Raw genomic sequence first — 288,358 nt, forward strand, 5'->3', positions numbered from 1 at the left:
CCATCTTGAATTGTCGGCGCCGCCTCCCGAAGTCACGCCCCTTCCCCAGCGTGCCCTGCGCGTGACGTCAGAGGAGCGCGACCCGGAAGCGGCTGCTCCCTCAAGGCTCCTGAGCTGCTCCAGAGTAGGGAATCACCAGCAGAGGGGGAGAGGGCGGTGCGGCAGCCACGGCAGAGCCCCAGGACCCCCGCCGTGCTGTTCCTGCGCCCGCTCGGACGCTGAGCGTCGGAGGACCCGCGGACGGCGCTTCCTCCATCCCGACGCCCAGCGCTCAGGAGCCCAGCCTGATTTTAAATGCGATTCTCCCGCGGAATGGAATCCGGAATTCTCACGGTAATTTCCGCAAGAGATCCGCTACGTGTGCACATAGCCTAAAAGTTAAGTTTTATGATATCTCTTGCTACAGAGTTATTGATCCTGGGCAATTGGTCCAAAGTGTCTATGGGAAAAATGTACACAGAAAACTTAGCATATCTGCAAGAAAAAGTGACAGGTTGTGAATTTGAAGCACACACTCCCGGTCAGTTTACACTGCATAAAAAAAGCCCAGCGGGTAGGAGGTTTTTATAAATCCCATCCACATTGCTGATCTGTAAGAAGCTGCATTTTTGATGGAACAAAAATATGTAGTGTCAAAAACGCACCATAATCTCATTGTGGACACAGAGCCTAAGGCTGGAGTGGAGTCACATCGGATGCGATATACTAATGATACTCGGCTCCAGCTGTGCTGCAAGCGTGATCTGAGTGTCCGTGCTCTGTGCTCCAATCCTCTCTCATGAGAGAATCACAGCACAGAAGCGAAGGAGACGGAGAAAGTAATTTCTCCATCTCCTCCATGGCCTGACTTTGTGTATATCGGACTGCACTGGGATGACATCCGAGTGCAGTGTGAAGTTTCACTAAGACCCATAGGCTTATATGGGTTCGAGTGAGCCGAGTCTCGCTGCCAATCACAGCATGCTGCCATTGTTCTCTCATGACGATTTGACATGAGAAAATAATTACTGATCTCCTCTGCCCCATAGAATAACACTGGGCCGAGTGCTATCCGATAAAACATCACATGGCACTACCCCCCACGTTGTTTGTTTTAAAAATAACAACCTGTGCTTTATTCACACTGTGCAGATGCAGCGTCTACAGTTCTGTTGTCTCGTCAGTAGTGTTGCAGCCAATCAGGAGCTCAGCAGCTCATTCTCTGGAGCGCTATTGACGTGACCGTCAGAGATGCAAATAATGATAGACGCCGGGCGCAGCAGCAGTGTGAATTATTTTACAATAAACTGCTGAAGAGGAACAAGTGTAAGTCTTCAAGCTGACTGTGAAATATAAATGACCTCCGGCCACTTCCTCCACCAATCAGCATGTGAAACAGCTGACATGATGACATCATGTCATCGTGTCAGTTGTGTATCGCCGGAGAGTAAGTGCTTTGGCGTGGGCTTCCTCGGGGGAAACGCGCATTGGGGCTGTGTGCTCCAGGAACTCTTCGCGGAATTATGGGTAAGAGTGACATTTGCTACAATATGCATTTTTGATATATGAGAAACTGCTAGGGATCTCACAGGAGACCCTGCACCCGGCACGTCTATTGAATCTACTCTTTTTTTATGGTTTACATTCTGGCACATGCACTTTAAAGCCGTGCATTATGGTACACATATATAACCTATATGACTTTAAACCTTCTTCCCACCTCTTGATGTTTATCTAAGGCCCGGTTTCTATATACTTTCTTGTCTGCTCATTCCCCGTATGTGAACCCTTTTATGCTTTTATGTACATCTATATGAACTTTTGTATATTGAATACTTAATAAAATTTGTATTTTATTGGATTTACACTCAGTTGTTTTTGTTTATCAAAGTTATAGATATAGGTCATCAATAATAGTTCAGTGGGTATCTGACTCCCTGCCCATCAGCTATATGAAGAGGCCGTAGCACTATGGAGAGCACAGCATCATCTTCATTATCTACGAGACCCCGCTCTGTGTAAAGTAGCAACTTTTATTGGTACTGCAACTAAGGCTGTAATCACAAGAGTGCATAAAATCTGATGCGAGAGCATCGGATGCGATATGCCAATAACCCTGTGCTCCATCTTTGCTGCAAGCGGGAACCTAGTATCAGTGTTGTCTGCTCCCATCCTCTCGCATGACAGAATCGCAGCTCAGGTGCAGAGTGGATGGAAAAAGTAATTTCTCCATCTCCTCTATTACCTGTCTCGGCGTATATCGGACTGCACTGGGATGACATCAGAATGCAGTCCAATGTTTCACATGCATCCATAGACTCACTGCCTGTCGCAGCATGCAGCTATTGTTCTCATGTCCAATCGACATGAGAAAATAATCACAGATTTGAGCTGCACCATAGAGTAACACTGGGCCGAGTGCTATGGGATGTTTTATCACGTAGCACTCAGCCATGTTATATGCTTGTATGACCTCGGCCTTAGAGCAATAAATAGGACTGAACTGTTATACTTGGCCTTCTGAGACTGTATGTTATATAGTCGTGTTACGCTCGCCTCACGTCTTGTAATCTACAGGTTCACACAGATTGCATTTTCACGATGCAACAAGTGGGCCTGTGCTCCTTCAAATGCCAGGGCTGAATTTTAGTCCCAGTCAGGCCCAGATCACACCTGTACCTACCAAGCAGCAAAAGCCAAGATAGATGATTTCAATTGCAGACTGAATACAATACAATGCCTTCCATATATAGGTGGAGATGATGGTCAAGTTAAATCAAGCCATATGTATTTGGCATTTGAAATGTGCAACTTGGACCAAGAAAAAGCTAATGCAGAGCAACCAAAGTTGAAAAAAGCATTCAAATATGGCTTTGATTTCAATTCAATTCTGTCTTTTTTTTGGAAACCTTATCTCTCCAGATGCTGGGTGTTGTAACCAACGAGCGTACATACCCCCCTCTCTACCTGTCTGCTGAGGTTACCTCAGCAGACTGAAGCTGGCTGCTGCCGCACAGCTGGAAGACAGTCTGGGCCGCCTATTGTGACACGTGTTCCAATTGTTCCATTGTGACACACCTGGCTGCTGTAAGCCAATAGGATACTCAAACAGGTGAAGGTAGTTAGGTAATTAGGTAGGCCACTAATTCAATCAACACACCAGACCAATTCCTTCTTTGTCATTGAATACATATACACAAAATTTAGAAGTTGGAGGGCCACAAGAGGGAGACAATGTTTCACAAAAGAAATCATAAACGTCCAGAATGTGGTAGAAATTGAATAACTTAAATACACATGGGATACTTGAATTAAGGTGGGAAGTACTGAGGGTAAGGGGCTGAAGGCCTTGTAGCAGGTGGGTAGGTAGAAATGTATGCATCCAAAGCTAAACACATTACAGCAGCTTATTACACCTTTACCTACCAAGCAGGAAAAGCCAAGTTAGATGATTAAAATTGCAGACTGAATGCAAAACAATGCCTTCCATATACTGTATAGGTGAATACCTGATGTAGCAGAGTTGGTCAATTCAAAATAAAGCCAAATTCATTTGGTATTTGAAATGTGCAACTTGGACCAAGAAAAAACTAATGCAGAGTAACCAAAGTTGAAAAAAGCATTCAAATATTGCTTTGAAAAGACAACTTGCTTTGGTTTCAATTCAGTCTGTTTTTTGAAACCTTATCTCTCCTGACGTTGGGTATTGTAATGAACGAGCATGCATACCCCCCTCCCTACCTGTCTGCTGAGGCTATAATAACATGCAGAAATAGTAGGTATGTCACCATGGAACAGACGGACCAACAGTTATAGGGAAGTTTATTTACAGGGAATGACACTGGTGAAATTAACAGTGTGGAAATGAATATAATGTGAATGGGTTTAGCAAACGGTCAAAAAGCATAAACAGTATTTAACAGTAATAAGTTTTACCTTAAGAAAATAACTTATCAGTCTGCTGGGGTCTTGTTTGAAGGTGTCACTCTTCTCCAATGTTGGCGCCGAGTCACCAGCAGCGCCTGTAGTCCGTAGTACTCTGGATCCTGAGACTTTAACGATGTCTAGTTGGGGTACGAGGGGTTACTGCGGGAGCCAGGGGGGTATGAGACTGATGATATCCTTTTTGCTCCAAGTATAGAATCATAGAATCGTAGAGTTGGAAGGGACCTCCTGGGCCATCTGGTCCAACCCCCTGCTCAAAGCAGGATTCGCTAAATCATCCCAGTCAGATGTCTGTCCAGCCTCTGTTTGAAGACTTCCATTGAAGGAGAACTCACCACTTCTTGTGGCAGCCTATTCCACTCATTGATCACTCTAACTGTCAAAAAGTTTTTTCTAATATCTAATCTGTGTCTCCTCCCATTCAGTTTCATCCCATTGCTTCTAGTCTTTCCTTGTGCAAATGAGAATAAAGTTGATCCTTCTACAATGTGACAGCCCTTTAGATATTTGTAGACAGCTATTAAGTCTCCTCTCAGTCTTCTCTTTTGCAAACTAAACATTCCCAAATCCTGCAACCTTTCCACATAAGACAGGGTTTGCAGACCGGTCACCATTCTGGTCGCTCTTTTTTGAACTTGCTCCAGTTTGTTGATGTCTTTTTTAAAATGTGGTGCCCAAAACTGGACACAATATTCCAGATGAGGTCTGACCAAAGAGGAGTAGCGGGAAATAATGACCTCATGTGATCTAGACTGTATGCTTCTGTTAATACATCCTAGAATTGCATTTGCCTTTTTTGCAGCTGCATCACACTGTTGACTCATATTCAGTCTGTGATCTATTAGTATACCCAAGTCTTTTTCACATGTGCTGTCACTTAGCCCTATTCCTCCCATTCTGTATATGCTTTTTTCATTTTTATTGCCCAGATGTAGTACTTTGCATTTCTCCCTGTTAAAAACCATTCTGTTAGTTGCTGCCCACTTCTCCAGTTTATTTAAATCTTTTTGAATCCTCTCTCTCTCTTCTCTAGTATTAGCTATCCCTCCTAGCTTTGTGTCATCAGCAAATTTAATCAGTTTACCCTCAATTCCTTCATCTAAATCGCTCTCAGCTGTCCTACCTTCCTGTTTCTGGGTGCTAGTGTCCCCCGGGGAACCTGCTGCCCTTGTCAATGGTTCAGGGCACGAAGGAGAGGAGGGAACTCTCCCTCGGCTCTTCCTGTACTTCACTGTTATGAATGAGTCACCGTAGGAGGCAGACACAAAAATAGAAGCTACAGTCATGGCCAAAAGTATTGACACCCCTGCAATTCTGTCAGATAATACTCAGTTTCTTCCTGAAAATGATTGCAAACACAAATTCTTTGGTATTATTATCTTCATTTAATTTGTCTTAAATGAAAAAACACAAAAGAGAATGAAGGAAAAAGCAAAACATTGATCATTTCACACAAAACTCCCAAAATGGGCCAGACAAAAGTATTGGCACCCTCAGTCTAATACTTGGTTGCACAACCTTTAGCCAAAATAACTGCGACCAACCGCTTCCGGTAACCATCAATGAGTTTCTTACAATGATCTGCTGGAATTTTAGACCATTCTTCTTTGGCAAACTGCTCCAGGTCCCTGATATTTGAAGGGTGCCTTCTCCAAACTGCAATTTTTAGATCTCTCCACAAGTGTTCTATGGGATTCAGGTCTGGACTCATTGCTGGCCACCTTAGAAGTCTCCAGTGCTTTCTCTCAAACCATTTTCTAGTGCTTTTTGAAGTGTATTTTGGATCATTGTCCTGCTGGAAGACCCATGACCTCTGAGGGATACCCAGCTTTCTCACAGTGGGCCCTACATTAAGCTGCAAAATTTGTTGGTAGTCTTCAGACTTCATTATGCCATGCACACGGTTAAGCAGTCCAGTGTCAGAGGCAGCAAAGCAACCCCAAAACATCAGGGAACCTCCGCCATGTTTGACTTTAGGGACCGTGTTCTTTTCTTTGAATGCCTCTTTTTTTCTCCTGTAAACTCTATGTTGATGCCTTTGCCCAAAAAGCTCTACTTTTGTCTCATCTGACCAGAGAACATTCTTCCAAAATGTTTTAGGCTTTTTCAGGTAAGTTTTGGCAAACTCCAGCCTGGCTTTTTTATGTCTCGGGGTAAGAAGTGGGATCTTCCTGGGTCTCCTACCATACAGTCCCTTTTCATTCAGACACCGACGGATAGTACGGGTTGACACTGTTGTACCCTCGGACTGCAGGGCAGCTTGAACTTGTTCGGATGTTAGTCGAGGTTCTTTATCCAACATCCGCACAATCTTGAGTTGAAATCTCTTGTCAATTTTTCTTTTCCGTCCACATCTAGGGAGGTTAGCCACAGTGCCATGGGCTTTAAATTCTTGATGACACTGCACACGGTAGACACAGGAACATTCTGGTCTTTGGAGATGGACTTGTAACCTGGAGATTGCTCATGCTTCCTCACAATTTGGTTTCTCAAGTCCTCAGACAGTTCTTTGGTCTTCTTTCTTTTCTCCATGCTCAATGTGGTACACACAAGGACACAGGACAGAGGTTGAGTCAACTTTAATCCATGTCAACTGGCTGCAAGTGTGATTTAGTTATTGCCAACACCTGTTAGGTGCCACAGGTAAGTTACAGGTGCTGTTAATTACACAAATTAGAGAAGCATCACATGATTTTTCGAACAGTGCCAATACTTTTGTCCACCCTCTTTTTTATGTTTGGTGTGGAATTATATCCAATTTGGCTTTAGGACAATTCTTTTTGTGTTTTTTCATTTAAGACAAATTAAATGAAGATAATAATAACAAAGAATTTGTGTTTGCAATCATTTTCAGGAAGAAACTGAGTATTATCTGACAGAATGGCAGGAGTGTCAATACTTTTGGCCATGACTGTACGTCCAGAAAACCAGAGAAGTTGGCAACTATCAGGTTGCAGACCCCTGAGCCTATCAACACAACTAGCAGTAGCCGTGGGGGGTTCCTACGGTGCCCTAGACCCCTCGATCACAGCCAGAGAGCTAAATAGCCTAAAGACAGAAAAGGAAATCTAAACTGCCCCAGAGCAGACCCCAAAGCAAAAGGCAGCCGCCAACATATAATGACGGTGAAGCAAGATGAAAAAACACTCACACAGACAGAAAGATAGGCTGAGCAAGCGATGGGGCCCAAAACTAACTAAACAGGACAGGAAAGGAAGGTTGCTGTCTGCAATCTGCAAAAACCCTATCAAAGACATTAGCCAGCAAGCTGATATGGAAAAAGACCCTGAAGCAGCTAGGCTTCAAAACTAAATCAGCACTCAGGTATTTTCAGAAGACAGAGCTAAAGGAATTCAGCTCACCCCAGCAGGGAATGGCAGAAATCCAGAAAAAAAAAGCAAAACAAGGCAAAGCAAAAATGCAAAAGGCAGAGCAGAAAACTTAGCTTTAGATGAGCAGGAATTCAGATTGGTCTCCAAGGATCCCACAGAGAAATCACCCGCAAGGCAGAAGGGCGTCGGCGGCCTTATATCCAGTCAGTAACTCCACTCAGCCAGTCATCATCATTAGGCTCAGATGTTTGATAATCAGGCTCACTACCTTTCTTTACCAGAAGAGGGAGTTCATCGGGCCTCAGTAGTGAAGGGGAAAATGAACTCACAACACTTCACTCCCTTACATTCTCCCTCCCTGTGAGCTGGCCATTCCATAGGAGAGAGTTTCTGGAGCTCCTGCTAGCAATCTTCCAGACCTTGTACAATTTGCCAGATGAATTCGTCCTGATTGTAGCGTATGGGGGGTACACCTGCCATTGAACGTTCAGAGCGTCTTAGATCAGTAGAGGTTGAAGAATCAGCCACTAGGAAAGTGGAAGTCGAAGTTTCCTCGGTTATTTCTGTAGTCTCAGGCATCACTGGTTCAGCTGCCGTGGGCATCGGGGCAGCTGGTACCACTCGAGGGTCCCGAGACAAGCAGGGTTGCAGCTTATTCCGATGTAGTGTACGGGTGGGAAGCTCTTCACCTGTTTCAGGTTGAATCTCATAGACGGGTCCCCGTCTGCTGAGTAGTCGCTTCACCCTGTACGGGCTCTTTTCTCACCGAAACTCCAACTTGTTGTGGGGGCGTTTTTCCCTTACTAAGGCCGGTTTCACATTAGCGCTTTTTCAGCGCGCGCACGGCCGGGGGTAGCTCCGCCCCCGAGCCGGCTCTCTGCCCGGCGTGCCCGCCCCTTGCTTGTAGCGCCGCCTACTAGCGGACAGCGGCGCCTGCGATCGGCGCACCCTATCTTTAGCATAGGGTGCGCAGATCGTGCGCAGGCCGTGCGCTAGTTGCGCCTTGACCTGCGCTGCGCACTTTTGACGGTGCGCCGTGCGCGCCAAAATCAAACTTTTCGGATTTTGGCGCGCACCGTCAAAAGTGCGCAGCGCAGGTCAAAGCGCAACTAGCGCACGGCCTGCGCACGATCTGCGCACCCTATGCTAAAGATAGGGTGCGTCGATCGCAGGCGCCGCTGTCCGCTAGTAGGCGGCGCTACAAGCAAGGGGCGGGCACGCCGGGCAGAGAGCCGGCTCGGGGGCGGAGCTACCCCCGGCCGTGCGCGCGCTGAAAAAGCGCTAATGTGAAACCGGCCTAAGACGGTGGGTGTGCAGAAATGTATCACACATTGCAGCAGCTTCACACCTGTACCTACCAAGCAGCAAAAGCCAAGATAGATGATTTAAACTGCAGACTGAATACAATACAATGCCTTCCATATACTGTATAGGTGAGTAATTGATGTAGCAGAGTTGGTCAAGTTAAATCAAGCCAAATGCATTTGGCATTTGAAATGTGCAACTTGGACCAAGAAAAAACTAATGCAGAGGAACCAAAGTTGAAAAAAGCATTCAAATATTGCTTTGAATAGGCAACTTTCTGTGGTTTCAATTCAAATCAGTCTGTTTTTGGAAACCTTATCTCTCCTGATGCTGGGTATCGTAACCAATGAGTGTGCATACCCACCTCCCTACCTGTCTACTGAGGCTCTCTCAGCAGACTGAAGCTGGCTGCTTCCGCACAGCTGGAAGACAGTCTGTACCGCCCATTGTGACACGTGTTCCATTGTCTCCCTCTTGTGGCCTACCTAAATACCTACCTTCACCTGAGTGTCCTATTGACTTACAACAGCCAGGTGTGTCACAATGGAACAATTGGAACACGTGTCACAATGGGTGGCCCAGACTGTCTACCAGCTGTGCTACCAAAGTTGAGAAGTGGGAGATGAATTGGCGGTATTAGTTGATAAATCCAAAAAAATGATGCACCGTCTTAAGGGAATGAGGCTCCTGCCAATCCATGACCACCTGTAGCTTGGCAGGATCCATGGCCAATCCTTGGGGGTTGATGATATAGCCCAGGAAAGGACTCCTGCTCAAACACACACTACTTCAACTTAGCGTAGAGGGAGTTTGCCCGTAGGAGGTCGAAGACTTTGCAAACATCTCTCCGGTGGGAGTCAATATCTGGAGAGTAGACGAAAATATTATCCAGATAGACTACAACTGAGGTGGTGAGCATATCCCGGAAGATGTCATTCACAAAGTATTGGAAGACAGCCAGAGCATTACAAAGCCCGAATAGCATCACCAGGTATTCATAGTGCCCATCCCTGATGTTAAATGCGGTCTTCCATTCATCCCCCTCACGGATGCGTATCAGGTTGTAGGCACCCTGCAGATCAAGCTTAGTAAAAACCCTCGCTCCCCGCAACCTATCTAAAAGCTCCAATATCAGGGGCAGAGGGTACTTGTTCTTAATGGTAATGGCGTTAAGACCCCTGTAGTCTATGCACAGATGTAGCACCCCGTTCTTCTTTTGTTCAAAGAAGAACCCCGCCCCTGCAGGTGACACTGACTTTCTAATGAATCCTCTTGCCAGATTCTCCTGGATGTACTGAGACATTGACTGTCAACGGGAGAGAGAGGATAAACCTGACCGCGGGGAGGCTCAGCACCAGGCAAGAGGTCAATAGAACTGTTGTAGGGATGGTGAGGCGGAAGAATCTCCGCTGCCTTCTTGGTGAACATGTCCGCATTGGACCAAAAGTGGTTGGGGAGAGAGGAAAGATCTGCGGTTACCTCTGTAGAAGCAACTTGAAGGCACTCCTGACATCTACCCTCACAGGATTTACTCCATCCCAGAATTCTCCCAGAAGAACACTTTATATGAGGGGTGTGATAGCTTAGCCATGGCATCCCTAAGAGAACCTCATCAATGCCCTCAGGCATGACTAGCAGATGATCTCCAGATGGCATGGAGACATGGATAGAGTAAATAGGATGGTCTGATGTGTTATCTGTGAGGGTAATGTCGACCCATTTATCACCCGTATGGTCACTGGCTTGGCGAGCATCACCAGTGGAATTGCGTGCCATCGGGAGAAGGCAGAAGACATAAATTTGCCCTCCATCCCGGAATTCACGCAAAGCTCTACCACCTGGGTGGATGGGCCAATACCGATAGTCCCCCTAAAGTTGAGCTTAGAGGATGGCATTGCTGCGTCTAGTGAACCAGCTCCTAATGACACTAAGCGTGGACGTTCCATCGCTCGCTGAGGACACCTAGAGGCGATATTTCCTCACTGCTGGCATATCCGACAGACCATGCATGTACGAGCGGTCCGGGACTTAGATCCCGCCCGCGTCACCTCCATGGCCTCAAGTGGCTCGGATGTCTGGGCCGGGGATTCCAGGGGTTTGGCGAAGCTGGGAGCCATCTGAAACCTCTGCCTGCACTGGGCTCATTCCAACCTTCGCTCATTAAAATGAAGGTCGATTCGAGTAGAGACCGCTATTAGCTCCTCCAGTGTGGCAGGAATCTCCCTAGTGGCCAGAGCATTCTTACATGGTCAGCCAGCCCCCTCCAAAACACGGGAATGAGGACTTTATCCGGCCACTCCAGCTTGGAAGCCTGGGTCCGGAAATGGGTAGCAAATTGGCTGACCGTGGACGAACCCTGTGTAGATGCCAATTGGAGCGCTGTTTCGTGGGTGACTCGAGGTCCCAAAAAGACCTGTTTCAGAGTGTTCAGAAACTGTGAAGCACTCTGCACTGCATGATCGTCACACTCCCACAATGTCGTGGCCCACTCCAACGCCCTGTCCAATGAGAGAGGTATTATGAATCCCACCTTGGCCCACTCTGAGGGGAAACGTGCAGCCAGAAGCACAAGGTGTATAGTACACTGGCTCACGAATCCCCTACATTACTGGCTATCACCAGAAAACTTATCTGGCAACGGGAGACAGGATAATGTCGGAACAGGTGGGGCATTGGACAAAGTGGCTACAGCGATGCTAGCAGCCTGAGCAGCTACTGTGGTAACATCCACGGCTGTGGTTGTGCACTTAAAAGCTGCCAACCTACCCTCCAGCTGCTGAATGTACCGCTGTAGTTGCTGTTCATCCGCCATTACGAGCCAAACCCTGGCGCTAGCATAATGTTAGGGCTGGCAGAACGCACCAAGTAATAAAGATGATGGTAAGGTGCGTTCGTAGCCCGGGGTCCATCGTGCAGAGGTGGTAAGCTGCTGCTTGGTAATGGTGGAGGGACTAGTAGTGGGAATGTGGACAGAGCAGAAGACATTGCCGGACACACATCAGGGGATCAACTGACATTACAGAACACCAGTAACACAGGAACAAGTGTTGATTGTGCAGACCGCACTTTTGAGCAGCAACTGGCTGTGTTGGAGGCCAAGGTAAATACTAGAGACACTGAAGCCAGAGGATTGAAATTTTTGATGTTTTTCTACTCCTGTCAACAGCCCAAACAAGACTATAAAAGGATGAGCTTGCAACTACTTTACTTTTGGAGAAAATTCAAAACATTCATTATTCAATAGGGTCTAATAGCAAAAAGAAGCGTTTTGAGTGAACAATCACAGTTCTTGGTAGAATCATGCAGGATTTAAATTTTTGATGCTTTTCTACTACTCTCAACAGCCCAAACAAGTTTCTAAAAGGATGAGTTTGCAACTACTTTACTTTTGGAGAAAATTATTTATTATTCAATAGGGCCCAATAGCAAAAACCAGCGGTTTGAATGAATTCACATTTCTTAATAGAATCATGCAGGATTGAAATTTTTGATGTTTTTCTACTCCTCACAACAGCCCAAACAAGTTTCTAAAAGGATGAGTTTGCAACTACTTTACTTTTGGAGAAAATTCAAAACATTCATTATTCAATAGGTACCAATAGCAAAAAGCAGTGGTTTGAATGAACACTCACATTTCTTGGTAGAATCGTGCATGTTTAAAATTTTTGATGCTTTTCTACTCCTCTCATGAGCCTAAACAAGACTGTAGAAGAATGAGTTTGCAACTACTTTACTTTTGGAGAAAATTCAAAACATTCCTTATTCAACAGGGTCTAATAGCAAAAAGCAGCGTTTTGAATGAACAATCACAGTTCTTGGTAGAATCGTGCAGGATTGAAATTTTTGATGCTTTTCAACTCCTCTCAACAGCCCAAACAAGTTTCTAAAAGGATGAGTTTGCAACTACTTTACTTTTGGAGAAAATTCAAAACATTCATTATTCAATAGGGCCCAAAATAGCAAAAACCAGCGGTTTGAATGAACACTCACATTTCTTGGTAGAATCATGCAGGATTGAAATTTTTGATGTTTTTTTACTCCTCTCAACAGCCCAAACAAGTTTCTAAAAGGATGAGTTTGCAACTACTTTACTTTTGGAGAAAATTCAAAACATTCATTATTCAATAGGGCCCAAAATAGCAAAAAGCAACGGTTTGAATGAACACTCACTGTTATGAAGAATCACCATAGGAGGCAGACACAAAAATAGAAGCTACGTCCAGAGAAGTTGGCAACTATCAGATTGCAGACCCCTGAACCTATCAACACAACTAGTAGTAGCCGTGGGGGGTTCCTACGGTGCCCTAGACCCCTCGATCACAGCCGGAGAGCTAAATAGCCTAAAGACAGAAAAGGAAATCTAAACTGCCCCAGAGCAGACCCCAAAGTAAAAGGCAGCCCCCAACATATAATGACGGTGAAGCAAGATGAAAAAACACTCACACAGATAGAAAGATAGGCTGAGCAAACGATGGGGCCCAAGCTAAACTAAACAGGACAGGAAAGGACGGTTTCTGTCTGCAATCTGCCAAAAACCCTATCAAAGAAATAAGCCATCAGCTGATATGGAAAAACACCCTGAGTGAACAATCACAGTTCTTGGTAGAATCATGCAGGATTTAAATTTTTGATGCTTTTCTACTACTCTCAACAGCCCAAACAAGTTTCTAAAAGGATGAGTTTGCAACTACTTTACTTTTGGAGAAAATTATTTATTATTCAATAGGGCCCAATAGCAAAAACCAGCGGTTTGAATGAATTCACATTTCTTAATAGAATCATGCAGGATTGAAATTTTTGATGTTTTTCTACTCCTCACAACAGCCCAAACAAGTTTCTAAAAGGATGAGTTTGCAACTACTTTACTTTTGGAGAAAATTCAAAACATTCATTATTCAATAGGTACCAATAGCAAAAAGCAGTGGTTTGAATGAACACTCACATTTCTTGGTAGAATCGTGCATGAAGTACAATATGTCACGACAAAACAATGTCAGAATCACCGGGATCCATGGAAGCGTTCCAGAGTTATGACCTCATAAAGGTACAGTGGTCAGAATTGTAAAAATTGGCCCGGTCATGAACGTGCAAACCACCCTTGGGGGTGAAGGGGTTAAAAACAAAAAATATATTGAAAAAATGTTCAAAAAACCATAAAGAAAATGATGTGTCAGACTTTCTCTTGATGAAATGTATCACTCTGCGGTGGATTAGGCTGTGAAGCTGGTGAAAATACCGGGAGGAGAGGGCTTCAGTGACATGACTACTGAAGACGGAAACACCCTTCAGCAAGTGGAGAAGAGGAGGAGGTTGGCCCAACACTTGATCGACTTGTAACCATGGTCATAATGGGCAATGTACTTCATCGATTGGCTGAGGAATAGGACCTCCGTATGGTTCATAAGAAGCAGAACCAGCATCTCTCCATGACTATGTTCATCACTCGAACAAGAGGTTGGTTACGCATTTAGTGGTAGTAAAAGTTACGGATGAGGCTGAAGATACTACTGCCTCACCTGAAGAAGCTCCTGATGAAGTGGTGCCAATAGGAGAGCTGTAATGCTCTTCCATGCTGTGCAGTACAGTACTGTACATTCATCCCATTTTCATCACCTTCAATCATCAGTACTACACAGCTAATTCATCATCTTCATCATGTAGAATTTGTTTATGAACATAAGTAGTGTTTATAAAAAGGTGCAAAAGGTTAATAAGGAACTGGGGCCGATTAATAAGGGACTGGTAATGGTAAATAAGTGTGTGGGAGGGGTTTGTAAATCCTTAAAATATATAAATGCTAAAATAAATGTAAGTTTCTTACTTGGGGGATATTCAACTATCGTGTTGGAGGTTTAGAATGTAATGCCCGCGATAAGTGGGGGATCATTGTGTAGGATTGCTCTGGATTATATTCACTTTTTGCAGTGGTTTTGAGGCTCTTTTTAAGGCAGATTCCAGGCAGAATTTAAAACCAATTGGGGGCAATATGAAAATAACACCTGACACCAGATAAAAAGGGGAGAAGTTGACTCAATCTTTGCAATGTATGTCTCTGTGCCACACTAAGCATGGAGGACATAAAGAGAAGATGAGAACTGTGAGGACTTGAGAACCAAAATTGTTGAAAGATATCAACAATCTCAAGGTGGGGCGTGGCTATGCCGTGATCGGGAGAGGACGCTGGCTAGGAGAGCTCCTCATCATCCTGCTGGATCCTGGACCCTATATAAGATATACAATAGTTTGTGACGCCACCTGTGGTATTCGGCAAGGGATAGCCGACGCTGCTTAAAAAGACCGCTGAGGCTGATGGTGATGCAGCAGAGTTGGTACAGCTCTCCACAGGTAGAGCTAAGTCTCAGGGCAATTATATTATAAAAGATGGTGATGATGGATGTAATGCAGGGCTGAGGTGACGCAGCAAATAAACAGGAGAACACAGCGGGGTGCAGTCTTTACGCTTTTACTCACATTTTGAGTTGCAAACCAGGGCACTGAGTACTGATGGTAATGGAGATCCAGCCAGCCTGGAAGCAATTTAGGATCCACTAAGCCAGATGGGTTGGAGGCCTCCTTTCTACGCTGTCCCATGAGGTCTAAAGCTATGCTCAGTCCTCTGTTCATAGAATCATAGAATCGTAGAGTTGGAAGGGACCTCCTGAGCCATCTGGTCCAACCCCCTGCTCAAAGCAGGATTCGCTAAATCATCCCAGTCAGATGTCTGTCCAGCCTCTGTTTGAATACTTCCATTGAAGGAGAACTCACCACTTCTCGTGGCAGCCTGTTCCACTCATTGATCACTCTAACTGTCAAAAAGTTTTTTCTAATATCTAATCTGTGTCTCCTCCCATTCAGTTTCATCCCATTGCTTCTAGTCTTTCCTAGTGCAAATGAGAATAAAGTTGATCCTTCTACAATGTGACAGCCCTTTAGATATTTGTAGACAGCTATTAAGTCTCCTCTCAGTCTTCTCTTTTGCAAACTAAACATTCCCAAATCCTGCAACCTTTCCGCATAAGACAGGGTTTGCAGACCGGTCACCATTCTGGTCGCTCTTTTCTGAACTTGCTCCAGTTTGTTGATGTCTTTTTTAAAATGTGGTGCCCATAACTGGACACAATATTCCAGATGAGGTCTGACCAAAGAGGAGTAGAAGGAAATAATGACTTCACGTGATCTAGACTGTATGCTTCTGTTAATACATCCTAGAATTGCATTTGCCTTTTTTGCTGCTGCATCACACTGTTGACTCATATTCAGTCTGTGATCTATTAGTATACCCAAGTCTTTTTCACATGTGCTGTCACTTAGCCCTATTCCTCCCATTCTATATATGCTTTTTTCATTTTTATTGCCCAGATGTAGTACTTTGCATTTCTCCCTGTTAAAAACCATTCTGTTAGTTGCTGCCCACTTCTCCAGTTTATTTAAATCTTTTTGAATCCTCTCTCTCTCTTCTCTAGTATTATCTATCCCTCCTAGCTTTGTGTCATCAGCAAATTTAATCAGTTTACCCTCAATTCCTTACGGTTCTTTAGTCCTTGCCTGTATGGCAGGCAGCTTGAGCCTTTCACAGGTGTCACTCCTTCGTGGTGGCTCTGGCTCTGGTATGCTGCTGTGCGTTCAGGTGTGTGATGGGGTCAGGAGGCCTGCAGTCTCCTGCCCTCCGGATTTGGCTGCTGGGACTGTTGTACCCGTGCAGCCACGGACTCTGGCGTCCAGTGTCAAGCGCTCTTCGCTTGGGTGAGCTTGGTCACAGCTCCAAACTTAATGTGTATGGCGGTGTAGCACTATAACACCTTATATTACTGGGTCATATTATAGTAATTTATATCTTGGCATATTTTAGTATACGTAAACTTTCATTTGTATTTATCCCTCATATTTTGCAGTACTCTGCAATTCATCTATAGCATTGCAGTACTTTTTGGAGAACATTATTTCTTGGTTATACTTGTATATTCATTTATTTTCAATGTGCATTGTATGTTTTGTCCTCTAGCACTTTATAGTACTGAATCATTTACAGTGGATTTAATTCTATATCTTGCAATACTTTTCACTTTTGCACAATTTTTGTTTTACAGCACTATAGCACTTTTTAGTGCAATTTTTAGAATATTATGGTAGTACTTTTCACGATATTATTGTCTACACGATATATTTAACTTACACATTATTAATAGAAAAAAGTTTTTTGAGCGATATATTTTAGCACTTAGCATTTTTTTTTACATATTTTTTATTTATTTTTTTCTGGTGCTGATATTATACAAATTTTGGCAAGATGTATTGATATACTGTATTTATTATTCAGATTTTTATGTCATCACATTATAATTTGGAATACAAAATATATATATATATTTATAGTTTTGGCTTTCCATCATTTTTTCATGCTGGATCCGTTTTTTTCTCATAGACTTGTATTAGTGACGGATGGCCACACGTTTCATCTGTCGTCCAACGGATCCATCAGAAAATCTCTGTCCGTCGGCCGGAGACAACGGAAAGATGAACGTTTTTTGTGTACGTCGAAAAGTCGGATAGCGACGGATTCCGTCTTTTAAAACTGAGCATGCCCGGAATCATTTTTCTTCCTTTATTTTAACCCCCTGCGGCTGCTTTTTCTATTCTGGCACAAAATCCTTCTCTCTCTCTCACTCCAGAATTCTGTTTCTTTAATTCCTACAGCAAGGCTGCTACAACGGATCAGTCATAAAAACAGATCCAGTGCATTAGTTTTTTGCAATATACGCAGGATCCGTCCACTTGACGGATCTGAACACTTTGACGGATTGTGACTGATTGCAAAAGACTGGAGTGTGAAAGGGGCCATAAGAAGCGAGATGTGGATGAGAAAAGGCGGTGGATCCGTTGCCAACCGTTAATTGACAGAATCTGCCATCGGATCCTCCTTTTTATACTGAGCATGCCCGAATGAATGTCCTTTCATGATATTTAACCCCAAATCCCATTCTGGCAGCTAAATCTCTCTCTCTCTCGTGAAACAGGCCTTACTTTAAATTTCATGCACTAGCGTCTAAAGCGGATCCGTACAAAAAACGGATCCAGTTGCATCCGTTTGCCACAAAACGGAAACGGATCCGCTTTTGCACACTGGCGGATTTTGACTAACGCCAGAAAACTGAAGTGTGAAACAGGCCTAAGAGAAAGAAAAGACTCAATCTGAGAAGAGGTCACCTATAAGGTACCAGGATGTACATTTTTAGCTATTGGTACTGACTGCGTCTCATCAGAACTATGGTTCCTGTATAGTCCACAGTCTGATAAAGACTGATAACTCCCAGCATCTCCTTACCATTGTTAAGGACATACTGGGAGTTGTAGGTTCATGAGATACAAATGTATATGGGCCTGACTTAGAAGGATTCAGCTCATCAGTTATTAATCACATGATGTCATAGACCTAAAGGAAAAGGGAAGAATTAGCTGGGTAGAAATGCAAAATGGGCGCCTTCGGCTTCATCTGCCTTGGGCACCCAAAATACTTTGTTTTGGCCCTGGTAACGGATAAAGCAAAATCCTACATGACCTATCAGTGTTCTACGATTTGGGTTGAGGACACTTATTGCATGTGGGCTGGTGAATTTTGTGTGCCAGGGCTGCTTTTTAGTCCCAACTCTGCCCTGAATCCCCTCGTGTATCTGAATGGGAGGAAGAGTGTGAACTTGTGCTAATTGTGCAGTCACACTTTGTCATCTCTGCTCCGTCCTGTCTTCCAGCGCAGGGTTAAATTGCTCTGACTTCATATCTGGCTTCATGGCTTGATCATAGATGCTGGATCCTCATCCCCCAACAAAATCTCACCAACCGAAGATTGTGAAAGAAACACACAAAACACTTTTATTGGATGTTAAATTGACCGAATTTTATTCCAAATCTCATCATTATTATTTCTTTCAGTGTCTGAAATTTAGAATCAGCCAATTACTATGAAAGAGACACTGAAAATGGCAGAACCCCCGACTCATGAAGAATCGTCCTTCAGCACTCAGGAGAGGAAAAACCCCCTGTAGTGGAAACCTCTAGGGAACCATGGCTGCAGGACTGCCCTTCCCTTGGGCTTAGAAGGTTAGTGCCAACATGTAACAGCAAATTGTACCTGAATTTGTACATTGTGTCATATTTGTTTTGGAGAAGCCTAATGCGACCTCTCCAGGCCGTACACATAAAGTGAAGGCGGCGAGTACCGGACGTGAGGGAGATCTGGCTGCAACATCTGTCACCCCATTGATCTGGCTGGCTAGGCGCTATGGCTGATCTGGCTGGCTAGGCGGTGTCCCCTTCCTCCCATTGTGGAGTGATGAAGCTCCAGGTCTCCAGACACATCAAGTATGGCTCCGTCTACGGCTGAATGACTTGTGGTTCTGGAATCTTCTCCTGCATCATAGATGTATGTGTTTATGACATCAGCGCAGTTGCCATAGTTATCACAGGTGTTTTATACTGTGGTTTCATTGGCTAGAAAGTCCCTCTCAGTGTTCCAAAGAATTAACCCTTGAATGACTGGTATTGTGCCTTTCTCCAGAAGCCTGTAAAATAAACTTGTCACTAGACAGGACCATTATCATTATTATATTTTAAAGTTGCCCCAACCAAAGTCTAATAAGTGAGCGCATCTAGAGTTGATGTGTAACAAGCGCAATCATTCCATTAAGCCCTACTAAATGCATAAATGCACAATATGAGAACAGAGCAGTCTCATAGAAAATGAATGATACCAAGGTAAATGCAGTTAGATATGGGATGCTATATAGGGGCTCATACTGTATATAGGAGCTATATGGGGACTCACACTGTATATAGGAGGCAATATGGTGGCAAACAATGTATTCAGGAGGCTATATGTGAGTGCTCATACTGTATATAGGAGGCTATATGGAGACTCACACTGTATTCAGGAGGCTATATGTGGGCTCATACTGTATATAGGAAGCGATTTGCAGGCTCATACTGGTTATAGGAAGCGATGTGCAGGCTCATACTGTACATAGGAGGCTATGTGGATGCTCATACTGTTTATAGGAAGCAATGCGCAGGCTCATACTGTACATAGGAGGCTATATGTGGATGCTCATACTGTATATAGGAGGCTATATGTGGATGCTCATACTGTATATAGGAGGCTATATGTGGCCTCATACTGTATATAGGAAGGGATGTACAGGCTCATACTGTATATAGGAGGCTATGTGCAGGCTCATAATGTATATAGGAAGCAATGTGCAGGCTCATACTGTTTATAGGAGGTAAACACTGCATTCAGGAGGCAATATGTGGGTGCTCATACTGTATATAGGAGGCAAATACTGTATTCAGGAGGCTATATGTGGCCTCATACTGTATATGGGAAGCGATTTGCAGGCTCATACTGTATATAGGAGCCTATATGCGGCCTCATACTCTATATAGGAAGCGATGTGCAGGCTCATACTGTATATAGGAGACTATGTGCAGACTCATACTGTATATAGGAAGCAATGTGCAGGCTCATACTGTATATAGGAGGCAAAAACTGTATTCAGGAGGCTATATGTGGGTGCTCATACTGTATATAGGAGGCTATATGCGGCCTCATACTGTATATAGGAAGCGATGTGCAGGCTCATACCGTACATAGGAGGCTATATGTGGCCTCATACTGTATATAGGAAGCGATGTGGAGGCTCATACTGTATATAGCAGGCTATGTGGGCTCATATTGTATATAGGAAGCAATGTGCAGGCTCATACTGTATGTAGGAGGCTATATGCGGCCTCATACTGTATATAGAAGGCTATATGCGGCCTCATACTGTATACAGGAGGCTATGTGGGCTCATACTGTATATAGGAGGCTATATGCAGCCTCATACTGTATATAGGAAGCGATGTACAGGCTATGTGCAGGCTCATACTGTATATAGGAAGCAATGTGCAGGCTCATACTGTATATAGGAGGTAAACACTGCATTCAGGATGCTATATGTGGGTGCTCATACTGTATATAGGAGGCTATATGCGGCCTCATACTGTATATAGGAAGCGAAGTACAGGCTCATACTGTATATAGGAGGCTATATGCAGCATCATATTGTATACAGGAGGTTATATGTGGGTGCTCATACTATATATAGGAGGCTATATGTGGCCTCATACTGTATATAGGAAGCGATGTGCAGGCTCATACTGTATATAGAAGGCTATATGGGGACTCACACTGTATATAGGAGGCAAATACTGTATTCAGGAGGCTATATGTGGGCTCATACTGTTTATAGGAAGCGATGTGCAGACTCATACTGTTTATAGGAAGCGATTTGCAGGCTCATACTGTACATAGGAGGCTATGTGGATGCTCATACTGTTTATAGGAAGCAATATGCAGGCTCATACTGTACATAGGAGGCTATATGTAGGTGCTCATACTGTATATAGGAGGCTATATGCGGCCTCATACTGTATATAGGAGGCTATGTACAGGCTCATACTGTATATAGGAGGCTATGTGCAGGCTCATACTGTATATAGGAAGCAATGTGCAGGCTCATACTGCATATAGGAGGCAAAAACTGTATTCAGGAGGCTATAAATGTCACCTGCTTAACCCAGCAGGAAGTTAAATGTCACCTGCTTAACCCAGCAGGAAGTACGGCGGAGTCTACAAATCACAAAAATTGACAAATCCCCGGGCCCGGATGGGATACACCCCCGAGTACTGCAGGAATTAAGCACAGTCATAGATAGACCATTATTTTTAATCTTTAAAGATTCCATAATAACAGGGTCTGGACCACAGGACTGGCGTATAGCAAATGTGGTGCCAATATTCAAAAAGGGGACAAAAACTGAAATTGGAAATTATAGGCCAGTAAGTTTAACCTCAACTGTGGGTAAAATCCTGGAGGGTTTTCTAAGAGATACTATACTGGAGTATCTGGAGAAGAAAAACCTTATTTACCCAATATCAACATGGGTTTACAAGAGACCCTTCCTGTCAGACTAATCTGATAAGCTTTTATGAAGAGGTAAGTTCCGGACTGGACCAAGGGAATGCAGTGGACGTGGTGTACATGGACTTTTCAAAAGCTTTTGATACGGTGCCACACAAGGTTGATACATAAAATGAGAACAATGGGGATAGGGGAAAATATGTGTAGGTGGGTTAAGAGCTGGCTCAGGGATAGGAAACAAAGGGTGGTTATTAATGGAGCACGCTCGGACTGGGTCACGGTTAGCAGTGGGGTACCACAGGGGTCAGTTTTGGGCCCGCTTCTTTTTAACATATTTATTAATGACCTTGTAGAGGGCATAGAGAGTAGAATTTCAATATTTGCAGATGACACTAAACTCTGCAGGGTAATTAATACAGAGGAGGACAATTTTATATTACAGGAGGATTTATGTAAACTAGAAGCTTGGGCTGATAAATGGCAAATGAGCTTTAATCGGGATAAATGTAAGGTCATGCACTTGGGTAGAACGAACAAGTTGTATAATTATGTGCTTAATTGTAAAACACTGGGCAAAACAGTCACTGAAAAAGACCTGGGTGTATGGGTGGACGACAAACTCACATTTAGTGGCCAGTGTCAGGCAGCTGCTGCAAAGGCAAATAAAATAATGGGATGCATTAAAAGAGGCATAGATGCTCATGAGGAGAACATAATTTTACCTCTATACAAGTCACTAGTGCGACCACACTTAGAATACTGTGTACAGTTCTGGTCTCCGGTGTATAAGAAAGACATAGCTGAACTGGAGCGGGTGCAGAGAAGAGCGACCAAGGTTATTAGGGAACTAGGGGGTCTGCAATACCAAGACAGGTTATTACACTTGGGGTTATTTAGTTTGCAGAATCAAAGGCTTAGGGGTGATCTTATTACAATGTATAAATATATGCGGGGACAATACAAAGACCTTTCTAATGATCTTTTTACTCTTAGACCTGTGACGGGGACAAGGGGGCATCCTCTACGTCTGGAGGAAAGAAGGTTTAAGCATACTCACAGATGCGGATTCTTTACTGTAAGAGCAGTGAGACTATGGAACTCTCTGCCATATGATGTTGTAATGAGTGATTCCCTACTAAAATTTAAGAAGGGACTGGATGCCTTTCTTGAAAAGTATAATATTACAGGGTATATACACTAGTCTCCTTAATATTGCGTTGATCCAGGGAACTAGTCTGATTGCCGTATGTGGAGTCGGGAAGGAATTTTTTTCCCCAATGTGAAGCTTACTGTTGCCACATGGGGTTTTTTTGCCTTCCTCTGGATCAACATGTTAGGGCAAGTTAGGATAGGATATGGGTTGAACTAGATGGACTTAAAGTCTCCCTTCAACCTTAATAACTATGTTACTATGTTACTATATGTGGGTGCTCATACTGTATATAGGAGGCTATATGCGGCCTCATACTGTATATAGGAAGCGATGTGCAGGCTCATACCGTACATAGGAGGCAATATGTGGCCTCATACTGTATATAGGAAGCGATGTGCAGGCTCATACTGTATATAGGAGGCTATGTGGGCTCATATTGTATATAAGAAGCAATGTGTAGGCTCATACTGTATATAGGAGGCTATGTGGGCTCATACTGTATATAGAAGGCTATATGCGGCCTCATACTGTATACAGGAGGCTATGTGGGCTCATACTGTATATAGGAGGCTATATGCAGCCTCATACTGTATATAGGAAGCGATGTACAGGCTCATACTGTATATAGGATAAAGTACAAATATATCCCAAATACTGGAAAAAAATTCTTCAAAGGCTCAACTCACTGGAAATATAATAGCAAAAAAAATCTCATAAATGAGCTATTAAGCATCACAAGAGATCAAAATTGGAGTTTTATTCGGTCGTCCATGACAGCACCACCTGAGAGAGGGGATCCGCCCTTTAGGAACAGGAAACCTACAGATACAAAAAGGGCGGCACCTCTCCTACGCATCAGTTGGTTTCCTGTTCCTAGAGGACAGGACTCCCTACAGATCGTCCGTCATGGAGTCGACGAGGGATTCCCAGGCCGGCTGAACGCCTCAGGTAGCGGGGGGATCTCCTACCTCGGTCCAGTTCGGGGTCCCTGGAAGCACCACGGTGGGGCCGGGTAGGTCGCCACGGCTGTGGTTGGAGCAGGTGGAGCATAGGGTCCGGTGGACAGCCGTCTCCAAAGTGCGGGCACCAGGTACGTATACGCCCCTCCTGAGTCTCCCCCTGGGGTCCGGTCATCCTCCCGCGTCCGGGTCGGCGGTCGCGCACAGTCGTCGGGCTCAGGCGGGCGCATGTGGGGGCGGCGGGCACACCGGAGCCGGGGGCGCCCTGCCGGCTCCGTTCCGCACGCACGGTGGAAGTGACGCGGCGGAAGGGGCGGAGCCAGGGATGCCGAAACCGGAAGTCGGGTGCTGGCCGACTTTCCAGTGTGCGCCGCGTGTGCGCGGCGGTCCGGGGGGATGCGCTGTACCCGTGGCGAGGGGTGGGGGGGAGGCGGAGCATGCGAGGGGGGTCGCGGATGCTGGGGAGGTGCCACGCCAGAACCCTGCTGACCCGGGTACAGGGAGGCCTTAAAAGGCAGGAGGCAACACTGCGGGGGTGCTTCTGAAGGCCCAGTGATGGATATGACAGAAGCCCACATAGAGCAGCAGGACGAGATACAGGAGCGGCCACAGAAGGAGGCCGTGGCGAAGCCTCATGCGAGTGGCCAGCAGAAGAAAAAACGATCGAGTGAACAGAGCCGCGGAAGTTCCTCCAGACTAAAGGACCCTCCTGCCTCCCTCCGTGATCCGGTACCTGCCTCACCTGCATGGGTAAGAGATATTCGTGAATGTACCCTGATGCAGTGTTCCCTTATGTATTTTTTGCAGGGGAGGAAAGCTACGGGAAAACAGAAGCACAGGGAATGTGCCCTCTGTAGTTGCCCCTTGCCAGACGGCCACCCCAAAAGATTGTCAGCCATGTGTGCGACAAACGGTAGGGGTTGGAAGGGAATGAGGGCCAGGGATAGACTGACAGGCCCTTACATTCTCCCCCGTCCTTACAGGTAGCGGAAGAAATGCCAGATTTCACCACAAGCCTGAGAGAAATAATCAGGACAGAAATGAAAGCCCTGTCAAAAAGGGATTCTTCTAGGGGGAGAGAAGTTAGCTTCTCAGGTTCGGAGTCCTCGGTTGCTCCTAGGAACAATGACTCCTCGGATTCCCCGGCCTCCACTTCGTCTTCTTCGGATGAAGACTCGAGCCGTTTCTGCTTCCCGTTAGACCAGATGGACAAACTAGTTAAAACAATAAGGTCCACCATGGGAGTAACAGACTCAAAACCAGAAATTTCGGCACAAGACGTGATGTTCGGAGGTCTAGATCCCAGGAAGCGCAGGGCCTTCCCTTTAAATGATAAGGTCCAGAGCTTAATAGATAGGGAGTGGAAAAAACCCGAAAAAAGAGGCTCCTTGCCACCGGCCTTCAAACGAAGGTACCCATTTGATGACCCAGTGGTGAACAGATGGGTTAAGGCCCCTAAACTGGATGTGGCAGTAGCCAAAGCCTCCAGAAAATATTCCATCCCTTTCGATGACATGGCTTCCCTAAAAGACCCGCTGGATAAAAAAGCGGATTCCTTTCTAAAGGGATCATGGGAGATGTCAGCAGACGCCCTAAGACCAGCGATAGCTGCCACTTGTACAGCCAGATCCATGATGGTCTGGCTAGATCAACTGGATTCCCATCTGAGAGATGGAGCCTCAAGAGCATCCATTCGGAAAACCCTACCAATTATCCAGAGTGCCGCTGCTTTCCTGGCCGATGCCTCAGCAGACTCTGCAAGGATGGCGGCTAGATCCGCAGGGTTATCTAACGCAGCTCGAAGGGCCCTCTGGTTAAAATGCTGGCCAGGGGATATCCAGGCCAGGTCATGACTCTGCTCCATTCCTTGCGAGGGGGAATATCTATTTGGCTCTGCCCTGGATGAACTGTTAGAGAAAGCCGGGGATGATAAAAAGAAGTTTCCGAGCCTCCCGAATCCTTCTTATAGACACCCCTTTACCAGGAAAGGATATTTCCATAGAAGGTCGTCCAGAGATCTGGGCAGATGGGATGACAAAAGAAGGAGAGGTACAGGTTTCATGTTCGGAGGAGGGGGGCGCCAGGAAGGTCCAGCACGGGACACTAAAAAGCCGCCCCAATGACTAGAGGCCCTGGTAGGGGGGTGACTAGCTGCCTTCTACCCAGCCTGGTCCATGATTTCGGATAGTAATTGGATACGGGGGGTGATAGCTACGGGTCTACAACTGGAATTCACCCGGGTTCCCCATGATCGATTTAGAGTCACCCCAATCAGGTCCTCCACATCAGAACAAGCTGCCCTGGAGGCCGAGGTTCATGATCTTTGCCTTAAGAAGGTCCTAACTGTGGTTCCAGAAGGTGAAAAGGGGAAAGGTTTCTACTCCCCTCTGTTCCTGGTCCGCAAGCCAGACAGTTCCTTTAGGACTATAATTAATCTTAAGTCCCTTAATGAATTCTTGGTTATACGCCCGTTTAAAATGGAAACAATTAATTCAACAATAAAATTATTGTTTCAAAACTGCTTTATGGTGGTGTTGGATTTGAAAGATGCTTACTACCATATACCCATTCATGCAGCTCATCAGCGCTTCCTCAGAGTGGCGGTTCAGTTAAATGGGTCAGTTGAACATTTCCAATACGCGGCCCTCCCCTTTGGGGTGGCAGTCGCTCCCCGGGTATTTACCAAAGTAGTAGCGGAAGTTATGGCCCATCTACGTGAATCTGACATTCTAGTAGTACCCTACTTAGATGACTTCCTGATTATAGGAAAAACGGCAAAACATTGTACGGAACAGCTACAGAGGGCAATGTCTGCCCTGGAGCGGTTAGGATGGCTGCTGAATATCAAAAAATCTCGGTTACAGCCGATGAAAAGCCAGCAGTTTTTAGGCCTGATTCTAGATTCTGAGAAACAGGAATGCCGTCTGCCTCCGGAGAAGCTTGTTCGTTTACACTATCAGGTCCTAAATGCTTCCAATAACCCCACCATGTCCCTTAGGAAAGCCATGTCCCTTCTGGGTTCCCTTTCCTCCTGTATCCCAGCGGTGCAGTGGGCCCAGTTTCATTCAAGAACACTTCAGGGTGAGGTTTTACTGCATCAAAGAATCCTCGGAGGTTACTTAGAGGGCCAGCTAACCTTGTCCCGAAACACAAGGGAGTCCCTAGAGTGGTGGCTGGACAAGGATAATTTATCCAGAGGAGTTCCCTGGGAATTCGACATATCCCGCATAGTCACTACGGATGCTAGCCCTTCCGGCTGGGGGGCTCATATGGGTGAGGTCGTGGTCCAGGGCCTATGGGACCAGCACCAGATAAATATGTCATCTAATTTGAAAGAATTGACAGCAGTAGAACAGGCAGCTAAGAAGCTACTTATGTATCTGCAGGGCCATCATGTGCGAGTGCTCTCCAACAATCAGGTCACCGTGGCTTATATCAACCACCAAGGTGGGACTCGTTCCAAACCCCTGATGAATGTGACAGAACGGTTGTTCCAACTAGCAGAGCAGCATTTTCTATCTTTGACAGCGCTACACATAAAAGGGAAAGAAAACATTATGGCAGATTTCTTAAGCCGCAATCTGCTAAGGCAAGGAGAATGGTCCCTAAACATCTCGATCTTCCACCTGATTGTGCAAAGGTGGGGACAGCCAGAGGCAGACCTCTTCGCCACCAAAGAAAACAGAAAATTGAGACTATTCTGCTCCCTAAATCCCAGAGACAACCCCCTGGCAGTAGATGCCTTTCTGATAATGTGGGACTTCAGGCTAGCATATGCCTTCCCTCCCCTATCGCTACTACCCTTGGTGTTGAGAAAGATCAGGAAAGACAGAGCAAGGGTTATAGTCATCGCCCCATTTTGGCCCAGGAGGGCTTGGTTTTCTTGCCTCAGGACCATGTCGGTGTCCGATCCTTGGGTTCTTCCGGACATCCCGGATCTCCTATCCCAGGGCCCAGTCTTCCATCCTCAGGTGGCTGGCCTACATCTGACGGCGTGGAGTTTGAGCGGGCGCTCTTAAAAGATAAAGGCTTCTCCCCAGACTTAATTAATACCCTTCTTAAAAGTAGAAAGGCCATTACTACCAAGATCTATGTTAGAATTTGGAAGAAATTCCTTCACAGCTCGGGAATAGTCGCTGGGGGTTCAACACCTATAAATCAGATCTTAGAATTTCTTCAGAAAGGTCTGGACATGGGGCTTTCCACTAGTACCCTTAAAGTACAAGTAGCAGCCTTAGGGGCCCTCTTTAGCTGCAACATCACGAGTAATTACTGGATCAGTAGATTCATTAAAGCAGCAGGAAGATCCAGGCCGGTAGTGAAGGATAGATTCATGCCATGGGACTTGAATCTAGTCCTCACGGCCATGACGGAAGCTCCATTCGAACCTATTTCATCAGCTTCCATAAAAAACCTGTCCCTCAAAGTAGCGTTCCTGGTAGCTCTAACCTCTGCTCGCAGAGCTAGCGATATCCAGGCATTATCTAGGCGTCCTCCTTATATACAGATTAAAAATGAGCAATACTCACACCTGATCCAGCGTATTTACCTAAAGTGGTTTCTAACTTTCATAGGACTCAGGAAGTAGTCCTTCCATCCTTCCTCCCTAATCCGGCTAATAAGAAGGAAGAGAAACTACATACCCTGGATGTTAGGAAGTGCCTTATAGAATATGTGGCAGCTACCGATCCTTGGAAGAAAGAGGATGCCCTGTTTATTTCCCACCAAGGCCCTAGGAAAGGTTGTAGAGTATCAAAGAATACACTAGCCAGGTGGATTAGAGAAGCGATTGCCTTAGCATACACCTCAAAAGGCAGGTCGCCACCCGGGAAGCTGAGGGCACATTCCACCAGAGCCATGGCGACCTCGTGGGCCGAGAGATCAGAAGTCTCCATTGACCAGATATGTAAGGCGGCTACTTGGTCCTCTCCGAGCACCTTTTATAGTCATTATAGGCTAGACTTGGGTGCTTCCACAGACCTCTCTTTTGGGATAAGGGTGCTGCAGGCTGTAGTCCCTCCCTAAAGTAGTTATTACTCTCTGTAATTCTCTCAGGTGGTGCTGTCATGGACGACCGAATAAAGTCTTAGTTACTCACCGGTTAACGGTATTTTTCGGAGTCCATGACAGCACCCGTATATTCCCTCCCTTTAGTTTAATTTGGGTGTGCACTTCTTCTTATACGTACACGGGTAATTTAAATAGTTGTGTATAGTATTGTATATAAGTTATGCTATTAACCATTGTGGTCCTCTGTGCTCTGTAATCCAACTGATGCGTGGGAGAGGTGCCGCCCTTTTTGTATCTGTAAGTTTCCTGTTCCTAAAGGGCGGATCCCCTCTCTCAGGTGGTGCTGTCATGGACTCCGAAAAATACCGTTAACCGGTGAGTAACTAAGACTTTTCAAGCTAAATAATTTATTTAGAATAATTAACAGAGCATAAATGCTAAATGCAAGTTACAGCAGACATAAACACAATATAGCAGTTAATAAAGTTTTTATCTGTATAAAACATGTAGTTTCTTTGCTTTCCTTTCACAAATAGAATGCATAGTAAACAGCAAACTCTCCATATACATAATATGTATGCCCAGATAAGGTTTTGCATACAATAAGTGCCCAGAGTAAACTGCTGAATATAAAGTGCATAAGTGCCTTGTATCAAATAAGCCTGGTAGGCATTAAGTGTACACAGAGTAAAAACTGTCTATGCAAATTCCAGAGTAAGATACAAGGACTGCATTAGAAAGTAACAACTTACATGTGCTGTGTATGTCGCTGTAAAACCTGCCGCCCCTACGCGCGTTACGCCGCAGCTTCCTCAGGAGGCGTGGTTTACAAGTGCCCCGGATCTAGTTTATATAGTGCGGTCAACCAATAAACCGCTTTCCCTAATAAAGCTTGTAAAATTCAGGACCTGCGCTGTAGTGTCCACAATGACGTCAATAGTATCCAGTTCTAAACGTCCACAGCATTATCGGCGCATGCGCTGTTGAGTCCCCACTATGTACAGCGAGTCTATCATCAGCATGAAAGCGGCTCAAGCTGCAAAACAGCCAGAGACAGCCACATACCAGACTGAGCACGTCAGAAGGCTCCTAGGGAGGACTGAACTGGGCATGCGCTCAAGTGAGGACAAGAAAATAAAATAATTATGAAGAATAATAATCACAATTTAAAGTGATAGCAAGTGTTGAAAGTGAGGGGATAAAACATAATGATGCTGAAATAATTATAGCAGTGTGTATGAACCATTAAAGTGAATATGCCTGACATAGAGTGCAAAGGCACACACATATGTGTCAATTATAAGCACACTATGCAAGCAATAAAAATTTTTTAACAATTAGCATAATGTGTATGCAGGCTATATGAAAGTGTATGTGCATCATATAACTATAACAACTATATATCATGTCTCTGTTAAAAAACAAATGTACATAAAAATAACACATGGCATTCAATACATACATCAAATGTCATATATCATAAAGTAATTATACACACAATTATGTATAATGAATAATACATAGCACAAATATACAAAGAAAATTGTGAAAAAAAATAAAAAATGAGTGAAAAATATATATATAAAAATAAAACAAAAATGTAAATGAAATAAACAAAAAAAGAAAAAATGAATAAAAATGTGAACAAATAACATGAAATATTGAAGACCCAATGGGTACGAAAAGAGCCGTAGATTTCTTGTGAGAGGAGTGTTTCTTCAAAAAATCTTGAAATGCCCTCAACAATGAATTCCATGCCAGATCATATATTGCGATGCGAAGATAGAGAACTGGAGTATAAGCACAGGAAAAAATAATTAAAAACAGAAAACTAAAACCAAGACTAAAAAGATACCCATACGATTTTTACAGAAAGGACCCAAAACCATTACTCTCATTCAATCATGTTTTTTTTGCTACTGTATATAGGAGGCTATGTGCAGGCTCATACTGTATATAGGAGGTAAACACTGCATTCAGGAGGCTATATGTGGGTGCTCATACTGTATATAGGAGGCTATATGCGGCCTCATACTGTATATAGGAAGCGATGTGCAGGCTCATACTGTATATAAGAGGCAATATGCGGCCTCCTACTGTATGTAGGAGACTATGTGCAGACTCATACTGTATATAGGAAGCGCTGTGCAGGCTCATACTGTATATAGGAGGCTATATGCGGCCTCATACTGTATATAGGAAGCAATGTGCAGGCTCATACTGTATATAGGAGACTATGTGCAGACTCATACTGTAAATAGGCTATATGTGGCCTCATACTGTATATGGGAAGCGATGTGCAGGCTCATACTGTATATAGGAGGCTATACGCGACCTCATACTGTATATAGGAGGCTATATGCGGCCTCATACTGTATATAGGAAGCGATGTGCAGGCTCATACTGTATATAGGAGGCAATTCAAAAGCAGGAAATATCCAGCTACAGATCCAGGGAAAAATTGTTAAAAACAAAAAATGAAGGAGAGCGATAGTGGCACCTGTGTAAAAGGTTTTGTAACTGCTGCGACTCTAGACCAGACCAGGTCTAGCCGACCAGAGTATAAGCCGAGGCACCTACTTTTGCCACGAAAACCTGGGTGAACTTATTGACTTGAGTATAAGCCGGGTGTGCATTGACCACTCATCCCTACCGTGGTATGCATGGTTCCCCCGTCCCTGTCATTGTCTGCATGGCTCCTTATCCCCTATCTTTGTATGTATGATTCCTGTTAAGAAAAAAAACCATCCTATTTACCTGCCTGCGCGCCGTCGGTGGCACTGCATCTTGTTCCGGCCATATAACACGGATAATTCTTGGTAATGACAGTGAATATTTAGAACAAATTCAAAACATTAATTATTCAATAGAGCCCAATAGCAAAAAACAGCGTTTTGAATGAACAATCACATTTCTTTGTTTTTTTACTCCTCTCAACAGCCCAAACAAGTTTCTAAAAGGATGAGTTTGCAACTACTTTACTTTTGGAGAAAATTCAAAACATTCATTATTCAATATAGCCCAATAGCAAAAGCATCGTTTTGAATGAACAATCACATTTCTTGGTAGAATCGTGCAGGATTGAAATTTTTGATGTTTTTCTACTCCTCTCAAGAGCCCAAACAAGTTTCTAAAAGGATGAGTTTACAACTACTTTACTTTTTGAGAAAATTCAAAACATTCATTATTCAATAGGGCACAAAATAGCAAAAACCAGCGGTTTGAATAAACACTCACATTTCTTGGTAGAATCTTGTAGGATTGAAATTTTTGATGTTTTTCTATTCCTCTCATGAGCCCAAACAAGACTCTAAAAGGATGAGCTTGCAACTACTTTACTTTTGGAGAAAATTCAAAACATTCATTATTCAATAGGGCCCAAAATAGCAGCGGTTTGAATGAACAAATCACATTTCTTGGTAGAATCATGCAGGATTGAAATTTTTGATGTTTTTATTACTCCTCTCAACAGCCCAAACAAGTTTCTTAAAAGGATGAGTTTGCAACTACTTTACTTTTGGAGAAAATTCAAAACATTGGGGGGCGTGGCCAGCGTCTGAGCTGTATGGAAGTCTGAGCTCTGTGCTCCTCTCCAGGGCAGCCTGCCAAGCGGTGACAGAAAGCGTTAATTAAACCAGGACTGGCGTGGAGGGGTTGCGGAAGCTCCACTGACACCAACGGTACCCTCAGAATATGGATCCGCTCAGTAAAATAGCAGAAAAAGCAAGAAAACTGGAGCGCTCTCCCCTTATGCTGAGGAGCCAAGATGGCGCCCGCCTCACAGCAGCCACAGCCTGCAGCCCCAGCCTGAGCGGCGCACAGCAGGAGAGAACGCCACAGAGGCTGAAACATGCGGCATACAAGTCAGGGGTTAAGTCTGCCCCCACCCCCGCTAAAACCGCCGCTCCATTTGATAAAGAAAGCGGTAATTTTAATATCAAAGATAGCGCTGTGAAGAAACCAGCGAAATATCGCGAGACTGACCGGGGGACAAGCGGGATTACGCAACAGGTACGCAAATTGCGTACCTTAAGCCAGAATCTAGCGCAGCCCATGAAATCTAGTGCAGCAGCAACGCTCACCGCTGCAATAAATGAAACAAACACAATGAGAAATGCCTCTTCTTGCCCAGATATATCTAATATATCAGACACCCCTCTAACGCCGCCGCAGAGGAAATCATCCCCTGAATCACAAAATAGCCGCAGATTAAGCACTAGCTCTGCTGAGCTGCAACATGAATCACAGTTGGAGGACTCGCTCTCCTCAGACAAACCTGTATCTGAGAGCATTCTACAAGTACTAATGGAGGTAGAGGCCACTAGCAATGCAGCCTCAGAATTATTCATAAAGAACATGATATGCCTGCTAGCAAAGACATTCCAAAAACAAATAGAGGGATATAATACAAACCTCCAAAATAATATAGACAGTCTGGGCCAGAGAGTGGATCACCTAGAATCCAAAATGGAGGAAATGGTTAAGTCTCATAAAACCTTAATAGATGAACACTATGCCTTAGAAAAAGAGGTTACCTTTCTAAAATCAAAGTAAATAGAGCAAGAGGACAGAAGTAGAAGAAATAACCTTAAATTCAGAGGAATACCTGAAAATGTTTTGAATTTTCTCCAAAAGTAAAGTAGTTGCAAACTCATCCTTTTAGAAACTTGTTTGGGCTGTTGAGAGGAGTAAAAAAAACATCAAAAATTTAAATCCTGCATGATTCTACCAAGAAATGTGATTGTTCATTCAAAACGCTGCTTTTGCTATTGGGCTCTATTGAATTATGAATGTTTTGAATTTTTTCCAAAAATAAAGTAGTTGCAAGCTCATCCTTTTAGAGTCTTGTTTGGGCTCATGAGAGGAGTAGAAAAACATCAAAAATTTCAATCCTGCACGATTCTACCAAGAAATGTGAGTTGTTGTGAGCTCATTTTCCTCTTCACTACTGAGGCCTGATGAACTCCCTCTTCTGTTAAGGAAAGGTAGTGAGCCTGATTATCAGGCACCTGAGCCTAATGATGATGACTGGCTGAGTGGAGTTACGGACTGGATATAAGGCTGCCGACGCCCTCCTGCCCTGCGGGTGATTTCTCTGTGGGATCCTTGGAGACCAGTCTGAATTCCTGCTCTTCTAAAGCTAAGTTTTTCTGCGCTGCTTTTTGCATTTGTGCTTTGACTTTGTTTGCTTTGTTTTTCTGGATTTCTGCCATTCCCTGCTGGGGTGAACTGAATTCCTTTAGCTCTGTCTTCTGAAAATACCGGAGTGCTGATATAGTTTTTGAAGCCTAGCTGCTTCAGGGTCTTTTTCCATATCAGCTGTTGGCTTATTTCTTTGATAGGGTTTTTGGCAGATTGCAGACAGCAACCGTCCTTTCCTGTCCTGTTTAGTTTAGCTTGGGCCCCATCGTTTGCTCAGCCTATCTTTCTATCTGTGTGAGTGTTTTTTCATCTTGCTTCACCGTCATTATATGTTGGGGGCTGCCTTTTACTTTGGGGTCTGCTCTGGGGCAGTTTAGATTTCCTTTTCTGTCTTTAGGCTATTTAGCTCTCCGGCTGTGATCGAGGGGTCTAGGGCACCGTAGGAACCCCTTACGGCTACTGCTAGTTGTGTTGATAGGTTCAGGGGTCTGCAATCTGATAGTTGCCAACGTCTCTGGACGTAGCTTCTATTTTTGTGTCTGCCTCCTATGGTGATTCTTCATAACAGTGAGTGTTCATTCAAACCGCTGCTTTTTGCTATTTTGGGCCCTATTGAATAATGAATGTTTTGAATTTTCTCCAAAAGTAAAGTAGTTGCAAACTCATCCTTTTAGAAACTTGTTTGGGCTGTTGAGAGGAGTAAAAAAACATCAAAAATTTCAATCCTGCATGATTCTACCAAGAAATGTGATTGTTCATTCAAAACGCTGCTTTTTGCTATTGAGCTCAATTGAATAATGAATGTTTTGAATTTTCTCCAAAAGTAAAGTAGTTGCAAGCTCATCCTTTTAGAGTCTTGTTTGGGCTCATGAGAGGAGTAGAAAAACATCAAACATTTCAATCCTGCATGATTCTACCAAGAAATGTGATTGTTCATTCAAAAAGCTGCTTTTTGCTATTGAGCTCTAATGAATAATGAATGTTTTGAATTTTCTCCAAAAGTAAAGTAGTTGCAAACTCATCCTTTTAGAAACTTGTTTGGGCTGTTGAGAGGAGTAAAAAAACATCAAAAATTTCAATCCTGCATGATTCTATCAAGAAATGTGAGTGTTCATTCAAACCGCTGGTTTTTGCTATTTTGGGCCCTATTGAATAATGAATGTTTTGAATTTTCTCCAAAAGTAAAGTAGTTGCAAACTCATCCTTTTAGAAACTTGTTTGGGCTGTTGAGAGGAGTTGAAAAGCATCAAAAATTTCAATCCTGCACGATTCTACCAAGAACTGTGATTGTTCATTCAAAACGCTGCTTTTTGCTATTAGACCCTGTTGAATAAGGAATGTTTTGAATTTTCTCCAAAAGTAAAGTAGTTGCAAACTCATTCTTCTACAGTCTTGTTTAGGCTCATGAGAGGAGTAGAAAAGCATCAAAAATTTTAAACATGCACGATTCTACCAAGAAATGTGAGTGTTCATTCAAACCACTGCTTTTTGCTATTGGTACCTATTGAATAATGAATGTTTTGAATTTTCTCCAAAAGTAAAGTAGTTGCAAACTCATCCTTTTAGAAACTTGTTTGGGCTGTTGTGAGGAGTAGAAAAACATCAAAAATTTCAATCCTGCATGATTCTATTAAGAAATGTGAATTCATTCAAACCGCTGGTTTTTGCTATTGGGCCCTATTGAATAATAAATAATTTTCTCCAAAAGTAAAGTAGTTGCAAACTCATCCTTTTAGAAACTTGTTTGGGCTGTTGAGAGTAGTAGAAAAGCATCAAAAATTTAAATCCTGCATGATTCTACCAAGAACTGTGATTGTTCACTCAAAACGCTTCTTTTTGCTATTAGACCCTATTGAATAATGAATGTTTTGAATTTTCTCCAAAAGTAAAGTAGTTGCAAGCTCATCCTTTTATAGTCTTGTTTGGGCTGTTGACAGGAGTAGAAAAACATCAAAAATTTCAATCCTCTGGCTTCAGTGTCTCTAGTATTTACCTTGGCCTCCAACACAGCCAGTTGCTGCTCAAAAGTGCGGTCTGCACAATCAACACTTGTTCCTGTGTTACTGGTGTTCTGTAATGTCAGTTGATCCCCTGATGTGTGTCCGGCAATGTCTTCTGCTCTGTCCACATTCCCACTACTAGTCCCTCCACCATTACCAAGCAGCAGCTTACCACCTCTGCACGATGGACCCCGGGCTACAAACGCACCTTACCATCATCTTTATTACTTGGTGCGTTCTGCCAGCCCTAACATTATGCTAGCGCCAGGGTTTGGCTCGTAATGGCGGATGAACAGCAACTACAGCGGTACATTCAGCAGCTGGAGGGTAGGTTGGCGGCTTTTAAGTGCACAACCACAGCCGTGGATGTTACCACAGTAGCTGCTCAGGCTGCTAGCATCGCTGTAGCCACTTTGTCCAATGCCCCACCTGTTCCGACATTATCCTGTCTCCCGTTGCCAGATAAGTTTTCTGGTGATAGCCAGTAATGTAGGGGATTCGTGAGCCAGTGTACTATACACCTTGTGCTTCTGGCTGCACGTTTCCCCTCAGAGTGGGCCAAGGTGGGATTCATAATACCTCTCTCATTGGACAGGGCGTTGGAGTGGGCCACGACATTGTGGGAGTGTGACGATCATGCAGTGCAGAGTGCTTCACAGTTTCTGAACACTCTGAAACAGGTCTTTTTGGGACCTCGAGTCACCCACGAAACAGCGCTCCAATTGGCATCTACACAGGGTTCGTCCACGGTCAGCCAATTTGCTACCCATTTCCGGACCCAGGCTTCCAAGCTGGAGTGGCCGGATAAAGTCCTCATTCCCGTGTTTTGGAGGGGGCTGGCTGACCATGTAAGAATGCTCTGGCCACTAGGGAGATTCCTGCCACACTGGAGGAGCTAATAGCGGTCTCTACTCGAATCGACCTTCATTTTAATGAGCGAAGGTTGGAATGAGCCCAGTGCAGGCAGAGGTTTCAGATGGCTCCCAGCTTCGCCAAACCCCTGGAATCCCCGGCCCAGACATCCGAGCCACTTGAGGCCATGGAGGTGACGCGGGCGGGATCTAAGTCCCGGACCGCTCGTACATGCATGGTCTGTCGGATATGCCAGCAGTGAGGAAATATCGCCTCTAGGTGTCCTCAGCGAGCGATGGAACGTCCACGCTTAGTGTCATTAGGAGCTGGTTCACTAGACGCAGCAATGCCATCCTCTAAGCTCAACTTTAGGGGGACTATCGGTATTGGCCCATCCACCCAGGTGGTAGAGCTTTGCGTGAATTCCGGGATGGAGGGCAAATTTATGTCTTCTGCCTTCTCCCGATGGCACGCAATTCCACTGGTGATGCTCGCCAAGCCAGTGACCATACGGGTGATAAATGGGTCGACATTACCCTCACAGATAACACATCAGACCATCCTATTTACTCTATCCATGTCTCCATGCCATCTGGAGATCATCTGCTAGTCATGCCTGAGGGCATTGATGAGGTTCTCTTAGGGATGCCATGGCTAAGCTATCACACCCCTCATATAAAGTGTTCTTCTGGGAGAATTCTGGGATGGAGTAAATCCTGTGAGGGTAGATGTCAGGAGTGCCTTCAAGTTGCTTCTACAGAGGTAACCGCAGATCTTTCCTCTCTCCCCAACCACTTTTGGTCCAATGCGGACATGTTCACCAAGAAGGCAGCGGAGATTCTTCCGCCTCACCATCCCTACAACAGTTCTATTGACCTCTTGCCTGGTGCTGAGCCTCCCCGCGGTCAGGTTTATCCTCTCTCTCCCGTTGACAGTCAATGTCTCAGTACATCCAGGAGAATCTGGCAAGAGGATTCATTAGAAAGTCAGTGTCACCTGCAGGGGCGGGGTTCTTCTTTGAACAAAAGAAGAACGGGGTGCTACATCTGTGCATAGACTACAGGGGTCTTAACGCCATTACCATTAAGAACAAGTACCCTCTGCCCCTGATATTGGAGCTTTTAGATAGGTTGCGGGGAGCGAGGGTTTTTACTAAGCTTGATCTGCAGGGTGCCTACAACCTGATACGCATCCGTGAGGGGGATGAATGGAAGACCGCATTTAACATCAGGGATGGGCACTATGAATACCTGGTGATGCTATTCGGGCTTTGTAATGCTCTGGCTGTCTTCCAATACTTTGTGAATGACATCTTCCGGGATATGCTCACCACCTCAGTTGTAGTCTATCTGGATAATATTTTCGTCTACTCTCCAGATATTGACTCCCACCGGAGAGATGTTTGCAAAGTCTTCGACCTCCTACGGGCAAACTCCCTCTACGCTAAGTTGAAGTAGTGTGTGTTTGAGCAGGAGTCCTTTCCTGGGCTATATCATCAACCCCCAAGGATTGGCCATGGATCCTGCCAAGCTACAGGTGGTCATGGATTGGCAGGAGCCTCATTCCCTTAAGACGGTGCATCAATTTTTTGGATTTATCAACTAATACCGCCAATTCATCTCCCACTTCTCAACTTTGGTAGCACAGCTGGTAGACAGTCTGGGCCACCCATTGTGACACGTGTTCCAATTGTTCCATTGTGACACACCTGGCTGTTGTAAGTCAATAGGACACTCAGGTGAAGGTAGGTATTTAGGTAGGCCACAAGAGGGAGACAATGGAACACGTGTCACAATGGGCGGTACAGACTGTCTTCCAGCTGTGCGGAAGCAGCCAGCTTCAGTCTGCTGAGAGAGCCTCAGTAGACAGGTAGGGAGGTGGGTATGCACACTCATTGGTTACGATACCCAGCATCAGGAGAGATAAGGTTTCCAAAAACAGACTGATTTGAATTGAAACCACAGAAAGTTGCCTATTCAAAGCAATATTTGAATGCTTTTTTCAACTTTGGTTCCTCTGCATTAGTTTTTTCTTGGTCCAAGTTGCACATTTCAAATGCCAAATGCATTTGGCTTGATTTAACTTGACCAACTCTGCTACATCAATTACTCACCTATACAGTATATGGAAGGCATTGTATTGTATTCAGTCTGCAGTTTAAATCATCTATCTTGGCTTTTGCTGCTTGGTAGGTACAGGTGTGAAGCTGCTGCAATGTGTGATACATTTCTGCACACCCACCGTCTTAGGCCGGTTTCACATTAGCGCTTTTTCAGCGCGCGCACGGCCGGGGGTAGCTCCGCCCCCGAGCCGGCTCTCTGCCCGGCGTGCCCGCCCCTTGCTTGTAGCGCCGCCTACTAGCGGACAGCGGCGCCTGCGATCGACGCACCCTATCTTTAGCATAGGGTGCGCAGATCGTGCGCAGGCCGTGCGCTAGTTGCGCTTTGACCTGCGCTGCGCACTTTTGACGGTGCGCCGTGCGCGCCAAAATCCGAAAAGTTTGATTTTGGCGCGCACGGCGCACCGTCAAAAGTGCGCAGCGCAGGTCAAGGCGCAACTAGCGCACGGCCTGCGCACGATCTGCGCACCCTATGCTAAAGATAGGGTGCGCCGATCGCAGGCGCCGCTGTCCGCTAGTAGGCGGCGCTACAAGCAAGGGGCGGGCACGCCGGGCAGAGAGCCGGCTCGGGGGCGGAGCTACCCCCGGCCGTGCGCGCGCTGAAAAAGCGCTAATGTGAAACCGGCCTTAGTAAGGGAAAAGCGCCCCCACAACAAGTTGGAGTTTCGGTGAGAAAAGAGCCCGTACAGGGTGAAGCGACTACTCAGCAGACGGGGACCCGTCTATGAGATTCAACCTGAAACAGGTGAAGAGCTTCCCACCCGTACACTACATCGGAATAAGCTGCAACCCTGCTTGTCTCGGGACCCTCGAGTGGTACCAGCTGCCCCGATGCCCACGGCAGCTGAACCAGTGATGCCTGAGACTACAGAAATAACCGAGGAAACTTCGACTTCCACTTTCCTAGTGGCTGATTCTTCAACCTCTACTGATCTAAGACGCTCTGAACGTTCAATGGCAGGTGTACCCCCCATACGCTACAATCAGGACGAATTCATCTGGCAAATTGTACAAGGTCTGGAAGATTGCTAGCAGGAGCTCCAGAAACTCTCTCCTATGGAATGGCGAGCTCACAGGGAGGGAGAATGTAAGGGAGTGAAGTGTTGTGAGTTCATTTTCCCCTTCACTACTGAGGCCCGATGAACTCCCTCTTCTGGTAAAGAAAGGTAGTGAGCCTGATTATCAAACATCTGAGCCTAATGATGATGACTGGCTGAGTGGAGTTACTGACTGGATATAAGGCCGCCGACGCCCTTCTGCCCTGCGGGTGATTTCTCTGTGGGATCCTTGGAGACCAATCTGAATTCCTGCTCATCTAAAGCTAAGTTTTCTGCTCTGCCTTTTGCATTTTTGCTTTGCCTTGTTTTGCTTTGTTTTTCTGGATTTCTGCCATTCCCTGCTGGGGTGAGCTGAATTCCTTTAGCTCTGTCTTCTGAAAATACCTGAGTGCTGATTTAGTTTTGAAGCCTAGCTGCTTCAGGGTCTTTTTCCATATCAGCTTGCTGGCTAATGTCTTTGATAGGGTTTTTGCAGATTGCAGACAGCAACCTTCCTTTCCTGTCCTGTTTAGTTAGTTTTGGGCCCCATTGCTTGCTCAGCCTATCTTTCTGTCTGTGTGAGTGTTTTTTCATCTTGCTTCACCGTCATTATATGTTGGGGGCTGCCTTTTGCTTTGGGGTCTGCTCTGGGGCAGTTTAGATTTCCTTTTCTGTCTTTAGGCTATTTAGCTCTCTGGCTGTGATCGAGGGGTCTAGGGCACCGTAGGAACCCCCCACGGCTACTGCTAGTTGTGTTGATAGGTTCAGGGGTCTGCAACCTGATAGTTGCCAACTTCTCTGGTTTTCTGGACGTACAGTCATGGCCAAAAGTATTGACACTCCTGCCATTCTGTCAGATAATACTCAGTTTCTTCCTGAAAATGATTGCAAACACAAATTCTTTGTTATTATTATCTTCATTTAATTTGTCTTAAATGAAAAAACACAAAAAGAATTGTCCTAAAGCCAAATTGGATATAATTCCACACCAAACATAAAAAAGAGGGTGGACAAAAGTATTGGCACTGTTCGAAAAATCATGTGATGCTTCTCTAATTTGTGTAATTAACAGCACCTGTAACTTACCTGTGGCACCTAACAGGTGTTGGCAATAACTAAATCACACTTGCAGCCAGTTGACATGGATTAAAGTTGACTCAACCTCTGTCCTGTGTCCTTGTGTGTACCACATTGAGCATGGAGAAAAGAAAGAAGACCAAAGAACTGTCTGAGGACTTGAGAAACCAAATTGTGAGGAAGCATGAGCAATCTCCAGGTTACAAGTCCATCTCCAAAGACCAGAATGTTCCTGTGTCTACCGTGTGCAGTGTCATCAAGAATTTAAAGCCCATGGCACTGTGGCTAACCTCCCTAGATGTGGACGGAAAAGAAAAATTGACAAGAGATTTCAACTCAAGATTGTGCGGATGTTGGATAAAGAACCTCGACTAACATCCGAACAAGTTCAAGCTGCCCTGCAGTCCGAGGGTACAACAGTGTCAACCCGTACTATCCGTCGGTGTCTGAATGAAAAGGGACTGTATGGTAGGAGACCCAGGAAGATCCCACTTCTTACCCCGAGACATAAAAAAGCCAGGCTGGAGTTTGCCAAAACTTACCTGAAAAAGCCTAAAACATTTTGGAAGAATGTTCTCTGGTCAGATGAGACAAAAGTAGAGCTTTTTGGGCAAAGGCATCAACATAGAGTTTACAGGAGAAAAAAAGAGGCATTCAAAGAAAAGAACACGGTCCCTAAAGTCAAACATGGCGGAGGTTCCCTGATGTTTTGGGGTTGCTTTGCTGCCTCTGACACTGGACTGCTTAACCGTGTGCATGGCATAATGAAGTCTGAAGACTACCAACAAATTTTGCAGCTTAATGTAGGGCCCACTGTGAGAAAGCTGGGTATCCCTCAGAGGTCATGGGTCTTCCAGCAGGACAATGATCCAAAATACACTTCAAAAAGCACTAGAAAATGGTTTGAGAGAAAGCACTGGAGACTTCTAAGGTGGCCAGCAATGAGTCCAGACCTGAATCCCATAGAACACTTGTGGAGAGATCTAAAAATTGCAGTTTGGAGAAGGCACCCTTCAAATATCAGGGACCTGGAGCAGTTTGCCAAAGAAGAATGGTCTAAAATTCCAGCAGATCATTGTAAGAAACTCATTGATGGTTACCGGAAGCGGTTGGTCGCAGTTATTTTGGCTAAAGGTTGTGCAACCAAGTATTAGACTGAGGGTGCCAATACTTTTGTCTGGCCCATTTTGGGAGTTTTGTGTGAAATGATCAATGTTTTGCTTTTTCCTTCATTCTCTTTTGTGTTTTTTCATTTAAGACAAATTAAATGAAGATAATAATACCAAAGAATTTGTGTTTGCAATCATTTTCAGGAAGAAACTGAGCATTATCTGACAGAATTGCAGGGGTGTCAATACTTTTGGCCATGACTGTAGCTTCTATTTTTGTGTCTGCCTCCTACGGTGACTCATTCATAACAGTGAAGTACAGGAAGAGCCGAGGGAGAGTTCCCTCCTCTCCTTCGTGCCCTGAACCATTGACAAGGGCAGCAGGTTCCCCGGGGGACACTCTAGCACCCAGAAACAGGAAGGTAGGACAGCTGAGAGCGATTTAGATGAAGGAATTGAGGGTAAACTGATTAAATTTGCTGATGACACAAAGCTAGGAGGGATAGCTAATACTAGAGAAGAGAGAGAGAGGATTCAAAAAGATTTAAATAAACTGGAGAAGTGGGCAGCAACTAACAGAATGGTTTTTAACAGGGAGAAATGCAAAGTACTACATCTGGGCAATAAAAATGAAAAAAGCATATACAGAATGGGAGGAATAGGGCTAAGTGACAGCACATGTGAAAAAGACTTGGGTATACTAATAGATCACAGACTGAATATGAGTCAACAGTGTGATGCAGCTGCAAAAAAGGCAAATGCAATTCTAGGATGTATTAACAGAAGCATACAGTCTAGATCACGTGAGGTCATTATTTCCCGCTACTCCTCTTTGGTCAGACCTCATCTGGAATATTGTGTCCAGTTTTGGGCACCACATTTTAAAAAATACATCAACAAACTGGAGCAAGTTCAAAAAAGAGCGACCAGAATGGTGACCGGTCTGCAAACCCTGTCTTATGCGGAAAGGTTGCAGGATTTGGGAATGTTTAGTTTGCAAAAGAGAAGACTGAGAGGAGACTTAATAGCTGTCTACAAATATCTAAAGGGCTGTCACATTGTAGAAGGATCAACTTTATTCTCATTTGCACAAGGAAAGACTAGAAGCAATGGGATGAAACTGAATGGGAGGAGACACAGATTAGATATTAGAAAAAAACTTTTTGACAGTTAGAGTGATCAATGAGTGGAATAGGCTGCCACAAGAAGTGGTGAGTTCTCCTTCAATGGAAGTCTTCAAACAGAGGCTGGACAGACATCTGACTGGGACGATTTAGCGAATCCTGCTTTGAGCAGGGGGTTGGACCAGATGGCCCAGGAGGTCCCTTCTAACTCTACGATTCTATGATTCTATACTTGGAGCAAAAAGGATATCATCAGTCTCATACCCCCCTGGCTCCCGCAGTAACCCCTCGTACCCCAACTAGACATCGTTAAAGTCTCAGGATCCAGAGTACTACGGACTACAAGCGCTGCTGGTGACTCGGCGCCAACATTGGAGAAGAGTGACACCTTCAAACAAGACCCCAGCAGACTGATAAGTTATTTTCTTAAGGTAAAACTTATTACTGTTAAATACTGTTTATGCTTTTTGACCGTTTGCTAAACCCATTCACATTATATTCATTTCCACACTGTTAATTTCACCAGTGTCATTCCCTGTAAATAAACTTCCCTATAACTGTTGGTCCGTCTGTTCCATGGTGACATACCTACTATTTCTGCATGTTATTATAGCCTCAGCAGACAGGTAGGGAGGGGGGTATGCATGCTCGTTCATTACAATACCCAACGTCAGGAGAGATAAGGTTTCAAAAAACAGACTGAATTGAAACCAAAGCAAGTTGTCTTTTCAAAGCAATATTTGAATGCTTTTTTCAACTTTGGTTACTCTGCATTAGTTTTTTCTTGGTCCAAGTTGCACATTTCAAATACCAAATGAATTTGGCTTTATTTTGAATTGACCAACTCTGCTACATCAGGTATTCACCTATATATGGAAGGCATTGTTTTGCATTCAGTCTGCAATTTTAATCATCTAACTTGGCTTTTCCTGCTTGGTAGGTAAAGGTGTAATAAGCTGCTGTAATGTGTTTAGCTTTGGATGCATACATTTCTACCTACCCACCTGCTACAAGGCCTTCAGCCCCTTACCCTCAGTACTTCCCACCTTAATTCAAGTATCCCATGTGTATTTAAGTTATTCAATTTCTACCACATTCTGGACGTTTATGATTTCTTTTGTGAAACATTGTCTCCCTCTTGTGGCCCTCCAACTTCTAAATTTTGTGTATATGTATTCAATGACAAAGAAAGAATTGGTCTGGTGTGTTGATTGAATTAGTGGCCTACCTAATTACCTAACTACCTTCACCTGTTTGAGTATCCTATTGGCTTACAGCAGCCAGGTGTGTCACAATGGAACAATTGGAACACGTGTCACAATAGGCGGCCCAGACTGTCTTCCAGCTGTGCGGCAGCAGCCAGCTTCAGTCTGCTGAGGTAACCTCAGCAGACAGGTAGAGAGGGGGGTATGCACGCTCGTTGGTTACAACACCCAGCATCTGGAGAGATAAGGTTTCCAAAAAAAAGACAGAATTGAATTGAAATCAAAGCCATATTTGAATGCTTTTTTCAACTTTGGTTGCTCTGCATTAGCTTTTTCTTGGTCCAAGTTGCACATTTCAAATGCCAAATACATATGGCTTGATTTAACTTGACCAACTCTGCTACATCATCTCCACCTATATATGGAAGGCATTGTATTGTATTCAGTCTGCAATTGAAATCATCTATCTTGGCTTTTGCTGCTTGGTAGGTACAGGTGTGATCTGGGCCTGACTGGGACTAAAATTCAGCCCTGGCATTTGAAGGAGCACAGGCCCACTTGTTGCATCGTGAAAATGCAATCTGTGTGAACCTGTAGATTAATCATAGAATCATAGAATCATAGAATCGTAGAGTTGGAAGGGACCTCCTGGGCCATCTGGTCCAACCCCCTGCTCAAAGCAGGATTCGCTAAATCATCCCAGTCAGATGTCTGTCCAGCCTCTGTTTGAAGACTTCCATTGAAGGAGAACTCACCACTTCTCGTGGCAGCCTGTTCCACTCATTGATCACTCTAACTGTCAAAAAGTTTTTTCTAATATCTAATCTGTGTCTCCTCCCATTCAGTTTCATCCCATTGCTTCTAGTCTTTCCTTGTGCAAATGAGAATAAAGTTGATCCTTCTACAATGTGACAGCCCTTTAGATATTTGTAGACAGCTATTAAGTCTCCTCTCAGTCTTCTCTTTTGCAAACTAAACATTCCCAAATCCTGCAACCTTTCCTCATAAGACAGGGTTTGCAGACCGGTCACCATTCTGGTCGCTCTTTTCTGAACTTGCTCCAGTTTGTTGATGTCTTTTTTAAAATGTGGTGCCCAAAACTGGACACAATATTCCAGATGAGGTCTGACCAAAGAGGAGTAGAGGGAAATAATGACTTCACGTGATCTAGACTGTATGCTTCTGTTAATACATCCTAGAATTGCATTTGCCTTTTTTGCTGCTGCATCACACTGATTACAAGACGTGAGGCGAGCGTAACACGACTATATAACATACAGTCTCAGAAGGCCAAGTATAACAGTTCAGTCCTATTTATTGCTCTAAGGCCGAGGTCATACAAGCATATAACATGGCTGAGTGCTATGTGATAAAACATCCCATAGCACTCGGCCCAGTGTTACTCTATGGTGCAGCTCAAATCTGTGATTATTTTCTCATGTCGATTGGACATGAGAACAATAGCTGCATGCTGCGACAGGCAGTGAGTCTATGGATGCATGTGAAACATTGGACTGCATTCTGATGTCATCCCAGTGCAGTCCGATATACGCCGAGACAGGTAATAGAGGAGATGGAGAAATTACTTTTTCCATCCACTCTGCACCTGAGCTGCGATTCTGTCATGCGAGAGGATGGGAGCAGACAACACTGATACTAGGTTCCCGCTTGCAGCAAAGATGGAGCACAGGGTTATTGGCATATCGCATCCGATGCTCTCGCATCAGATTTTATGCACTCTTGTGATTACAGCCTTAGTTGCAGTACCAATAAAAGTTGCTACTTTACACAGAGCGGGGTCTCGTAGATAATGAAGATGATGCTGTGCTCTCCATAGTGCTACGGCCTCTTCATATAGCTGATGGGCAGGGAGTCAGATACCCACTGAACTATTATTGATGACCTATATCTATAACTTTGATAAACAAAAACAACTGAGTGTAAATCCAATAAAATACAAATTTTATTAAGTATTCAATATACAAAAGTTCATATAGATGTACATAAAAGCATAAAAGGGTTCACATACGGGGAATGAGCAGACAAGAAAGTATATAGAAACCGGGCCTTAGATAAACATCAAGAGGTGGGAAGAAGGTTTAAAGTCATATATTTTATATATGTGTACCATAATGCACGGCTTTAAAGTGCATGTGCCAGAATGTAAACCATAAAAAAAGAGTAGATTCAATAGACGTGCCGGGTGCAGGGTCTCCTGTGAGATCCCTAGCAGTTTCTCATATATCAAAAATGCATATTGTAGCAAATGTCACTCTTACCCATAATTCCGCGCTAAGAGTTCCTGGAGCACACAGCCCCAATGCGCGTTTCCTCCGAGGAAGCCCACGCCAAAGCACTTACTCTCCGGCGGTACACAACTGACACGATGACATGATGTCATCATGTCAGCTGTTTCACATGCTGATTGGTGGAGGAAGTGGCCGGAGGTCATTTATATTTCACAGTCAGCTTGAAGACTTACACTTGTTCCTCTTCAGCAGTTTATTGTAAAATAATTCACACTGCTGCTGCGCCCGGCGTCTATCATTATTTGCATCTCTGACGGTCACGTCAATAGCGCTCCAGAGAATGAGCTGCTGAGCTCCTGATTGGCTGCAGCACTACTGATGAGACAACAGAACTGTAGACGCTGCATCTGCACAGTGTGAATAAAGCACAGGTTGTTATTTTTAAAACAAACAACGTGGGGGGTAGTGCCATGTGATGTTTTATCGGATAGCACTCGGCCCAGTGTTATTCTATGGGGCAGAGGAGATCAGTAATTATTTTCTCATGTCAAATCATCATGAGAGAACAATGGCAGCATGCTGTGATTGGCAGCGAGACTCGGCTCACTCGAACCCATATAAGCCTATGGGTCTTAGTGAAACTTCACACTGCACTCGGATGTCATCCCAGTGCAGTCCGATATACACAAAGTCAGGCCATGGAGGAGATGGAGAAATTACTTTCTCCGTCTCCTTCGCTTCTGTGCTGTGATTCTCTCATGAGAGAGGATTGGAGCACAGAGCACGGACACTCAGATCACGCTTGCAGCACAGCTGGAGCCGAGTATCATTAGTATATCGCATCCGATGTGACTCCACTCCAGCCTTAGGCTCTGTGTCTACAATGAGATTATGGTGCGTTTTTGACACTACATATTTTTGTTCCATCAAAAATGCAGCTTCTTACAGATCAGCAATGTGGATGGGATTTATAAAAACCTCCTACCCGCTGGGCTTTTTTTATGCAGTGTAAAGTGACCGGGAGTGTGTGCTTCAAATTCACAACCTGTCACTTTTTCTTGCAGATATGCTAAGTTTTCTGTGTACATTTTTCCCATAGACACTTTGGACCAATTGCCCAGGATCAATAACTCTGTAGCAAGAGATATCATAAAACTTAACTTTTAGGCTATGTGCACACGTAGCGGATCTCTTGCGGAAATTACCGTGAGAATTCCGGATTCCATTCCGCGGGAGAATCGCATTTAAAATCAGGCTGGGCTCCTGAGCGCTGGGCGTCGGGATGGAGGAAGCGCCGTCCGCGGGTCCTCCGGGGCTCAGCGTCCGAGCGGGCGCAGGAACAGCACGGCGGGGGTCCTGGGGCTCTACCGTGGCTGCCGCACCGCCCTCTCCCCCTCTGCTGGTGATTCCCTACTCTGGAGCAGCTCAGGAGCCTTGAGGGAGCGGCCGCTTCCGGGTCGCGCTCCTCTGACGTCACGCGCAGGGCACGCTGGGGAAGGGGCGTGACTTCGGGAGGCGGCGCCGACAATTCAAGATGGCGGCGCCCATGGTGAAGACCGCCGATCGGTGAAGAGAGATCCCGGCGGTATGGCGGGGGGGAGGGGCTGTGGGGGTAACCGGAGGAGGCGGAGAGTGCAGTGGATCCCCCTTACATAAGGGGGATGACCACAGAAGACGCACTCATGCCCAAGGCTTCAGAATGGAAGTGGGGCAAGACGAGCAGCGTCAGCAGCGACAGCAGCAGCGACAGCAGCAGCGTCAGCAGCAAGACCTCTCGCCAGATGCCAGGCCGAGCCACCAACATACCAGGAGCAGTCGTTCAAGTGGTAGGAGCAGCAGTCATAAACGCAATCGGCATGACTCTGGGACGTCCAGGAGAAACGTCACGAGTGCATCTGAGGAGCCTCCGAGATCGGTACCCTGATTGACAGCGGTGGTGAGTGATCTACGTGAATGTCACCCTTATGGTAATGGGGTTCCATTTTCTCTGTTTGATCACTAGGGGGCGAGGAAGGCCAGCAGCAAAACCAAAAATAGAGAATGCGCCCTATGTAAAAACCCGCTGGCAGATCAGTGGCAGAAAGATCTCTGCGCTGACTGTATTAACAGGACTATACAGGAGGAGACCCCTGATTTGGTGACTAGTCTGAAGGAGTTAATACATCAGGAGGTGAAAGGTTCCCTAAAGGCAGCCCTTAAAAAGAAAAGAAACCGTAGAAGGAGCTCCGATTCAGAGGCCTCGCCAAAGCAGAAGGGGCGGGATAGATCTTTGTCCCCCTCCACCTCCTCTTCCTCTACGCAGTCCTCAGAATCCTCCTCGGACAGCGATACAGGCGGCCGTCCATGTTTCCCAACGGAGGACGTAGAAAAACTGGTCAAGGCCATTAGAGCTACAATGGGCCTTTAAAGAAGAAAAAACTCCCAAATCATTAGAGGATGTAATGTTTGGAGGACTGGAGGAAAAGCGAAAGCGTACCTTCCCTGTAAATGATAAAATAAAAGCGCTAATTGACAGGGAATGGAAAAAGACAGAGCGGTCAGGGGGCTTACCTTCCACATCAAAGAGGAGGTACCCCTTTCACCAGAAGGACTCAGAAACCTGGGAAACAGTCCCAAAAATTGATGGGGCTGTAGCCAGATCCTCAAAAAAGGTATCCCTACCATTAGAAGATTCTGGCGTGTTGAAAGACCCGCTTGATAAGAAAGCAGATGGGTTTCTGAAGCACATCTGGGAAGCTTCAGCAGGGGGATTGAAGCCAGCAATAGCCGGTACCTGTACCGCTCGTGCCCTCATGGTCTGGCTGCAACAAATAGAGGACCAGATCAAGGATAGAGTTCCTAGAGACGAAATTCTAGCTAATCTAACATTGGTGCACGGAGCAGCGGCTTTCCTGGCCGATTCCTCTGCAGACTCTGCAAGATTGACAGCTAGAGCAGCAAGCCTGTCAAATGCGGCAAGACGAGCCCTGTGGCTTAAAGGGTGTCCCGGAGATTTACCCTCTAAGCACAAGTTATGTTCCATTCCATGCGATGGCCAATTCCTCTTCGGGAAAAAACTAGAAGAGATTTTGGAGCATGCGGGGGATAGGAAGAAAAGCTTTCCCCGATTTCCGGGAGAACCTAAGAAGCAGCCCTTTCGGAGGAGGAGATTTAACAGGGGTCGTCCCCCGGGAGATAGAAAAAGCTGGGACTTTAAAGAAAAAAGAGGATCGGGCTATATGTTTAAAGGGCCCTCCACTTCCTCCAAAAAATCTCCCCAATGACATTGGGCCGGAGGTAGGGGGAAGGCTTTCTCTCTTCCTTTCCGCCTGGGCAAATATCTCCCCAGTACATGGATCCTAAATATAATCAAGGACGGCTTAAAAATAAAATTCATCCGTCCGCCCAGGCATACCTTCATAATAACACCCAGAAGGAAAGCCCAAGAGCAACAGCTGGCCCTGGAGACGGAAGTCTTGGGACTAGTGAAAAAACAAGTCCTACAGGAAGTCCCAGCGCAAGAAGAAGGAAGGGGGTTCTACTCCCCCCTCTTCTTAATACAAAAACCAGATGGCTCTTGGAGAACCATTGTCAACCTGAGGAGACTCAATCAGTGGATAGACAATTGCTCCTTCAAAATGGAGTCAATCAACACGGCCACAAAGATCCTGTTCCAGCATTGCCTCATGGCAGTGATAGACTTAAAAGATGCCTACTATCACATCCCAATCCATCGGGAGTATCAGAGATGTCTTTTCTGCGATCCAGGGACATAGTGATCGTCCCATACTTAGACGACTTTCTGGTAATAGGGAGGTCGGAATCCCACTGCACACTTCAAGTGAAGGAAGTAATAGCAACACTAGTAGGACTAGGATGGATAGTAAACATCCCCAAGTCAAGGATAACCCCAGTAAAAGAGCAATCCTTCCTAGGGTTGATATTGGACTCCGAGCAACAACGCTGCCTCCTACCAGAGGAAAGTGACCAAGATAAGAGGCCTAGCTCGCACAGCAATACAAAGGCCAAATATGACACTGAGGAACGCAATGTCCCTTTTAGGCTCACTGACATCATGTATACCCGCAGTAACATGGGCGCAGGACCACTTAAGGCAACTACAGTGGGAAGTCCTGTCAGTGCAGAAACAATTAAAAGGGCATTTAGAAGGCAAACTATGTCTCTCAGTGGCTGTAAGAGATTCCCTGCTCTGGTGGACTGTAGAAAAGAATCTAACAGCTGGTGTCCCGTGGCAAAAACCAGTTGAGGACATCATTACGACAGACGCGAGTGCCACAGGGTGGGGAGCACACCTGAGATCCCATACAATACAGGGGACCTGGTCCTCACTAGAAAGCGATCAGAATTCAAATGTAAAAGAACTATGGGCAGTGGAAAAAGCCGTGAAACATTTCCTTCCCTTACTTCAGGGCCGCCACACCCGGGTCATGACGGACAATCAGGCAGTAGTAGCCTACATCAATCATCGGGGGGAACGAGATCTCGGGGCCTCGTGCAAATATCAGATCTACTCTTCCAGCTAGCAGAACAACATTTCTTATCCATCACAGCATTGCACATAAAGGGGGCAGAAAATATACAAGCAGACTTCCTGAGTCGCAGGCATCTAAGACAAGGGGAATGGTCCCTAAACTCCCGAGTCTTCCAACAAATAGTTCAGGCCTGGGGCAGACCAGAAATAGACCTATTCGCTACCGCACACAACCGGAAGGTCAGGAAGTTCTGCCCGCTAAATCCAAGGGAAAACCCCTTCGCAGTAGATGCCCTACAAATACCCTGGAAGTTCATCCTGGCCTATGCATTTCCCCTGATAACAATGATCCCAGTAGTAGTCAGGAAAATCAGGGAGGATCGGGCAAGAATAATTCTTATAGCTCCTTTTTGGCCAAGAAGGCCTTGGTTCTCCCTTCTGAGGCTCATGTCAGTGACAGATCCATGGATACTACCAGAGATTCCAGACCTGCTTTCCCAGGGACCAGTGGTCCACTCTCAGGTGAAGGGCTTCCATCTAGCAGCCTGGAATTTGAGAGGGTGCTACTGAGTCGCCAGGGATTCTCTCCAGGGTTAGTCTCCACCCTGTTGAAAAGTAGGAAACCAATAACATCCCAAATCTACGGTAGAACGTGGAAAAAGTTCCTAGACTTCCTGGGGGAACCTTTAGGGGATGTAGCTCCAGTGGGACCTATCCTAGAGTTCTTACAGTCGGGGCTGCAACTGGGGTTAGCCACTAACACACTCAAAGTTCAAGTCTCAGCTTTGGGGGCCCTATATAACTGCAATTTAGCAGCCAATAGGTGGGTATCCCGGTTCATTAAGTCCTGTGGCAGGTCAAGGCCGGTCATTATCCCAAAGATACCACCCTGGGACCTGAACCTAGTTTTGGAGGCTTTAACCAAAGATCCCTTCGAACCACTACTAGAGCTGTCACCAAAGCTACTTACACTTAAAACGGTCTTACTGGTAGCCTTAACGTCAGCCCGAAGAGTCAGCGACCTACAAGCTCTGTCTATATGTCCTCCTTATACACAGATCTTGGATGACCGAGTGGTTCTAAGACCAGACCCGGCCTAAGTTTCATAGGACTCAGGAGATCTCCTTGCCATCGTTCTGTAACAATCCCAGAAACCCGGGGGAGCAAAAGTTCCATACATTAGATGTAAAAAGAGCCATAATACAATATATGTCAATAACTAGTCAGTGGAGGAAAGATCAGTCCCTTTTTGTAGCCTTTCAGGGTAGTAGAAAGGGGCACAGGGTAGCTAAAAGTACCATTGCCAGATGGATCAGGGAGGCCATTATGTTATCCTACTCCGCAAGTGGCGCTCCGGTTCCAGAAGGCATCAAGGCTCACTCCACCAGAGCCGTGGCTACCTCCTGGGCAGAGAAGGCTGAGGTATCGATTGAGCAAATTTGTAAAGCCGCTACTTGGTCCTCACCTTCCACCTTTGTTAAACACTACCGACTTGATCTGTCTTCCTCTACTGACCTAACCTTTGGTAGAAGGGTGCTGCAAGCGGTGGTCCCTCCCTAAGGTGTCTTATTCTACAAAAGTCTCTCATGTGTGCCGTCATGGGAGACGGGAAAACACCAAGGTTACTTACCGGTAGCCGGTTTTTCCGGAGCCCATGACGGCACCTGTATATTCACCCCCTTTTCACTCCTTTGGTGTGCACTATAGTTTGGGTGTTTTTTAGTTAGATAGATATAATGTGGTGATAGTTTTACCATTCGTACTAACCCGGGGGCCTCTCATGCTCTGTAAACCAACTGAAGCGAGTGAGAGGTACCGCCCTTTTATCTTCAGTAGGGTTCCTGTCCTGACTGGGCGGATCCCCTCTCTCATGTGTGCCGTCATGGGCTCCGGAAAAACTGGCTACCGGTAAGTAACCTTGGTGTTTCTCCTCCAGACACAGAGAATGCCCCCTTGTGACCGTCACCTTCCTTGGTATAAACAGATCCTCGGAGAGATATTTGTATTGTCCCCTTTTCCCAAAATTTAGAAGTTGGAGGGCCTCAAGGGGGAGACAATGTTTCACTAAAGAATTCATAAGCGTCAGGAATCTGGTAGAAATGTAATAACTTAACTACACATTGAAGTAATGAGGGAAGGCGCTGATGGTCTTGTAGCAGGTGGGTGTGCAGAAATGTATCCATCCAAACCTAAACACATTACTGCAGCTAATGACACCTGTACCTACCAAATAGCAAAAGCCAAGACAGATGATTTATATTGCAGACTGAATACAATACAATGCCTTCCATATATAGGTGAGTACTTGATGTAGCAGAGTTGGTCAAGTTAAATCAAGCCACATGCATTTGGCATTTGAAATGTGCAACTTGGAAAATTAATGCAGAGCAACAAAAGTTGCAAAAAGCATTAAAATATTGCTTTGAAAAGACAACTTGCTTTGGTTTCAATTCAGTCTGTTTTTGGAAAACTTATCTCTCCTGATGCTGGGTATTGTAACCAACGAGTGTGCATACCATCCTCCCTACCTGTCTGCTGAGGCCCCCTCAGCAGACTGAAGCTGGCTGCTGCCGCACAGCTGGAAGACAGTCTGGACCGTCCATTGTGAAACTTGTTCTATTGTCTCCCTCTTGTGACCTACCTAACTACCTTCACCTGTCTGAGTATCCTCTTGGCTTACAGCAGCCAGGTGTCACAATGGAACAATTGGAACACATGTCACAATGGGCGGCCCAGACTGTCTTCCAGCTGTGCGACAGCAGCCAGCTTCAGTCTGCTGAGGGAGCCTCAGCAGACAGGTAGGGAGGTTGGTATGCATGCTTGTTGGTTACAATACCCAGCATCAGGAGAGATAAGGTTTCCAAAAGCAGACTGAATTGAATTGAAACCAAAATCTGGTCTTAAACTCTGGAATAAGAGGCATCTGGTAAGCAGCGGATACTGAAGGTAATAAACTTGTTTTCAGTTGAGGAACACTGGATTTCAAAATTGGGACTGACAAAGGTCCTGGTAAAATGATCTGATTTAATTAGAGGATATGCCACATGTTGTGCATAGCAGGCTTGTGTCCCTGATATGGGACTGGTACTGTTTGAGGACGTATGTCCTGCCCAGGTATGTGTGCCACGGGAGGAGAGGATGCGCTGGTTAGAAAGGCACTTGAGTGCAGGGGAATAGCGATGCATCTGTGTCCGGGCGTGTGTACAGCTGCTGAAGGAGACGCTCCTTCAGTCCCAATTTTGAAATCCAGTGCTCCTCAACTGAAAACAAGGTTATTACGTTCAGTATCTGCTGCTTACCAGACGCCTCTTACTCCAGACGTTTAGACCAGATATTCAGTACTGAATAATACCACACAGGCCAGCTGTCAATTTAATGATATATTAAAAAGACAACTTGCTTTGGATTCAATTCAGTCTGTTTTTGGAAACCTTATCTCTCCTGTTGCTGGGTTTTGAAACCAACACGTGTGCATACCCCCATCCCTACCTGTCTGCTGAGGCTCCCTCAACAGACTGAAGCTGGCTTCTGCCGCACTGCTGGAAGACAGTCTGGGACGCCCATTGTGACACGTGTTTCAATGTTCCATTGTGACACACCTCGGTGCTGTAAGCCGATAGAAAGCTCAGACAGGTGAAGGTAGGTAGGTAGTTAGGTAGGCCTCTAATTCAAACAACACACCAGGGGACTGAACAATCTGCCACAAGCTGTAACGTATGAGCGGTGCCCAGCGCTGCCCCCAGCAGGGAGTACTCTGAACCTTAGCAACAAAGCAGAAAGCAAAAAAAGGCACAACCAAATTAGATGCAAAGGATTAGCAAAGGGTCTTAGTGAAACTTCACACTGCACTCGGATGTCATCCCAGTGCAGTCCGATATACACCAAGTCAGGCCATGGAGGAGACGGAGAACTTACTTGTATCGCATCCGATGTGACTCCACTCCAGCCTTAGGCTCTGTGTCCACAATGAGATTTTGTTGCGTTTTTGACACGACATATTTTTGTTCCATCAAAAACACAGCTTCTTACAGTTCAGCAATGTGGATGGGATTTATAAAAACCTCCTGCCCGCTGGGCTTTTTTTATGCAGTGTAAACTGACCTGGGGTGTGTGCTTCAAACACAACCTGTCACTTTTTCTTGCAGATATGCTAAGTTTTCTGTGCACATATTTCCCATAGACACTTTGGACCAATTGCCCAGGATCAATAACTCTGTAGCATGAGATACCATAAAGCTTAACTTTTAATATATAACAGGTAAACTAATTCAAACACCAATAGAATATACATTATATGTGACACAGACTATTACAAAGTGCTCACGAAAAAAATCAGTGTAGGTAATAAAAAATTGGGGGGGGTTCATCCCTGTTTCTCTGAAGATCACCCTCAGAAGGCAGCATAGGAGGATGGGTGGAATAGTTCAGTCCTTAATATCCCCTGTCGTGCCCCAAATGCAGGACTCCCATCCTGAGGCCGGAGTAACTCCAGCGATGAATACGGACGAGTGCTATGCAATAAACCATCACATAGCACTCGGACCAGTATTCATCTACGGGACAGCTCCCATCACGGTTTTTTTCCCCAGCCGTTTTCAGTGTCCGAGTGAAATGGTAGCATACAGAGATTGCCACTGACACATGGCAGAGTCTCAGCTCACTCGCACCCATATAAGCCTATGGATGCGGATGAATTAGAAAAAACACAGCACTCGATGACAGAGGGAGGTGCAGAAGTACGGTATCCAATCCACTATAGATTATAGTAAAGACTTGGCACTCAAGAGGGAAAATTGAATTTAACAGTTCCTTTATTGTACAAAGCATCCAGTTCCAAAATTCTTGAATGTTTTCAGTCGTACATTCGACCTTAGTAACATAGTAACAGTTAGTAAGGCCGAAAAAAGACATTAGTCCATCCAGTCCAGCCTATAAAATTCGGTCAGAATAAATCCCCAGATCTATGTCCTTCTAAAAAACCTAACAATAACTGTAAGATACAATATTGTTACGCTCCAGGAAGACATCCAGGCCCCTCTTGAACCCTTCGACTGAGTTTGCCATCACCACCTCCTCAGGAAGGGAATTCCAGATTCTCTCTACCCTAACTGTAAAGAATCCTCTTCTATGTTGGTGGAAAACCCTTTTTCCCGTCTCCCATGATGGCACACATGAGAGAGGGGATCCGCCCAGTCAGGACAGGAACCCTACTGAAGATAAAAGGGCGGTACCTTTCCCTCGCTTCAGTTGGGTTTCGTGTCCTGACAGGGACCCGTGCTGAAGACAGCAGGTCACACTTATAAATGGATGGGGGAACTACAATACCCAGAGAGATTAGCAAAATTAGGATTATTTAGTCTAGAAAAAAGACGACTGAGGGGTGAAATAATAACCATGTATAAATAAATGTAATAAATGTAATAAATGTAAAGTCAAATGGCGCTCCTTCGCTTCCGGACCCTGCCATGCGCCTAAACAGTGGTTTATGACCACATATGAGGTATCGGTGTACTCAGGAGAAATTGCTTAACAAATTTTAGGATCCATTTTATCCTGTTGCCCATGTGAAAATGAAAAAATAGGCTAAAAGAAAATTTTTGTGAAAAAAAAGTACCTTTTTTATTTACTGATCAATTGTGAAGCACCTGGAGGTTCAAAGTGAGCACTCTGCATCTAGATAAGTTCCTTGGGGCGTCTAGTTTCCAAAATGGGGTCACTTGTGGGAGAGCTCCAATGTTTAAGCACACAGGGGCTCTCCAAACGCGACATGGCAACCGCTAAATATTCCAGCATATTTTCCATTCAAAAAGTTTTCGAAGGGAGTGACAATAAAATCTCTTGAGGAGTAAGATCTGTTGGTGTCAAACCCATACAACGAAGTGAGCCATTAATATCTTTCCAGAAAGTTGAAATACCCGGGCAAAACCAGAAAATATGCACAAGAGATCCTATTGCACCAGAACATCTCCAACACAATGGTGTATTGCTTAAACCTAGGTGGACCAAGCGTTCCAGAGTTTTGTACCAGAATCTTGAATGCATTCTCCTGTAATAGAATACACCTGGAAAAACCGTGAGAGTTGGCAAGCACTTGACTCACTTCTTGGTGAGATAGGGTTATCTTTAGCTCCGATTCCCAAGAGGTTATATAAAGAGGCTCGAAGTTCTCTGGTGGCTTGATAAGATTAGCATATAGTTTAGACACTAGTTTGGAGATAGAATGGAGCTTAACCATGAGCTCCAGCCATAACAGATCCAAGGAATGCTTCAGGTCTGCTTTAAATTTTAAGATGAAATGGACATGCTGTTTCTGCAAGAAGTCCTTAGGACGTTTTGTAGCATCTCTCGGCCAACCCTCCACACATGGTATATCACCCCACAGGAGATGGGAGATAGGAATGTTTGGGAGACCATCCCACAGATCATAAACATCCACGTATTTGGGGTTAGTCAACCAAGGGAGGACTCTGAGTGGGATATCCTCCAGAAAAAAACAGTGAGGTATGATATTTGGGATTAGTTTGAGCATTCCGATACCGCAAGTATCGGGTATCGGCCGATATTCACTGTATCGGAATTCCGATACTGAGTTTCCGATACTTTTAGCATATCGAATACCGGAATCGGAAGTTCCCATAATGCTATGAGCCAGCTTTCTTTTGCCTTGCAGCAGCGCTAGTCACAGCTGTCTGCAAGGTCTGTGTGAGTGTAGCTCACACTGTGTAGTGTGTCCTGCAGACACGTCTGCTTGTAGGACGTTCAGCGTGTCACTGCCTCATACAAATTTTTTCTTTTTCTTGCTGCAAATTTTTCATTCTCCTATTAGTGTGAATCCATCCGTATCCATATACGTTGGTTGCAAACACTATAGGAGTAGACAGCGGAGCCTTTCTGCAGCCTTTCAAGCCAAAGCGGGCGCTCCCAAGACTTGCAGTGCGTGGTCCTTTTTTGACACAGTTGCAGATGACATTTGCTTTGTCAAATGCAAGCTGTGTCATCAGAAAGTCAAAAGAGGGAAAAATGTCAGCAACCTCAGTTTGCTGCACTGTTCACGGTTGTCTGAGAGGTCCCTGTGTGTGAGTGCAGCTCACGCTGAGTAGTGTGTCCTTCAGCTACATCTGGTTGTAGGCCGCTCAGTGTGCGTCACTGCCTCACACATTTTTCTTTTATTGCAGCTCATTTTTTATTCTCCTATTAGTGTGCATCCATCCGTATCCATCTACATTGGTTGGTTGCAAACACTATATAGGAGTAGATGGAGGAGCCTTTTTTCTGGCTTGTGCCCTTCAGCTGCAGCCAGATTAGTATTACCCTATTTTTTGGAGCCTCATCTTTTGCATTGTAGGTTACCTTCCTGCATTGTAATAGCTCCAAAAAGTTTGTGATACTATCGCGTTCAAATCTTTGGTCACATCCTTTTAGTTTTTACAAAAAAACAAAACAAAATAAAGTTCACCAAACACTCCATTTGACAGTTGTGTAGGCCACTTTAGCTCCTATTAAAGTGTAGTCCACACACACACTTCATAAAATTAGTGTTTCTTATACCTGTTACCAGCTGTTCAGGAATAAGCACACTAAGCCCCCCCTTTGTACTTTTCTGCCTATCTTTATCAGTATACCAAGATGAAGAAGGCAGGAAGGCCCGTGGGCATGGAGTTTCAGCAGGGAGAGGACGTGGGGATTCTGTGCCTGCTGCGGGCACCAATTAGTCAGCATCCCCCAGTTTTAGTAGGCAACAGTCCTTTATGTGCAGCTTTGTAGGACCTCGCCGTACCCCACTGCTGCGGGAGGAACAAATTGAAGCCGTTGTCGGATGGATGGCAGATAACGCATCGACTTCAATGGCTTCCACGTCCTCTCAGGGCCAGAGCACTGAAGAGCAACCATCTGTCTCTTCACCACCTGCCAAAGTGCCCAGGCAGTCAGAGAGCCCTGGACAGGAGCCATCAGTCTCTACTTCTGTTCTCTGAATCTGTTGGCTTGGAAAGAGGGGGCCAGCCAAGCAGCATTCAAGAATGTGAAGAAGAGAGAGTATGCAGTGATGCGCAACTTCTTTGTCCCTCGGAATCTGAAGAGGCGGGTGGGCCAGTGCCTATGGTCAGCACACCTCGGTACGCATCAGATGATGAGACTCAGGTGCCACTTTCTGGTGTGTACGGTGCTGGCGAGACAACCCAGGAGAAGCAGGTGTTTCAAGAGGGGAGTGTAGATGATGAGGTCCTTGACCCATAATGGCGTGAGGTCAAGGACCTCTCCCAGGAGGGAGAGGGAGGGGGCAGACTTGGTTGCCTGTAGCCTCCACTTCGGCACCCGTTAGGAGCATACCTCTTTCAAAAGCCAAAGCGGGCGCTCCCAAGACTTGCAGTGCGTGGTCCTTTTTTGACACAGTTGCAGATGACATTTGCTTTGTCAAATGCAAGCTGTGTCATCAGAAAGTCAAAAGAGGGAAAAATGTCAGCAACCTCAATACCACAAATATGTGGAAACATGTGCGGACCAAGCACGAGGTGGAGTTACACAGACACACTGAAGACGTAGGCCAGCGTACCGCACCACCTACCACCTCTTCAGCTCGTGTTGGCGCCTCTTCCTCCAGCTCACACACAGCTGGTTCGGCTTCCTCACAGGATCGCCAAGGAAGAACCTCTGGCACTGTTGTCCGAAGACCCAGTGACATTCCACCCACAGCACCACTTTCCCAGTCATCCTCACACTCCCAGGCCACTCTACAGCCATCGGTAGCACAGGCATGGGATAAAACCCGGCCATACTCGGCAAATCATCCCCGAGCACAGGCTCTGAATGCTGGCATTGCCAAACTACTGGCCCTTGAAATGCTCTCATTCAGACTGGTGGAGACTGACACCTTCCGGAACTTCATGGCATTGGCAGTCCCACAATACACCATGCCCAGCCGCTTTTATTTCAGCAGGCAAGCCGTCCCTGCCCTGCAAAAACATGTGGAGGGAAAAATAAAACATGCACTACTTAATGCCATCAGTAGCAAGGTCCACCTGACCACCGATGCGTGGACCAGTAACCATGGACAGGGACGATACCTTTCCCTCACTGCCCATTGGGTCAATGTTGTGGAGCCGGGTACAGATCTGGAGAGTGGCGCTGTACGTGTTCTGCCAACCCCAAGCCCAGGATCAAGCATGGAGCAAGCAGAGGCCTGATGGTTTTTGAATGTGGAGGCAGCAGGAGACATTGCCGTCCACACAGCAGGGGAACAGCAGAAGTTACTTAACCCCACTAAAGGGGGTTTTACACTAAGCGATATCGCTAGCAATATCGCTAAAACGTCACTGGTTTTGTGACGTCATAGAGATATTGCTAGCGATATCGCTATGTGTGATACTTACCAGTGACCGGCTCCCCCGCTGTCCATCGCTGATCGCGCGAGAATGTCCGGCTCCATTTCTCGTCGGGCGCTTCCTGCTGAGACTTTCTGCTGTGACGACGAGCGAAGCGTGGAGGCGGGCGGGAGGACGCCAGGATCGCTGTGTGTGAATGGTAAGTATCGTGCACTGCGTCGCTGCTGCATCGCTGTGAGATCTTTCTGTATGAAAGCTCACTAGCGATCATTTAGCGATGCACCAGCGATCCTGACCGGGTCGGATCGCTGGTCGGATCGCTGGTGCATCGCTAAATGTAAAAGGGCCTTAACACAGGAGCTAGTGTGTTTTTCTCTGTGAAGATGGCACTTCTGAGCACGAACTGGCATTGTTGGAGCCCAGGATCAAGCATGGAGCAGGCAGAGGCCTGATGGTTTTTGAATGTGGAGGCGGCAGGAGACATTGCAATCCACACAGCAGGGTACCAGCAGACGTTACTGAACCCCACTAACACAGGAGCTAGTGTTTTTCTCTGTGCGGACAGCACTTCCGAGCGACAACTGGCTGTGTTGAAGCCCAGGATCAATCATGCAGCAGGCGGAGGCCAACTTGCAGCAAGTTTTATATAGCAACCGCTGCTTTTTGCTATTGGTCCCTATTGAATAATGAACGTTTTGAATTTTCTCCAAAAGTAAAGTAGTTGCAAACTCATCCTTTTAGAAACTTGTTTGGGCTGTTGAGAGGAGTAGAAAAACATCAATAATTTAAATCCTGCACGATTCTACCAAGAAATGTGAGTGTTCATTCAAACCGCTGGTTTTTGCTATTTTGGGCCCTATTGAATAATGAATGTTTTGAATTTTCTCCAAAAGTAAAGTAGTTGCAAACTCATCCTTTTAGAAACTTGTTTGGGCTGTTGAGAGGAGTAAAAAAACATCAAAAATTTCAATCCTTTCAGTCTGCTGAAGGACCCTGGGAAGGACCAATCAGATCCGACACAGGACCTGAACACGTGACCCCTGCTCTCCACTGAGAGGTAAACTTGCGGGCATGCCCAGTAGCACGGCATGAGGACTTAGCCTCTGGAGCTGTTCCCTGCAGAGCAGGTTGCGCTACCATTGCTGCACCAGAGGTGGCAGCAACATCCAGGCTGTCAGAGTAAGTCTGAGCAGCACCCGGAGCGGTCAGAGAAAAATGGGAGACCGCTGGATGTCTGGCTCTGGATCCCCGCTGTGCTGAGTCAGGAATCCGACGCCTAACAGATTCATGGCATCTGTGGAAAATGGCTCCCTCTCCCATAGCCCCAGGAACAGGTTTGTATAGGATGGCGCACAGGCTGCAACCATGGCTGTCCCCTGGAGCTGTAGGAAGAAGGAACCATTAAAAGTAAAAAAAAAATTGTGGGTTAAAAATTTTTTAAAGGTGTTTGAATAAAATTAACCTCATCAACATTCAAATTGGACATGCTTAAAAACTGAAAACAAGGTTATTGCCTTCAGTATCCGCTGCTTATCAGACGCCTCTTATTCCAGACTTTTAGGCGAGATATTCAGTACTGAATATTACCACACAGGCCAGCTGTCTCTTTAATGATATATGGAATTCTCCATTACAGCTCCTTTCAGTTAAATCAACTGTGAATTTCCTTTCCTGATGGAGAGGAGGAGGGGTTTGTCTTTATGTAAAATCTTGTCTAAAGTCCATTTTAAGGAAAGATATTAGCGAAGGGAATGAGGATGTCGAGTCCATATGGGTCGAAATACATGGAGGGAAAAAATAGTAACAAAATTCTCTTTGGGGTCTGTTACAAACCCCCAAATATAACAGAAATCATGGCAAGTTTACTACTAAGGCAGATAGATGAAGCTGCAACCCATAATGAGGTCCTTGTTATGGGGGACTTTAACTACCCAGATATTAACTGGGAAACAGAGACCTGCGAAACCCACAAAGGCAACAGGTTTCTGCTAATAGCCAAGAATAATTATCTTTCACAATTTGTGCAGAATCCAACCAGAGGATCAGCACTTTTAGACCTAATACTATCTAACAGACCTGACAGAATAACAAATCTGCAGGTTGTTGGGTATCTAGGAAATAGCGACCACAATATTGTACAGTTTCACTTGTCTTTCGCTAGGGGGACATGTCAGGGGGTCACAAAAACACTGAACTTTAGGAAGGCAAAGTTTGACCAGCTTAGAGATGTCCTTAATCTGGTTGACTGGGACAATGTCCTCAGAAATAAGAATACAGAAAATAAATGGGAAATGTTTAAGAACATCCTTAATAGGCACTGTAAGCAGTTTATACCTTGTGGGAATAAAAGAACAAGAAACAGGAAAAACCCAATGTGGCTAAACAAAAAAGTAAGAGGGGCAATTAACAGTAAAAATAAAGCATTTAAACTACTAAAGCAGGATGGCACCGTTGAAGCTCTAAAAAACTATAAGCAGAAAATTTATCTAAAAAAATAATTAAAGCTGCCAAAAAGGAAACAGAGAAGCACATTGCTAAGGTGAGTAAAACTAATCCGAAGCAGTTCAACTATATCAATAGTAAAAGAATCAAAAGTGAAAGTGTAGGCCCATTAAAAAATTGTGAGGAAAGTATGGATGTAGATGATGAGGAAAAAGCTAATATATTAAACACCTTCTTCTCCACAGTATTCACGGTGGAAAATGAAATGCTAGGTGAAATGCCAAGAGACAAAGAAAACCCTATATTAATGGTCACCAATCTAACCCAAGAAGAGGTGCAAATCCGGCAAAATAAGAATAAAATAGATAAATCTCCGGGTCCGGATGGCATACACCCACGAGTACTAAGAGAACTAAGTAATGTAATAGACAAACCATTATTTCTTATATTTAGAGACTCTACTGCGACGGGGTCTGTTCCACAGGACTGGCGCATAGCAAATGTGGTACCAATATTCAAAAAGGGCTCTAAAAGTGAACCTGGAAATTATAGGCCAGTAAAGTCTAACCTCTATTGTTGGTAAAATATTTGAAGGGTTTCTGAGGGATGTTATTCTGGATTATCTCAATGAGAATAACTGTTTAACGCCATATCAGCATGGGTTTATGAGGAATCGCTCCTGTCAAACCAATCTAATCAGTTTTTATGAAGAGGTAAGCTATAGACTGGACCAAGGTGAGTCATTGGATGTGGTATATCTGCCACACCAGAGGCTGGTACACAAAATGAGAATGCTGAGACTGGGGGAAAATGAATGTAAATGGGTAAGTAACTGGCTTAGTGATAGAAAGCAGAGGGTGGTTATAAATGGTATATTCTCTAATAGGGTCGCTGTGACCAGTGGGGTACCGCAGGGGTCGGTGTTGGGACCTATTCTCTTCAACATATTTATTAACGATCTGGTAGAAGGTTTGCACAGTAAAATATCGATATTTGCAGATGATACATAACTATGTAAAGCAGTCAATACAAGAGAAGATAGTATTCTGCTACAGATGGATCTGGATAAGTTGGGAACTTGGGCCGAAAGGTGGCAGATGCAGTTTAACAATGATGATAAATGTAAGGTTATTCACATGGGAAGAAGGAATCAATATCACCATTACACACTGAACGGTAAACCACTGGGTAAATCTGACATGGAGAAGGACATGGGGATCATAGTTAATGATAAACTTACCTGGAGCAGTCAGTGCCAGGCAGCGGCTGCCAAGGCAAACAGGATCATGGGGTGCATTAAAAGAGGTCTGGATAAACATGATGAGAGCATTATACTGCCTCTGTACAAATTTCTTGTTAGACCGCACATGGAGTACTGTGTACAGTTTTGGGCACCGGTGAACAGGAAAGATATAATGGAACTAGAGCGGGTACAAAGGAGGGCAAAAAAATTAATAAAGGGGATGGGGGAACTACAATACCCAGAGAGATTAGCAAAATTAGGATTATTTAGTCTAGAAAAAAGACGACTGAGGGGTGAAATAATAACCATGTATAAGTATAAAAGGGGACAATACAAATATCTCTCCGAGGATCTGTTTATACCAAGGAAGGTGACGGTCACAAGGGGGCATTCTCTGCGTCTGGAGGAGAAACACCAAGGTTACTTACCGGTAGCCAGTTTTTCCGGAGCCCATGACGGCACACATGAGAGAGGGGATCCGCCCAGTCAGGACAGGAACCCTACTGAAGATAAAAGGGCGGTACCTCTCCCTCGCTTCAGTTGGTTTACAGAGCATGAGAGGCCCCCGGGTTAGTACACATGGTAAAACTATCACCACATTATATCTATCTAACTAAAAAACACCCAAACGATAGTGCACACCAAAGGAGTGAAAAGGGGGGGAATATACAGGTGCCGTCATGGGCTCCGGAAAAACCGGCTACCGGTAAGTAACCTTGGTGTTTTCCCGTCTCCCATGACGGCACACATGAGAGACTTTTGTAGAATAAGACACCTTAGGGAGGGACCACCGCTTGCAGCACCCTTCTATCAAAGGTTAGGTCAGTAGAGGAAGACAGATCAAGTCGGTAGTGTTTAACAAAGGTGGAAGGTGAGGACCAAGTAGCGGCTTTACAAATTTGCTCAATCGATACCTCAGCCTTCTCTGCCCAGGAGGTAGCCACGGCTCTGGTGGAGTGAGCCTTGATGCCTTCTGGAACCGGAGCGCCACTTGCGGAGTAGGATAACATAATGGCCTCCCTGATCCATCCGGCAATGGTACTTTTAGCTACCCCGTGCCCCTTTCTACTACCCTGAAAGGCTACAAAAAGGGACTGATCTTTCCTCCACTGACTAGTTATTGACATATATTGTATTATGGCTCTTTTTACATCTAATGTATGGAACTTTTGCTCCCCCGGGTTTCTGGGATTGTTACAGAACGATGGCAAGGAGATCTCCTGAGTCCTATGAAACTTTTGGACTACCTTGGGGAGATAGGCCGGGTCTGGTCTTAGAACCACTCGGTCATCCAAGATCTGTGTATAAGGAGGACATATAGACAGAGCTTGTAGGTCGCTGACTCTTCGGGCTGACGTTAAGGCTACCAGTAAGACCGTTTTAAGTGTAAGTAGCTTTGGTGACAGCTCTAGTAGTGGTTCGAAGGGATCTTTGGTTAAAGCCTCCAAAACTAGGTTCAGGTCCCAGGGTGGTATCTTTGGGATAATGACCGGCCTTGACCTGCCACAGGACTTAATGAACTGGGACACCCATCTATTGGCTGCTAAATTGCAGTTATATAGGGCCCCCAAAGCTGAGACTTGAACTTTGAGTGTGTTAGTGGCTAACCCCAGTTGCAGCCCCGACTGTAAGAACTCTAGGATAGGTCCCACTGGAGCTACATCCCCTAAAGGTTCCCCCAGGAAGTCTAGGAACTTTTTCCACGTTCTACCGTAGATTTGGGATGTTATTGGTTTCCTACTTTTCAACAGGGTGGAGACTAACCCTGGAGAGAATCCCTGGCGACTCAGTAGCGCCCTCTCAAATTCCAGGCTGCTAGATGGAAGCCCTTCACCTGAGAGTGGACCACTGGTCCCTGGGAAAGCAGGTCTGGAATCTCTGGTAGTATCCATGGATCTGTCACTGACATGAGCCTCAGAAGGGAGAACCAAGGCCTTCTTGGCCAAAAAGGAGCTATAAGAATTATTCTTGCCCGATCCTCCCTGATTTTCCTGACTACTACTGGGATCATTGTTATCAGGGGAAATGCATAGGCCAGGATGAACTTCCAGGGTATTTGTAGGGCATCTACTGCGAAGGGGTTTTCCCTTGGATTTAGCGGGCAGAACTGCCTGACCTTCCGGTTGTGTGCGGTAGCGAATAGGTCTATTTCTGGTCTGCCCCAGGCCTGAACTATTTGTTGGAAGACTCGGGAGTTTAGGGACCATTCCCCTTGTCTTAGATGCCTGCGACTCAGGAAGTCTGCTTGTATATTTTCTGCCCCCTTTATGTGCAATGCTGTGATGGATAAGAGATGTTGTTCTGCTAGCTGGAAGAGTAGATCTGATATTTGCATGAGGCCCCGAGATCTCGTTCCCCCCGATGATTGATGTAGGCTACTACTGCCTGATTGTCCGTCATGACCCGGGTGTGGCGGCCCTGAAGTAAGGGAAGGAAATGTTTCACGGCTTTTTCCACTGCCCATAGTTCTTTTACATTTGAATTCTGATCGCTTTCTAGTGAGGACCAGGTCCCCTGTATTGTATGGGATCTCAGGTGTGCTCCCCACCCTGTGGCACTCGCGTCTGTCGTAATGATGTCCTCAACTGGTTTTTGCCACGGGACACCAGCTGTTAGATTCTTTTCTACAGTCCACCAGAGCAGGGAATCTCTTACAGCCACTGAGAGACATAGTTTGCCTTCTAAATGCCCTTTTAATTGTTTCTGCGCTGACAGGACTTCCCACTGTAGTTGCCTTAAGTGGTACTGCGCCCATGTTACTGCGGGTATACATGATGTCAGTGAGCCTAAAAGGGACATTGCGTTCCTCAGTGTCATATTTGGCCTTTGTATTGCTGTGCGAGCTAGGCCTCTTATCTTGGTCATTTTCCTCTGGTAGGAGGCAGCGTTGTTGCTCGGAGTCCAATATCAACCCTAGGAAGGATTGCTCTTTTACTGGGGTTATCCTTGACTTGGGGATGTTTACTATCCATCCTAGTCCTACTAGAGTCGCTATTACTTCCTTCACTTGAAGTGTGCAGTGGGATTCCGACCTCCCTATTACCAGAAAGTCGTCTAAGTATGGGACGATCACTATGTCCCTGGATCGCAGAAAAGACATCTCTGATACTCCCGATGGATTGGGATGTGATAGTAGGCATCTTTTAAGTCTATCACTGCCATGAGGCAATGCTGGAACAGGATCTTTGTGGCCGTGTTGATTGACTCCATTTTGAAGGAGCAATTGTCTATCCACTGATTGAGTCTGCTCAGGTTGACAATGGTTCTCCAAGAGCCATCTGGTTTTTGTATTAAGAAGAGGGGGGAGTAGAACCCCCTTCCTTCTTCTTGCGCTGGGACTTCCTGTAGGACTTGTTTTTTCACTAGTCCCAAGACTTCCGTCTCCAGGGCCAGCTGTTGCTCTTGGGCTTTCCTTCTGGGTGTTATTATGAAGGTATGCCTGGGCGGACGGATGAATTTTATTTTTAAGCCGTCCTTGATTATATTTAGGATCCATGTACTGGGGGAGATATTTGCCCAGGCGGAAAGGAAGAGAGAAAGCCTTCCCCCTACCTCCGGCCCAATGTCATTGGGGAGATTTTTTGGAGGAAGTGGAGGGCCCTTTAAACATATAGCCCCATCCTCTTTTTTCTTTAAAGTCCCAGCTTTTTCTATCTCCCGGGGGACGACCCCTGTTAAATCTCCTCCTCCGAAAGGGCTGCTTCTTAGGTTCTCCCGGAAATCGGGGAAAGCTTTTCTTCCTATCCCCCGCATGCTCCAAAATCTCTTCTAGTTTTTTCCCGAAGAGGAATTGGCCATCGCATGGAATGGAACATAACTTGTGCTTAGAGGGTAAATCTCCGGGACACCCTTTAAGCCACAGGGCTCGTCTTGCCGCATTTGACAGGCTTGCTGCTCTAGCTGTCAATCTTGCAGAGTCTGCAGAGGAATCGGCCAAGAAAGCCGCTGCTCCATGCACCAATGTTAGATTAGCTAGAATTTCGTCTCTAGGAACTCTATCCTTGATCTGGTCCTCTATTTGTTGCAGCCAGACCATGAGGGCACGAGCGGTACAGGTACCGGCTATTGCTGGCTTCAATCCCCCTGCTGAAGCTTCCCAGATGTGCTTCAGAAACCCATCTGCTTTCTTATCAAGCGGGTCTTTCAACACGCCAGAATCTTCTAATGGTAGGGATACCTTTTTTGAGGATCTGGCTACAGCCCCATCAATTTTTGGGACTTTTTCCCAGGTTTCTGAGTCCTTCTGGTCAAAGGGGTACCTCCTCTTTGATGTGGAAGGTAAGCCCCCTGACCGCTCTGTCTTTTTCCATTCCCTGTCAATTAGCGCTTTTATTTTATCATTTACAGGGAAGGTACGCTTTCGCTTTTCCTCCAGTCCTCCAAACATTACATCCTCTAATGATTTGGGAGTTTTTTCTTCTTTAAAGGCCCATTGTAGCTCTAATGGCCTTGACCAGTTTTTCTACGTCCTCCGTTGGGAAACATGGACGGCCGCCTGTATCGCTGTCCGAGGAGGATTCTGAGGACTGCGTAGAGGAAGAGGAGGTGGAGGGGGACAAAGATCTATCCCGCCCCTTCTGCTTTGGCGAGGCCTCTGAATCGGAGCTCCTTCTACGGTTTCTTTTCTTTTTAAGGGCTGCCTTTAGGGAACCTTTCACCTCCTGATGTATTAACTCCTTCAGACTAGTCACCAAATCAGGGGTCTCCTCCTGTATAGTCCTGTTAATACAGTCAGCGCAGAGATCTTTCTGCCACTGATCTGCCAGCGGGTTTTTACATAGGGCGCATTCTCTATTTTTGGTTTTGCTGCTGGCCTTCCTCGCCCCCTAGTGATCAAACAGAGAAAATGGAACCCCATTACCATAAGGGTGACATTCACGTAGATCACTCACCACCGCTGTCAATCAGGGGTACCGATCTCGGAGGCTCCTCAGATGCACTCGTGACGTTTCTCTTGGACGTCCCAGAGTCATGCCGATTGCGTTTATGACTGCTGCTCCTACCACTTGAACGACTGCTCCTGGTATGTTGGTGGCTCGGCCTGGCATCTGGCGAGAGGTCTTGCTGCTGACGCTGCTGCTGTCGCTGCTGCTGTCGCTGCTGACGCTGCTCGTCTTGCCCCACTTCCATTCTGAAGCCTTGGGCATGAGTGCGTCTTCTGTGGTCATCCCCCTTATGTAAGGGGGATCCACTGCACTCTCCGCCTCCTCCGGTTACCCCCACAGCCCCTCCCCCCCGCCATACTGCCGGGATCTCTCTTCACCGATTGGCGTTCTTCACCATGGGCGCCGCCATCTTGAATTGTCGGCGCCGCCTCCCGAAGTCACGCCCCTTCCCCAGCGTGCCCTGCGCGTGACGTCAGAGGAGCGCGACCCGGAAGCGGCCGCTCCCTCAAGGCTCCTGAGCTGCTCCAGAGTAGGGAATCACCGGCAGAGGGGGAGAGGGCGGTGCGGCAGCCACGGCAGAGCCCCAGGACCCCCGCCGTGCTGTTCCTGCGCCCGCTCGGACGCTGAGCCCCGGAGGACCCGCGGACGGCGCTTCCTCCATCCCGACGCCCAGCGCTCAGGAGCCCAGCCTGATCTTCTACGCCGGCACGGGAGAGGGGCAGGTAAGTGTGACCTGCTGTCTTCAGCACGGGTCCCTGTCAGGACAGGAAACCCAACTGAAGCGAGGGAAAGGTACCGCCCTTTTATCTTCAGTAGGGTTCCTGTCCTGACTGGGCGGATCCCCTCTCTCATGTGTGCCATCATGGGAGACGGGAAAAAGGGTTTTCCACCAACATAGAAGAGGATTCTTTACAGTTAGGGTAGAGAGAATCTGGAATTCCCTTCCTGAGGAGGTGGTGATGGCAAACTCAGTCGAAGGGTTCAAGAGGGGCCTGGATGTCTTCCTGGAGCGTAACAATATTGTATCTTACAGTTATTGTTAGGTTTTTTAGAAGGACATAGATCTGGGGATTTATTCTGACCGAATTTTATAGGCTGGACTGGATGGACTAATGTCTTTTTTCGGCCTTACTAACTGTTACTATGTTACTAAGGTCTAATGTACGACTGAAAACATTCAAGAATTTTGGAACTGTATGCTTTGTACAATAAAGGAACTGTTAAATTCAATTTTCCCTCTTGAGTGCCAAGTCTTTACTATAATCTATAGTGGATTGGATACCGTACTTCTGCACCTCCCTCTGTCATCGAGTGCTGTGTTTTTTCTAATTCATCCGCATCCATAGGCTTATATGGGTGCGAGTGAGCTGAGACTCTGCCATGTGTCAGTGGCAATCTCTGTATGCTACCATTTCACTCGGACACTGAAAACGGCTGGGGAAAAAAACCGTGATGGGAGCTGTCCCGTAGATGAATACTGGTCCGAGTGCTATGTGATGTTTTATTGCATAGCACTCGTCCGTATTCATCGCTGGAGTTACTCCGGCCTCAGGATGGGAGTCCTGCATTTGGGGCACGACAGGGGATATTAAGGACTGAACTATTCCACCCATCCTCCTATGCTGCCTTCTGAGGGTGATCTTCAGAGAAACAGGGAAGAACCCCCCCCAATTTTTTATTACCTACACTGATTTTTTTCGTGAGCACTTTGTAATAGTCTGTCTCACATATATATTCTATTGGTGTTTGAATTAGTTTACCTGTTATATATTAAAAGTTAAGCTTTATGGTATCTCATGCTACAGAGTTATTGATCCTGGGCAATTGGTCCAAAGTGTCTATGGGAAATATGTGCACAGAAAACTTAGCATATCTGCAAGAAAAAGTGACAGGTTGTGTTTGAAGCACACACCCCAGGTCAGTTTACACTGCATAAAAAAAGCCCAGCGGGCAGGAGGTTTTTATAAATCCCATCCACATTGCTGAACTGTAAGAAGCTGTGTTTTTGATGGAACAAAAATATGTCGTGTCAAAAACGCAACAAAATCTCATTGTGGACACAGAGCCTAAGGCTGGAGTGGAGTCACATCGGATGCGATACAAGTAAGTTCTCCGTCTCCTCCATGGCCTGACTTGGTGTATATCGGACTGCACTGGGATGACATCCGAGTGCAGTGTGAAGTTTCACTAAGACCCTTTGCTAATCCTTTGCATCTAATTTGGTTGTGCCTTTTTTTGCTTTCTGCTTTGTTGCTAAGGTTCAGAGTACTCCCTGCTGGGGGCAGCGCTGGGCACCGCTCATACGTTACAGCTTGTGGCAGATTGTTCAGTCCCCTGGTGTGTTGTTTGAATTAGAGGCCTACCTAACTACCTACCTACCTTCACCTGTCTGAGCTTTCTATCGGCTTACAGCACCGAGGTGTGTCACAATGGAACATTGAAACACGTGTCACAATGGGCGTCCCAGACTGTCTTCCAGCAGTGCGGCAGAAGCCAGCTTCAGTCTGTTGAGGGAGCCTCAGCAGACAGGTAGGGATGGGGGTATGCACACGTGTTGGTTTCAAAACCCAGCAACAGGAGAGATAAGGTTTCCAAAAACAGACTGAATTGAATCCAAAGCAAGTTGTCTTTTTAATATATCATTAAATTGACAGCTGGCCTGTGTGGTATTATTCAGTACTGAATATCTGGTCTAAACGTCTGGAGTAAGAGGCGTCTGGTAAGCAGCAGATACTGAACGTAATAACCTTGTTTTCAGTTGAGGAGCACTGGATTTCAAAATTGGGACTGAAGGAGCGTCTCCTTCAGCAGCTGTACACACGCCTGGACACAGATGCATCGCTATTCCCCTGCACTCAAGTGCCTTTCTAACCAGCGCGTCCTCTCCTCCCGTGGCACACATACCTGGGCAGGACATACGTCCTCAAACAGTACCAGTCCCATATCAGGGACACAAGCCTGCTATGCACAACATGTGGCATATCCTCTAATTAAATCAGATCATTTTACCAGGACCTTTGTCAGTCCCAATTTTGAAATCCAGTGTTCCTCAACTGAAAACAAGTTTATTACCTTCAGTATCCGCTGCTTACCAGATGCCTCTTATTCCAGAGTTTAAGACCAGATTTTGGTTTCAATTCAATTCAGTCTGCTTTTGGAAACCTTATCTCTCCTGATGCTGGGTATTGTAACCAACAAGCATGCATACCAACCTCCCTACCTGTCTGCTGAGGCTCCCTCAGCAGACTGAAGCTGGCTGCTGTCGCACAGCTGGAAGACAGTCTGGGCCGCCCATTGTGACATGTGTTCCAATTGTTCCATTGTGACACCTGGCTGCTGTAAGCCAAGAGGATACTCAGACAGGTGAAGGTAGTTAGGTAGGTCACAAGAGGGAGACAATAGAACAAGTTTCACAATGGACGGTCCAGACTGTCTTCCAGCTGTGCGGCAGCAGCCAGCTTCAGTCTGCTGAGGGGGCCTCAGCAGACAGGTAGGGAGGATGGTATGCACACTCGTTGGTTACAATACCCAGCATCAGGAGAGATAAGTTTTCCAAAAACAGACTGAATTGAAACCAAAGCAAGTTGTCTTTTCAAAGCAATATTTTAATGCTTTTTGCAACTTTTGTTGCTCTGCATTAATTTTCCAAGTTGCACATTTCAAATGCCAAATGCATGTGGCTTGATTTAACTTGACCAACTCTGCTACATCAAGTACTCACCTATATATGGAAGGCATTGTATTATATTCAGTCTGCAATATAAATCATCTGTCTTGGCTTTTGCTATTTGGTAGGTACAGGTGTCATTAGCTGCAGTAATGTGTTTAGGTTTGGATGGATACATTTCTGCACACCCACCTGCTACAAGACCATCAGCGCCTTCCCTCATTACTTCAATGTGTAGTTAAGTTATTAAATTTCTACCAGATTCCTGACGCTTATGAATTCTTTAGTGAAACATTGTCTCCCCCTTGAGGCCCTCCAACTTCTAAATTTTGGGTATATGTATTCTATGACAAAGAATGAATTGGTCTGGTGTGTTTGCATCAGCGGCCTACCTAACCACCTACCTACCTTCACCTGTCTGAGTATCCTATTTACTTACAGCAGCCAGGTTTGTCACAATGGAACAATTGGAACCCGTGTCACATTGGGCGGCCCAGACGGTCTTCTAGCTGTGCGGCAGCAGCCAGTGTCAGTCTGCTGAGGGAGCCTCAGCAGACAGGTAGGGAGGGGGGTATGCACGCTTGTTTGTTACTATACCCAGCATCAGGAGAGATAAGGTTTCCAAAGACAGACTGAATTGAATTGAAACCAAAGCAAGTTGTCTTTTCAAAGCAATATTTGAATGCTTTTTGCAACTTTGGTTGCTCTGCATTAATTTTTTCTTTGGTAGGTACAGGTGTGAAAAGGTGCAGTGTACTCCCAGACGGCTCTTCCAACTTCAAGTTTTGGGTCTCTAAGCTGGATACATGGCCAGAGCTTAGCCAGTATGCATTGGAGGTGCTGGCTTGCCCTGCTGCCAGTGTATTATCGAAACACGTCTTTAGTGCCGCAGGTGGTATACTAACAGACCGTCGCACGCGACTATCCTCCGATAACGTTGACCTGCTTACTTTTCTGAAAATGAACAAGGGCTGGATCTCGCCAGAATTTGCCAGTCCTCTTCCAGAATAAACAATTGGTTGGCAACAGTATCCAGGTCTCCTGCTGTGTTCATGTTTCTACCACCTGAACTGTAATCCCTGGGATTCAACACAGCCAGTTGTTGCTAAGAAGTGCCATCTGCACAGAGAAAAATACTAGCTCCTGTGTTAGTGGGGTTCAGTAACGCCATCTGCTCCCCTGCTGTGTGGACGGCAAAGTCTCCTGCTGCCTCCACATGCAAACTAGATCATATTTTCTACTTGCACCAAGTAGGTCTCAGCATGCGCCATGATTGATCCTGGGCTCCAACGTTGCCAGTTGTTGCTCAGAAGTGCCGTGCACACAGAGAAAAACACGAGCTCCTGTGTTTGTGGGGTGCAGTAACACCAGCTGCTCCCCTGCTGTGTGGATGGCAAAGTCTCCTGCTCCCTCCAAAATCACACTACATCAGCTTTTCAACTTGCTCCATGTAGGCCTCAGCATACACCATGATTCACACTGGGCTTCAACACAGCCAGTTGTTGCTCAGAAGAACCATCTACACAGAGAAAAACACATGCTCCAGTGTTAGTCGGGTGCAGTAATGCCAGCTGGTCCCTTGCTGTGTGTACGGCAATGTCTACTGCTGCTTCCACATTCAGACTACAACTGATTTTTAACCGTGCTCCAATTAGGCCTCTGGCTCCAGTGTCTCTAGTATTTACCCTGGCCTTCAACACCACCAGTTGCTGCTCAAAAGTGCAGTCTGCACAATCAACACTTGTTCCTGTGTTACTGGTGTTCTGTAACGTCAGTTAATCCCCTGATGTGTGCCCGGCAATGTCTTCTGCTCTGTCCACATTCCCACTACTAGTTGATTGTGCAGACTGCTTTTTTGAGCAGCAACTGGCAGTGTTGGAGGCCAGGGTAAATACTAGAGACACTGAAGCCAGAGGCTTAATGGGAGCACGGTTAAAATCAGTAGTAGTCTACAACCGATATTAAACTTGATGAAATTAGGCCTCAGCCTACACCCTGATTGACCCCGAGCTCCAACATCGCCAGTTGCTGCTCAGAAGTGTCTTTGACATGGGTACTCTCTCCTGCCCATCCTGGTTCCAGCACGCCTGCTGTTTCCGGGTAGTGTCAACGTCACTTTGCCAACAAAACGTTGTCCTGTTGTGTTGCGGCCGGGTTAACCGCGTCTATGGTGCCTGCAGTTTAGGTGCTTCCAATGTGGGCTGCGGGTTCTGGTAATAAAGGCTGGTTCCTTAGTGCCAATAGGACAAGCACCCCTGTAAGGACTATGGGTTTTGGTAGCTGTGGCCGGCTCGCGACCTTGCAACTTTGTTTTTCATGGGTACCTTCTGCTACCCATCCGGCTTCCAGCACCGTCAGCTGGTTCCAGGCAGAGCCTTTGGCCTAGGTGCCTCCTTCTCGGTATCCGAGTTCCAGCAACGTCAGCTGGTCTTTGGTAGTGCTTTCTAGCACAGGTACCTCCAGCTTAGTAACCGGGTTCCAGCACCGTCAGCTGGTTCTCGGCTGTGTCTTTGGCACAGGTACTACCTCCTGCCCATCCTGGTTCCAGCACGCCTGCTGTTTCTGGGTAGTGTCAATGTCACTTTGCCAACAAAATGTTGTCCTGTTGTGTTGCGGCCGGGTTAGCCGAGCAACGTATGCTGGTCCTTGGTAGTGCTTTCTAGCACAGGTACCTCCTGCTTAGTAATCATGCTCCAGCACCGTCAGCTGGTCCTCGGTAGTGTTATTGATTCTTGTTCCTTCTGCTGCCCCTCCGGGTTCCAGCACGTCAGCTGGTTCCAGGCAGAGCCTTTGGCCTAGGTGCCTCCTTTTCGGTATCAGAGTTCCAGCAACGTCTGCTGGTCCTTGGTAGTGCTTTCTAGCACAGGTACCTCCTGCTTAGTAATCGTGCTCCAGCACCGTCAGCTGGTCCTCGGTAGTGTCATTGATTCTTGTTCCTTCTGCTGCCCCTCTGGGTTCCAGCACCGTCAGCTGGTTCTCGGCTGTGTCTTTGGCACGGGTACCCCCTCCGGCCCAGCCTGGTTCCAGCACGCCAGCTGTTTCCGGGAAGTGTCAACGTCACTGTCACCAATACGTTGTCCTGTCGTGTTGCGGTCGGGTTAGCCGAGTCTATGGTGCCTGCAGTTTAGGTGCTTCCTATGTGGGCTGTGGGTTCTGGTAATAAAGGCTTTTTCCATAATGCCAATAGGACAAGGGGTTAGGACTGTGGGTTTCGGTAACTGCGGCTGGCTCACGACCTTGCAAATTTGTTTTTCATGGGTACCTTCTGCTGCCCTTCCGGGTTCCAGCACCGTCAGCTGGTTCCAGGCAGAGCCTTTGGCCTAGGTGCCTCCTTCTCGGTATCCGAGTACCAGCAATGTCTGCAGTTACTTGGTAGAGCTTTCTAGCACAGGTACCTCCTGCTTAGCAACCGGGTTCCAGCACCGTCAACTGGTCCTCGGTAGTGCCATTGGCTCTTGTGCCTTCTGCTGCCCTTCCGGGTTCCAGTAGCGTCAGCTGGTTCCAGGCAGAGCCTTTGGCCTAGGTGCCTCCTTCTCAGTATCCGAGTTCCAGCAACGTCTGCTGGTCCTTGGTAGTGCTTTCTAGCACAGGTACCTCCTGCTTAGTAACCGGCTTCCAGCACCGTCAGCTGGTCCTCGGTAGTGCCATTGGCTCTTGTTCCTTCTGCTGCCCTTCCGGGTTCCAGCACAGTCAGCTGGTTCTCGCTAGTATCATTTGCTCTTCCAGCTTCTGCTGCCCTTCCGGGTTCCAGCACCATCAGCTGGTTCCAGGCAGAGCCTTTGGCCTAGGTGCCTCCTTCTCGGTATCTGAGTTCCAGCAACGTCTTCTGGTACTTGGTAGTGCTTTCTAGCACAGGTACCTCCTGCTTAGTAACCGGGTTCCAGCACCGTCAGTTGGTCCTCAGTAGTTCCATTAGCTCTTGTTCCTTCTGCTGCCCTTCCGGGTTCCAGCACCGTCAGCTGGTCCTCGCTAGTTCCATTGGCACTTGCAGCTTCGGCTACCCATCCGGATTCCAGCACCGTCAGCTGGTTCTCGGCAGTTCCTCAGCCTTCTTGTACATTCTGCTACATTTCCAAGTTCAAGCTTTTAGAAATGTTTTCTGTTTATTATCACTCTGGATCTCCCTGAAGATGACGACCCGGAAGACTATCCCGAAGAAGACCAAAAAGATGACCCTGAAGAAGATGACCAAGAGGACTAAGAGCATGAAGACAACCACCAAGATACAGAACAACTAGAGACAGAAGACCAAGAAGCAGAAGAAAAAGCAGAAGAACATTAAGCATAAGACTAAAAATCAGAGCAAAAGATATTATCTAAATTATAAGCAGAAGACGACTAAGCAGTGTATGGGGATGAGTCCGTTCCTCCTCGTGGTGCCTCTGGAAAATGCCTGCTACTGCAGGCCAAGCTGAACGCGGACAAATCCTGTTGTAAATCTTTTGTGACAGGCAGAAAGGAAGGTGTAATCTTCAAACTTTTATACATAACAACTACAGGAATGACTGTCACAAATAAGAATATGATGAAGAAGAAGAATGGGAAGAAGATGAGGAAGTAGAATATGAAGAATAGTTGAATAAGAAGAATATGAAGAATGTAAAAAAAGAATAATAGGAAGATGGTGAAGAAGAAGTTGATTAAAAAGATGGTGCTGCTGCTGAGGATGATGAAGGAGAAAGTGTGGGAGAAGTAAAAAAAGAAGGTGAAGAGCATGGAAGTAGTGAAACTTACATATCTGACAAAATATAGAAAAGGTTAACATAGTCAATATTTTTGTAACTCCGAACGTCTTTAAAAAAAAAAATTAATTCCTGCTATTCCATTTGATTGGGCTAAACCTCTATGCCTTTAATGTCTCGTCCACCTCCCCCAATACATTCTACATTATTCTTAGTTGTTTTTCTTCATGTAGAATTAACCTACAAGGAAAGAAAGGGTTTTTTTTAATTCCAATATTTCTGTCCCATTGACTTGAATTTGGCTTCCGGTATCGGAATCGGCGATACCCGATACTTTTGTGATATCGATCCGATATTTCACGATATCTGATGGTATCGCTCAACACTATTGACCAGCGATTTCTCATTTTTGCAACACCATTTTATTTTTACGGACCACATCACATTTGAAGTCACTTTGAGGGGTCTATATGATAGAAAATACCAAGAAAATACCAAAAAGTGACACAATTCTAAAAACTGCACCCCTCAAGATGCTCAAAACCACATTCAAGAAGTTTATTAACCCTTCAGGTGCTTCACAGGAATTTTTTGAATGTTTAAAAATAAAAAATGAACATTTAACTTTTTTTCACAAAAAAATTACTTCAGGTTCAATTTTTTTATTTTACCAAGGGTATCGGGAGAAATTGGACTGGAAATGTTTTTGTGCAATTTGTCCTGAGTACGCCGATACCTGAATTGTTGGAAGGAACCACTGTTTGGGCGCATGGCAGAGCTCGGAAGGGAAGGAGCGCCGTTTGACTTTTTCAATGCAAAATTGGCAGGAATTCAGATTGGACGCCATGCCACGTTTGTAGAGCCCCTGATGTGCCTAAACAGTGGAAACCCCCCACAGGTGACCCCATTTTGGAAACTAGACCCCCCAATGAACTTATCTAGGATTTTCTTCTCCAATAATGAGGGAAGAAAAAAAGCTGGGGTAGCCATTGCCTTTCATAAGGATCTATCCGTGGTAATTTCAGACGTACATAAAGACAACAAAGGCAGACAGCTGGCCATTAACTTTTCTTTAGAGGGTATAGAATATACTGTGGTCAATGTGTACACCCCCAATATAAGACAAATTAATTTTCTTAACAAAGTTAAGAGAAAACTCTCTAGCTTTAGCAAAGGACAAATTATATGGGGAGGAGACTTCAACTGTATTGTAAACCCAGACACTGACTGTTCTTCCTCAGATTTACACTCCTATAGTATGAAGCAGAGGAAGTGGCTGGAAGACTCCAACCTACACGATAGCTGTAAAATATTAAACCCCACCTCAAAAGAATATACCCGATTCTGCCCTCACAACAAATCTTATACCAGAATAGACCACATATTTACCAGTTTCTCATTACTAGATCTATACGTAGATTTCCAAACTGGTCCTATCACATGGTCAGACCATGCTCCTATTCTGTTGACACTTTGTGTCTCCTCACTAGACCAAAGACATTACAACTGGAGATACAGCAAATTTGTTGTAGACTCCTCAGACAATATAACATTAATAAGAAATACTCTGATGGATTACTTTAGAGAGAACAAATCCCAGGAGATCACACCTGAGACTTTATGGCTGGCGCATAAGTGTGTCATCAGGGGACATTTGATCCAGATGGCCTCAAGACAAAAGAGAGCGCAAACAAAAAACATTACTAGAACACATCACAAAATTAGAGGGTCTAGCCAAAGCAGATAAAAATTTAACCAAATATAAAGAGTTATATTCTCTCAGACTGGAATTAAGAAACCTTCTTATAAATATCTATGAGAAAAAGACTCTGTTCAACAGAGCAGGGTTTTATATAAATAACAATAAAACTTCAAGAAGTATGGCCAACAGATTTAAACCTATAAATAAGAAGCACTTAATCAAAAAAATATCCCAGAATTCACTAACTATAGAAAAACCAAAAGAAATAGCCTTGGCCTTTGAGAAATTTTATTCTAATTTATACAACATAGGGGAAAATGGGGCTAATCCCCCTCCTACAGAAGAGACGATAAAATTTTTTCTAGATAATGTAAAACTAGGATCTCTATCTCCAGATCAGAGAGAACTCCTTGACACACCTTTCTCGGAAGACGAGGTCTCTCTTGTGATCAATAATCTGAAAAGTAACAAAGCTCCAGGCCCTGACGGTTTTCCAATAGAATATTACAAAACATTTCAAAAAGACCTTGTCCCATATCTAACAAATATTCTTAATTTCATAAGGTCAAGAGGTATATGTAGTGCAGACATGCTGAGGGCCACAATAGTGGTAATTCCTAAGCCGGACAAAGACTCTACAAAAATCAAAAACTATAGACCCATATCCCTTTTGAATGCAGATATTAAAATTTATGCAAAAATATTAGCGGAGAGGGTACAGAATGTTATTCCTTACCTTATACATCCCGATCAGGCGGGTTTTGTAAAACATAGACAAACCTCTGACAGCTCTAGAAGCATTTTGCACCATTTACATTTATGCAACAAGAAAAATATTCCCAGTCTGTTTATAGCCCTTGATGCCGAGAAGGCTTTTGACCGTGTCAATTGGGCTTACGCCTTCGCAGTACTTGAAAGGATGGGTTTTAGTGGGGAGATGATAAAGGGAATTCGAGCTCTTTATTCTCAGCCATCTGCCTCTGTACTGGTCAATAGCACTATGTCTGAAAAATTCTTTATAACAAATGGGACAAGACAGGGTTGCCCCCTGTCCCCAATTATTTTAATTTTGAGTCTGGAGCCACTGGCTCAAATGATAAGAGACTCGGGTAGGATACGGGGTGTCCGGCTGGGAGATTCAGAGCATAAAATAAATCTATATGCGGATGACATCATCCTCACATTGACAGACCCTGTTGCCTCTCTGAAGCAGACTTGGGACATCATAGACCTGTTTGGATCGGTTTCATATTACAAGCTTAACATAAAGAAAACTAATGTTTTGTCACTTTTTATTCCAGCACCCATTAAGCAGCAACTAAGAGACAGATACCCTTTCAATTGGGACTGTACTAAGATTCCATATCTTGGAATATGGCTCACAGGTAATCTCACACACATGGGTGAGGTGAACACTGAATGTCTTTTGCAGTCTCTCGAGATCAAGTTGGGAGAACTGTCAAAGACCCCGGCCACTTGGATGGGTAGAATAGTTCTGTACAAAATGTTCTGCCTCCCAAAGGTATTGTTTTTCTATAGAAATGTACCTTTACCTCTCTCAATGCAGTCTATACAGAAACTCACCTATCAAATGAATAAATTTATATGGAACAACCAAAAATCAAGAGTGAGGAAACATACTCTGCTCAAATCCAAAGAAAATGGTGGGATAGCCCTCCCAGACCTAGAGGCATACTACTTTGCTACCATGGCTGAGCTAACAAAAATGTGGTTTACGGGGTGGACCGAGATGGGGTGGCCAGAAATTGAGAGAAATCTGATGCCTAACAAAGAGCCACTACTATACATATCTTATTTTCTCCTCCACAGGAAAGAGATTACATATATAGAGAACCCAATACTTTAGGGCTTCTATGATTTGCTGGTCACATTTGTGCAGGAGGAAGTTTAAGGCTTACCCTCATTCGACTAAACAGTTGAGAATTCCCTTTTTGTCGCCTGTCAGAGTCTCTTTGAGACCATTGTTTGACAGCTGGACAAAATTCTCCATCATGTTTGTTGATGATTTACTTGACAACAATAGAGTCATACCTTTTGAACTGGTTAAAACCAAGTTTGGAGTCCCCAATACTGAGTACATGACATATCTCCTGCTCAAAGAGGAGTATAGTAATTATAAGAAAAACTTCTGTGGAGTGATCATGATTAACCATACTATTTACAATTTTTTAATTAACACCTCCCAGCCACAAGAGTTTCTTGAAACCCTTATACACTATTCTAAATAACAAATACACCTTTTCCAATAAAGGATGTTTTGAAAAGTGGGAAACCACTCTACAGAAACAAATAAAAAATTCCCCAATGGACAACATTATTCAAAATAGCGGCAAAAGCCACAAAATGTATGAATATTCTTGAGACTCATTATAAGCTGGTCCATAGATACTATCTCACTCCGAATAGACTCAGATATTTTGGAGGAGGGGGGTCTGGACTATGCTGGTGCGGATGTGGATCACAAGCTGACTTGCTTCATGTGTTTTGGGGATGCCCTATCTTAAAAGTATATTGGCTCAAGGTTTTTCAATTAATCTCGATTATATGTAACTGTCGTGTCCACCCACACCCAGCTCTAGCCTTGTTACTCATTGGAATCTATAGGTTTAAAAAAGAAAAATTTCTGGTCGCTCATATTCTAATGTCTGCTGTGTATCTAATAGCGAAAGGTTGGAACAACATGCAACCACCTGATGTTGCTACATTGATTATGTTGGTCGACAAACATTACACATATGAAAAAATTCATTAATAATTTATCAATAAAACTATTTGGAGATAGATGGAATAAATGGTTTGAACTTAAATCTAAAATAGAAAATGTTTTCATATCTTGAACCCTTTTTTTTCTTCCTTTTCTCACTCATATCATGCTCAAAAACTTCATATTTCCAGATGCCCGCCGGTGTTTCTACATTTGCCTATTGGTTGATTTGTTTATTGTTGATTACATTCATCTCAAGTGTCTTTGATTTTGATACATGATGGAAAATAGTACCATATTGTATTGTTACACAATGTTTAAAATGCCATATGGAAATGACTCACACTATATGAATGTATGTTTTATATTTCTGTTATCTTGAAAAACCTTAATAAAAACATTGTTTAAGAAAATTCAAAACATTCATTATTCAATAGAGCCCAATAGGAAAAAGCAGCGTTTTGAATGAACAATCACATTTCTTGGTAGAATCATGCAGGATTGAAATTTTTGATGTTTTTTTACTCCTCTCAACAGCCCAAACAAGTTTCTAAAAGGATGAGTTTGCAACTACTTTACTTTTGGAGAAAATTCAAAACATTCATTATTCAATAGAGCCCAATATAGCAAAAAGCAGCGTTTTCAATGAACACTCACATTTCTTGGTAGAATCGTGCAGGATTGAAATTTTTGATGTTTTTCTACTCCTCTCAACAGCCCAAACAAGTTTCTAAGAGGATGAGTTTGCAACTACTTTCTTTTGGAGAAAATTCAAAACATTCATTATTCAATAGGGACCAATAGCAAAAAGCAGCGGTTTGAATGAACAATCACATTTCTTAGTTGTTATAGTTATATGATGCACATACACATTATGCGAATTGCTAAAAAAAAAATTTTATTACTTGCATAGTGTGCTTATAATTGACACATATGTGTGTGCCTTTGCACTCTATGTCAGGCATATTCACTTTAACGGTTCATACACACCGCTATAATTATTTCAGTATCATTATATTTTATCCCCTCACTTTCAACACTTGCTATCACTTTAAATAGTGATTATTATTCTTCATAATTATTTTATTTTCTTGTCCTCACTTGAGCGCATGCCCAGTTCTGTCCTCCCTAGGAGCCTTCTGACGTGCTCAGTCTGGTATGTGGCTGTCTCTGGCTGTTTTGCAGCTTGAGCCGCTTTCATGCTGATGAGCGCTGATCATAGTCTCCCTGTTCATAGTGGGGACTCAACAGCGCATGCGCCGATAATGATGTGGACGTTTAGAACTGAATACTATTAACGTCATTCTGGACACTACAGCGCAGGTCCTGAATTTTACAAGCTTTATTAGGGAAAGCGGTTTATTGGTTGACGGCACTATATAAACTAGATCCGGGGCAATTGTAAACCACGCCTCCTGAGGAAGCTGCGGCGTAACGCGCGTAGAGGTGGCAGGTTTTACAGCGACATACACAGCACATGTAATTTGTTACTTTCTAATGCAGTCCTTGTATCTTACTCTGGAATTTGTATAGACAGTTTTTACTCTGTGTACACTTAACGCCTTCCAGGCTTATTTGATACAAGGCACTTATGCACTTTATATTCAGCAGTTTACTCTGGGCACTTATTGTATGCAAAACCTTATCTGGGCATACATATGTAAATGTGGAGTTTGCTGTTTACTATGCATTCTATTTGTGAAAGGAAAGCAAAGAAATTACATGTTTTATACAGATAAAAACTTTATTAACTGTCAAGGTGCTGGTTTAATTATATTGTGTTTATGTCTGCTGTAACTTGCATTTAGCATTTATGCTGCTCTGTTAATTATTCTAAATAAATTAATTATTTAGCTTGAAAAACTCCAATTTTGATCTCTTGTGATGCTTAATAGCTCATTTATGAGATTTTTTTTGCTATTATATTTCCAGTGAGTTGAGCCTTTGCAGAATTTTTTCCAGTATTTGGGATATATTTGTACTTTATCCTATATACAGTATGAGCCTGTACATTGCTTCCTATATACAGTATGAGGCCGCATATAGCCTTCTATATACAGTATGAGGCCGCATATAGTCTCCTATATACCGTATGAGACTGCACATCGCTTCCTATATACAGTATGAGGCCACATATAGCCTCCTATGTATGGTATGAGCCTGCACATCGCTTCCTATATACAGTATGAGGCCGCATATAGCCTCCTATATACAGTATGAGCACCCACATATAGCCTCCTGAATACAGTTTTTGCCTCCTATATACAGTATGAGCCTGCACATAGCCTCCTCTATACAGTATGAGCCTGCACAAAGCCTCCTATATACAGTATGAGCCTGTACATCACTTCCTATACACAGTATGAGGCCGCATATAGCCTTCTATATACAGTATGAGCACCCACATATAGCCTCCTACGTACAGTATGAGCCTGCGCATTGCATCCTATAAACAGTATGAGCCTACAAATCACTTCCTATATACAGTATGAGCCCACATATAGCCTCCTGAATACAGTGTTGGCCTCCTATATACTGTGTGAGTCCCCATATAGCCTTCTATATACAGTATGAGCCTGCACATTGCTTTCTATATACAGTATGAGGCCACACATATAGCCTTCTATATACAGTATGAGGCCGCATATAGTCTCCTATATACAGTATGAGCCTGCACATCGCTTCCTATATACACAATATGAGCCCACATAGCCTCCTATATAAAGTATGTGCCTGCACATCGCTTCCTATATACAGTATGAGGCCGCATATAGCCTCCTATATACAGTATGAGCATCCACATATAGCCTCTTATGTACAGTATGAGCCTGCGCATTGCTTCCTATAAACAGTATGAGCATCCACATAGCCTCCTATGTACAGTATGAGCCTGCACATCGCTTCCTATAAACAGTATGAGCCTGCAAATCGCTTCCTATATACAGTATGAGCCCACATATAGCCTCCTGAATACAGTGTTTGCCTCCTATATACAATGTGAGTCCCCATATAGCCTCCTATATACAGTATGAGCCCCTATATAGCATCCCATATCTAACTGCATTTACCTTGGTATCATTAATTTTCTATGAGACTGCTCTGTTCTCATATTGTGCATTTATGCATTTAGTAGGGCTTAATGGAATGATTGCGCTTGTTACACATCAACTCTAGATGCGCTCACTTATTAGACTTTGGTTGGGGCAACTTTAAAATATAATAATGATAATGGTCCTGTCTAGTGACAAGTTTATTTTACAGGCTTCTGGAGAAAGGCACAATACCAGTCATTCAAGGGTTAATTCTTTGGAACACTGAGAGGGACTTTCTAGCCAATGAAACCACAGTATAAAACACCTGTGATAACTATGGCGACTGCGCTGATGTCATAAACACATGCATCTACGATGCAGGAGAAGATTCCAGAACCACAAGTCATTTAGCCGTAGACGGAGCCATACTTGATGTGTCTGGAGACCTGGAGCTTCATCACTCCACAATGGGAGGAAGGGGACACCGCCTAGCCAGCCAGATCAGCCATAGCGCCTAGCCAGCCAGATCAGCCATACCGCCTAGCCAGCCAGATCAATGGGGTGACAGATGTTGCAGCCAGATCTCCCTCACGTCCGGTACTCGCCGCCTTCACTTTATGTGTACGGCCTGGAGAGGTCGCATTAGGCTTCTCCAAAACAAATATGACACAATGTACAAATTCAGGTACAATTTGCTGTTACATGTTGGCACTAACCTTCTAAGCCCAAGGGAAGGGCAGTCCTGCAGCCATGGTTCCCTAGAGGTTTCCACCACAGGGGGTTTTTCCTCTCCTGAGTGCTGAAGGACGATTCTTCATGAGTCGGGGGTTCTGCCATTTAAGGTGTCTCTTTCATAGTAATTGGCTGATTCTAAATTTCAGACACTGAAAGAAATAATAATGATGAGATTTGGAATAAAATTCGGTCAATTTAACATCCAATAAAAGTGTTTTGTGTGTTACTTTCACAATCTTCGGTTGGTGAGATTTTGTTGGGGATCAGGATCCAGCATCTATGATCAAGCCATGAAGCCAGATATGAAGTCAGAGCAATTTAACCCTGCGCTGGAAGACAGGACGGAGCAGAGATGACAAAGTGTGACTGTACAATTAGCACAAGTTCACACTCTTCCTCCCATTCAGATACACGAGGGGATTCAGGGCCGAGTTGGGACTAAAAAGCAGCCCTGGCACACAAAATTCACCAGCCCACATACAATAAGTGTCCTCAACCCAAATCGTAGAACACTGATAGGTCATGTAGGATTTTGCTTTATCCGTTACCAGGGCTGAAACAAAGTATTTTGGGTGCCCAAGGCAGATGAAGCCGAAGGCGCCCATTTTGCATCTCTACCCAGCTAATAAGGTAAGGGAGAAAACAAGGGGAACTGCTACCTTGGATCTAATTCTTATAAACAGCGAGGAAATGGTTGAGGAGGTAAAAGTGGCTGGGACCCTACGAGGTAGCGACCATGCTATTTTAGAATTTTGGATAACTAGAGGCGGAAGACCTGTGAAGACTCAGACGTCAAGGTTAGATTTCAGAAAGGCAGATTTTAAGGGATTCAGAAAGAGAATTGGAGGGATCCAATGGCTGGATATCCTTAAAGACAAAAATGTCCAGGAAGGATGGGAAATCTTGAAAAATGAAATTCTCAAAGCACAGTTGTTAACAATTCCGAAAAGAGGGAAGAATAGGAAGCATTTAAGGAAACCAGGATGGATGAACACAGAACTTAAGCACATGCTAAAAAGGAAGAAAAAAATGTTTATAAAATGGAAAGAGGGAGGCATATCTAAAGAAGAATATAATGCTGTCTGCAGAACCTGCAGGACACAAATCAGATTACTAAAGCTGAAAATGAATTGAGGCTTGCAAGAGATGTCAAAAGCAATAATAAAGGATTTTGGGGATATGTCAAAAGTAAAAGAAAAGTCAAAGATGCTATAGGATTTTTACAGGATTAAAATGATGAAATGGCTTACCAGGATGTTGAGAAGGCTGAACTTTTATATTCCTATTTTGCATCTGTTTTCTGTCAGAAAGGAAATGTAACATCAACTGTTATTCACTGTCCTATTAAGGGAATAGAAGAATCCAGGATATCTATAAACAGAAAGATAGTGAGGAAACACTTAGCTAACCTAAATGAATTCAAGTCTCCAGGTCCAGATGAATTACACCCCAGAGTACTGAAGGAGATAGCAGAAGAAATTTTTGAACCCCTCTCCATAATCTTTGAAAATTCTTGGAGAACAGGAGAAGTGCCAGAAGACTGGAGAAGAGCAAATGTTGTTCCTATCTTCAAAAAGGGGAAGAAGGTGGACCCAGGCAACTATAGGCCGGTGAGTCTGACTTCTATACCAGGAAAGATCTTTGAACAAATTATTAAACAACATGTATGTCAATACCTGGATAAGAATGAAGTGATTAAACAGAGTCAGCATGGGTTTGTAACTAATAAGTCATGTCAGACTAATTTAATTTCCTTCTATGACGGTATTACTGATTGGGTGGATCAAGGAAATGCTGTAGATATAGTATATCTTGACTTCAGCAAAGCATTTGACAAAGTCTCTCATACAATCCTTATTGAAAAAATGACTAAGTATGGAATGGACAAGGCAACTGTTAGGTGGATTCATAACTGGCTTAGTGATCGGACCCAAAGAGTGGTCGTAAATGGCTGCACATCCAGTTGGAAGAATGTGTCAAGTGGGGTACCACAGGGCTCTGTCCTGGGCCCTGTATTGTTCAACATCTTTATCAACGATTTAGATGAAGGAATTGAGGGTAAACTGATTAAATTTGCTGATGACACAAAGCTAGGAGGGATAGCTAATACTAGAGAAGAGAGAGAGAGGATTCAAAAAGATTTAAATAAACTGGAGAAGTGGGCAGCAACTAACAGAATGGTTTTTAACAGGGAGAAATGCAAAGTACTACATCTGGGCAATAAAAATGAAAAAAGCATATATAGAATGGGAGGAATAGGGCTAAGTGACAGCACATGTGAAAAAGACTTGGGTATACTAATAGATCACAGACTGAATATGAGTCAACAGTGTGATGCAGCAGCAAAAAAGGCAAATGCAATTCTAGGATGTATTAACAGAAGCATACAGTCTAGATCACGTGAAGTCATTATTTCCCTCTACTCCTCTTTGGTCAGACCTCATCTGGAATATTGTGTCCAGTTTTGGGCACCACATTTTAAAAAAGACATCAACAAACTGGAGCAAGTTCAGAAAAGAGCGACCAGAATGGTGACCGGTCTGCAAACCCTGTCTTATGAGGAAAGGTTGCAGGATTTGGGAATGTTTAGTTTGCAAAAGAGAAGACTGAGAGGAGACTTAATAGCTGTCTACAAATATCTAAAGGGCTGTCACATTGTAGAAGGATCAACTTTATTCTCATTTGCACAAGGAAAGACTAGAAGCAATGGGATGAAACTGAATGGGAGGAGACACAGATTAGATATTAGAAAAAACTTTTTGACAGTTAGAGTGATCAATGAGTGGAACAGGCTGCCACGAGAAGTGGTGAGTTCTCCTTCAATGGAAGTCTTCAAACTGAGGCTGGACAGACATCTGACTGGGATGATTTAGCGAATCCTGCTTTGAGCAGGGGGTTGGACCAGATGGCCCAGGAGGTCCCTTCCAACTCTACGATTCTATGATTCTATGATTCTTCCCTTTTCCATTAGGTCTATGACATCATGTGATTAATAACTAATGAGCTGAATCCTTCTAAGTCAGGCCCATATACATTTGTATCTCATGAACCTACAACTCCCAGTATGTCCTTAACAATGGTAAGGAGATGCTGGGAGTTATCAGTCTTTATCAGACTGTGGACTATACAGGAACCATAGTACTGATGAGACGCAGTCAGTACCAATAGCTAAAAATGTACATCCTGGTACCTTATAGGTGACCTCTTCTCAGATTGAGTCTTTTCTTTCTCTTAGGCCTGTTTCACACTTCAGTTTTCTGGCGTTAGTCAAAATCCGCCAGTGTGCAAAAACGGATCCGTTTACGTTTTGTGGCAAACGGATGCAACTGGATCTGTTTTTTGTACGGATCCGCTTTAGACGCTAGTGCATGAAATTTAAAGTAAGGCCTGTTTCACGAGAGAGAGAGATTTAGCTGCCAGAATGGGATTTGGGGTTAAATATCATGAAAGGACATTCATTCGGGCATGTTCAGTATAAAAAGGAGGATCCGTTGGCGGATTCCTTCAATTAACGGTTGGCAACGGATCCACCGCCTTTTCTCATCCACATCTCGCTTCTTAAGGCCCCTTTCACACTCCAGTCTTTTGCAATCAGTCACAATCTGTCAAAGTGTTCAGATCCGTCAAGTGGATGGATCCTGCGTATATTGCAAAAAACTGATGCACTGGATCCGTTTTTATGACTGATCCGTTGTAGCAGCCTTGCTGTAGGAATTAAAGAAACAGAATTCTGGAGAGAGAGAGGGATTTTGTGCCAGAATAGAAAAAGCAGCCGCAGGGGTAAAATAAAGGAATTAAAATGATTCCGGGCATGCTCAGTTTTAAAAGACGGAATCCGTCGCTATCCGACTTTTCGACGTACACAAAAAACATTCATCTGTCCGTTGTCTCCGGCCGACGGACAGAGAATTTCTGACGGATCTGTTGGACGACGGATGAAACGTGTGGCCATCCGTCACAATCTGTCACTAATACAAGTCTATGAGAAAAAAAACGGATCAAGCATGAAAAAATGATGGAAAGCCAAAATTAAAAATATATATATTGTATACCAAATTATAATGTGATGACATAAAAATCTGAATAATAAATATATCAATACATCTTGCCAAAATTAGTATATTATCAACACAAAAAATAGAATAAAAAATATATATCAAAAAGTGCTAAGTGCTAAAATATAAAATCTGAATACATACAATAAATAAATCAATACATCTTGCCAAAATTTGTATAATATCAGCACCAGAAAAAAATAAATAAAAAATATGTAAAAAAAAAATGCTAAGTGCTAAAATATATCGCTCAAAAAACTTTTCTATTAATAATGTGTAAGTTAAATATATAGTGTAGACAATAATATCGTGAAAAGTACTACCATAATATTCTAAAAATTGCACTAAAAAGTGCTATAGTGCTGTAAAACAAAAATTGCGCAAAAGTGAAAAGTATTGCAAGATATAGAATTAAATCCACTGTAAATGATTCAGTACTATAAAGTGCTGGAGGACAAAACATTCAATGCACATTGAAAATAAATGAATATACAAGTATAACCAAGAAATAATGCTCTACAAAAAGCACTGCAGTGCTATAGATGAATTGCAGAGTACTGCAAAATATGAGGGATAAATACAAATGAAAGTTTACGTATACTAAAATATGCCAAGATATAAATTACTATAATATGACCCAGTAATATAAGGTGTTATAGTGCTACACCGCCATACACATTAAGTTTGGAGCTGTGACCAAGCTCACCCCAGCCAACAGCGCTTGACACTGGACGCCAGAGTCCGTGGCTGCACGGGTACAACAGTCCCAGCAGCCAAATCCGGAGGGCAGGAGACTGCAGCCCTCCTGACCCAATCACACACCTGAATGCACAGCAGCATACCAGAGCCAGAGCCACCACGAAGGAGTGACACCTGTGAAAGGCTCAAGCTGCCTGCCATACAGGCAAGGACTAAAGAACCGCAAGGAACAGAGGACTGAGCATAGCTTTAGACCTCATGGGACAGCGTAGAAAGGAGGCCTCCAACCCATCTGGCTTAGTGGATCCTAAATTGCTTCCAGGCTGGCTGGATCTCCATTACCATCTATACTCAGTGCCCTGGTTTGCAACTCAAAATGTGAGTAAATCCATAAAGTCTGCACCCCGCTGTGTTCTCCTGTTTATTTGCTGCGTCACCTCAGCACTGCATTACATCCATCATCACTATCTTTTATAATATAATTGCCCTGGGACTTAGCTCCACCTGTGGAGAGCTGTACCAACTCTGCTGCATCACCATCAGCCTCAGCGGTCTTTTTAAGCAGCGTCGGCTATCCCTTGCCGAATACCACAGGTGGCGTCACAAACTATATCTTATATAGGGTCCAGGATCCAGCAGGATGATGAGGAGCTCTCCTAGCCAGCGTCCTCTCCCATTCACGGCATAGCCACGCCCCACCTTGAGATTGTTGATATCTTTCAACAATTTTAGTTCTCAAGTCCTCACAGTTCTCATTTTTTCTTTATGTCCTCCATGCTTAGTGTGGCACAGAGACAAATATTGCAAAGATTGAGTCAACTTCTCCCCTTTTTATCTGGTGTCAGGTGTTATTTTCATATTGCCCCCAATTGGTTTTAAATTCTGCCTGGAATCTGCCTTAAAAAGAGCCTCAAAACCACTGCAAAAAGTGGATATAATTCACAGCAATCCTACACAATGATCCCCCACTTATCGCGGGCATTACATTCTAAACCTCCAACACGATAGTTGAAAATCCGCCAAGTAAGAAACTTACATTTATTTTAGCATTTATATATTTTAAGGATTTACAAACCCCTCCCACACACTTATTTACCATTACTAGTCCCTTATTAGTCGGCCCCGTTCCTTATTAACCTTTTGCACCTTTTTATAAACACTACTTACTACACTACTACAAATTCTACATGATGAAGATGATGAATTAGCTGTGTAGTACTGATGATTGAAGGTGATGAAAATGGGATGAATGTACAGCACTGTACTGCACAGCATGGAAGAGCATTACAGCTCTCCTATTGGCACCACTTCATCAGGAGCTTCTTCAGGTGTGGCAGTAGTATCTTCAGCCTCATCCGTAACTTTTAATACCACTAAATGCGTAACCAACCTCTTGTTCGAGTGATGAACATAGTCATGGAGAGATGCTGGTTCTGCTTATTAAGAACCATACGGAGGTCCTATTCCTCTGCCAATCGATGAAGTACATTGCCCATTATGACCATGATTACAAGTCGATCAAGTGTTAGGCCAACCTCCTCCTCTTCTTAAACCCGTTGTTCAAACTGTTCCTCATCCTCTTCTTCACTTGCTGAAGGGTGTTTCCGTCTTCAGTAGTCATGTCACTGAAGCCCTCTCCTCCCGGTATTTTCACCAGCTTCACAGCCTAATCCACCGCAGAGTGATACATTTCATCAAGAGAAAGTCTGACACATCATTTTCTTTATGGTTTTTTGAACATTTTTTCAATCTATATTTTGTTTTTAAATATTTGATAGACTCAAAAAAACAAGAAGTGGGACAAAAGGTAGTCACCAGGGCCGGACTGGGACTAAAATTCAGCCCTGGCATTTGAAGTTACATAGGCCCACTAGTCACATGGTGACTATATAATATCTTTGTACAGTTGTAGTTTACAAGAAGTGAGAGGAGATTAACACAACTATATAACATGTAGTCACAGCTGTGCCCAGGATTTCAGCTCAGTCCTATTTATTGCTTTTAGGTACAGTACTCCTCCCAAAGCGCTGTCCCCTTTTGTATGCATGATTACAGAATTCCTGGCAGAACTGCTCTCTATTGGGCAACCAGACCCCCTGGTCATAGCCGCCCCTATCATACCTCCCAACTTTTGAAGAAGGGAAAGACGGACAAAGACTGCGGCGCGCGCAGCGAGCCGCTGTAAATTTTGGCCACGCCCAACCACACCCATTTCACAACTAGTCACACCCATGTCCACACCTAATCGCACCCATTTAGCACTGCTGATCACACTGACTGGTACTGAGGGCACAGTGGCTGGCATTATGGGCACACTGACTGGCACTAAGGAAGAGAGAAAACAGAGAGAGAGAGAAAAAAGAAAACAGAGAGAGCGAGAAAGAAAGGGGAAAGAAAGAAAGAAAGAACAGTGAGAGACAAAGAAAGAACAGTGAGAGACAGAGAAAGAACAGAGAGAGAAAGAAAGAGGGGAAAGAAAGAAAGAACAGAGAGAGACAGAGAAAGAACAGAGAGAGAAAGAAAGAAGTAAAGAAAAGAAAGAAAGAACAGAGAGAAAGAGAGGAAAGAAAAAGAAAGAAAGAGGGGAAGAAAGAACAGAGAGAGAAAAAAGAAAGATTAGAGAGAGAAAGAAAGAACAGAGAGAGAATGAAAGAACAGAGAAAGAAAGAAAAAGAGAGAAAGAAATAAAGAAAGATTCTACAAAGATACTATAGCAGCCCGGCTCCCATTTTAGTGCCCACCTGAGCCTCCCGGTGCAGGACCTATCATGATCCGCTCACATGGCCGGCATCCCCGATTCCAAGGCGATCCTGCTGTCTGCGCTGTCGGAGGAGAACACGGTGATGGATCTGAAGCATTCCTGGTTCCGTCACAATCTCCTCAAGAAATTATCTCATTTCCGGTCAGCTTCCAGCACATCACTTCAGGTGGAACGTCATGTGTGTGTTTTAAAATGCTCCTCGGGGCTCCGCCGTGTACTCCTGTGTCCGTGGGAAAAGCACGCTTCGTATGCTTTGTACACACTTGGCTCCGCTCCGTACATCCCGTACACATATGGCTCCACTCCATACACACACGGTTCCACTCCGTCCACCTTGTACACGCGTGGCTCCTCTCCGTACACCTCGTACACGCGCGGCTCCTCTCCGTACACCTCATACACACACGGCTCCACCTCGTACACACACGGCTCCTCTCCGTATACCTCATACACGCGCGGCTCCACCTCGTACACACACGGCTCCGCTCCGTACACCTCGTACACACACGGCTCCTCTCCGTACACCTCGTACACACGGCTCCGCTCCGTACACCTCGTACACACGCGGCTCCGCTCCGTACACCTCGTACACACGCGGCTCCGCTCCGTACATCTCGTACACACGCGGCTCCGCTCCGTACACCTCGTACACACGCGGCTCCGCTCCGTACACCTCGTACACACGCGGCTCCGCTCCGTACACCTCGTACACACGCGGCTCCGCTCCGTACACCTCGTACACACGCGGCTCCGCTCCGTACACCTCGTACACACGCGGCTCCGCTCCGTACACCTCGTACACACGCGGCTCCGCTCCGTACACCTCGTACACACGCGGCTCCGCTCCGTACACCTCGTACACACGCGGCTCCGCTCCGTACACCTCGTACACACGCGGCTCCGCTCCGTACACCTCGTACACACGCGGCTCCGCTCCGTACACCTCGTACACACGCGGCTCCGCTCCGTACACCTCGTACACACGCGGCTCCGCTCCGTACACCTCGTACACACGCGGCTCCGCTACATCCACACTGTAAATCCTGACCCCACACATACTTACCTCAACCAGCACCATGACAACAGCAAAGCAGAGTCTTGCAGACGGTAGAGGCAAGGCTGAGCGCACAGGACCTGTGATGAGGTCACAGGAGGGGCAGAGTCAGGGGTGATATGATCGGGGGTCTGGACAAAGGCTCCTGATCATGTGACCCCCTGACTCCTCCCCTCCTGTGATCTCATCACAGGTCCTGCGAACAGAGCGAGCAGGCAAGCGAGTGCGACGCTGTGAGTGGCTGCGGGGGGGAGGGGGTCTCATGCTATGGCGAGGATGGGGTGCGAGGATGGGGTGCGTGGGGGGGCGTGGCGGCTTATCTCCCTGCAGTGCGGGAGGAACTTGAATCTATCACCGCCGTGCCCACAGAGGGCCGGCGGCAGGAGCAACAGTGGCCGCAGCAGCTGGCAAGCGGCCAGATGTTCGGGCGCTGCCGCCCGCGGCCCACGTGACAGCGGCCCAGCGGGAAAATGCACGGTTGGTTATATTGCCAATCCGGGCCTGGTAGTCACTTATTAAAGAGACAAATAGAAGAATATTTACTGTATACACTCGTGTATAAGCCGAGTTTTTCAGCACTTTTTTTGTGCTGAAAACACCCCCTTTGGCTTATACACGAGTCACGGTCCCAGAAAGCCGGCAGAGGAGGGGAGCAGCAGGTCACAGAGGTCACCAGCTTCCAGCACACCATATTCACATGCCTGCACGCCTCTCCGCTTCCTTAGGCATGGAGCGCATATTCATTACCTAAATGAGCAGTACCACGTGATCACTCGACAGGAAGAGCTGCAGGCTCCGGCAGCCAGAACGAGCTGCAAAGCCACCAGGTAGGTAAAAAGGATGGTTTTACCAGTTATAGGGCGTGCTGGGTCTGCTGGACAATTGTTTCTCCAAGGATCATTGTGGATACAGGGACCTCATTGCCTACTGATCAGGCACTAGGAAGCCCTGGATGAGATCTGGAGTTTCCGCTGTGGAGTCTCTGATACTTGCCTGGAGTTCATCCTGAGCTATCTGATTCATGAATACAATGCCAGTCCTGTAGTGAACATTGTCACCGGTGTATAATGAAGCTCTGCAGATTCCTGAGGGCTGGTTAACTCTTCAGCCACTGCGCAGGTCTCTGCTGATGTCAGGGGGTGGTCTAACGGGCCCCCTGACTATTGTGCTCAGTGTTATAATTGTGTCCCCTTTATGTTGAGGGCTGGTCCTGGCCTATGAATGGCTGATAACAGGGATCCATAGCTGCAGCACTGGAGTAGCGTGGGGGGGCAGTCCGCCCCAGGCGCACGTGTGTCGGGGAGGCGCGGCAGCATGACAGCTCCTCGGCTGCTTTTAGGAAAGGCCCCAGCAGCCGTGTTGCTATGGTAACACTGTAGGACTACATTACCCGTCATGCCTCGGGCGTGCATTCCTGGTATGACCCCGCTGCAGCGCTGTAGATTGGCAATCACATGACCGTGGGATCTGCCGAGGCTCCGGCTGTCACATGCCCAAACAGCGAGCGGAGCGGCCGCACAGCACAGAGCATGGCCAATGTGGCCAACAGGGTGTCGTGGTCCGGCCGGGAGCAGCTGGAGGAGGCCGGGGAGAGCACGCCGCTGCTGAACGGAGCCGGCAACCGGCAGGTGAGGGCGAGAGGGATACTGGGAATTGGGGGGCTGTGCAGATAGGTGACCATGGCGAGGCTGTGCAGGGGAGGACATGGGGGGGCTCTGTAGGGGGCGGACGTGGTGGGCTGTGCAGGGGAGGACATGGGGGGCTCTGTAGAGGGAGGACATGGGGGGCTCTGTGGGGGAGGACATGGGGGGGCTGTGTATGGGAGAACATGGGGGCTCTGTAGGAGGGACATGGGGGCTCTGTAGGAGGGACATGGGGGGCTGTGCAGGGGGGGTACATGGGGAGGCTGTGTAGGGGAGAACATGGGAGGCTGTGCTGGGGGGGTACATGGGTAGGCTGTGTAGGGGAGGACATGGGGGGCTGTGCAAGGGGAGAACATGAGGGCTCTGTAGGGAGTGTACTGTGGGTCTGTGCAGGGGAAGGACACGTGGGTCTCCTTACACTGTTTTATGGTGCGGCTCTATGCAGGGCAGTGGTGGAGGTTCAGTAGGGTCATCAAGCTAATACATACATATATATATATATATATATATATATATATATAGAGAGAGAACTGCAAGAAGATGAAAGTCTAGAAATTTAGAAATAACAGCAGAGTTAGTAGTAGACTAAAAATTAGATCTTTGAGTGTAGTGTGGGCTCTTCGGATGCTTGCGGAATATCAACGACCAAAGGGGCGGCAAATTTTTCGACCGCCCCGGGCGCCACAAACAGTTGCTACGCCACTGAGCTGCAGGAATGTATAATGTGTATAATGTGCACAGTAATTAATGTTCTAAATATTCACTGTCATTACCAAGAATTATCCGTGTTATATGGCCGGAACAAGATGCAGTGCCACCGACGGCGCGCAGGCAGGTAAATAGGATGTTTTTTTTCTTAACAGGAATCATACATACAAAGATAGGGGATAAGGAGCCATGCATACAATGACAGGGACGGGGGAACCATGCATACCACGGTAGGGATGAGTGGTCAATGCACACCCGGCTTATAATCAAGACAATAAGTTTACCCAGTTTTCCGTGGCAAAAGTAGGTGCCTCTGCTTATACTCTGGTTGGCTTATACTCGAGTATATACGGTAATAGGTAAAATCTGACAAGAATAAACAATAATTTGCAGTTAGCCCAATCGTGGGGATAAATAGCTGAGAAATAAATAGTGATTAGTATATCTTAATAAATATATTGCAATTCGCCCAGTACAAAGCTGTGAAAAAAAATGGTAGTTACTATTTCCATTAAGTATTGCACTCAAACAGTTGATTAACCAAGAGATGGCATGTACCAGAATAGAATTCTCCTAGAGGCTGCAAATAAAAGCGGCAGGAAGTAAAGGGTTAATAGGTACATAGAACACACAATTGGGTGAAAATATTAAATGGTCATGAGCAATATGTCCCGGCATAAAGAGTGTGATTATATCCTTAGTCCATAGTTAATGCTTGGTATAAACCTGCATTCATAAAATAGTCCTATGTCTATAGCCGTGGGGAGAGCTTTCCCGGCCGATGACGGATACACCAAGTACTTTCTCCAATGAGTGGAGGGCTCATGCCCTGTGAAATAGCGCGCTGAACAGTACATGGTGATTTCACCATATATACTGTAGTTGTATGTGAGTGTTGCTACTCACAATACCTCCGATGGTCTGTGTAGAATCCAGTGACTGCGTTCTGGCTGGTGCAGTAAAAGTCGGACCTGGAAGATGCGGCGATATGCCGAGGTGCAGTGTGAGACCAGCGCTCCTGCGCTCCAGCTGTCGGCAGGGATCCGGTCACTCTGGTCAATAGCTAAGTCCTGGCAGATGTGCAGTAGGAGCAGGACCTGTGTGACGCGGTGGATCACGTGGTGCCGCGTAACTGCTGCTAGATGGAGGTACGGGTGGCAAAAAGGGCCGAAACCAACGCGTTTCGGAAAACTCAGCTTCTTTCTTCAGGTCCGGGACATATTGTTTATGACCATTTAATATTTTCACCCAATTATGTTCTATGTACATATTAACCCTTTACTTCTAGGAGAATTCTATTCGGGTACATGCCATCTCTCCTTGGTTAATCAACTGAGTGCAATACTTACTATTTCCATTAACTACCATTTTTTTCACAGCTTTGTACTGGGCGAGTTAAGAATCATAGAATCATAGAATCGTAGAGTTGGAAGGGACCTCCTGGGCCATCTGGTCCAACCCCCTGCTCAAAGCAGGATTCGCTAAATCATCCCAGTCAGATGTCTGTCCAGCCTCTGTTTGAAGACTTCCATTGAAGGAGAACTCACCACTTCTCGTGGCAGCCTGTTCCACTCATTGATCACTCTAACTGTCAAAAAGTTTTTTCTAATATCTAATCTGTGTCTCCTCCCATTCAGTTTCATCCCATTGCTTCTAGTCTTTCCTTGTGCAAATGAGAATAAAGTTGAGCCTTCTACAATGTGACAGCCCTTTAGATATTTGTAGACAGCAATTAAGTCTCCTCTCAGTCTTCTCTTTTGCAAACTAAACATTCCCAAATCCTGCAACCTTTCCTCATAAGACAGGGTTTGCAGACCGGTCACCATTCTGGTCGCTCTTTTCTGAACTTGCTCCAGTTTGTTGATGTCTTTTTTAAAATGTGGTGCCCGAAACTGGACACAATATTCCAGATGAGGTCTGACCAAAGAGGAGTAGAGGGAAATAATGACTTCACGTGATCTAGACTGTATGCTTCTGTTAATACATCCTAGAACTGCATTTGCCTTTTTTGCTGCTGCATCACACTGTTGACTCATATTCAGTCTGTGATCTATTAGTATACCCAAGTCTTTTTCACATGTGCTGTCACTTAGCCCTATTCCTCCCATTCTATATATGCTTTTTACATTTTTATTGCCCAGATGTAGTACTTTGCATTTCTCCCTGTTAAAAACCATTCTGTTAGTTACTGCCCACTTCTCCAGTTTATTTAAATCTTTTTGAATCCTCTCTCTCTCTTCTCTAGTATTAGCTATCCCTCCTAGCTTTGTGTCATCAGCAAATTTAATCAGTTTACCCTCAATTCCTTCATCTAAATCGTTGATAAAGATGTTGAACAATACAGGGCCCAGGACAGAGCCCTGTGGTACCCCACTTGAGACATTCTTCCAACTGGATGTGCAGCCATTTACGACCACTCTTTGGGTCCGATCACTAAGCCAGCTATGAATCCACCTAACAGTTGCCTTGTCCATTCCATACTTAGTCATTTTTTCAATAAGGATTGTATGAGAGACTTTGTCAAATGCTTTGCTGAAGTCAAGATATACTATATCTACAGCATTTCCTTGATCCACCCAATCAGTGATACCGTCATAGAAGGAAATTAAGTTAGTCTGACATGACTTATTAGTTACAAACCCATGCTGACTCTGTTTGATCACTTCATTCTTATCCAGGTATTGACTTACATGTTGTTTAATAATTTGTTCAAAGATCTTTCCTGGTATAGAAGTCAGACTCACCGGCCTATAGTTGCCTGGGTCCACCTTCTTCCCCTTTTTGAAGATAGGAACAACATTTGCTCTTCTCCAGTCTTCTGGCACTTCTCCTGTTCTCCAAGAATTTTCAAAGATTATGGAGAGTGGTTCAGAAATTTCTTCTGCTATCTCCTTCAGTACTCTGGGGTGTAATTCATCTGGACCTGGAGACTTGAATTCATTTAGGTTAGCGAAGTGTTTCCTCACTATCTTTCTGTTTATAGATATCCTGGATTCTTCTATTCCCTTAATAGGACAGTGAATAACAGTTGGTGTTACATTTCCTTTCTGAGAGAAAACAGATGCAAAATAGGAATTTAAAAGTTCAGCCTTCTCAACATCCTGTCTTACCATTTCTTGCAATATATTCATTAAGATATACTAATCACAATTTATTTCTCAGCTATTTATCCCCACGATTGGGTTAACTGCAGTTTATTGTTTATTCTTGTCAGGTTTTACCTATTAAATATTCTTCTATTTGTCTCATTAATAAGTGACTAGCTTTTCTCCCACATTTTGGTTTTTTCAGCGTGAGTCTATCACAAATATTTATAATCCTTTCGATTTCCTTGTGGTTGGTATCTAGAGTCGCAGCAGTTAAAAAACCTTTTACACAGGCGCCACTTTATCGCTCTCCTTCATTTTTTGTTTTTAACAATTTTTCCCTGGATCTGTAGCTGGATATTTCCTGCTTTTGAATTGCCTCCTACATACAGTATGAGGCCGCACATAGCCTCCTACATACAGTATGAGGCCGCATATAGCCTCCTACATACAGTATGAGGCCGCATATAGCCTCCTACATACAGTATGAGGCCGCATATAGCCTCCTACATACAGTATGAGGCCGCATATAGCCTCCTACATACAGTATGAGCCTGCACAGCGCTTCCTATATAGAGTATGAGCCTGCACATAGCCTCCTATATACAGTATGAGCCTGTACATCGCTTCCTATATTCAGTATGAGGCTGCATATAGCCTCCTATATACAGTATGAGCCCACATAGCCTCCTGTATACAGTATGAGGCCGCATATAGCCTTCTATATACAATGAGGCCACATATAGTCTCCTATATACAGTATGAGCCTGCACATTGCTTCCTATATACAATATGAGCCCATGTAGCCTCCTATATACAGTATGAGCCTCCACATCGCTTCCTATATACAGTATGAGTACGCATATAGCCTCCTATATACAGTATGGGCACCCACATATAGCCTCCTGAATACAGTGTTTGCCACCATATTGCCTCCTATATACAGTGAGTCCCCATATAGCTCCTATATACAGTATGAGCCCCTATATAGCATCCCATATCTAACTGCATTTACCTTGGTATCATTAATTTTCTATGAGACTGCTCTGTTCTCATATTGTGCATTTATGCATTTAGTAGGGCTTAATGGAATGATTGCGCTTGTTACACATCAACTCTAGATGCGCTCACTTATTAAACTTTGGTTGGGGCAACTTTAAAATATAATAATGATAATGGTCCTGTCTAGTGACAAGTTTATTTTACAGGCTTCTGGAGAAAGGCACAATACCAGTCATTCAAGGGTTAATTCTTTGGAACACTGAGAGGGACTTTCTAGCCAATGAAACCACAGTATAAAACACCTGTGATAACTATGGCAACTGCGCTGATGTCATAAACACATGCATCTATGATGCAGGAGAAGATTCCAGAACCACAAGTCATTCAGCCGTAGACGGAGCCATACTTGATGTGTATGGAGACCTGGAGCTTCATCACTCCACAATGGGAGGAAGGGGACACCGCCTAGCCAGCCAGATCAGCCATAGCGCCTAGCCAGCCAGATCAGCCATACCGCCTAGCCAGCCAGATCAATGGGGTGACAGATGTTGCAGCCAGATCTCCCTCACGTCCGGTACTGGCCGCCTTCACTTTATGTGTACGGCCTGGAGAGGTCGCATTAGGCTTCTCCAAAACAAATATGACACAATGTACAAATTCAGGTACAATTTGCTGTTACATGTTGGCACTAACCTTCTAAGCCCAAGGGAAGGGCAGTCCTGCAGCCATGGTTCCCTAGAGGTTTCCACCACAGGGGGTTTTCCCCTCCTGAGTGCTGAAGGACGATTCTTCGTGAGTCGGGGGTTCTGCCATTTTCAGTGTCTCTTTCATAGTAATTGGCTGATTCTAAATTTCAGACACTGAAAGAAATAATAATGATGAGATTTGGAATAAAATTCGGTCAATTTAACATCCAATAAAAGTGTTTTGTGTGTTTCTTTCACAATCTTCGGTTGGTGATATTTTGTTGGGGATCAGGATCCAGCATCTATGATCAAGCCATGAAGCCAGATATGAAGTCAGAGCAATTTAACCCTGCGCTGGAAGACAGGACGGAGCAGAGATGACAAAGTGTGACTGCACAATTAGCACAAGTTCACACTCTTCCTCCCATTCAGATACACGAGGGGATTCAGGGCCGAGTTGGGACTAAAAAGCAGCCCTGGCACACAAAATTCACCAGCCCACATACAATAAGTGTCCTCAACCCAAATCGTAGAACACTGATAGGTCATGTAGGATTTTGCTTTATCCGTTACCAGGGCCGAAACAAAGTATTTTGGGTGCCCAAGGCAGATGAAGCCGAAGGCGCCCATTTTGCATTTCTACCCAGCTAATTCTTCCCTTTTCCATTAGGTCTATGACATCATGTGATTAATAACTGATGAGCTGAATCCTTCTAAGTCAGGCCCATATACATTTGTATCTCATGAACCTACAACTCCCAGTATGTCCTTAACAATGGTAAGGAGATGCTGGGAGTTATCAGTCTTTATCAGACTGTGGACTATACAGGAACCATAGTACTGATGAGACGCAGTCAGTACCAATCGCTAAAAATGTACATCCTGGTACCTTATAGGTGACCTCTTCTCAGATTGAGTCTTTTCTTTCTCTTAGGCCTGTTTCACACTTCAGTTTTCTGGCGTTAGTCAAAATCCGCCAGTGTGCAAAAACGGATCCGTTTACGTTTTGTGGCAAACGGATGCAACTGGATCCGTTTTTTGTACGGATCCGCTTTAGACGCTAGTGCATGAAATTTAAAGTAAGGCCTGTTTCACGAGAGAGAGAGATTTAGCTGCCAGAATGGGATTTGGGGTTAAATATCATGAAAGGACATTCATTCGGGCATGCTCAGTATAAAAAGGAGGATCCGTTGGCGGATTCCTTCAATTAACGGTTGGCAACGGATCCACCGCCTTTTCTCATCCACATCTCGCTTCTTAAGGCCCCTTTCACACTCCAGTCTTTTGCAATCAGTCACAATCCGTCAAAGTGTTCAGATCCGTCAAGTGGACGGATCCTGCGTATATTGCAAAAAACTGATGCACTGGATCCGTTTTTATGACTGATCCTTTGTAGCAGCCTTGCTGTAGGAATTAAAGAAACAGAATTCTGGAGCGAGAGAGAGAGGGATTTTGTGCCAGAATAGAAAAAGCAGCCGCAGGGGTTAAAATAAAGGAAGAAAAATGATTCCGGGCATGCTCAGTTTTAAAAGACGGAATCCGTCGCTATCCGACTTTTCAATGTACACAAAAAACGTTCATCTGTCCCTTGTCTCCGGCCGACGGACAGAGATTTTCTGACGGATCCGTTGAACGACGGATGAAACGTGTGGCCATCCGTCACAATCTGTCACTAATACAAGTCTGAGAAAAAACGGATCCAGCATGAAAAAATGATGGAAAGCCAAAATTATAAATATATATATTGTATACCAAATTATAATGTGATGACATAAAAATCTGAATAATAAATATATCAATACATCTTGCCAAAATTAGTATAATATAAACACAAAAAATAGAATAAAAAATATATATCAAAAAGTGCTAAGTGCTAAAATATAAAATCTGAATACATACAATAAATAAATCAATACATCTTGCCAAAATTTGTATAATATCAGCACCAAAAAAAAATAAATAAAAAATATGTAAAAAAAAATGCTAAGTGCTAAAATATATCGCTCAAAAAACTTTCTATTAATAATGTGTAAGTTAAATATATAGTGTAGACAATAATATCGTGAAAAGTACTACCATAATATTCTAAAAATTGCACTAAAAAGTGCTATAGTGCTGTAAAACAAAAATTGTGCAAAAGTGAAAAGTATTGCAAGATATAGAATTAAATCCACTGTAAATGATTCAGTACTATAAAGTGCTAGAGGACAAAACATACAATGCACATTGAAAATAAATGAATATACAAGTATAACCAAGAAATAATGTTCTACAAAAAGTACTGCAGTGCTATAGATGAATTGCAGAGTACTGCAAAATATGAGGGATAAATACAAATGAAAGTTTACGTATACTAAAATATGCCAAGATATAAATGACTATAATATGACCCAGTAATATAAGGTGCTATAGTGCTACACCGCCATACACATTAAGTTTGGAGCTGTGACCAAGCTCACCCCAGCGAAGAGGGCTTGACACTGGACGCCAGAGTCCGTGGCTGCACGGGTACAACAGTTCCAGCAGCCAAATCCGGAGGGCAGGAGACTGCCGGCCTCCTGACCCCATCACACACCTGAACGCACAGCAGCATACCAGAGCCAGCGCCAGTGGCGGATTAAGTGGACTATGGGCCCGGGGCTGTTCATAAAACCTGGGCCCCTGTACCCCCCTTCCCACCTGAGCGCTGCGGTCCCCGTGCGGGAATTGACAGCCGTACGGACGCAGCACTTGGTTTGCTGCGGGTCCATACGGAAAACCCGCCACCATTCCACCACGTGTGGACATGGCCTAAAAAGACGTTGCACATAAGCTGTAGGCCTACGGCCAATACGCACAAAATCGCCCAACGTGATCCTGGCCATAGGGGATCCACTTTAATGTCCCCACTTTAATTTGAAGTCCCCTTACTTCATCCATTGCAGTCCCCTATCACCCACTCACTTCATCTGCAGTGCCGCTTCATCATTTGCAGCCCCTTATCCCCCCTTCCATTTTATCATGTGCAGTCCCCTTCCCCCCCAACTTCATGTGCAGCCCCACTCCCCCATCATCATGTGCAGTTAATTTTACCCCCACATCATGTGCAGTCCCCCTTACCCCCACTTCATGTGCAGTGCCCCTTACCCCCAATTCATCATGTGCAGTCCCTCTTACCCCCAATTCATCATGTTCAGTCCCACTTACCCCTTAATTCATCATGTGCAGTTCCCCTTACCCCCAATTCATCATGTGCAGTCCCACTTACCCCTTAATTCATCATGTGCAGTCCCACTTACCCCTTAATTCATCATGTGCAGTCCCACTTACCCCTTAATTCATCATGTGCAGTCCCACTTACCCCTTAATTCATCATGTGCAGTCCCCCTTACCCCTTATTTCATCATGTGCAGTCCCCCTTATCCCCCACTTCATCATGTGCAGCCCCACTCACCCTCCCTTCATCATATGCAGCCCCACTCACCCCCCCTTCATCATGTGCAGCCCCACTCACCCCCCTTCATCATGTGAAGCCCCCACTCATCCCCCCTTCATCCTGTGAAGCCCCCACTCACCCCCTTCATCCTGTACAACCCCAGTCACCCCCCTTCATCATATACAGCCCCCAGTCACCCCCCCGTCATCATATACAGCCCCCAGTCACCCCCCTTCATCATAAACAGCCCCCAGTCACCCCCCTTCATATACAGCCCCCAGTCACCCCCCTTCATCATATACAGCCCCCAGTCACCCCCCTTCATCATATACAGCCCCCAGTCACCCCCCTTCATTATATACAGCCCCCAGTCACCCCCCCTTCATCATATACAGGCCCCAGTCACCCCCCCTTCATCATATACAGGCCCCAGTCACCCCCCCTTCATCATATACAGGCCCCAGTCACCCCCCCTTCATTGTGTACTGCACCCACTCACCCCCTCCCCCATTTAATTCATTTTATAAATAAAAAAAAATAAAAAAAGTTCCCCATACTTACCTCACAGCCGGCTCGCTCCCCAGCAGCGCCTCTGCTTTCAGCATCCTCCGGGACATGTCGGCGCGTGCACGATGACGTCATCGCGCACGCCCGACATCTGACCCGGAAGTACAGCCGGAGGGAGCCGGAGCTGAGCAGCCGTCAAGGTGACGGCCGTGCACAGCTCCCGGCCCCTCATAGAATGTGATGCGGGCGGCTATCTGCTGCCGGCGGTGTCACAGCACAGGGCACGGCCGGCCCTGTACAGGCGCTGGGGGAGTGGTCCGGGGGGCATTTGCCTCTCTGCCACCTGGCCCAGCCCGCCCCTGCCCCTGCCCCTGGGCCCCCAAAAAACCTTGGGCCCGGGGCGACCGCCCCATCCGCCCCATCCGCCCCTATTAAGATCCGCCATTGGCCAGAGCCACCACGAAGGAGTGACACCTGTGAAAGGCTCAAGCTGCCTGCCATACAGGCAAGGACTAAAGAACCGTAAGGAACAGAGGACTGAGCATAGCTTTATGAAGAGGAGGATGAATGAACTCATGGAGATCAACATCCGACACTGCGGAGACACCATCACGTGTTTCTCAACGCAGTGATTCTAGAGCACTGCCCCCATCCCTTATGGGAAATATGCAAAACATGCAAAACAGAAGCCGCGGAGACACCATCACGTGTTTCTCAACGCAAGCAATGACCAGCCAGGTCTTTGTCCGGGAAGGAACAACCACGGGAAGAGCAGTCTCCAATGAAGGACACCACCTATGCCAAAACATGGTATCCATCCACATACAGCTGTTTCGGGGTATTGCCCCTCATCAGTGTGGAGTAGGAAACTGGCTGGTAGGAGCAATGCCTAGTAAAAAGACTATGAAGAGGAGGATGAATGAACTCATGGAGATCAACATCCGACACTGCGGAGACACCATCACGTGTTTCTCAACGCAGTGATTCTAGAGCACTGCCCCCATCCCTTATGGGAAATATGCAAAACATGCAAAACAGAAGCCGCGGAGACACCATCACGTGTTTCTCAACGCAAGCAATGACCAGCCAGGTCTTTGTCCGGGAAGGAACAACCAAGGGAAGGGCAGTCTCCAATGAAGGAAACCACCTATGCCAAAACATGGTATCCATCCACATACAGCTGTTTCGGGGTATTGCCCCTCATCAGTGTGGAGTAGGAAACTGGCTGGTAGGAGCAATGCCTATGAAATATGCAAAACAGAAGCCGCGGAGACACCATCACATGTTTCTCAACGCAAGCAACGCGGCTTCTGTTTTGCACGTGATGGTGTCTCCGCAGTGTCGGATGTTGATCTCCATGAGTTCATTCATCCTCCTCTTCATAGTCTTTTTACTAGGCATTGCTCCTACCAGCCAGTTTCCTACTCCACACTGATGAGGGACAATACCCCGAAACAGCTGTATGTGGATGGATACCATGTTTTGGCATAGGTGGTTTCCTTCATTGGAGACTGCCCTTCCCGTGGTTGTTCCTTCCTGGACAAAGACCTGGCTGGTCATTGCTTGCGTTGAGAAACACGTGATGGTGTCTCCGCGGCTTCTGTTTTGCATGTTTTGCATATTTCCCATAAGGGATGGGGCCAGTGCTCTAGAATCACTGCGTTGAGAAACACGTGATGGTGTCTCCGCAGTGTCGGATGTTGATCTCCATGAGTTCATTCATCCTCCTCTTCATAGTCTTTTTACTAGGCATTGCTCCTACCAGCCAGTTTCCTACTCCACACTGATGAGGGGCAATACCCCGAAACAGCTGTATGTGGATGGATACCATGTTTTGGCATAGGTGGTTTCCTTCATTGGAGACTGCCCTTCCCATGGTTGTTCCTTCCCGGACAAAGACCTGGCTGGTCATTGCTTGCGTTGAGAAACACGTGATGGTGTCTCCGCGGCTTCTGTTTTGCATGTTTTGCATATTTCCCATAAGGGATGGGGGCAGTGCTCTAGAATCACTGCGTTGAGAAACACGTGATGGTGTCTCCGCAGTGTCGGATGTTGATCTCCATGAGTTCATTCATCCTCCTCTTCATAGTCTTTTTACTAGGCATTGCTCCTACCAGCCAGTTTCCTACTCCACACTGATGAGGAGCAATACCCCGAAACAGCTGTATGTGGATGGATACCATGTTTTGGCATAGGTGGTTTCCTTCATTGGAGACTGCTCTTCCCGTGGTTGTTCCTTCCCGGACAAAGACCTGGCTGGTCATTGCTTGCGTTGAGAAACACGTGATGGTGTCTCCGCGGCTTCTGTTTTGCATGTTTTGCATATTTCCCATAAGGGATGGGGGCAGTGCTCTAGAATCACTGCGTTGAGAAACACGTGATGGTGTCTCCGCAGTGTCGGATGTTGATCTCCATGAGTTCATTCATCCTCCTCTTCATAGTCTTTTTACTAGGCATTGCTCCTACCAGCCAGTTTCCTACTCCACACTGATGAGGGGCAATACCCCGAAACAGCTGTATGTGGATGGATACCATGTTTTGGCATAGGTGGTTTCCTTCATTGGAGACTGCCCTTCCCGTGGTTGTTCCTTCCCGGACAAAGACCTGGATGGTCATTGCTTGCGTTGAGAAACACGTGATGGTTTCTCCGCGGCTTCTGTTTTGCATGTTGAGCATAGCTTTAGACCTCATGGGACAGCGCAGAAAGGAGGCCTCCAACCCATCTGGCTTAGTGGATCCTAAATTGCTTCCAGGCTGGCTGGATCTCCATTACCATCTGTACTCAGTGCCCTGGTTTGCAACTCAAAATGTGAGTAAAAGCGTAAAGACTGCACCCCGCTGTGTTCTCCTGTTTATTTGCTGCATCACCTCAGCCCTGCATTACACCCCCCTTGTCTTGTAGACGAATCACGGTCCCAGAAAGCCGGCAGAGGAGGGGAGCAGCAGGTAACAGAGGCCACCAGTTTCCAGCACACCATACTCACATGCCTGCACGCCTCTCCGCTACCTTAGGCGTGGAGCGCATATTCATTACCTTAATGAGCAGTACCACGTGATCACTCGTCAGGAAGAGCTGCAGGCTCCGGCAGCCAGAACGAGCTGCAAAGCCACCAGGGAGGTAAAAAGGATGGTTTTACCAGTTATAGGGCGTGCTGGGTCTGCTGGACAATTGTTTCTCCAAGGATCATTGTGGATACAGGGACCTCATTGCCTACTGATCAGGCACCAGGAAGCCCTGGATGAGATCTGGAGTTTCCGCTGTGGAGTCTCTGATACTTGCCTGGAGTTCATCCTGAGCCATCTGATTCATGAATACAATGCCAGTCCTCTAGTGAACATTGGCACTGATGTATAATGAAGCTCTGCATATTCCCGAGGGCTGGTTAACTCTTCAGCCACTGCACAGGTCTCTGCTGATGTCAGGGGGTGGTCTCACGGGCCCCCTGACTATTGTGCTCAGTGTTATAATTGTGTCCCCTTTATGTGGAGGGCTGGTCCTGGCCTATGAATGGCTGATAACAGGGACCCATAGCTGCAGCACTGGAGTAGCGTGGGGGAGGTGGTCCGCCCCAGGCGTCACATGTGTGGGGGCGGCGCGGCAGCATGACAGCTCCTCGGCTGCTTTTAGGAAAGGCCCCAGCAGCCGTGTTGCTATGGTAACACTGTAGGACTACATTACCCGTCATGCCTCAGGCGTGCGTTCCTGGTATGACCCCGCTGCAGCGCTGTAGATTGGCAGTCACATGACCGTGGGATTTGCCGAGGCTCCGGCTGTCACATGTCCAAACAGCGAGCGGAGCGGCCGCACAGCACGGAGCATCGCCAATGTGGCCAACAGGGTGTCGTGGTCCGGCCGGGAGCAGCTGGAGGAGGCCGGGGAGAGCACGCCGCTGCTGAACGGAGCCGGCAACCGGCAGGTGAGGGGGGGAGGAGGGATACTGGGAATTGGGGGGCTGTGCAGATAGGTGACCATGGCGAGGCTGTGCAGGGGAGGACATGGGGGGCTGTGCAGGGGAGGACATGGGGGCTGTGCAGTGGAGGACATGGGGGGGCTCTGTAGGGAGAGGACTTGGGGGGGCTCTGTAGGGGAGGACATGGGGGGGCTCTGTAGGGGAGGACATGGGCTATGCAGGGGAGGACATGGGGGCTGTGCAGGGGAGGACATGGGGGCTGTGCAGGGGAGGACATGGGGGCTGTGCAGGGGAGGACATGGGGGGCTGTGCAGGGGGGTACATGGGGGGCTGTGCAAGGGGAGAACATGAGGGCTCTGTATGGAGTGTAATTTGGGTCTGTGCAAGGGGAGGACACGTGGGTCTCCTTACACTGTTTTATGGTGCGGCTCTATGCAGGGCAGTGGTGGCGGTTCAGTAGGGTCATCAAGCTGATACATACATACATATATATAGAGAACTGCAAGAAGATGAAAGTCTAGAAATTTAGAAATAATAGCAGCAGAGTTAGTAGTAGACTAAAAATTAGATCTTTGAGTGTAGTGTGGGCTCTTCGGATGCTTCCGGAATATCAACGACCAAAGGGGCGGCAAATTTTTCGACCGCCCCGGGCTCCACAAACAGTTGCTACGCCACGGAGCTGCAGGAATGTATAATGTGTATAATGTGCACAGTAATGAATGTTCTAAATATTCACTGTCATTACCAAGAATTATCCGTGTTATATGGCTGGAACAAGATGCAGTGCCACCGACGGCGCGCAGGCAGGTAAATAGGATGTTTTTTTTTCTTAACAGGAATCATACATACAAAGATAGGGGATAAGGAGCCATGCAGACAATGACAGGGACGGGGGAACCATGCATACCACGGTAGGGATGAGTGGTCAATGCACACCCGGCTTATACTCAAGTCAATAAGTTCACCCAGGTTTTCGTGGCAAAAGTAGGTGCCTCGGCTTATACTCTGGTCGGCTAGACCTGGTCTGGTCTAGAGTCGCAGCAGTTACAAAACCTTTTACACAGGTGCCACTATCGCTCTCCTTCATTTTTTGTTTTTAACAATTTTTCCCTGGATCTGTAGCTGGATATTTCCTGCTTTTGAATTGCCTCCTATATACAGTATGAGCCTGCACATCGCTTCCTATATACAGTATGAGGCCGCATATAGCCTCCTATATACAGTATGAGGTCGCGTATAGCCTCCTATATACAGTATGAGCCTGCACATCGCTTACCATATACAGTATGAGGCCACATATAGCCTCCTATTTACAGTATGAGTCTGCACATAGTCTCCTATATACAGTATGAGCCTGCACATTGCTTCCTATATACAGTATGAGCCTGCACATTGCTTCCTATATACAGTATGAGGCCGCATATAGCCTCCTATATACAGTATGAGCCTGCACAGCGCTTCCTATATACAGTATGAGTCTGCACATAGTCTCCTACATACAGTAGGAGGCCGCATATTGCCTCCTATATACAGTATGAGCCTGCACATCGCTTCCTATATACAGTATGAGGCCGCATATAGCCTCCTATATACAGTATGAGCACCCACATATAGCCTCCTGAATGCAGTGTTTACCTCCTATATACAGTATGAGCCTGCACATAGCCTCCTATATACAGTAGCAAAAAAAACATGATTGTATGAGAGTAATGGTTTTGGGTCCTTTCTGTAAAAATCGTATGGGTATCTTTTTAGTCTTGGTTTTAGTTTTCTGTTTTTAATTATTTTTTCCTGTGCTTATACTCCAGTTCTCTATCTTCGCATCGCAATATATGATCTGGCATGGAATTCATTGTTGAGGGCATTTCAAGATTTTATGAAGAAACATTCCTCTCACAAGAAATCTACGGCTCTTTTCGTACCCATTGGGTCTTCAATATTTCATGTTATTTGTTCACATTTTTATTCATTTTTTCTTTTTTTGTTTATTTCATTTACATTTTTGTTTTATTTATATTTTTTTCACTCATTTTTTATTTTTTTCACAATTTTCTTTGTATATTTGTGCTATGTATTATTCATTATACATAATTGTGTGTATAATTACTTTATGATATATGACATTTGATGTATGTATTGAATGCCATGTGTTATTTTTATGTACATTTGTTTTTTAACAGCGACATGATATATAGTTGTTATAGTTACATCATATAGTTGCATCATATGATGCACATACACTTTCATATAGCCTGCATACACATTATGCTAATTGTTAAAAAAAATTTATTGCTTGCATAGTGTGCTTATAATTGACACATATGTGTGTGCCTTTGCACTCTATGTCAGGCATATTCACTTTAATGGTTCATACACACCGCTATAATTATTTCAGCATCATTATGTTTTATCCCCTCACTTTCAACACTTGCTATCACTTTAAATAGTGATTATTATTCTTCATAATTATTTTATTTTCTTGTCCTCACTTGAGCGCATGCCCAGTTCAGTCCTCCCTAGGAGCCTTCTGACGTGCTCAGTCTGGTATGTGGCTGTCTCTGGCTGTTTTGCAGCTTGAGCCGCTTTCATGCTGATGATAGACTCGCTGTACATAGTGGGGACTCAACAGCGCATGCGCCGATAATGCTGTGGACGTTTAGAACTGGATACTATTGACGTCATTGTGGACACTACAGCGCAGGTCCTGAATTTTACAAGCTTTATTAGGGAAAGCGGTTTATTGGTTGACCGCACTATATAAACTAGATCCGGGGCACTTGTAAACCACGCCTCCTGAGGAAGCTGCGGTGTAACGCGCGTAGGGGCGGCAGGTTTTACAGCGACATACACAGCACATGTAAGTTGTTACTTTCTAATGCAGTCCTTGTATCTTACTCTGGAATTTGCATAGACAGTTTTTACTCTGTGTACACTTAATGCCTACCAGGCTTATTTGATACAAGGCACTTATGCACTTTATATTCAGCAGTTTACTCTGGGCACTTATTGTATGCAAAACCTTATCTGGGCATACATATTATGTAAATGGAGAGTTTGCTGTTTACTATGCATTCTATTTGTGAAAGGAAAGCAAAGAAACTACATGTTTTATACAGATAAAAACTTTATTAACTGCTATATTGTGTTTATGTCTGCTGTAACTTGCATTTAGCATTTATGCTCTGTTAATTATTCTAAATAAATTATTTAGCTTGAAAAGTCTTAGTTACTCACCGGTTAACGGTATTTTTCGGAGTCCATGACAGCACCACCTGAGAGAGGGGATCCGCCCTTTAGGAACAGGAAACTTACAGATACAAAAAGGGCGGCACCTCTCCCACGCATCAGTTGGATTACAGAGCACAGAGGACCACAATGGTTAATAGCATAACTTATATACAATACTATACACAACTATTTAAATTACCCGTGTACGTATAAGAAGAAGTGCACACCCAAATTAAACTAAAGGGAGGGAATATACGGGTGCTGTCATGGACTCCGAAAAATACCGTTAACCGGTGAGTAACTAAGACTTTATTCGGTCGTCCATGACAGCACCACCTGAGAGAATTACAGAGAGTAATAACTACTTTAGGGAGGGACTACAGCCTGCAGCACCCTTATCCCAAAAGAGAGGTCTGTGGAAGCACCCAAGTCTAGCCTATAATGACTATAAAAGGTGCTCGGAGAGGACCAAGTAGCCGCCTTACATATCTGGTCGATGGAGACTTCTGATCTCTCGGCCCACGAGGTCGCCATGGCTCTGGTGGAATGTGCCCTCAGCTTCCCGGGTGGCGACCTGCCTTTTGAGGTGTATACTAAGGCAATCGCTTCTCTAATCCACCTGGCTAGTGTATTCTTTGATATTCTACAACCTTTCCTAGGGCCTTGGTGGGAAATAAACAGGGCATCCTCTTTCAACCAAGGATCGGTAGCTGCCACATATTCTATAAGGCACTTCCTAACATCCAGGGTATGTAGTTTCTCTTCCTTCTTATTAGCCGGATTAGGGAGGAAGGATGGAAGGACTACTTCCTGAGTCCTATGAAAGTTAGAAACCACTTTAGGTAAATACGCTGGATCAGGTGTGAGTATTGCTCTATCATTTTTAATCTGTATATAAGGAGGACGCCTAGATAATGCCTGGATATCGCTAGCTCTGCGAGCAGAGGTTAGAGCTACCAGGAACGCTACTTTGAGGGACAGGTTTTTTATGGAAGCTGATGAAATAGGTTCGAATGGAGCTTCCGTCATGGCCGTGAGGACTAGATTCAAGTCCCATGGCATGAATCTATCCTTCACTACCGGCCTGGATCTTCCTGCTGCTTTAATGAATCTACTGATCCAGTAATTACTCGCGATGTTGCAGCTAAAGAGGGCCCCTAAGGCTGCTACTTGTACTTTAAGGGTACTAGTGGAAAGCCCCATGTCCAGACCTTTCTGAAGAAATTCTAAGATCTGATTTATAGGTGTTGAACCCCCAGCGACTATTCCCGAGCTGTGAAGGAATTTCTTCCAAATTCTAACATAGATCTTGGTAGTAATGGCCTTTCTACTTTTAAGAAGGGTATTAATTAAGTCTGGGGAGAAGCCTTTATCTTTTAAGAGCGCCCGCTCAAACTCCACGCCGTCAGATGTAGGCCAGCCACCTGAGGATGGAAGACTGGGCCCTGGGATAAGAGATCCGGGATGTCCGGAAGAACCCAAGGATCGGACACCGACATGGTCCTGAGGCAAGAAAACCAAGCCCTCCTGGGCCAAAATGGGGCGATGACTATAACCCTTGCTCTGTCTTTCCTGATCTTTCTCAACACCAAGGGTAGTAGCGATAGGGGAGGGAAGGCATATGCTAGCCTGAAGTCCCACTTTATCAGAAAGGCATCTACTGCCAGGGGGTTGTCTCTGGGATTTAGGGAGCAGAATAGTCTCAATTTTCTGTTTTCTTTGGTGGCGAAGAGGTCTGCCTCTGGCTGTCCCCACCTTTGCACAATCAGGTGGAAGATCGAGATGTTTAGGGACCATTCTCCTTGCCTTAGCAGATTGCGGCTTAAGAAATCTGCCATAATGTTTTCTTTCCCTTTTATGTGTAGCGCTGTCAAAGATAGAAAATGCTGCTCTGCTAGTTGGAACAACCGTTCTGTCACATTCATCAGGGGTTTGGAACGAGTCCCACCTTGGTGGTTGATATAAGCCACGGTGACCTGATTGTCGGAGAGCACTCGCACATGATGGCCCTGCAGATACATAAGTAGCTTCTTAGCTGCCTGTTCTGCTGCTGTCAATTCTTTCAAATTAGATGACATATTTATCTGGTGCTGGTCCCATAGGCCCTGGACCACGACCTCACCCATATGAGCCCCCCAGCCGGAAGGGCTAGCATCTGTAGTGACTATGCGGGATATGTCGAATTCCCAGGGAACTCCTCTGGATAAATTATCCTTGTCCAGCCACCACTCTAGGGACTCCCTTGTGTTTCGGGACAAGGTTAGCTGGCCCTCTAAGTAACCTCCGAGGATTCTTTGATGCAGTAAAACCTCACCCTGAAGTGTTCTTGAATGAAACTGGGCCCACTGCACCGCTGGGATACAGGAGGAAAGGGAACCCAGAAGGGACATGGCTTTCCTAAGGGACATGGTGGGGTTATTGGAAGCATTTAGGACCTGATAGTGTAAACGAACAAGCTTCTCCGGAGGCAGACGGCATTCCTGTTTCTCAGAATCTAGAATCAGGCCTAAAAACTGCTGGCTTTTCATCGGCTGTAACCGAGATTTTTTGATATTCAGCAGCCATCCTAACCGCTCCAGGGCAGACATTGCCCTCTGTAGCTGTTCCGTACAATGTTTTGCCGTTTTTCCTATAATCAGGAAGTCATCTAAGTAGGGTACTACTAGAATGTCAGATTCACGTAGATGGGCCATAACTTCCGCTACTACTTTGGTAAATACCCGGGGAGCGACTGCCACCCCAAAGGGGAGGGCCGCGTATTGGAAATGTTCAACTGACCCATTTAACTGAACCGCCACTCTGAGGAAGCGCTGATGAGCTGCATGAATGGGTATATGGTAGTAAGCATCTTTCAAATCCAACACCACCATAAAGCAGTTTTGAAACAATAATTTTATTGTTGAATTAATTGTTTCCATTTTAAACGGGCGTATAACCAAGAATTCATTAAGGGACTTAAGATTAATTATAGTCCTAAAGGAACTGTCTGGCTTGCAGACCAGGAACAGAGGGGAGTAGAAACCTTTCCCCCTTTCACCTTCTGGAACCACAGTTAGGACCTTCTTAAGGCAAAGATCATGAACCTCGGCCTCCAGGGCAGCTTGTTCTGATGTGGAGGACCTGATTGGGGTGACCCTAAATCGATCATGGGGAACCCGGGTGAATTCCAGTTGTAGACCCGTAGCTATCACCCCCCGTATCCAATTACTATCCAAAATCATGGACCAGGCTGGGTAGAAGGCAGCTAGTCACCCCCCTACCAGGGCCTCTAGTCATTGGGGCGGCTTTTTAGTGTCCCGTGCTGGACCTTCCTGGCGCCCCCCTCCTCCGAACATGAAACCTGTACCTCTCCTTCTTTTGTCATCCCATCTGCCCTGATCTCTGGACGACCTTCTACGGAAATATCCTTTCCTGGTAAAGGGGCTTCTATAAGAAGGATTCGGGAGGCTCGGAAACTTCTTTTTATCATCCCCGGCTTTCTATAACAGTTCATCCAGGGCAGAGCCAAATAGATATTCCCCCTCGCAAGGAATGGAGCAGAGTCGTGACCTGGCCTGGATATCCCCTGGCCAGCATTTTAACCAGAGGGCCCTTCGAGCTGCGTTAGATAACCCTGCGGATCTAGCCGCCATCCTTGCAGAGTCTGCTGAGGCATCAGCCAGGAAAGCAGCGGCACTCTGGATAATTGGTAGGGTTTTCCGAATGGATGCTCTTGAGGCTCCATCTCTCAGATGGGAATCCAGTTGATCTAGCCAGACCATCATGGATCTGGCTGTACAAGTGGCAGCTATCGCTGGTCTTAGGGCAGCTAAGTCTGCTGACATCTCCCATGATCCCTTTAGAAAGGAATCCGCTTTTTTATCCAGCGGGTCTTTTAGGGAAGCCATGTCATCGAAAGGGATGGAAGATTTTCTGGAGGCTTTGGCTACTGCCGCATCCAGTTTAGGGGCCTTAACCCATCTGTTCACCACTGGGTCATCAAATGGGTACCTTCGTTTGAAGGCCGGTGGCAAGGAGCCTCTTTTTTCGGGTTTTTTCCACTCCCTATCTATTAAGCTCTGGACCTTATCATTTAAAGGGAAGGCCCTGCGCTTCCTGGGATCTAGACCTCCGAACATCACGTCTTGTGCCGAAATTTCTGGTTTTGAGTCTGTTACTCCCATGGTGGACCTTATTGTTTTAACTAGTTTGTCCATCTGGTCTAACGGGAAGCAGAAACGGCTCGAGTCTTCATCCGAAGAAGACGAAGTGGAGGCCGGGGAATCCGAGGAGTCATTGTTCCTAGGAGCAACCGAGGACTCCGAACCTGAGAAGCTAACTTCTCTCCCCCTAGAAGAATCCCTTTTTGACAGGGCTTTCATTTCTGTCCTGATTATTTCTCTCAGGCTTGTGGTGAAATCTGGCGTTTCTTCCGCTACCTGTAAGGACGGGGGAGAATGTAAGGGCCTGTCAGTCTATCCCTGGCCCTCATTCCCTTCCAACCCCTACCGTTTGTCGCACACATGGCTGACAATCTTTTGGGGTGGCCGTCTGGCAAGGGGCAACTACAGAGGGCACATTCCCTGTGCTTCTGTTTTCCCGTAGCTTTCCTCCCCTGCAAAAAATACATAAGGGAACACTGCATCAGGGTACATTCACGAATATCTCTTACCCATGCAGGTGAGGCAGGTACCGGATCACGGAGGGAGGCAGGAGGGTCCTTTAGTCTGGAGGAACTTCCGCGGCTCTGTTCACTCGATCGTTTTTTCTTCTGCTGGCCACTCGCATGAGGCTTCGCCACGGCCTCCTTCTGTGGCCGCTCCTGTATCTCGTCCTGCTGCTCTATGGGGGCTTCTGTCATATCCATCGCTGGGCCTTCAGAAGCACCCCCGCAGCGTTGCCTCCTGCCTTTTAAGGCCTCCCTGTACCCGGGTCAGCAGGGTTCTGGCGTGGCACCTCCCCAGCATCCGAGACCCCCCCTGCATGCTCCGCCTCCCCCCACCCTTCGCCACGGGTACAGCGCGTCCCCCCGGAACGCCGCGCACACGCGGCGCACACTGGAAAGCCGGCCAGCACACGACTTCCGGTTTCGGCATCCCCGGCTCCGCCCCTTCCGCCGCGTCACTTCCACCGTGCGTCAGAGACCGCGGGAGCGCGCGGAACGGAGCCGGCAGGGCGCCCCCGGCTCCGGTGTGCCCGCCGCCCCCACATGCGCCCGCCTGCACCCGACGACAGTGCGCGACCGCCGACCCGGACGCGGGAGGATGACCGGACCCCAGGGGGAGACTCAGGAGGGGCGTATACGTACCTGGTGCCCGCACTTTGGAGACGGCTGTCCACCGGACCCTATGCTCCACCTGCTCCAACCACAGCCGTGGCGACCTACCCGGCCCCACCGTGGTGCTTCCAGGGACCCCGAACTGGACCGAGGTAGGAGATCCCCCATAGTGGAGTTTGGAGTCAGACTGTTTGAGGGTGTGCACAGGTGTCTTTTTATACTGATAACAAGTTTAAACAGGTGCCATTACTACAGGTAATGAGGGGAGGAAAGAGGAGACTCTTAAAGAAGAAGTTACAGGTCTGTGAGAGCCAGAAATCTTGATTGCTTGTTTCTGACCAAATACTTATTTTCCACCATAATATGCAAATAAAATGAAAAAAAAACAGACAATGTGATTTTCTGGATTTTTTTTTCTCAGTTTGTCTCCCATAGTTGAGGTCTACCTATGATGTAAATTACAGACGCCTCTCATCTTTTTAAGTGGTGGAACTTGCACTATTGCTGACTGACTAAATACTTTTTTTCCCCACTGTACCTCTTCATAAAAGCTTATCAGATTAGTCTGACAGGAAGGGTCTCTTGTAAACCCATGTTGATATTGGGTCATAAGGTTTTTCTTCTCCAGATACTCCAGTATAGTATCTCTTAGAAAACCCTCCAGGATTTTACCCACAGTTGAGGTTAAACTTACTGGCCTATAATTTCCAATTTCAGTTTTTGTCCCCTTTTTGAATATTGGCACCACATTTGCTATACGCCAGTCCTGTGGTACAGACCCTGTTATTATGGAATCTTTAAAGATTAAAAATAATGGTCTATCTATGACTGTGCTTAATTCCTGCAGTACTCGGGGGTGTATCCCATCCGGGCCCGGGGATTTGTCAATTTTAGTGCTTTGTAGACTCCACCGTACTTCCTGCTGGGTTAAGCAGGTGACATTTAACTTCCTGCTGGGTTAAGCAGGTGACATTTATAGCCTCCTGAATACAGTTTTTGCCTCCTATATACATTATGAGCCTGCACATTGCTTCCTATATACAGTATGAGCCTGCACATAGCCTCCTATATACAGTATGAGCCTGTACATAGCCTCCTATATACAGTATGAGGCCGCATATAGCCTCCTATATACAGTATGAGCACCTACATATAGCCTCCTATGTACAGTATGAGCCTGCGCATTGCTTCCTATAAACAGTATGAGCATCCACATAGCCTCCTATGTACAGTATGAGCCTGCAAATCGCTTCCTATAAACAGTATGAGCCTGCACATCGCTTCCTATAAACAGTATGAGCCCACATATAGCCTCCTGAATACAGTATTTGCCTCCTATATACAGTGTGAGTCCCCATATAGCCTTCTATATACAGTATGAGCCTGCACATCGCTTCCTATATACAGTATGAGGCCACATATAGCCTCCTATATATAGTATGAGCACCCACATATAACCTCCTGTATACAATATGATGCTGCATATAGCCTCCTATATACAGTATGAGCCTGTACTTCGCTTCCTATATACAGTATGAGGCCGCATATAGCCTCCTATATACAGTATGAGCACCCACATATAGCATCGTGAATGCAGTGTTTACCTCCTATATACAGTATGAGCCTGCACATTGCTTCCTATATACAGTATGAGCCTGCACATAGCCTGTACATCGCTTCCTATATACAGTATGAGGCTGCATATAGCCTCCTATATACAGTATGAGCCCACATAGCCTCCTGTATACAGTATGAGGCCGCATATAGCCTCCTACATACAGTATGAGCCTGCACATTGCTTCCTATATACAATATGAGCCCACATAGCCTGCTATATACAGTATGAGCCTCCACATCGCTTCCTATATACAGTATGAGGCCACATATAGCCTCCTATGTACGGTATGAGCCTGCACATCGCTTCCTATATACAGTATGAGGCCGCATATAGCCTCCTATATATGTATGAGCACCCACATATAGCCTCCTGAATACAGTTTTTGCCTCCTATATACAGTATGAGCCTGCACATTGCTTCCTATATACAGTATGAGTCTGCACATAGTCTCCTATATACAGTATGAGCCTGTACATCACTTCCTATATACAGTATGAGGCCGCATATAGCCTCCTATATACAGTACGAGCCTGCACATCGCTTCCCATATACAGTATGAGGCCACATATAGCCTCCTGAATACAGTATTTTCCTCCTATATACAGTATGAGCACCCATATATTGCCTCCTGAATGCAGTGTTTACCTCCTATAAACAGTATGAGCCTGCACATTGCTTCCTATATACAGTATGAGCCTGCACATAGCCTCCTATATACAGTATGAGCCTGTACATCACTTCCTATATACAGTATGAGGCCGCATATAGCCTCCTATATACAGTATGAGCATCCACATATAGCCTCCTATGTACAGTATGAGCCTGCGCATTGCTTCCTATAAACAGTATGAGCATCCACATAGCCTCCTATGTACAGTATGAGCCTGCACATCGCTTCCTATAAACAGTATGAGCCTGCAAATCGCTTCCTATATACAGTATGAGCCCACATATAGCCTCCTGAATACAGTGTTTGCCTCCAATATACAGTGTGAGTCTCCATATAGCCTCCTATATACAGTATGAGCACTCACATATAGCCTCCTGAATACATTGTTTGCCACCATATTGCCTCCTATATATACAGTGTGAGTCCCCATATAGCTCCTATATACAGTATGAGCCCCTATATAGCATCCCATATCTAACTGCATTTACCTTGGTATCATTCATTTTCTATGAGACTGCTCTGTTTTCATATTGTGCATTTATGCATTTAGTAGGGCTTAATGGAATGATTGCGCTTGTTACACATCAACTCTAGATGCGCTCACTTAGACTTTGGTTGGGGCAACTTTAAAATATAATAATGATAATGGTCCTGTCTAGTGACAAGTTTATTTTACAGGCTTCTGGAGAAAGGCACAATACCAGTCATTCAAGGGTTAATTCTTTGGAACACTGAGAGGGACTTTCTAGCCAATGAAACCACAGTATAAAACACCTGTGATAACTATGGCAACTGCGCTGATGTCATAAACACATGCATCTATGATGCAGGAGAAGATTCCAGAACCACAAGTCATTCAGCCGTAGACGGAGCCATACTTGATGTGTCTGGAGACCTGGAGCGTCATCACTCCACAATGGGAGGAAGGGGACACCTTCCATAGCCATAGCGCCTAGCCAGCCAGATCAATGGGGTGACAGATGTTGCAGCCAGATCTCCCTCACGTCCGGTACTCGCCACCTTCACTTTATGTGTACGGCCTGGAGAGGTCGCATTAGGCTTCTCCAAAACAAATATGACACAATGTACAAATTCAGGTACAATTTGCTGTTACATGTTGGCACTAACCTTCTAAGCCCAAGGGAAGGGCAGTCCTGCAGCCATGGTTCCCTAGAGGTTTCCACCACAGGGGGTTTTTCCTCTCCTGAGTGCTGAAGGACGATTCTTCGTGAGTCGGGGGTTCTGCCATTTTCAGTGTCTCTTTCATAGTAATTGGCTGATTCTAAATTTCAGACACTGAAAGAAATAATAATGATGAGATTTGGAATAAAATTCGGTCAATTTAACATCCAATAAAAGTGTTTTGTGTGTTACTTTCACAATCTTCGGTTGGTGAGATTTTGTTGGGGGATGAGGATCCAGCATCTATGATCAAGCCATGAAGCCAGATATGAAGTCAGAGCAATTTAACCCTGCGCTGGAAGACAGGACGGAGCAGAGATGACAAAGTGTGACTGCACAATTAGCACAAGTTCACACTCTTCCTCCCATTCAGATACACGAGGGGATTCAGGGCAGAGTTGGGACTAAAAAGCAGCCCTGGCACACAAAATTCACCAGCCCACATGCAATAAGTGTCCTCAACCCAAATCGTAGAACACTGATAGGTCATGTAGGATTTTGCTTTATCCGTTACCAGGGCCAAAACAAAGTATTTTGGGTGCCCAAGGCAGATGAAGCCGAAGTCGCCCATTTTGCATTTCTACCCAGCTAATTCTTCCCTTTTCCTTTAGGTCTATGACATCATGTGATTAATAACTGATGAGCTGAATCCTTCTAAGTCAGGCCCATATACATTTGTATCTCATGAACCTACAACTCCCAGTATGTCCTTAACAATGGTAAGGAGATGCTGGGAGTTATCAGTCTTTATCAGACTGTGGACTATACAGGAACCATAGTACTGATGAGACACAGTCAGTACCAATCGCTAAAAATGTACATCCTGGTACCTTATAGGTGACCTCTTCTCAGATTGAGTCTTTTCTTTCTCTTAGGCCTGTTTCACACTTCAGTTTTCTGGCATTAGTCAAAATCCGCCAGTGTGCAAAAGCGGATCCGTTTCCGTTTTGTGGCAAACGGATGCAACTGGATCCGTTTTTTGTACGGATCCGCTTTAGACGCTAGTGCATGAAATTTAAAGTAAGGCCTGTTTCACGAGAGAGAGATATAGCTGCCAGAATGGGATTTGGGGTTAAATATCATGAAAGGACATTCATTCGGGCATGCTCAGTATAAAAAGGAGGATCCGATGGCAGATTCCGTAAATTAACGGTTGGCAACGGATCCACCGCCTTTTCTCATCCACATCTCGCTTCTTAAGGCCCCTTTCACACTCCAGTCTTTTGCAATCAGTCACAATCCGTCAAAGTGTTCAGATCCGTCAAGTGGACGGATCCTGCGTATATTGCAAAAAACTAATGCACTGGATCTGTTTTTATGACTGATCCGTTGTAGCAGCCTTGCTGTAGGAATTAAAGAAACAGAATTCTGGAGTGAGAGAGAGAGAGAAGGATTTTGTGCCAGAATAGAAAAAGCAGCCGCAGGGAGTTAAAATAAAGGAAGAAAAATTATTCCGGGCATGCTCATTTTAAAAGACGGAATCCGTCGCTATCCGACTTTTCGACGTACACAAAAAACGTTCATCTGTCCGTTGTCTCCGGCCGACGGACAGAGATTTTCTGACAGATCCGTTGGACGACAGATGAAACGTGTGGCCATCCGTCACTAATACAAGTCTATGAGAAAAAAAACGGATCCAGCATGAAAAAATGATGGAAAGCCAAAACTATAAATATATATATATATATATATATATATATATATTGTATACCAAATTATAATGTGATGACATAAAAATCTGAATAATAAATATATCAATACATCTTGCCAAAATTTGTATAATATCAGCACCAGAAAAAAATAAATAAAAAATATGTAAAATAAAATGCTAAGTGCTAAAATATATCGCTCAAAAAACTTTTTTCTATTAATAATGTGTAAGTTAAATATATAGTGTAGACAATAATATCATGAAAAGTACTACCATAATATTCTAAAAATTGCACTAAAAAGTGCTATAGTGCTGTAAAACAAAAATTGTGCAAAAGTGAAAAGTATTGCAAGATATAGAATTAAATCCACTGTAAATGATTCAGTACTATAAAGTGCTAGAGGACAAAACATACAATGCACATTGAAAATAAATGAATATACAAGTATAACCAAGAAATAATGTTCTCCAAAAAGTACTGCAATGCTATAGATGAATTGCAGAGTACTGCAAAATATGAGGGATAAATACAAATGAAAGTTTACGTATACTAAAATATGCCAAGATATAAATTACTATAATATGACCCAGTAATATAAGGTGTTATAGTGCTATACCGCCATACACATTAAGTTTGGAGCTGTGACCAAGCTCACCCCAGCGAAGAGCGCTTGACACTGGATGCCAGAGTCCGTGGCTGCAGGGGGACAACAGTCCCAGCAGCCAAATCCGGAGGGCAGGAGACTGCAGGCCTCCTGACCCCATCACACACCTGAACACACAGCAGCATACCAGAGCCAGAGCCACCACGAAGGAGTGACACCTGTGAAAGGCTCAAGCTGCCTGCCATACAGGCAAGGACTAAAGAACCATAAGGAATTGAGGGTAAACTGATTAAATTTGCTGATGACACAAAGCTAGGAGGGATAGATAATACTAGAGAAGAGAGAGAGAGGATTCAAAAAGATTTAAATAAACTGGAGAAGTGGGCAGCAACTAACAGAATGGTTTTTAACAGGGAGAAATGCAAAGTACTACATCTGGGCAATAAAAATGAAAAAAGCATATATAGAATGGGAGGAATAGGGCTAAGTGACAGCACATGTGAAAAAGACTTGGGTATACTAATAGATCACAGACTGAATATGAGTCAACAGTGTGATGCAGCAGCAAAAAAGGCAAATGCAATTCTAGGATGTATTAACAGAAGCATACAGTCTAGATTACGTGAAGTCATTATTTCCCTCTACTCCTCTTTGGTCAGACCTCATCTGGAATATTGTGTCCAGTTTTGGGCACCACATTTTAAAAAAGACATCAACAAACTGGAGCAAGTTCAGAAAAGAGCGACCAGAATGGTGACCGGTCTGCAAACCCTGTCTTATGAGGAAAGGTTGCAGGATTTGGGAATGTTTAGTTTGCAAAAGAGAAGACTGAGAGGAGACTTAATAGCTGTCTACAAATATCTAAAGGGCTGTCACATTGTAGAAGGATCAACTTTATTCTCATTTGCACAAGGAAAGACTAGAAGCAATGGGATGAAACTGAATGGGAGGAGTCACAGATTAGATATTAGAAAAAACTTTTTGACAATTAGAGTGATCAATGAGTGGAACAGGCTGCCACGAGAAGTGGTGAGTTCTCCTTCAATGGAAGTCTTCAAACAGAGGCTGGACAGACATCTGACTGGGATGATTTAGCGAATCCTCCTTTGAGCAGGGGGTTGGACCAGATGGCTCAGGAGGTCCCTTCCAACTCTACGATTCTATGATTCTATGAACAGAGGACTGAGCATAGCTTTAGACCTCATGGGACAGCGTAGAAAGGAGGCCTCCAACCCATCTGGCTTAGTGGATCCTAAATTGCTTCCAGGCTGGCTGGATCTCCATTACCATCAGTACTCAGTGCCCTGGTTTGCAACTCAAAATGTGAGTAAAAGCGTAAAGACTGCACCCCGCTGTGTTCTCCTGTTTATTTGCTGCGTCACCTCAGCCCTGCATTACATCCATCATCACCATCTTTTATAATATAATTGCCCTGAGACTTAGCTCTACCTGTGGAGAGCTGTACCAACTCTGCTGCATCACCATCAGCCTCAGCGGTCTTTTTAAGCAGCGTCGGCTATCCCTTGCCGAATACCACAGGTGGCGTCACAAACTATATCTTATATAGGGTCCAGGATCCAGCAGGATGATGAGGAGCTCTACTAGCCAGCGTCCTCTCCCGATCACGGCATAGCCACTCCCCACCTTGAGATTGTTGATATCTTTCAACAATTTTGGTTCTCAAGTCCTCACAGTTCTCATCTTCTCTTTATGTCCTCCATGCTTAGTGTGGCACAGAGACATACATTGCAAAGATTGAGTCAACTTCTCCCCTTTTTATCTGGTGTCAGGTGTTATTTTCATATTGCCCCCAATTGGTTTTAAATTCTGCCTGGAAACTGCCTTAAAAAGAGCCTCAAAACCACTGCAAAAAGTGAATATAATCCCCAGCAATCCTACACAATGATCCCCCACTTATCGCGGGCATTACATTCTAAACCTCCAACACGATAGTTGAAAATCCCCCAAGTAAGAAACTTACATTTATTTTAGCATTTATATATTTTAAGGATTTACAAACCCCTCCCACACACTTATTTACCATTACCAGTCCCTTATTAATCGGCCCCAGTTCCTTATTAACCTTTTGCACCTTTTTATAAACACTACTTATGTTCATAAACAAATTCTACATGATGAAGATGATGAATTAGCTGTGTAGTACTGATGATTGAAGGTGATGAAAATGGGATGAATGTACAGTACTGTACTGCACAGCATGGAAGAGCATTACAGCTCTCCTATTGGCACCACTTCATCAGGAGCTTCTTCAGGTGAGGCAGTAGTATCTTCAGCCTCATCCGTAACTTTTACTACCACTAAATGCGTAACCAACCTCTTGTTCGAGTGATGAACATAGTCATGGAGAGATGCTGGTTCTGCTTCTTATGAACCATACGGAGGTCCTATTCCTCAGCCAATCGATGAAGTACATTGCCCATTATGACCATGGTTACAAGTCGATTAAGTGTTGGGCCAACCTCCTCCTCTTCTTAAACCCGTTGTTCAAACTGTTCCTCATCCTCTTCTTCACTTGCTGAAGGGTGTTTCCGTCTTCAGTAGTCATGTCACTGAAGCCCTCTCCTCCCGGTATTTTCACCAGCTTCACAGCCTAATCCACCACAGAGTGATACATTTCATCAAGAGAAAGTCTGACACATCATTTTCTTTATGGTTTTTTGAACATTTTTTCAATATATTTTTTGTTTTTAACCCCTTCACCCCCAAGGGTGGTTTGCACGTTCATGACCGGGCCAATTTTTACAATTCTGACCACTGTACCTTTATGAGGTCATAACTCTGGAACGCTTCCATGGATCCCGGTGATTCTGACATTGTTTTGTCGTGACATATTGTACTTCATGTTAGTCATAAAATTTCATTCAAATAACTTGCGTTTATTTGTGAAAAAAATGGAAATTTGGTAAAAATTTTGAAAATTTCGCAATTTTCCAACTTTGAATTTTTATGCCCTTAAATCACGGAGATATGGCACACAAAAAACTTGATAACTAACATTTCCCACATGTTTACTTTACATCAGCACAATTTTGGAACCAAAATTTTTTTTTGTTAGGAAGTTATAAGGGTTAAAAGTTGACCAGCGATTTCTCATTTTTACAACACCATTTTATTTTTAGGACCACATTACATTTGAAGCCACTTTGAGGGGTCTTTTTGATAGAAAATACCCAAAAGTGACACCATTCTAAAAACTGCACCCCTTAAGGTGCTCAAAACCACATTCAAGAAGTTTATTAACCCTTTAGGTGCGTCACAGGAATTTTTTTGAATATTTAAAAAAAAAAAATGAACATCTAACTTTTTTTCACAAAAAAAGTACTTCAGGTTCAATTTTTTTTATTTTACCAAGGGTAACAGGAGAGATTGGACTGCAAAAGTTATTTTGCAATTTGTCCTGAGTACGCTGATACCCGATTTGTTGGGGGGAACGACTGTTTCGGCGCATGGCAGAGCTCAGAATGGAAGGAGCGCCGTTTGACTTTTTCAATGCAAAATTGGCTGGAATTCAGATCGGACGCCATGTCACGTTTGGAGAGTCCCTGATGTACCTAAACAGTGGAAACCCCCTACAAGTGACCCCATTTTGGAAACTAGACCCCCCAAGGAACTTATCTAGATATGTGGTGAGAGCTTTGAACCCACAAGGGCTTTACAGAAGTTTATAACGTACAGCGGTACAATTAAAAAAATCATATTTTTTCCACAAAAATGATCTTTTCACCCCAATTTTTATTTTCCCAAGGGTATCAAGACCCTAAAAGTTATTGTGCAATTTGTCCTGAGTATGCTGATACCCCACATGTGGGGGTAAACCACTATTTGGGCGCATGGCAGAGCTCGGAAGGGAAGCAGCGCCATTTGACGTTTTTGGCTGGAATTGAGATCGGACACCATGTCGCGATTGGAAAACCCCTGATGTACCTAAACAGTGGAAACCCCCCCACAAATAACACCATTTTGGAAACTAGACCCCCTAAGGAACTTATCTAGATGTGAGGTGAGCACTTTGAACCCCCAAGGGCTTCACAGAAGTTTATAATGCCAGGGCATGAAAATAAAAAAATCGTTTTTTTTCCACAAACATGATCAATTAGTCCCCAATTGTTTTATTTTCCCCAAGGGTAACAGGAGAAATTGAACCCCAAAAGTTGTTGTCCAATTTGTCCTGAGTACGCTGACACCCCATATGTGGGAGAAAACTACTGTATGGACACACGTCAGGGCTCGGAAGGGAAGTAGTGATGTTTTGGAATGCAGACTTTGATGGAATGGTCTGCGGGTGTCATGTTGCCTTTGGAGAGCCCCTAATGTACCTAAACAGTGGAAACACCGACAAATGACCCCATTTTGGAAACGAGAACCCCTAAGGAACTTATCTAGATGTGTGCTGAGCACTTTGAACCCCCAAGTGCTTCACAGAAGTTTATAACGCTCGGACGTGAAAATAAAAAAATCATTTTTTTCCACAAAAATGATATTTTTGCCCCCAATTTTTTATTTTCCTAAGGGTAACAGGAGAAATTGGACCCCAAAAATTGTTTTGCAATTTGTCCTGAGTAGGCTGATACCCTACATGTGAGGGTAAAACACTGTTTGGGTGCATGGCAGAGCTTGGAAAGGAAGGAGCACCATATGACATTTTCAACTCAGAATTGGCCGGAATTGAGATCAGACGCAATGTTGCATTTGGAGAGCCCCTGATGTGCCCAAGCAGTGGAAACCCCCAATTCTAACTCCAACCCGAACCCCAACACACCCCTAACCCTAATCTCAGCCCTAACCCTAACCCTAACCCAAGCCCTAACCCTAACCCTAGCCCTAACGGAAAAATGGAAATAAATACATTTTTTTTATTTTATTATTTTTCCCTAACTAAGGGGGTGATAACGAGGGGTTTGATTTACTATTTATGGCGGTTTTTATATTTGGCAGCTGTCGCACGCTAAAAGACGCTTTTTATTGTAAAAATAGTTTTTGCATCACCACATATTGAGAGCTATAATTTTTCCGTATTTTGACCCACCGAGTCATGTGAGGTCTTATTTTTTGCGGGACGAGTTGACGTTTTTATCGGTACCATTTTCGGGCACGTGACATGTTTTGATCGCTTTTTATTCCGATTTTTGGGAGACGCAGAATGAACAAAAACCAGCGTTTCATGAATTTCTTTTGGGGGAGTGCGTTTACACCGTTCTGCGTGCAGTAAAATTGATAAAGCGGTTTTATTCTTCGGGTCAGTACGGTTACAGCGATACCTCATTTAGGTCGTTTTTTTAGGTTTTGTCGGTTTTATGCAATGAAAACTATTTTATATAAAAAATAATTATTTTTGCATCGCTTTATTCTGCGAGCTATAACTTTTTTATTTTTTCACTGATGATGCTGTGTGGCGGCTCTTTTTTGTGGGACAAGATGCCATTTTCAGCGGTACCATGGATATTTATATGCGTCTTTTTGATTGCGCGTTATTACACTTTTTGTTTGGCGGTATGATAAATCATTTTTTGCTTCGTTTTTTATTTTTATTTTTTAAGGGGTTCGCTAAAGGGGTTAACTAACGGGACAGTTTTATAGGGCAGGTCGTTACGGACGCGCCGATACCTAATATGTGTACTTTTATTTTATTTATTTTTTTCAAAAAATGAATTTATTGGGGAATATTTTTTTTTTTTTTTACTAATTTATTTGGCGATTTTTTTAAAATTATTTTTACACTTTTTTTTAATTTTTTTTTACTTTATTACACAGTCCCAGGTGGGACATCACTGTCCTGTGACAGATCGCTGATCTGTCACATCACAGATCACTGTGACAGATCAGCGATCTGTCACAGGCATTGAAGCAGACTTCCTCTTGCCTGCGCTTTGCAGGCACTGAGGAAGCCAGCTTCCTGCAGGCCCCCGAAGGCCCCCGTCGCCATCTTGGATTCGGGGGCCTGGAGGAAAGGAGCCCCCCACAGCAGCGCTGCACATTGCGCTGCTGTGGAGGGCTCAGGGAAGCACGAAGGGAGCCCCCTCCCTGCCGATGCTTCCCTTTAACTCCCGGTACACCGCGATCATGTTTGATCGTGGTGTGCAAGGGGTTAACGTGTCGGGGGCGGTCCGGGACCGTCCCTGACACATTGTGCCGGGTGTCAGCTGTGATAATCAGCTGACACCCGGCCGCGATCAGCGGTGCACACCACATGGGCGCCGCTGATCGCTGAGACGTACTATCCCGTCCATGGGCATAGGGGCCCAGGTCCCATGGACGGGATAGTACGTCGGATGGCAGGAAGGGGTTATCTGCTACCACAACACCAGTTCTAAAACTTCCCGCCCATGGCAGTCATGGGGGGCTTCCCCTAGGCTGTGCCCTTCCCCAGCCCCCTTCTTGACCGCATATGGCGACTTCAGTTTTACCTTCTCCTCGATACCTCGCCGCCTCCTATCATCCCCCTCTTTCCCTTCTCCTGAGAATAAGACAAGGTACAATTTAAATTCTTTGGATAATTTTGGCCACAGCGGCCAATTTTATTAACAAACATTAACAATAAACATTAAATAATTCAAAATTATGAGGGGAGGGTTCTTGGAGCTAGAAAGATCTGGCTATAAACTTATTTCCACCATGTTACCCCAGCCGTCCAGCCCAGCTCGAGGGCACCGTAACTCCCCTTCTGGGAGACCAACCACCATAGCTCCCGAGGTAAAACCCCGTCCAGAGCCCATACCCAAAAGCCAGATCCCCCATACCATTTTAAACTGTCGGGAATGTTACTTCCGAATCCTTCCCCGACCAATCACCGTCAACTCCAAGAACCCCACCCCCCGCCAACCACGAACAGCCCTGACCACCTCAGGCTCGTGACTGCCCCAAAACCACCAAGGCCCTCTCGATCCCCTCCTGTATTGACAGTGCCCATAAATCAATACCAATAGAATTTAAATGAACCCCATCGGCCAACCAAAAATTACCGGCACCTGTCTCCAATTCAAAGTGACGAACACTAATGCCCCCATTCCTTGACATAAATGCCGACACCGCACGATTCAATTTTACCCTTGCCCTGTTAATCCCTTTCAACGATCTCGCTTGCCTCCACCTCTGTCTGGGTACTACATCCGACCATACCGTCACCACGTTCGGGAACGATGTCCACAACCTCAAAAAATCGGAACGTATGTCCCTAATTAATTCTCTCGCCGGCCTGACCCCTAAATCATTGCCCCCCACATGGAAAACAATAATGTCGGGGGTTCTATCCAAGCGAGCGGATTTGGTTAACTCCAGGAGCACCCTGCTCCATACCATTCCTCGGAAACCCAACCAACGGACCAGCACCTGCTCCCTCCCAAAGCCCAATTGCCTACCATCTGGCCTCGCGTCGGCTCGTAGCGCACCCCAATAAACGTAAGAGTGTCCGAATATCCAGGCAAGAAAGGGGTCGCCACCTGAAAAAACACAACAGAATATAGAAAAAACACATCCCAGGACATGCAAACCACACAGCTAACGCCGAACATACAGTAAATACCGATCCGACTGCCACCTGCCAATTCTCCTAATCGCATCAGCCCCCAACCCAAGGCTGTCCGCTTCGGTCGCAGCACCGATCCTAAATGAATGAGACCCATACATGTCCTGGGGAAGGCCCAACTCTACCAATCCCTTCTTCAAAACCGCAATGAACTGGAACCGAGACAAATAGGTGCCGTCCGCATGGCACAAGAGAGGACCCGTCCTACCCGCCCATACGCCCCAATACGTTTCCAAACAGCCACGTGGGCACATTAACGCCCCTTCAACTCGCCCCAAAACTACCCGTCTGCCCCTACCCTGTTGATCAGTTTTTGAACGCCGAATCCAAAAAACAATGCCCCCTGCCCAAAATTCCACATCTTCTGCCAACACCCCTCCCGCCGAAACCCTGCTGCCTGACACCACCTCGCGAATGCGCATTGCCCCAAAAAAGGCCAAAGAAAAAGCCAGCCGAAACAGGGCCAACTCAAAAACTGACGTGCAAATACCCCCAAGGACTCTCCTAAGCCTTCCAACGTACTAAACGAAATAGGCCTTCGTTTGTCGCCGGCTTTTTTACCCCTACGAAACCCTTTTAACGCCTGACTCACTAAGAAGCTCTTTGTAACGTCCCCCACCCCTTGCAACTTGAAACCGAAAGCTAAACCCGCTACAAACTTGTTTACCTTAGCAGCAGACCAACCGCTGTCAGCTGCCTTCCCAATTAAAAACAATACCGCCAACATCCTATCCTCATCACTTTCGACCCCACCCCACTCTGCCAACCAACTCTGCCATACTCGCCACGAAGAATCGTAGGCTGACCATGTCTGCTGCGATAAGGATTCCCGAATCAGTCTTCCTGCTCTTCCGTAATCACCTTCCACAAAAAGGAAGGGCATTCCACGCCCGTGGCATCCGCTCCTGGCGCCAATTCTCTAAAACGCCCCCACTGAAAACGAGACAAAGAGTCTGCTATTGAATTCGTAACCCCGGGCACATGCACTGCAGAAATCCCTGCATTCAAATCCAGACATCGAAGAACCAAAACCCTAACCAATCTAACTACGGGGGGAGAGGAGGCCGACAAACTGTTAATGACCGCTACAACACTCGCGTTGTCGCAATGAAAGCGCACTCTCCTATTTTCGAACATGGGACCCCACACCAAAACAGCTACCATGATAGGAAACAGCTCCAATAGTGCCAAGTTTTTGGTAAGGCCCAACAACTTCCACGCCTGAGGCCACCGCCCCACACTCCACCTTCCCTTACAGTAGGCGCCGTAACCAGAGCTGCCTGCTGCATCCGTAAATATTTCAAAATCAAAATTGCTCAATGTCTCCTCCTGCATCAGCGACCGCCCATTGTAATTCCGCAAAAACCGCTGCCAAACCATCAAATCATCCCTATGCTCCTTCGTCAAGCGAACATAATGGTGCGGAGCCTTCACTCCTGCCGTCGCGCTAGCCAAACGACGAGAAAAAATTCGACCCATAGGCATGATCCTGCAGGCAAAGTTCAATCTCCCCAATAGGGATTGTAATTCCTTGAGGGTCACTTTGCGCAACTTCGAAATCCTGTCCACCTCCTGTTTCAACAATGCCAACTTGTCCTCTGGTAACCGACACTCCATCCTTTCCGAATCGACAACTATGCCCAAAAAACTTATAACGGCCTTAGGGCCTTCCGTCTTCTCAGATGCCAGCGGCACCCCAAAATGCTCCGCCACCCAAACCATGCCTGCCAACGCGTTCCTACACAACGGTGAATCCGGGGGGCCAATAAAAAGAAAATCATCCAGATAATGAATGATCGACTGCATTCCTGTAACATCCCTTACCACCCACTCCAGGAAAGTGCTAAACGTCTCAAACAATGAACAAGAAATTGCGCAACCCATCGGCAAACACCTATCGAGGTAGAAATTCCCCTTCCAAAAACATCCCAGCAGCGGGATACTATCTGCATGAACCGGTAGTAACCGAAAAGCGGACTCAATGTCTGTCTTTGCCAACAAAGCCCCTGACCCATAACGTCGCACCCACTTAACCGCCGTATCAAAAGAGGTATACTCCACAGAACACAACTCCCTATCGATACCGTCATTAACTGACAAGCCTTTTGGATAAGACAAATGCTGAATCAAACGAAACTTATTCGGCTCCTTCTTAGGCACAACCCCCAACGGGGAAACAATCACGCCCGCAACAGGAGCCGTGGGGAACGGACCGGCCATCCTGCCCAAATCCACTTCCTTTTTTAACTTCTCATCTACTACCTCCGCATGCGTTATTGCCGACCGCAAATTTTTAACAGAAAAAGGAACCACATGGCCAGGAAGTGGAATCCTGAAACCGTCAACAAAACCATTCAAAAGCACGCTGGCCTCTGCCCGAGCCGGATACCTACTTAGAAAGGGGGCCATCTCTTGAACCCTCACCGGGCTCTCCCCCTTGACCGGCACCCACATTTGGCTTTCCTTTCCCTTTCTTAAAACATTTGGAAGTGCCGTGTGAGCTACCGTTGCAGTGGGAGCACACGTGCTTGAACTTGCAGCCCGCCCCGTACTTACACTGCCCATCATTAAATTGCCAGCACGCCCCCGACTTCTCTCTTCCTCCCTGGGTTGCCTGACCACTGCTCCCCTGACCTGCTTGCTGACTGCCGCTGCCCCCGCTCCCGTGAAAGGACTGCCCATACCTCACTGGGGCCATCACCTTCAGCCACAGCCCGATATCCTTTTGATCCCACTTTATCTCTGGCCTTACCGCCTTCCTCTGCCTAAACTGCTCGTCGTATCGCAGCCACGCCTGGCCCCCATAAATACGATGCGCCTCCCCGATAGCATCTAAATAACAAAAAAGGCCAGAACAATTATCCGGAGACTTCTCCCCTATGACACTAGCCAAAATAGCGAATGCCTGCATCCAATTCACAAAAGTCTGCGGGATCAGACGCCACCTCCTCTTTTCTTCCTCCTCTTTTTTACTATCGTCCTTCTTCCCCTTATCCAGGTTAAACTTTTCCAACGGCAGCAATGAAAATATCTCCACATACTCGTCCCGCCAAATCTTTTCCTTCACTTCTTTCTTTAAATGGGCCCCCAGCGGCCCCTCAAAGCACACATAAACCTCTCCCTTAGCCCTATCGTCCAGTTTTATCCTATCCCCCTTATCCGTCTCCGTCTGCACTGAAACAGACACTCCTGCCGCAGCTCCTTCATCGGATTCTACCGCACGTAACACGTCACCACCCGACTCTGTGCCCGAACCGCGACCCACTAACCATGCCCCTGCTGGGGACGGAGCTGCCTCCCCAATTACCCCCCCGTCCAGTCTCCTCAATATTTGCGACATGTTCGCCAAAATGTCCCTTAGCCCCGGCACATCAGCCCCGCTACGCCCCATCCGCTCCCTACCATCTCCCTGCCTGCCCCCATCATCCTGCAATACAGCCCCTGCGGGCGACAAACACGACATGGAGCCATACTCACATAGCTGCGCGGGTGCTGTGTCCCCGCCAGCTGGAAATCCGGAATCCTGACGTCCTCGATGATCCTGATGCAGGCTCCGCTGCTCCAGGCCCGCACCCCTGGCCTCCTCGTCACCAGGGGGGACCCGAGCATGCGATACCCGCCGCTCCCGAGAACTCCCGCTTGAACGGGACCTGTGACAGTCCCTGGACCCGTGCCCGACTGGCCGGTCCGTAGCACCCTCCGGGCGACTCCCGGATAAATGCCCCCAGGTGCCTGGTGCCCCGTCTGCTGTATAGGGGCCAGGCAGGGCGACCACGCTAAGTCGCCTCCCGCCCGCCGACCGTTCCGGGCTCCACGCGTCGCTAGGACCGGGCAGGGCGTCCCCGCTGAGCCCCCTCCCGTCCGCCGATCGGTCGGGGCTCCACATGCTGCTGGGACCAGGCAGGGCGTCCTCGTGCTGCCCCCTCCCGACCGCAGCTCTCTCGCTATGGACTGCGATGGGGCATGCAGGGCGGCAGCAACCGGCACCCTCCCGCCCGCCTCACCTCCGGTCCTTCTGATGACGGTGGGGCCAGGCAGGGCGCTGCCACAACGCCCCCTCCTGCCCGCCGCGCCACGTCTGGCGCCCTGGCTGGCAGACACCCCCGAGCGGTCCTCATCCCCGGGGGCGCCCTCGATCCTGCCTCCCGCCGCTGTGTTGGCCGGCGCCGGCCGCCGCCGGCCTCGCCGCTGTGAGGGCCTGTCGCGGCCTTCACTCTCCTCCCTGCTGCGCGACTCTTCGGCTCCTGCCCGCGACGACACTTCCGTTGGGTCTGTAGCCATCCTCCCCTCCTGGACCTGGCCACATCCTGCAGCCTGGCGAAAAGTTGCTGCTCGTCGTCCATTGATTCAGGTGGGACTTCTCTCCTCTGCTCCTGGCTGATGAGTGCGGTTTTTCCCGCACTTTTTCCCTAATACAGTCTGCCCCCACCTTAAACCCCTCCCCCGGCCCCCGTCCCGGCCAACCATTTCAAACTGGCACAACACCAGTTCTAAAACTTCCCACCCATGGCAGTCATGGGGGGCTTCCCCTAGGCTGTGCCCTTCCCCAGCCCCCTTCTGGACCAGGCCAGATGATGATGCAGTAACCTTCTGATGACTGACAGAGGGGCGGAGCCTGCGCCCACCAGATGCCTGCACAGGTGCCCTTAATCTGTCAGCACCATAACTCACGGGCGAGTCACGGCGCCTCCTAGTGACCGCGCCCAGAGCAGCAGACCCCGAATTAAAAGGCAACGTGACAGACCGGCGCCTCCTAGAGGCTAAAGCCGGGACAGTAGGCCCTGAGTCTGATGCGACGGAACCACGGCCCCTCCCAGTGGCCGAGGCAGGAACAGCCGTCCCTGAGTCTGACGACGAAGTGGTGGTCCGGCGCCTCCTAGTGGCCGCGATCGGAACAGCAGGCCCCAAGTCTGGCGGCGACGTGACACCGGCAGCCAGAACGAGCTGCAAAGCCACCAGGGAGGTAAAAAGGATGGTTTTACCAGTTATAGGGCGTGCTGGGTCTGCTGGACAATTGTTTCTCCAAGGATCATTGTGGATACAGGGACCTCATTGCTTACTGATCAGGCACCAGGAAGCCCTGGATGAGATCTGGAGTTTCCGCTGTAGAGTCTCTGATACTTGCCTGGAGTTCATCCTGAGCCATCTGATTCATGAATACAATGCCAGTCCTCTAGTGAACATTGGCACCGATGTATAATGAAGCTCTGCAGATTCCCGAGGGCTGGTTAACTCTTCAGCCACTGCACAGGTCTCTGCTGATGTCAGGGGGTGGTCTCACGGGCCCCCTGACTATTGTGCTCAGTGTTATAATTGTGTCCCCTTTATGTTGAGGGCTGGTCCTGGCCTATGAATGGCTGATAACAGGGACCCATAGCTGCAGCACTGGAGTAGCGTGGGGGAGGGCGGTCCGCCCCAGGCGGCACGTGTGTGGGGGCGGCGCAGCAGCATGACAGCTCCTCGGCTGCTTTTAGGAAAGGCCCCAGCAGCCGTGTTGCTATGGTAACACTGTAGGACTACATTACCCGTCATGCCTCGGGCGTGCGTTCCTGGTATGACCCTGCTGCAGCGCTGTAGATTGGCAGTCACATGACCGTGGGATCTGCCGAGGCTTCGGCTGTCACATGCCCAAACAACGAGCGGAGCCGCCGCACAGCATGGAGCATGGCCAATGTGGCCAACAGGGTGTCGTGGTCCGGCCGGGAGCAGCTGGAGGAGGCCGGGGAGAGCACGCCGCTGCTGAACGGAGCCGGCAACCAGCAGGTGAAGGCGGGAGGAGGGATACTGGGAATTGGGGGGCTGTGCAGATAGGTGACCATGGCGAGGCTGTGCAGGGGAGGACATGGGGGGGCTCTGTAGGGGGAGGACGTGGGGGGCTGTGCAGGGGAGGACATGGGGGGCTCTGTAGGGAGAAGACATGGGGGGCTCTGTAGGGAGAGGACATGGGGGGGCTCTGTAGGGAGAGGACATGGGGGGGCTCTGTAGGGAGAGGACATGGGGGGGCTGTGGAGGGGGAGGACATGGGGGGGCTGTGCAAGGGAGGACATGGGGGGGCTCTGTAGAGGGAGGACATGGGGGGCTCTGTAGGGGAGGACATGGGGGGCTCTGTAGGGGAGGACATGGGCTGTGCAGGGGAGGACATGGGGGGCTGTGCAGGGGAGGACATGGGGGGCTGTGCAGGGGAGGACATGGGGGCTCTGTAGGAGGGACATGGGGGGCTGTGCAGGGGGAGTACATGGGGAGGCTGCGTAGGGGAGGACATGGGGGGCTGTGCAGGGGGGTAAACGGGGGGCTGTGCAAGGGAGAACATGAGGGCTCTGTAGGGAGTGTACTGTGGTTCTGTGCAGGGGGAGGACACATGGGTCTCCTTACACTGTTTTATGGTGCGGCTCTATGAAGGGCAGTGGTGGCGGTTCAGTAGGGTCATCAAGCTAATACATACATATATATATAGAGAACTGCAAGAAGATGAAAGTCTAGAAATTTAGAAATAATAACAGCAGAGTTAGTAGTAGACTAAAAATTAGATCTTTGAGTGTAGTGTGGGCTCTTCGGATGCTTCCGAAATATCAACGACCAAAGGGGCGGCAAATTTTTCGACCGCCCCGGGCGCCACAAACAGTTGCTAAGCCACTGAGCTGCAGGAATGTATAATGTGTATAATGTGCACAGTAATGAATGTTCTAAATATTCACTGTCATTACCAAGAATTATCCGTGTTATATGGCCGGAACAAGATGCAGTGCCACCGACGGCGCGCAGGCAGGTAAATAGGATGTTTTTTTTCTTAACAGGAATCATACCTACAAAGATAGGGGATAAGGAGCCATGCATACAATGACAGGGACGGGGGAACCATGCATACCACGGTAGGGATGAGTGGTCAATGCACACCCGGCTTATACTCAAGTCAATAAGTTTACCCAGTTTTTCGTGGCAAAAGTTGGTGCCTCGGCTTGTACTCGGGTCGGCTTATACTCGAGTATATACGGTAATAGGTAAAACCTGACAAGAATAAACAATAATTTGCAGTTAGCCCAATCGTGGGGATAAATAGCTGAGAAATAAATAGTGATTAGTATATCTTAATAAATATATTGCAATTCGCCCAGTACAAAGCTGTGAAAAAAAATGGTAGTTACTATTTCCATTAAGTATTGCACTCAAACAGTTGATTAACCAAGAGAGATGGCATGTACCCGAATAGAATTCTCCTAGAGGCTGCAAATAAGAGCGGCAGGAAGTAAAGGGTTAATAGGTACATAGAACACACAATTGGGTGAAAATATTAAATGGTCATGAGCAATATGTCCTGGCATAAAGAGTGTGATTATATCCTTAGTCCATAGTTAATGCTTGGTATAAACCTGCATTCATAAAATATTCCAATGTCTATAGCCGTGGGGAGAGCTGCCCCGGCCGATGACGGATACACCAAGTACTTTCTCCAATGAGTGGCGGGCTTGTGCCCTGTGAAATAGCGCGCTGAACAGTACATGGTGATTTCACCATATATAGTTGTATGTGAGTGTTGCTACTCACAATACCTCCGATGGTCTGCGTAGAATCCGGTGACTGCGTTCTGGCTGGTGCAGTAAAGGTCGGACCTGGGAGATGCGGCGATATGCCGAGGTGTAGTGTGAGACCAGCGCTCCTGCGCTCCAGCTGTCGGCAGGGATCCGGTCACTCTGGTCGATAGCTGCGTCCCGGCAGATGTGCAGTAGGAGCAGGACCTGTGTGACGTGGTGGATCACGTGGTGCCGTGTAACTGCTGCTAGATGGAGGTACGGGTGGCAAAAAGGGCCGAAACCAACGCGTTTCGGAAAACTCAGCTTCTTTCTTCAGGTCCGGGACATATTGCTTATGACCATTTAATATTTTCACCCAATTGTGTTCTATATACATATTAACCCTTTACTTCTAGGAGAATTCTATTCGGGTACATGCCATCTCTCCTTGGTTAATCAACTGTTTGAGTGCAATACTTTCTATTTCCATTAACTACCATTTTTTTCACAGCTTTGTACTGGGCGAGTTGCAATATATTCATTAAGATATACTAATCACTATTTATTTCTCAGCTATTTATCCCCACGATTGGGCTAACTGCAGTTTATTGTTTATTCTTGTCAGGTTTTACCTATTAAATATTCTTCTATTTGTCTCATTAATAAGTGACTAGCTTTTCTCCCACATCTTGGTTTTTTCAGCGCGAGTCTATCACAAATATTTATAATCCTTTCGATTTCCTTGTGGTTGGTATCTAGAGTCGCAGCAGTTACACAGTTACCTTTTACACAGGCGCCACTTTATCGCTCTCCTTCATTTTTTGATTTTAACAATTTTTCCCTGGATCTGTAGCTGGATATTTCCTGCTTTTGAATTGCCTCCTATATACAGTGTGAGCCTCCACATTGCTTCCTATATACAGTATGAGGCCACATATAGCCTCCTATATACAGTAGGAGCCTGCACAGCGCTTCCTATATACAGTATGATGCCGCATATAGCCTCCTATATACAGTATGAGCCTGCACAGCGCTTCCTATATACAGTATGAGTCTGCACATAGTCTCCTATATACAGTATGAGCCTGCACATTGCTTCCTATATACAGTATGAGACCGCATATAGCCTCCTATATACAGTATGAGGCCGCATATAGCCTCCTACATACAGTATGAGCCTGCACAGCGCTTCCTATATACAGTATGAGCCTGCACATCGCTTCCCATATACAGTATGAGGCCGCATATAGCCTCCTACATACAGTATGAGGCCACATATAGCCTCCTATATACAGTATGAGCCTGCACATCGCTTCCTATATACAATATGAGCCTGCACATTGCTTCCTATATACAGTATGAGCCTGCACATTGCTTCCTATATAGAGTATGAGTCTGCACATAGTCTCCTATATACAGTATGAGCCTGCACATCGCTTCCTATATACAGTATGAGGCCGCATATAGCCTCCTACATACAGTATGAGGCTGCATATAGCCTCCTATATACAGTATGACCCTGCACATCGCTTCCCATGTACAGTATGAGACCACATATAGCCTCCTGAATACAGTATTTGCCTCCTATATACAGTATGAGGCTGCATATAGCCTTCTATATACAGTATGAGCCTGCACATCGTTTCCTATATACAGTATGAGGCCGCATATAGCCTCCTATATACAGTATGAGCCTGTACTTCGCTTCCTATATACAGTATGAGGCCGCATATAGCCTCCTATATACAGTATGAGCACCAACATATAGCCTCCTGAATGCAGTGTTTACCTCCTATATACAGTATGAGCCTGCACATAGCTTCCTATATACAGTATGAGCCTGCACATAGCCTCCTATATACAGTAGCAAAAAAAAAAAAATGATTGAATGAGAGTAATGGTTTTGGGTCCTTTCTGTACAAATCGTATGGGTATCTTTTTAGTCTTGGTTTTAGTTTTCTGTTTATAATTATTTTTTCCTTTGCTTATACTCCAGTTCTCTATCTTCGCATTGCAGTATATGATCTGGCATGGAATTCATTGTTGAGGGCATTTCAAGATTTTATGAAGAAACACTCCTCTCACAAGAAATCTACGGCTCTTTTCGTACCCATTGGGTCTTCAATATTTCATATTATTTGTTCACATTTTTATTCATTTTTTCTTTTTTTATTTGTTTATTTCATTTACATTTTTATTTGTTTTATTTTTATATATTTTTTCACACAATGAAAGCCTATGAGCGCCGCAATGCGCCGGATCCGGCGCCCGGATCCGGTTTTTTGGTCTGAGCATGCTCAGTAGCTCTGCCCACAAGACATATATAAAAGCAAGACAGTGGGACCCACAGCCACACCCAACATGCCACCCAAGAAAGCAACCAAGAGAAGCAGGAGAAGGCAGGAGACCACTGCAGCACCATCAGCACCACCACCACCCCAAATGGAGCAGCAAATAGAACATGCTGAGGAGGGGAGGCCAGCAGCAGATGAGAGACGGTAATTATCAAATAACCCATTCCTCCAAACTAGGGCTATTGAATATCAAGATATTCATTGGCCCTTTGTTTCTCTTTATTCAACAGCCGCCCAATAGATGCAGCAGCAGCAGCAGCAGCAGCAATGGCAGCAGCTGGAACACCACCCACAGGCATGGAGTGTGGCCACCAGGAAGACAGCACATCATCTTCTGGGAGCCCTCCCTCGCATCGTCAGCGTTTGACGGTAAGTTTTTATTTCCAAAATCCATCTTCTCTGCAATATATGTCTATTCATGGCCTTTTATTTCAAAACAGGAATCACAAGATGAAGAGGAGCTCCCAGAAGAAGAAGGAAGGGGTGGACAGACACCTGGAGTGGGCTCACAATTGGTAAGTTTTTTGCATCAAACGCAGAAACACAACATCACACTACACACAACACATAGAAAGCAATGTTCTGCAGACCACACACAGCAAACAAATGCCTACATCCAAAGACATAACTTTTTTTGTTTTCTTCTCTAGTCTTCCCAATCTGGTGCTTGGCCAAGAGGTGCTCGCAGTGCCTCCCAGGGTCGTCGGCGACAGCAATGCGGCGGTCACCAGCGTGTAAGTATAAATATTTTTGCTTTGTTTTTTTGCACTTTTTATTTCATTTCTTTTGTGGAGGCTAATTATGTTATTTTTGTCTTTTTCTTTAACAGCCTTCACAGCGTGCTCCCGACTCTGACGGTGAGGATGGAGGGATTGATGTGGACCGCCTCATCGATCTCGTCAGAGAAAGGGAGCCGCTCTGGAATATGGCTGACCGACGCCACGCTGACCTGATCGTTACCCGACGACTCTGGGAGGAAATCTGTTCACTCCTTGTGGGCCGCTGGGAGGACCTCGAAGCTCGGGCCCAGATTAAAGAGCGTAAGTATATACAGTACCGGTTGCTTGATGTAAACCAGTGTTTCCCGAACTCCAGTCCTCGTGGTCCCCACGGATCATGTGTTCAGGATTTCTATTTACTATGGAAATCCTGAAAACATGACCCCTGGGGACCATGAGGACTGGAGTTTGGGAAACACTGATGTTGTATACTAACCACTCCTTTCTCGTTTCAGGGAACAGAATTGTGAATCGGTGGCGGTCTGTCAGAGATCGTTTCAAGAAGGAGTTCAATAAAGAGATGCGGGCCCCGAGTGGATCTGGAGGACGCAGGAGCAAGTACAAGTACGCAGAAGCCCTGTCGTTCCTCCGGGAAACAATGGTCACCAGAAGGTAAATATTACACACCACATGTGAAAAAAAATGTTATATGTAAATTTTTTTTTCAGCCAGGGCCATACCATGTCAGTATTTTAATGTTTTTTTTTTTCTCTTTATTCCACAGCACGGTGAGCAGCACTCGGGAGCCTGCACGATTGGACCCTTCTGAGGCGATCCCTGAGGAGACCGGCACCGAGGGACACTTCGACCGCCCCGGTACATCTGCACCTTCCCAGCCTTCCCACACATTCGACCCATCTGTCCCATCCACCAGCACAGGAGCATCGTGGCCGCCTACATTACATGAAGCTGCTGGTGAGGAGATCGCTTTCCCTTTACCCCACCCTTCTGCCCCTGCCACCTCTAGTACACCTGCGGGTACTGGGCGGCAGCGGCAGAGGGGTCAGGAAAAGACTTATGCGCCAGAGTTCTTGCATCTGAATGCATCTTTCCAGAACTGTCTAAAAGTCTTGTCAGAGCAAATCTCCGCAGGCTATCAGCAGATCAACTCCAGCATTCTGGAGGTGAAGACACTTCTGCAAACCATGCATTCAGAAGCAAGATCTTCGCCAAACCACACCTTTTTCAGGTCTGTTGTGGAGCGCATGGAAACGCTCTCTCCTGCCCAGCAGATGTATGTAATGCATTCATGCCACGCTGCTCTCCAGCAAGTTACCTCCCAACCTCCTCCTCCTCCCACCACTGTAATTCCTCCACCTGCACCCCCCTCCAGCCACTTTCCATCCTCCCCCTCCTATTACATCTACACCCCCTCCAGCCACTTTCCATCCTCCCCCTCCTATTACATACCATCCACCTCCAGCCACTTTCCATCCTCCCCCTCCTATTACATACCATACACCTCCCCAGCACCATCCACCTCCCCAGCACCATCCACCTCCCCAGCACCATCCACCTACCCAGCACCAGCAACCTCCCCAGCAACAGCAACCTCCCCAGTACCAGCAACCTCCACAGTACCTGCAAACTCCCCAGTACCAGCAACCTCCCCAGTACCAGACATCTCCCCACTTCCAGCAACCTGCCCCGTACCAGACATCTCCCCACTTACAGCAACCTGCCCCGTACCAGACATCTCCCCACTTCCAGCAACCTGCCCCGTACCAGACATCTCCCCACTTCCAGCAACCTGCCCCGTACCAAACTCCTTCCCCATACAACTTGCCATCAACATCATCTGCTCCTACAGTCCCTGCCCAACCCTCCACTCCACCACCCACCACCTCTTCTGCTTCCCACATGTCCACCCATTCTGTAGTTTTTTCCACACCTTCACCTCTAACTGTTCCTTCCCCACCACGATCCCAGTCCTCTCTCCACACTCCCAGTGTCGAAGTGTCCCGCAGCCCCTACAGCAGTATTTCCACCACACACTACACAGATTTATGATGTGTGTTTTTTAAATAAAAATGACCAGTTTTATGGTTTCAGTTTTATAGTTTCAAAGTTTTATTAAACAAGTTTATTAAAATTTTAAAAAAGTTTACTAAAAAAAACATTTTTCAATAAAAGTTAAATTATTTTACACTGGTTGTCTGTCATTTCTTTCTGCGGCGAAAAAGGTTAAATACAGGGTATTTAAAAGGTGAAATGGTATTCAAAACTAGGTATATAACTGTGGGTAAATTTTAGCTTTTTGCCACAGTTGTGTTCCTGGTTGTGTTTGAAGCAAAGTATTTCACCTAAAAAGTTGTGTTTATTGTTGGTGATTTCCTAACAATGTACACAACTTTTGTTAAAAGGTGAAATACTTTGCATAAAACACAACCAGGTACACACCTGTGGCCTAAAGCTAAAAATAGAGACCATGACAAGATAGCCAACTTTGGTTGGCAAAGGTATATACTGTTGGTACAGAAGGTACACAAGTTTGGTTAGGGCACAAATCTTTCACACTCTGTCATCCTGCCAGTGTACTCTGCCTTGAGGTGACATAAAGTATAGTGCAAAATTGTCCCTCATTACTGAAACCGTCACAGAACTTCTAGTGGTAATGTCATGGTAATCTTGCAAGGTGGTTTCTTCAGAGGTGTCCTCAATGGAAATGGGTTCCTTGCAGATAACAAAATTGTGGAGTACCACGCACGCTTTGATCACCCTGTCCACAGTTTCTGTCTTGAGGTTGATCGCAGTCAATAGGACCCGCCATTTGGCTGTCAGAATACCAAAGGTACATTCAACCATTCTTCTTGCTCTTGTGAGGCGGTAATTAAAAATGCGTTTTGGTCTTGTCAATCCTCTGCTAGAGTACGGTTTCAAAAGGTGTTCTGACAGCTGGAAGGCTTCATCCCCTACACAGACAAATGGCATAGGTGGACCAGATGTTTGCGGCAGCGGTCTAGGTGGTGGGAACTGGAAGGTGTTTCCATACAGTTTACGCCCCATGGCAGACAGTTTGAAAACTTGAGAGTCATTGGAGCGGCCATAGGCCCCAATATCAACCGCAATAAATTTGTATTCCGCGTCAGCGATGGCCATGAGGACAATGGAAAAATATTTCTTGTAATTGAAATATTCCGATCCCGATCCAGCTGGCTTTACAATGCGGATGTTTCCCGTCCACAGCGCCCAAGCAGTTTGGAAACTGACATATCTGTTGAAACTTGTCAGCAATTTCAATCCACCTCTCTGTTGTGGGCTCTGGTAAAAACTCTTCAGCTAAGGAGTCCCACAGTGCACGGCATGTGTACTTCACAATTCCAGATATGGTGGAAATCCCGAGTCTGTACTGGAAATGCAGTGACGAAAGGGATTCTCCAGTTGCAAGAAATCTGTGGGGAATTAAAAAACAATAAATTAGTTTTAAATCACAGCATTACATACCAAAACTGACCTATAACACTTGGAGATACAAATTACCACCAACAAGATTGCAGTGAAAGTGTGCTCTGATGCGATCATATCCAATAAATGTGGCTTACCTTAAAGTCACCATCAGACGCTCTGCGGGTGAAACAGAGAAGCGGCAATAGGTGTCCGCTTTTCTTATGAGGTGTGCAATGCGCTCCACCAAGTAATCAAAATTCTCCATTTTCATCCTAACATATCCAAAAAATTTATCCGGGTTTCGTCGAAGGTCCATGCATAGTGTAGAATAGACCCCACGCGTCATTCTCTTGGCTGTGATGGGGTGGATCCACAAACGTCGTCTACGATGCCTGATGCGCTGCTGTCTCGCTCTCTCCTTCTCCAGAACAATCACCCTCAAACGATTTGCCTCCGCTGTAAAATCCGCCAAATTCTTCAAAATATTTCCAATGACAACATCCATCTTCGCCAGTAACTTGCTCTTCTCTCCAACCTGCACTTTCTCCTCTACAACCTGTCAAAGAAGGGCTGTAGGAACATGCTATATATAGTTTTCCAGTAGCCAATCCCGTTTGGAAGGCCACAAGGGTCAATTTTAAAAACCGGATCCGGCGTAATCCGTCGAAAAACGGATAGAAAAACGGATGAACCGGATGAGACGGATCCGGTTTTGTCTGTCCAGAAAAAGACGGATCCGGCAGAAAACCGGATCCGTCACATCCGGTTTTACGAAACATTTGCCGGATCCGGCGTTCCGGCACGACGCCGGATCGCGCCTGACGCCGAAAACCTGATGTGTGAAAGTAGCCTAATGCTGCAAATTCCACAAATGAGCATTTTTGCAGTTCTTTAAAACATATCAAATGTTTAGAAATTCTACTGTGCATACTAATTTGGAACAGTGCAATTTGAGTTTTTATTCATTTTGGAGATTATACTGTTATCATTGGGAGGTTTCTTCAATAAAATTCGATGCATACTCTAACGGGTGATGACTTTTATTAGACTGACTGTCATTTGTACCGACTATTTAGGAAAATCAGAGAAAAATAGCATTTGCATAATAATTTGGAACACAGTGTATATACAGTACTAGCTGAAGAGCCCGGCGCTGCCCGGGCATAGTAACTAACTGTGGTAAGTTATAGAAAATTATAATTATCCTCCATCCCATAGTCCCTGCCCATATACCCATCATACATATCCACGATCCCATAGGCCCGTGCCCATATACCCATCATACATATCCTCCATCCCATAGTCGAGTACCCATATACCCATCACATATCCTCCATCCCATAGTCCCATGCCCATATACCCATCATACATATTCTCCATCCCATAGTCCCATGCCCATATACCGATCATACATATTCTCCATCCCATGGTCCCATGCCCATATACCCATCATACATATCCTCCATCCCATAGTCCCGTGCCCATATACCCATCATACATATCCGCTATCTCATAGTCCCGTGCCCATATACCGTCATACATACAGACAATGTGATTTTCTGGATTTTTTTTTCTCAGTTTGTCTCCCATAGTTGAGGTCTACCTATGATGTAAATTACAGACACCTCTCATCTTTTTAAGTGGTGGAACTTGCACTATTGCTGACTGACTAAATACTTTTTTTCCCCACTGTATCCTCCATCCTATAGTCCAGTGCCCATATACCCATCACACATCCTCCATCCCATAGTCCTGTGCCCATATACATATCCACCATCCCATAGTCCCGTGCCCATATACCCATCAAACATATCCTCCATCCCATAGTCCAGTGCCCATATACCCATCACACATCCCCCATCCCATAGTCCCGTGCCCATATACCCATCATACATATCCACCATCCTATAGTCCAGTGCTCATCACACATCCTCCATTCCATAATCAACCATTATGACATCATAATGAGCGGCGGCAGGGCTTGCAACCTTTGATGACATCAGCATCGCCATGGCAAACATTGTGACATCATAATGAGGGGCGGGGCTTGATGCACACACACTGCTTCCCCAGTATGCAAATAGGGGCATTGTGACAACACAATGAGGGGCGGGGCTTGACGCGCACACACTTTTTCCCCCAGTATGTAGATAGGGGCAAAATTGTTTGGTGAATTGGAACGCGCAGGGTTAAAATTTCGCCTCACAACATAGCTTAGGACGCTCTCGGGGTGCAGACGTGTGACTGTGCCAAATTTTGTGGCTGTAGCTGCGACGGTGCAGATGCCTATCCCGGACATACAAACATACACACACACATACATACATACACACTTTGAGCTTTATATATTAGATGAGGCCGCATATAGTCTCCTATATACAGTATGAGCCTGCACATTGCTTCCTATATACAATATGAGCCCACATAGCCTCCTATATACAGTATGAGCCTGCACATCGCATCCTGTATACAGTATGAGGCCACATATAGCCTCCTATGTACGGTATGAGCCTGCACATCGCTTCATATATACAGTATGAGGCCGCATATAGCCTCCTATATACAGTATGAGCACCCACATATAGCCTCCTGAATACAGTTTTTGCCTCCTATATACAGTATGAGCCTGCACATTGCTTCCTATATACAATATGAGCCCACATAGCCTCCTATATACAGTATGAGCCTGCACATCGCTTCCTATATACAGTATGAGGCCACATATAGCCTCCTATGTACGGTATGAACCTGCACATCGCTTCCTATATACAGTATGAGGCCGCATATAGCCTCCTATATACAGTATGAGCACCCACATATAGCCTCCTGAATACAGTTTTTGCCTCCTATATACAGTATGAGCCTGCACATTGCTTCCTATATACAGTATGAGCCTGCACATAGCCTCCTATATACAGTATGAGCCTGTACATCACTTCCTATATACAGTATGAGCATCCACATATAGCCTCCTATGTACAGTATGAGCCTGCGCATTGCTTCCTATAAACAGTATGAGTATCCACATAGCCTCCTATGTACAGTATGAGCCTGCACATCGCTTCCTATAAACAGTATGAGCCTGCAAATCGCTTCCTATATACAGTATGAGCCCACATATAGCCTCCTGAATACAGTGTTTGCCTCCTATATACAGTGTGAGTCCCCATATAGCCTCCTATATACAGTATGAGCACTCACATATAGCCTCCTGACTACATTGTTTGCCACCATATTGCCTCCTATATACAGTGTGAGTCCCCATATAGCTCCTATATACAGTATGAGCCCCTATATAGCATCCCATATCTAACTGCTTTTACCTTGGTATCATTAATTTTCTATGAGACTACTCTGTTCTCATATTGTGCATTTATGCATTTAGTAGGGCTTAATGGAATGACTGCGCTTGTTACACATCAACTCTGTAGATGCGCTCACTTATTAGACTTTGGTTGGGGCAACTCTAAAATATAATAATGATAATGGTCCTGTCTAGTGACAAGTTTATTTTACAGGCTTCTGGAGAAAGGCACAATACCAGTCATTCAAGGGTTAAATCTTTGGAACACTGAGAGGGACTTTCTAGCCAATGAAACCACAGTATAAAACACCTGTGATAACTATGGCAACTGCGCTGATGTCATAAAGACATGCATCTATGATGCAGGAGAAGATTCCAAAACCACAAGTCATTCAGCCGTAGACGGAGCCATACTTGATGTGTCTGGAGACCTGGAGCTTCATCACTCCACAATGGGAGGAATGGGACACCGCCTAGCCAGATCAGCCATAGCGCCTAGCCAGCCAGATCAGCCATACCGCCTAGCCAGCCAGATCAATGGGGTGACAGATGTTGCAGCCAGATCTCCCTCACGTCCGGTACTCGCCACCTTCACTTTATGTGTACGGCCTGGAGAGGTTGCATTAGGCTTCTCCAAAACAAATATGACACAATGTACAAATTCAGGTACAATTTGCTGTTACATGTTGGCACTAACCTTCTAAGCCCAAGGGAAGGGCAGTCCTGCAGCCATGGTTCCCTAGAGGTTTCCACTACAGGGGGTTTTTCCTCTCCTGAGTGCTGAAGGACGATTCTTCGTGAGTCGGGGGTTCTGCCATTTTCAGTGTCTCTTTCATAGTAATTGGCTGATTCTAAATTTCAGACACTGAAAGAAATAATAATGATGAGATTTGGAATAAAATTCGGTCAATTTAACATCCAATAAAAGTGTTTTGTGTGTTTCTTTCACAATCTTCGGTTGGTGAAATTTTGTTGGGGATCAGGATCCAGCATCTATGATCAAGCCATGAAGCCAGATATGAAGTCAGAGCAATTTAACCCTGCGCTGGAAGACAGGACGGAGCAGAGATGACAAAGTGTGACTGCACAATTAGCACAAGTTCACACTCTTCCTCCCATTCAGATACACGAGGGGATTCAGGGCCGAGTTTGGACTAAAAAGCAGCCCTGGCACACAAAATTCACCAGCCCACATACAATAAGTGTCCTCAACCCAAATCGTAGAACACTGATAGGTCATGTAGGATTTTGCTTTATCCGTTACCAGGGCCGAAACAAAGTATTTTGGGTGCCCAAGGCAGATGAAGCCGAAGGCGCCCATTTTGCATTTCAACCCAGCTAATTCTTCCCTTTTCCATTAGGTCTATGACATCATGTGATTAATAACTGATGAGCTGAATCCTTCTAAGTCAGGCCCATATACATTTGTATCTCATGAACCTACAACTCCCAGTATGTCCTTAACAATGGTAAGGAGATGCTGGGAGTTACCAGTCTTTATCAGACTGTGGACTATACAGGAACCATAGCACTGATGAGACGCAGTCAGTACCAATAACTAAAAATGTACATCCTGGTACCTTATAGGTGACCTCTTCTCAGATTGAGTCTTTTCTTTCTCTTAGGCCTGTGTCACACTTCAGTAGCAGCAGGTCACAGAGGCCACCAGCTTCCAGCACACCATACTCACATGCCTGCTCGCCTCTCCGCTCCCTTAGGCGTGGAGCGCATATTCATTACCTTAATGAGCAGTACCACGTGATCACTCGACAGGAAGAGCTGCAGGCTCCGGCTGCCAGAACGAGCTGCAAAGCCACCAGGGAGGTAAAAAGGATGGTTTTACCAGTTATAGGGCGTGCTGGGTCTGCTGGACAATTGTTTCTCCAAGGATCATTGTGGATACAGGGACCTCATTGCCTACTGATCAGGCACCAGGAAGCCCTGGATGAGATCTGGAGTTTCCGCTGTGGAGTCTCTGATACTTGCCTGGAGTTCATCCTGAGCCCTATATACAGTATGGGAGAGGACATGGGGGGACTCTGTAGGGGAGGACATGGGGGGACTCTGTAGGGGAGGACATAGGGGGACTCTGTAGGGGAGGACATGGGGGGACTCTGTAGGGGAGGACATGGGGGGACTCTGTAGGGGAGGACATGGGGGGACTCTGTAGGGGAGGACATGGGGGGACTCTGTAGGGGAGGACATGGGGGGACTCTGTAGGGGAGGATGTGGGGGGACTCTGTAGGGGAGGACATGGGGGGGCTGTGCAGGGGGGGTAAATGAGGAGGCTGTGTAGGGGAGGACATGGGAGACTGTGCTGGGGGGTACATGGGGAGGCTGTGTAGGGGAGGACATGGGGGCTGTGCAGGGGGGTACACGGGGGGGCTGTGCAAGGGGAGAACATGAGGGCTCTGTAGGGAGTGTACTGTGGGTCTGTGCAGGGGGAGGACACGTGGGTCTCCTTACACTGTTTTATGGTGCAGCTCTATGCAGGGCAGTGGTGGAGGTTCAGTAGGGTCATCAAGCTAATACATACATATATATAGAGAACTGCAAGAAGATTAGAAAATTAGAAATAATAACAGCAGAGTTAGTAGTAGACTAAAAATTAGATCTTTGAGTGTAGTGTGGGCTCTTCGGATGCTTCCGTAATATCAACGACTAGAGTTGAGCGAAACGGGTCGAAAAAATTCAAAAGTCGCCGACTTTTGGCAAAGTCGGGTTTCATGAAACGAAACCCGAACCTAGGATGAGGTCGGCCACGAGGTCGGCAACTTACGCGCCAAAGTCGCGTTTCAAAAGTTTGTTTTGCGCTCTTTTTCAGCCAATCAGGATCCACGGACACTGTGGGCAACGTGATGACATAGGCACGGGTCACCACCATCTTTCAGAAGGGCATGCAAGTGATTGGCTTGCCTTGGGGGGCGTCACAGGGGGTATAAAAGGGCGTGCACGCCGACCGCCATGTTACTCATGCTGATCTCAGAATATGGAGAGCTGCTGCTGCTGCTGATTTTGTAGGGAGAGCGTTAGGCAGGGAAGAAGACACCAAAAACTGCTTCTGCTGCTAGCGATTTTGCCTGTACAACACACCAGTCACTTTGCAGTGCAAGGGGAGGCTATATAGTGGTGTATCAGTGGTGTTGGTTGTTGGGCTGCCTTCTAAGGCTTCCTGACATTCCTGCATTGCTGTTTACCCACTGCTCCGCAAACTGCTTTTTTAAAAGCAATCACAATTTTTTTTTTTGTCCTGCTGAAAAGAAGAAAAAAAAACTGCTTCTGCTGCTAGCGATTTTGCCTGTACAACACACCAGTCACTGTGCAGTGCAAGGGGAGGCTATATAGTGGGGTATCAGTGGTGTTGTTTGTTGGGCTGCCTTCTAAGGCTTCCTGACATTCCTGCATTGCTGTTTACCCACTGCTCCGCAAACTGCTTTTTTAAAAGCAATCACAATTTTTTTTTTTGTCCTGCTGAGAAGAAGAAAAAAAAACTGCTTCTGCTGCTAGCGATTTTTCCTGTACAACACACCAGTCACTGTGCAGTGCAAGGGGAGGCTATATAGTGGTGTATCAGTGGTGTTGGTTGTTGGGCTGCCTTCTAAGGCTTCCTGACATTCCTGCATTGCTGTTTACCCACTGCTCCGCAAACTGCTTTTTTAAAAGCAATCACAATTTTTTTTTTGCCCTGCTGAGGTACTGAGCGTGCATTTTTTCACACCATACAGCGGTGTACGCTCCTCACACAGTTCCGTGTAACGGCTGTTATCACAGCCACAGTGAAGCTATCAGTGAGTCACTCTGTGAGAATAAGTCGAGGACATGTTCCGTTCTTACAGACCTGCACTCTAGGGAGATTCCAATTCTGCCCAATTCTACATACACCTTGTAGTTTGTGATACACTAGCCAATTTCTGCCTGTGACATAGCGCTCAGATATTCAGTGGGCCTCACACAATCCATAAGTGTCCAGTGTCCACAAGTGTGTGCAGAAATTCAAAATCTCCTTTATCCTCTAGTCACTTTGGTCACAGCTCTGCCATCGAGCCTGTGACAGAGCGCTCAGATACTCAGTGGGCCTCACACAATCTATAAGTGTCCAGTGTCCACAAGTGTGTGCAGAAATTCAAAATCTCCCTTATCCTCTAGTCACTTTGGTCACAGCTCTGCCATCCATCCTGTGACAGAGCACTCAGATACTAGTCAGCGGGCCTCACACAATCCATAAGTGTCCACAAGTGTGTGCAGAAATTCAAAATCTCCCTTATCCTCTAGTCACTTTGGTCACAGCTCTGCCATCGAGCCTGTGACAGAGCGCTCAGATACTAGTCAGTGGGCCTCACACAATCCATAAGTGTCCACAAGTGTGTGCAGAAATTCAAAATCTCCCTTATCCTCTAGTCGCGCTCTGTCACAGGCTCGATGGCAGAGCTGTGACCAAAGTGACTAGAGGATAAGGGAGATTTTGAATTTCTGCACACACTTGTGGACACTTATGGATTGTGTGAGGCCCACTGACTAGTATCTGAGCGCTCTGTCACAGGCTCGATGGCAGAGCTGTGACCAAAGTGACTTGAGGATAAGGAGATTTTGAATTTCTGCACACACTTGTGGACACTTATGGATTGTGTGAGGCCCACTGACTAGTATCTGAGCGCTCTGTCACAGGCTCGATGGCAGAGCTGTGACCAAAGTGACTAGAGGATAAGGGAGATTTTGAATTTCTGCACACACTTGTGGACACTGGACACTTATGGATTGTGTGAGGCCCACTGACAAGCATCTGAGAGCTCTGTCACAGGCTCGATGGCAGAGCTGTGACCAAAGTGACTAGAGGATAAAGGAGATTTTGAATTTCTGCACACACTTGTGGACACTGGACACTTATGGATTGTGTGAGGCCCACTGAATATCTGAGCGCTATGTCACAGGCAGAAATTGGCTAGTGTATCACAAACTACAAGGTGTATGTAGAATTGGGCAGAATTGGAATCTCCCTAGAGTGCAGGTCTGTAAGAACGGAACATGTCCTCGACTTATTCTCACAGAGTGACTCACTGATAGCTTCACTGTGGCTGTGATAACAGCCGTTACACGGTACTGTGTGAGGAGCGTACACCGCTGTATGGTGTGAAAAAATGCACGCTCAGTACCTCAGCAGGGCAAAAAAAAAATTGTGATTGCTTTTAAAAAAGCAGTTTGCGGAGCAGTGGGTAAACAGCAATGCAGGAATGTCAGGAAGCCTTAGAAGGCAGCCCAACAACCAACACCACTGATACACCACTATATAGCCTCCCCTTGCACTGCACAGTGACTGGTGTTTTGTACAGGCAAAATCGCTAGCAGCAGAAGCAGTTTTTTTTTCTTCTTCTCAGCAGGACAAAAAAAAAAAATTGTGATTGCTTTTAAAAAAGCAGTTTGCGGAGCAGTGGGTAAACAGCAATGCAGGAATGTCAGGAAGCCTTAGAAGGCAGCCCAACAACCAACACCACTGATACACCACTATATAGCCTCCCCTTGCACTGCACAGTGACTGGTGTGTTGTACAGGCAAAATCGCTAGCAGCAGAAGCAGTTTTTGGTGTCTTCTTCCCTGCCTAACGCTCTCCCTACAAAATCATCATCAGCAGCAGCTCTCCCTATTCTGTGATCAGCATGAGTAACATGGCGGTCGGTGTGCACGCCCTTTTATACCCCCTTTGACGCCCCCCAAAGCAAGCCAATCACTTGCATGCCCTTATGAAAGATGGTGGTGACCCGTGCCTATGTCATCACGTTGCCCACAGTGTCCGTGGATCCTGATTGGCTGAAAAAGAGCGCAAAACAAACTTTTGAAACGCGACTTTGGCACGTAAGTCGCCGACCTCGTGGCCGACCTCATCCTAGGGTCGGGTTTCGTTTCATGAAACCCGACATTGCCAAAAGTCGGCGACTTTTGAATTTTTTCGACCCGTTTCACTCAACTCTAGTCGTTGATATTACGGAAGCATCCGAAGAGCCCACACTACACTCAAAGATCTAATTTTTAGTCTACTACTAACTCTGCTGTTATTATTTCTAATTTTCTAATCTTCTTGCAGTTCTCTATATATATGTATGTATTAGCTTGATTACCCTACTGAACCTCCACCACTGCCCTGCATAGAGCCGCACCATAAAACAGTGTAAGGAGACCCACGTGTCCTCCCCCTGCACAGACCCACAGTGCACTCCCTACAGAGCCCTCATGTTTTCCCCTTGCACAGCCCCCCCGTGTACCCCCCTGCACAGCCCCCCATGTCCTCCCCTATACAGCCTCCTCATGTACCCCCCCAGCACAGTCTCCCATGTCCTCCCCTACACAGCCTCCTCATTTACCCCCCCTGCACAGCCCCCCCATGTCCTCCCCTACAGAGTCCCCCCATGTCCTCCCCTACAGAGTCCCCCCATGTCCTCCCCTACAGAGTCCCCCCATGTCCTCCCCTACAGAGTCCCCCCATGTCCTCCCCTACAGAGTCCCCCCATGTCCTCCCCTACAGAGTCCCCCTATGTCCTCCCCTACAGAGTCCCCCTATGTCCTCCCCTACAGAGTCCCCCCATGTCCTCCCCTACAGAGTCCCCCCATGTCCTCTCCCATACTGTATATAGGGCTCAGGATGAACTCCAGGCAAGTATCAGAGACTCCACAGCGGAAACTCCAGATCTCATCCAGGGCTTCCTGGTGCCTGATCAGTAGGCAATGAGGTCCCTGTATCCACAATGATCCTTGGAGAAACAATTGTCCAGCAGACCCAGCATGCCCTATAACTGGTAAAACCATCCTTTTTACCTCCCTGGTGGCTTTGCAGCTCGTTCTGGCAGCCGGAGCCTGCAGCTCTTCCTGTCGAGTGATCACGTGGTACTGCTCATTAAGGTAATGAATATGCGCTCCACGCCTAAGGGAGCGGAGAGGCGAGCAGGCATGTGAGTATGGTGTGCTGGAAGCTGGTGGCCTCTGTGACCTGCTGCTACTGAAGTGTGAAACAGGCCTAAGAGAAAGAAAAGACTCAATCTGAGAAGAGGTCACCTATAAGGTACCAGGATGTACATTTTTAGTTATTGGTACTGACTGCGTCTCATCAGTACTATGGTTCCTGTATAGTCCACAGTCTGATAAAGACTGGTAACTCCCAGCATCTCCTTACCATTGTTAAGGACATACTGGGAGTTGTAGGTTCATGAGATACAAATGTATATGGGCCTGACTTAGAAGGATTCAGCTCATCAGTTATTAATCACATGATGTCATAGACCTAATGGAAAAGGGAAGAATTAGCTGGGTAGAAATGCAAAATGGGCGCCTTCGGCTTCATCTGCCTTGGGCACCCAAAATACTTTGTTTCGGCCATGGTAACGGATAAAGCAAAATCCTACATGACCTATCAGTGTTCTACGATTTGGGTTGAGGACACTTATTGTATGTGGGCTGGTGAATTTTGTGTGCCAGGGCTGCTTTTTAGTCCTAACTCGGCCCTTAATCCCCTCGTGTATCTGAATGGGAGGAAGAGTGTGAACTTGTGCTAATTGTGCAGTCACACTTTGTCATCTCTGCTCCGTCCTGTCTTCCAGCGCAGGGTTAAATTGCTCTGACTTCATATCTGGCTTCATGGCTTGATCATGGATGCTGGATCCTGATCCCCAACAAAATTTCACCAACCGAAGATTGTGAAAGAAACACACAAAACACTTTTATTGGATGTTAAATTGACCGAATTTTATTCCAAATCTCATCATTATTATTTCTTTCAGTGTCTGAAATTTAGAATCAGCCAATTACTATGAAAGAGACACTGAAAATGGCAGAACCCCCGACTCACGAAGAATCGTCCTTCAGCACTCAGGAGAGGAAAAACCCCCTGTAGTGGAAACCTCTAGGGAACCATGACTGCAGGACTGCCCTTCCCTTGGGCTTAGAAGGTTAGTGCCAACATGTAACAGCAAATTGTACCTGAATTTGTACATTGTGTCATATTTGTTTTGGAGAAGCCTAATGCGACCTCTCCAGGCCGTACACATAAAGTGAAGTCGGCGAGTACCGGACGTGAGGGAGATCTGGCTGCAACATCTGTCACCCCATTGATCTGGCTGGCTAGGCGGTATGGCTGATCTGGCTGGCTAGGCGCTATGGCTGATCTGGCTGGCTAGGCGGTGTCCCCTTCCTCCCATTGTGGAGTGATGAAGCTCCAGGTCTCCAGACACATCAAGTATGGCTCCGTCTACGGCTGAATGACTTGTGGTTCTGGAATCTTCTCCTGCATCATAGATGCATGTCTTTATGACATCAGCGCAGTTGCCATAGTTATCACAGGTGTTTTATACTGTGGTTTCATTGGCTAGAAAGTCCCTCTCAGTGTTCCAAAGATTTAACCCTTGAATGACTGGTATTGTGCCTTTCTCCAGAAGCCTGTAAAATAAACTTGTCACTAGACAGGACCATTATCATTATTATATTTTAGAGTTGCCCCAACCAAAGTCTAATAAGTGAGCGCATCTACAGAGTTGATGTGTAACAAGCGCAGTCATTCCATTAAGCCCTACTAAATGCATAAATGCACAATATGAGAACAGAGTAGTCTCATAGAAAATTAATGATACCAAGGTAAAAGCAGTTAGATATGGGATGCTATATAGGGGCTCATACTGTATATAGGAGCTATATGGGGACTCACACTGTATATAGGAGGCAATATGGTGGCAAACAATGTAGTCAGGAGGCTATATGTGAGTGCTCATACTGTATATAGGAGGCTATATGGGGACTCACACTGTATATAGGAGGCAAACACTGTATTCAGGAGGCTATATGTGGGCTCATACTGTATATAGGAAGCGATTTGCAGGCTCATACTGTTTATAGGAAGCGATGTGCAGGCTCATACTGTACATAGGAGGCTATGTGGATACTCATACTGTTTATAGGAAGCAATGTGCAGGCTCATACTGTACATAGGAGGCTATATGTGGATGCTCATACTGTATATAGGAAGCGATGTACAGGCTCATACTGTATATAGGAGGCTATGTGCAGGCTCATACTGTATATAGGAAGCAATGTGCAGGCTCATACTGTATATAGGAGGCAAAAACTGTATTCAGGAGGCTATATGTGGGTGCTCATACTGTATATAGGAGGCTATATGCGGCCTCATACTGTATATAGGAAGCGATGTGCAGGTTCATACCGTACATAGGAGGCTATATGTGGCCTCATACTGTATATAGGAAGCGATGTGCAGGCTCATACTGTATATAGGAGGCTATGTGGGCTCATATTGTATATAGGAAGCAATGTGCAGGCTCATACTGTATATAGGAGGCAAAAACTGTATTCAGGAGGCTATATGTGGGTGCTCATACTGTATATAGGAGGCTATATGCGGCCTCATACTGTATATATGAAGCGATGTGCAGGCTCATACCGTACATAGGAGGCTATATGTGGCCTCATACTGTATACAGGATGCGATGTGCAGGCTCATACTGTATATAGGAGGCTATGTGGGCTCATATTGTATATAGGAAGCAATGTGCAGGCTCATACTGTATATAGGAGACTATATGCGGCCTCATCTAATATATAAAGCTCAAAGTGTGTATGTATGTATGTGTGTGTGTATGTTTGTATGTCCGGGATAGGCATCCGCACCGTCGCAGCTACAGCCACAAAATTTGGCACAGTCACACGTCTGCACCCCGAGAGCGTCCTAAGCTATGTTGTGAGGCGAAATTTTAACCCTGCGCGTTCCAATTCACCAAACAATTTTGCCCCTATCTACATACTGGGGGAAAAAGTGTGTGCGCGTCAAGCCCCGCCCCTCATTGTGTTGTCACAATGCCCCTATTTGCATACTGGGGAAGCAGTGTGTGTGCTTCAAGCCCCGCCCCTCATTATGATGTCACAATGTTTGCCATGGCGATGCTGATGTCATCAAAGGTTGCAAGCCCTGCCGCCGCTCATTATGATGTCATAATGGTTGATTATGGAATGGAGGATGTGTGATGAGTATATGGGCACTGGACTATAGGATGGTGGATATGTATGATGGGTATATGGGCACGGGACTATGGGATGGGGGATGTGTGATGGGTATATGGGCACTGGACTATGGGATGGAGGATATGTTTGATGTGGGTATATGGGCACGGGACTATGGGATGGTGGATATGTATATGGGCACAGGACTATGGGATGGAGGATGTGTGATGGGTATATGGGCACTGGACTATAGGATGGAGGATACAGTGGGGAGAAAAAGTATTTAGTCAGTCAGCAATAGTGCAAGTTCCACCACTTAAAAAGATGAGAGGCGTCTGTAATTTACATCATAGGTAGACCTCAACTATGGGAGACAAACTGAGAAAAAAAAATCCAGAAAATCACATTGTCTGTATGTATGACGGTATATGGGCACGGGACTATGAGATAGCGGATATGTATGATGGGTATATGGGCACGGGACTATGGGATGGAGGATATGTATGATGGGTATATGGGCATGGGACCATGGGATGGAGAATATGTATGATCGGTATCTGTGCATGGGACTATGGGATGGAGAATATGTATGATGGGTATATGGGCATGGGACTATGGGATGGAGGATATGTGATGGGTATATGGGTACTCGACTATGGGATGGAGGATATGTATGATGGGTATATGGGCACGGGCCTATGGGATCATGGATATGTATGATGGGTATATGGGCAGGGACTATGGGATGGAGGATAATTATAATTTTCTATAACTTACCACAGTTAGTTACTATGCCCGAGCAGCGCCGGGCTCTTCAGCTAGTACTGTATATACACTGTGTTCCAAATTATTATGCAAATGCTATTTTTCTCTGATTTTCCTAAATAGTCGGTACAAATGACAGTCAGTCTAATAAAAGTCATCACCCGTTAGAGTATGCATCGAATTTTATTGAAGAAACCTCCCAATGATAACAGTATAATCTCCAAAATGAATAAAAACTCAAATTGCACTGTTCCAAATTAGTATGCACAGTAGAATTTCTAAACATTTGATATGTTTTAAAGAACTGAAAATGCTCATTTGTGGAATTTGCAGCATTAGGAGGTTACATTCACTGAACAAAAAGGATATTTTGGAGTTAAATAGCTTAACAGGCCAAGTTACATGTTAACATAGGAACCCTTCTTTGATATCACCTTCACAATTCTTGCATCCATTGAACTTGTGAATTTTTTGGAGAGTTTCTGCTTGTATTTCTTTGCATGAAGTCAGAATAGCCTCCCAGAGCTGCTGTTTTGATGTGAACTGCCTCCCACCCTCATAGATCTTTCGCTTGATGATACTCCAAAGGTTCTCCATAGGGTTGAGGTCAGGGAAAGATGGTGGCCACACCATGAGTTATCTCCTTTTATGCCCATAGCAGTCAATGACTCAGAGGTATTCTTTGCAGCATGACATGGTGCAGTTTCATGCATGAAGAGGATTTTGCTCCTGAAGGCACATTTCTGCTTTTTATACCATGGAAGACAGCTGTCAGTCAGAAACTCTATATACTTTGCAGAGGTCATTTTCACACCATCAGGAACCTTAAAGAGCCCTACCAGCTGTTTCCCCATGATTCCGGCCCAAAACATGACTCCTCCACCTCCTTGCTGACGTCGCAGCCTTGTTGGGGCATAGTGGCCTTCCACCAACCACCCACTACTCCATCCATCTGGACCATCCAGGGTTGCTCGACACTCATCAGTAAACAAGACTGTTTGAAAATTAGTTTTCATGTATGTCTGGGCCCACTGCAACCATTTCTGCTTGTGAACACTGTTTAGGAGTGGCCGAATAGTAGGTTTATGCACCACAGCATGCCTTTGAAGGATCCTACACCTTGAGGTTCGAGGGACTCCAGAGGCACCAGCAGCTTTAAATATCTGTTTGCTGGTTTGTAATGGCTTTTTAGCAGCTGCTCTCTTAATCCGATGAACTTGCCTGGCAGAAACCTTCCTCATTCTGCCTTTATCAGCACAAACATGTCTGTTCTCAGAATCAACCACAAATCTCTTAAAAGTACGATGATCACGTTTAAGTTTTTGGGAAATATCTAATGTTTTCATCTCATGACCAAGGCATTGCACTATTTGATGCTTTTCAGCAGCAGAGAGATCCGTTTTCTTTCCTAAATTCCTTGAAACCTGTGCCCTGCTTAATAATGTGGAACATCATTCTTAAGTAGTTTTCCTTTAATTGGGCTCACCTGGTAAACTAATTATCACAGGCGTTTGAGATTGATTTCAGTGATCCAAAGAGCCCTGATACACAATACCATCTGAGTTTATTTGAAAAACAAAAAATTACATCTTTATGACACTTAAATCCAATTTGCATAATAATTTGGAACGCAGTGTAGAAGGCTATATGCGGCCTCATACTGTATACAGGAGGCTATGTGGGCTCATACTGTGTATAGGAGGCTATATGCAGCCTCATACTGTATATAGGAAGCGATGTACAGGCTCATACTGTATATAGGATAAAGTACAAATATATTCCAAATACTGGAAAAAAATTCTTCAAAGGCTCAACTCACTGGAAATATAATAGCAAAAAAAATCTCATAAATGAGCTATTAAGCATCACAAGAGATCAAAATTGGAGTTTTTCAAGCTAAATAATTTATTTAGAATAATTAACAGAGCATAAATGCTAAATGCAAGTTACAGCAGACATAAACACAATATAATTAAACCAGCACCTTGACAGTTAATAAAGTTTTTATCTGTATAAAACATGTAGTTTCTTTGCTTTCCTTTCACAAATAGAATGCATAGTAAACAGCAAACTCCTCATTTACATAATATGTATGCCCAGATAAGGTTTTGCATACAATAAGTGCCCAGAGTAAACTGCTGAATAAAAAGTGCATAAGTGCCTTGTATCAAATAAGCCTGGTAGGCATTAAGTGTACACAGAGTAAAAACTGTCTATACAAATTCCAGAGTAAGATACAAGGACTGCATTAGAAAGTAACAACTTACATGTGCTGTGTATGTCGCTGTAAAACCTGCCGCCCCTACGCGCGTTACGCCGCAGCTTCCTCAGGAGGCGTGGTTTACAAGTGCCCCGGATGTAGTTTATATAGTGCGGTCAACCAATAAACCGCTTTCCCTAATAAAGCTTGTAAAATTCAGGACCTGCGCTGTAGTGTCCACAATGACGTCAATAGTATCCAGTTCTAAACGTCCACAGCATTATCGGCGCATGCGCTGTTGAGTCCCCACTATGAACAGGGAGTCTATGATCAGCATGAAAGTGGCTCAAGCTGCAAAACAGCCAGAGACAGCCACATACCAGACTGAGCACGTCAGAAGGCTCCTAGGGAGGACAGAACTGGGCATGCGCTCAAGTGAGGACAAGAAAATAAAATAATTATGAAGAATAATAATCACTATTTAAAGTGATAGCAAGTGTTGAAAGTGAGGGGATAAAACATAATGATGCTGAAATAATTATAGCGGTGTGTATGAACCATTAAAGTGAATATGCCTGACATAGAGTGCAAAGGCACACACATATGTGTCAATTATAAGCACACTATGCAAGCAATAAAATTTTTTTTTAACAATTAGCATAATGTGTATGCAGGCTATATGAAAGTGTATGTGCATCATATAACTATAACAACTATATATCATGTCTCTGTTAAAAAACAAATGAACATAAAAATAACACATGGCATTCAATACATACATCAAATGTCATATATCATAAAGTAATTATACACACAATTATGTATAATGCATAATACATAGCAAAAATACACAAAGAAAATTGTGAAAAAAATAAAAAATGAGTGAAAAAAAATATATAAAAATAAAACAAATAAAAATGTAAATGAAATAAACAAATAAAAAAAGAAAAAATGAATAAAAATGTGAACAAATAATATGAAATATTGAAGACCCAATGGGTACGAAAAGAGCCGTAGATTTCTTGTGAGAGGAGTGTTTCTTCATAAAATCTTGAAATGCCCTCAACAATGAATTCCATGCCAGATCATATACTGCAATGCGAAGATAGAGAACTGGAGTATAAGCACAGGAAAAAATAATTAAAAACAGAAAACTAAAACCAAGACTAAAAAGATACCCATACGATTTTTACAGAAAGGACCCAAAACCATTACTCTCATTCAATCATTTTTTTTTTTTTGCTACTGTATATAGGAGGCTATGTGCAGGCTCATACTGTATATAGGAAGCAATGTGCAGGCTCATACTGTATATAGGAGGTAAACACTGCATTCAGGAGGCTATATGTTGGTGCTCATACTGTATATAGGAGGCTATATGCGGCCTCATACTGTATATAGGAAGCGAAGTACAGGCTCATACTGTATATAGGAGGCTATATGCGGCCTCATACTGTATATAGGAAGCGATGTGCAGGCTCATACTGTATATAGGAGGCTATATGCAGCCTCATACTGTATATAGGAGGCAAATACTGTATTCAGGAGGCTATATGTGGTCTCATACTGTACATGGGAAGCGATGTGCAGGGTCATACTGTATATAGGAGGCTATATGCAGCCTCATACTGTATGTAGGAGGCTATATGCGGCCTCATACTGTATATAGGAAGCGATGTGCAGGCTCATACTGTATATAGGAGACTATGTGCAGACTCATAATGTATATAGGAAGCAATGTGCAGGCTCATACTGTATATAGGAAGCAATGTGCAGGCTCATATTGTATATAGGAAGCGATGTGCAGGCTCATACTGTATATAGGAGGCTATATGTGGCCTCATACTGTATGTAGGAGGCTATATGCGGCCTCATACTGTATATGGGAAGCGATGTGCAGGCTCATACTGTATATAGGAAGCGCTGTGCAGGCTCATACTGTATGTAGGAGGCTATATGCGGCCTCATACTGTATATAGGAGGCTATATGCGGTCTCATACTGTATATAGGAAGCGATGTGCAGGCTCATACTGTATATAGGAGACTATGTGCAGACTCATACTGTATATAGGAAGCGCTGTGCAGGCTCATACTGTATATAGGAGGCTATATGCGGCCTCATACTGTATATAGGAAGCGCTGTGCAGGCTCCTACTGTATATAGGAGGCTATATGCGGCCTCATACTGTATATAGGAAGCAATGTGGAGGCTCACACTGTATATAGGAGGCAATTCAAAAGCAGGAAATATCCAGCTACAGATCCAGGGAAAAATTGTTAAAATCAAAAAATGAAGGAGAGCGATAAAGTGGCGCCTGTGTAAAAGGTTTTGTAACTGCTGCGACTCTAGATACCAACCACAAGGAAATCGAAAGGATTATAAATATTTGTGATAGACTCGCGCTGAAAAAACCAAGATGTGGGAGAAAAGCTAGTCACTTATTAATGAGACAAATAGAAGAATATTTAATAGGTAAAACCTGACAAGAATAAACAATAAACTGCAGTTAGCCCAATCGTGGGGATAAATAGCTGAGAAATAAATAGTGATTAGTATATCTTAATGAATATATTGCAACTCGCCCAGTACAAAGCTGTGAAAAAAATGGTAGTTAATTGAAATAGAAAGTATTGCACTCAAACAGTTGATTAACCAAGGAGAGATGGCATGTACCCGAATAGAATTCTCCTAGAAGTAAAGGGTTAATATGTATATAGAACACAATTGGGTGAAAATATTAAATGGTCATAAGCAATATGTCCCGGACCTGAAGAAAGAAGCTGAGTTTTCCGAAACGCGTTGGTTTCGGCCCTTTTTGCCACCCGTACCTCCATCTAGCAGCAGTTACACGGCACCACGTGATCCACCGCGTCACACAGGTCCTGCTCCTACTGCACATCTGCTGGGACGCAGCTATCGACCAGAGTGACCGGATCCCTGCCGACAGCTGGAGCGCAGGAGCGCTGGTCTCACACTACACCTCGGCATATCGCCGCATCTCCCAGGTCCGACCTTTACTGCACCAGCCAGAACGCAGTCACCGGATTCTACGCAGACCATCGGAGGTATTGTGAGTAGCAACACTCACATACAACTATATATGGTGAAATCACCATGTACTGTTCAGCGCGCTATTTCACAGGGTACGAGCCCTCCACTCATTGGAGAAAGTACTTGGTGTATCCATCATCGGCCGGGGCAGCTCTCCCCACGGCTATAGACATTGGAATATTTTATGAATGCAGGTTTATACCAAGCATTAACTATGGACTAAGGATATAATCACACTCTTTATGCCAGGACATATTGCTCATGACCATTTAATATTTTCTCCCAATTGTGTGTTCTATGTACCTATTAACCCTTTACTTCCTGCCGCTCTTATTTGCAGCCTCTAGGAGAATTCTATTCGGGTACATGCCATCTCTCTTGGTTAATCAACTGTTTGAGTGCAATACTTAATGGAAATAGTAACTACCATTTTTTTTCACAGCTTTGTACTGGGCGAATTGCAATATATTTATTAAGATATACTAATCACTATTTATTTCTCAGCTATTTATCCCCACGATTGGGCTAACTGCAAATTATTGTTTATTCTTGCCAGGTTTTAACTATTACCGTATATACTCGAGTATAAGCCGACCCGAGTACAAGCCGAGGCACCAACTTTTGCCACGAAAAACTGGGTAAACTTATTGACTTGAGTATAAGCCGGGTGTGCATTGACCACTCATCCCTACCGTGGTATGCATGGTTCCCCCGTCCCTGTCATTGTATGCATGGCTCCTTATCCCCTATCTTTGTAGGTATGATTCCTGTTAAGAAAAAAAACATCCTATTTACCTGCCTGCGCGCCGTCGGTGCCACTGCATCTTGTTCCGGCCATATAACACGGATAATTCTTGGTAATGACAGTGAATATTTAGAACATTCATTACTGTGCACATTATACACATTATACATTCCTGCAGCTCAGTGGCATAGCAACTGTTTGTGGCGCCCGGGGCGGTCGAAAAATTTGCCGCCCCTTTGGTCGTTGATATTTCGGAAGCATCCGAAGAGCCCACACTACACTCAAAGATCTAATTTTTAGTCTACTACTAACTCTGCTGTTATTATTTCTAAATTTCTAGACTTTCATCTTCTTGCAGTTCTCTATATATATATGTATGTATTAGCTTGATGACCCTACTGAACCGCCACCACTGCCCTTTATAGAGCCGCACCATAAAACAGTGTAAGGAGACCCATGTGTCCTCCCCCTGCACAGAACCACAGTACACTCCCTACAGAGCCCTCATGTTCTCCCTTGCACAGCCCCCCGTTTACCCCCCTGCACAGCCCCCCATGTCCTCCCCTACGCAGCCTCCCCATGTACTCCCCCTGCACAGCCCCCCATGTCCCTCCTACAGAGCCCCCATGTCCTCCCCTGCACAGCCCCCCATGTCCTCCCCTGCACAGCCCCCCATGTCCTCCCCTGCACAGCCCATGTCCTCCCCTACAGAGCCCCCCATGTCCTCCCCTGCAGAGCCCCCCATGTCCTCCCTCTACAGAGCCCCCCCATGTCCTCCCCTGTACAGCCCCCCCATGTCCTCCCCCTGCACAGCCCCCCCATGTCCTCTCCCTACAGAGCCCCCCCATGTCCTCTCCCTACAGAGCCCCCCCATGTCCTCTCCCTACAGAGCCCTCCATGTCCTCTCCCTACAGAGCCCCCCATGTCCTCCCCTGCACAGCCCCCCACGTCCTCCCCCTACAGAGCCCCCCATGTCCTCCCCTGCACAGCCTCGCCATGGTCACCTATCTGCACAGCCCCCCAATTCCCAGTATTCCTCCTCCCGCCCTCACCTGCTGGTTGCCGGCTCCGTTCAGCAGCGGCGTGCTCTCCCCGGCCTCCTCCAGCTGCTCCCGGTCGGACCACGACACCCTGTTGGCCACATTGGCCATGCTCCATGCTGTGCGGCCGCTCCGCTCGTTGTTTGGGCATGTGACAGCCGAAGCCTCGGCAGATCCCACGGTCATGTGACTGCCAATCTACAGCGCTGCAGCGGGGTCATACCAGGAACGCACGCCCGAGGCATGACGGGTAATGTAGTCCTACAGTGTTACCATAGCAACACGGCTGCTGGGGCCTTTCCTAAAAGCAGCCGAGGAGCTGTCATGCTGCTGCGCCGCCCCCACACACGTGCCGCCTGGGGCGGACCGCCCTCCCCCACGCTACTCCAGTGCTGCAGCTATGGGTCCCTGTTATCAGCCATTCATAGGCCAGGACCAGCCCTCAACATAAAGGGGACACAATTATAACACTGAGCACAATAGTCAGGGGGCCCGTGAGACCACCCCCTGACATCAGCAGAGACCTGTGCAGTGGCTGAAGAGTTAACCAGCCCTCGGGAATCTGCAGAGCTTCATTATACATCGGTGCCAATGTTCACTACAGGACTGGCATTGTATTCATGAATCAGATGGCTCAGGATGAACTCCAGGCAAGTATCAGAGACTCTACAGCGGAAACTCCAGATCTCATCCAGGGCTTCCTGGTGCCTGATCAGTAAGCAATGAGGTCCCTGTATCCACAATGATCCTTGAAGAAACAATTGTCCAGCAGACCCAGCACGCCCTATAACTGGTAAAACCATCCTTTTTACCTCCCTGGTGGCTTTGCAGCTCGTTCTGGCTGCCGGTGTCACGTCGCCGCCAGACTTGGGGCCTGCTGTTCCGATCGCGGCCACTAGGAGGCGCCGGACCGCCACTTCGTCGTCAGACTCAGGGACGGCTGTTCCTGCCTCGGCCACTGGGAGGGGCCATGGTTCCGTCGCATCAGACTCAGGGCCTACTGTACCGGCTTTAGCCTCTAGGAGGCGCCGGTCTGTCACGTTGCCTTTTAATTCGGGGTCTGCTGTTCTGGGCGCGGTCACTAGGAGGCGCCGTGACTCGCCCGTGAGTTATGGTGCTGACAGAGTAAGGGCACCTGTGCAGGCTTCTGGTGGGCGCAGGCTCCGGTCCTCTGTCAGTCATCAGAAGGTTACTGCATCATCATCTGGCCTGGTCCTGGGGCGGTACTGATGACATCAGCAGTCCGGGAACCTGTGAGGGGTGACCTGATCCCTCAAATACCTTGGGAATGGTCTTGCAAGCCGCCGGATATATTCTTGGTTCCCCTGTGTGTTACTTGCTATAGTTGAATAACTATGACCTTGGCCTGGACTTCTGACTCTGCTTCTGCCTAACGATTCTGTACCTCTGCTGCCCTCCTGATTTATGACTCTGACCTTGGCCTGGACTTCTGACTCTGCTTCTGCCTAACGATTCTGTATCTCTGCTGCCCTCCTGGTTATGACTCAGACCTTGGCCTGGACTTCTGACTCTGCTTCTGCCTAACGTTTTTGTACCCTGCTGCCCGACTGGTTTAGACCCGGATACTACCACGTTTTTGTCCTGTATTGGAACTCCCTCTCTGGCGACCGTCCTGCTCTGGACACTGCTCCTATTCAGACAGCACCTCCTGGGCTCTGCTATAAATCCAGATCCCTGTATAGGGGTAAAGGGTATCAGTGTTTCTCGGGGTGTTGTCTGGCTGCAGCCCAGACCGCAGACGGACGTTACATTATATCCGGCCCAAAATAATACAAGGAAAAAAAACTTGCTTTTTGTGTATATGTTCACCATATATAAAAGCAGTCTCCTGAATTTTTTTTTTTCTTCTTCTGTCTGAGCTGATTTCCTGGCCTAACACCTGCTCCAGAGCACAGCCTGAAGGAACACTCCCATCTTCCTACACCAGCATGCTGCAGCCTGGAGGCCAGGGAAATGCTGAGTGTCAGAGATCCACATTCCTGGGACGTCGGCCTCTGGGCAGCTCTGGTCGCGCTGGCACAGAGGCTCAGGTATTGCCCGCAAATGCGGCTAAACTTTTGTTACCCGTCTCACACTCATTTTCTAATAAATCCCTGTATGTGAAGGCTTATGTGGATTGTGGTTCTGCGGGCTATTTCATGGATTTTTTGCTCGCAAGGAATCTCGGTGTACCACTGCTAAGACTTAATGCCCCTTTTCAGACCACTGCTATCAATGGTACATACATTATCCAGGGTGGAGTGGAGTTTGTTACTGCAGACATTACTATGTCAGTGGGGGCATTACACAACAAACAGATATAATTTTTTGTTCTACATAATTTATCTAATCCGGTTATGTTAGGCATGCCATGGTTGCACCAGCATAATCCGGTTATTGACTGGCGCTTAGGTGATATCGTGCGCTGGAGTCCACGGTGTCAGAGTAACTGTATGTCACTGTCAGTGAACCAAGTTAAAATTAAAAACCCCTCTATTCCATATGCGCTCAGAGATTATGAAGATGTCTTCTCCATAGTGGAGTCTGAGAAACTACCTCCTCATAGAGAGTATCACTGTCCTATCGACTTGGTCCCAGGTGCCCGCCTCCCTAAGGGGAGAATATTTAACCTCTCTGGTCCTGAGCGTGTAGCCATGAATGACTACATAGCAGACAGCCTGCAAAAAGGTTTTATTAGACCCTCCACTTCACCTGTAGGGGCTGGGTTTTTCTTTGTAGGAAAAAAAGATGGTGGACTCAGACCATGTATAGATTGTTGTGAGCTTAACGCTATTACTGTAAAAAAACAGTATCCGCTTCCACTCATTCCTGATCTGTTTAATCAGCTACTGGGAGCCCACTGGTTTACTAAACTTGACCTCCGGGGGGCATATAATCTGGTCCGCATAAGAAACGGTGACGAATGGAAAACGGCCTTTAATACACCTCTTGGTCACTTTGAATACCTGGTAATGCCGTTCGGACTCAGTAACGCGCCTGCAGTATTTCAACACTTCGTCAATGATGTTTTCAGAGACATTTGTGGGGTGTATGTCGTCGTGTATCTTGATGACATTTTGATTTACTCTGCTGACCCTGTGACACATACTCAACACGTCAGGTCGGTGCAGCAGAGACTGCGAGAACACTCTTTGTTTGCGAAACTGGAAAAATGTGTTTTCTTTGCCGAAGAGGTACAGTTTTTAGGATACATGGTCTCAGGCAAGGGGTTTCGCATGGATCCTGCCAAGATTCAACCTATTAAGGCTTGGGTGCAACCCAAATCGCTGAAGACGCTGCAGCAGTTTTTGGGATTCGCGAATTACTACCGCAAGTTTATCAGGGGTTTCTCGGAGATTGCCAAGCCACTCACGGACCTTACCCGAAAATGGGCGGACGTGACCAATTGGAATCCTGAGGCTATTCAGGCATTTTCCACACTGAAAGAGTGCTTCGTGGCCAACCCAGTTTTGGTGCAACCGGACTTAGACCGCCCATTTGTTGTGGAAGTGGATGCCTCCGAGGTCGGAGTGGGAGCAGTGCTATCGCAAGGCACTGCATCCCTCACTCGCCTGTGTGCGTTTTTCTCCCACAAATTCTCTACCACGGAGAGAAACTATGACATTGGTAATTGAGAATTATTGGCGATCAAATGGGCCTTCGAGGAATGGCGCCACTTCCTCAAAGGTGCCAAACACAAGGTCACTGTTATTACAGACCACAAAAACTTAACCTACCTAGAGTCAGCTAAGAGACTAAATCCCAGGCAGGCCAGGTGGGCCTGTTTTTTCTCCAGGTTTGATTTTTTAATTACTTTTCGCCCCGGTACTAAAAATGTGAGGGCAGATGCCCTCTCTCGCAGTTTTTGCCCCACACAGACCGAGGACTGTGAACCAGTACCGATATTGGCTAATGGAATCGTCGTGTCGGCAGTGTCTTTGGACCTTCTGGAGGAGATCCGTAGGTCTTCAGAGCAAGCCCCTGACGCTACGCCCCCCAAAAAATTGTTTGTTCCAGCTAACCTTCGTCTGCAGGTTCTAAAAGAATCACACGACTCTGTCCTGGCAGGCCATCCCGGTCTCAATAATACCACCAGGCTGGTAACCAGGAACTTTTGGTGGCCGACGGTGGCCAAGGACTGTAAAGACTATGTTTCTGCGTGTGAAGTCTGTGCCCGTGCCAAATCCCTCCATAGCCGCCCTGCCGGCTGGCTTCCGTCCTTGCCCACCCCTGAGAGTCCATGGACCCACATCTCCATGGACTTCATTACAGATTTGCCACCCTCAGATGGGAAAACTTGTATCTGGGTGGTGGTAGACAGGTTCAGCAAGCAGTGTCATGTTATTCCCCTGTCTGGCTTGCCTAACTCTGAAACTTTAAGTAAGCTGTTCATTCTGCACATACGGCGTTCCGACAAATATTGTGTCCGACAGGGGTACCCAGTTTGTCTCGAAGTTCTGGAGGGCGTTCTGTAGACGCATCGGTGTGGAGTTGTCCTTCTCCTCGGCATACCATCCCGAGACCAATGGTCAAACTGAGCGTACTAACCAAACTCTGGAACAAAAAAAATGTTTATAAAATGGAAAGAGGGAGGCATATCTAAAGAAGAATATTATGCTGTCTGAAGAACCTGCAGGGCACAAATCAGATTAGCTAAAGCTGAAAATGAATTGAGGCTTGCAAGAGATGTCAAAAGCAATAATAAAGGATTTTGGGGATATGTCAAAAGTAAAAGAAAAGTCAAAGATGCTATAGGATTTTTACAGGATGAAAATGATGAAATGGTCAGACAGGATGTTGAGAAGGCTGCACTTTTAAATTCCTATTTTGCATCTGTTTTCTCTCAGAAAGGAAATGTAACATCAACTGTTATTCACTGTCCTATTAAGGGAACAGAAGAATCCAGGATATCTATAAACAGAAAGATAGTGAGGAAACACTTAGCTAACCTAAATGAATTCAAGTCTCCAAGTCCAGATGAATTACACCCCAGAGTACTGAAGGAGATAGCAGAAGAAATTTTTGAACCCCTCTCCATAATCTTTGAAAATTCTTGGAGGACAGGAGAAGTGCCAGAAGACTGGAGAAGAGCAAATGTTGTTCCTATCTTCAAAAAGGGGAAGAAGGTGGACCCAGGCAACTATAGGCCGGTGAGTCTGACTTCTATACCAGGAAAGATCTTTGAACAAATTATTAAACAACATGTATGTCAATACCTGGATAAGAATGAAGTGATTAAACAGAGTCAGCATGGGTTTGTAACTAATAAGTCAAGTCAGACTAACTTAATTTCCTTCTATGACGGTATCACTGAGTGGGTGGATCAAGGAAATGCTGTAGATATAGTATATCTTGACTTCAGCAAAGCATTTGACAAAGTCTCTCATACAATCCTTATTGAAAAAATGACTAAGTATGGAATGGACAAGGCAACTGTTAGGTGGATTCATAACTGGCTTAGTGATCGGACCCAAAGAGTGGTCGTAAATGGCTGCACATCCAGTTGGAAGAATGTGTCAAGTGGGGTACCACAGGGCTCTGTCCTGGGCCCTGTATTGTTCAACATCTTTATCAACGATTTAGATGAAGGAATTGAGGGTAAACTGATTAAATTTGCTGATGACACAAAGCTAGGAGGGATAACTAATACTAGAGAAGAGAGAGAGAGGATTCAAAACGATTTAAATAAACTGGAGAAGTGGGCAGCAACTAACAGAATGGTTTTTAACAGGGAGAAATGCAAAGTACTACATCTGGGCAATAAAAATGAAAAAAGCATATATAGAATGGGAGGAATAGGCCTAAGCAACAGCACATGTGAAAAAGACTTGGGTATACTAATAGATCACAGACTGAATATGAGTCAACAGTGTGATGCAGCAGCAAAAAAAGCAAATGCAATTCTAGGATGTATTAACAGAAGCATACAGTCTAGATCACGTGAAGTCATTATTTTCCTCTACTCCTCTTTGGTCAGACCTCATCTGGAATATTGTGTCCAGTTATGGGCACCACATTTTAAAAAAGACATCAACAAACTGGAGCAAGTTCAGAAAAGAGCAATCAGAATGGTGACCGGTCTGCAAACCCTGTCTTATGAGGAAAGGTTGCAGGATTTGGGATTGTTTAGTTTGCAAAAGAGAAGACTGAGAGGAGACTTAATAGCTGTCTACAAATATCTAAAGGGCTGTCACATTGTAGAAGGATCAACTTTATTCTCATTTGCACAAGGAAAGACTAGAAGCAATGGGATGAAACTGAATGGGAGGAGACACAGATTAGATATTAGAAAAAACTTTTTGACAGTTAGAGTGATCAATGAGTGGAACAAGCTGCCACGAGAAGTGGTGAGTTCTCCTTCAATGGATGTCTTCAAACAGAGGCTGGACAGACATCTGACTGGGATGATTTAGCGAATCCTGCTTTGAGCAGGGGTTTGGACCAGATGGCCCAGGAGGTCCCTTCCAACTCTACAATTCTATGATTCAATACCTCCGCTGTTATGTGTCAGGACATCAGTCCGATTGGGTGGAACATCTGCCATTGGCTGAATTCGCGCTCAATAATCGATATCAGGACTCCATTAAAACTACCCCCTTTTTCTGTAACCTTGGACTACATCCGCGCTTTGAGTCGTTTTCGGCCAGGATGTCGGAGCTCCCTGGGGTTGAGCAAAATATACATCGGCTGAAAACGATTTGGTCTGAGGTTAATTCAAATTTGTAAGGGGCTCAGGTTAGACAGGCTTCGGCCTCAAATAGACGACGATCTAAGGGGCCGCACCTGGGAGGTGGCGATAAGGTTTGGCTCTCTACAAAAAATATCAAGCTTAAGGTACCATCTGCCAAACTGGGTCCCAGGTTCATCGGCCCATACGAAATTATCGAGGTGGTTAACCCAGTAGCCTTCCGCTTAAAACTTCCACAGTTTCCACATTCAAATTACCTAACGTATTCCACAGGTCTCTCCGCAAGCCTTATTGTTCTCCCATTCACCCTGTCCAGTCCCCCCCTCCTCCTGTTTCGGTCGGGGGAGCTTTAGAGTATGAAGTCCAGGGTATCCTTGACTCCCGCCTGGTGAGAGGCTCCATACAGTATCTTGTACACTGGAAGGGCTACGGCCCGGAGGAGAGGTCCTGGGTCCCCGCAAGGAACATCCATGCCAAGGCATTAATTAGAAGGTTTCACCTCCTTCACCAGGACAAACCGGGTTTTGAGGGTCCGGAGGCCCCTCTTGGAAGGGGGGTACTGTCACGTCGCCGCCAGACTTGGGGCCTGCTGTTCCGGTCGCGGCCACTAGGAGGCGCCGGACCGCCACTTCGTCGTCAGACTCAGGGATGGCTGTTAATGCCTCGGCCACTGGGAGGGGCCGTGGTTCCGTCGCATCAGACTCAGGGCCTACTGTCCCGGCTTTAGCCTCTAGGAGGCGCCGGTCTGTCACGTTGCCTTTTAATTCGGGGTCTGCTGTTCTGGGCGCGGTCACTCGCCCGTGAGTTATGGTGCTGACAGAGTAAGGGCACCTGTGCAGGCATCTGGTGGGCGCAGGCTCCGCCCCTCTGTCAGTCATCAGAAGGTTACTGCATCATCATCTGGCCTGGTCCTGGGGGCGGTACTGATGACATCAGCAGTCCAGGAACCTGTGAGGGGTGACCTGATCCCTCAAATACCTTGGGACTGGTCTTGCAAGCCGCCGGATATATTCTTGGTTCCCCTGCGTGTTACTGTGTGAATTGCTATAGTTGAATAACTCTGACCTTGGCCTGGACTTCTGACTCTGCTTCTGCCTAACGTTTTTGTACCCTGCTGCCCGACTGGTTTAGACCCAGATACTACCACATTTTTGTCCGGTATTGGAACTCACTCTCTGGCGACCGTCCTGCTCTGGCCACTGCTCCTATTCAGACAGCACCTCCTGGGCTCTGCTATAAATCCAGATCCCTGTATAGGGGTAAAGGGTATCAGTGTTTCTCGGGGTGTTGTCTGGCTGCAGCCCAGACCGCAGACAGACGTTACAGCCGGAGCCTGCAGCTCTTCCTGTCGAGTGATCATGTGGTACTGCTCATTAAGGTAATGAATATGCGCTCCACACCTAAGGGAGCGGAGAGGCGTGCAGGCATGTGAGTATGGTGTGATGGAAGCTGGTGGCCTCTGTGACCTGCTGCTCCCCTCCTCTGCCGGCTTTCTGGGACCGTGACTCGTGTATAAGCCAAGGGGGGTGTTTTCAGCACAAAAAAAGTGCTGAAAAACTCGGCTTATACACGAGTGTATACGGTAAATATTCTTCTATTTGTCTCATTAATAAGTGACTACCTTTTCTCCCACTTCTTGTTTTTTTTCGAGTCTATCAAATATTTAACCCCTTCCTGCCATCCGACGTACTATCCCGTCCATGGGACCTGGGCCCCTATGCCCATGGACGGGATAGTACGTCTCAGCGATCAGCGGCGCCCATGTGGTGAGCACCGCTGATCGCGGCCGGGTGTCAGCTGATTATCACAGCTGACACCCGGCACAATGTGTCAGGGATGGTCCCGGACCGCCCCCGACACGTTAACCCCTTGCACACCGCGATCATGTTTGATGGAGTTAAAGGGAAGCATCGGCAGGGAGGGGGCTCCCTCCGTGCTTCCCTGAGCCCCCCACAGCAGCGCAATGTGCAGCGCTGCTGCGGGGGGCTCCTTTCCTCCAGGCCCCCGAATCCAAGATGGCGACGGGGGCCTTCGGGGGCCTGCAGGAAGCTGGCTTCCTCAGTGCCTGCAAAGCGCAGGCAAGAGGAAGTCTGCTTCAATGCCTGTGGCAGATCGCTGATCTGTCAGTGATCTGTGATGTGACAGATCAGCGATCTGTCACAGGACAGTGATGTCCCACCTGGGACTGTGTAATAAAGTAAAAAAAAAATTAAAAAAAGTGTAAAAATAATTTTAAAAAAATCGCCAAATAAATTAGTAAAAAAAAAAAAAAAAATATTCCCCAATAAATTCATTTTTTGAAAAAAATAAATAAAATAAAAGTACACATATTAGGTATCGCCGCATCCGTAACGACCCGCCCTATAAAATTGTCCCGTTAGTTAACCCCTTTAGCGAACCCCTTAAAAAATAAAAATAAAAAACGAAGCAAAAAATGATTTATCATACCGCCAAACAAAAAGTGTAATAACGCGCGATCAAAAAGACGCATATAAATATCCATGGTACCGCTGAAAATGGCATCTTGTCCCACAAAAAAAAGCCGCCACACAGCATCATCAGTGAAAAAATAAAAAAGTTATAGCTCGCAGAATAAAGCGATGCAAAAATAATTATTTTTTATATAAAATAGTTTTCATTGCATAAAACCGACAAAACCTAAAAAACGACCTAAATGAGGTATCGCTGTAACCGTACTGACCCGAAGAATAAAACCGCTTTATCAATTTTACTGCACGCAGAACGGTGTAAACGCACTCCCCCAAAAGAAATTCATGAAACGCTGGTTTTTGTTCATTCTGCGTCCCAAAAATCGGAATAAAAAGCGATCAAAAAATGTCACATGCCCGAAAATGGTACCGATAAAAACGTCAACTCGTCCCGCAAAAAATAAGACCTCACATGACTCGGTGGGTCAAAATACGGAAAAATTATAGCTCTCAATATGTGGTGATGCAAAAACTATTTTTACAATAAAAAGCGTCTTTTAGCGTGCGACAGCTGCCAAATATAAAAACCGCCATAAATAGTAAATCAAACCCCTCGTTATCACCCCCTTAGTTAGGGAAAAATAATAAAATAAAAAAAATGTATTTCCATTTTTCCGTTAGGGCTAGGGTTAGGGTTAGGGCTTGGGTTAGGGTTAGGGTTAGGGCTGAGATTAGGGTTAGGGGTGTGTTGGGGTTCGGGTTGGAGTTAGAATTGGGGGTTTCCACTGCTTGGGCACATCAGGGGCTCTCCAAATGCAACATTGCGTCTGATCTCAATTCCGGCCAATTCTGAGTTGAAAATGTCATATGGTGCTCCTTCCTTTCCAAGCTCTGCCATGCGCCCAAACGGTGTTTTACCCTACATGTAGGGTATCAGCCTACTCAGGACAAATTGCAAAACAATTTTTGGGGTCCAATTTCTCCTGTAACCCTTAGGAAAATAAAAAATTGGGGGCAAAAATATTATTTTTGTGGAAAAAAATGATTTTTTTATTTTCACGTCCGAGCGTTATAAACTTCTGTGAAGCACTTGGGGGTTCAAAGTGCTCAGCACACATCTAGATAAGTTCCTTAGGGGTTCTCGTTTCCAAAATGGGGTCATTTGTCGGTGTTTCCACTGTTTAGGTACATTAGGGGCTCTCCAAAGGCAACATGACACCCGCAGACCATTCCATCAAAGTCTGCATTCCAAAACGTCACTACTTCCCTTCCGAGCCCTGACGTGTGTCCATACAGTAGTTTTCTCCCACATATGGGGTGTCAGCGTACTCAGGACAAATTGGACAACAACTTTTGGGGTTCAATTTCTCCTGTTACCCTTGGGAAAATAAAACAATTTGGGACTAATTGATCATGTTTGTGGAAAAAAAACGATTTTTTTATTTTCATGCCCTGGCATTATAAACTTCTGTGAAGCCCTTGGGGGTTCAAAGTGCTCACCTCACATCTAGATAAGTTCCTTAGGGGGTCTAGTTTCCAAAATGGTGTTATTTGTGGGGGGTTTCCACTGTTTAGGTACATCAGGGGTTTTCCAATCGCGACATGGTGTCCGATCTCAATTCCAGCCAAAAATGTCAAATGGCGCTGCTTCCCTTCCGAGCTCTGCCATGCGCCCAAATAGTGGTTTACCCCCACATGTGGGGTATCAGCATACTCAGGACAAATTGCACAATAACTTTTAGGGTCCTGATACCCTTGGGAAAATAAAAATTGGGGTGAAAAGATCATTTTTGTGGAAAAAATATTATTTTTTTAATTGTACCGCTATACGTTATAAACTTCTGTAAAGCCCTTGTGGGTTCAAAGTTCTCACCACATATCTAGATAAGTTCCTTGGGGGGTCTAGTTTCCAAAATGGGGTCACTTGTAGGGGGTTTCCACTGTTTAGGTACATCAGGGACTCTCCAAACGTGACATGGCGTCCGATCTGAATTCCAGCCAATTTTGCATTGAAAAAGTCAAACGGCGCTCCTTCCATTCTGAGCTCTGCCATGCGCCGAAACAGTCGTTCCCCCCCACAAATCGGGTATCAGCGTACTCAGTACAAATTGCACAATAACTTTTGCAGTCCAATCTCTCCTGTTACCCTTGGTAAAATAAAAAAAATTGAACCTGAAGTACTTTTTTTGTGAAAAAAAGTTAGATGTTCATTTTTTTTTTAAATATTCAAAAAAATTCCTGTGACGCACCTAAAGGGTTAATAAACTTCTTGAATGTGGTTTTGAGCACCTTAAGGAGTGCAGTTTTTAGAATGGTGTCACTTTTGGGTATTTTCTATCAAAAAGACCCCTCAAAGTGGCTTCAAATGTGATGTGGTCCTAAAAATAAAATGGTGTTGTAAAAATGAGAAATCGCTGGTCAACTTTTAACCCTTATAACTTCCTAACAAAAAAAAATTTTGGTTCCAAAATTGTGCTGATGTAAAGTAAACATGTGGGAAATGTTAGTTATCAAGTTTTTTGTGTGCCATATCTCCGTGATTTAAGGGCATAAAAATTCAAAGTTGGAAAATTGCGAATTTCCATTTTTTTCACAAATAAACGCAAGTTATTTGAATGAAATTTTACCACTAACATGAAGTACAATATGTCACGACAAAACAATGTCAGAATCACCGGGATCCATGGAAGCGTTCCAGAGTTATGACCTCATAAAGGTACAGTGGTCAGAATTGTAAAAATTGGCCCGGTCATGAACGTGCAAACCACCCTTGGGGGTGAAGGGGTTAAAAACAAAAAATATATTGAAAAAATGTTCAAAAAACCATAAAGAAAATGATGTGTCAGACTTTCTCTTGATGAAATGTATCACTCTGCGGTGGATTAGGCTGTGAAGCTGGTGAAAATACCGGGAGGAGAGGGCTTCAGTGACATGACTACTGAAGACGGAAACACCCTTCAGCAAGTGAAGAAGAGGATGAGGAACAGTTTGAACAACGGGTTTAAGAAGAGGAGGAGGTTGGCCCAACACTTGATCGACTTGTAACCATGGTCATAATGGGCAATGTACTTCATCGATTGGCTGAGGAATAGGACCTCCGTATGGTTCATAAGAAGCAGAACCAGCATCTCTCCATGACTATGCTCATCACTCGAACAAGAGGTTGGTTACGCATTTAGTGGTAGTAAAAGTTACGGATGAGGCTGAAGATACTACTGCCTCACCTGAAGAAGCTCCTGATGAAGTGGTGCCAATAGGAGAGCTGTAATGCTCTTCCATGCTGTGCAGTACAGTACTGTACATTCATCCCATTTTCATCACCTTCAATCATCAGTACTACACAGCTAATTCATCATCTTCATCATGTAGAATTTGTTTATGAACATAAGTAGTGTTTATAAAAAGGTGCAAAAGGTTAATAATGAACTGGGGCCGATTAATAAGGGACTGGTAATGGTAAATAAGTGTGTGGGAGGGGTTTGTAAATCCTTAAAATATATAAATGCTAAAATAAATGTAAGTTTCTTACTTGGGGGATTTTCAACTATCGTGTTGGAGGTTTAGAATGTAATGCCCGCGATAAGTGGGGGATCATTGTGTAGGATTGCTCTGGATTATATTCACTTTTTGCAGTGGTTTTGAGGCTCTTTTTAAGGCAGATTCCAGGCAGAATTTAAAACCAATTGGGGGCAATATGAAAATAACACCTGACACCAGATAAAAAGGGGAGAAGTTGACTCAATCTTTGCAATGTATGTCTCTGTGCCACACTAAGCATGGAGGACATAAAGAGAAGATGAGAACTGTGAGGACTTGAGAACCAAAATTGTTGAAAGATATCAACAATCTCAAGGTGGGGCGTGGCTATGCCGTGATCGGGAGAGGACGCTGGCTAGGAGAGCTTCTCATCATCCTGCTGGATCCTGGACCCTATATAAGATATACAGTGGGGAAAAAAAGTATTTAGTCAGTCAGCAATAATGCAAGTTCCACCACTTAAAAAGATGAGAGGCGTCTGTAATTTACATCATAGGTAGACCTCAACTATGGGAGACAAACTGAGAAAAAAAAAATCCAGAAAATCACATTGTCTGTTTTTTTTTCATTTTATTTGCATATTATGGTGGAAAATAAGTATTTGGTCAGAAACAAAATTTCATCTCAATACTTTGTGATATATCCTTTGTTGGCAATGACAGAGGTCAAACGTTTTCTGTTAGTCTTCACAAGGTTGCCACACACTGTTGTTGGTATGTTGGCCCATTCCTCCATGCAGATCTCCTCTAGAGCAGTGATGTTTTTGGCTCTTCGCTTGGCAACAAGGACTTTCAACTCCCTCCAAAGGTTTTCTATAGGGTTGAGATCTGGAGACTGGCTAGGCCACTCCAGGACCTTGAAATGCTTCTTACGAAGCCACTCCTTCGTTGCCCTGGCGGTGTGCTTTGGATCATTGTCATGTTGAAAGACCCAGCCACGTTTCATCTTCAATGCCCTTGCTGATGGAAGGAGGTTTGCACTCAAAATCTCACAATACATGGCCCCGTTCATTCTTTCATGTACCCGGATCAGTCGACCTGGCCCCTTTGCAGAGAAACAGCCCCAAAGCATGATGTTTCCACCACCATGCTTTACAGTAGGTATGGTGTTTGATGGATGCAACTCAGTATTCTTTTTCCTCCAAACACGACAAGTTGTGTTTCTACCAAACAGTTCCAGTTTGGTTTCATCAGACCATAGGACATTCTCCCAAAACTCCTCTGGATCATCCAAATGCTCTCTGGCAAACTTCAGACGGGCCCGGACATGTACAGGCTTAAGCAGTGGGACACGTCTGGCACTGCAGGATCTGAGTCCATGGTGGCGTAGTGTGTTACTTATGGTAGGCCTTGTTACATTGGTTCCAGCTCTCTGCAGTTCATTCACTAGGTCCCCCCGCGTGGTTCTGGTATTTTTGCTCACCGTTCTTGTGGGATTTTGCGTGGAGCACCAGATCGAGGGAGATTATCAGTGGTCTTGTATGTCTTCCATTTTCTAATTATTGCTCCCACAGTTGATTTCTTCACTCCAAGCTGGTTGGCTATTGCAGATTCAGTCTTCCCAGCCTGGTGCAGGGCTACAATTTTGTTTCTGGTGTCCTTTGACAGCTCTTTGGTCTTCACCATAGTGGAGTTTGGAGTCAGACTGTTTGAGGGTGTGCACAGGTGTCTTTTTATACTGATAACAAGTTTAAACAGGTGCCATTACCACAGGTAATGAGTGGAGGAAAGAGGAGACTCTTAAAGAAGAAGTTACAGGTCTGTGAGAGCCAGAAATCTTGTTTGCTTGTTTCTGACCAAATACTTATTTTCCACCATAATATGCAAATAAAATGAAAAAAAACAGACAATGTGATTTTCTGGATTTTTTTTTCTCAGTTTGTCTCCCATAGTTGAGGTCTACCTATGATGTAAATTACAGACGCCTCTCATCTTTTTAAGTGGTGGAACTTGCACTATTGCTGACTGACTAAATACTTTTTTTTCCCCACTGTAGTTTGTGACGCCACCTGTGGTATTCGGCAAGGGTTAGCCGACGCTGCTTAAAAAGACCGCTGAGGCTGATGGTGATGCAGCAGAGTTGGTACAGCTCTCCACAGGTAGAGCTAAGTCTCAGGGCAATTATATTATAAAAGATGGTGATGATGGATGTAATGCAGGGCTGAGGTGACGCAGCAAATAAACAGGAGAACACAGCGGGGTGCAGTCTTTACGCTTTTACTCACATTTTGAGTTGCAAACCAGGGCACTGAGTACTGATGGTAATGGAGATCCAGCCAGCCTGGAAGCAATTTAGGATCCACTAAGCCAGATGGGTTGGAGGCCTCCTTTCTACGCTGTCCCATGAGGTCTAAAGCTATGCTCAGTCCTCTGTTCATAGAATCATAGAATCGTAGAGTTGGAAGGGACCTCCTGAGCCATCTGGTCCAACCCCCTGCTCAAAGCAGGATTCGCTAAATCATCCCAGTCAGATGTCTGTCCAGCCTCTGTTTGAAGACTTCCATTGAAGGAGAACTCACCACTTCTCGTGGCAGCCTGTTCCACTCATTGATCACTCTAACTGTCAAAAAGTTTTTTCTAATATCTAATCTGTGTCTCCTCCCATTCAGTTTCATCCCATTGCTTCTAGTCTTTCCTTGTGCGAATGAGAATAAAGTTGATCCTTCTACAATGTGACAGCCCTTTAGATATTTGTAGACATCTATTAAGTCTCCTCTGTCTTCTCTTTTGCAAACTAAACATTCCCAAATCCTGCAACCTTTCCGCATAAGACAGGGTTTGCAGACCGGTCACCATTCTGGTCGCTCTTTTCTGAACTTGCTCCTGTTTGTTGATGTCTTTTTTAAAATGTGGTGCCCATAACTGGACACAATATTCCAGATGAGGTCTGACCAAAGAGGAGTAGAAGGAAATAATGACTTCACATGATCTAGACTGTATGCTTCTGTTAATACATCCTAGAATTGCATTTGCCTTTTTTGCTGCTGCATCACACTGTTGACTCATATTCAGTCTGTGATCTATTAGTATACCCAAGTCTTTTTCACATGTGCTGTCACTTAGCCCTATTCCTCCCATTCTATATATGCTTTTTTCATTTTTATTGCCCAGATGTAGTACTTTGCATTTCTCCCTGTTAAAAACCATTCTGTTAGTTGCTGCCCACTTCTCCAGTTTATTTAAATCTTTTTGAATCCTCTCTCTCTCTTCTCTAGTATTATCTATCCCTCCTAGCTTTGTGTCATCAGCAAATTTAATCAGTTTACCCTCAATTCCTTACGGTTCTTTAGTCCTTGCCTGTATGGCAGGCAGCTTGAGCCTTTCACAGGTGTCACTCCTTCGTGGTGGCTCTGGCTCTGGTATGCTGCTGTGCGTTCAGGTGTGTGATGGGGTCAGGAGGCCTGCAGTCTCCTGCCCTCCGGATTTGGCTGCTGGGACTGTTGTACCCGTGCAGCCACGGACTCTGGCGTCCAGTGTCAAGCGCTCTTCGCTGGGGTGAGCTTGGTCACAGCTCCAAACTTAATGTGTATGGCGGTGTAGCACTATAACACCTTATATTACTGGGTCATATTATAGTAATTTATATCTTGGCATATTTTAGTATACGTAAACTTTCATTTGTATTTATCCCTCATATTTTGCAGTACTCTGCAATTCATCTATAGCATTGCAGTACTTTTTGGAGAACATTATTTCTTGGTTATACTTGTATATTCATTTATTTTCAATGTGCATTGTATGTTTTGTCCTCTAGCACTTTATAGTACTGAATCATTTACAGTGGATTTAATTCTATATCTTGCAATACTTTTCACTTTTGCACAATTTTTGTTTTACAGCACTATAGCACTTTTTAGTGCAATTTTTAGAATATTATGGTAGTACTTTTCACGATATTATTGTCTACACTATATATTTAACTTACACATTATTAATAGAAAAAAGTTTTTTGAGCGATATATTTTAGCACTTAGCATTTTTTTTTTACATATTTTTTATTTATTTTTTTCTGGTGCTGATATTATACAAATTTTGGCAAGATGTATTAGTATATTTATTATTCAGATTTTTATGTCATCACATTATAATTTGGAATACAAAATATATATATATATATATATTTATAGTTTTGGCTTTCCATCATTTTTTCATGCTGGATCCGTTTTTTTCTCATAGACTTGTATTAGTGACGGATGGCCACACGTTTCATCTGTCGTCCAACGGATCCATCAGAAAATCTCTGTCCGTCGGCCGGAGACAACGGACAGATGAACGTTTTTTGTGTACGTCGAAAAGTCGGATAGCGACGGATTCCGTCTTTTAAAACTGAGCATGCCCGGAATCATTTTTCTTCCTTTATTTTAACCCCCTGCGGCTGCTTTTTCTATTCTGGCACAAAATCCTTCTCTCTCTCTCACTCCAGAATTCTGTTTCTTTAATTCCTACAGCAAGGCTGCTACAACGGATCAGTCATAAAAACAGATCCAGTGCATTAGTTTTTTGCAATATACGCAGGATCCGTCCACTTGACGGATCTGAACACTTTGACGGATTGTGACTGATTGCAAAACACTGGAGTGTGAAAGGGGCCTTAAGAAGCGAGATGTGGATGAGAAAAGGCGGTGGATCCGTTGCCAACCGTTAATTGACGGAATCTGCCATCGGATCCTCCTTTTTATACTGAGCATGCCCGAATGAATGTCCTTTCATGATATTTAACCCCAAATCCCATTCTGGCAGCTAAATCTCTCTCTCTCTCGTGAAACAGGCCTTACTTTAAATTTCATGCACTAGCGTCTAAAGCGGATCCGTACAAAAAACGGATCCAGTTGCATCCGTTTGCCACAAAACGGAAACGGATCCGCTTTTGCACACTGGCGGATTTTGACTAACGCCAGAAAACTGAAGTGTGAAACAGGCCTAAGAGAAAGAAAAGACTCAATCTGAGAAGAGGTCACCTATAAGGTACCAGGATGTACATTTTTAGCTATTGGTACTGACTGCGTCTCATCAGTACTATGGTTCCTGTATAGTCCACAGTCTGATAAAGACTGATAACTCCCAGCATCTCCTTACCATTGTTAAGGACATACTGGGAGTTGTAGGTTCATGAGATACAAATGTATATGGGCCTGACTTAGAAGGATTCAGCTCATCAGTTATTAATCACATGATGTCATAGACCTAAAGGAAAAGGGAAGAATTAGCTGGGTAGAAATGCAAAATGGGCGCCTTCGGCTTCATCTGCCTTGGGCACCCAAAATACTTTGTTTTGGCCCTGGTAACGGATAAAGCAAAATCCTACATGACCTATCAGTGTTCTACGATTTGGGTTGAGGACACTTATTGCATGTGGGCTGGTGAATTTTGTGTGCCAGGGCTGCTTTTTAGTCCCAACTCTGCCCTGAATCCCCTCGTGTATCTGAATGGGAGGAAGAGTGTGAACTTGTGCTAATTGTGCAGTCACACTTTGTCATCTCTGCTCCGTCCTGTCTTCCAGCGCAGGGTTAAATTGCTCTGACTTCATATCTGGCTTCATGGCTTGATCATAGATGCTGGATCCTCATCCCCCAACAAAATCTCACCAACCGAAGATTGTGAAAGAAACACACAAAACACTTTTATTGGATGTTAAATTGACCGAATTTTATTCCAAATCTCATCATTATTATTTCTTTCAGTGTCTGAAATTTAGAATCAGCCAATTACTATGAAAGAGACACTGAAAATGGCAGAACCCCCGACTCACGAAGAATCGTCCTTCAGCACTCAGGAGAGGAAAAACCCCCTGTAGTGGAAACCTCTAGGGAACCATGGCTGCAGGACTGCCCTTCCCTTGGGCTTAGAAGGTTAGTGCCAACATGTAACAGCAAATTGTACCTGAATTTGTACATTGTGTCATATTTGTTTTGGAGAAGCCTAATGCGACCTCTCCAGGCCGTACACATAAAGTGAAGGCGGCGAGTACCGGACGTGAGGGAGATCTGGCTGCAACATCTGTCACCCCATTGATCTGGCTGGCTAGGCGCTATGGCTGATCTGGCTGGCTAGGCGGTGTCCCCTTCCTCCCATTGTGGAGTGATGAAGCTCCAGGTCTCCAGACACATCAAGTATGGCTCCGTCTACGGCTGAATGACTTGTGGTTCTGGAATCTTCTCCTGCATCATAGATGCATGTGTTTATGACATCAGCGCAGTTGCCATAGTTATCACAGGTGTTTTATACTGTGGTTTCATTGGCTAGAAAGTCCCTCTCAGTGTTCCAAAGAATTAACCCTTGAATGACTGGTATTGTGCCTTTCTCCAGAAGCCTGTAAAATAAACTTGTCACTAGACAGGACCATTATCATTATTATATTTTAAAGTTGCCCCAACCAAAGTCTAATAAGTGAGCGCATCTAGAGTTGATGTGTAACAAGCGCAATCATTCCATTAAGCCCTACTAAATGCATAAATGCACAATATGAGAACAGAGCAGTCTCATAGAAAATGAATGATACCAAGGTAAATGCAGTTAGATATGGGATGCTATATAGGGGCTCATACTGTATATAGGAGCTATATGGGGACTCACACTGTATATAGGAGGCAATATGGTGGCAAACAATGTATTCAGGAGGCTATATGTGAGTGCTCATACTGTATATAGGAGGCTATATGGAGACTCACAATGTATTCAGGAGGCTATATGTGGGCTCATACTGTATATAGGAAGTGATTTGCAGGCTCATACTGTTTATAGGAAGAAATGCGCAGGCTCATACTGTACATAGGAGGCTATATGTGGATGCTCATACTGTATATAGGAGGCTATATGCGGCCTCATACTGTATATAGGAAGGGATGTACAGGCTCATACTGTATATAGGAGGCTATGTGCAGGCTCATACTGTATATAGGAAGCAATGTGCAGGCTCATACTGTTTATAGGAGGTAAACACTGCATTCAGGAGGCAATATGTGGGTGCTCATACTGTATATAGGAGGCAAATACTGTATTCAGGAGGCTATATGTGGCCTCATACTGTATATGGGAAGCGATTTGCAGGCTCATACTGTATATAGGAGCCTATATGCGGCCTCATACTCTATATAGGAAGCGATGTGCAGGCTCATACTGTATATAGGAGACTATGTGCAGACTCATACTGTATATAGGAAGCAATGTGCAGGCTCATACTGTATATAGGAGACAAAAACTGTATTCAGGAGGCTATATGTGGGTGCTCATACTGTATATAGGAGGCTATATGCGGCCTCATACTGTATATAGGAAGCGATGTGCAGGCTCATACCGTACATAGGAGGCTATATGTGGCCTCATACTGTATATAGGAAGCGATGTGGAGGCTCATACTGTATATAGCAGGCTATGTGGGCTCATATTGTATATAGGAAGCAATGTGCAGGCTCATACTGTATGTAGGAGGCTATATGCGGCCTCATACTGTATATAGAAGGCTATATGCGGCCTCATACTGTATACAGGAGGCTATGTGGGCTCATACTGTATATAGGAGGCTATATGCAGCCTCATACTGTATATAGGAAGCGATGTACAGGCTATGTGCAGGCTCATACTGTATATAGGAGGTAAACACTGCATTCAGCATGCTATATGTGGGTGCTCATACTGTATATAGGAGGCTATATGCGGCCTCATACTGTATATAGGAAGCGAAGTACAGGCTCATACTGTATATAGGAGGCTATATGCAGCATCATATTGTATACAGGAGGTTATATGTGGGTGCTCATACTATATATAGGAGGCTATATGTGGCCTCATACTGTATATAGGAAGCGATGTGCAGGCTCATACTGTATATAGAAGGCTATATGGGGACTCACACTGTATATAGGAGGCAAATACTGTATTCAGGAGGCTATATGTGGGCTCATACTGTTTATAGGAAGCGATGTGCAGACTCATACTGTTTATAGGAAGCGATTTGCAGGCTCATACTGTACATAGGAGGCTATGTGGATGCTCATACTGTTTATAGGAAGCAATGCGCAGGCTCATACTGTACATAGGAGGCTATATGTAGGTGCTCATACTGTATATAGGAGGCTATATGCGGCCTCATACTCAATCATCCGAAGAGCCCACACTACACTCAAAGATCTAATTTTTAGTCTACTACTAACTCTGCTGTTATTTCTAAATTTCTAGACTTTCATCTTCTTGCAGTTCTCTCTCTCTCTCTCTATATATATATATATATATATATATATATATATATATATATATATATATATATATATGTATGTATTAGCTTGATGACCCTACTGAACCTCCACCACTGCCCTGCATAGAGCCGCACCATAAAACAGTGTAAGGAGACCCACGTGTCCTTCCCCTGCACAGACCCACAGTACACTCCCTACAGAGCCCTCATGGTCTCCCCTTGCACAGCCCCCCATATCCTCCCCTACACAGCCTACCCATGTACCCCCCCAGCACAGCCTCCCATGTTCTCCCCTACACAGCCTCCCCATGTACCCCCCCTGCACAGCCCCCCATGTCCCTCCTACAGAGCCCCCATGTCCCTCCTACAGAGCCCCCATGTTCTCCCATACACAGCCCCCCCATGTCCTCCCCTACAGAGCCCCCATGTCCTCCCTCTACAGAGCCCCCCATGTCCTCCCTCTACAGAGCCCCCCATGTCCTCCCCTGCACAGCCCACCACGTCCGCCCCCTACAGAGCCCCCCCATGTCCTCCCCTGCACAGCCTCGCCATGGTCACCTATCTGCACAGGCCCCCAATTCCCAGTATCCCTCTCGCCCTCACCTGCCGGTTGCCGGCTCCGTTCAGCAGCGGCGTGCTCTCCCCGGCCTCCTCCAGCTGCTCCCGGCCGGACCACGACACCCTGTTGGCCACATTGGCCATGCTCTGTGCTGTGCGGCCGCTCCGCTCGCTGTTTGGGCATGTGACAGCCGGAGCCTCGGCAGATCCCACGGTCATGTGATTGCCAATCTACAGCGCTGCAGCGGGGTCATACCAGGAATGCACGCCCGAGGCATGACGGGTAATGTAGTCCTACAGTGTTACCATAGCAACACGGCTGCTGGGGCCTTTCCTAAAAGCAGCCGAGGAGCTGTCATGCTGCCGCGCCTCCCCCACACATGTGCGCCTGGGGCGGACTGCCCCCCCACGCTACTCCAGTGCTGCAGCTATGGGTCCCTGTTATCAGCCATTCATAGGCCAGGACCAGCCCTCAACATAAAGGGGACACAATTATAACACTGAGCACAATAGTCAGGGGGCCCGTTAGACCACCCCCTGACATCAGCAGAGACCTGCGCAGTGGCTGAAGAGTTAACCAGCCCTCAGGAATCTGCAGAGCTTCATTATACACCGGTGACAATGTTCACTACAGGACTGGCATTGTATTCATGAATCAGATGGCTCAGGATGAACTCCAGGCAAGTATCAGAGACTCCACAGTGGAAACTCCAGATCTCATCCAGGGCTTCCTGGTGCCTGATCAGTAGGCAATGAGGTCCCTGTATCCACAATGATCCTTGGAGAAACAATTGTCCAGCAGACCCAGCACGCCCTATAACTGGTAAAACCATCCTTTTTACCTACCTGGTGGCTTTGCAGCTCGTTCTGGCTGCCGGAGCCTGCAGCTCTTCCTGTCGAGTGATCACGTGGTACTGCTCATTTAGGTAATGAATATGCGCTCCATGCCTAAGGGAGCGGAGAGGCTTGCAGGCATGTGAATATGGTGTGCTGGAAGCTGGTGACCTCTGTGACCTGCTGCTCCCCTCCTCTGCCGGCTTTCTGGGACCGTGACTCGTGTATAAGCCAAAGGGGGTGTTTTCAGCACAAAATAAGTGCTGAAAAACTCGGCTTATACACGAGTGTATACAGTAAATATTCTTCTATTTGTCTCTTTAATAAGTGACTACCAGGCCCGGATTGGCAATATAACCAACCGGGCATTTTCCCGATGGGCCGCTGTCACGTGGGCCGCGGGCGGCAGCGCCCGAACATCTGGCCGCTTGCCAGCTGCTGCGGCCACTGTTGCTCCTGCCGCCGGCCCTCTGTGGGCACGGCGGTGATAGATTCAAGTTCCTCCCGCACTGCAGGGAGATAAGCCGCCACGTCCCCCCACGCACCCCATCCTCGCCGTAGCATGAGACCCCCTCCCCCCCGCAGCCACTCACAGCGTCGCACTCGCTTGCCTGCTCGCTCTGTTCGCAGGACCTGTGATGAGATCACAGGAGGGGAGGAGTCAGGGGGTCACATGATCAGGAGCCTTTGTCCAGACCCCCGATCATATCACCCCTGACTCTGCCCCTCCTGTGACCTCATCACAGGTCCTGTGCGCTCAGCCTTGCCTCTACCGTCTGCAAGACTCTGCTTTGCTGTTGTCATGGTGCTGGTTGAGGTAAGTATGTGTGGGGTCAGGATTTACAGTGTGGATGTAGCGGAGCCGCGCGTGTACGAGGTGTACGGAGCGGAGCCGCGCGTGTACGAGGTGTACGGAGCGGAGCCGCGCGTGTACGAGGTGTACGGAGCGGAGCCGCGCGTGTACGAGGTGTACGGAGCGGAGCCGCGCGTGTACGAGGTGTACGGAGCGGAGCCGCGCGTGTACGAGGTGTACGGAGCGGAGCCGCGCGTGTACGAGGTGTACGGAGCGGAGCCGCGCGTGTACGAGGTGTACGGAGCGGAGCCGCGCGTGTACGAGGTGTACGGAGCGGAGCCAAGTGTGTACAAAGCATACGAAGCGTGCTTTTCCCACGGACACAGGAGTACACGGCGGAGCCCCGAGGAGCATTTTAAAACACACACATGACGTTCCACCTGAAGTGATGTGCTGGAAGCTGACTGGAAATGAGATAATTTCTTGAGGAGATTGTGACGGAACCAGGAATGCTTCAGATCCATCACCGTGTTCTCCTCCGACAGCGCAGACAGCAGGATCGCCTTGGAATCGGGGATGCCGGCCATGTGAGCGGATCATGATAGGTCCTGCACCGGGAGGCTCAGGTGGGCACTACAATGGGAGCCGGGCTGCTATAGTATCTTTGTAGAATCTTTCTTTATTTCTTTCTCTCTTTTTCTTTCTTTCTCTGTTCTTTCATTCTCTCTCTGTTCTTTCTTTCTCTCTCTAATCTTTCTTTTTTCTCTCTCTGTTCTTTCTTCCCCTCTTTCTTTCTTTTTCTTTCCTCTCTTTCTCTCTGTTCTTTCTTTCTTTTCTTTACTTCTTTCTTTCTCTCTCTGTTCTTTCTCTGTCTCTCTCTGTTCTTTCTTTCTTTCCCCTCTTTCTTTCTCTCTCTGTTCTTTCTCTGTCTCTCACTGTTCTTTCTTTGTCTCTCACTGTTTTTTCTTTCTTTCCCCTTTCTTTCTCGCTCTCTCTGTTTTCTTTTTTCTCTCTCTCTCTGTTTTCTCTCTTCCTTAGTGCCAGTCAGTGTGCCCATAATGCCAGCCACTGTGCCCTCAGTACCAGTCAGTGTGATCAGCAGTGCTAAATGGGTGCGATTAGGTGTGGACATGGGTGTGACTAGTTGTGAAATGGGTGTGGTTGGGCGTGGCCAAAATAGTCTTTGTCCGTCTTTCCCTTCTTCAAAAGTTGGGAGGTATGATAGGGGCGGCTATGACCAGGGGGTCTGGTTGCCCAATAGAGAGCAGTTCTGCCAGGAATTCTGTAATCATGCATACAAAAGGGGACAGCGCTTTGGGAGGAGTACTGTACCTAAAAGCAATAAATAGGACTGAGCTGAAATCCTGGGCACAGCTGTGACTACATGTTATATAGTTGTGTTAATCTCCTCTCACTTCTTGTAAACTACAACTGTACAAAGATATTATATAGTCACCATGTGACTAGTGGGCCTATGTAACTTCAAATGCCAGGGCTGAATTTTAGTCCCAGTCCGGCCCTGGTGACTACCTTTTGTCCCACTTCTTGTTTTTTTGAGTCTATCAAATATTTAAAAACAAAATATATATTGAAAAAATGTTCAAAAAACCATAAAGAAAATGATGTGTCAGACTTTCTCTTGATGAAATGTATCACTCTGCGGTGGATTAGGCTGTGAAGCTGGTGAAAATACCGGGAGGAGAGGGCTTCAGTGACATGACTACTGAAGACGGAAACACCCTTCAGCAAGTGAAGAAGAGGATGAGGAACAGTTTGAACAACGGGTTTAAGAAGAGGAGGAGGTTGGCCTAACACTTGATCGACTTGTAATCATGGTCATAATGGGCAATGTACTTCATCGATTGGCAGAGGAATAGGACCTCCGTATGGTTCTTAATAAGCAGAACCAGCATCTCTCCATGACTATGTTCATCACTCGAACAAGAGGTTGGTTACGCATTTAGTGGTATTAAAAGTTACGGATGAGGCTGAAGATACTACTGCCACACCTGAAGAAGCTCCTGATGAAGTGGTGCCAATAGGAGAGCTGTAATGCTCTTCCATGCTGTGCAGTACAGTGCTGTACATTCATCCCATTTTCATCACCTTCAATCATCAGTACTACACAGCTAATTCATCATCTTCATCATGTAGAATTTGTAGTAGTGTAGTAAGTAGTGTTTATAAAAAGGTGCAAAAGGTTAATAAAGAACGGGGCCGACTAATAAGGGACTAGTAATGGTAAATAAGTGTGTGGGAGGGGTTTGTAAATCCTTAAAATATATAAATGCTAAAATAAATGTAAGTTTCTTACTTGGCGGATTTTCAACTATCGTGTTGGAGGTTTAGAATGTAATGCCCGCGATAAGTGGGGGATCATTGTGTAGGATTGCTGTGGATTATATTCACTTTTTGCAGTGGTTTTGAGGCTCTTTTTAAAGCAGATTCCAGGCTGAATTTAAAACCAATTGGGGGCAATATGAAAATAACACCTGACACCAGATAAAAAGGGGAGAAGTTGACTCAATCTTTGCAATGTTTGTCTCTGTGCCACACTAAGCATGGAGGACATAAAGAAAAAATGAGAACTGTGAGGACTTGAGAACTAAAATTGTTGAAAGATATCAACAATCTCAAGGTGGGGCGTGGCTATGCCGTGAATGGGAGAGGACGCTGGCTAGGAGAGCTCCTCATCATCCTGCTGGATCCTGGACCCTATATAAGATATAGTTTGTGACGCCACCTGTGGTATTCGGCAAGGGATAGCCGACGCTGCTTAAAAAGACCGCTGAGGCTGATGGTGATGCAGCAGAGTTGGTACAGCTCTCCACAGGTGGAGCTAAGTCCCAGGGCAATTATATTATAAAAGATAGTGATGATGGATTTAATGCAGTGCTGAGGTGACGCAGCAAATAAACAGGAGAACACAGCGGGGTGCAGACTTTATGGTTTTACTCACATTTTGAGTTGCAAACCAGGGCACTGAGTACTGATGGTAATGGAGATCCAGCCAGCCTGGAAGCAATTTAGGATCCACTAAGCCAGATGGGTTGGAGGCCTCCTTTCTACGCTGTCCCATGAGGTCTAAAGCTATGCTCAGTCCTCTGTTCCTTGCGGTTCTTTAGACCTTGCCTGTATGGCAGGCAGCTTGAGCCTTTCACAGGTGTCACTCCTTCGTGGTGGCTCTGGCTCTGGTATGCTGCTGTGCATTCAGGTGTGTGATTGGGTCAGGAGGGCTGCAGTCTCCTGCCCTCCGGATTTGGCTGCTGGGACTGTTGTACCCGTGCAGCCACGGACTCTGGCGTCCAGTGTCAAGCGCTGTTCGCTGGGGTGAGCTTGGTCACAGCTCCAAACTTAATGTGTATGGCGGTGTAGCACTATAGCACCTTATATTACTGGGTCATATTATAGTAATTTATATCTTGGCATATTTTAGTATACGTAAACTTTCATTTGTATTTATCCCTCATATTTTGCAGTACTCTGCAATTCATCTATAGCACTGCAGTGCTTTTTGTAGAGCATTATTTCTTGGTTATACTTGTATATTCATTTATTTTCAATGTGCATTGAATGTTTTGTCCTCCAGCACTTTATAGTACTGAATCATTTACAGTGGATTTAATTCTATATCTTGCAATACTTTTCACTTTTGCACAATTTTTGTTTTACAGCACTATAGCACTTTTTAGTGCAATTTTTAGAATATTATGGTAGTACTTTTCACGATATTATTGTCTACACTATATATTTAACTTACACATTATTAATAGAAAAGTTTTTTGAGCGATATATTTTAGCACTTAGCATTTTTTTTTTACATATTTTTTATTTATTTTTTTCTGGTGCTGATATTATACAAATTTTGGCAAGATGTATTGATTTATTTAGTGTATGTATTCAGATTTTATATTTTAGCACTTAGCACTTTTTGATATATATTTTTTATTCTATTTTTTGTGTTGATAATATACTAATTTTGGCAAGATGTATTGATATATTTATTATTCAGATTTTTATGTCATCACATTATAATTTGGTATACAATATATATATTTTTAATTTTGGCTTTCCATCATTTTTTCATGCTTGATCCGTTTTTTTTCTCATAGACTTGTATTAGTGACAGATTGTGACGGATGGCCACACGTTTCATCCGTCGTCCAACAGAGCCGTCAGAAATTCTCTGTCCGTCGGCCGGAGACAACGGACAGATGAACGTTTTTTGTGTACGTCGAAAAGTCGGATAGCGACGGATTCCGTCTTTTAAAACTGAGCATGCCCGGAATCATTTTAATTCCTTTATTTTACCCCTGCGGCTGCTTTTTCTATTCTGGCACAAAATCCCTCTCTCTCTCTCGCTCCAGAATTCTGTTTCTTTAATTCCTACAGCAAGGCTGCTACAACGGATCAGTCATAAAAACGGATCCAGTGCATCAGTTTTTTGCAATATACGCAGGATCCGTCCACTTGACGGATCTGAACACTTTGACAGATTGTGACTGATTGCAAAAGACTGGAGTGTGAAAGGGGCCTTAAGAAGCGAGATGTGGATGAGAAAAGGCGGTGGATCCGTTGCCAACCGTTAATTGAAGGAATCCGCCAACGGATCCTCCTTTTTATACTGAGCATGCCCGAATGAATGTCCTTTCATGATATTTAACCCCAAATCCCATTCTGGCAGCTAAATCTCTCTCTCTCGTGAAACAGGCCTTACTTTAAATTTCATGCACTAGCGTCTAAAGCGGATCCGTACAAAAAACAGATCCAGTTGCATCCGTTTGCCACAAAACGTAAACGGATCCGTTTTTGCACACTGGCGGATTTTGACTAATGCCAGAAAACTGAAGTGTGAAACAGGCCTAAGAGAAAGAAAAGACTCAATCTGAGAAGAGGTCACCTATAAGGTACCAGGATGTACATTTTTAGCGATTGGTACTGACTGCGTCTCATCAGTACTATGGTTCCTGTATAGTCCACAGTCTGATAAAGACTGATAACTCCCAGCATCTCCTTACCATTGTTAAGGACATACTGGGAGTTGTAGGTTCATGAGATACAAATGTATATGGGCCTGACTTAGAAGGATTCAGCTCATTAGTTATTAATCACATGATGTCATAGACCTAATGGAAAAGGGAAGAATCATAGAATCATAGAATCGTAGAGTTGGAAGGGACCTCCTGGGCCATCTGGTCCAACCCCTTGCTCAAAGCAGGATTCGCTAAATCATCCCAGTCAGATGTCTGTCCAGCCTCTGTTTGAAGACTTCCATTGAAGGAGAACTCACCACTTCTCGTGGCAGCCTGTTCCACTCATTGATCACTCTAACTGTCAAAAAGTTTTTTCTAATATCTAATCTGTGTCTCCTCCCATTCAGTTTCATCCCATTGCTTCTAGTCTTTCCTTGTGCAAATGAGAATAAAGTTGATCCTTCTACAATGTGACAGCCCTTTAGATATTTGTAGACAGCTATTAAGTCTCCTCTCAGTCTTCTCTTTTGCAAACTAAACATTCCCAAATCCTGCAACCTTTCCTCATAAGACAGGGTTTGCAGACCGGTCACCATTCTGGTCGCTCTTTTCTGAACTTGCTCCAGTTTGTTGATGTCTTTTTTAAAATGTGGTGCCCAAAACTGGACACAATATTCCAGATGAGGTCTGACCAAAGAGGAGTAGAGGGAAATAATGACTTCACGTGATCTAGACTGTATGCTTCTGTTAATTGCATTTGCCTTTTTTGCTGCTGCATCACACTGTTGACTCATATTCAGTCTGTGATCTATTAGTATACCCAAGTCTTTTTCACATGTGCTGTCACTTAGCCCTATTCCTCCCATTCTATATATGCTTTTTTCATTTTTATTGCCCAGATGTAGTACTTTGCATTTCTCCCTGTTAAAAACCATTCTGTTAGTTGCTGCCCACTTCTCCAGTTTATTTAAATCTTTTTGAATCCTCTCTCTCTCTTCTCTAGTATTAGCTATCCCTCCTAGCTTTTTGTCATCAGCAAATTTAATCAGTTTACCCTCAATTCCTTCATCTAAATCGTTGATAAAGATGTTGAACAATACAGGGCCCAGGACAGAGCCCTGTGGTACCCCACTTGACACATTCTTTCAACTGGATGTGCAGCCATTTACGACCACTCTTTGGGTCCGATCACTAAGCCAGTTATGAATCCACCTAACAGTTGCCTTGTCCATTCCATACTTAGTCATTTTTTCAATAAGGATTGTATGAGAGACTTTGTCAAATGCTTTGCTGAAGTCAAGATATACTATATCTACAGCATTTCCTTGATCCACCCAATCAGTAATACCGTCATAGAAGGAAATTAAATTAGTCTGACATGACTTATTAGTTACAAACCCATGCTGACTCTGTTTAATCACTTCATTCTTATCCAGGTATTGACATACATGTTGTTTAATAATTTGTTCAAAGATCTTTCCTGGTATAGAAGTCAGACTCACCGGCCTATAGTTGCCTGGGTCCACCTTCTTCCCCTTTTTGAAGATAGGAACAACATTTGCTCTTCTCCAGTCTTCTGGCACTTCTCCTGTTCTCCAAGAATTTTCAAAGATTATGGAGAGGGGTTCAAAAATTTCTTCTGCTATCTCCTTCAGTACTCTGGGGTGTAATTCATCTGGACCTGGAGACTTGAATTCATTTAGGTTAGCTAAGTGTTTCCTCACTATCTTTCTGTTTATAGATATCCTGGATTCTTCTATTCCCTTAATAGGACAGTGAATAACAGTTGATGTTACATTTCCTGTCTGACAGAAAACAGATGCAAAATAGGAATATAAAAGTTCAGCCTTCTCAACATCCTGGTAAGCCATTTCATCATTTTCATCCTGTAAAAATCCTATAGCATCTTTGACTTTTCTTTTACTTTTGACATATCCCCAAAATCCTTTATTATTGCTTTTGACATCTCTTGCAAGCCTCAATTCATTTTCAGCTTAAGATAATCTGATTTGTGCCCTGCAGGTTCTGCAGACAGCATTATATTCTTCTTTAGATATGCCTCCCTCTTTCCATTTTATAAACATTTTTTTCTTCTTTTTTAGCATGTGCTTAAGTTCTGTGTTCATCCATCCTGGTTTCCTTAAATGCTTCCTATTCTTCCCTCTTTTCGGAATTGTTAACAACTGTGCTTTGAGAATTTCATTTTTCAAGATTTCCCATCCTTCCTGGACATTTTTGTCTTTAAGGATATCCAGCCATTGGATCCCTCCAATTCTCTTTCTGAATCCCTTAAAATCTGCCTTTCTGAAATCTAACCTTGACGTCTGAGTCTTCACAGGTCTTCCGCCTCTAGTTATCCAAAATTCTAAAATAGCATGGTCGCAACCTCGTAGGGTCCCAGCCACTTTTACCTCCTCAACCATTTCCTCCCTGTTTATAAGAATTAGATCCAAGGTAGCAGTTCCCCTTGTTTTCTCCCTTACCTTATTAGCTGGGTAGAGATGCAAAATGGGCGCCTTCGGCTTCATCTGCCTTGGGCACCCAAAATACTTTGTTTCAGCCCTGGTAACGGATAAAGCAAAATCCTACATGACCTATCAGTGTTCTACGATTTGGGTTGAGGACACTTATTGTATGTGGGCTGGTGAATTTTGTGTGCCAGGGCTGCTTTTTAGTCCCAACTCGGCCCTGAATCCCCTCGTGTATCTGAATGGGAGGAAGAGTGTGAACTTGTGCTAATTGTACAGTCACACTTTGTCATCTCTGCTCCGTCCTGTCTTCCAGCGCAGGGTTAAATTGCTCTGACTTCATATCTGGCTTCATGGCTTGATCATAGATGCTGGATCCTGATCCCCAACAAAATCTCACCAACCGAAGATTGTGAAAGTAACACACAAAACACTTTTATTGGATGTTAAATTGACCGAATTTTATTCCAAATCTCATCATTATTATTTCTTTCAGTGTCTGAAATTTAGAATCAGCCAATTACTATGAAAGAGACACCTTAAATGGCAGAACCCCCGACTCATGAAGAATCGTCCTTCAGCACTCAGGAGAGGAAAACCCCCCTGTGGTGGAAACCTCTAGGGAACCATGGCTGCAGGACTGCCCTTCCCTTGGGCTTAGAAGGTTAGTGCCAACATGTAACAGCAAATTGTACCTGAATTTGTACATTGTGTCATATTTGTTTTGGAGAAGCCTAATGCGACCTCTTCAGGCCGTACACATAAAGTGAAGGCGGCGAGTACCGGACGTGAGGGAGATCTGGCTGCAACATCTGTCACCCCATTGATCTGGCTGGCTAGGCGGTATGGCTGATCTGGCTGGCTAGGCGCTATGGCTGATCTGGCTGGCTAGGCGGTGTCCCCTTCCTCCCATTGTGGAGTGATGAAGCTCCAGGTCTCCAGACACATCAAGTATGGCTCCGTCTACGGCTAAATGACTTGTGGTTCTGGAATCTTCTCCTGCATCGTAGATGCATGTGTTTATGACATCAGCGCAGTTGCCATAGTTATCACAGGTGTTTTATACTGTGGTTTCATTGGCTAGAAAGTCCCTCTCAGTGTTCCAAAGAATTAACCCTTGAATGACTGGTATTGTGCCTTTCTCCAGAAGCCTGTAAAATAAACTTGTCACTAGACAGGACCATTATCATTATTATATTTTAAAGTTGCCCCAACCAAAGTCTAATAAGTGAGCGCATCTAGAGTTGATGTGTAACAAGCGCAATCATTCCATTAAGCCCTACTAAATGCATAAATGCACAATATGAGAACAGAGCAGTCTCATAGAAAATTAATGATACCAAGGTAAATGCAGTTAGATATGGGATGCTATATAGGGGCTCATACTGTATATAGGAGGCTATATGGGGACTCACATTGTATATAGGAGGCAAACACTGTATTCAGGAGGCTATATGTGGGCTCATACTGTATATAGGAAGCGATTTGCAGGCTCATACTGTTTATAGGAAGCGATGTGCAGGCTCATACTGTACATAGGAGGCTATGTGGATGCTCATACTGTTTATAGGAAGCAATGCGCAGGCTCATACTGTACATAAGAGGCTATATGTAGATGCTCATACTGTATATAGGAGGCTATGTGGGCTCATATTGTGTATATAGGAAGCGATGTGCAGGCTCATACTGTATATAGGAGACTATATGCGGCCTCATACTGTATATAGAAGGCTATATGTGTGGCCTCATACTGTATATAGAAAGCAATGTGCAGGCTCATACTGTATATAGAAGGCTATATGGGGACTCACACAGTATATAGGAGGCCAACACTGTATTCAGGAGGCTATATGTGGGCTCATACTGTATATAGGAAGTGATTTGTAGGCTCATACTGTTTATAGGAAGCAATGCGCAGGCTCATACTGTACGTAGGAGGCTATATGTGGGTGCTCATACTGTATATAGAAGGCTATATGCGGCCTCATACTGTATATAGGAGGCAAAAACTGTATTCAGGAGGCTATATGTGGGTGGTCATACTGTATATAGGAGGCTATATGCGGCCTCATACTGTATATAGGAAGCGATGTGCAGGCTCATACCATACATAGGAGGCTATATGTGGCCTCATACTGTATATAGGAAGCGATGTGCAGTCTCATACTGTATATAGGAGACTATATGCGGCCTCATACTGTATATAGAAGGCTATATGCGGCCTCATACTGTATATAGGAAGCAATGTACAGGCTCATACTGTATATAGGATAAAGTACAAATATATCCCAAATACTGGAAAAAATTCTGCAAAGGCTCAACTCACTGGAAATATAATAGCAAAAAAAATCTCATAAATGAGCTATTAAGCATCACAAGAGATCAAAATTGGAGTTTTTCAAGCTAAATAATTAATTTAGAATAATTAACAGAGCAGCATAAATGCTAAATGCAAGTTACAGCAGACATAAACACAATATAATTAAACCAGCACCTTGACAGTTAATAAAGTTTTTATCTGTATAAAACATGTAATTTCTTTGCCTTCCTTTCACAAATAGAATGCATAGTAAACAGCAAACTCCACATTTACATATGTATGCCCAGATAAGGTTTTGCATACAATAAGTGCCCAGAGTAAACTGCTGAATATAAAGTGCATAAGTGCCTTGTATCAAATAAGCCTGGTAGGCGTTAAGTGTACACAGAGTAAAAACTGTCTATACAAATTCCAGAGTAAGATACAAGGACTGCATTAGAAAGTAACAAATTACATGTGCTGTGTATGTCGCTGTAAAACCTGCCACCTCTACGCGCGTTACGCCTCAGCTTCCTCAGGAGGCGTGGTTTACAATTGCCCCGGATCTAGTTTATATAGTGCCGTCAACCAATAAACCGCATTCCCTAATAAAGCTTGTAAAATTCAGGACCTGCGCTGTAGTGTCCACAATGACGTTAATAGTATTCAGTTCTAAACGTCCACAGCATTATCGGCGCATGCGCTGTTGAGTCCCCACTATGAACAGGGAGACTATGATCAGCGCTCATCAGCATGAAAGCGGCTCAAGCTGCAAAACAGCCAGAGACAGCCACATACCAGACTGAGCACGTCAGAAGGCTCCTAGGGAGGACAGAACTGGGCATGCGCTCAAGTGAGGACAAGAAAATAAAATAATTATGAAGAATAATAATCACTATTTAAAGTGATAGCAAGTGTTGAAAGTGAGGGGATAAAATATAATGATACTGAAATAATTATAGCGGTGTGTATGAACCGTTAAAGTGAATATGCCTGACATAGAGTGCAAAGGCACACACATATGTGTCAATTATAAGCACACTATGCAAGTAATAAAAATTTTTTTTTAACAATTCGCATAATGTGTATGTGCATCATATAACTATAACAACTAAGAAATGTGATTGTTCATTCAAACCGCTGCTTTTTGATATTGGTCCCTATTGAATAATGAATGTTTTGAATTTTCTCCAAAAGAAAGTAGTTGCAAACTCATCCTCTTAGAAACTTGTTTGGGCTGTTGAGAGGAGTAGAAAAACATCAAAAATTTCAATCCTGCACGATTCTACCAAGAAATGTGAGTGTTCATTCAAAACGCTGCTTTTTGCTATTGGGCTCTATTGAATAATGAATGTTTTGAATTTTCTCCAAAAGTAAAGTAGTTGCAAACTCATCCTTTTAGAAACTTGTTTGGGCTGTTGAGAGGAGTAAAAAAACATCAAAAATTTCAATCCTGCATGATTCTACCAAGAAATGTGATTGTTCATTCAAAACGCTGCTTTTTCCTATTGGGCTCTATTGAATAATGAATGTTTTGAATTTTCTTAAACAATGTTTTTATTAAGGTTTTTCAAGATAACAGAAATATAAAACATACATTCATATAGTGTGAGTCATTTCCATATGGCATTTTAAACATTGTGTAACAATACAATATGGTACTATTTTCCATCATGTATCAAAATCAAAGACACTTGAGATGAATGTAATCAACAATAAACAAATCAACCAATAGGCAAATGTAGAAACACCGGCGGGCATCTGGAAATATGAAGTTTTTGAGCATGATATGAGTGAGAAAAGGAAGAAAAAAAAGGGTTCAAGATATGAAAACATTTTCTATTCTAGATTTAAGTTCAAACCATTTATTCCATCTATCTCCAAATAGTTTTATTGATAAATTATTAATGAATTTTTTCATATGTGTAATGTTTGTCGACCAACATAATCAATGTAACAACATCAGGTGGTTGCATGTTGTTCCAACCTTTCGCTATTAGATACACAGCAGACATTAGAATATGAGCGACCAGAAATTTTTCTTTTTTAAACCTATAGATTCCAATGAGTAACAAGGCTAGAGCTGGGTGTGGGTGGACACGACAGTTACATATAATCGAGATTAATTGAAAAACCTTGAGCCAATATACTTTTAAGATAGGGCATCCCCAAAACACATGAAGCAAGTCAGCTTGTGATCCACATCCGCACCAGCATAGTCCAGACCCCCCTCCTCCAAAATATCTGAGTCTATTCGGAGTGAGATAGTATCTATGGACCAGCTTATAATGAGTCTCAAGAATATTCATACATTTTGTGGCTTTTGCCGCTATTTTGAATAATGTTGTCCATTGGGGAATTTTTTATTTGTTTCTGTAGAGTGGTTTCCCACTTTTCAAAACATCCTTTATTGGAAAAGGTGTATTTGTTATTTAGAATAGTGTATAAGGGTTTCAAGAAACTCTTGTGGCTGGGAGGTGTTAATTAAAAAATTGTAAATAGTATGGTTAATCATGATCACTCCACAGAAGTTTTTCTTATAATTACTATACTCCTCTTTGAGCAGGAGATATGTCATGTACTCAGTATTGGGGACTCCAAACTTGGTTTTAACCAGTTCAAAAGGTATGACTCTATTGTTGTCAAGTAAATCATCAACAAACATGATGGAGAATTTTGTCCAGCTGTCAAACAATGGTCTCAAAGAGACTCTGACAGGCGACAAAAAGGGAATTCTCAACTGTTTAGTCGAATGAGGGTAAGCTTTAAACTTCCTCCTGCACAAATGTGACCAGCAAATCATAGAAGCCCTAAGTATTGGGTTCTCTATATATGTAATCTCTTTCCTGTGGAGGAGAAAATAAGATATGTATAGTAGTGGCTCTTTGTTAGGCATCAGATTTCTCTCAATTTCTGGCCACCCCATCTCGGTCCACCCCGTAAACCACATTTTTGTTAGCTCAGCCATGGTAGCAAAGTAGTATGCCTCTAGGTCTGGGAGGGCTATCCCACCATTTTCTTTGGATTTGAGCAGAGTATGTTTCCTCACTCTTGATTTTTGGTTGTTCCATATAAATTTATTCATTTGATAGGTGAGTTTCTGTATAGACTGCATTGAGAGAGGTAAAGGTACATTTCTATAGAAAAACAATACCTTTGGGAGGCAGAACATTTTGTACAGAACTATTCTACCCATCCAAGTGGCCGGGGTCTTTGACAGTTCTCCCAACTTGATCTCGAGAGACTGCAAAAGACATTCAGTGTTCACCTCACCCATGTGTGTGAGATTACCTGTGAGCCATATTCCAAGATATGGAATCTTAGTACAGTCCCAATTGAAAGGGTATCTGTCTCTTAGTTGCTGCTTAATGGGTGCTGGAATAAAAAGTGACAAAACATTAGTTTTCTTTATGTTAAGCTTGTAATATGAAACCGATCCAAACAGGTCTATGATGTCCCAAGTCTGCTTCAGAGAGGCAACAGGGTCTGTCAATGTGAGGATGATGTCATCCGCATATAGATTTATTTTATGCTCTGAATCTCCCAGCCGGACACCCCGTATCCTACCCGAGTCTCTTATCATTTGAGCCAGTGGCTCCAGACTCAAAATTAAAATAATTGGGGACAGGGGGCAACCCTGTCTTGTCCCATTTGTTATAAAGAATTTTTCAGACATAGTGCTATTGACCAGTACAGAGGCAGATGGCTGAGAATAAAGAGCTCGAATTCCCTTTATCATCTCCCCACTAAAACCCATCCTTTCAAGTACTGCGAAGGCGTAAGCCCAATTGACACGGTCAAAAGCCTTCTCGGCATCAAGGGCTATAAACAGACTGGGAATATTTTTCTTGTTGCATAAATGTAAATGGTGCAGAATGCTTCTAGAGCTGTCAGAGGTTTGTCTATGTTTTACAAAACCCGCCTGATCGGGATGTATAAGGTAAGGAATAACATTCTGTACCCTCTCCGCTAATATTTTTGCATAAATTTTAATATCTGCATTCAAAAGGGATATGGGTCTATAGTTTTTGATTTTTGTAGAGTCTTTGTCCGGCTTAGGAATTACCACTATTGTGGCCCTCAGCATGTCTGCACTACATATACCTCTTGACCTTATGAAATTAAGAATATTTGTTAGATATGGGACAAGGTCTTTTTGAAATGTTTTGTAATATTCTATTGGGAAACCGTCAGGGCCTGGAGCTTTGTTACTTTTCAGATTATTGATCACAAGAGAGACCTCGTCTTCCGAGAAAGGTGTGTCAAGGAGTTCTCTCTGATCTGGAGATAGAGATCCTAGTTTTACATTATCTAGAAAAAATTTTATCGTCTCTTCTGTAGGAGGGGGATTAGCCCCATTTTCCCCTATGTTGTATAAATTAGAATAAAATTTCTCAAAGGCCAAGGCTATTTCTTTTGGTTTTTCTATAGTTAGTGAATTCTGGGATATTTTTTTGATTAAGTGCTTCTTATTTATAGGTTTAAATCTGTTGGCCATACTTCTTGAAGTTTTATTGTTATTTATATAAAACCCTGCTCTGTTGAACAGAGTCTTTTTCTCATAGATATTTATAAGAAGGTTTCTTAATTCCAGTCTGAGAGAATATAACTCTTTGTATTTGGTTAAATTTTTATCTGCTTTGGCTAGACCCTCTAATTTTGTGATGTGTTCTAGTAATGTTTTTTGTTTGCGCTCTCTTTTGTCTTGAGGCCATCTGGATCAAATGTCCCCTGATGACACACTTATGCGCCAGCCATAAAGTCTCAGGTGTGATCTCCTGGGATTTGTTCTCTCTAAAGTAATCCATCAGAGTATTTCTTATTAATGTTATATTGTCTGAGGAGTCTACAACAAATTTGCTGTATCTCCAGTTGTAATGTCTTTGGTCTAGTGAGGAGACACAAAGTGTCAACAGAATAGGAGCATGGTCTGACCATGTGATAGGACCAGTTTGGAAATCTACGTATAGATCTAGTAATGAGAAACTGGTAAATATGTGGTCTATTCTGGTATAAGATTTGTTGTGAGGGCAGAATCGGGTATATTCTTTTGAGGTGGGGTTTAATATTTTACAGCTATCGTGTAGGTTGGAGTCTTCCAGCCACTTCCTCTGCTTCATACTATAGGAGTGTAAATCTGAGGAAGAACAGTCAGTGTCTGGGTTTACAATACAGTTGAAGTCTCCTCCCCATATAATTTGTCCTTTGCTAAAGCTAGAGAGTTTTCTCTTAACTTTGTTAAGAAAATTAATTTGTCTTATATTGGGGGTGTACACATTGACCACAGTATATTCTATACCCTCTAAAGAAAAGTTAATGGCCAGATGTCTGCCTTTGTTGTCTTTATGTACGTCTGAAATTACCACGGATAGATCCTTATGAAAGGCAATGGCTACCCCAGCTTTTTTTCTTCCCTCATTATTGGAGAAGAAAATCCTAGATAAGTTCCTTGGGGGGTCTAGTTTCCAAAATGGGGTCACTTGTGGGGGGTTTCCACTGTTTAGGCACATCAGGGGCTCTACAAACGTGGCATGGCGTCCAATCTGAATTCCTGCCAATTTTGCATTGAAAAAGTCAAACGGCGCTCCTTCCCTTCCGAGCTCTGCCATGCGCCCAAACAGTGGTTCCTTCCAACAATTCAGGTATCGGCGTACTCAGGACAAATTGCACAAAAACATTTCCAGTCCAATTTCTCCCAATACCCTTGGTAAAATAAAAAAATTGAACCTGAAGTAATTTTTTTGTGAAAAAAAGTTAAATGTTCATTTTTTATTTTTAAACATTCAAAAAATTCCTGTGAAGCACCTGAAGGGTTAATAAACTTCTTGAATGTGGTTTTTTGCATCTTGAGGGGTGCAGTTTTTAGAATTGTGTCACTTTTTGGTATTTTCTTGGTATTTTCTATCATATAGACCCCTCAAAGTGACTTCAAATGTGATGTGGTCCGTAAAAATAAAATGGTGTTGCAAAAATGAGAAATCGCTGGTCAATAGTGTTGAGCGATACCATCAGATATCGTGAAATATCGGATCGATATCACAAAAGTATCGGGTATCGCCGATTCCGATACCGGAAGCCAAATTCAAGTCAATGGGACAGAAATATTGGAATTAAAAAAAACCCTTTCTTTCCTTGTAGGTTAATTCTACATGAAGAAAAACAACTAAGAATAATGTAGAATGTATTGGGGGAGGTGGACGAGACATTAAAGGCATAGAGGTTTAGCCCAATCAAATGGAATAGCAGGAATTAATTTTTTTTTTTAAAGACGTTCGGAGTTACAAAAATATTGACTATGTTAACCTTTTCTATATTTTGTCAGATATGTAAGTTTCACTACTTCCATGCTCTTCACCTTCTTTTTTTACTTCTCCCACACTTTCTCCTTCATCATCCTCAGCAGCAGCACCATCTTTTTAATCAACTTCTTCTTCACCATCTTCCTATTATTCTTTTTTTACATTCTTCATATTCTTCTTATTCAACTATTCTTCATATTCTACTTCCTCATCTTCTTCCCATTCTTCTTCTTCATCATATTCTTATTTGTGACAGTCATTCCTGTAGTTGTTATGTATAAAAGTTTGAAGATTACACCTTCCTTTCTGCCTGTCACAAAAGATTTACAACAGGATTTGTCCGCGTCCGTTTGGCCTGCAGTAGCAGGCATTTTCCAGAGGCACCACGAGGAGGAACGGACTCATCCCCATACACTGCTTAGTCGTCTTCTGCTTATAATTTAGATAATATCTTTTGCTCTGATTTTTAGTCTTATGCTTAATGTTCTTCTGCTTTTTCTTCTGCTTCTTGGTCTTCTGCTTCTTGGTCTTCTGTCTCTAGTTGTTCTGTATCTTGGTGGTTGTCTTCATGCTCTTAGTCCTCTTGGTCATCTTCTTCAGGGTCATCTTTTTGGTCTTCTTCGGGATAGTCTTCCGGGTCGTCATCTTCAGGGAGATACTGAGTGATAATAAACAGAAAACATTTCTAAAAGCTTGAACTTGGAAATGTAGCAGAATGTACAAGAAGGCTGAGGAACTGCCGAGAACCAGCTGACGGTGCTGGAATCCGGATGGGTAGCCGAAGCTGCAAGTGCCAATGGAACTAGCGAGGACCAGCTGACGGTGCTGGAACCCGGAAGGGCAGCAGAAGGAACAAGAGCTAATGGAACTACTGAGGACCAACTGACGGTGCTGGAACCCGGTTACTAAGCAGGAGGTACCTGTGCTAGAAAGCACTACCAAGTACCAGAAGACGTTGCTGGAACTCAGATACCGAGAAGGAGGCACCTAGGCCAAAGGCTCTGCCTGGAACCAGCTGATGGTGCTGGAACCCGGAAGGGCAGCAGAAGCTGGAAGAGCAAATGATACTAGCGAGAACCAGCTGACTGTGCTGGAACCCGGAAGGGCAGCAGAAGGAACAAGAGCCAATGGCACTACCGAGGACCAGCTGACGGTGCTGGAAGCCGGTTACTAAGCAGGAGGTACCTGTGCTAGAAAGCACTACCAAGGACCAGCAGACGTTGCTGGAACTCGGATACTGAGAAGGAGGCACCTAGGCCAAAGGCTCTGCCTGGAACCAGCTGACGCTACTGGAACCCGGAAGGGCAGCAGAAGGAACAAGAGCCAATGGCACTACCAAGGACCAGTTGACGGTGCTGGAACCCGGTTGCTAAGCAGGAGGTACCTGTGCTAGAAAGCTCTACCAAGTAACTGCAGACATTGCTGGTACTCGGTTACCGAGAAGGAGGCACCTAGGCCAAAGGCTCTGCCTGGAACCAGCTGACGGTGCTGGAACCCGGAAGGGCAGCAGAAGGTACCCATGAAAAACAAATTTGCAAGGTCGTGAGCCAGCCGCAGTTACCGAAACCCACAGTCCTAACCCCTTGTCCTATTGGCATTATGGAAAAAGCCTTTATTACCAGAACCCACAGCCCACATAGGAAGCACCTAAACTGCAGGCACCATAGACTCGGCTAACCCGACCGCAACACGACAGGACAACGTTTTGTTGGCAAAGTGACGTTGACACTACCCGGAAACAGCAGGCGTGCTGGAACCAGGATGGGCAGGAGGGAGTACCCATGTCAAAGACACTTCTGAGCAGCAACTGGCGATGTTGGAGCTCGGGGTCAATCAGGGTGTAGGCTGAGGCCTAATTTCATCAAGTTTAATATCGGTTGTAGACTACTACTGATTTTAACCGTGCTCCCATTAAGCCTCTGGCTTCAGTGTCTCTAGTATTTACCCTGGCCTCCAACACTGCCAGTTGCTGCTCAAAAAAGCAGTCTGCACAATCAACTAGTAGTGGGAATGTGGGCAGAGCAGAAGACATTGCCGGGCACACATCAAGGGATTAACTGACGTTACAGAACACCAGTAACACAGGAACAAGTGTTGATTGTGCAGACTGCACTTTTGAGCAGCAACTGGTGGTGTTGAAGGCCAGGGTAAATACTAGAGACACTGGAGCCAGAGGCCTAATTGGAGCACGGTTAAAAATCAGTTGTAGTCTGAATGTGGAAGCAGCAGTAGACATTGCCGTACACACAGCAAGGGACCAGCTGGCATTACTGCACCCGACTAACACTGGAGCATGTGTTTTTCTCTGTGTAGATGGTTCTTCTGAGCAACAACTGGCTGTGTTGAAGCCCAGTGTGAATCATGGTGTATGCTGAGGCCTACATGGAGCAAGTTGAAAAGCTGATGTAGTGTGATTTTGGAGGGAGCAGGAGACTTTGCCATCCACACAGCAGGGGAGCAGCTGGTGTTACTGCACCCCACAAACACAGGAGCTCGTGTTTTTCTCTGTGTGCACGGCACTTCTGAGCAACAACTGGCAACGTTGGAGCCCAGGATCAATCATGGCGCATGCTGAGACCTACTTGGTGCAAGTAGAAAATATGATCTAGTTTGCATGTGGAGGCAGCAGGAGACTTTGCCGTCCACACAGCAGGGGAGCAGATGGCGTTACTGAACCCCACTAACACAGGAGCTAGTATTTTTCTCTGTGCAGACGGCACTTCTTAGCAACAACTGGCTGTGTTGAATCCCAGGGATTACAGTTCAGGTGGTAGAAACATGAACACAGCAGGAGACCTGGATACTGTTGCCAACCAATTATTTATTCTGGAAGAGGACTGGCAAATTCTGGCGAGATCCAGGCCTTGTTCATTTTCAGAAAAGTAAGCAGGTCAACGTTATCGGAGGATAGTCGCGTGCGACGGTCTGTTAGTATACCACCTGCGGCACTAAAGACGTGTTTCGATAATACACTGGCAGCAGGGCAAGCCAGCACCTCCAATGCATACTGGCTAAGCTCTGGCCATGTATCCAGCTTAGAGACCCAAAACTTGAAGGGGGAAGAGCCGTCTGGGAGTACACTGCACCTTTTCACACCTGTACCTACCAAAGAAAAAATTAATGCAGAGCAACCAAAGTTGCAAAAAGCATTCAAATATTGCTTTGAAAAGACAACTTGCTTTGGTTTCAATTCAATTCAGTCTGTCTTTGGAAACCTTATCTCTCCTGATGCTGGGTATAGTAACAAACAAGCGTGCATACCCCCCTCCCTACCTGTCTGCTGAGGCTCCCTCAGCAGACTGACACTGGCTGCTGCCGCACAGCTAGAAGACCGTCTGGGCCGCCCAATGTGACACGGGTTCCAATTGTTCCATTGTGACAAACCTGGCTGCTGTAAGTAAATAGGATACTCAGACAGGTGAAGGTAGGTAGGTGGTTAGGTAGGCCGCTGATGCAAACACACCAGACCAATTCATTCTTTGTCATAGAATACATATACCCAAAATTTAGAAGTTGGAGGGCCTCAAGGGGGAGACAATGTTTCACTAAAGAATTCATAAGCGTCAGGAATCTGGTAGAAATTTAATAACTTAACTACACATTGAAGTAATGAGGGAAGGCGCTGATGGTCTTGTAGCAGGTGGGTGTGCAGAAATGTATCCATCCAAACCTAAACACATTACTGCAGCTAATGACACCTGTACCTACCAAATAGCAAAAGCCAAGACAGATGATTTATATTGCAGACTGAATACAATACAATGCCTTCCATATATAGGTGAGTACTTGATGTAGCAGAGTTGGTCAAGTTAAATCAAGCCACATGCATTTGGCATTTGAAATGTGCAACTTGGAAAATTAATGCAGAGCAACAAAAGTTGCAAAAAGCATTAAAATATTGCTTTGAAAAGACAACTTGCTTTGGTTTCAATTCAGTCTGTTTTTGGAAAACTTATCTCTCCTGATGCTGGGTATTGTAACCAACGAGTGTGCATACCATCCTCCCTACCTGTCTGCTGAGGCCCCCTCAGCAGACTGAAGCTGGCTGCTGCCACACAGCTGGAAGACAGTCTGGACCGTCCATTGTGAAACTTGTTCTATTGTCTCCCTCTTGTGACCTACCTAACTACCTTCACCTGTCTGAGTATCCTCTTGGCTTACAGCAGCCAGGTGTCACAATGGAACAATTGGAACACATGTCACAATGGGCGGCCCAGACTGTCTTCCAGCTGTGCGACAGCAGCCAGCTTCAGTCTGCTGAGGGAGCCTCAGCAGACAGGTAGGGAGGTTGGTATGCATGCTTGTTGGTTACAATACCCAGCATCAGGAGAGATAAGGTTTCCAAAAGCAGACTGAATTGAATTGAAACCAAAATCTGGTCTTAAACTCTGGAATAAGAGGCATCTGGTAAGAGCGGATACTGAAGGTAATAAACTTGTTTTCAGTTGAGGAACACTGGATTTCAAAATTGGGACTGACAAAGGTCCTGGTAAAATGATCTGATTTAATTAGAGGATATGCCACATGTTGTGCATAGCAGGCTTGTGTCCCTGATATGGGACTGGTACTGTTTGAGGACGTATGTCCTGCCCAGGTATGTGTGCCACGGGAGGAGAGGACGCGCTGGTTAGAAAGGCACTTGAGTGCAGGGGAATAGCGATGCATCTGTGTCCGGGCGTGTGTACAGCTGCTGAAGGAGACGCTCCTTCAGTCCCAATTTTGAAATCCAGTGCTCCTCAACTGAAAACAAGGTTATTACGTTCAGTATCTGCTGCTTACCAGACGCCTCTTACTCCAGACGTTTAGACCAGATATTCAGTACTGAATAATACCACACAGGCCAGCTGTCAACTTAATGATATATTAAAAAGACAACTTGCTTTGGATTCAATTCAGTCTGTTTTTGTAAACCTTATCTCTCCTGTCGCTGGGTTTTGAAACCAACACGTGTGCATACCCCCATCCCTACCTGTCTGCTGAGGCTCCCTCAACAGACTGAAGCTGGCTTCTGCCGCACTGCTGGAAGACAGTCTGGGACGCCCATTGTGACACGTGTTTCAATGTTCCATTGTGACACACCTCGGTGCTGTAAGCCGATAGAAAGCTCAGACAGGTGAAGGTAGGTAGGTAGTTAGGTAGGCCTCTAATTCAAACAACACACCAGGGGACTGAACAATCTGCCACAAGCTGTAACGTATGAGCGGTGCCCAGCGCTGCCCCCAGCAGGGAGTACTCTGAACCTTAGCAACAAAGCAGAAAGCAAAAAAAGGCACAACCAAATTAGATGCAAACGATTAGCAAAGGGTCTTAGTGAAACTTCACACTGCACTCGGATGTCATCCCAGTGCAGTCCGATATACACCAAGTCAGGCCATGGAGGAGACGGAGAACTTACTTGTATCGCATCCGATGTGACTCCACTCCAGCCTTAGGCTCTGTGTCCACAATGAGATTTTGTTGCGTTTTTGACACGACATATTTTTGTTCCATCAAAAACACAGCTTCTTACAGTTCAGCAATGTGGATGGGATTTATAAAAACCTCCTGCCCGCTGGGCTTTTTTTATGCAGTGTAAACTGACCTGGGGTGTGTGCTTCAAACACAACCTGTCACTTTTTCTTGCAGATATGCTAAGTTTTCTGTGCACATATTTCCCATAGACACTTTGGACCAATTGCCCAGGATCAATAACTCTGTAGCATGAGATACCATAAAGCTTAACTTTTAATATATAACAGGTAAACTAATTCAAACACCAATAGAATATATATGTGAGACAGACTATTACAAAGTGCTCACGAAAAAAATCAGTGTAGGTAATAAAAAATTGGGGGGGGTTCTTCCCTGTTTCTCTGAAGATCACCCTCAGAAGGCAGCATAGGAGGATGGGTGGAATAGTTCAGTCCTTAATATCCCCTGTCGTGCCCCAAATGCAGGACTCCCATCCTGAGGCCGGAGTAACTCCAGCGATGAATACGGACGAGTGCTATGCAATAAAATATCACATAGCACTCGGACCAGTATTCATCTACGGGACAGCTCCCATCACGGTTTTTTTCCCCAGCCGTTTTCAGTGTCCGAGTGAAATGGTAGCATACAGAGATTGCCACTGACACATGGCAGAGTCTCAGCTCACTCGCACCCATATAAGCCTATGGATGCGGATGAATTAGAAAAAACACAGCACTCGAAGACAGAGGGAGGTGCAGAAGTACGGTATCCAATCCACTATAGATTATAGTAAAGACTTGGCACTCAAGAGGGAAAATTGAATTTAACAGTTCCTTTATTGTACAAAGCATCCAGTTCCAAAATTCTTGAATGTTTTCAGTCGTACATTCGACCTTAGTAACATAGTAACAGTTAGTAAGGCCGAAAAAAGACATTAGTCCATCCAGTCCAGCCTATAAAATTCGGTCAGAATAAATCCCCAGATCTATGTCCTTCTAAAAAACCTAACAATAACTGTAAGATACAATATTGTTACGCTCCAGGAAGACATCCAGGCCCCTCTTGAACCCTTCGACTGAGTTTGCCATCACCACCTCCTCAGGAAGGGAATTCCAGATTCTCTCTACCCTAACTGTAAAGAATCCTCTTCTATGTTGGTGGAAAACCCTTTTTCCCGTCTCCCATGATGGCACACATGAGAGAGGGGATCCGCCCAGTCAGGACAGGAACCCTACTGAAGATAAAAGGGCGGTACCTTTCCCTCGCTTCAGTTGGGTTTCCTGTCCTGACAGGGACCCGTGCTGAAGACAGCAGGTCACACTTACCTGCCCCTCTCCCATGCCGGCGTAGAAGATCAGGCTGGGCTCCTGAGCGCTGGGCGTCGGGATGGAGGAAGCGCCGTCCGCGGGTCCTCCGGGGCTCAGCGTCCGAGCGGGCGCAGGAACAGCACGGCGGGGGTCCTGGGGCTCTGCCGTGGCTGCCGCACCACCCTCTCCCCCTCTGCCGGTGATTCCCTACTCTGGAGCAGCTCAGGAGCCTTGAGGGAGCGGCCGCTTCCGGGTCGCGCTCCTCTGACGTCACGCGCAGGGCACGCTGGGGAAGGGGTGTGACTTCGGGAGGCGGCGCCGACAATTCAAGATGGCGGCGCCCATGGTGAAGAACGCCGATCGGTGAAGAGAGATCCCGGCGGTATGGCGGGGGGGAGGGGCTGTGGGGGTAACCGGAGGAGGCGGAGAGTGCAGTGGATCCCCCTTACATAAGGGGGATGACCACAGAAGACGCACTCATGCCCAAGGCTTCAGAATGGAAGTGGGGCAAGATGAGCAGCGTCAGCAGCGACAGCAGCAGCGTCAGCAGCAAGACCTCTCGCCAGATGCCAGGCCGAGCCACCAACATACCAGGAGCAGTCGTTCAAGTGGTAGGAGCAGCAGTCATAAACGCAATCGGCATGACTCTGGGACGTCCAGGAGAAACGTCACGAGTGTGTCACGTCGCCGTCAGACTCGGGGCCCGCTGTTCCGCCCTCAGCCACTAGGAGGCGACGGACTGTCACGCCGCCCTCGGGCTCGGAGCCTGCTGTCCAGGCCTCGGCCACCAGGAGATGCCGGACTGACATGTCGTCGTCGATCTCGGGGCCTGCTGTTCCGCCCTCAACCACTAGGAGGCGCCGTGGCTCGCGCCCGAGTGACGGCGGCAACAATGAAAGGGCTTCTGCGCAGGCGTCTACTGGACGCAGACTCCGCTCCTCTGTCAGTCATGATGGGGCTGGTGCATCATCATCAGGTCTGCTCCTGGGGGCGGTCCTGATGACATCACCAGCCCAGGAGCCTGTGAGGGACGACCTGATCCCTCAAATACCTTGGGACTGGGCTTGCAAGCCGCCGGATATATTCTTGGTTCCCCTACGTGTTGCTTGTGATTGCCTATCGTTAACTCCGACCTCAGCCTGAACTTCTGACTACTGACTCTGCTATTGTCTGCCGTTTCTTGTACTTCTGCTGTCCGCTCGGTTAAGACTCTGATTCCCGACTACGCTTTTGGTCCCGTTTTTATTCCTCTCTGACGACCGTCCTGCTCTGGTCACTGTTCATATTCAGACAGCGCCTCCTGGGCTCTGCTGTAAATCCAGATCCCTGTATAGGGGTAAAGGGTATCAGTGTTTCTCGGGGTGTTGTCTGGCTGCAGCCCAGAACCGCAGACGGACGTTACAGAGTGCATCTGAGGAGCCTCCGAGATCGGTACCCCTGATTGACAGCGGTGGTGAGTGATCTACGTGAATGTCACCCTTATGGTAATGGGGTTCCATTTTCTCTGTTTGATCACTAGGGGGCGAGGAAGGCCAGCAGCAAAACCAAAAATAGAGAATGCGCCCTATGTAAAAACCCGCTGGCAGATCAGTGGCAGAAAGATCTCTGCGCTGACTGTATTAACAGGACTATACAGGAGGAGACCCCTGATTTGGTGACTAGTCTGAAGGAGTTAATACATCAGGAGGTGAAAGGTTCCCTAAAGGCAGCCCTTAAAAAGAAAAGAAACCGTAGAAGGAGCTCCGATTCAGAGGCCTCGCCAAAGCAGAAGGGGCGGGATAGATCTTTGTCCCCCTCCACCTCCTCTTCCTCTACGCAGTCCTCAGAATCCTCCTCGGACAGCGATACAGGCGGCCGTCCATGTTTCCCAACGGAGGACGTAGAAAAACTGGTCAAGGCCATTAGAGCTACAATGGGCCTTTAAAGAAGAAAAAACTCCCAAATCATTAGAGGATGTAATGTTTGGAGGACTGGAGGAAAAGCGAAAGCGTACCTTCCCTGTAAATGATAAAATAAAAGCGCTAATTGACAGGGAATGGAAAAAGACAGAGCGGTCAGGGGGCTTACCTTCCACATCAAAGAGGAGGTATCCCTTTGACCAGAAGGACTCAGAAACCTGGGAAAAAGTCCCAAAAATTGATGGGGCTGTAGCCAGATCCTCAAAAAAGGTATCCCTACCATTAGAAGATTCTGGCGTGTTGAAAGACCCGCTTGATAAGAAAGCAGATGGGTTTCTGAAGCACATCTGGGAAGCTTCAGCAGGGGGATTGAAGCCAGCAATAGCCGGTACCTGTACCGCTCGTGCCCTCATGGTCTGGCTGCAACAAATAGAGGACCAGATCAAGGATAGAGTTCCTAGAGACGAAATTCTAGCTAATCTAACATTGGTGCACGGAGCAGCGGCTTTCCTGGCCGATTCCTCTGCAGACTCTGCAAGATTGACAGCTAGAGCAGCAAGCCTGTCAAATGCGGCAAGACGAGCCCTGTGGCTTAAAGGGTGTCCCGGAGATTTACCCTCTAAGCACAAGTTATGTTCCATTCCATGCGATGGCCAATTCCTCTTCGGGAAAAAAGAGATTTTGGAGCATGCGGGGGATAGGAAGAAAAGCTTTCCCCGATTTCCAGGAGAACCTAAGAAGCAGCCCTTTCGGAGGAGATTTAACAGGGGTCGTCCCCCGGGAGATAGAAAAAGCTGGGACTTTAAAGAAAAAAGAGGATCGGGCTATATGTTTAAAGGGCCCTCCACTTCCTCCAAAAAATCTCCCCAATGACATTGGGCCGGAGGTAGGGGGAAGGCTTTCTCTCTTCCTTTCCGCCTGGGCAAATATCTCCCCAGTACATGGATCCTAAATATAATCAAGGACGGCTTAAAAATAAAATTCATCCGTCCGCCCAGGCATACCTTCATAATAACACCCAGAAGGAAAGCCCAAGAGCAACAGCTGGCCCTGGAGACGGAAGTCTTGGGACTAGTGAAAAAAAGTCCTACAGGAAGTCCCAGCGCAAGAAGAAGGAAGGGGGTTCTACTCCCCCCTCTTCTTAATACAAAAACCAGATGGCTCTTGGAGAACCATTGTCAACCTGAGGAGACTCAATCAGTGGATAGACAATTGCTCCTTCAAAATGGAGTCAATCAACACGGCCACAAAGATCCTGTTCCAGCATTGCCTCATGGCAGTGATAGACTTAAAAGATGCCTACTATCACATCCCAATCCATCGGGAGTATCAGAGATGTCTTTTCTGCGATCCAGGGACATAGTGATCGTCCCATACTTAGACGACTTTCTGGTAATAGGGAGGTCGGAATCCCACTGCACACTTCAAGTGAAGGAAGTAATAGCAACTCTAGTAGGACTAGGATGGATAGTAAACATCCCCAAGTCAAGGATAACCCCAGTAAAAGAGCAATCCTTCCTAGGGTTGATATTGGACTCCGAGCAACAACGCTGCCTCCTACCAGAGGAAAGTGACCAAGATAAGAGGCCTAGCTCACACAGCAATACAAAGGCCAAATATGACACTGAGGAACGCAATGTCCCTTTTAGGCTCACTGACATCATGTATACCCGCAGTAACATGGGCGCAGTACCACTTAAGGCAACTACAGTGGGAAGTCCTGTCAGCGCAGAATCAATTAAAAGGGCATTTAGAAGGCAAACTATGTCTCTCAGTGGCTGTAAGAGATTCCCTGCTCTGGTGGACTGTAGAAAAGAATCTAACAGCTGGTGTCCCGTGGCAAAAACCAGTTGAGGACATCATTACGACAGACGCGAGTGCCACAGGGTGGGGAGCACACCTGAGATCCCATACAATACAGGGGACCTGGTCCTCACTAGAAAGCGATCAGAATTCAAATGTAAAAGAACTATGGGCAGTGGAAAAAGCCGTGAAACATTTCCTTCCCTTACTTCAGGGCCGCCACACCCGGGTCATGACGGACAATCAGGCAGTAGTAGCCTACATCAATCATCGGGGGGAACGAGATCTCGGGGCCTCATGCAAATATCAGATCTACTCTTCCAGCTAGCAGAACAACATCTCTTATCCATCACAGCATTGCACATAAAGGGGGCAGAAAATATACAAGCAGACTTCCTGAGTCGCAGGCATCTAAGACAAGGGGAATGGTCCCTAAACTCCCGAGTCTTCCAGCAAATAGTTCAGGCCTGGGGCAGACCAGAAATAGACCTATTCGCTACCGCACACAACCGGAAGGTCAGGAAGTTCTGCCCGCTAAATCCAAGGGAAAACCCCTTCGCAGTAGATGCCCTACAAATACCCTGGAAGTTCATCCTGGCCTATGCATTTCCCCTGATAACAATGATCCCAGTAGTAGTCAGGAAAATCAGGGAGGATCGGGCAAGAATAATTCTTATAGCTCCTTTTTGGCCAAGAAGGCCTTGGTTCTCCCTTCTGAGGCTCATGTCAGTGACAGATCCATGGATACTACCAGAGATTCCAGACCTGCTTTCCCAGGGACCAGTGGTCCACTCTCAGGTGAAGGGCTTCCATCTAGCAGCCTGGAATTTGAGAGGGCGCTACTGAGTCGCCAGGGATTCTCTCCAGGGTTAGTCTCCACCCTGTTGAAAAGTAGGAAACCAATAACATCCCAAATCTACGGTAGAACGTGGAAAAAGTTCCTAGACTTCCTGGGGGAACCTTTAGGGGATGTAGCTCCAGTGGGACCTATCCTAGAGTTCTTACAGTCGGGGCTGCAACTGGGGTTAGCCACTAACACACTCAAAGTTCAAGTCTAAGCTTTGGGGGCCCTATATAACTGAAATTTAGCAGCCAATAGGTGGGTGTCCCAGTTCATTAAGTCCTGTGGCAGGTCAAGGCCGGTCATTATCCCAAAGATACCACCCTGGGACCTGAACCTAGTTTTGGAGGCTTTAACCAAAGATCCCTTCGAACCACTACTAGAGCTGTCACCAAAGCTACTTACACTTAAAACGGTCTTACTGGTAGCCTTAACGTCAGCCCGAAGAGTCAGCGACCTACAAGCTCTGTCTATATGTCCTCCTTATACACAGATCTTGGATGACCGAGTGGTTCTAAGACCAGACCCGGCCTATCTCCCCAAGGTAGTCCAAAAGTTTCATAGGACTCAGGAGATCTCCTTGCCATCGTTCTGTAACAATCCCAGAAACCCGGGGGAGCAAAAGTTCCATACATTAGATGTAAAAAGAGCCATAATACAATATATGTCAATAACTAGTCAGTGGAGGAAAGATCAGTCCCTTTTTGTAGCCTTTCAGGGTAGTAGAAAGGGGCACGGGGTAGCTAAAAGTACCATTGCCAGATGGATCAGGGAGGCCATTATGTTATCCTACTCCGCAAGTGGCGCTCCGGTTCCAGAAGGCATCAAGGCTCACTCCACCAGAGCCGTGGCTACCTCCTGGTCAGAGAAGGCTGAGGTATCGATTGAGCAAATTTGTAAAGCCGCTACTTGGTCCTCACCTTCCACTTTTGTTAAACACTACCGACTTGATCTGTCTTCCTCTACTGACCTAACCTTTGGTAGAAGGGTGCTGCAAGCGGTGGTCCCTCCCTAAGGTGTCTTATTCTACAAAAGTCTCTCATGTGTGCCGTCATGGGAGACGGGAAAACACCAAGGTTACTTTCCGGTAGCCGGTTTTTCCGGAGCCCATGACGGCACCTGTATATTCCCCCCCTTTTCACTCCTTTGGTGTGCACTATAGTTTGGGTGTTTTTTAGTTAGATAGATATAATGTGGTGATAGTTTTACCATGTGTACTAACCCGGGGGCCTCTCATGCTCTGTAAACCAACTGAAGCGAGGGAGAGGTACCGCCCTTTTATCTTCAGTAGGGTTCCTGTCCTGACTGGGCGGATCCCCTCTCTCATGTGTGCCGTCATGGGCTCCGGAAAAACTGGCTACCGGTAAGTAACCTTGGTGTTTCTCCTCCAGACGCAGAGAATGCCCCCTTGTGACCGTCACCTTCCTTGGTATAAACAGATCCTCGGAGAGATATTTGTATTGTCCCCTTTTATACTTATACATGGTTATTATTTCACCCCTCAGTCGTCTTTTTTCTAGACTAAATAATCCTAATTTTGCTAATCTCTCTGGGTATTGTAGTTCCCCCATCCCCTTTATTAATTTTTTTGGCCTGCTTTGTACCCGCTCTAGTTCCATTATATCTTTCCTGTTCACCGGTGCCTAAAACTGTACACAGTACTCCATGTGCGGTCTAACAAGAGATTTGTACAGAGGCAGTATAATGCTCTCATCATGTTTATCCAGACCTCTTTTAATGCACCCCATGATCCTGTTTGCCTTGGCAGCCGCTGCCTGGCACTGACTGCTCCAGGTAAGTTTATCATTAACTATGATCCCCATGTCCTTCTCCATGTCAGATTTACCCAGTGGTTTACCGTTCAGTGTGTAATGGTGATATTGATTCCTTCTTCCCATGTGAATAACCTTACATTTATCATCATTGTTAAACTGCATCTGCCACCTTTCGGCCCAAGTTCCCAACTTATCCAGATCCATCTGTAGCAGAATACTATCTTCTCTTGTATTGACTGCTTTACATAGTTATGTATCATCTGCAAATATCGATATTTTACTGTGCAAACCTTCTACCAGATCGTTAATAAATATGTTGAAGAGAATAGGTCCCAACACCGACCCCTGCGGTACCCCACTGGTCACAGCGACCCTGTTAGAGAATATACCATTTATAACCACCCTCTGCTTTCTATCACTAAGCCAGTTACTTACCCATTTACATTCATTTTCCCCCAGTCCCAGCATTCTCATTTTGTGTACCAGCCTCTGGTGTGGCAGATATACCACATCCAATGACTCACCTTGGTCCAGTCTATAGCTTACCTCTTCATAAAAACTGATTAGATTGGTTTGACAGGAGCGATTCCTCATAAACCCATGCTGATATGGCGTTAAACAGTTATTCTCATTGAGATAATCCAGAATAACATCCCTCAGAAACCCTTCAAATATTTTACCAACAATAGAGGTTAGACTTTACTGGCCTATAATTTCCAGGTTCACTTTTAGAGCCCTTTTTGAATATTGGTACCACATTTGCTATGCGCCAGTCCTGTGGAACAGACCCCGTCGCTGTAGAGTCTCTAAATATAAGAAATAATGGTTTGTCTATTACATTACTTAGTTCTCTTAGTACTCGTGGGTGTATGCCATCCGGACCCGGAGATTTATCTATTTTATTCTTATTTTGCCGGATTTGCACCTCTTCTTGGGTTAGATTGGTGACCATTAATATAGGGTTTTCTTTGTCTCTTGGCATTTCACCTAGCATTTCATTTTCCACCGTGAATACTGTGGAGAAGAAGGTGTTTAATATATTAGCTTTTTCCTCATCATCTACATCCATACTTTCCACACAATTTTTTAATGGGCCTACACTTTCACTTTTGATTCTTTTACTATTGATATAGTTGAACTGCTTCGGATTAGTTTTACTCACCTTAGCAATGTGCTTCTCTGTTTCCTTTTTGGCAGCTTTAATTATTTTTTTAGATAAATTTTCTGCTTATAGTTTTTTAGAGCTTCAACGGTGCCATCCTGCTTTAGTAGTTTAAATGCTTTATTTTTACTGTTAATTGCCCCTCTTACTTTTTTGTTTAGCCACATTGGGTTTTTCCTGTTTCTTGTTCTTTTATTCCCACAAGGTATAAACTGCTTACAGTGCCTATTAAGGATGTTCTTAAACATTTCCCATTTATTTTCTGTATTCTTATTTCTGAGGACATTGTCCCAGTCAACCAGATTAAGGACATCTCTAAGCTGGTCAAACTTTGCCTTCCTAAAGTTCAGTGTTTTTGTGACCCCCTGACATGTCCCCCTAGCGAAAGACAAGTGAAACTGTACAATATTGTGGTCGCTATTTCCTAGATACCCAACAACCTGCAGATTTGTTATTCTGTCAGGTCTGTTGGATAGTATTAGGTCTAAAAGTGCTGATCCTCTGGTTGGATTCTGCACAAATTGTGAAAGATAATTATTCTTGGCTATTAGCAGAAACCTGTTGCCTTTGTGGGTTTCGCAGGTCTCTGTTTCCCAGTTAATATCTGGGTAGTTAAAGTCCCCCATAACAAGGACCTCATTATGGGTTGCAGCTTCATCTATCTGCCTTAGTAGTAAACTTGCCATGATTTCTGTTATATTTGGGGGTTTGTAACAGACCCCAAAGAGAATTTTGTTACTATTTTTTCCCTCCATGTATTTCGACCCATATGGACTCGACATCCTCATTCCCTTCGCTAATATCTTTCCTTAAAATGGACTTTAGACAAGATTTTACATAAAGACAAACCCCTCCTCCTCTCCATCAGGAAAGGAAATTCACAGTTGATTTAACTGAAAGGAGCTGTAATGGAGAATTCCATATATCATTAAAGAGACAGCTGGCCTGTGTGGTAATATTCAGTACTGAATATCTCGCCTAAAAGTCTGGAATAAGAGGCGTCTGATAAGCAGCGGATACTGAAGGCAATAACCTTGTTTTCAGTTTTTAAGCATGTCCAATTTGAATGTTGATGAGGTTAATTTTATTCAAACACCTTTAAAAAATTTTTAACCCACAATTTTTTTTTACTTTTAATGGTTCCTTCTTCCTACAGCTCCAGGGGACAGCCATGGTTGCAGCCTGTGCGCCATCCTATACAAACCTGTTCCTGGGGCTATGGGAGAGGGAGCCATTTTCCACAGATGCCATGAATCTGTTAGGCGTCGGATTCCTGACTCTGCACAGCGGGGATCCAGAGCCAGACATCCAGCGGTCTCCCATTTTTCTCTGACCGCTCCGGGTGCTGCTCAGACTTACTCTGACAGCCTGGATGTTGCTGCCACCTCTGGTGCAGCAATGGTAGCGCAACCTGCTCTGCAGGGAACAGCTCCAGAGGCTAAGTCCTCATGCCGTGCTACTGGGCATGCCCGCAGGTTTACCTCTCAGTGGAGAGCAGGGGTCACGTGTTCAGGTCCTGTGTCGGATCTGATTGGTCCTTCCCAGGGTCCTTCAGCAGACTGAAAGGATTGAAATTTTTGATGTTTTTTTACTCCTCTCAACAGCCCAAACAAGTTTCTAAAAGGATGAGTTTGCAACTACTTTACTTTTGGAGAAAATTCAAAACATTCATTATTCAATAGGGCCCAAAATAGCAAAAACCAGCGGTTTGAATGAACACTCACATTTCTTGGTAGAATCGTGCAGGATTGAAATTTTTGATGTTTTTCTACTCCTCTCAACAGCCCAAACAAGTTTCTAAAAGGATGAGTTTGCAACTACTTTACTTTTGGAGAAAATTCAAAACGTTCATTATTCAATAGGGACCAATAGCAAAAAGCAGCGGTTGCTATATAAAACTTGCTGCAAGTTGGCCTCCGCCTGCTGCATGATTGATCCTGGGCTTCAACACAGCCAGTTGTCGCTCGGAAGTGCTGTCCGCACAGAGAAAAACACTAGCTCCTGTGTTAGTGGGGTTCAGTAACGTCTGCTGGTACCCTGCTGTGTGGATTGCAATGTCTCCTGCCGCCTCCACATTCAAAAACCATCAGGCCTCTGCCTGCTCCATGCTTGATCCTGGGCTCCAACAATGCCAGTTCGTGTTCAGAAGTGCCATCTTCACAGAGAAAAACACACTAGCTCCTGTGTTAAGGCCCTTTTACATTTAGCGATGCACCAGCGATCCGACCAGCGATCCGACCCGGTCAGGATCGCTGGTGCATCGCTAAATGATCGCTAGTGAGCTTTCATACAGAAAGATCTCACAGCGATGCAGCAGCGACGCAGTGCACGATACTTACCATTCACACACAGCGATCCTGGCGTCCTCCCGCCCGCCTCCACGCGTCGCTCGTCGTCACAGCAGAAAGTCTCAGCAGGAAGCGCCCGACGAGAAATGGAGCCGGACATTCTCGCGCGATCAGCGATGGACAGCGGGGGAGCCGGTCACTGGTAAGTATCACACATAGCGATATCGCTAGCAATATCGCTATGACGTCACAAAACCAGTGACGTTTTAGCGATATTGCTAGCGATATCGCTTAGTGTAAAACCCCCTTTAGTGGGGTTAAGTAACTTCTGCTGTTCCCCTGCTGTGTGGACGGCAATGTCTCCTGCTGCCTCCACATTCAAAAACCATCAGGCCTCTGCCTGCTCCATGCTTGATCCTGGGCTTGGGGTTGGCAGAACACGTACAGCGCCACTCTCCAGATCTGTACCCGGCTCCACAACATTGACCCAATGGGCAGTGAGGGAAAGGTATCGTCCCTGTCCATGGTTACTGGTCCACGCATCGGTGGTCAGGTGGACCTTGCTACTGACGGCATTAAGTAGTGCATGTTTTATTTTTCCCTCCACATGTTTTTGCAGGGCAGGGACGGCTTGCCTGCTGAAATAAAAGCGGCTGGGCATGGTGTATTGTGGGACTGCCAATGCCATGAAGTTCCGGAAGGTGTCAGTCTCCACCAGTCTGAATGAGAGCATTTCAAGGGCCAGTAGTTTGGCAACGCCAGCATTCAGAGCCTGTGCTCGGGGATGATTTGCCGAGTATGGCCGGGTTTTATCCCATGCCTGTGCTACCGATGGCTGTAGAGTGGCCTGGGAGTGTGAGGATGACTGGGAAAGTGGTGCTGTGGGTGGAATGTCACTGGGTCTTCGGACAACAGTGCCAGAGGTTCTTCCTTGGCGATCCTGTGAGGAAGCCGAACCAGCTGTGTGTGAGCTGGAGGAAGAGGCGCCAACACGAGCTGAAGAGGTGGTAGGTGGTGCGGTACGCTGGCCTACGTCTTCAGTGTGTCTGTGTAACTCCACCTCGTGCTTGGTCCGCACATGTTTCCACATATTTGTGGTATTGAGGTTGCTGACATTTTTCCCTCTTTTGACTTTCTGATGACACAGCTTGCATTTGACAAAGCAAATGTCATCTGCAACTGTGTCAAAAAAGGACCACGCACTGCAAGTCTTGGGAGCGCCCGCTTTGGCTTTTGAAAGAGGAATGCTCCTAACGGGTGCCGAAGTGGAGGCTACAGGCAACCAAGTCTGCCCCCTCCCTCTCCCTCCTGGGAGAGGTCCTTGACCTCACGCCATGATGGGTCAAGGACCTCATCATCTACACTCCCCTCTTGAAACACCTGCTTCTCCTGGGTTGTCTCGCCAGCACCGTACACACCAGAAAGTGGCACCTGAGTCTCATCATCTGATGCGTACCGAGGTGTGCTGACCATAGGCACTGGCCCACCCGCCTCTTCAGATTCCGAGGGACGAAGAAGTTGCGCATCACTGCATACTCTCTCTTCTTCACATTCTTGAATGCTGCTTGGCTGGCCCCCTCTTTCCAAGCCAACAGATTCAGAGAACAGAAGTAGAGACTGATGGCTCCTGTCCAGGGCTCTCTGACTGCCTGGGCACTTTGGCAGGTGGTGAAGAGACAGATGGTTGCTCTTCAGTGCTCTGGCCCTGAGAGGACGTGGAAGTCATTGAAGTCGATGCGTTATCTGCCATCCATCCGACAACGGCTTCAATTTGTTCCTCCCGCAGCAGTGGGGTACGGCGAGGTCCTACAAAGCTGCGCATAAAGGACTGTTGCCTACTAAAACTGGGGGATGCTGACTAATTGGTGCCCGCAGCAGGCACAGAATCCCCACGTCCTCTCCCTGCTGAAACTCCACGCCCACGGGCCTTACTTCCTGCCTTCTTCATCTTGGTATACTGATAAAGATAGGCAGAAAAGTACAAAGGGGGGCTTAGTGTGCTTATTCCTGAACAGCTGGTAACAGGTATAAGAAACACTAATTTTATGAAGTGTGTGTGTGGACTACACTTTAATAGGAGCTAATGTGGCCTACACAACTGTCAAATGGAGTGTTTGGTGAACTTTATTTTGTTTTTGTTTTTTGTAAAAACTAAAAGGATGTGACCAAAGATTTGAACGCGATAGTATCACAAACTTTTTGGAGCTATTACAATGCAGGAAGGTAACCTACAATGCAAAAGATGAGGCTCCAAAAAATAGGGTAATACTAATCTGGCTGCAGCTGAAGGGCACAAGCCAGAAAAAAGGCTCCTCTATCTACTCCTATATAGTGTTTGCAACCAACCAATGTAGATGGATACGGATGGATGCACACTAATAGGAGAATAAAAAATGAGCTGCAATAAAAGAAAAATGTGTGAGGCAGTGACGCACACTGAGCGGCCTACAACCAGACGTAGCTGAAGGACACACTACTCAGCGTGAGCTGCACTCACACACAGGGACCTCTCAGACAGCCGTGAACAGTGCAGCAAACTGGACACTAGCACTGAAAGGCTGCAGAAAGGCTCCGCTGTCTACTCCTATAGTGTTTGCAACCAACGTATATGGATACGGATGGATTCACACTAATAGGAGAATGAAAAATTTGCAGCAAGAAAAAGAAAAAATTTGTATGAGGCAGTGACACGCTGAACGTCCTACAAGCAGACGTGTCTGCAGGACACACTACACAGTGTGAGCTACACTCACACAGACCTTGCAGACAGCTGTGACTAGCGCTGCTGCAAGGCAAAAGAAAGCTGGCTCATAGCATTATGGGAACTTCCGATTCCGGTATTCGATATGCTAAAAGTATCGGAAACTCAGTATCGGAATTCCGATACAGTGAATATCGGCCGATACCCGATACTTGCGGTATCGGAATGCTCAAACTAATCCCAAATATCATACCTCACTGTTTTTTTCTGGAGGATATCCCACTCAGAGTCCTCCCTTGGTTGACTAACCCCAAATACGTGGATGTTTATGATCTGTGGGATGGTCTCCCAAACATTCCTATCTCCCATCTCCTGTGGGGTGATATACCATGTGTGGAGGGTTGGCCGAGAGATGCTACAAAACGTCCTAAGGACTTCTTGCAGAAACAGCATGTCCATTTCATCTTAAAATTTAAAGCAGACCTGAAGCATTCCTTGGATCTGTTATGGCTGGAGCTCATGGTTAAGCTCCATTCTATCTCCAAACTAGTGTCTAAACTATATGCTAATCTTATCAAGCCACCAGAGAACTTCGAGCCTCTTTATATAACCTCTTGGGAATCGGAGCTAAAGATAACCCTATCTCACCAAGAAGTGAGTCAAGTGCTTGCCAACTCTCACGGTTTTTCCAGGTGTATTCTATTACAGGAGAATGCATTCAAGATTCTGGTACAAAACTCTGGAACGCTTGGTCCACCTAGGTTTAAGCAATACACCATTGTGTTGGAGATGTTCTGGTGCAATAGGATCTCTTGTGCATATTTTCTGGTTTTGCCCGGGTATTTCAACTTTCTGGAAAGATATTAATGGCTCACTTCGTTGTATGGGTTTGACACCAACAGATCTTACTCCTCAAGAGATTTTATTGTCACTCCCTTCGAAAACTTTTTGAATGGAAAATATGCTGGAATATTTAGCGGTTGCCATGTCGTGTTTGGAGAGCCCCTGTGTGCTTAAACATTGGAGCTCTCCCACAAGTGACCCCATTTTGGAAACTAGACGCCCCAAGGAACTTATCTAGATGCAGAGTGCTCACTTTGAACCCCCAGGTGCTTCACAATTGATCAGTAAATAAAAAAGGTACTTTTTTTTCACAAAAATTTCCTTTTAGCCTATTTTTTCATTTTCACATGGGCAACAGGATAAAATGGATCCTAAAATTTGTTAAGCAATTTCTCCTGAGTACACCGATACCTCATATGTGGTCATAAACCACTGTTTAGGCGCATGGCAGGGTCTGGAAGCGAAGGAGCGCCATTTGACTTTGAATGGAAAATTAGCTCCAATCGTTATCGGACACCATGTCGCGTTTGGAGAGCCCCTGTGCATAAACAGTAAAAACCCCCAAGTAACCCCATTTTGGAAACTAGACCCCTTAAGGAACTTATCTAGATGTGTAGTGAGCACTTTGAACCCCCAAATCCTCCACAAAAGTTTATAACGCAGAGCAGTGAAAATAAAAGTTAATTTTTTTTTCCTCAAAAATGATTTTTTTAGCACGCTATTTTTTATTTTCACATGGCTAACAGGAGAAATTGGACCACAAAAGTTGTCCAGTTTGTCCGGCGTACGCTCGTACCCCATATGTGGGGGGAACCACTGTTTGGGCGCACGGCAGGGCTCAGAAGGGAAGGAGCACCATTTGACTTTTTGAAATGAAAATTGGCTCCAATCGTTAGCGGACACCATGTCGTGTTTGGAGAGCCCATGTGCGCCTAAACTTCGGAGCTCCTCAACAAATGACCCCATTTTGGAAACTAGACACCCTAAGGAACTTATCTAGATTCATAGTGAGCACTTTATACCCCCAGGTGCTTCACAGAAGTTTATAACACAGCCGTAAAAAAAAATAAAAAAAAAATTTTCCCTCAAAAAATTATTTTTTAGTCGGCAATTTTTTATTTTCACAAAGGGTGACAGGAGAAATTGGACCCCAAAAGTTGTTCAGTTTGTCCTGAGTACGCTGGTACCCCATATGTGGCGGGGGGAAACTGTTTGGGCACACGTCGGGGCTTGAAAGGGAGGGAGCACCGTTTGACTTTTTGAACGCAAAATAGGCTGGAATCAATAGTGGCACCATGTCGCGTTTGGAGACCCCCTGATGTGCATAAACAGTGGAAACCCCTCAATTCTAACTCCAACCCTAACACATCCCTAACCATAACCCCGATACACCCCTAACAACAAGCCTAACCCTAACCCCAACACACCCCTAACCCTAATCTTAACCCTAATTCCAAGGCAGGGGCAGCAGATGATGACAGTGGCGGCAGATCGCCGCTGTCGTTCAGTGGCAGGGGGCCGATCGCCCTTGCTAGCCGGTATGGGAGGGGGGTCAGATTAGTGTCTCCAGCCATGTCCGATGCTACTGCAGCATCGGCCGTGGTGGGATTATAATATTTCATCATATTTCATTGCTGAAATATTACTATCGCTCTGATTTGGCTGTTTCACTTTTAACAGCCAATCAGAGTGATTGTAGACGCGTGGGGGTGAAGCCACCCCACCTGTGGTGAAGTACAAAGCCCCCTGTGTGTGTGGGTCGGGTGGGGTCACTGAAAGGTCAGTCACTTGACCCGCAGGAGGGCAATTAATTCATGACGCCACATAGGCGTCACTGGTCAGATTGGCACAGCTTTTCATGATGCCTATGTGGAGTCATTGGTCGGGAAGGGGTTAAAGGAGCATACACGCCTTTGCACAGTGGGGGGTATTAATATTTTCTATGGGACACTAATTTTTGGGGGAGGGAGTAATCATAGTAATGGCACAGTTTTTTTAAAATATTGGGGTCAGTATCCTATGCCTCAGGTAAGCAGAGTGGGGAGTTTTTGTAGGTTGAGAATAAATGAGACATCAGTAGAAATGTGAGATGTCAAATGTGTTTTTGTTGTAATCTGTGCAGATGAGTTGTGGCTGGAGAAGTGGTAATGGAGGTCTGGGCCTGATGAAAAAGACAGGAAAAGTGAGCGACCCAAATCAGAAAGATTGTCACCTGTAAGGTTCTATATATAACTACTGTACTCACGTGTATGTTCTGTGGGACTAGTATCTACCAATATACGATAACAGTAAGATGGTAATATTGCTCTTTTTAGTAGACTATTTTTTTATTTAGTGACCGCTAAATTTGTTTCAGTCTATGTAGTAGTAGGTGTATGGTGGTGTCATTGGTCTCTGTATAGTGTTTTGTTATGTAAAGGTAATGGTTATATTATATTATGTATTTGCTGAGTAGTGGTGATGGTGGTGGACATTGAGTAGTTTTATTGTTTTGGTCTTTTATAGTAGTAATTTTGATAATATTGGTCTTTGCATTGTATGTTTTTGGTTAGCAACAGTGGTATACTGTAATTATATATCTATAGATGCTCTTTAGATGATTATAGGGGGGTCAGATGGGTAGACATGCATTTTGAGGCTTGGACCCCTGAACTTTTTGAACCCTAGCAATGTCCCTGCTGTACTGTGTGTTTACTTGTCAGTGTTTCTAGAGATATATGTATGTTTGTCAGTAAGCTCAGTTATGGTACCATATCTAAGCAGTAAGCTTGGTTCTGGTTCTGTATTGATGTAGTAATCTAGATTCTTGTACCATATGCATGCCGTAAGCTTGGTTCTGTTCCCATATCTGTGTAGTAGACATATTAAGCTTGGTTCTGCTCCATTATCTCTGTAGTAAACTCGGTTCTGCTCCCTTATCTCTGTAGTAAGATCGGTTATGCTCCCATAGCACTGTAGTAAACTTGGTTCTGCTCCCATGTCTCTCTCGTAAGGTTGGTTCTGCTCCCTTACCTACATAGTAAGGCTGGTTTCACACTAGCGTTTGATCGCGCAGCGCATCATGCGCACGCGCAATGTCCCCCTATCTTTAACATGGTGATCGCAGGGTCTTGCGAATGTACGCGCTCTTCAGCGTTTAGCGTGCGCTGCGCATTTTACAGGTGTGCGCCCAGACACAACGTACGCTACATGTTGCATTTTTTTTCCGGCGGCATCGTTAAAAAAATCGCGCTCGCACGTGTGCGCCCAAAAATAGCATTACAGTCTATGTGGTTGCTGACGAGCGCTTGGCCCCGCGCACGTCAGCGCCTTGTGCGCACACACGATTTGAGTAAACAATGTCTAGACACTTGTCTAGAACTCCCCCTAAACAAGCAACATTGTTTTGGAGGAGTGTACATAAAAGAATGTGTCTTCAGGGTCAGACAATTACTCTACATAATGCCTTGCAGAGACCAGACAAGCATTCTACAAGAGCCTTCTACCTGTGGATTCAAGCTTCAGGAGCCAAAATGATGTCTGTGTGTCCTGTACAATTTATTATGTACCAATGTATTTTTTGTTTTCTTTTCAGCATGTCTTCTTCCGGATCGGTCTATTTGCCATCTCGGCAAGAACTGGCCCAAGCTGATCGTGAGGTGAGAATCTTGCTGCCTTTTGATAAGTATAGCTGCCTCTAGAAATGTGTTTTAATTTTTTCTTTCTTTACAGACATCGGACACGGGAAGTGAAAATGGAGTGCGGGAGAGGTCTGAGCGTGAGCAGTCGGGCCCAAACTATAGGGCCCAAACTATCAAAAACCAGCGGTTTCAATGAACACACATTTCTTGGTAGAATCATGCAGGACTGAAATTTTTGATGTTTTTCTACTCCTCTCATGAGCCCAAACAAGTCTCTAAAAGCATGAGTTTGCAACTACTTTACTTTTGGAGAAAATTCAAAACATTCATTATTCAATAGAGCCCAATAGCAAAAATCAGGTTTTGAATGAAGAATCACATTTCTTGGTAAAATCATGCAGGATTGAAATTTTTGATGGTTTTTTACTCCTCTCAACAGCCCAAACAAGTTTCTAAAAGGATGAGTTTGCAACTACTTTACTTTTGGAGAAAATTCAAAACATTCATTATTCAATAGGGCCCAAACTATCAAAAACCAGCGGTTTCAATGAACACACATTTCTTGGTAGAATCGTGCAGGACTGAAATTTTTGATGTTTTTCTACTCCTCTCATGAGCCCAAACAAGTCTCTAAAAGCATGAGTTTGCAACTACTTTACTTTTGGAGAAAATTCAAAACATTCATTATTCAATAGAGCCCAATAGCAAAAATCAGGTTTTGAATGAAGAATCACATTTCTTGGTAGAATCATGCAGGATTGAAATTTGTGATGGTTTTTTACTCCTCTCAACAGCCCAAACAAGTTTCTAAAAGGATGAGTTTGCAACTACTTAACTTTTGGAGAAAATTCAAAACATAGAATCATAGAATCATAGAATCATAGAATCGTAGAGTTGGAAGGGACCTCCTGGGCCATCTGGTCCAACCCCCTGCTCAAAGCAGGATTCGCTAAATCATCCCAGTCAGATGTCTGTCCAGCCTCTGTTTGAAGACTTCCATTGAAGGAGAACTCACCACTTCTCGTGGCAGCCTGTTCCACTCATTGATCACTCTAACTGTCAAAAAGTTTTTTCTAATATCTAATCTGTGTCTCTTCCCATTCAGTTTCATCCCATTGCTTCTAGTCTTTCCTTGTGCAAATGAGAATAAAGTTGATCCTTCTACAATGTGACAGCCCTTTAGATATTTGTAGACAGCTATTAAGTCTCCTCTCAGTCTTCTCTTTTGCAAACTAAACATTCCCAAATCCTGCAACCTTTCCTCATAAGACAGGGTTTGCAGACCGGTCACCATTCTGGTCGCTCTTTTCTGAACTTGCTCCAGTTTGTTGATGTCTTTTTTAAAATGTGGTGCCCAAAACTGGACACAATATTCCAGATGAGGTCTGACCAAAGAGGAGTAGAGGGAAATAATGACTTCACGTGATCTAGACTGTATGCTTCTGTTAATACATCCTAGAATTGCATTTGCCTTTTTTGCTGCTGCATCACACTGTTGACTCATATTCAGTCTGTGATCTATTAGTATACCCAAGTCTTTTTCACATGTGCTGTCACTTAGCCCTATTCCTCCCATTCTATATATGCTTTTTTCATTTTTATTGCCCAGATGTAGTACTTTGCATTTCTCCCTGTTAAAAACCATTCTGTTAGTTGCTGCCCACTTCTCCAGTTTATTTAAATCTTTTTGAATCCTCTCTCTCTCTTCTCTAGTATTAGCTATCCCTCCTAGCTTTGTGTCATCAGCAAATTTAATCAGTTTACCCTCAATTCCTACATCTAAATCATTGATAAAGATGTTGAACAATACAGGGCCCAGGACAGAGCCCGTGGTACCCCACTTGAGACATTCTTCCAACTGGATGTGCAGCCATTTACGACCACTCTTTGGGTCCGATCACTAAGCCAGTTATGAATCCACCTAACAGTTGCCTTGTCCATTCCATACTTAGTCATTTTTTCAATAAGGATTGTATGAGAGACTTTGTCAAATGCTTTGCTGAAGTCAAGATATACTATATCTACAGCATTTCCTTGATCCACCCAATCAGTGATACCGTCATAGAAGGAAATTAAGTTAGTCTGACATGACTTATTAGTTAGAAACCCATGCTGACTCTGTTTAATCACTGCATTCTTATCCAGGTATTGACATACATGTTGTTTAATAATTTGTTCAAAGATCTTTCCTGGTATAGAAGTCAGACTCACTGGCCTATAGTTGCCTGGGTCCACCTTCTTCCCCTTTTTGAAGATAGGAACAACATTTGCTCTTCTCCAGTCTTCTGGCACTTCTCCTGTTCTCCAAGAATTTTCAAAGATTATGGAGAGGGGTTCAAAAATTTCTTCTGCTATCTCCTTCAGTACTCTGGGGTGTAATTCATCTGGACCTGGAGACTTGAATTCATTTAGGTTAGCTAAGTGTTTCCTCACTATCTTTCTGTTTATAGATATCCTGGATTCTTCTATTCCCTTAATAGGACAGTGAATAACAGTTGATGTTGCATTTCCTTTCTGAGAGAAAACAGATGCAAAATAGGAATTTAAAAGTTCAGCCTTCTCAACATCCTGTCTTACCATGTCTTACATTCATTATTCAATAGAGCCCAATAGCAAAAACCAGCGTTTTGAATGAAGAATCACATTTCTTGGTAGAATCATGCAGGATTGAAATTTTTGATGGTTTTTTACTCCTCTCAACAGCCCAAACAAGTTTCTAAAAGGATGAGTTTGCAACTATTTTACTTTTGGAGAAAATTCAAAACATTCATTATTCAATAGGGCCCAAACTATCAAAAACCAGCGGTTTGAATGAACACACATTTCTTGGTAGAATCGTGCAGGACTCAAATTTTTGATGTTTTTCTACTCCTCTCATGAGCCCAAACAAGTCTCTAAAAGGATGAGTTTGCAACTACTTTACTTTTGGAGAAAATTCAAAACATTCATTATTCAATAGAGCACAATAGCAAAAACCAGCGTTTTGAATGAAGAATCACATTTCTTGGTAGAATCATGCAGGTTTGAAATTTTTGATGGTGTTTTTACTCCTCTCAACAGCCCAAACAAGTTTCTAAAAGGATGAGTTTGCAACTAATTTACTTTTGGAGAAAATTCAAAACATTCATTATTCAATAGGGCCCAAACTATCAAAAACCAGCGGTTTCAATGAACACACATCTCTTGGTAGAATCATGCAGGACTCAAATTTTTGATGTTTTTCTACTCCTCTCATGAGCCCAAACAAGTCTCTAAAAGCATGAGTTTGCAACTACTTTACTTTTGGAGAAAATTCAAAACATTCATTATTCAATAGAGCCCAATAGCAAAAATCAGGTTTTGAATGAAGAATCACATTTCTTGGTAGAATCATGCAGGATTGAAATTTTTGATGGTTTTTTACTCCTCTCAACAGCCCAAACAAGTTTCTAAAAGGATGAGTTTGCAACTACTTTACTTTTGGAGAAAATTCAAAACATTCATTATTCAATAGAGCCCAATAGCAAAAATCAGGTTTTGAATGAAGAATCACATTTCTTGGTAGAATCATGCAGGATTGAAATTTTTGATGGTTTTTTACTCCTCTCAACAGCCCAAACAAGTTTCTAAAAGGATGAGTTTGCAACTACTTTACTTTTGGAGAAAATTCAAAACATTCATTATTCAATAGGGCCCAAAATATCAAAAACCAGCGGTTTGAATGAACACACATTTCTTGGTAGAATCGTGCAGGACTGAAATTTTTGATGTTTTTCTACTCCTCTCATGAGCCCAAACAAGTCTCTAAAAGGATGAGTTTGCAACTACTTTACTTTTGGAGAAAATTCAAAACATTCATTATTCAATAGAGCCCAATAGCAAAAACCAGCGTTTTGAATGAAGAATCACATTTCTTGGTAGAATCATGCAGGATTGAAATTTTTGATGGTTTTTTACTCCTCTCAACAGCCCAAACAAGTTTCTAAAAGGATGAGTTTGCAACTACTTTACTTTTGGAGAAAATTCAAAACATTCATTATTCAATAGGGCCCAAACTATCAAAAACCAGCGGTTTCAATGAACACACATTTCTTGGTAGAATCATGCAGGACTGAAATTTTTGATGTTTTTCTACTTCTCTCATGAGCCCAAACAAGTCTCTAAAAGCATGAGTTTGCAACTACTTTACTTTTGGAGAAAATTCAAAACATTCATTATTCAATAGAGCACAATAGCAAAAACCAGCGTTTTGAATGAAGAGTCACATTTCTTGGTAGAATCATGCAGGATTGAAATTTTTGATGGTTTTTTACTCCTCTCAACAGCCCAAACAAGTTTCTAAAAGGATGAGTTTGCAACTACTTTACTTTTGGAGAAAATTCAAAACATTCATTATTCAATAGGGCCCAAACTATCAAAAACCAGCGGTTTCAATGAACACACATTTCTTGGTAGAATCATGCAGGACTGAAATTTTTGATGTTTTTCTACTCCTCTCATGAGCCCAAACAAGTCTCTAAAAGCATGAGTTTGCAACTACTTTACTTTTGGAGAAAATTCAAAACATTCATTTTTCAATAGAGCCCAATAGCAAAAACCAGCGTTTTGAATGAAGAATCACATTTCTTGGTAGAATCATGCATGATTGAAATTTTTGATGGTTTTTTACTCCTCTCAACAGCCCAAACAATTTTCTAAAAGGATGAGTTTGCAACTACTTTACTTTTGGAGAAAATTCAAAACATTCATTATTCAATAGGGCCCAAAATATCAAAAACCAGCAGTTTGAATGAACACACATTTCTTGGTAGAATCGTGCAGGACTGAAATTTTTGATGTTTTTCTACTCCTCTCATGAGCCCAAACAAGTCTCTAAAAGGATGAGTTTGCAACTACTTTACTTTTGGAGAAAATTCAAAACATTCATTATTCAATAGAGCCCAATAGCAAAAACCAGCGTTTTGAATGAAGAATCACATTTCTTGGTAGAATCATGCAGGATTGAAATTTTTGATGGTTTTTTACTCCTCTCAACAGCCCAAACAAGTTTCTAAAAGGATGAGTTTGCAACTACTTTACTTTTGGAGAAAATTCAAAACATTCATTATTCAATAGGGCCCAAAATATCAAAAACCAGCGGTTTGAATGAACACACATTTCTTGGTAGAATCGTGCAGGACTGAAATTTTTGATGTTTTTCTACTCCTCTCATGAGCCCAAACAAGTCTCTAAAAGGATGAGTTTGCAACTACTTTACTTTTGGAGAAAATTCAAAACATTCATTATTCAATAGAGCCCAATAGCAAAAACTAGCGTTTTGAATGAAGAATCACATTTCTTGGTAGAATCATGCAGGATTGAAATTTTTGATGGTTTTTTACTCCTCTCAACAGCCCAAACAAGTTTCTAAAAGGATGAGTTTGCAACTACTTTACTTTTGGAGAAAATTCAAAACATTCATTATTCAATAGGGCCCAAAATATCAAAAACCAGCGGTTTGAATGAACACAAATTTCTTGGTAGAATCGTGCAGGACTGAAATTTTTAATGTTTTTCTACTCCTCTCATGAGCCCAAACAAGTCTCTAAAAGGATGAGTTTGCAACTACTTTACTTTTGGAGAAAATTCAAAACATTCATTATTCAATAGAGCCCAATAGCAAAAACCAGCGTTTTGAATGAAGAATCACATTTCTCGGTAGAATCATGCATGATTGAAATTTTTGATGGTTTTTTACTCCTCTCAACAGCCCAAACAATTTTCTAAAAGGATGAGTTTGCAACTACTTTACTTTTGGATAAAATTCAAAACATTCATTATTCAATAGGGCCCAAAATATCAAAAACCAGAGGTTTGAATGAACACACATTTCTTGGTAGAATCATGCAGGACTGAAATTTTTGATGTTTTTCTACTCCTCTCATGAGCCCAAACAAGTCTCTAAAAGGATGAGTTTGCAACTACTTTACTTTTGGAGAAAATTCAAAACATTCATTATGCAATAGAGCCCAATAGCAAAAACCAGCGTTTTGAATGAAGAATCACATTTCTTGGTAGAATCATGCAGGATTGAAATTTTTGATGTTTTTTACTCCTCTCAACAGCCCAAACAAGTTTCTATAAGGATGAGTTTGCAACTACTTTACTTTTGGAGAAAATTCAAAACATTCATTATTCAATAGAGCCCAATAGCAAGAATCAGGTTTTTAATGAAGAATCACATTTCTTGGTAGAATCATGCAGGATTGAAATTTTTGATGGTTTTTTACTCCTCTCAACAGCCCAAACAAGTTTCTAAAAGGATGAGTTTGCAACTACTTTACTTTTGGAGAAAATTCAAAACATTCATTATTCAATAGGGCCCAAACTATCAAAAACCAGCAGTTTCAATGAACACACATTTCTTGGTAGAATCATGCAGGACTGAAATTTTTGATGTTTTTCTACTCCTCTCATGAGCCCAAACAAGGCTCTAAAAGCATGAGTTTGCAACTACTTTACTTTTGGAGAAAATTCAAAACATTCATTATTCAATAGAGCCCAATAGCAAAAATCAGGTTTTGAATGAAGAATCACATTTCTTGGTAGAATCGTGCAGGACTGAAATTTTTGATGGTTTTTTACTCCTCTCATGAGCCCAAACTAGTCTCTAAAAGGATGAGTTTGCAACTACTTTACTTTTGGAGAAAATTCAAAACATTCATTATTCAATAGAGCCCAATAGCAAAAACCAGCGTTTTGAATGAAGAATCACATTTCTTGGTAGAATCATGCAGGATTGAAATTTTTGATGGTTTTTTACTCCTCTCAACAGCCCAAACAAGTTTCTAAAAGGATGAGTTTGCAACTACTTTACTTTTGGAGAAAATTCAAAACATTCATTATTCAATAGGGCCCAAAATATCAAAAACCAGCGGTTTGAATGAACACACATTTCTTGGTAGAATCGTGCAGGACTGAAATTTTTGATGTTTTTCTACTCCTCTCATGAGCCCAAACAAGTCTCTAAAAGGATGAGTTTGCAACTACTTTACTTTTGGAGAAAATTCAAAACATTCATTATTCAATAGAGCCCAATAGCAAAAACTAGCGTTTTGAATGAAGAATCACATTTCTTGGTAGAATCATGCAGGATTGAAATTTTTGATGGTTTTTTACTCCTCTCAACAGCCCAAACAAGTTTCTAAAAGGATGAGTTTGCAACTACTTTACTTTTGGAGAAAATTCAAAACATTCATTATTCAATAGGGCCCAAACTATCAAAAACCAGCAGTTTCAATGAACACACATTTCTTGGTAGAATCAAGCAGGACTGAAATTTTTGATGTTTTTCTACTCCTCTCATGAGCCCAAACAAGTCTCTAAAAGCATGAGTTTGCAACTACTTTACTTTTGGAGAAAATTCAAAACATTCATTATTCAATAGAGCCCAATAGCAAAAATCAGGTTTTGAATGAAGAATCACATTTCTTGGTAGAATCGTGCAGGACTGAAATTTTTGATGGTTTTTTACTCCTCTCATGAGCCCAAACAAGTCTCTAAAAGGATGAGTTTGCAACTACTTTACTTTTGGAGAAAATTCAAAACATTCATTATTCAATAGAGCCCAATAGCAAAAACTAGCGTTTTGAATGAAGAATCACATTTCTTGGTAGAATCATGCAGGATTGAAATTTTTGATGGTTTTTTTACTCCTCTCAACAGCCCAAACAAGTTTCTAAAAGGATGAGTTTGCAACTACTTTACTTTTGGAGAAAATTCAAAACATTCATTATTCAATAGGGCCCAAAATATCAAAAACCAGCGGTTTGAATGAACACAAATTTCTTGGTAGAATCGTGCAGGACTGAAATTTTTAATGTTTTTCTACTCCTCTCATGAGCCCAAACAAGTCTCTAAAAGGATGAGTTTGCAACTACTTTACTTTTGGAGAAAATTCAAAACATTCATTATTCAATAGAGCCCAATAGCAAAAACCAGCGTTTTGAATGAAGAATCACATTTCTTGGTAGAATCATGCATGATTGAAATTTTTGATGGTTTTTTACTCCTCTCAACAGCCCAAACAATTTTCTAAAAGGATGAGTTTGCAACTACTTTACTTTTGGATAAAATTCAAAACATTCATTATTCAATAGGGCCCAAAATATCAAAAACCAGAGGTTTGAATGAACACACATTTCTTGGTAGAATCGTGCAGGACTGAAATTTTTGATGTTTTTCTACTCCTCTCATGAGCCCAAACAAGGCTCTAAAAGCATGAGTTTACAACTACTTTACTTTTGGAGAAAATTCAAAACATTCATTATTCAATAGAGCCCAATAGCAAAAATCAGGTTTTGAATGAAGAATCACATTTCTTGGTAGAATCATGCAGGATTGAAATTTTTGATGGTTTTTTACTCCTCTCAACAGCCCAAACAAGTTTCTAAAAGGATGAGTTTGCAACTACTTTACTTTTGGAGAAAATTCAAAACATTCATTATTCAGTAAGGCCCAAACTATCAAAAACCAGCGGTTTCAATGAACACACTTTTCTTGGTAGAATCATGCAGGACTGAAATTTTTGATGTTTTTCTACTCCTCTCATGAGCCCAAACAAGTGTCTAAAAGCATGAGTTTGCAACTACTTTACTTTTGGAGAAAATTCAAAACATTCATTATTCAATAGAGCCCAATAGCAAAAATCAGGTTTTGAATGAAGAATCACATTTCTTGGTAGAATCATGCAGGATTGAAATTTTTGATGGTTTTTTACTCCTCTCAACAGCCCAAACAAGTTTCTAAAAGGATGAGTTTGCAACTACTTTACTTTTGGAGAAAATTCAAAACATTCATTATTCAATAGGGCCCAAAATATCAAAAACCAGCGGTTTGAATGAACACACATTTCTTGGTAGAATCATGGAGGACTGAAATTTTTGATGTTTTTCTACTCCTTTCATGAGCCCAAACAAGTCTCTAAAAGGATGAGTTTGCAACTACTTTACTTTTGGAGAAAATTCAAAACATTCATTATTCAATAGAGCCCAATAGCAAAAACCAGCGTTTTGAATGAAGAATCACATTTCTTGGTAGAATCATGCAGGATTGAAATTTTTGATGGTTTTTTACTCCTCTCAACAGCCCAAACAAGTTTCTAAAAGGATGAGTTTGCAACTACTTTACTTTTGTAGAAAATTCAAAACATTCATTATTCAATAGGGCCCAAAATATCAAAAACCAGCGGTTTGAATGAACACACATTTCTTGGTAGAATCAAGCAGGACTGAAATTTTTGATGTTTTTCTACTCCTCTCATGAGCCCAAACAAGTCTCTAAAAGGATGAGTTTGCAACTACTTTACTTTTGGAGAAAATTCAAAACATTCATTATTCAATAGAGCCCAATAGCAAAAACTAGCGTTTTGAATGAAGAATCACATTTCTTGGTAGAATCATGCAGGATTGAAATTTTTGATGGTTTTTTACTCCTCTCAAAAGCCCAAACAAGTTTCTAAAAGGATGAGTTTGCAACTACTTTACTTTTGGAGAAAATTCAAAACATTCATTATTCAATAGGGCCCAAAATATCAAAAACCAGCGGTTTGAATGAACACAAATTTCTTGGTAGAATCGTGCAGGACTGAAATTTTTAATGTTTTTCTACTCCTCTCATGAGCCCAAACAAGTCTCTAAAAGGATGAGTTTGCAACTACTTTACTTTTGGAGAAAATTCAAAACATTCATTATTCAATAGAGCCCAATAGCAAAAACCAGCGTTTTGAATGAAGAATCACATTTCTTGGTAGAATCATGCATGATTGAAATTTTTGATGGTTTTTTACTCCTCTCAACAGCCCAAACAATTTTCTAAAAGGATGAGTTTGCAACTACTTTACTTTTGGATAAAATTCAAAACATTCATTATTCAATAGGGCCCAAAATATCAAAAACCAGAGGTTTGAATGAACACACATTTCTTGGTAGAATCGTGCAGGACTGAAATTTTTGATGTTTTTCTACTCCTCTCATGAGCCCAAACAAGTCTCTAAAAGCATGAGTTTGCAACTACTTTACTTTTGGAGAAAATTCAAAACATTCATTATTCAATAGAGCCCAATAGCAAAAATCAGGTTTTGAATGAAGAATCACATTTCTTGGTAGAATCATGCAGGATTGAAATTTTTGATGGTTTTTTACTCCTCTCAACAGCCCAAACAAGTTTCTAAAAGGATGAGTTTGCAACCACTTTACTTTTGGAGAAAATTCAAAACATTCAATATTCAATAGGGCCCAAAATATCAAAAACCAGCGGTTTGAATGAACACACATTTCTTGGTAGAATCGTGCAGGACTGAAACTTTTGATGTTTTTCTACTCCTCTCATGAGCCCAAACAAGTCTCTAAAAGCATGAGTTTGCAACTACTTTACTTTTGGAGAAAATTCAAAACATTCATTATTCAATAGAGCCCAATAGCAAAAATCAGGTTTTGAATGAAGAATCACATTTCTTGGTAGAATCATGCAGGATTGAAATTTTTAATGGTTTTTTACACCTCTCAACAGCCCAAACAAGTTTCTAAAAGGATGAGTTTGCAACTACTTTACTTTTGGAGAAAATTCAAAACATTCATTATTCAATAGGGCCCAAACTATCAAAAACCAGCGGTTTCAATGAACACACATTTCTTGGTAGAATCATGCAGGACTGAAATTTTTGATGTTTTTCTACTCCTCTCATGAGCCCAAACAAGTCTCTAAAAGCATGAGTTTGCAACTACTTTACTTTTGGAGAAAATTCAAAACATTCATTATTCAATAGAGCCCAATAGCAAAAATCAGGTTTTGAATGAACACACATTTATTGGTAGAATCTTGCAGAACTGAAATTTTTGATGTTTTTCTACTCCTCTCATGAGCCCAAACAAGTCTCTAAAAGCATGAGTTTGCAACTACTTTACTTTTGGAGAAAATTCAAAACATTCATTATTCAATAGGGCCCAAACTATCAAAAACCAGCGGTTTGAATGAACACACATTTCTTGGTAGAATCATGCAGGACTGAAATTTTTGATGTTTTTCTACTCCTCTCATGAGCCCAAACATGTCTCTAAAAGCATGAGTTTGCAACTACTTTACTTTTGGAGAAAATTCAAAACATTCATTATTCAATAGAGCCCAATAGCAAAAATCAGGTTTTGAATGAAGAATCACATTTCTTGGTAGAATCATGCAGGATTGAAATTTTTGATGGTTTTTTACTCCTCTCAACAGCCCAAACAAGTTTCTAAAAGGATGAGTTTGCAACTACTTTACTTTTGGAGAAAATTCAAAACATTCATTATTCAATAGGGCCCAAAATATCCAAAACCAGCGGTTTGAATGAACACACATTTCTTGGTAGAATCGTGCAGGACTGAAATTTTTGATGTTTTTCTACTCCTCTCATGAGCCCAAACAAGTCTCTAAAAGGATGAGTTTGCAACTACTTTACTTTTGGAGAAAATTCAAAACATTCATTATTCAATAGAGCCCAATAGCAAAAACCAGCGTTTTGAATGAAGAATCACATTTCTTGGTAGAATCATGCAGGATTGAAATTTTTGATGGTTTTTTACTCCTCCCAACAGCCCAAACAAGTTTCTAAAAGGATGAGTTTGCAACTACTTTACTTATGGAGAAAATTCAAAACATTCATTATTCAATAGGGCCCAAAATATCCAAAACCAGCGGTTTGATTGAACACACATTTCTTGGTAGAATCGTGCAGGACTGAAATTTTTGATGTTTTTCTACTCCTCTCATGAGCCCAAACAAGTCTCTAAAAGCATGAGTTTGCAACTACTTTACTTTTGGAGAAAATTCAAAACATTCATTATTCAATAGAGCCCAATAGCAAAAATAAGGTTTTGAATGAACACACATTTCTTGGTAGAATCGTGCAGGACTGAAATTTTTGATGTTTTTCTACTCCTCTCATGAGCCCAAACAAGTCTCTAAAAGGATGAGTTTGCAACTACTTTACTTTTGGAGAAAATTCAAAACTTTCATTATTCAATAGAGCCCAATAGCAAAAACCAGCGTTTTGAATGAAGAATCACATTTCTTGGTAGAATCATGCAGGATTGAAATTTTTGATGGTTTTTTACTCCTCTCAACAGACCAAACAAGTTTCTAAAAGGATGAGTTTGCAACTACTTTACTTTTGGAGAAAATTCAAAACATTCATTATTCAATAGGGCCCAAACTATCAAAAACCAGCGGTTTGAATGAACACACATTTCTTGGTGGAATCGTGCAGGACTGAAATTTTTGATGTTTTTCTACTCCTCTCATGAGCCCAAACAAGTCTCTAAAAGGATGAGTTTGCAACTACTTTACTTTTGGAGAAAATTCAAAACATTCATTATTCAATAGAGCCCAATAGCAAAAACCAGCGTTTTGAATGAAGAATCACATTTCTTGGTAGAATCATGCAGGATTGAAATTTTTGATGGTTTTTTACTCCTCTCAACAGACCAAACAAGTTTCTAAAAGGATGAGTTTGCAACTACTTTACTTTTGGAGAAAATTCAAAACATTCATTATTCAATAGGGCCCAAAATATCCAAAACCAACGGTTTGAATGAACACACATTTCTTGGTAGAATCGTTCAGGACTGAAATTTTTGATGTTTTTCTACTCCTCTCATGAGCCCAAACAAGTCTCTAAAAGCATGAGTTTGCAACTACTTTACTTTGGGAGAAAATTCAAAACATACATTATTCAATAGAGCCCAATAGCAAAAATCAGGTTTTGAATGAACACACATTTCTTGGTAGAATCTTGCAGGACTGAAATTTTTGATGTTTTTCTACTCCTCTCATGAGCCCAAACAAGTCTCTAAAAGGATGAGTTTGCAACTACTTTACTTTTGGAGAAAATTCAAAACATTCATTATTCAATAGGGCCAAACTATCAAAAACCAGCGGTTTGAATGAACACACATTTCTTGGTAGAATCATGCAGGACTGAAATTTTTGATGTTTTTCTACTCCTCTCATGAGCCCAAACAAGTCTCTAAAAGCATGAGTTTGCAACTACTTTACTTTTGGAGAAAATTCAAAACATTCATTATTCAATAGAGCCCAATAGCAAAAATCAGGTTTTGAATGAAGAATCACATTTCTTGGTAGAATCATGCAGGATTGAAATTTTTGATGGTTTTTTACTCCTCTCAACAGCCCAAACAAGTTTCTAAAAGGATGAGTTTGCAACTACTTTACTTTTGGAGAAAATTCAAAACATTCATTATTCAATAGGGCCCAAAATATCAAAAACCAGCGGTTTGAATGAACACACATTTCTTGGTAGAATCGTGCAGGACTGAAATTTTTGATGTTTTTCTACTCCTCTCATGAGCCCAAACAAGTCTCTAAAAGGATGAGTTTGCAGCTACTTTACTTTTGGAGAAAATTCAAAACATTCATTATTCAATAGAGCCCAATAGCAAAAATCAGGTTTTGAATGAAGAATCACATTTCTCGGTAGAATCATGCAGGACTGAAATTTTTGATGTTTTTCTACTCCTCTCATGAGCCCAAACAAGTCTCTAAAAGCATGAGTTTGCAACTACTTTACTTTTGGAGAAAATTCAAAACATTCATTATTCAATAGAGCCCAATAGCAAAAATCAGGTTTTGAATGAACACACATTTCTTGGTAGAATCTTGCAGGACTGAAATTTTTGATGTTTTTCTACTCCTCTCATGAGCCCAAACAAGTCTCTAAAAGCATGAGTTTGCAACTATTTTACTTTTGAAGAAAATTCAAAACATTCATTATTCAATAGAGCCCAATAGCAAAAATCAGGTTTTGAATGAAGAATCACATTTCTTGGTAGAATCATGCAGGATTGAAATTTTTGATGGTTTTTTTCTCCTCTCAACAGCCCAAACAAGTTTCTAAAAGGATGAGTTTTCAACTACTTTACTTTTGGAGAAAATTCAAAACATTCATTATTCAATAGGGCCCAAACTATCAAAAACCAGCGGTTTCAATGAACACACATTTCTTGGTAGAATCATGCAGGACTGAAATTTTTGATGTTTTTCTACTCCTCTCATGAGCCCAAACAAGTCTCTAAAAGCATGAGTTTGCAGCTACTTTACTTTTGGAGAAAATTCAAAACATTCATTATTCAATAGAGCCCAATAGCAAAAACCAGCGTTTTGAATGAAGAATCACATTTCTTGGTAGAATCATGCAGGATTGAAATTTTTGATGGTTTTTTACTCCTCTCAACAGCCCAAACAAGTTTCTAAAAGGATGAGTTTGCAACTACTTTACTTTTGGAGAAAATTCAAAACATTCATTATTCAATAGGGCCCAAACTATCAAAAACCAGCGGTTTCAATGAACACACATTTCTTGGTAGAATCATGCAGGACTGAAATTTTTGATGTTTTTCTACTTCTCTCATGAGCCCAAACAAGTCTCTAAAAGCATGAGTTTGCAACTACTTTACTTTTGGAGAAAATTCAAAACATTCATTATTCAATAGAGCACAATAGCAAAAACCAGCGTTTTGAATGAAGAGTCACATTTCTTGGTAGAATCATGCAGGATTGAAATTTTTGATGGTTTTTTACTCCTCTCAACAGCCCAAACAAGTTTCTAAAAGGATGAGTTTGCAACTACTTTACTTTTGGAGAAAATTCAAAACATTCATTATTCAATAGGGCCCAAACTATCAAAAACCAGCGGTTTCAATGAACACACATTTCTTGGTAGAATCATGCAGGACTGAAATTTTTGATGTTTTTCTACTCCTCTCATGAGCCCAAACAAGTCTCTAAAAGCATGAGTTTGCAACTACTTTACTTTTGGAGAAAATTCAAAACATTCATTTTTCAATAGAGCCCAATAGCAAAAACCAGCGTTTTGAATGAAGAATCACATTTCTTGGTAGAATCATGCATGATTGAAATTTTTGATGGTTTTTTACTCCTCTCAACAGCCCAAACAATTTTCTAAAAGGATGAGTTTGCAACTACTTTACTTTTGGAGAAAATTCAAAACATTCATTATTCAATAGGGCCCAAAATATCAAAAACCAGCAGTTTGAATGAACACACATTTCTTGGTAGAATCGTGCAGGACTGAAATTTTTGATGTTTTTCTACTCCTCTCATGAGCCCAAACAAGTCTCTAAAAGGATGAGTTTGCAACTACTTTACTTTTGGAGAAAATTCAAAACATTCATTATTCAATAGAGCCCAATAGCAAAAACCAGCGTTTTGAATGAAGAATCACATTTCTTGGTAGAATCATGCAGGATTGAAATTTTTGATGGTTTTTTACTCCTCTCAACAGCCCAAACAAGTTTCTAAAAGGATGAGTTTGCAACTACTTTACTTTTGGAGAAAATTCAAAACATTCATTATTCAATAGGGCCCAAAATATCAAAAACCAGCGGTTTGAATGAACACACATTTCTTGGTAGAATCGTGCAGGACTGAAATTTTTGATGTTTTTCTACTCCTCTCATGAGCCCAAACAAGTCTCTAAAAGGATGAGTTTGCAACTACTTTACTTTTGGAGAAAATTCAAAACATTCATTATTCAATAGAGCCCAATAGCAAAAACTAGCGTTTTGAATGAAGAATCACATTTCTTGGTAGAATCATGCAGGATTGAAATTTTTGATGGTTTTTTACTCCTCTCAACAGCCCAAACAAGTTTCTAAAAGGATGAGTTTGCAACTACTTTACTTTTGGAGAAAATTCAAAACATTCATTATTCAATAGGGCCCAAAATATCAAAAACCAGCGGTTTGAATGAACACAAATTTCTTGGTAGAATCGTGCAGGACTGAAATTTTTAATGTTTTTCTACTCCTCTCATGAGCCCAAACAAGTCTCTAAAAGGATGAGTTTGCAACTACTTTACTTTTGGAGAAAATTCAAAACATTCATTATTCAATAGAGCCCAATAGCAAAAACCAGCGTTTTGAATGAAGAATCACATTTCTCGGTAGAATCATGCATGATTGAAATTTTTGATGGTTTTTTACTCCTCTCAACAGCCCAAACAATTTTCTAAAAGGATGAGTTTGCAACTACTTTACTTTTGGATAAAATTCAAAACATTCATTATTCAATAGGGCCCAAAATATCAAAAACCAGAGGTTTGAATGAACACACATTTCTTGGTAGAATCATGCAGGACTGAAATTTTTGATGTTTTTCTACTCCTCTCATGAGCCCAAACAAGTCTCTAAAAGGATGAGTTTGCAACTACTTTACTTTTGGAGAAAATTCAAAACATTCATTATGCAATAGAGCCCAATAGCAAAAACCAGCGTTTTGAATGAAGAATCACATTTCTTGGTAGAATCATGCAGGATTGAAATTTTTGATGTTTTTTACTCCTCTCAACAGCCCAAACAAGTTTCTATAAGGATGAGTTTGCAACTACTTTACTTTTGGAGAAAATTCAAAACATTCATTATTCAATAGAGCCCAATAGCAAGAATCAGGTTTTTAATGAAGAATCACATTTCTTGGTAGAATCATGCAGGATTGAAATTTTTGATGGTTTTTTACTCCTCTCAACAGCCCAAACAAGTTTCTAAAAGGATGAGTTTGCAACTACTTTACTTTTGGAGAAAATTCAAAACATTCATTATTCAATAGGGCCCAAACTATCAAAAACCAGCAGTTTCAATGAACACACATTTCTTGGTAGAATCATGCAGGACTGAAATTTTTGATGTTTTTCTACTCCTCTCATGAGCCCAAACAAGGCTCTAAAAGCATGAGTTTGCAACTACTTTACTTTTGGAGAAAATTCAAAACATTCATTATTCAATAGAGCCCAATAGCAAAAATCAGGTTTTGAATGAAGAATCACATTTCTTGGTAGAATCGTGCAGGACTGAAATTTTTGATGGTTTTTTACTCCTCTCATGAGCCCAAACTAGTCTCTAAAAGGATGAGTTTGCAACTACTTTACTTTTGGAGAAAATTCAAAACATTCATTATTCAATAGAGCCCAATAGCAAAAACCAGCGTTTTGAATGAAGAATCACATTTCTTGGTAGAATCATGCAGGATTGAAATTTTTGATGGTTTTTTACTCCTCTCAACAGCCCAAACAAGTTTCTAAAAGGATGAGTTTGCAACTACTTTACTTTTGGAGAAAATTCAAAACATTCATTATTCAATAGGGCCCAAAATATCAAAAACCAGCGGTTTGAATGAACACACATTTCTTGGTAGAATCGTGCAGGACTGAAATTTTTGATGTTTTTCTACTCCTCTCATGAGCCCAAACAAGTCTCTAAAAGGATGAGTTTGCAACTACTTTACTTTTGGAGAAAATTCAAAACATTCATTATTCAATAGAGCCCAATAGCAAAAACTAGCGTTTTGAATGAAGAATCACATTTCTTGGTAGAATCATGCAGGATTGAAATTTTTGATGGTTTTTTACTCCTCTCAACAGCCCAAACAAGTTTCTAAAAGGATGAGTTTGCAACTACTTTACTTTTGGAGAAAATTCAAAACATTCATTATTCAATAGGGCCCAAACTATCAAAAACCAGCAGTTTCAATGAACACACATTTCTTGGTAGAATCAAGCAGGACTGAAATTTTTGATGTTTTTCTACTCCTCTCATGAGCCCAAACAAGTCTCTAAAAGCATGAGTTTGCAACTACTTTACTTTTGGAGAAAATTCAAAACATTCATTATTCAATAGAGCCCAATAGCAAAAATCAGGTTTTGAATGAAGAATCACATTTCTTGGTAGAATCGTGCAGGACTGAAATTTTTGATGGTTTTTTACTCCTCTCATGAGCCCAAACAAGTCTCTAAAAGGATGAGTTTGCAACTACTTTACTTTTGGAGAAAATTCAAAACATTCATTATTCAATAGAGCCCAATAGCAAAAACTAGCGTTTTGAATGAAGAATCACATTTCTTGGTAGAATCATGCAGGATTGAAATTTTTGATGGTTTTTTTACTCCTCTCAACAGCCCAAACAAGTTTCTAAAAGGATGAGTTTGCAACTACTTTACTTTTGGAGAAAATTCAAAACATTCATTATTCAATAGGGCCCAAAATATCAAAAACCAGCGGTTTGAATGAACACAAATTTCTTGGTAGAATCGTGCAGGACTGAAATTTTTAATGTTTTTCTACTCCTCTCATGAGCCCAAACAAGTCTCTAAAAGGATGAGTTTGCAACTACTTTACTTTTGGAGAAAATTCAAAACATTCATTATTCAATAGAGCCCAATAGCAAAAACCAGCGTTTTGAATGAAGAATCACATTTCTTGGTAGAATCATGCATGATTGAAATTTTTGATGGTTTTTTACTCCTCTCAACAGCCCAAACAATTTTCTAAAAGGATGAGTTTGCAACTACTTTACTTTTGGATAAAATTCAAAACATTCATTATTCAATAGGGCCCAAAATATCAAAAACCAGAGGTTTGAATGAACACACATTTCTTGGTAGAATCGTGCAGGACTGAAATTTTTGATGTTTTTCTACTCCTCTCATGAGCCCAAACAAGGCTCTAAAAGCATGAGTTTACAACTACTTTACTTTTGGAGAAAATTCAAAACATTCATTATTCAATAGAGCCCAATAGCAAAAATCAGGTTTTGAATGAAGAATCACATTTCTTGGTAGAATCATGCAGGATTGAAATTTTTGATGGTTTTTTACTCCTCTCAACAGCCCAAACAAGTTTCTAAAAGGATGAGTTTGCAACTACTTTACTTTTGGAGAAAATTCAAAACATTCATTATTCAGTAAGGCCCAAACTATCAAAAACCAGCGGTTTCAATGAACACACTTTTCTTGGTAGAATCATGCAGGACTGAAATTTTTGATGTTTTTCTACTCCTCTCATGAGCCCAAACAAGTGTCTAAAAGCATGAGTTTGCAACTACTTTACTTTTGGAGAAAATTCAAAACATTCATTATTCAATAGAGCCCAATAGCAAAAATCAGGTTTTGAATGAAGAATCACATTTCTTGGTAGAATCATGCAGGATTGAAATTTTTGATGGTTTTTTACTCCTCTCAACAGCCCAAACAAGTTTCTAAAAGGATGAGTTTGCAACTACTTTACTTTTGGAGAAAATTCAAAACATTCATTATTCAATAGGGCCCAAAATATCAAAAACCAGCGGTTTGAATGAACACACATTTCTTGGTAGAATCATGGAGGACTGAAATTTTTGATGTTTTTCTACTCCTTTCATGAGCCCAAACAAGTCTCTAAAAGGATGAGTTTGCAACTACTTTACTTTTGGAGAAAATTCAAAACATTCATTATTCAATAGAGCCCAATAGCAAAAACCAGCGTTTTGAATGAAGAATCACATTTCTTGGTAGAATCATGCAGGATTGAAATTTTTGATGGTTTTTTACTCCTCTCAACAGCCCAAACAAGTTTCTAAAAGGATGAGTTTGCAACTACTTTACTTTTGTAGAAAATTCAAAACATTCATTATTCAATAGGGCCCAAAATATCAAAAACCAGCGGTTTGAATGAACACACATTTCTTGGTAGAATCAAGCAGGACTGAAATTTTTGATGTTTTTCTACTCCTCTCATGAGCCCAAACAAGTCTCTAAAAGGATGAGTTTGCAACTACTTTACTTTTGGAGAAAATTCAAAACATTCATTATTCAATAGAGCCCAATAGCAAAAACTAGCGTTTTGAATGAAGAATCACATTTCTTGGTAGAATCATGCAGGATTGAAATTTTTGATGGTTTTTTACTCCTCTCAAAAGCCCAAACAATTTTCTAAAAGGATGAGTTTGCAACTACTTTACTTTTGGATAAAATTCAAAACATTCATTATTCAATAGGGCCCAAAATATCAAAAACCAGAGGTTTGAATGAACACACATTTCTTGGTAGAATCATGCAGGACTGAAATTTTTGATGTTTTTCTACTCCTCTCATGAGCCCAAACAAGTCTCTAAAAGCATGAGTTTGCAACTACTTTACTTTTGGAGAAAATTCAAAACATTCATTATTCAATAGAGCCCAATAGCAAGAATCAGGTTTTTAATGAAGAATCACATTTCTTGGTAGAATCATGCAGGATTGAAATTTTTGATGGTTTTTTACTCCTCTCAACAGCCCAAACAAGTTTCTAAAAGGATGAGTTTGCAACTACTTTACTTTTGGAGAAAATTCAAAACATTCATTATTCAGTAAGGCCCAAACTATCAAAAACCAGCGGTTTCAATGAACACACTTTTCTTGGTAGAATCATGCAGGACTGAAATTTTTGGTGTTTTTCTACTCCTCTCATGAGCCCAAACAAGTCTCTAAAAGCATGAGTTTGCAACTACTTTACTTTTGGAGAAAATTCAAAACATTCATTATTCAATAGAGCCCAATAGCAAAAATCAGGTTTTGAATGAAGAATCACATTTCTTGGTAGAATCATGCAGGATTGAAATTTTTGATGGTTTTTTACTCCTCTCAACAGCCCAAACAAGTTTCTAAAAGGATGAGTTTGCAACTACTTTACTTTTGGAGAAAATTCAAAACATTCATTATTCAATAGGGCCCAAAATATCAAAAACCAGCGGTTTGAATGAACACACATTTCTTGGTAGAATCATGCAGGACTGAAATTTTTGATGTTTTTCTACTCCTTTCATGAGCCCAAACAAGTCTCTAAAAGGATGAGTTTGCAACTACTTTACTTTTGGAGAAAATTCAAAACATTCATTATTCAATAGAGCCCAATAGCAAAAACCAGCGTTTTGAATGAAGAATCACATTTCTTGGTAGAATCATGCAGGATTGAAATTTTTGATTGTTTTTTACTCCTCTCAACAGCCCAAACAAGTTTCTAAAAGGATGAGTTTGCAACTACTTTACTTTTGGAGAAAATTCAAAACATTCATTATTCAATAGGGCCCAAAATATCAAAAACCAGCGGTTTGAATGAACACACATTTCTTGGTAGAATCGTGCAGGACTGAAATTTTTGATGTTTTTCTACTCCTCTCATGAGCCCAAACAAGTCTCTAAAAGGATGAGTTTGCAACTACTTTACTTTTGGAGAAAATTCAAAACATTCATTATTCAATAGAGCCCAATAGCAAAAATCAGGTTTTGAATGAAGAATCACATTTCTTGGTAGAATCATGCAGGATTGAAATTTTTGATGGTTTTTTACTCCTCTCAACAGCCCAAACAAGTTTCTAAAAGGATGAGTTTGCAACCACTTTACTTTTGGAGAAAATTCAAAACATTCAATATTCAATAGGGCCCAAAATATCAAAAACCAGCGGTTTGAATGAACACACATTTCTTGGTAGAATCGTGCAGGACTGAAACTTTTGATGTTTTTCTACTCCTCTCATGAGCCCAAACAAGTCTCTAAAAGCATGAGTTTGCAACTACTTTACTTTTGGAGAAAATTCAAAACATTCATTATTCAATAGAGCCCAATAGCAAAAATCAGGTTTTGAATGAAGAATCACATTTCTTGGTAGAATCATGCAGGATTGAAATTTTTAATGGTTTTTTACACCTCTCAACAGCCCAAACAAGTTTCTAAAAGGATGAGTTTGCAACTACTTTACTTTTGGAGAAAATTCAAAACATTCATTATTCAATAGGGCCCAAACTATCAAAAACCAGCGGTTTCAATGAACACACATTTCTTGGTAGAATCATGCAGGACTGAAATTTTTGATGTTTTTCTACTCCTCTCATGAGCCCAAACAAGTCTCTAAAAGCATGAGTTTGCAACTACTTTACTTTTGGAGAAAATTCAAAACATTCATTATTCAATAGAGCCCAATAGCAAAAATCAGGTTTTGAATGAACACACATTTATTGGTAGAATCTTGCAGAACTGAAATTTTTGATGTTTTTCTACTCCTCTCATGAGCCCAAACAAGTCTCTAAAAGCATGAGTTTGCAACTACTTTACTTTTGGAGAAAATTCAAAACATTCATTATTCAATAGGGCCCAAACTATCAAAAACCAGCGGTTTGAATGAACACACATTTCTTGGTAGAATCATGCAGGACTGAAATTTTTGATGTTTTTCTACTCCTCTCATGAGCCCAAACATGTCTCTAAAAGCATGAGTTTGCAACTACTTTACTTTTGGAGAAAATTCAAAACATTCATTATTCAATAGAGCCCAATAGCAAAAATCAGGTTTTGAATGAAGAATCACATTTCTTGGTAGAATCATGCAGGATTGAAATTTTTGATGGTTTTTTACTCCTCTCAACAGCCCAAACAAGTTTCTAAAAGGATGAGTTTGCAACTACTTTACTTTTGGAGAAAATTCAAAACATTCATTATTCAATAGGGCCCAAAATATCCAAAACCAGCGGTTTGAATGAACACACATTTCTTGGTAGAATCGTGCAGGACTGAAATTTTTGATGTTTTTCTACTCCTCTCATGAGCCCAAACAAGTCTCTAAAAGGATGAGTTTGCAACTACTTTACTTTTGGAGAAAATTCAAAACATTCATTATTCAATAGAGCCCAATAGCAAAAACCAGCGTTTTGAATGAAGAATCACATTTCTTGGTAGAATCATGCAGGATTGAAATTTTTGATGGTTTTTTACTCCTCCCAACAGCCCAAACAAGTTTCTAAAAGGATGAGTTTGCAACTACTTTACTTATGGAGAAAATTCAAAACATTCATTATTCAATAGGGCCCAAAATATCCAAAACCAGCGGTTTGATTGAACACACATTTCTTGGTAGAATCGTGCAGGACTGAAATTTTTGATGTTTTTCTACTCCTCTCATGAGCCCAAACAAGTCTCTAAAAGCATGAGTTTGCAACTACTTTACTTTTGGAGAAAATTCAAAACATTCATTATTCAATAGAGCCCAATAGCAAAAATAAGGTTTTGAATGAACACACATTTCTTGGTAGAATCGTGCAGGACTGAAATTTTTGATGTTTTTCTACTCCTCTCATGAGCCCAAACAAGTCTCTAAAAGGATGAGTTTGCAACTACTTTACTTTTGGAGAAAATTCAAAACTTTCATTATTCAATAGAGCCCAATAGCAAAAACCAGCGTTTTGAATGAAGAATCACATTTCTTGGTAGAATCATGCAGGATTGAAATTTTTGATGGTTTTTTACTCCTCTCAACAGACCAAACAAGTTTCTAAAAGGATGAGTTTGCAACTACTTTACTTTTGGAGAAAATTCAAAACATTCATTATTCAATAGGGCCCAAACTATCAAAAACCAGCGGTTTGAATGAACACACATTTCTTGGTGGAATCGTGCAGGACTGAAATTTTTGATGTTTTTCTACTCCTCTCATGAGCCCAAACAAGTCTCTAAAAGGATGAGTTTGCAACTACTTTACTTTTGGAGAAAATTCAAAACATTCATTATTCAATAGAGCCCAATAGCAAAAACCAGCGTTTTGAATGAAGAATCACATTTCTTGGTAGAATCATGCAGGATTGAAATTTTTGATGGTTTTTTACTCCTCTCAACAGACCAAACAAGTTTCTAAAAGGATGAGTTTGCAACTACTTTACTTTTGGAGAAAATTCAAAACATTCATTATTCAATAGGGCCCAAAATATCCAAAACCAACGGTTTGAATGAACACACATTTCTTGGTAGAATCGTTCAGGACTGAAATTTTTGATGTTTTTCTACTCCTCTCATGAGCCCAAACAAGTCTCTAAAAGCATGAGTTTGCAACTACTTTACTTTGGGAGAAAATTCAAAACATACATTATTCAATAGAGCCCAATAGCAAAAATCAGGTTTTGAATGAACACACATTTCTTGGTAGAATCTTGCAGGACTGAAATTTTTGATGTTTTTCTACTCCTCTCATGAGCCCAAACAAGTCTCTAAAAGGATGAGTTTGCAACTACTTTACTTTTGGAGAAAATTCAAAACATTCATTATTCAATAGGGCCAAACTATCAAAAACCAGCGGTTTGAATGAACACACATTTCTTGGTAGAATCATGCAGGACTGAAATTTTTGATGTTTTTCTACTCCTCTCATGAGCCCAAACAAGTCTCTAAAAGCATGAGTTTGCAACTACTTTACTTTTGGAGAAAATTCAAAACATTCATTATTCAATAGAGCCCAATAGCAAAAATCAGGTTTTGAATGAAGAATCACATTTCTTGGTAGAATCATGCAGGATTGAAATTTTTGATGGTTTTTTACTCCTCTCAACAGCCCAAACAAGTTTCTAAAAGGATGAGTTTGCAACTACTTTACTTTTGGAGAAAATTCAAAACATTCATTATTCAATAGGGCCCAAAATATCAAAAACCAGCGGTTTGAATGAACACACATTTCTTGGTAGAATCGTGCAGGACTGAAATTTTTGATGTTTTTCTACTCCTCTCATGAGCCCAAACAAGTCTCTAAAAGGATGAGTTTGCAGCTACTTTACTTTTGGAGAAAATTCAAAACATTCATTATTCAATAGAGCCCAATAGCAAAAATCAGGTTTTGAATGAAGAATCACATTTCTCGGTAGAATCATGCAGGACTGAAATTTTTGATGTTTTTCTACTCCTCTCATGAGCCCAAACAAGTCTCTAAAAGCATGAGTTTGCAACTACTTTACTTTTGGAGAAAATTCAAAACATTCATTATTCAATAGAGCCCAATAGCAAAAATCAGGTTTTGAATGAACACACATTTCTTGGTAGAATCTTGCAGGACTGAAATTTTTGATGTTTTTCTACTCCTCTCATGAGCCCAAACAAGTCTCTAAAAGCATGAGTTTGCAACTATTTTACTTTTGAAGAAAATTCAAAACATTCATTATTCAATAGAGCCCAATAGCAAAAATCAGGTTTTGAATGAAGAATCACATTTCTTGGTAGAATCATGCAGGATTGAAATTTTTGATGGTTTTTTACTCCTCTCAACAGCCCAAACAAGTTTCTAAAAGGATGAGTTTTCAACTACTTTACTTTTGGAGAAAATTCAAAACATTCATTATTCAATAGGGCCCAAACTATCAAAAACCAGCGGTTTCAATGAACACACATTTCTTGGTAGAATCATGCAGGACTGAAATTTTTGATGTTTTTCTACTCCTCTCATGAGCCCAAACAAGTCTCTAAAAGCATGAGTTTGCAGCTACTTTACTTTTGGAGAAAATTCAAAACATTCATTATTCAATAGAGCCCAATAGCAAAAACCAGCGTTTTGAATGAAGAATCACATTTCTTGGTAGAATCATGCAGGATTGAAATTTTTGATGGTTTTTTACTCCTCTCAACAGCCCAAACAAGTTTCTAAAAGGATGAGTTTGCAACTACTTTACTTTTGGAGAAAATTCAAAACATTCATTATTCAATAGATCCCAAGAGCAAAAATCAGGTTTTGAATGAAGAATCACATTTCTTGGTAGAATCATGCAGGATTGAAATTTTTGATGGTTTTTTACTCCTCTCAACAGCCCAAACAAGTTTCTAAAAGGATGAGTTTGCAACTACTTTACTTTTGGAGAAAATTCAAAACATTCATTATTCAATAGGGCCCAAAATATCAAAAACCAGCGGTTTGAATGAACACACATTTCTTGGTAGAATCGTGCAGGACTGAAATTTTTGATGTTTTTCTACTCCTCTCATGAGCCCAAACAAGTCTCTAAAAGGATGAGTTTGCAACTACTTTACTTTTGGAGAAAATTCAAAACATTCATTATTCAATAGAGCCCAATAGCAAAAACCAGCGTTTTGAATGAAGAATCACATTTCTTGGTAGAATCATGCAGGATTGAAATTTTTGATGGTTTTTTACTCCTCTCAACAGCCCAAACAAGTTTCTAAAAGGATGAGTTTGCAACTACTTTACTTTTGGAGAAAATTCAAAACATTCATTATTCAATAGGGCCCAAACTATCAAAAACCAGCGGTTTCAATGAACACACATTTCTTGGTAGAATCATGCAGGACTGAAATTTTTGATGTTTTTCTACTCCTCTCATGAGCCCAAACAAGTCTCTAAAAGCATGAGTTTGCAACTACTTTACTTTTGGAGAAAATTCAAAACATTCATTTTTCAATAGAGCCCAATAGCAAAAACCAGCGTTTTGAATGAAGAATCACATTTCTTGGTAGAATCATGCATGATTGAAATTTTTGATGGTTTTTTACTCCTCTCAACAGCCCAAACAAGTTTCTATAAGGATGAGTTTGCAACTACTTTACTTTTGGTGAAAATTCAAAACATTCATTATTCAATAGAGCCCAATAGCAAGAATCAGGTTTTTAATGAAGAATCACATTTCTTGGTAGAATCATGCAGGATTGAAATTTTTGATGGTTTTTTACTCCTCTCAACAGCCCAAACAAGTTTCTAAAAGGATGAGTTTGCAACTACTTTACTTTTGGAGAAAATTCAAAACATTCATTATTCAATAGGGCCCAAACTATCAAAAACCAGCAGTTTCAATGAACACACATTTCTTGGTAGAATCATGCAGGACTGAAATTTTTGATGTTTTTCTACTCCTCTCATGAGCCCAAACAAGGCTCTAAAAGCATGAGTTTGCAACTACTTTACTTTTGGAGAAAATTCAAAACATTCATTATTCAATAGAGCCCAATAGCAAAAATCAGGTTTTGAATGAAGAATCACATTTCTTGGTAGAATCGTGCAGGACTGAAATTTTTGATGGTTTTTTACTCCTCTCATGAGCCCAAACTAGTCTCTAAAAGGATGAGTTTGCAACTACTTTACTTTTGGAGAAAATTCAAAACATTCATTATTCAATAGAGCCCAATAGCAAAAACCAGCGTTTTGAATGAAGAATCACATTTCTTGGTAGAATCATGCATGATTGAAATTTTTGATGGTTTTTTACTCCTCTCAACAGCCCAAACAAGTTTCTAAAAGGATGAGTTTGCAACTACTTTACTTTTGTAGAAAATTCAAAACATTCATTATTCAATAGGGCCCAAAATATCAAAAACCAGCAGTTTGAATGAACACACATTTCTTGGTAGAATCGTGCAGGACTGAAATTTTTGATGTTTTTCTACTCCTCTCATGAGCCCAAACAAGTCTCTAAAAGAATGAGTTTGCAACTACTTTACTTTTGGAGAAAATTCAAAACATTCATTATTCAATAGAGCCCAATAGCAAAAACCAGCGTTTTGAATGAAGAATCACATTTCTTGGTAGAATCATGCAGGATTGAAATTTTTGATGGTTTTTTACTCCTCTCAACAGCCCAAACAAGTTTCTAAAAGGATGAGTTTGCAACTACTTTACTTTTGGAGAAAATTCAAAACATTCATTATTCAATAGGGCCCAAAATATCAAAAACCAGCGGTTTGAATGAACACACATTTCTTGGTAGAATCGTGCAGGACTGAAATTTTTGATGTTTTTCTACTCCTCTCATGAGCCCAAACAAGTCTCTAAAAGGATGAGTTTGCAACTACTTTACTTTTGGAGAAAATTCAAAACATTCATTATTCAATAGAGCCCAATAGCAAAAACTAGCGTTTTGAATGAAGAATCACATTTCTTGGTAGAATCATGCAGGATTGAAATTTTTGATGGTTTTTTTACTCCTCTCAACAGCCCAAACAAGTTTCTAAAAGGATGAGTTTGCAACTACTTTACTTTTGGAGAAAATTCAAAACATTCATTATTCAATAGGGCCCAAAATATCAAAAACCAGCGGTTTGAATGAACACAAATTTCTTGGTAGAATCGTGCAGGACTGAAATTTTTAATGTTTTTCTACTCCTCTCATGAGCCCAAACAAGTCTCTAAAAGGATGAGTTTGCAACTACTTTACTTTTGGAGAAAATTCAAAACATTCATTATTCAATAGAGCCCAATAGCAAAAACCAGCGTTTTGAATGAAGAATCACATTTCTTGGTAGAATCATGCATGATTGAAATTTTTGATGGTTTTTTACTCCTCTCAACAGCCCAAACAATTTTCTAAAAGGATGAGTTTGCAACTACTTTACTTTTGGATAAAATTCAAAACATTCATTATTCAATAGGGCCCAAAATATCAAAAACCAGAGGTTTGAATGAACACACATTTCTTGGTAGAATCGTGCAGGACTGAAATTTTTGATGTTTTTCTACTCCTCTCATGAGCCCAAACAAGGCTCTAAAAGCATGAGTTTACAACTACTTTACTTTTGGAGAAAATTCAAAACATTCATTATTCAATAGAGCCCAATAGCAAAAATCAGGTTTTGAATGAAGAATCACATTTCTTGGTAGAATCACGCAGGATTGAAATTTTTGATGGTTTTTTACTCCTCTCAACAGCCCAAACAAGTTTCTAAAAGGATGAGTTTGCAACTACTTTACTTTTGGAGAAAATTCAAAACATTCATTATTCAGTAAGGCCCAAACTATCAAAAACCAGCGGTTTCAATGAACACACTTTTCTTGGTAGAATCATGCAGGACTGAAATTTTTGATGTTTTTCTACTCCTCTCATGAGCCCAAACAAGTGTCTAAAAGCATGAGTTTGCAACTACTTTACTTTTGGAGAAAATTCAAAACATTCATTATTCAATAGAGCCCAATAGCAAAAATCAGGTTTTGAATGAAGAATCACATTTCTTGGTAGAATCATGCAGGATTGAAATTTTTGATGGTTTTTTACTCCTCTCAACAGCCCAAACAAGTTTCTAAAAGGATGTTTGCAACTACTTTACTTTTGGAGAAAATTCAAAACATTCATTATTCAATAGGGCCCAAAATATCAAAAACCAGCGGTTTGAATGAACACACATTTCTTGGTAGAATCATGGAGGACTGAAATTTTTGATGTTTTTCTACTCCTTTCATGAGCCCAAACAAGTCTCTAAAAGGATGAGTTTGCAACTACTTTACTTTTGGAGAAAATTCAAAACATTCATTATTCAATAGAGCCCAATAGCAAAAACCAGCGTTTTGAATGAAGAATCACATTTCTTGGTAGAATCATGCAGGATTGAAATTTTTGATGGTTTTTTACTCCTCTCAACAGCCCAAACAAGTTTCTAAAAGGATGAGTTTGCAACTACTTTACTTTTGTAGAAAATTCAAAACATTCATTATTCAATAGGGCCCAAAATATCAAAAACCAGCGGTTTGAATGAACACACATTTCTTGGTAGAATCAAGCAGGACTGAAATTTTTGATGTTTTTCTACTCCTCTCATGAGCCCAAACAAGTCTCTAAAAGGATGAGTTTGCAACTACTTTACTTTTGGAGAAAATTCAAAACATTCATTATTCAATAGAGCCCAATAGCAAAAACTAGCGTTTTGAATGAAGAATCACATTTCTTGGTAGAATCATGCAGGATTGAAATTTTTGATGGTTTTTTACTCCTCTCAACAGCCCAAACAAGTTTCTAAAAGGATGAGTTTGCAACTACTTTACTTTTGGAGAAAATTCAAAACATTCATTATTCAATAGGGCCCAAAATATCAAAAACCAGCGGTTTGAATGAACACAAATTTCTTGGTAGAATCGTGCAGGACTGAAATTTTTAATGTTTTTCTACTCCTCTCATGAGCCCAAACAAGTCTCTAAAAGGATGAGTTTGCAACTACTTTACTTTTGGAGAAAATTCAAAACATTCATTATTCAATAGAGCCCAATAGCAAAAATCAGGTTTTGAATGAAGAATCACATTTCTTGGTAGAATCATGCAGGATTGAAATTTTTGATGGTTTTTTACTCCTCTCAACAGCCCAAACAAGTTTCTAAAAGGATGAGTTTGCAACTACTTTACTTTTGGAGAAAATTCAAAACATTCATTATTCAATAGGGCCCAAAATATCAAAAACCAGCGGTTTGAATGAACACACATTTCTTGGTAGAATCATGGAGGACTGAAATTTTTGATGTTTTTCTACTCCTTTCATGAGCCCAAACAAGTCTCTAAAAGGATGAGTTTGCAACTACTTTACTTTTGGAGAAAATTCAAAACATTCATTATTCAATAGAGCCCAATAGCAAAAACCAGCGTTTTGAATGAAGAATCACATTTCTTGGTAGAATCATGCAGGATTGAAATTTTTGATGGTTTTTTACTCCTCTCAACAGCCCAAACAAGTTTCTAAAAGGATGAGTTTGCAACTACTTTACTTTTGGAGAAAATTCAAAACATTCATTATTCAATAGGGCCCAAAATATCAAAAACCAGCGGTTTGAATGAACACACATTTCTTGGTAGAATCGTGCAGGACTGAAATTTTTGATGTTTTTCTACTCCTCTCATGAGCCCAAACAAGTCTCTAAAAGGATGAGTTTGCAACTACTTTACTTTTGGAGAAAATTCAAAACATTCATTATTCAATAGAGCCCAATAGCAAAAACTAGCGTTTTGAATGAAGAATCACATTTCTTGGTAGAATCATGCAGGATTGAAATTTTTGATGGTTTTTTACTCCTCTCAACAGCCCAAACAAGTTTCTAAAAGGATGAGTTTGCAACTACTTTACTTTTGGAGAAAATTCAAAACATTCATTATTCAATAGGGCCCAAAATATCAAAAACCAGCGGTTTGAATGAACACAAATTTCTTGGTAGAATCGTGCAGGACTGAAATTTTTAATGTTTTTCTACTCCTCTCATGAGCCCAAACAAGTCTCTAAAAGGATGAGTTTGCAACTACTTTACTTTTGGAGAAAATTCAAAACATTCATTATTCAATAGAGCCCAATAGCAAAAACCAGCGTTTTGAATGAAGAATCACATTTCTCGGTAGAATCATGCATGATTGAAATTTTTGATGGTTTTTTACTCCTCTCAACAGCCCAAACAATTTTCTAAAAGGATGAGTTTGCAACTACTTTACTTTTGGATAAAATTCAAAACATTCATTATTCAATAGGGCCCAAAATATCAAAAACCAGAGGTTTGAATGAACACACATTTCTTGGTAGAATCATGCAGGACTGAAATTTTTGATGTTTTTCTACTCCTCTCATGAGCCCAAACAAGTCTCTAAAAGGATGAGTTTGCAACTACTTTACTTTTGGAGAAAATTCAAAACATTCATTATGCAATAGAGCCCAATAGCAAAAACCAGCGTTTTGAATGAAGAATCACATTTCTTGGTAGAATCATGCAGGATTGAAATTTTTGATGTTTTTTACTCCTCTCAACAGCCCAAACAAGTTTCTATAAGGATGAGTTTGCAACTACTTTACTTTTGGAGAAAATTCAAAACATTCATTATTCAATAGAGCCCAATAGCAAGAATCAGGTTTTTAATGAAGAATCACATTTCTTGGTAGAATCATGCAGGATTGAAATTTTTGATGGTTTTTTACTCCTCTCAACAGCCCAAACAAGTTTCTAAAAGGATGAGTTTGCAACTACTTTACTTTTGGAGAAAATTCAAAACATTCATTATTCAATAGGGCCCAAACTATCAAAAACCAGCAGTTTCAATGAACACACATTTCTTGGTAGAATCATGCAGGACTGAAATTTTTGATGTTTTTCTACTCCTCTCATGAGCCCAAACAAGGCTCTAAAAGCATGAGTTTGCAACTACTTTACTTTTGGAGAAAATTCAAAACATTCATTATTCAATAGAGCCCAATAGCAAAAATCAGGTTTTGAATGAAGAATCACATTTCTTGGTAGAATCGTGCAGGACTGAAATTTTTGATGGTTTTTTACTCCTCTCATGAGCCCAAACTAGTCTCTAAAAGGATGAGTTTGCAACTACTTTACTTTTGGAGAAAATTCAAAACATTCATTATTCAATAGAGCCCAATAGCAAAAACCAGCGTTTTGAATGAAGAATCACATTTCTTGGTAGAATCATGCAGGATTGAAATTTTTGATGGTTTTTTACTCCTCTCAACAGCCCAAACAAGTTTCTAAAAGGATGAGTTTGCAACTACTTTACTTTTGGAGAAAATTCAAAACATTCATTATTCAATAGGGCCCAAAATATCAAAAACCAGCGGTTTGAATGAACACACATTTCTTGGTAGAATCGTGCAGGACTGAAATTTTTGATGTTTTTCTACTCCTCTCATGAGCCCAAACAAGTCTCTAAAAGGATGAGTTTGCAACTACTTTACTTTTGGAGAAAATTCAAAACATTCATTATTCAATAGAGCCCAATAGCAAAAACTAGCGTTTTGAATGAAGAATCACATTTCTTGGTAGAATCATGCAGGATTGAAATTTTTGATGGTTTTTTACTCCTCTCAACAGCCCAAACAAGTTTCTAAAAGGATGAGTTTGCAACTACTTTACTTTTGGAGAAAATTCAAAACATTCATTATTCAATAGGGCCCAAACTATCAAAAACCAGCAGTTTCAATGAACACACATTTCTTGGTAGAATCAAGCAGGACTGAAATTTTTGATGTTTTTCTACTCCTCTCATGAGCCCAAACAAGTCTCTAAAAGCATGAGTTTGCAACTACTTTACTTTTGGAGAAAATTCAAAACATTCATTATTCAATAGAGCCCAATAGCAAAAATCAGGTTTTGAATGAAGAATCACATTTCTTGGTAGAATCGTGCAGGACTGAAATTTTTGATGGTTTTTTACTCCTCTCATGAGCCCAAACAAGTCTCTAAAAGGATGAGTTTGCAACTACTTTACTTTTGGAGAAAATTCAAAACATTCATTATTCAATAGAGCCCAATAGCAAAAATCAGGTTTTGAATGAAGAATCACATTTCTTGGTAGAATCATGCAGGATTGAAATTTTTGATGGTTTTTTTACTCCTCTCAACAGCCCAAACAAGTTTCTAAAAGGATGAGTTTGCAACTACTTTACTTTTGGAGAAAATTCAAAACATTCATTATTCAATAGGGCCCAAAATATCAAAAACCAGCGGTTTGAATGAACACAAATTTCTTGGTAGAATCGTGCAGGACTGAAATTTTTAATGTTTTTCTACTCCTCTCATGAGCCCAAACAAGTCTCTAAAAGGATGAGTTTGCAACTACTTTACTTTTGGAGAAAATTCAAAACATTCATTATTCAATAGAGCCCAATAGCAAAAACCAGCGTTTTGAATGAAGAATCACATTTCTTGGTAGAATCATGCATGATTGAAATTTTTGATGGTTTTTTACTCCTCTCAACAGCCCAAACAATTTTCTAAAAGGATGAGTTTGCAACTACTTTACTTTTGGATAAAATTCAAAACATTCATTATTCAATAGGGCCCAAAATATCAAAAACCAGAGGTTTGAATGAACACACATTTCTTGGTAGAATCGTGCAGGACTGAAATTTTTGATGTTTTTCTACTCCTCTCATGAGCCCAAACAAGGCTCTAAAAGCATGAGTTTACAACTACTTTACTTTTGGAGAAAATTCAAAACATTCATTATTCAATAGAGCCCAATAGCAAAAATCAGGTTTTGAATGAAGAATCACATTTCTTGGTAGAATCATGCAGGATTGAAATTTTTGATGGTTTTTTACTCCTCTCAACAGCCCAAACAAGTTTCTAAAAGGATGAGTTTGCAACTACTTTACTTTTGGAGAAAATTCAAAACATTCATTATTCAGTAAGGCCCAAACTATCAAAAACCAGCGGTTTCAATGAACACACTTTTCTTGGTAGAATCATGCAGGACTGAAATTTTTGATGTTTTTCTACTCCTCTCATGAGCCCAAACAAGTGTCTAAAAGCATGAGTTTGCAACTACTTTACTTTTGGAGAAAATTCAAAACATTCATTATTCAATAGAGCCCAATAGCAAAAATCAGGTTTTGAATGAAGAATCACATTTCTTGGTAGAATCATGCAGGATTGAAATTTTTGATGGTTTTTTACTCCTCTCAACAGCCCAAACAAGTTTCTAAAAGGATGAGTTTGCAACTACTTTACTTTTGGAGAAAATTCAAAACATTCATTATTCAATAGGGCCCAAAATATCAAAAACCAGCGGTTTGAATGAACACACATTTCTTGGTAGAATCATGGAGGACTGAAATTTTTGATGTTTTTCTACTCCTTTCATGAGCCCAAACAAGTCTCTAAAAGGATGAGTTTGCAACTACTTTACTTTTGGAGAAAATTCAAAACATTCATTATTCAATAGAGCCCAATAGCAAAAACCAGCGTTTTGAATGAAGAATCACATTTCTTGGTAGAATCATGCAGGATTGAAATTTTTGATGGTTTTTTACTCCTCTCAACAGCCCAAACAAGTTTCTAAAAGGATGAGTTTGCAACTACTTTACTTTTGTAGAAAATTCAAAACATTCATTATTCAATAGGGCCCAAAATATCAAAAACCAGCGGTTTGAATGAACACACATTTCTTGGTAGAATCAAGCAGGACTGAAATTTTTGATGTTTTTCTACTCCTCTCATGAGCCCAAACAAGTCTCTAAAAGGATGAGTTTGCAACTACTTTACTTTTGGAGAAAATTCAAAACATTCATTATTCAATAGAGCCCAATAGCAAAAACTAGCGTTTTGAATGAAGAATCACATTTCTTGGTAGAATCATGCAGGATTGAAATTTTTGATGGTTTTTTACTCCTCTCAAAAGCCCAAACAAGTTTCTAAAAGGATGAGTTTGCAACTACTTTACTTTTGGAGAAAATTCAAAACATTCATTATTCAATAGGGCCCAAAATATCAAAAACCAGCGGTTTGAATGAACACAAATTTCTTGGTAGAATCGTGCAGGACTGAAATTTTTAATGTTTTTCTACTCCTCTCATGAGCCCAAACAAGTCTCTAAAAGGATGAGTTTGCAACTACTTTACTTTTGGAGAAAATTCAAAACATTCATTATTCAATAGAGCCCAATAGCAAAAACCAGCGTTTTGAATGAAGAATCACATTTCTTGGTAGAATCATGCATGATTGAAATTTTTGATGGTTTTTTACTCCTCTCAACAGCCCAAACAATTTTCTAAAAGGATGAGTTTGCAACTACTTTACTTTTGGATAAAATTCAAAACATTCATTATTCAATAGGGCCCAAAATATCAAAAACCAGAGGTTTGAATGAACACACATTTCTTGGTAGAATCATGCAGGACTGAAATTTTTGATGTTTTTCTACTCCTCTCATGAGCCCAAACAAGTCTCTAAAAGCATGAGTTTGCAACTACTTTACTTTTGGAGAAAATTCAAAACATTCATTATTCAATAGAGCCCAATAGCAAGAATCAGGTTTTTAATGAAGAATCACATTTCTTGGTAGAATCATGCAGGATTGAAATTTTTGATGGTTTTTTACTCCTCTCAACAGCCCAAACAAGTTTCTAAAAGGATGAGTTTGCAACTACTTTACTTTTGGAGAAAATTCAAAACATTCATTATTCAGTAAGGCCCAAACTATCAAAAACCAGCGGTTTCAATGAACACACTTTTCTTGGTAGAATCATGCAGGACTGAAATTTTTGGTGTTTTTCTACTCCTCTCATGAGCCCAAACAAGTCTCTAAAAGCATGAGTTTGCAACTACTTTACTTTTGGAGAAAATTCAAAACATTCATTATTCAATAGAGCCCAATAGCAAAAATCAGGTTTTGAATGAAGAATCACATTTCTTGGTAGAATCATGCAGGATTGAAATTTTTGATGGTTTTTTACTCCTCTCAACAGCCCAAACAAGTTTCTAAAAGGATGAGTTTGCAACTACTTTACTTTTGGAGAAAATTCAAAACATTCATTATTCAATAGGGCCCAAAATATCAAAAACCAGCGGTTTGAATGAACACACATTTCTTGGTAGAATCATGCAGGACTGAAATTTTTGATGTTTTTCTACTCCTTTCATGAGCCCAAACAAGTCTCTAAAAGGATGAGTTTGCAACTACTTTACTTTTGGAGAAAATTCAAAACATTCATTATTCAATAGAGCCCAATAGCAAAAACCAGCGTTTTGAATGAAGAATCACATTTCTTGGTAGAATCATGCAGGATTGAAATTTTTGATTGTTTTTTACTCCTCTCAACAGCCCAAACAAGTTTCTAAAAGGATGAGTTTGCAACTACTTTACTTTTGGAGAAAATTCAAAACATTCATTATTCAATAGGGCCCAAAATATCAAAAACCAGCGGTTTGAATGAACACACATTTCTTGGTAGAATCGTGCAGGACTGAAATTTTTGATGTTTTTCTACTCCTCTCATGAGCCCAAACAAGTCTCTAAAAGGATGAGTTTGCAACTACTTTACTTTTGGAGAAAATTCAAAACATTCATTATTCAATAGAGCCCAATAGCAAAAATCAGGTTTTGAATGAAGAATCACATTTCTTGGTAGAATCATGCAGGATTGAAATTTTTGATGGTTTTTTACTCCTCTCAACAGCCCAAACAAGTTTCTAAAAGGATGAGTTTGCAACCACTTTACTTTTGGAGAAAATTCAAAACATTCAATATTCAATAGGGCCCAAAATATCAAAAACCAGCGGTTTGAATGAACACACATTTCTTGGTAGAATCGTGCAGGACTGAAACTTTTGATGTTTTTCTACTCCTCTCATGAGCCCAAACAAGTCTCTAAAAGCATGAGTTTGCAACTACTTTACTTTTGGAGAAAATTCAAAACATTCATTATTCAATAGAGCCCAATAGCAAAAATCAGGTTTTGAATGAAGAATCACATTTCTTGGTAGAATCATGCAGGATTGAAATTTTTAATGGTTTTTTACACCTCTCAACAGCCCAAACAAGTTTCTAAAAGGATGAGTTTGCAACTACTTTACTTTTGGAGAAAATTCAAAACATTCATTATTCAATAGGGCCCAAACTATCAAAAACCAGCGGTTTCAATGAACACACATTTCTTGGTAGAATCATGCAGGACTGAAATTTTTGATGTTTTTCTACTCCTCTCATGAGCCCAAACAAGTCTCTAAAAGCATGAGTTTGCAACTACTTTACTTTTGGAGAAAATTCAAAACATTCATTATTCAATAGAGCCCAATAGCAAAAATCAGGTTTTGAATGAACACACATTTATTGGTAGAATCTTGCAGAACTGAAATTTTTGATGTTTTTCTACTCCTCTCATGAGCCCAAACAAGTCTCTAAAAGCATGAGTTTGCAACTACTTTACTTTTGGAGAAAATTCAAAACATTCATTATTCAATAGGGCCCAAACTATCAAAAACCAGCGGTTTGAATGAACACACATTTCTTGGTAGAATCATGCAGGACTGAAATTTTTGATGTTTTTCTACTCCTCTCATGAGCCCAAACATGTCTCTAAAAGCATGAGTTTGCAACTACTTTACTTTTGGAGAAAATTCAAAACATTCATTATTCAATAGAGCCCAATAGCAAAAATCAGGTTTTGAATGAAGAATCACATTTCTTGGTAGAATCATGCAGGATTGAAATTTTTGATGGTTTTTTACTCCTCTCAACAGCCCAAACAAGTTTCTAAAAGGATGAGTTTGCAACTACTTTACTTTTGGAGAAAATTCAAAACATTCATTATTCAATAGGGCCCAAAATATCCAAAACCAGCGGTTTGAATGAACACACATTTCTTGGTAGAATCGTGCAGGACTGAAATTTTTGATGTTTTTCTACTCCTCTCATGAGCCCAAACAAGTCTCTAAAAGGATGAGTTTGCAACTACTTTACTTTTGGAGAAAATTCAAAACATTCATTATTCAATAGAGCCCAATAGCAAAAACCAGCGTTTTGAATGAAGAATCACATTTCTTGGTAGAATCATGCAGGATTGAAATTTTTGATGGTTTTTTACTCCTCCCAACAGCCCAAACAAGTTTCTAAAAGGATGAGTTTGCAACTACTTTACTTATGGAGAAAATTCAAAACATTCATTATTCAATAGGGCCCAAAATATCCAAAACCAGCGGTTTGATTGAACACACATTTCTTGGTAGAATCGTGCAGGACTGAAATTTTTGATGTTTTTCTACTCCTCTCATGAGCCCAAACAAGTCTCTAAAAGCATGAGTTTGCAACTACTTTACTTTTGGAGAAAATTCAAAACATTCATTATTCAATAGAGCCCAATAGCAAAAATAAGGTTTTGAATGAACACACATTTCTTGGTAGAATCGTGCAGGACTGAAATTTTTGATGTTTTTCTACTCCTCTCATGAGCCCAAACAAGTCTCTAAAAGGATGAGTTTGCAACTACTTTACTTTTGGAGAAAATTCAAAACTTTCATTATTCAATAGAGCCCAATAGCAAAAACCAGCGTTTTGAATGAAGAATCACATTTCTTGGTAGAATCATGCAGGATTGAAATTTTTGATGGTTTTTTACTCCTCTCAACAGACCAAACAAGTTTCTAAAAGGATGAGTTTGCAACTACTTTACTTTTGGAGAAAATTCAAAACATTCATTATTCAATAGGGCCCAAACTATCAAAAACCAGCGGTTTGAATGAACACACATTTCTTGGTGGAATCGTGCAGGACTGAAATTTTTGATGTTTTTCTACTCCTCTCATGAGCCCAAACAAGTCTCTAAAAGGATGAGTTTGCAACTACTTTACTTTTGGAGAAAATTCAAAACATTCATTATTCAATAGAGCCCAATAGCAAAAACCAGCGTTTTGAATGAAGAATCACATTTCTTGGTAGAATCATGCAGGATTGAAATTTTTGATGGTTTTTTACTCCTCTCAACAGACCAAACAAGTTTCTAAAAGGATGAGTTTGCAACTACTTTACTTTTGGAGAAAATTCAAAACATTCATTATTCAATAGGGCCCAAAATATCCAAAACCAACGGTTTGAATGAACACACATTTCTTGGTAGAATCGTTCAGGACTGAAATTTTTGATGTTTTTCTACTCCTCTCATGAGCCCAAACAAGTCTCTAAAAGCATGAGTTTGCAACTACTTTACTTTGGGAGAAAATTCAAAACATACATTATTCAATAGAGCCCAATAGCAAAAATCAGGTTTTGAATGAACACACATTTCTTGGTAGAATCTTGCAGGACTGAAATTTTTGATGTTTTTCTACTCCTCTCATGAGCCCAAACAAGTCTCTAAAAGGATGAGTTTGCAACTACTTTACTTTTGGAGAAAATTCAAAACATTCATTATTCAATAGGGCCAAACTATCAAAAACCAGCGGTTTGAATGAACACACATTTCTTGGTAGAATCATGCAGGACTGAAATTTTTGATGTTTTTCTACTCCTCTCATGAGCCCAAACAAGTCTCTAAAAGCATGAGTTTGCAACTACTTTACTTTTGGAGAAAATTCAAAACATTCATTATTCAATAGAGCCCAATAGCAAAAATCAGGTTTTGAATGAAGAATCACATTTCTTGGTAGAATCATGCAGGATTGAAATTTTTGATGGTTTTTTACTCCTCTCAACAGCCCAAACAAGTTTCTAAAAGGATGAGTTTGCAACTACTTTACTTTTGGAGAAAATTCAAAACATTCATTATTCAATAGGGCCCAAAATATCAAAAACCAGCGGTTTGAATGAACACACATTTCTTGGTAGAATCGTGCAGGACTGAAATTTTTGATGTTTTTCTACTCCTCTCATGAGCCCAAACAAGTCTCTAAAAGGATGAGTTTGCAGCTACTTTACTTTTGGAGAAAATTCAAAACATTCATTATTCAATAGAGCCCAATAGCAAAAATCAGGTTTTGAATGAAGAATCACATTTCTCGGTAGAATCATGCAGGACTGAAATTTTTGATGTTTTTCTACTCCTCTCATGAGCCCAAACAAGTCTCTAAAAGCATGAGTTTGCAACTACTTTACTTTTGGAGAAAATTCAAAACATTCATTATTCAATAGAGCCCAATAGCAAAAATCAGGTTTTGAATGAACACACATTTCTTGGTAGAATCTTGCAGGACTGAAATTTTTGATGTTTTTCTACTCCTCTCATGAGCCCAAACAAGTCTCTAAAAGCATGAGTTTGCAACTATTTTACTTTTGAAGAAAATTCAAAACATTCATTATTCAATAGAGCCCAATAGCAAAAATCAGGTTTTGAATGAAGAATCACATTTCTTGGTAGAATCATGCAGGATTGAAATTTTTGATGGTTTTTTACTCCTCTCAACAGCCCAAACAAGTTTCTAAAAGGATGAGTTTTCAACTACTTTACTTTTGGAGAAAATTCAAAACATTCATTATTCAATAGGGCCCAAACTATCAAAAACCAGCGGTTTCAATGAACACACATTTCTTGGTAGAATCATGCAGGACTGAAATTTTTGATGTTTTTCTACTCCTCTCATGAGCCCAAACAAGTCTCTAAAAGCATGAGTTTGCAGCTACTTTACTTTTGGAGAAAATTCAAAACATTCATTATTCAATAGAGCCCAATAGCAAAAACCAGCGTTTTGAATGAAGAATCACATTTCTTGGTAGAATCATGCAGGATTGAAATTTTTGATGGTTTTTTACTCCTCTCAACAGCCCAAACAAGTTTCTAAAAGGATGAGTTTGCAACTACTTTACTTTTGGAGAAAATTCAAAACATTCATTATTCAATAGATCCCAAGAGCAAAAATCAGGTTTTGAATGAAGAATCACATTTCTTGGTAGAATCATGCAGGATTGAAATTTTTGATGGTTTTTTACTCCTCTCAACAGCCCAAACAAGTTTCTAAAAGGATGAGTTTGCAACTACTTTACTTTTGGAGAAAATTCAAAACATTCATTATTCAATAGGGCCCAAAATATCAAAAACCAGCGGTTTGAATGAACACACATTTCTTGGTAGAATCGTGCAGGACTGAAATTTTTGATGTTTTTCTACTCCTCTCATGAGCCCAAACAAGTCTCTAAAAGGATGAGTTTGCAACTACTTTACTTTTGGAGAAAATTCAAAACATTCATTATTCAATAGAGCCCAATAGCAAAAACCAGCGTTTTGAATGAAGAATCACATTTCTTGGTAGAATCATGCAGGATTGAAATTTTTGATGGTTTTTTACTCCTCTCAACAGCCCAAACAAGTTTCTAAAAGGATGAGTTTGCAACTACTTTACTTTTGGAGAAAATTCAAAACATTCATTATTCAATAGGGCCCAAACTATCAAAAACCAGCGGTTTCAATGAACACACATTTCTTGGTAGAATCATGCAGGACTGAAATTTTTGATGTTTTTCTACTCCTCTCATGAGCCCAAACAAGTCTCTAAAAGCATGAGTTTGCAACTACTTTACTTTTGGAGAAAATTCAAAACATTCATTTTTCAATAGAGCCCAATAGCAAAAACCAGCGTTTTGAATGAAGAATCACATTTCTTGGTAGAATCATGCATGATTGAAATTTTTGATGGTTTTTTACTCCTCTCAACAGCCCAAACAAGTTTCTATAAGGATGAGTTTGCAACTACTTTACTTTTGGTGAAAATTCAAAACATTCATTATTCAATAGAGCCCAATAGCAAGAATCAGGTTTTTAATGAAGAATCACATTTCTTGGTAGAATCATGCAGGATTGAAATTTTTGATGGTTTTTTACTCCTCTCAACAGCCCAAACAAGTTTCTAAAAGGATGAGTTTGCAACTACTTTACTTTTGGAGAAAATTCAAAACATTCATTATTCAATAGGGCCCAAACTATCAAAAACCAGCAGTTTCAATGAACACACATTTCTTGGTAGAATCATGCAGGACTGAAATTTTTGATGTTTTTCTACTCCTCTCATGAGCCCAAACAAGGCTCTAAAAGCATGAGTTTGCAACTACTTTACTTTTGGAGAAAATTCAAAACATTCATTATTCAATAGAGCCCAATAGCAAAAATCAGGTTTTGAATGAAGAATCACATTTCTTGGTAGAATCGTGCAGGACTGAAATTTTTGATGGTTTTTTACTCCTCTCATGAGCCCAAACTAGTCTCTAAAAGGATGAGTTTGCAACTACTTTACTTTTGGAGAAAATTCAAAACATTCATTATTCAATAGAGCCCAATAGCAAAAACCAGCGTTTTGAATGAAGAATCACATTTCTTGGTAGAATCATGCATGATTGAAATTTTTGATGGTTTTTTACTCCTCTCAACAGCCCAAACAAGTTTCTAAAAGGATGAGTTTGCAACTACTTTACTTTTGTAGAAAATTCAAAACATTCATTATTCAATAGGGCCCAAAATATCAAAAACCAGCAGTTTGAATGAACACACATTTCTTGGTAGAATCGTGCAGGACTGAAATTTTTGATGTTTTTCTACTCCTCTCATGAGCCCAAACAAGTCTCTAAAAGAATGAGTTTGCAACTACTTTACTTTTGGAGAAAATTCAAAACATTCATTATTCAATAGAGCCCAATAGCAAAAACCAGCGTTTTGAATGAAGAATCACATTTCTTGGTAGAATCATGCAGGATTGAAATTTTTGATGGTTTTTTACTCCTCTCAACAGCCCAAACAAGTTTCTAAAAGGATGAGTTTGCAACTACTTTACTTTTGGAGAAAATTCAAAACATTCATTATTCAATAGGGCCCAAAATATCAAAAACCAGCGGTTTGAATGAACACACATTTCTTGGTAGAATCGTGCAGGACTGAAATTTTTGATGTTTTTCTACTCCTCTCATGAGCCCAAACAAGTCTCTAAAAGGATGAGTTTGCAACTACTTTACTTTTGGAGAAAATTCAAAACATTCATTATTCAATAGAGCCCAATAGCAAAAACTAGCGTTTTGAATGAAGAATCACATTTCTTGGTAGAATCATGCAGGATTGAAATTTTTGATGGTTTTTTTACTCCTCTCAACAGCCCAAACAAGTTTCTAAAAGGATGAGTTTGCAACTACTTTACTTTTGGAGAAAATTCAAAACATTCATTATTCAATAGGGCCCAAAATATCAAAAACCAGCGGTTTGAATGAACACAAATTTCTTGGTAGAATCGTGCAGGACTGAAATTTTTAATGTTTTTCTACTCCTCTCATGAGCCCAAACAAGTCTCTAAAAGGATGAGTTTGCAACTACTTTACTTTTGGAGAAAATTCAAAACATTCATTATTCAATAGAGCCCAATAGCAAAAACCAGCGTTTTGAATGAAGAATCACATTTCTTGGTAGAATCATGCATGATTGAAATTTTTGATGGTTTTTTACTCCTCTCAACAGCCCAAACAATTTTCTAAAAGGATGAGTTTGCAACTACTTTACTTTTGGATAAAATTCAAAACATTCATTATTCAATAGGGCCCAAAATATCAAAAACCAGAGGTTTGAATGAACACACATTTCTTGGTAGAATCGTGCAGGACTGAAATTTTTGATGTTTTTCTACTCCTCTCATGAGCCCAAACAAGGCTCTAAAAGCATGAGTTTACAACTACTTTACTTTTGGAGAAAATTCAAAACATTCATTATTCAATAGAGCCCAATAGCAAAAATCAGGTTTTGAATGAAGAATCACATTTCTTGGTAGAATCACGCAGGATTGAAATTTTTGATGGTTTTTTACTCCTCTCAACAGCCCAAACAAGTTTCTAAAAGGATGAGTTTGCAACTACTTTACTTTTGGAGAAAATTCAAAACATTCATTATTCAGTAAGGCCCAAACTATCAAAAACCAGCGGTTTCAATGAACACACTTTTCTTGGTAGAATCATGCAGGACTGAAATTTTTGATGTTTTTCTACTCCTCTCATGAGCCCAAACAAGTGTCTAAAAGCATGAGTTTGCAACTACTTTACTTTTGGAGAAAATTCAAAACATTCATTATTCAATAGAGCCCAATAGCAAAAATCAGGTTTTGAATGAAGAATCACATTTCTTGGTAGAATCATGCAGGATTGAAATTTTTGATGGTTTTTTACTCCTCTCAACAGCCCAAACAAGTTTCTAAAAGGATGTTTGCAACTACTTTACTTTTGGAGAAAATTCAAAACATTCATTATTCAATAGGGCCCAAAATATCAAAAACCAGCGGTTTGAATGAACACACATTTCTTGGTAGAATCATGGAGGACTGAAATTTTTGATGTTTTTCTACTCCTTTCATGAGCCCAAACAAGTCTCTAAAAGGATGAGTTTGCAACTACTTTACTTTTGGAGAAAATTCAAAACATTCATTATTCAATAGAGCCCAATAGCAAAAACCAGCGTTTTGAATGAAGAATCACATTTCTTGGTAGAATCATGCAGGATTGAAATTTTTGATGGTTTTTTACTCCTCTCAACAGCCCAAACAAGTTTCTAAAAGGATGAGTTTGCAACTACTTTACTTTTGTAGAAAATTCAAAACATTCATTATTCAATAGGGCCCAAAATATCAAAAACCAGCGGTTTGAATGAACACACATTTCTTGGTAGAATCAAGCAGGACTGAAATTTTTGATGTTTTTCTACTCCTCTCATGAGCCCAAACAAGTCTCTAAAAGGATGAGTTTGCAACTACTTTACTTTTGGAGAAAATTCAAAACATTCATTATTCAATAGAGCCCAATAGCAAAAACTAGCGTTTTGAATGAAGAATCACATTTCTTGGTAGAATCATGCAGGATTGAAATTTTTGATGGTTTTTTACTCCTCTCAACAGCCCAAACAAGTTTCTAAAAGGATGAGTTTGCAACTACTTTACTTTTGGAGAAAATTCAAAACATTCATTATTCAATAGGGCCCAAAATATCAAAAACCAGCGGTTTGAATGAACACAAATTTCTTGGTAGAATCGTGCAGGACTGAAATTTTTAATGTTTTTCTACTCCTCTCATGAGCCCAAACAAGTCTCTAAAAGGATGAGTTTGCAACTACTTTACTTTTGGAGAAAATTCAAAACATTCATTATTCAATAGAGCCCAATAGCAAAAATCAGGTTTTGAATGAAGAATCACATTTCTTGGTAGAATCATGCAGGATTGAAATTTTTGATGGTTTTTTACTCCTCTCAACAGCCCAAACAAGTTTCTAAAAGGATGAGTTTGCAACTACTTTACTTTTGGAGAAAATTCAAAACATTCATTATTCAATAGGGCCCAAAATATCAAAAACCAGCGGTTTGAATGAACACACATTTCTTGGTAGAATCATGGAGGACTGAAATTTTTGATGTTTTTCTACTCCTTTCATGAGCCCAAACAAGTCTCTAAAAGGATGAGTTTGCAACTACTTTACTTTTGGAGAAAATTCAAAACATTCATTATTCAATAGAGCCCAATAGCAAAAACCAGCGTTTTGAATGAAGAATCACATTTCTTGGTAGAATCATGCAGGATTGAAATTTTTGATGGTTTTTTACTCCTCTCAACAGCCCAAACAAGTTTCTAAAAGGATGAGTTTGCAACTACTTTACTTTTGTAGAAAATTCAAAACATTCATTATTCAATAGGGCCCAAAATATCAAAAACCAGCGGTTTGAATGAACACACATTTCTTGGTAGAATCAAGCAGGACTGAAATTTTTGATGTTTTTCTACTCCTCTCATGAGCCCAAACAAGTCTCTAAAAGGATGAGTTTGCAACTACTTTACTTTTGGAGAAAATTCAAAACATTCATTATTCAATAGAGCCCAATAGCAAAAACTAGCGTTTTGAATGAAGAATCACATTTCTTGGTAGAATCATGCAGGATTGAAATTTTTGATGGTTTTTTACTCCTCTCAACAGCCCAAACAAGTTTCTAAAAGGATGAGTTTGCAACTACTTTACTTTTGGAGAAAATTCAAAACATTCATTATTCAATAGGGCCCAAAATATCAAAAACCAGCGGTTTGAATGAACACAAATTTCTTGGTAGAATCGTGCAGGACTGAAATTTTTAATGTTTTTCTACTCCTCTCATGAGCCCAAACAAGTCTCTAAAAGGATGAGTTTGCAACTACTTTACTTTTGGAGAAAATTCAAAACATTCATTATTCAATAGAGCCCAATAGCAAAAACCAGCGTTTTGAATGAAGAATCACATTTCTTGGTAGAATCATGCATGATTGAAATTTTTGATGGTTTTTTACTCCTCTCAACAGCCCAAACAAGTTTCTAAAAGGATGAGTTTGCAACTACTTTACTTTTGGAGAAAATTCAAAACATTCATTATTCAGTAAGGCCCAAACTATCAAAAACCAGCGGTTTCAATGAACACACTTTTCTTGGTAGAATCATGCAGGACTGAAATTTTTGGTGTTTTTCTACTCCTCTCATGAGCCCAAACAAGTCTCTAAAAGCATGAGTTTGCAACTACTTTACTTTTGGAGAAAATTCAAAACATTCATTATTCAATAGAGCCCAATAGCAAAAATCAGGTTTTGAATGAAGAATCACATTTCTTGGTAGAATCATGCAGGATTGAAATTTTTGATGGTTTTTTACTCCTCTCAACAGCCCAAACAAGTTTCTAAAAGGATGAGTTTGCAACTACTTTACTTTTGGAGAAAATTCAAAACATTCATTATTCAATAGGGCCCAAAATATCAAAAACCAGCGGTTTGAATGAACACACATTTCTTGGTAGAATCATGCAGGACTGAAATTTTTGATGTTTTTCTACTCCTTTCATGAGCCCAAACAAGTCTCTAAAAGGATGAGTTTGCAACTACTTTACTTTTGGAGAAAATTCAAAACATTCATTATTCAATAGAGCCCAATAGCAAAAACCAGCGTTTTGAATGAAGAATCACATTTCTTGGTAGAATCATGCAGGATTGAAATTTTTGATTGTTTTTTACTCCTCTCAACAGCCCAAACAAGTTTCTAAAAGGATGAGTTTGCAACTACTTTACTTTTGGAGAAAATTCAAAACATTCATTATTCAATAGGGCCCAAAATATCAAAAACCAGCGGTTTGAATGAACACACATTTCTTGGTAGAATCGTGCAGGACTGAAATTTTTGATGTTTTTCTACTCCTCTCATGAGCCCAAACAAGTCTCTAAAAGGATGAGTTTGCAACTACTTTACTTTTGGAGAAAATTCAAAACATTCATTATTCAATAGAGCCCAATAGCAAAAACCAGCGTTTTGAATGAAGAATCACATTTCTTGGTAGAATCATGCAGGATTGAAATTTTTGATGGTTTTTTACTCCTCTCAACAGCCCAAACAAGTTTCTAAAAGGATGAGTTTGCAACTACTTTACTTTTGGAGAAAATTCAAAATATTCATTATTCAATAGGGCCCACACTATCAAAAACCAGCGGTTTCAATGAACACACATTTCTTGGTAGAATCATGCAGGACTGAAATTTTTGATGTTTTTCTACTCCTCTCATGAGCCCAAACAAGTCTCTAAAAGCATGAGTTTGCAACTACTTTACTTTTGGAAAAAATTCAAAACATTCATTATTCAATAGAGCCCAATAGCAAAAATCAGGTTTTGAATGAAGAATCACATTTCTTGGTAGAATCATGCAGGATTGAAATTTTTGATGGTTTTTTACTCCTCTCAACAGCCCAAACAAGTTTCTAAAAGGATGAGTTTGCAACCACTTTACTTTTGGAGAAAATTCAAAACATTCAATATTCAATAGGGCCCAAAATATCAAAAACCAGCGGTTTGAATGAACACACATTTCTTGGTAGAATCGTGCAGGACTGAAACTTTTGATGTTTTTCTACTCCTCTCATGAGCCCAAACAAGTCTCTAAAAGCATGAGTTTGCAACTACTTTACTTTTGGAGAAAATTCAAAACATTCATTATTCAATAGAGCCCAATAGCAAAAATCAGGTTTTGAATGAAGAATCACATTTCTTGGTAGAATCATGCAGGATTGAAATTTTTAATGGTTTTTTACACCTCTCAACAGCCCAAACAAGTTTCTAAAAGGATGAGTTTGCAACTACTTTACTTTTGGAGAAAATTCAAAACATTCATTATTCAACAGACTTGTTTGGGCTCATGAGAGCAGTAGAAAAACATCAAAAATTTCAGTCCTGCAAGATTCTACCAAGAAATGTGTGTTCATTCAAAACCTGATTTTTGCTATTGGGCTCTATTGAATAATGAATGTTTTGAATTTTCTCCAAAACTAAAGTAGTTGCAAACTCATGCTTTTAGAGACTTGTTTGGGCTCATGAGAGGAGTAGAAAAACATCAAAAATTTCAGTCCTGCATGATTCTACCAAGAAATGTGTGTACATTCAAACCGCTGGTTTTGGATATTTTGGGCCCTATTGAATAATGAATGTTTTGAATTTTCTCCAAAAGTAAAGTAGTTGCAAACTCATCCTTTTAGAATCTTGTTTGGGCTGTTGAGAGGAGTAAAAAACCATCAAAAATTTCAATCCTGCATGATTCTACCAAGAAATGTGATTCTTCATTCAAAACCCTGGTTTTTGCTATTGGGCTCTATTGAATAATGAATGTTTTGAATTTTCTCCAAAAGTAAAGTAGTTGCAAACTCATCCATATAGAGACTTGGTTGGGCTCATGAGAGGAGTAGAAAAACATCAAAAATTTCAGTCCTGCAAGATTCTACCAAGAAATGTGTGTTCATTCAAACCGCTGGTTTTTGATATTTTGGGCCCTATTGAATAATGAATGTTTTGAATTTTCTCCAAAAGTAAAGTAGTTGCAAACTCATCCTTTTAGAAACTTGTTTGGGCTGTTGAGAGGAGTAAAAAACCATCAAAAATTTCAATCCTGCATGATTCTACCGAGAAATGTGATTCTTCATTCAAAACCTGATTTTTGCTATTGGGCTCTATTGAATAATGAATGTTTTGAATTTTCTCCAAAAGTAAAGTAGCTGCAAACTCATCCTTTTAGAGACTTGTTTGGGCTCATGAGAGGAGTAGAAAAACATCAAAAATTTCAGTCCTGCACGATTCTACCAAGAAATGTGTGTTCATTCAAACCGCTGGTTTTTGATATTTTGGGCCCTATTGAATAATGAATGTTTTGAATTTTCTCCAAAAGTAAAGTAGTTGCAAACTCATCCTTTTAGAAACTTGTTTGGGCTGTTGAGAGGAGTAAAAAATCATCAAAAATTTCAATCCAGCATGATTCTACCAAGAAATGTGATTCTTCATTCAAAACGCTGGTTTTTGCTATTGGGCTCTGTTGAATAATGAATGTTTTGAATTTTCTCCAAAAGTAAAGTAGTTGCAAACTCATCCTTTTAGAGACTTGTTTGGGCTCATGAGAGGAGTAGAAAAACATCAAAAATTTCAGTCCTGCAAGATTCTACCAAGAAATGTGTGTTCATTCAAAACCTGATTTTTGCTATTGGGCTCTATTGAATAATGTATGTTTTGAATTTTCTCCCAAAGTAAAGTAGTTGCAAACTCATCCTTTTAGAGACTTGTTTGGGCTCATGAGAGGAGTAGAAAAACATCAAAAATTTCAGTCCTGCACGATTCTACCAAGAAATGTGTGTTCATTCAAACCGCTGGTTTTTGATATTTTGGGCCCTATTGAATAATGAATGTTTTGAATTTTCTCCAAAAGTAAAGTAGTTGCAAACTCATTCTTTTAGAAACTTGTTTGGGCTGTTGAGAGGAGTAAAAAACCATCAAAAATTTCAATCCTGCATGATTCTACCGAGAAATGTGATTCTTCATTCAAAACCTGATTTTTGCTATTGGTCTCTATTGAATAATGAATGTTTTGAATTTTCTCCAAAAGTAAAGTAGTTGCAAACTCATCCTTTTAGAGACTTGTTTGGGCTCATGAGAGGAGTAGAAAAACATCAAAAATTTCAGTCCTGCATGATTCTACCAAGAAATGTGTGTTCAATCAAACCGCTGGTTTTGGATATTTTGGGCCCTATTGAATAATGAATGTTTTGAATTTTCTCCATAAGTAAAGTAGTTGCAAACTCATCCTTTTAGAAACTTGTTTGGGCTGTTGGGAGGAGTAAAAAACCATCAAAAATTTCAATCCTGCATGATTCTACCAAGAAATGTGATTCTTCATTCAAAACGCTGGTTTTTGCTATTGGGCTCTATTGCATAATGAATGTTTTGAATTTTCTCCAAAAGTAAAGTAGTTGCAAACTCATCCTTTTAGAGACTTGTTTGGGCTCATGAGAGGAGTAGAAAAACATCAAAAATTTCAGTCCTGCACGATTCTACCAAGAAATGTGTGTTCAATCAAACCGCTGGTTTTGGATATTTTGGGCCCTATTGAATAATGACTGTTTTGAATTTTCTCCATAAGTAAAGTAGTTGCAAACTCATGCTTTTAGAAACTTGTTTGGGCTGTTGGGAGGAGTAAAAAACCATCAAAAATTTCAATCCTGCATGATTCTACCAAGAAATGTGATTCTTCATTCAAAACGCTGGTTTTTGCTATTGGGCTCTATTGAATAATGAATGTTTTGAATTTTCTCCAAAAGTAAAGTAGTTGCAAACTCATCCTTTTAGAGACTTGTTTGGGCTCATGAGAGGAGTAGAAAAACATCAAAAATTTCAGTCCTGCACGATTCTACCAAGAAATGTGTGTTCATTCAAACCGCTGGTTTTGTATATTTTGGGCCCTATTGAATAATGAATGTTTTGAATTTTCTCCAAAAGTAAAGTAGTTGCAAACTCATCCTTTTAGAAACTTGTTTGGGCTGTTGAGAGGAGTAAAAAACAATCAAAATTTCAATCCTGCGTGATTCTACCAAGAAATGTTATTCTTCATTCAAAACCTGATTTTTGCTATTGGGCTCTATTGAATAATGAATGTTTTGAATTTTCTCCAAAAGTAAAGTAGTTGCAAACTCATGCTTTTAGAGACTTGTTTGGGCTCATGAGAGGAGTAGAAAAACATCAAAAATTTCAGTCCTGCACGATTCTACCAAGAAATGTGTGTTCATTCAAACCGCTGGTTTTGGATATTTTGGGCCCTATTGAATAATGAATGTTTTGAATTTTCTCCAAAAGTAAAGTAGTTGCAAACTCATCCTTTTAGAAACTTGTTTGGGCTGTTGAGAGGAGTAAAAAACCATCAAAAATTTCAATCCTGCGTGATTCTACCAAGAAATGTGATTCTTCATTCAAAACCTGATTTTTGCTATTGGGCTCTATTGAATAATGAATGTTTTGAATTTTATCCAAAAGTAAAGTAGTTGCAAACTCATGCTTTTAGAGACTTGTTTGGGCTCTTGAGAGGAGTAGAAAAACATCAAAAATTTCAGTTCTGCAAGATTCTACCAAGAAATGTGTTTTCATTCAAAACCTGATTTTTGCTATTGGGCTCTATTGAAAAATGAATGTTTTGAATTTTCTCCAAAAGTAAAGTAGTTGCAAACTCATCCTTTTAGAGACTTGTTTGGGCTCATGAGAGGAGTAGAAAAACATCAAAAATTTCAGTCCTGCACGATTCTACCAAGAAATGTGTGTTCATTCAAACCGCTGGTTTTTGATAGTTTGGGCCCTATTGAATAATGAATGTTTTGAATTTTCTCCAAATGTAAAGTAGTTGCCAACTCATCCTTTTAGAAACTTGTTTGGGCTGTTGAGAGGAGTAAAAAACCATCAAAAATTTCAATCCTGCATGATTCTACCAAGAAATGTGATTCTTCATTCAAAACGCTGGTTTTTGCTATTGGACTCTATTGAATAATGAATGTTTTGATTTTCTCCAAAAGTAAAGTAGTTGCAAACTCATCCTTTTAGAGACTTGTTTGGGCTCATGAGAGGAGTAGAAAAACATCAAAAATTTCAGTCCTGCACGATTCTACCAAGAAATGTGTGTACATTCAAACCGCTGGTTTTGGATATTTTGGGCCCTATTGAATAATGAATGTTTTGAATTTTCTCCAAAAGTAAAGTAGTTGCAAACTCATCCTTTTAGAATCTTGTTTGGGCTGTTGAGAGGAGTAAAAAACCATCAAAAATTTCAATCCTGCATGATTCTACCAAGAAATGTGATTCTTCATTCAAAACCCTTGTTTTTGCTATTGGGCTCTATTGAATAATGAATGTTTTGAATTTTCTCCAAAAGTAAAGTAGTTGCAAACTCATCCTTTTAGAGACTTGGTTGGGCTCATGAGAGGAGTAGAAAAACATCAAAAATTTCAGTCCTGCAAGATTCTACCAAGAAATGTGTGTTCATTCAAACCGCTGGTTTTTGATATTTTGGGCCCTATTGAATAATGAATGTTTTGAATTTTCTACAAAAGTAAAGTAGTTGCAAACTCATCCTTTTAGAAACTTGTTTGGGCTGTTGAGAGGAGTAAAAAACCATCAAAAATTTCAATCCTGCATGATTCTACCAAGAAATGTGATTCTTCATTCAAAACCTGATTTTTGCTATTGGGCTCTATTGAATAATGAATGTTTTGAATTTTCTCCAAAAGTAAAGTAGTTGCAAACTCATGCTTTTAGAGACTTGTTTGGGCTCATGAGAGGAGTAGAAAAACATCAAAAATTTCAGTCCTGCAAGATTCTACCAAGAAATGTGTGTTCATTCAAAACCTGATTTTTGCTATTGGGCTCTATTGAATAATGAATGTTTTGAATTTTCTCCAAAAGTAAAGTAGTTGCAAACTCATGCTTTTAGAGACTTGTTTGGGCTCATGAGAGGAGTAGAAAAACATCAAAAATTTCAGTCCTGCCCGATTCTACCAAGAAATGTGTGTTCATTCAAACCGCTGGTTTTGGATATTTTGGGCCCTATTAAATAATGAATGTTTTGAATTTTCTCCAAAAGTAAAGTAGTTGCAAACTCATCCTTTTAGAAACTTGTTTGGGCTGTTGAGAGGAGTAAAAAACCATCAAAAATTTCAATCCTGCATGATTCTACCAAGAAATGTGATTCTTCATTCAAAACCTGATTTTTGCTATTGGGCTCTATTGAATAATGAATGTTTTGAATTTTCTCCAAAAGTAAAGTAGTTGCAAACTCTTGCTTTTAGAGACTTGTTTGGGCTCATGAGAGGAGTAGAAAAACATCAAAAATTTCAGTCCTGCATGATTCTACCAAGAAATGTGTGTTCATTCAAACCGCTGGTTTTTGATAGTTTTGCCCTATTGAATAATGAATGTTTTGAATTTTTTCCAAAAGTAAAGTAGTTGCAAACTCATCCTTTTAGAAACTTGTTTGGGCTTTTGAGAGGAGTAAAAAATCATCAAAAATTTCAATCCAGCATGATTCTACCAAGAAATGTGATTCTTCATTCAAAACGCTGGTTTTTGCTATTGGGCTCTATTGAATAATGAATGTTTTGAATTTTCTCCAAAAGTAAAGTAGTTGCAAACTCATCCTTTTAGAGACTTGTTTGGGCTCATGAGAGGAGTAGAAAAACATCAAAAATTTCAGTCCTGCAAGATTCTACCAAGAAATGTGTGTTCATTCAAAACCTGATTTTTGCTATTGGGCTCTATTGAATAATGTATGTTTTGAATTTTCTCCCAAAGTAAAGTAGTTGCAAACTCATGCTTTTAGAGACTTGTTTGGGCTCATGAGAGGAGTAGAAAAACATCAAAAATTTCAGTCCTGCATGATTCTACCAAGAAATGTGTGTTCATTCAAACCGCTGGTTTTTGATAGTTTGGGCCCTATTGAATAATGAATGTTTTGAATTGTCTCCAAAAGTAAAGTAGTTGCAAACTCATCCTTTTAGAAACTTGTTTGGGCTGTTGAGAGGAGTAAAGAACCATCAAAAATTTCAATCCTGCATGATTGTACCGAGAAATGTGATTCTTCATTCAAAACCTGATTTTTGCTATTGGGCTCTATTGAATAATGAATGTTTTGAATTTTCTCCAAAAGTAAAGTAGTTGCAAACATCCTTTTAGATACTTGTTTGGGCTCATGAGAGGAGTAGAAAAACATCAAAAATTTCAGTCCTGCACGATTCTACCAAGAAATGTGTGTTCATTCAAACCGCTGGTTTTTGATAGTTTGGGCCCTATTGAATAATGAATGTTTTGAATTTTCTCCAAAAGTAAAGTAGTTGCAAACTCATCCTTTTAGAAACTTTTTTGGGCTGTTGAGAGGAGTAAAAAACCATCAAAAATTTCAATCCTGCATGATTCTACCAAGAAATGTGATTCTTCATTCAAAACCTGATTTTTGCTATTGGGCTCTATTGAATAATGAATGTTTTGAATTTTCTCCAAAAGTAAAGTAGTTGCAAACTCATGCTTTTAGAGACTTGTTTGGGCTCATGAGAGGAGTAGAAAAACATCAAAAATTTCAGTTCTGCAAGATTCTACCAAGAAATGTGTGTTCATTCAAAACCTGATTTTTGCTATTGGGCTCTATTGAATAATGAATGTTTTGAATTTTCTCCAAAAGTAAAGTAGTTGCAAACTCATGCTTTTAGAGACTTGTTTGGGCTCATGAGAGGAGTAGAAAAACATCAAAAATTTCAGTCCTGCACGATTCCACCAAGAAATGTGTGTTCATTAAAACCGCTGGTTTTTGATAGTTTGGGCCCTATTGAATAATGAATGTTTTGAATTTTCTCCAAAAGTAAAGTAGTTGCAAACTCATCCTTTTAGAAACTTGTTTGGTCTGTTGAGAGGAGTAAAAAACCATCAAAAATTTCAATCCTGCATGATTCTACCAAGAAATGTGATTCTTCATTCAAAACGCTGGTTTTTGCTATTGGGCTCTATTGAATAATGAAAGTTTTGAATTTTCTCCAAAAGTAAAGTAGTTGCAAACTCATCCTTTTAGAGACTTGTTTGGGCTCATGAGAGGAGTAGAAAAACATCAAAAATTTCAGTCCTGCACGATTCTACCAAGAAATGTGTGTTCATTCAAACCGCTGGTTTTTGATATTTTGGGCCCTATTGAATAATGAATGTTTTGAATTTTCTCCAAAAGTAAAGTAGTTGCAAACTCATGCTTTTAGAGGCTTGTTTGGGCTCATGAGAGGAGTAGAAAAACATCAAAAATTTCAGTTCTGCAAGATTCTACCAAGAAATGTGTGTTCATTCAAAATCTGATTTTTGCTATTGGGCTCTATTGAATAATGAATGTTTTGAATTTTCTCCAAAAGTAAAGTAGTTGCAAACTCATGCTTTTAGAGACTTGTTTGGGCTCATGAGAGGAGTAGAAAAACATCAAAAATTTCAGTCCTGCACGATTCTACCAAGAAATGTGTGTTCAATCAAACCGCTGGTATTGGATATTTTGGGCCCTATTGAATAATGAATGTTTTGAATTTTCTCCATAAGTAAAGTAGTTGCAAACTCATGCTTTTAGAAACTTGTTTGGGCTGTTGGGAGGAGTAAAAAACCATCAAAAATTTCAATCCTGCATGATTCTACCAAGAAATGTGATTCTTCATTCAAAACGCTGGTTTTTGCTATTGGGCTCTATTGAATAATGAATGTTTTGAATTTTCTCCAAAAGTAAAGTAGTTGCAAACTCATCCTTTTAGGGACTTGTTTGGGCTCATGAGAGGAGTAGAAAAACATCAAAAATTTCAGTCCTGCACGATTCTACCAAGAAATGTGTGTTCATTCAAACCGCTGGTTTTGGATATTTTGGGCCCTATTGAATAATGAATGTTTTGAATTTTCTCCAAAAGTAAAGTAGTTGCAAACTCATCCTTTTAGAAACTTGTTTGGGCTGTTGAGCAGAGTAAAAAACCATCAAAAATTTCAATCCTGCATGATTCTACCAGGAAATGTGATTCTTCATTCAAAACCTGATTTTTGCTATTGGGCTCTATTGAATAATGAATGTTTTGAATTTTCTCCAAAAGTAAAGTAGTTGCAAACTCATGCTTTTAGAGACTTGTTTGGGCTCATGAGAGGAGTAGAAAAACATCAAAAATTTCAGTCCTGCATGATTCTACCAAGAAATGTGTGTTCATTCAAACCGCTGGTTTTTGATAGTTTGGGCCCTATTGAATAATGAATGTTTTGAATTTTCTCCAAAAGTAAAGCAGTTGCAAACTCATTCTTTTAGAAACTTGTTTGGGCTGTTGAGAGGAGTAAAAAACCATCAAAAATTTCAATCCTGCATGATTCTACCAAGAAATGTGATTCTTCATTCAAAACCTGATTTTTGCTATTGGGCTCTATTGAATAATGAATGTTTTGAATTTTCTCCAAAAGTAAAGTAGTTGCAAACTCATGCTTTTAGAGACTTGTTTGGGCTCATGAGAGGAGTAGAAAAACATCAAAAATTTCAGTCCTGCATGATTCTACCAAGAAATGTGTGTTCATTGAAACCGCTGGTTTTTGATAGTTTGGGCCCTATTGAATAATGAATGTTTTGAATTTTCTCCAAAAGTGAAGTAGTTGCAAACTCATCCTTTTAGAAACTTGTTTGGGCTGTTGAGAGGAGTAAAAAACCATCAAAAATTTCAATCCTGCACGATTCTACCAAGAAATGTGATTCTTCATTCAAAACCTGATTTTGGCTATTGGGCTCTATTGAATAATGAATGTTTTGAATTTTCTCCAAAAGTAAAGTAGTTGCAAACTCATGCTTTTAGAGACTTGTTTGGGCTCATGAGAGTAGAAAAACATCAAAAATTTCAGTCCTGCATGATTCTACCAAGAAATGTGTGTTCATTGAAACCGCTGGTTTTTGATAGTTTGGGCCCTATTGAATAATGAATGTTTTGAATTTTCTCCAAAAGTAAAGTAGTTGCAAACTCATCCTTTTAGAAACTTGTTTGGGCTGTTGAGAGGAGTAAAAAACCATCAAAAATTTCAATCCTGCATGATTCTACCAAGAAATGTGATTCTTCATTCAAAACCTGATTTTTGCTATTGGGCTCTATTGAATAATGAATGTTTTGAATTTTCTCCAAAAGTAAAGTAGTTGCAAACTCATGCTTTTAGAGACTTGTTTGGGCTCATGAGAGGAGTAGAAAAACATCAAAAATTTCAGTCCTGCATGATTCTACCAAGAAATGTGTGTTCATTCAAACCGCTGGTTTTTGATAGTTTGGGCCCTATTGAATAATGAATGTTTTGAATTTTCTCCAAAAGTAAAGCAGTTGCAAACTCATTCTTTTAGAAACTTGTTTGGGCTGTTGAGAGGAGTAAAAAACCATCAAAAATTTCAATCCTGCATGATTCTACCAAGAAATGTGATTCTTCATTCAAAACCTGATTTTTGCTATTGGGCTCTATTGAATAATGAATGTTTTGAATTTTTTCCAAAAGTAAAGTAGTTGCAAACTCATGCTTTTAGAGACTTGTTTGGGCTCATGAGAGGAGTAGAAAAACATCAAAAATTTCAGTCCTGCACGATTCTACCAAGAAATGTGTGTTCATTCAAACAGCTGGTTTTTGATATTTTGGGCCCTATTGAATAATGAATGTTTTGAATTTTCTCCAAAAGTAAAGTAGTTGCAAACTCATCCTTTTAGAAACTTGTTTGGGCTGTTGAGAGGAGTAAAAAACCATCAAAAATTTCAATCCTGCATGATTCTACCAAGAAATGTGATTCTTCATTCAAAACCTGATTTTTGCTATTGGGCTCTATTGAATAATGAATGTTTTGAATTTTCTCCAAAAGTAAAGTAGTTGCAAACTCATGCTTTTAGAGACTTGTTTGGGCTCATGAGAGGAGTAGAAAAACATCAAAAATTTCAGTCCTGCATGATTCTACCAAGAAATGTGTGTTCATTGAAACCGCTGGTTTTTGATAGTTTGGGCCCTATTGAATAATGAATGTTTTGAATTTTCTCCAAAAGTGAAGTAGTTGCAAACTCATCCTTTTAGAAACTTGTTTGGGCTGTTGAGAGGAGTAAAAAACCATCAAAAATTTCAATCCTGCACGATTCTACCAAGAAATGTGATTCTTCATTCAAAACCTGATTTTGGCTATTGGGCTCTATTGAATAATGAATGTTTTGAATTTTCTCCAAAAGTAAAGTAGTTGCAAACTCATGCTTTTAGAGACTTGTTTGGGCTCATGAGAGTAGAAAAACATCAAAAATTTCAGTCCTGCATGATTCTACCAAGAAATGTGTGTTCATTGAAACCGCTGGTTTTTGATAGTTTGGGCCCTATTGAATAATGAATGTTTTGAATTTTCTCCAAAAGTAAAGTAGTTGCAAACTCATCCTTTTAGAAACTTGTTTGGGCTGTTGAGAGGAGTAAAAAACCATCAAAAATTTCAATCCTGCATGATTCTACCAAGAAATGTGATTCTTCATTCAAAACCTGATTTTTGCTATTGGGCTCTATTGAATAATGAATGTTTTGAATTTTCTCCAAAAGTAAAGTAGTTGCAAACTCATGCTTTTAGAGACTTGTTTGGGCTCATGAGAGGAGTAGAAAAACATCAAAAATTTCAGTCCTGCATGATTCTACCAAGAAATGTGTGTTCATTCAAACCGCTGGTTTTTGATAGTTTGGGCCCTATTGAATAATGAATGTTTTGAATTTTCTCCAAAAGTAAAGTAGTTGCAAACTCATCCTTTTAGAAACTTGTTTGGGCTGTTGAGAGTAGTAAAAAACCATCAAAAATTTCAATCCTGCATGATTCTACCAAGAAATGTGATTCTTCATTCAAAACGCTGGTTTTTGCTATTGGGCTCTATTGAATAATGAATGTTTTGAATTTTCTCCAAAAGTAAAGTAGTTGCAAACTCATCCTTTTAGAGGCTTGTTTGGGCTCATGAGAGGAGTAGAAAAACATCAAAAATGTCAGTCCTGCACGATTCTACCAAGAAATGTGTGTTCATTCAAACCGCTGGTTTTTGATATTTTGGGCCCTATTGAATAATGAATGTTTTGAATTTTCTCCAAAAGTAAAGTAGTTGCAAACTCATGCTTTTAGAGACTTGTTTGGGCTCATGAGTGGAGTAGAAAAACATCAAAAATTTCATTTCTGCATGATTCTACCAAGAAATGTGTGTTCATTCAAACCGCTGGTTTTTGATAGTTTGGGCCCTATTGAATAATGAATGTTTTGAATTTTCTCCAAAAGTAAAGTAGTTGCCAACTCATCCTTTTAGAAACTTGTTTGGGCTGTTGAGAGGAGTAAAAAACCATCAAAAATTTCAATCCTGCATGATTCTACCGAGAAATGTGATTCTTCATTCAAAACCTGATTTTTGCTATTGGGCTCTATTGAATAATGAATGTTTTGAATTTTCTCCAAAAGTAAAGTAGTTGCAAACTCATCCTTTTAGAGGCTTGTTTGGGCTCATGAGAGGAGTAGAAAAACATCAAAAATGTCAGTCCTGCACGATTCTACCAAGAAATGTGTGTTCATTCAAACCGCTGGTTTTTGATATTTTGGGCCCTATTGAATAATGAATGTTTTGAATTTTCTCCAAAAGTAAAGTAGTTGCAAACTCATGCTTTTAGAGACTTGTTTGGGCTCATGAGAGGAGTAGAAAAACATCAAAAATTTCAGTTCTGCAAGATTCTACCAATAAATGTGTGTTCATTCAAAACCTGATTTTTGCTATTGGGCTCTATTGAATAATGAATGTTTTGAATTTTCTCCAAAAGTAAAGTAGTTGCAAACTCATGCTTTTAGAGACTTGTTTGGGCTCATGAGAGGAGTAGAAAAACATCAAAAATTTCAGTCCTGCACGATTCTACCAAGAAATGTGTGTTCATTCAAACCGCTGGTTTTGGATATTTTGGGCCCTATTGAATAATGAATGTTTTGAATTTTCTCCAAAAGTAAAGTAGTTGCAAACTCATCCTTTTAGAAACTTGTTTGGGCTGGTGAGAGGAGTAAAAAACCATCAAAAATTTCAATCCTGCGTGATTCTACCAAGAAATGTGATTCTTCATTCAAAACCTGATTTTTGCTATTGGGCTCTATTGAATAATGAATGTTTTGAATTTTCTCCAAAAGTAAAGTCGTTGCAAACTCATGATTTTAGAGACTTGTTTTGGCTCATGAGAGGAGTTGAAAAACATAAAAAATTTCAGTCCTGCATGATTCTACCAAGAAATGTGTGTTCATTCAAACCGCTGGTTTTTGATAGTTTGGGCCCTATTGAATAATGAATGTTTTGAATTTTCTCCA

This window comes from Dendrobates tinctorius, unplaced genomic scaffold (assembly GCF_039654945.1).
Source record: "Dendrobates tinctorius isolate UK_male_01 unplaced genomic scaffold, ASM3965494v1 ptg000068l, whole genome shotgun sequence".
NCBI classification, from domain to species: Eukaryota; Metazoa; Chordata; class Amphibia; order Anura; family Dendrobatidae; genus Dendrobates; species Dendrobates tinctorius.